The sequence below is a fragment of the Salvia splendens genome, chromosome 18, assembly GCF_004379255.2.
Source record: "Salvia splendens isolate huo1 chromosome 18, SspV2, whole genome shotgun sequence".
In the NCBI taxonomy this organism is placed as follows: Eukaryota; Viridiplantae; Streptophyta; class Magnoliopsida; order Lamiales; family Lamiaceae; genus Salvia; species Salvia splendens.
In genome coordinates this window covers 24,700,936-24,932,151 of record NC_056049.1, presented here as the reverse complement: position 1 = coordinate 24,932,151, position 231,216 = coordinate 24,700,936, and the positions used below count along the sequence as shown (strand labels likewise).

The window sequence follows — 231,216 nt, the reverse complement described above, 5'->3', positions numbered from 1 at the left end:
TGTGGGACAAACTAAAAAGAAAAGTGTGACATCTACTATGAGACGGAAGGAGTAGTAATTTTTATATTAATGTGAGAGAGATTTAAAAATAAAAAATAAAAACGTGACAAATTAAAAAAAGAAAATGAGACATTTTTTATGGAACTGATGGAGTGTTAAATGATTCAATTAATTGAGAGTTTAGGGCCATAAGGAGAAGTCCGAGTACGCATGAGCACATCCTAAGTACACAAAAATAAATTATCTTTTTGTATTATTTATTTAAATTTTATATACTTGTTGGAAGAATCTAATTACATTGTGTATTTCTCAACAAATATTAATATAGTAGATCCAATTTCATAAGTGACTCACACGTGCTACAAGAATGATTTGATAGGGAAATCAAAGTAGCCATAGTTTCTTGATAATAAAATTTGTTAATAATGCAAACACAAATAACCATTAATTTATAAGTAGTTCACAGATCCTAGCAACTTAAAGAAATAAAAGAAAATACAGAAATTAAAATAAAATTAAAAAAATTATAAAACAACAATTTTTAGTCCTTAAACAATCTCCGATGTCCATATTGAATTAATCAAATAATAATTAAATTAGTTAATTTGATAAGTATTTAAAAATAACGAAAACGAGGGGAGTACGGCTCATTAAATTATTAGTACTACGATTTGGTCTACATAAGTCGAGTCTTATTTCATAGCTAAGAAGAGAACAATAAGATAAAGTCTTTAAAATGATAAAAATTAAATAAACTCTTTAAAATGATAAAAATGACAACTTAAAAGAATCGTCATTATTTTGTGGGCCGAAAAATGGTTGACCCACAATTTCCATCAAATTTAATGTTAATTGACTGGAGTATGTATGTTTAGTAGGAGTACCATAAATGGCTTTATTCACAAAATTATACTTTCGTGTTCTATAATAAATGTCACACTTTCTTTTTTTGTTTGTTCCATAAGAAATGTCATATTTGTTTTTGGATATCTCTCATATTAATATAAATATACTATTTTCTTTTACTATAATATACAAAACAACATCTCCTAAAATCTCGTATCAATTCTTTAAGTATGTCATATATCATGGGACGGAGGGAGTAACTAAGAAATCGGTTTTGATTATAAATCTAGCACATGTCTAGAAGCTGCAAAGTGGTATGGCTAGTAATTATCTAACATCATATATATATATATATACATACACTGATTTCTAAGGAGAATAAATTTTTTAAAAACAAATAAGAGCAAATTCAATTCTCATAAACTAATTGCGAGAATTATTTTTGGCTCATATAATTAAGATCCAAATAAGGAAAGATAACATTTTCCTCGTGATGAATTAAAATTCAAGATTAGGCATATAAATCTAAAAATAAGCAAAACATAGGGTAAAGATGAAAGCAGATATTTATTGCGTGCGAATAGTTATATAGATCCTACATTCGTACCATGTGTTGTGCTCCATCTCTGTTAGGTTATTACTTATTACTATTAGCACATGTTTACAAACTATTGCAATAATACTCTATCCATCTCTATTAGGTTATTACCACATGTTTAGAAACTATTGTAATAATACTCTATCCGTCTATGATGTAAAGTCATTTCTGGAGAAAAATAGATGGAAAAAGATAGTAAATATGATATCCATCTTTATAAATATATTAATTAATATTATAATGAAAAATAATTAGTTATATGGAGTAAGACTAATGGAGTGTATGAAATAATCTTTATTTAGTCCCCTAATCTCTCTCTACTAATTCACATACCACCATAAATAAGCTGCCGCCTTTTAAAATGTGATATTGTGCATTTTTGAGGTAATTAACATGGCATCGATTGGACAGAAACAAAACTGCTAGATAACTTTAATTCGATTAGACTGATAAAAATCATCCTAATAATTACTTATTTCATTATTTTGAATCCATATTTATAAGAACAAACGTTTTCCCCTTGGAGAAAAAAAGAACAAGACAAAGTCTCTTTAATAGTGATAAAAACTCTCTTGAGAGTTGAGATAATAAAATAACCATAGTTTCATAAAAATCAAAATTTATTAATATCAAAATTGATTGCAAATACAAATAACCTATTGTTTATAAGTGGTTCAAAAACCCTAGTAACTTACAAAAGAAAAATACAAAAAATAAAAAAAACAACGATTTTGCTCCTTTTAAACAATCTCCGATATCGAATTTCTATTGTACATTACGATGCGATGATGGTTTTGATTTCTCTGTCTTTTTCGTAAGAACTATATGAATTATAAATTATTTTGGGAATGTTAAATGTGTCACCTACTAGAACTGTATCAATTAGTTGAACTCAGCACTTCTCCAACAGAGTTACCTAGTGTAGAAAAGAGTTATTTTTTGTCCAACACAAGTGATGTATAAAATGATCTCAGAATCAAGTCACTCAATGTCTTTCTCTCAAGCACAAACAGCTAGAAAAACTATTTAGCAACTAAGTCTACACAGTATTTTTCTAAAAGGAAGGAGTTACGACGATGAAGCTAAATGCCATCAACTTTCAATCACCAAAATGCCCCTCTTTCGCTCTTCTTCCCGTCGCCGGTTGCAGACCTCCTAAGTTCTTCATGGCTTCCGCTCTTCCTTCTCCTTCGAAGTAAGCCGTGATTTCAATTTTTACTCTTGGAATTTATCTTTTGCTCAAATTTGTTTCAAGTGTTGGAAATTTTTTATTTTGAATCTTTCTCCTACATTATTATTCTCTATTTTTCTCCGTTGACCATCTTTTAGTCTCTTTATCGAATCTGTTATGAGGATTGGGGCAAAACTGCACAATCAGTCAAGCTCGGTGTTAGCCGAGCTTAATCGTGCTCGGTGATTAGCCGAGCTTAATCGTGCTCGGTGATTAGCCGAGCTTGCTGGTGCTCGGTATTGGCCGAACTTAGTCGAGTTCGGTATTAGCCGAACTTAGTCGAGTTCGGTGTTGGCCGAACTTAGTCGAGTTCGGTGTTGGCCGTTGTTATTAACTGATGCATAGACAAACGTGAGCCGTCGGATGCGATTAGTTAGTTAGCTTAAATGACAGCCGTTGGATTTGTTTTGGTTGTTAGATTAGTGTTATATAGAGTGAATAACCGAGCTGTGCAAGAAGTGTGAGAGAAAAAGATTTTTCATCCATCAGTTTGTAATCTTTCACAAGAAATTGAATACAAGATTTCCATTAATTCTCCGAGAGTTGTTCTTAGCTTTATTCATTTTCATATCGAGTGTTTGTTCTTCTTGTTCCGGAATCGATCTTGTTGTGATAGCAAGATTGAGTCGCGTATTTGCTACCATTACAAATTGGCGCCGTCTGTGGGAAAACGAAGAAGGACGACGCATTCAACAATGTCTACCACGAAGTTCGACGTTGAGCGGTTCACCGGCGAAAATGATTTCGGCCTGTGGAGATTGAAAATGAAAGCTGTTCTTATGCAGCAAGGAGTCTGGGATTATGTCAAATCCAAGGCGGATGAGGAGGAGATTCAAGGAATGGATGCGGCGAAATCTCAAGAACTGGAATACAAGGCGTATAGCTCGATTGTCTTGTGCCTCAGCGATAGAGTCTTGAGGGAGGTTCAAAAGGAAGATGATGCCGCAGGAGTTTGGGAGAAGTTAGAGAAAATCTATATGGAGAAGTCGATCTCAAATAGATTGCATCTCAAACAAAGGTTATTCAATTTCAAGTTTTCTGACTCCAAGAACTTAGCAGATCAATTAGAAGATTTTCGCAAGTGCATAGATGATCTTGAGAGTGTGGATGATGCCATGAAAGATGAGGATAAAGCTTTGATGTTATTGAATGCTCTGCCTCAGAGTTTTGAGCAATTCAAAGACTCAATACTTCTTGGAAGGGATTCGAAGGTGACTTTAGAGGAGGTATATTCTGCATTAAAGCTGAAGGGAATGCAGAAATCTGTCAGCAAGCAAATCGATCAAGCTGCTGAAAGCCTTAATGTGAAGACTGCATCAAAGAAACAATTCAAATTCAAGAAACCCTCATCTGATAAATGGAGACCACGGGGTGCGAAGGAAGGTGATCAGAAGGAGTCAAGAAGTTGTTTTTGGTGTAAGAAACCAGGACACATCAAGCAAAATTGCTTTGCTTGGAAGAAAAGACAAGCTGAAAATCACAAAGCAGATGGTACAGCAGCTATCACTGAGGAAATTGAAGAGGCAAGAGCTCTCAATGTGGTGGAGGATAGTCCATTATCAAGGCTGTGGATCATGGATTCAGGTTGCAGTTTCCATATGTCCTCCAACCTTGACTGGTTCCAAGATTTAAAGGAATCTGAAGGCTCGGTGTTGCTAGGAGATGATCATGTGTGTGATGTAAGGGGTGTTGGGAACATATGCTTGAGGATGGAAGATGGATCACTGCGAAAGCTTACTGATGTAAGGTACATCCCATCCATCAAGAGAAATTTGATCTCATTGGGACTTCTTGAAAAGATAGGTTATAGATTGACCCTTTATGGTGGAGAAATGCTTGTTACAAAGGATGGCCAGACGATTATGAGAGCTATCAGAAGTAATGTACTCTATTATCTACAAGCTGAGCCTATTGATGGTTCTGCAAATTCAACTCAACAAACCATCAATTGGCATACAAGGCTCGGGCATGTAGGAGTTGCTGGGATGATGCAGTTGGTGAAACAAGGCATAATTCAGATGTCTGAGTCTGATGTACAAAGACACATTGGATCTTGTGAGGAGTGCATACTTGGTAAGAGCAAAAAACTGCCATATGGAGTGGGCAAGCACACATCGAAAGAGCCTCTCCAATATGTTCACAGTGACATATGGGGACCTGCACCAGTGAATAGCCTTGGAGGAGGCAGGTATTTCTTATCCTTTGTTGATGATTTTTCAAGGAAGGTTTGGATAGTAATAATGAAAGACAAGTCAGAAACATTCCAGAGGTTTCAAGAATGGTGTGTAGGTGTTGAGTTGGAGAAAGGAAAGCCATTGAGGTGTCTTAGGACTGACAACGGGCTTGAGTTCTTGTCCCATGAATTTGATGGATTCTGTAAAGATAAGGGGATAAAGAGGCACAGAACAGTCCCTCACAACCCACAACAAAATGGGGTTGCTGAGAGGATCAATAGAACCATTCTTGAAAGGGTGAGGTGCATGTTAATAGCGTCTGGAATGTCTAAACCATTTTGGGGTGAAGCAGCCTCTACTGCTGTTGTTTTGATCAATAAATGTCCTTCAGCTGCCATTGAAAATCAGACCCCAGACAGCAAATGGTATGGATCTTATGGGGATTATTCAAAACTGAGGCCATTTGGGTGTAGAGCTTATGCTCACATAAAGCAAGGTAAATTGGAACCTAGAGCTCTCAGGTGTGTAATGATTGGGTATCAGATGGGAGTCAGTGGGTACAGGCTGTGGTGCTGTGAGGAAGGAAACAAGAAAGTGGTGGTTAGCAGAGATGTGATCTTCAAAGAATCTGAAATGCCTTTCCTCAACAAGGATAATCAGAAAGTTCATTTTGAGGTGGAGAACCAGAGAGTAACTACAGATGTAACTCAGACTGATCTAAATGCTACATCTGATGTCAGTGGTGGTGGAGCTTCTGGAATGCAAGCTGAAATCAGAACACCAGAGAGAGTGATTGCTAGAAACAGAGCAAAGAGGAATATTAAGCTCCCTTCTAGATTTAATGATTATGACATGATGCACTATGCACTGGCAGTGGCTGAACAGATGGATTACCATGAACCTTCATCTTATAAAGAAGCAATCAGAAGCCCTGAAAAGGATCAGTGGTTGTTAGCTATGCAAGAGGAGATTGATAGCTTGTATAAAAACCACACATGGATCTTGGTACTGAGGCCTACTGATCAGAAAACAGTAGGGTGCAAATGGATTTACAAAAAGAAGGTTGAGGCCTTCAACAACAACCATATCAGGTTCAAAGCAAGGTTGGTGGCTAAGGGGTTCACACAGAGGGAGGGTGTGGATTACAATGAAATTTTCTCACCTGTTGTCAAACACAGCTCCATCAGGCTATTACTTGCTATAGTTGCTCAAAGAGATTGGGAATTGCAACAACTTGATGTTAAAACTGCTTTTCTCCATGGTGAACTTGAAGAAAAAATATACATGGAGCAACCACCTGGTTTTGTGAAGCCAGGAGATGAAAAGAAAGTGTGTTTGCTAAAAAGAAGTCTCTATGGTCTCAAACAAAGCTCAAGGCAGTGGTACCTGAGGTTCAATGTGTTCATGCAGAAGATTGGGTTTGAAAAATCTTTGTATGATCACTGTGTGTTCATCAAGAGAAGAGGTGGAGTTGTTGTAGCATATCTACTGTTATATGTAGATGATATGCTGATCTCTGCAGAGCATAAGGAAGAGGTGGAGTTAGTGAAGGCTGATCTGAAATCTGAATTCGATATGAAAGATCTTGGTGATGCCAAGAAGATTCTTGGGATGGAAATTATCAGAGATAGAGATCACAAGCAGATATGGCTGACTCAAAGGGATTATATCAGTAGTGTGATCAAGAAATTCCAGATGGATCATAGCAAACCAGTGAGCATGCCCCTGAGTTCACAGTTCAAGCTCAGCAGCAATCAAAGCCCTAAAGATGATGAACAGAGAAGAAAAATGGATAAGGTCCCATATGCAAACATAGTGGGGAGTATCATGTACACCATGGTGTGTACAAGGCCAGATATCAGCCAGGCAATAAGTGTTGTGAGCAGGTACATGGCTGATCCGGGTATACAGCATTGGCAAGCTTTAAAATGGATATTAAGGTATCTCAATGGCACTCGGGATTATGGCATACTGTTTGATGGAAGTAAGAATTTTGATACACAGCCTCTATTGGGATATTGTGATTCTGATTTTGCAACTAACATTGACACAAGGAAGTCCCAATCCGGCTATGTTTTCTGCATGTATGGAGCTGCTGTAAGTTGGAAATCGAGTTTGCAATCTGTGGTGGCACTCTCAACAACTGAGGCAGAATATATTTCCATGGCTGAGGCTGTAAAGGAGAGCATGTGGCTGAAAGGAATCTGCTCGGATTTTGGAGTCGATCAAGAAGCTGTGACTGTATTATGTGATTCAAATAGTGCCATATGTCTATCAAAACATCAGATATTCCATGAGAGGAGCAAGCATGTGGATGTTAAGCTTCATTTTGTGAGGGATGAAGTCGAAAAGGGCTCAGTAAAGATTGAGAAAGTAGCTACTGAGCACAATGCTGCTGATATGCTAACAAAGGTGTTACCCGGACTTAAGTTGAAGTATTGCATGGATTTGGTGAATCTGATTCAGCTGGAGTGATTGTGGAAGATGGATATGCTCTGTGGATTGTCCAGTTGTGTCCCAAGGTGGAGATTTGTTATGAGGATTGGGGCAAAACTGCACAATCAGTCAAGCTCGGTGTTAGCCGAGCTTAATCGTGCTCGGTGATTAGCCGAGCTTAATCGTGCTCGGTGATTAGCCGAGCTTGCTGGTGCTCGGTATTGGCCGAACTTAGTCGAGTTCGGTATTAGCCGAACTTAGTCGAGTTCGGTGTTGGCCGAACTTAGTCGAGTTCGGTGTTGGCCGTTGTTATTAACTGATGCATAGACAAACGTGAGCCGTCGGATGCGATTAGTTAATTAGCTTAAATGACAGCCGTTGGATTTGTTTTGGTTGTTAGATTAGTGTTATATAGAGTGAATAACCGAGCTGTGCAAGAAGTGTGAGAGAAAAAGATTTTTCATCCATCAGTTTGTAATCTTTCACAAGAAATTGAATACAAGATTTCCATTAATTCTCCGAGAGTTGTTCTTAGCTTTATTCATTTTCATATCGAGTGTTTGTTCTTCTTGTTCCGGAATCGATCTTGTTGTGATAGCAAGATTGAGTCGCGTATTTGCTACCATTACAGAATCTAATTAAACAAATTCATTAAACAACCAATTAATATAAATATAGGCCAAATCATACTTGAATCACACAGTAATCAATCAAAACAAGCTAAGTATAACCATTAATGCATGCAAAATTCGTGTTTATTACTGTGAACCATAAGTTTTATTTCCAGAATCCGTCATTGTTAGCAATGTCTAAATTATTTTACAGGGAAACTAAGACTCGGAAGAATCCCTTTCGCGCTCAAGTTACTCACTCAATGCCCCCTCAAAAAGTGGAGGTCTGGGCTGAGGACAATTTACTGATTCACCTCAAGCAGTTCGAAAAGTGTTGGCAGCCTCAGGATTTCTTGCCTGATCCGGCTTCGGATGGATTTCATGACCAAGTCAAGGAATTAAGAGAGAGAGCTAAGGAGATTCCAACACTGACGATTGTTTAGTTGTTCTAGTCGGAGAAATGATCACTGAGGAAGCACTTCCGACGTACCAGACAATGCTCAACAGCGATGGATGGCGTGAGGGATGAAACCGGGGCGAGCTTGACTCCGTGGGCAGTGTGGACGGCCGAGGAGAATAGACACGGAGACCTTCTCAATAAGTATCTTTATCTCTCCGGGAGAGTAGATATGAAACAAATCGAGAAGACTGTCCAGTATCTCATCGGCTCGGGAATGGTAATTAAATACTCTAGTAATGTTTGATTGATTTGAGTTATAAAAAATACTCCCTCCATCCCCCAATAATTGCCCATTTATTTTAAAAAATACTCCCTTAGTAGTGGAGTCATTATGTCATTTTGGTATGTTCTACAGTAGTTGAGTCATTTCCTTTTTTTAATAAAAATTAACACATTTCTTCTCACTTATTTTGCATTCTTTTACATTATTCTTTCTACCCTTTTCATTTCTTACTGTGGCAAAAGTGAACCATTAATATGGGACGGAGGGAATACAATAATCCAAATTAATCATGTGCTTGGTTTGAAGATTAAATGATTTGGATGTGATGGACTGATGGATAGTTCGGCTAGCAGAGAGTTAGACACGGGAAACCTTAATTGAGGTGCTAGGTTTATCAATGGAAAACATAGAAAAATAAGAAATATGTCTATTATTTCCCAATAAGTAAAAAGACTAAAAACTTCTAGATCATAGGGTACCATCTTAAAACCAATTTTACAGTAATGTAGGATAGTTCTATTTTATTTTTAGTTTCAATTGTCATTTGTTAACACCCCCTCAAATACTTCAAAGGTTGGACTTTTTTTGATCGATTGAACTAGCTCAAATTCAAAGTCATACATACCGTTGGGCGTTGGCACAATTATTTTTCTGAGTTTCAGTCCCGAACTGCTAGGTTAGTTAAATCTGAGCCTCATTACTTGTCTTCCTAAGTGGTCATGTTTATTAGGGCGGTTGGCCTAGGCACGTATCACCAAAATATTTAAATAATCCACCCAAGTTTTGAAACTATCCTCACCAAAAAATGTCTTGCTTGTGGTTATGGCAGGATGGAGGAATTATGCTTTTCATAAGTACATAATTTTACAACAAAATAAATATTTACATGTCGCTCAATTAATTCCTTCGGCTAGTTCGAATTCTTTAAGTGAATCCACTACTTTAGGTATCACGTATATGTCAATATTATGCGGGAGCATTTCCCATTACAAACAGGGAATATCTACTAAAGAGTGTGTATTTTCTTTGACGAGAAAAAACCAATTTTCACGTTCTTTGAAACTTTTCCAGGACGTAAAGTTTGAAAACAATCCGTACCTCGGATTCATCTACACATCCTTCCAAGAAAGGGCGACGTTCGTCTCCCACGGAAACACGGCCAGACATGCCAAGGAGCACGGCGACATCAAGTTGGCTCAGATATGCGGCACTATCGCCTCGGATGAGAAACGCCACGAAATCGCATACACCAAGATAGTCGAGAAGCTCTTCGAGATCGACCCTGACACGACCATGCTTGCATTCGCCGACATGATGAAGAAGAAAATCGCAATGCCCGCGCACTTTATGTACGATGGCCGCGACGATAACCTCTTCCACCACTACTCGGCCGTCGCCCAGCGCCTTGGCGTCTACACGGCGGGAGACTATGCCGACATCGTGGAGCACTTGGTTGCCCAATGGAAAGTTGAAGATATAACGGTGTTATCTGTGGACGGACAGAAAGCTCAAGACTACGTCTGTAAATTGTCTCCGAGGATAAGACGGATAGGGGAGAAAGCGCGAGAGATGGCCAAGAATGCGCCCAAGATCCCGTTCAGCTGGATATACGACAGAGAAGTGCAACTCGGAGCTACGTGTTTGGATTCTTAAAATAGAAACATCATTATCTCTATTTTACTTTCTTTCTATATAACTCACAAAATTATTGCATAAAATCTCAAATCGAACGGGAAATGCTCCAGTACCTTAGAAGGTACTCCCTCCGTCTGCGAATAGGAGTCTCATTTATTTACAGCACGAGTTTTAAAAAATATTAAGAAAAGTGGTTGGAATAAAGTTAGTGAAATTTGAGTCTTACTTATGTATATTAGTTTTAAATGATATGTGAGCGGAATGAGTTAGTGAAATGTGAGACCTCTTTACCATTTATAGTAATTGTGAACTGAGACTCCTATTCGCGGACAGACTAAAATGAAAAAGGGACTCCTATTTGCGGATGAATGGAGTACAATTTAATAGCACCTTATAAATAATCTAGATGTTGTGGTATAAACGGTGTGCCTTTTTCAACTATGATATTCCATGTCGTTAACTACAAAAATCCACGCAATTAAGGACTTAGTTGATAGATTATCCATGTTGCGGCTAATTATGGTATTGTGTAAACTAAAATAACTTCAATAATATGTATACAAAAATGAGAGGGAGAAAGATGAAGGACAGCTTAAAAAATTTATCTCAGTATCTTAGTTAAATATACCAAAGTTGTTAGTGTAATCCACCAAAGGTATGGGTTAATAGTAATATTCACCAACTCTGTCTTATATTTTAATCTAACGAACACGCACAACACATTAAATTATTCGAAACTCCAACCTATTGGTATTCTTTGCAGCAAAAAGTAATTCCGTAACCTTGACGGCCCCCACACTCCGGCCCGACATTATGTGAGAGGGTTAAATCAGGGCACGCAATAGCCCGTTAAGGGGGAGGCCTAACCCACTGGCTGCCAGAAGCTCATCTCCCAAGGCCTCACACTTGTGCCTGAGAGATGGAAGCAACTACACGACAGTAGTAAGATTCGAATTGTTGCAATTAATTAAGAGTCATCAGGGTAAGCTACAAGCACATCCTAGCTAGAGAGGACTAAACTCTCACTAACTAAATTGACAAAAATGTTAACGATAAAAATCATATAGAGCAATGCATGAAGGGTAATACGGTAATTTCATGTTACGGACTCAATTCCCACATCGGTTGTGAGAACCACTGATGTGGGGTATATAGACTAACTGATGTGGGGTATATAGACTAAATGAGCTCTCTCTCCTAACAGGCTAGTCTTTTGGGATGAGTTCTCCTGTCTGTATCATTTCATCTATACATGTGCACACAGCACAAACACAATGCAGGAGTATAAATTGATGTAAACAGACTGAAAAAACAAAGGAAAATAGCGATAAAGATGAATGCCATTAACTTTCGATCACCAAAATGCCCCTCTTTCGCTCTTCCTCCCGTCGCCGGCTGCAGACCTCCTAAATTCTTCGTGGCTTCAGCTCTTCCTTCTCCTTCAAAGTAAGCCGTGATTTCGTTTTCTCTCAGCGTTTAAGATTGGAATAAATTTATATATATGTTTGGCTGAAATTTGTTGAAGTTTTGGATTCTCTTTTATGATGTATGAATGAGTGCAGCCCCGGTGTTCAAATTTCATAAGGGGTGGAAATTTTAGAGGTGCTACTTAATAACCCTACCTTCCAAAGAAAAAGATTCGAATCTAGTCCATATATTTTATGTCAATTGGTCGTTAATATCACAAACTTTGCATGAATTTTAATTTTTCCATTAACTTAAAACTTGGTCATAAATACTACTTCCGATTTTCCATGATCCCCAAATTGAGATTGGCGTGATTAAAATAAAGTTAATTAATATTACGAACCTCGGTCTGATTCTGAATTTTTCTACTAAGTTAAAATTTGTTAGGGAAAAGGACATGGAGTGGAAGTGAAGTTTTATTTATTTTATTATTATTTTTCTAATTTTTATCTAAAACGACATCGTTTTGATATATTAATTGACACTTCGGTTTTAATTTAGTTATGTTAATTTCTATTTGTGGGTTGTGGAAAATCAACAATAATATCAAAGTTCATCTACACGTACCTTCCAAGAATGGGCTATGTTCATCTCCCACGGAAACACGGCCCGACAAGCCAAGGAGCACAGCGACCTCAATTTGGCTCAGATATGCGGCACTATCGCCTCGGATGAGAAACGCCACGAGACTGCGTACACCAAGATAGTCGAGAAGCTCTTCTAGGTCGACCCTGACATGACCATGCTAGGATAATAAATTACAAAAGGGAATAGTAAAATACACCATGAGTTCAAATTATAGTAACAACTGAAACCAGTTGAAAAATAAGTGAGGTCATTCCAATCATCACAAAATAAAAAGTAATACTCCGCATGTTAATATTTCTCTTTATAAAAAGAACAAATAATCAAAATAAATCGAATGATTGAATCACCACAATCAAAACAATAAAATAAAAAACCATCATTATTAATCCTATGCCTGTCTAAAATATAGATCCAATAATCAAAATAAATCCACTATAACAAAAAAAAAGTGAAGAATGGGCAAGAACGTCATTTCATTAACGCATTTACACAAACACATAAAATGATCATAATTCAACCTCTCTCACGCACGAACACACTTCTCTCTCACACACATCATTTGGCACCTTCCTCACTGCTCTTATGTGGTGGAAACACAGCCTGAAAAAACTAAGCAACTAAAATCTCGCTGCAGAGGAGATGGCGATGAAGCTGAACGCCATTCACTTTCCATCACCAAAATTCCCCTCTTTCGCTCTTCCTCCCGCCGCCAGCTGCCGGTCACCTAGATTCTTCATGGCTTCAACTCTTCGTTCTGGCTCTAAGTAAGCTGCAATTCCATTTTTTTACATTATAATATGAAAAAGCATTATTTTCTCCAAATGTGCTTTGAGCTCGCCGCAATTTTCTCTTCTTCTCCCCGTTGATGATTGGAATTTCTTTATTTTGCCTCAAATCTGCCGAATTCGCGCTGCTTAGAGCTTTAGATTCTCTGTTTAGATGTTTGAATTTCGCGTTTTTTGCTGTGATAACTTAAATTAACGAACTGTTTATTTGTTTCATATTATTCCACCATTTAATGTGCACTGCATTGGAAATATTTTTTCCTTTGCATAATATTCACAGACATTTATTGAATTATATGGTGGATTTAGTTGTTGCTTCCTTCATTTGGATTTTTTTTCCTTTTATAGCTTGAGTTGGTAGAGAGTAGTTGGTCCAGGACTCCAGATCCTCACTGCAGTCCTATTCAAATTGAATGTGCATTCATTTATGAGGAATGTGTTATTCAATTTATTTTGTTAGTTATGTATTTATTTCCAGTTTTTTTGTTGACTGATTACTTCCTTACATATTAATGTGGTCATATTCTTTGATTACGAAAACTTTTGTTGGAACTCATCTCCGAATCCGAGCTCATATCCATTGGCATATTAATGGTTTGTAGTTGTTTGGTTGTGTTGGATTTGAGTATGCATATTCATTATCCATGAACATTTGTGTGACAAAATTTTGGTCAAGTACATAATGCAATTACTTCTGCCTCTGCTTTACATCAATTTCACAAGTTTCTTTAGATGTTTTCCTTTCATTCAATTTGAAGTTCCTTGATGTCAAATCTTGCAGTGGGACCATTGATTCTAAATAATTCATAGTTGGCTCCTTAGGTTTTGTGTTTTGTATGACATCGTCATGTTTGTGCCATGTCGGCTTTTGAATATCGTGTTGTGATTTATGAGGTAACATGCCATCAATGCTGAAACTGCAAGATATTTTTAACCTTTGTAGGTACTTTTCTTGAGGACTCGTATGATATAATAGATAGATAGATATTGATGATATATGATCTAATTTTGAATTTGTGTGATAGTCGAATACTTGAATCCTTCATATGCTCAATAAAATGGTTTATCTATCTATTCATCTTATCACACAATGTGTCCCCTAATAGATGACGGAGTGCCTCCCCTGCCATGGAATCAAGAGTTGAAGTCACAGTTTTGTGTGCATTTTGCTGTCTCCCCCGATTATTGTAACCTGATAGTAAATACGTGATTTATGTATACTTTACTAGCTGTGGCCTTATAATAGTGACATGTCTTGTTTGATTAGCGTTTGTGGTTTGAAATGACAATATGCATTGGTGACGGAGTGAGAGTTGCTACTGATCTCGAGCGAATTTCTCATGGACAGGGAGCCCGTGATCGTTCTATTTTTATCCTTTTCTTGACTCCTTGTATAGCTCAGCTTGTTGACCGATGCTAGCAATGACTAGGGTAATTTTTTCTTATGGCATTGTTAACGCAAATGCTTTTGTACATTTGCAAAAAGATCTGTGGTAACGGGCTAGATTCATATTCTTGGAATTTTGCTACTTGAATCCATGTTAAAAATGTTGATAAAACGTCCAAATTTTGTTACAGGGAAGCTGAGACTGTGAAGAAGCCTTTTAGTCCACCCCGTGAGGTTCACGTTCAAGTCACACACTCGTTGCCTCCTCAAAAAGTCGAGATCTTCAAATCTATGGAAGGCTGGGCTGAGGAGAATATACTGGTTCACCTAAAACCTGTCGAGAAGTGTTGGCAGCCACAGGATTTCTTGCCAGATCCCACCTCTGATGGATTTCATGACCAGGTCAAGGAATTGAGAGAGAGAGCTAGGGAGATTCCCGATGATTATTTTGTCGTTCTGGTTGGAGACATGATCACTGAGGAAGCGCTTCCGACATACCAGACAATGCTCAACACCTTGGATGGCGTGAGGGATGAAACAGGGGCGAGCTCAACTCCTTGGGCAGTCTGGACGAGGGCATGGACTGCTGAGGAGAATAGGCACGGAGACCTTCTGAATAAGTATCTTTATCTCTCCGGAAGAGTAGATATGAAGCAAATCGAGAAGACTATCCAGTATCTGATCGGTTCGGGAATGGTAACTAACTTCGTCTTTCGTTTGTTTAAATCTATGAATTACTCTTCCTTGATTATCTACCTTTGCTTGTGAAATGTGTCAATCTGTGTAACGTTGTCCCTAAATTTGTGTAAGACCGTCTGATGGGTCAAGATCTAGATTGAGATCCGAATTATTTGACCGTATCATTAACATCTGTTAGACAGTCTCGTTTTACGTGCTCTGAAACTTTTTTCAGGACCCAAGGACGGAAAACAACCCGTACCTCGGATTCATCTACACGTCCTTCCAAGAAAGGGCAACGTTCGTTTCCCACGGAAACACAGCCCGGCATGCCAGGGATCACGGAGACATCAAGTTGGCTCAGATATGTGGCACTATTGCCTCGGATGAGAAGCGACACGAAACAGCATACACCAAGATAGTCGAGAAGTTGTTTGAAATCGACCCTGATGGCACCGTGCTAGCCTTCGCCGACATGATGAAGAAGAAAATCTCCATGCCCGCTCACTTGATGTTTGACGGCCGCGATGATAAACTCTTCGACCATTTCTCGGCCGTCGCCCAACGCCTCGGCGTCTACACAGCGAGAGACTATGCCGACATCCTAGAACACTTGGTTGCCCGATGGAAAGTTGAAAATATAACAGGGCTATCCGCGGATGGCCAGAAAGCTCAAGACTACGTCTGTGGATTGCCTCCGAGAATCAGACGGCTGGAGGAGAGAGCTCAAGGGAGGGCCAAGCAAGCCGGGAAGCTCCCGTTCAGCTGGATATACGACCGAGAAGTGCAACTTTGAATGCGACTTGCTTAAAACGAGCTCCTCAACGCACGATCCTCAGCTGGGTACGATTGCATCCGTCTGTATAAGTCACGCTTCGTGCGTGGTTTTGGTATTGTTGAGAGGATTGTGTAGACAGTAGATAGCAGTTTGTTGCGATATGTAGTGTTGCTAAATCTTGAAAAAGGAGCAGCTTTAGTAATGTTTGTGGTGTGGCTTTGTAAACTGCTGTTTCATGACAACTTTGGGAGCAGCATATCATTTTTGGTTGGCAATTGTAACTGTGCTATAAAATTTGCTCTTATTTTGTTCATTTTAATAGAGCTCCCTCAATGAGGGATCGACGCTCCAGATTATATCATCCAAAAATGAAATATACTATGCAACAAAACAACATTATTTTGGAAAAAATGACATCTTCATATTTTGAGTGTTAACTAGTACTACTATTAACTTGTCCGAATCGACATAGTTTTGTTGGCATATCATACTCAATTTTGCCACATAAGTTTCGATTACAAAAATGATTTTATTTTCTATTTCCAAAGACTTTAGAATTAACAACGAAACACTATGATTTAAACAACATACTCAAATTGATTAATTGAACACTAGTTTGTGCAAATAATTTTAATTTTTAAAACACAAATTACAAATCTAAATTTCCAACTCCAAACAAAAATCTTCCTCCAACTGATAAGAACAACATAATCACACCAATAAACACGCAGTGACGGTGGTGGAGATAGTGATTAGAGATACAGAAATGGTCCAAAGCCTCAAAAATCTCTCTGTGCTTTCACAGTCTAAAACTCCAGAACGCAAAAAATTGCTCCTAGAGCCTTCTTCCTTGAGTTTAATCGATCACACTCCTAAATCGTTCGCTATCTTCAACTTGGATAATCATAAAATAAGTATTTATTGGAACAAACAACAAATGGATAATAATAAAACGCCTTTTTATTCGCCACCTTTATCCAGCCACGGCAATGGCGACGATACCGAATATTCCGTTGATTTCTCAGTATTCCGTCGAGAGATCGGAGCTCTGCTCCTTGAGTTTCTCCGCCGCCGTGCGATCTCTCGTTGCCAGGACTCTAGCTAGTGAGAATGCCGTTAGAATCGGCTATGGCGGTGGTAGGTGCGCTAATGCCGGAATTGTGTGTAGAGCGGCCTCGCTCCAGCGGCAAGCGGCGATTGAAGGTCTCAACATCGCTGAAGATGTTAGCCAGGTGTCAATTTCATCTCTCTCCTTCTCGTTGAGTCAAATTGTGTTTGTGGAAATTCGTTGCACTTGTAGCTATAGTTCGTCGGATTAGTTTATCGTCTCCAGATACATTTAATCCAGTGTGTTTGAACTTTGAAGCTGAAGAATCATGCTTGATTGAAACTGAGATTGTTAGTTTCATTCCTTTGTTTTGGAAATTGAGGCGAGTTTGTTTCTTTTAGTCCTTTCTATTCCTAAATTTGCAATTTTAAAATCATACCAATATAGGCTAAAACAGTTGGATTTGAAGCATCATTTAGCTGAGATATGGTAGGGAGGGATAAATTAGGTGAAATTTTTTTGTTTAATTTGGAGAAATTTGGATGATGTTGAAGTTCTGTTGATTAGTTTCCAACTTGTGTTTGTTTACAGCTTATTGGGAAGACACCAATGGTTTACTTAAACAAAATTGTAAAAGGCTGTGTTGCAAAAGTAGCTGCCAAGCTTGAGATTATGGAGCCATGCCGCAGTGTCAAGGATCGGTCAGCAATTTCACTCTTCGTATTCAGATTTCGTATACATGGCTTGAACAATATCACTTTGTCTTTGATCGAAAGTTGTTAGCTGAATTTTCTTCCATTCCCTCGGTTATAACATGACAAAACATTTTTGAAGCATATATTGTTTGAGAGTTGATCGATGTATAAACATGAAAATCTGTGGCCGTGTCTTGCTTCCAGGATAGGATACAGTATGCTAATTGATGCTGAGAAAAGAGGCCTTATAACTCCTGGAAAGGTATAATATGAATCTTTGTTTTCCACTGTTAAGTTTGTTCTGTTGATTATTTTTGTAACATTGTATGCTTTGTTCTTACTTCGAAATTCGACTATATTCTAGACTATTTTGGTTGAATCTACAAGTGGAAATACTGGAATTGGCATTGCCCATCTGGCTTCCTTTAAAGGATACAAGCTCATTTTTACAATGCCGGAGTCCATGTCTCTTGAGAGGAAAGTTCTCTTGAAAGCTTTTGGAGCTAAGCTTGTTTTAACTGAAGCATCCAAAGGCTTGATTGGAGCTCTTCGAAAAGCTGAAGAGATATTGCATAGCACTCCAAATGCTTATATGCTTGGACAGCCTGACAACCCTGCAAACCCTCAGGTTTCGTCTTTGCAACCTGTTGACTGTTTTCTTCTTTTATTATGCATTTCATTGTTTAATTTCTTGCCATTTGTCACGCTGTGTTCATTAGATCATTTAGCGTGGGTGTGTATGATTTTTTCAGATTCACTATGAAACCACTGGCCCGGAGATATGGGAAGATACAAAAGGCAAGGTGGACATACTTGTTGCAGGGATAGGCACCGGTGGGACTATTTCGGGCACTGGTCGTTACCTCAAAAAATGCAATCCTAACGTCAAGGTAGCTTATTTTCAAATATTTGTTTTCCTTTCAAATGATCTGTACGTGAAGATATTGTTCATTCAGCATTGTTTTAATTCTCTAATGCATCAATTCATTGCCTTCCCCTGTTGAATTAGGCTATCGGCGTGGAACCAGCGGAAAGTAATATACTAACAGGTGGCGAGCCCGGTAAGGTTACAGTCTCTCTAGACTATACATAGCTCTGTCAATCGACAAGGTTAAAGTAGTCCTTTCTCTAACGTATGGAATTTGAATCTGAAGGTCATCACGAAATTCAAGGGATTGGAGCTGGTTTTATACAGAAGAATTTAGATCTACAAATCGTTGATGAAGTTATAGCGGTCTGCTTCTTTACCCCTGCCATTTTCCTACACTTGATATACTGATATACGGGTGCCAAGTAGCTGTGTGATTTTGTCTGTTGATCTAAATGAATTTAATTCACTAACGAATCAGATCTCATTTTCTTGTCACTTGAAAATGAATTTGTGTTCTTTTACCGTTGCTAGATATCAAGCGATGAAGCATTAGAAACCGCAAGGCAACTGGCTCTTCAAGAAGGGCTACTGGTTAGTGTTTGCTTGTTATGTTAGCCAAACTATAAGTTCGTTAGTTACTTTACATATCTCTAGAAGTGAAGTCACAAAGATTATGATATAGAGCACGGTTTTTTTTGAATATTTGATTCGAAACAGGTGGGTATTTCTTCCGGAGCAGCAGCAGCTGCTGCTATAAGGGTAGCAAAGAGACCTGAAAATGCAGGAAAACTTATCACGGTATGTCAGTTTTGGTGTTTGTCTTGCCCCATATAAGTATACGATTCCACGGGTTTTATTTTTCTTCGGAACTCTTCTAAGACTTATAATACACTCGCAGGTTGTGTTTCCCAGCTTCGGGGAGAGGTACTTGTCCTCAGTTCTTTTCAAGTCCATACGGGAAGAATGCATGACGATGCAACCGGAAGAATAAATTTCATCGCTTCACGGGCTCTCGTCCACAGCTCATCCTCATCACTTACTAGCAACAGGGGACACAAGATTTTGATTTTGTTGTATATATGTATTTAAAGAATCTATAGTTGAATGCTGTGGATTTCTGTTAAACATTGATGGAAATTTTGAGCTTTAACATCTTGATTGATGATTGTAACCAAATGTTGTATACATGTTTTCCAGTTGTGTAATCACACAATGAAATAAATCGGTGATTTATCCAAATTAATATGAAATGCTATCAATCTATGGTACTTCTGCAGTTTTCATATTTAATACTCTCTATTAAATGTGTAATATCATATTTTATTATTATAAAATTAATATTCAGAATGAAGTTTATATTTCAATTGCTTTTTCTACTCATTTTACTTATATTTTTTTAATCGTGTCAAGTCAAGAAAAACTAGCTAAATGTCGAATTTGGTTTTGATCGGCTCATTTATTGGTCACATTGATTCATTGTGAAACTTACAACAGATTAAACAAATTATTAGGATCTTCTGACAGAATAAAATCTTTAATTTTAATGGTTTGTATTCGACTACACAAAATCCAAATAAATTTTAATATATGAGCGTGTTTGAAGATGAACACATCATTCCCACCTTCGAATATTTAAAAATTCGAACTCGGTAAAGTCGCAAAATAATATTTAATTTTTCACATTGTCTTGGAATCTCGTGTCTTTTAATAGGGAAAAAATATAAATAATTAATGAAATCAATCACTGTGTAATTAGGCAGCACATGTTTAATCACTTTTAGTTAGACAATTACTAGTCCCCTAATCTAAGTGGCTCACATAATCAAACACCAATTCTCTGTAATTTTTAATGTGTCACGCCCAATTAGTAACTGGTCCCTGATCTAAGTAGCCCCTATAGTAAAATATAGTATTACTCTTATTAATGTCACACCCACGAATAAAGCATGAGATAAAAAATTAAATATAGTTATATATTGTAGCATTTGACAGTTAATTTATCTTTTACTAGAATCAGGACCACATACTTTTGTATACCTAACTAACATATCATCTTATAATTCTATACCGTATAATTATTCTATAACAAAGATTAAATAAGAGTTGTGTTTGCTTTCTTTATGGAGTTTGCTTTATTTTTTTGAGTTTCAAAAGTTTGGGAGATGTGGCAATCTATGTTGGAATTGCACCATCTAATAAACCAAAGTGTTATGATATATTTCGGCGGGATGGGTGCTGCTCATTTGCTTTATCGTATAATAATTTTGGATTTTGCATTTTTTTTAAATAATATTGTTTTTTTATGGTTTTTGTTTATAATTGTTTCTGTATTGTACTATTTTATTCTGATGTTTGCCAATTTTTTACTCTTGGTGTTTTGTTTAAATTAAAAAAAATACTAGGTCTCCAAAAATATAATTGAATACGATGGTGTGGAAGTCATTAAGTCATTTTATCTTGTCACTGTAATTGTCATTTATCATAATTTTTTATATTTGTATAACAACTCTATTTATGTGGTAGAATGGGAAAATGGATAAATAGAAGCGACAAGATAACAATTCTAAGAAAATAAGTGCTACAAAGTGCCAAAGTTTCAGCTATTATTATAAACTAATCTCAAGAAAAAAGCACGTAATCACATTTAAAGGTATATAATATAAATTTAGATAAAAAAATAATGTAACAAAATTATTTGTATGAAGAAAGTTATCCTAATTATAGATAGAACCATGATTATTGACTAATTCAAAGTCATAGAGTTCGGAAACATGATGTAAACTTATAATGTATGTGTGTAATTAAATTCAAACGATGTTAGGTTGGATTAAATAATTCTCATGTGCATCTAATTAAATCTTACATTATAAATTAATTTATTAGAGTATTTCATAAAAATAATTGCCATGCACTCTATCGAGTCTCATGCATTACTTACTATAATACGTTAATTATTCACATGCACATGACTTTTGAATTTCTGATATTATGCAGCTGTTAATATTTAAATATAATTGTTTAGTTCATATTCAAATATGGCGTCATCGATCTCATCCCTTTGAAACAAACAAGTCTCAATTGAAAAGAAAAACTTTTTCGTTAATACTTAAAAATTAATTAACCTTAGTATTTTGGTGTTTGTGGAGAGGAACATGTAGGCCGTCATGCTTTCTCACTTTCACTATTTTTTATTTACTATCCTTAATTTCAATTGTATATACTTTTATGTTAAATTTAATTGTTTAGCATCGATCCAAAATTAAATTTAAAATAAAAAAATTGTGCATAGATCTCGAAAATTACCGCAGGGCCGTACAATATTCAACCCGATTACTAATTCAATTAATTATGATTTTGTTTTTCTTTATATTACTTGACATACACATATTAATTGATTAATTAACTTATGTTTGGTTGTGACTTATGAAGATTCCAAGCCACAATATATTTTCAAGCTTTTCAGACTGTGCTTTCCTCATGAATATTTTATGTCACACACATTATCTTCCAGCAGCATGTTACATTAATTAAAATATTTCTTATCGATTTGTATATAAATACATAAGTGTTCATTTCCTGTTTCATTCAATTTTTTCAATAGTATCTATCACTTGCAAAGTCTTTCAATATGTCGAATAAAGAGGATGCAAACACCATCATTGTTTCTCCAATTTACCATCCTATATCAAGGTACGTCTTCACACGAGATTCTCTATTTTTTTCTCGATTAAGTAAAATACTCAGAGTCAGTGAAGATGGCGAGCAAGAAAGTTCGAACTATACGAAATCCCCCAAAAAAGTTCAACATTTTGAATTGTCTATGTATTGTTAGCTTGCTATTTTTTTTGGCAAGTAAAACTCTGAAAATGAAATATGATTAGTAATTTACAATATTTACTACTATTATTCATGTATTTTAGAAGAATTTTTTTTTTTGAATTGATGTTCTATATATAGGTGGTGGTCGAAGGAGACTGTAGCGATAGTGACTGGAGCTAACAAGGGCATCGGGTTCGCCCTAGTTAGGCGGCTGGCGGAGCTAGGGCTGACGGTGGTTCTCACAGCAAGAGACACCGGTCGCGGCCTAGCGGCGGTTGAAGCATTGAAGAATGAAGGCTTACATGTTCATTTTAGTTGCCTTGATATTTCTAACCAATATTCGATTGAAAAATTTGTGACATGGTTTCAACAAGCTTTTGGTGTTGTGGATATACTGGTGAGTTCTTTGGTGATTTTTTTTATTATAGTAAATTTTTTATTTATTTGTTATGTTCTTATAAAAATATGTACTACTAGTATTTTACAGTTTTTGGCTTACGTACAATAATTTTATTTATTTACGGGAGATTTTATAATAGTTATACTATTAAGTTATAAATTCTGATTTGGGTGTGGTAAACCGACCAAATAAATTAGAATATAAATTAATAGGAAAGAAGGTTGGAAGAAACAAAATTTCCATGTCATGAGTCAAAATGGCTAGTCGTATCCGGGTACTAATATATTTTTAGAATATTTATAGACTAAAATTGAATACTTCTTGTTTGGTGAATCTAAATTATGGTAGAGCTACTTAATAAATGATGGAAGTCAACTATGATTGGAAAATATAGCGATTTAATATTATCTATATATTCAAAAATAAATATTGAATGAAGTTAAAAATCATTTATTGATTAAATCCAAATTATTCTATACAAGTTTGGACCATTCCTAATTAGGAAAGTTGAATGACTTCGTCAAATTGATTCTCCTAGATAGGTCACTTCTTTGAATATGATAGATGAATGCATTAAACAATTAATGTAACAATACTCTTTTTGTACTACTAATAATCAACTACACTTCATTTCTTTTTTTCCTTTTGAAAAATGCAGAACTTGGCTTCATTTCTTTAATTCTTAGCAATAAAATTTGTAATTTAATGTTGGTACCATGAAAATAAATTTAATTTGTATATTTATTTATATTCAGATAAATAATGCTGCGGTGTCGTTCAACGAGCTATACGAGAATTCGGTGGAGCAGGCCGAGACGGTGGTGCGAACCAATTTCTATGGCCCGAAAATGCTGACAGAGGCCCTTCTGCCGCTCTTCCGTCGCCAAACCACGGCGGCGAGGATTCTCAATATCAGCTCAAGGCTTGGATTATTAAATGTGAGTATGAAATTAAGCTAATCATAATTAATGATATGTTAATTGAGATAGTAGTATATCATTTAGTATATAAAACTATTAATTGAGATAGTAGTATATCATTTAGTATATAAAACTCTAACAAAATATTGCGTGCAATGCTCGTAAAAGTTACTATAAAAGAAAATTATTCTCTTTTTTACGTTACTTTTTCTCCAATTTAACTATATATTATCATGTTTTCAAAATAACGATCAAATAGAAATCAATCACTTTAGCTAGCTAGGACGGGGAATATGTTATACTATATTTTGTATATGCATAATCCATGGGCACTGTTACTATTTAATACTAGTATACGTTTGTATTAGTATTTTTTTAATTGATTTGGTTTCATTCTAATACCTGAAAATTGTTATCGACCAAATTTTACAAATTATATAAAAACATAAAATTCAATTTGTTTATTTATTTATTTGATGTTATGAAAAAATCGATAAATCCAGTTTTGATTTTTATGTGGATCATGAGTAATGATTTAAATTTCAAATTAGCCCAATTTTCAAATAACTGCATCGAGTATTCTATTTCCATTTTTGTAACAACATAAATACAATTTGTCCCTTGCAGAAGCTCAAGAATCCCAAATTAAAAGCAATGCTTCTCGATGAAGAAAATCTATCAGAATCCCAAATAGAAGAAATGCTCAATTTATTCCTCAAAGATGTGAAAAATGGGACATGGAAAAGCAATGGATGGCCCCAAATTTGGACTGATTATGCAGTTTCTAAATTGGCTCTTAATTCATACTCCAAAATCTTGGCTAGACGTTATAAAGGAAATGATGAAGAGCAAATTAGTGTCAATTGCTTCTGCCCCGGCTTCACTCAGACCTCGATGACAGGTGGCAAGGGCTTGCACACGGCCGACACTGTTGCTGCGATCGGCGCCCGCCTCGCCTTGCTCCCGGTGGACGAGATGCCCACCGGGATGTTTTTTGTTATAGGGTCGAGTAACCCTATTTATTCCAAGTTGTGATGGGATATAATAGTATAGCTCTTAATTTGGTTTCTTTGAGTTTGTTATCCTAGTGTTGTGATTGGGGTTGTTATTCATGTGTGACATCCTATCTTTTGTTTAATTAGTGCAATTCTATAGTTTTATTATCGAACTTATTATTCTCTTAGTCTTTTATCAATCGTTTCATTTGAGATCATCACAAGTAAAATATAAAGGAACGTGAGTGCAAACTTTTTTTTGGGATGTGAATTACTCTTATGTTTTTGTATATTACTTTTATAATAAAATTAGTTAGTACAATGTAGTAAAACTTATTTATCATTAAATATTATCAAAGTCAAAAAAATTGCTTTAGTTTTGATTAAATAAATCAAGAAATTGTAAGGAAGAAAAGGATAGAACAAATGATATAAATTCGTAATAATTAGTATTGGGATATAGTGGTTTCATATTCAGAAATACCATAATAGTACTCCTCAATTAGGGAGAAGTAATTCAAAAGATGTCGATTTTTCATATATAAATGTAATTAAAGGGAAAATTGTTGAAATTCCAATAAAAATTTAATTTTTCTTTTTGCTCAAAATCCACATAAAATATTACATAGTACATGTCACCGTTGAGCTGAGATCAACTTTTCACGCTCCCAAAGAATCTGGAGAGCGGCAAAGGCCCGTTAGCGTCTTCATTTTCACTGCTCGAGTGCTTTGATCTTGAACGCCGCTTCTTCTCTTTCTTGCTCCACCTTGACCTCGACTTTGATCGCTTTGACTCTCTCTCGTCATCATCACTGCTCGATGTTTCTGATGACGAGCTTGAACTGGAATCCGAAGATCTCTTCGAACGCTGAAATTGACATGCCGTGTGCAATTGATTACAATTAGCATTCGTAATGAGGTACTGCAAATACTTTTTCTAAAAGAAGCTCGACCTTCATTGATAGTTCAAGCAACTAGAATAATATTGTTATAAAATCAGAACGAACCTAAACGTTGAGAAGAAAATTGAGATGGCAGTTTCTAAAGGCGAAGAACGAACCTAAACAAAAGGGGGTCGAGAGAAGGATGATATGATGCAAATTGAAGTATCCATTCAGTCAGAAAAGCCATATTGTTGGTCGAACTCTAGGTCTAAGAAGTGGAAAGACTAGTTCGAAGAGTTCTAGCAGTGGACAGTGCGTAATCCCCTATACGTTCCTTCATCAATTGAGTGTTTTATCTATCTCGTATTGTTAATTTTATGGTGCCCTTTTTAATAAAAAATAGAATTATAAGCCACGGAAGCATCATTGCGAACCATAAATTTATACCATCAATTAAGCCTAAAGTTTGAATATCTAAATGGGAAGTATGGTAATGCACCTTTCGCTTCTTGCTGCTGTGTTTCTTTGAATCTTTGTCCTTCTTATCTGCAAAAACAGTACAGATAACATAAAGAGCTAGTTTTGTTTATAGGCAAAAAAATCATTGGCCACTCAAAAAATTACCCCTTTTGAGCTTGGATTTGCTGCTGGAGTGGTTTTTCCCTTGTGCAAGTTTACGTGATCTTTCAGCGTCTAGCTGAGCTCTATACTCTCTCATCATCTTGTCTTTATCCGCTTCCAACTCTCCCCTTCTCATTTCTTCCTCCTAGCAAATACATCGTTAGAATCTGATATATTTATGCAAACAGGCCAGCACTGTTTAAAGCATGAATCAAGTAAAAATACAGAATATGGTCGACCGAGTTACAATTTGCAATGAAGCTTGGTTTGAGCCCACAAAGTGTTCAGCAAAAAGGGGATCAGGATTATGAAAGACACGAAAAAAATGCAAGCCTAAAAGCAAATAATCATAAATAACCTTTTGCTTCTTCTTGTACTCCTCCCAAGTAATTGTATGAGAAGTTTTGAGACTTGCCAAACGAGCAGCATGCCATTCTGGTGAATGAAATGAACCATCCACCTGCGACAGTCCTCATCAGAAAAGTACAGCCGAAATACATTGAAGTAGCAGCAGCAAAAGGAAGAATAACACTACAAATTCGTCCGGCAACAACCAAATATCTCGATCAATTCCAGTCTACTGAGGTACTAACTAGCACTAGAAATGTGAAATCTTCCTTTGAATGTCGGACGATGTTTAAAACTGAAGAACCGGAAGCCTCAAAAATAACATTGCACTGCTAATATCAAGTCAAATTACCCTCTTTGTTCCAATAATACATTGCACATCCGACAACATTATCAATTTTCCACATATAGCATTCCAACTTAAATCATATCAACAGAGGCACAAAGCTTCCTCATTACCAATACCAAAAGTAAGTAGCTAGTATGTAGTGTTTTTCTTCTCTTTCCACTCGATCAAGCTCATCATAGATGGATGTTAACAGTTAACAAACTCATCAACATTAACAAAGAACACCCCAAATCAGAATCAGATTTATCCTAATTTTTTCTTCAGCACAACCTCAACTGAGCAAGAGCCAATGCCCATAGCTTCATGATTTCCAAAACCCTAACAATCCCCCCAAAACACTAAATTCTAATCTGTCCAGCTCATATCAGTTCTAAAACACTCTTTCTAAGCAACAAGTTTACAACTACACATTGTCATCCTAAATCCTCCAAATTCAATTTAATTCATTCATTCAATTAAGTAATTAACTCATTAAGCATATCACAAATCATCATGAAGTTTAGCATCTCCGTCAACTAACCTCCCTAAATTGAACATCTTATATGGAAAATTAATAATAAGCGCTACAGAATACAGTATGAAAGGGTACGAACCATGCCATCTTCGACCTCATCCGGCGCGGCGGAGCTCGAGCCAAGCCGAGATCTTTGCATCGCTTTGTACGCTTGATTTTTCCCCATTTCTCGAGATAGTAAATTCTAAAATTTTATCTAACAATTTTCGAGAAGAATTTCGATACGAGATTCATGAAACAGGCAGCGAATCCGAATAATTAAATTCATTCCATTGATTTATGGAGAATTATTGAGGATGAAAATGGTGGTTTTGTTGTTTGTGCGAACTTGTGAGGTTGAGGAAGGGTTGGAATTTGTGGCAGATTTAATAATTAATACTACTAGCATTAATATTTCGAAATTTATTGGTTAGAATTTGAGACGTTCAAAATATTTTTAGATTAATTAATTATGAAATGATGGAATAGTAATTTCATGATACATTTTATTTAATAAATATTATTTTTAAAATTTGTTTTTAATTTTTTTTGTCATCTAAATATACAATTCATGTCAACTACACACATATAATGTCAACTACATATACAATTCATGTCAACTATACACATATAATATCAACTATAAGTTGTTGACATTTGATGTGCATTCTATTGACGATAATACCCCCGAATTAACATAATCTACTTGCAGTTGACATTTGATGTGCATGCTATTGACGATAATACCCCCGAATTAACATAATCTACTTGCAGTTGACATTTTAAAAATGTTATGGATAATTAACTGAAAATGCATCTCAATTTTCAATTAAGCTAAAAAATCTCAACTTAACATGACCATATATTTTACTATATGATTCGTGAGCACCAGTGCACCACTCCCACACACACATTTAATACATTGAGTTTAATCTCAACACTTGAAAATTGGTTATTACATTATTATTTTATTAATTAATTGTACAAATTACATAGAAATAAAAGCCATTTTATCTATGTATAAATATAGAAATGTAAAATAAAATAACTAACATAAACAAAACTAAACAGGAGCAATATTAAAGTGACATATACAAATAAAAGAATTGTACCATAATGATTTAATCATTCCATATATTTAAGCGTAATCACATTTTTCAAATTTTCAAGAACTCGAGAAAAGAATAATATTTTTTTCAGAAACGCCCTTTTAAACAATTTATTTTGGTGGACAAAGATTCGACTAATGGGCTTCCACAATATTTGGGTACATCGGAATATAATATTGGGCTTACAATAATTGATAGGAAAGCGTTTTGGGCCAAAAATATGAAATATAGCTTAGTGGAGTATAATTTTCATAAAACTATTAAGCCTAGTCACACAAGCTTATCTTAGTAAATATACATAAATGAATAATTATTAGTAATGTTATAATACTATTTAATTGTTATGTTTTAATTCGAAAAGAAAATTCTAAAAAAACAGGTGGGCATTCATAATTCGACTATTTAACATTATAGTTTATCGGAAGATGACTTGAGCTCAATTAAATTATAATTATATGAATATGTGAAATGTAACAAATAGATTCCATCAAAATTTGAAATACTATTGAAAACAAAAAATAACTTTAGATTTTTTGACAAAAATTGGCAAAGGCTGAAGTTTGGTTTAAGTATCCAAATGTTGTCAAATAATTGTAATCATTGATTATAGTAGTTGCATAATGTTAAAAGAAAAGCTAATAACCTTAAAGGCCACATTTACATTCCAGATACAAAATGTATGGCTAAAATTTGACTTAAAAGTTCAAATTTTGTCAGACTATTGTAATCCTTGATTATTGCAAAAGAGAACAAAAAGTGTTAGAATTCAAATATAATGATTGCAAAATACTATAAAGTTGAATATGTAATGGTATCTTAATAGCTTTTCAAATTAAAGATTTATGTCTTTCAAAAAGAATGTACCATAATTGCATGAGTGCTCCAAAAAAGTAATCCATGCACAATTAGCAAGATGTCTCATTTATGAAAAAGTAATTGTATATTAAATGAGTAAAGATAAACAATCCCACTATGACTGCTCACAGTAGATTATATTTTTGGATTTTAATTTTGTAAATTAAAATTTTAAATTGCTAAAATAAATCAATTAATTATATTTCATATTAGTAAAATTTATTAATTTATATATTTGTAAAAATAAACTTATACTATGACTAGTTCTTTCTAAATATAGCCCCATCATTCTCACTATATTTTTTTTATATCTTTTTTCTATCAATTATTATATTCTTCAATAGACGAGAAAGGCTGAGCTATGATATTTTGTAATTATTAGGTATTGATTGTGAGAGACAAAATACTAAAACTTGATAACTTTAAAGAATATGTCATGCTATTTAATTGGCCTTGAGCGGCGATAGTATACGTGGAGTAAAAAAGTATATGTATCAAAATTTCATTGTAATAAATGAAAAACAAATATATTAGTGTGTACATTTGGAAAGCACACCATGTCCCTATAATTGTAATTGTCACGCAATGTACAAGAATAATAGTAATTCGTTTAGATTAATTCTTATTTAAATTGACAAAAGTAATCAACCTAATTATACTATGAAAAGTTTATGGATTAACTAGAGTTTGCGCTTTTGTAGGCAACCACACCCTCGATTGAAAAACGTTTTTATATTATATAGATATTTATTTATCATCACTTGAATAGGTTTTGGTTCATGAAATTGGAATTAAATTTGAATCAAAATTCTACGAAATCGAATTTTAAGGAATTGAATTATAATTTTATTCCAAATAATTTGTTCGGTAAAAATGAATATTATTGATATGATGTGTGTGTAGTGTGTGCAATGTGTGAAATTGAATGAGAAGAATTGTAATTATAATTTAATTCCAAATCCAAATAATTTGTGATTATGAATACTGAAGTTAAAATTGAAGGTTCACGTTCTAGTTCCACATACTCAATTATTCCCTATGTCCCAGCCTAAGTTAGACGTATTCCTTTTTGGTACGTCCCAACCTAAATGAGACGTTTCTTTTTTTGGCAACAATCAACTCACTCCCCTCTCCTACTTTATCCTCTTATCTCGCCTACTTTTTTATTCTCTCTTACTTTATTCTCTTTTTATCTTTCTTACTTTACTATTTCTTTTACTTTACCATTAATAATTTAATTCATCAAATACCACTACCTAAATTCTCTTGCCAAAATTGAAACGTCTCGCTTAGGCCGGGACAGAAGGAGTACATGAGACCGAACGTAGCTAATAAGTATTTACCAAATTGTTAAGATGAATAAAATGCAACTGAACATAGTATACAACCTCTCTACCTTAAAACATTGTCTATGAATAACATGTTATTTTATTTTTGATAGTTACTTCATTGCTACTCATTATATTTAATTTATATTAACTCCATTAACATGTTTAGATAAAAAAGTGCACTTCTTAAATAATCCCTAATTATTGCGTTTTTACGCAGATATACTTATGCACATGGCCCTAGAAAAATAAATTAAAAAGTTATCCATAAGCTTAAAATATAATCTCATATGAGATCTTTTTTTAGTGTCGAGCGAGTGAATATAGAAAAGTGTGTGTGAGAGAAAATAGAGAATAAATGATACTCATTTCGTCCCAATTTAAGAGTGCATTTTATTATGGCATGACTGCACGAGTTTTAAGAAATAGTTGAAATGTGTAATAAAAGAGTATTGTTGTAACTTGTAAATTCACAGATTAAGCAGGATTTTTTTTAGAGATCGCGTGCATACAAACGCAATTGTTCATGGATCATTTATGAAGCTCAATCTTATATAAAAATTAGCATAACTCATACACTTAACTCATATTTACAATTAAATACTATAATTAAACCCAATATCCCTATTATAAATACATCCCTTCCGCGCACACAATAAACAAAGCGGGTATTAAATAAAAAAATAAATGTTAAATTTATAAACAACCTTCTTTCTTGACAAGATTTCAAGTTAGTACTTGTTCAACTTTTAAAACTAGATTAGTTTAATAACACTAAGATCACTAGCTCATAGAATTGGAACTTGTTTGTTTAATGGATTCGACAATATGAAATATATTTGGTAAATATGTAGTACGGAGTACTAATTTTATATACAATTAATATAAAACTATATATATACCTCTACTAGTTTATATATTATGCATAAAATATTTGTTTTTATTAGTAAATAATTAACAGAGAGTAGATAATGAAACCTTAAACTTGATGACAGAAGAAAAACAAGAAACTAAAAGAATTCAGAAATAAAGAGGAAATAATAAATCAAAAGACAAAGATAATGGCTATGCGACAAAGTAGAGTGAGGTCACATAGTAAACCCGTGAATTACGCTTTGCCACAGTGGAAATTAGAAGGCAACGGCCTTCAAATATACATCTGTCGTTAAATATTATTCATTTTATATAGATTTGAGTATTTTTCATTCTAAATATTTAATTCGAATGTCATTAATATTTTTATACTCGTAGATTTCAGTATGTCATATTACAATATTTTTATACATGACCTCGTAGGGGTGTTTGGTTTGCAAGATTGTATCCGATATTAAATATGTAGTGAGTTTGGTTTATGAGATTCAATACTACAACTCAATCCTAGATAAATAATCATGAGATAATTAGTCGAACTCTTATGACTAAAATATCATAAGTCACTCATAGATTATATCTTAATACTATTTTACATAGGAAACCGAACAACACCGTATATGATTAATATACTCCTTATTCACTTAATAAAATCAATAAGAGAACATTAACTATTGTTTTATTTTGTTTTATTTTATTTTATTTCATGGAATATTAACTAGTGATTTCATTAGTTTGAAATTGAGATCAATTTATTGCTACCTAACCTGTGGTAAGCATAATCTTTCTATGAATCATATCAAATGGTGCAATAATTATAATAATTAAATGGCAATGAACGAAAATGACATATTTTATAATGTTGGAAATTATACCTCACCATGAAAAATAAATGTTGTTGGCGCCGTAACTAACAATGTAACTAACAATATATATGCTGATGCAGTAGATTTATTCGAATATTTATTCTTTAATCCCAAATAGAGGCAATACGTAGCATTCTATTCTCTTATCAAATTTGATACGATTAAATTAATTGCTATGATAATCAAATAATACTGAAATACTATAGTACCACTATAACTTATTTTAATTAGAAAAAACAATAAAATGTGATAAAAGTGAGTAGAGATACCGCTGCTCTATGTGAGAAGCATGTAGCATAGTAAACAATTTCAAGAAAAAACCCAAACAAAATATTTTTGTATGTCTTGTTGTTGGCGAAGACAAAAACCCAAACCAGAAAAGGTGTGTTTTTTGAGCTCACAAATAACAAGGTTTTGGTGTGTGTTGTGTGTGAAATTGAAGAGCCATTTTCATGCTTTGATACCCCACAAATTGGCAGATTCACATTTTACAGTTCACAGCTTTGCTATAGCTGGCCATCACTTCTTTTTTTCACTGTTTCTATATATATATTCGTGCAGTGCAGATATGCTAATTCTTTTCATTTTTTATTCCTCTCACAAATACATTTTGATTTGACGTAGTATAAACTTGCCTCGTATATTGGCCAAATGGTAGGAAAAAGAAAAAATATAAATTATTTGCCAAATGCTTAGTCGCCGCAGTTTTAAAAATAAATCATAAAAATCTCGAATTACTGGTATATTGTAAATTTGGTGCACATCTATTTTAATTTGATGGCATAATCGAATTATTTATTAATTGTATTAAGAAATAAAATGAAGTACTATAATTCACGGGGAGTTCCATATTCATAAATATATTTTATATATTAAATTCGAAACTATTTCATTCAAATTAAACATATTAAAAATAATACTATATATTTTATAAAAAAATATTAAATAAAGAGTTATAAAAAATTCAAAAATATAAAATATCTTTGGAATATATTATAAATTGGTTAGCTTTACGAGTATATAAATAAATGACAATTTTTTTTCTTCGTTTGGATATGCGCAAGTTTTATCCTAAAATCATATTCAATGGTACTACAAAACTCATCACATTCTAGATTTTCGAACAAAATATATTCATTCTTATATTTACGGTAAAATAAATCAAAATTAATTTTTTAGATTTTGTGATATAAAAAGTAAATGAACGAAGAATATTCTTTTAAATTTGAGTTTAATGTAAATAATTAAAATAAAATAATAGTTTTATGGTTTTTATACTAAAATAGATTTGAGAGGTGAAGCATAATTTAGACCATTGAATTTGTGATCTAATAATTTATATAGTTTTTATTTATGTACTATGGGAATAATTATAATTGGATTGTATTCCACCCATGTATATAAATATCAGTAAAGTTGAATATATAAAATTAGAATGGAACCAAGATTTTATTAAGATACCGACCTTCCCATTTCTGAATATATTTATACAATTAAGAGTCACATCTTTTTAACGGCATTAATAAATATTAAGAAAAAACACGAGTTTTAATAAATATTTAAAAAATAAGTAAAAAAAATAGGTATGTATTGATCTCATTTTTATATATATTAGTTTTAAATAAAATATAAGTAGAATGAATTAGTAAATTATGAGACCTTGAAGAACCGTATTTGTTTTTTTAGTTATTAACCATCTCTCCCATAAATAATACTCTCTCCTTCTCAATTATGATACTTTGAACAACTTTTTTAAATGTATTTGTTTTTTTAATTGTTAACCATCTTTCCCATAAATAATACTCTCACAGTCCCATAAAAATATATGCACTTTCTATTTTCGTCCGTCGCATAAAAATATGACATTTTCATTTAGAAAAAGTTGTCATCAACTCATTATTCATATACATTAATTTATTTACAATTAATACCGCTATATCTTATTATTACAACTCATTAAACACTAAAAATATATAGATCATAATATTCAATAGTATTACTTTAATTATCTATTTACACATCTTTTTTACTTTATTAATTGATTTATTAATTTTTCAATTAATTTTCATATAATTTCAAATGGACCAACCTTTTTTTTAGTAGTAATAATTTAAGTGGCATAATATAGCATAGGAATTAAAGGAGGTAGGGAGTGGGGTTGGTTGGGGTGTAGGGGGGGTACACTTCTATATATATAGATAGATAAGTTAAATTTGGCAGTAAAAGGCTGCAAATTCCAAGAGACAACATTTTGTGAATTGTCACATAAGATTTTAGACCTGTTGTAAAATCTAATCTTCATAATTCATTTACTATTACTCCACCATGAAGACTCTCCTTTTCTATACTTTCCTTACTAAGTTTCCATTATGTTATTAATTCAATCATAGTCTTACATATCCCTTTTTTTTTCTTCATGTTTTTAAGTGTGTGAGTATTTTACCCTCTGTGGATATGCAAAGTCTGTTAAATCAGTTATTTAATGATATTGAATATATATTGGATACCATTCGAAATATTATTTTTATTGAATTATTTATTTTATGAAACGCATGGATAAATTAATTTTCATCATATAAATAAAAATTTATTTGGAAACATAAGGTAATTGTCATAAAGAATACCAATATATAGTAGTACTTTACTTAGATATAATTACCAAAAGTGTATTAAATTTTATTATCCATGAGATTCTAGCCTCTAGGTGTACGATTTTTATAATTTAACGGTTCTAACTTAGGAGTATCATTTTGAACCGACACGAACTCTAAGAACTATACTATAAATTGAATAAGTACATAAATTGTAAAATTAGTTCAATATGACTTTCACTTTTAAATGAAGCATGAATAGATAACATTTAAGTTGAGAAGAGGATGCTTAGAGCATCCACTATATGCGGATGCTTTCAATCGCCCCGCCCCTTTTTTTTGTCCACAGTCCTACTTTTTTGTCCATAGCCCCAATTTTTTCCTCCACTGCCTCACTATAGGCGGACACTTCCAATAGCCCCAAAATTTTATAACCAATTTTTATTTTAATTTTAATTCAATTATAATAATTAATTAAATTTATCGGACTATACGTAATTATAAAAACACGGGTATAAGTGAAGAAATTAAAATTAAACACCACATTTTCGTTGTATTAAAGTGTGGGTAAAAGTATACAACGAAATATTATCCTATTAAACATCATAATAGTGTTCACACTGCACCGGCACCTCCCCTACGTGGTGGAATGTTTGGTGTGCAAATAATGAGAAGTGGAGGATGAGTATTTATAGATGTAATTTTCAAAAAAATTTAAAAAAAAATAAAAAAATCAAAGTGGGGCGGACGTCCATAGCCCAGCGCCCCACTATAGACCGCCCCACCCATCGCCCCATTTCGCCCCGCGGACCCCACCATCGCCCAGCGATCGCCCCGTAGGAGGCGAAGCCTCTACCGCCCCACCCTCGCCCCATTTTTCTTGTCCGCCACGGGGCGGACGTTCTCTCCACTATAGACCGCCCCACCCTCGCCCCATTTTTTCGTCCGCCCCTTTCCTCCTATAGTGGATTGTCTTATGCACATAGAGATGGAATCCCAGTCTCATATCTGTATATTCACCTCATAGTTTGACTTTTGTACCTATCTTTTTCACACCTGGTTTTTCAATTTAATTAACGTACTTACTCCTACTTTGGAGCCATGCAATTATATCCTCAATTAAATTCCTTTAAAAATGTCTTCTAGCTCACCTTTTACACTTTAGGAAGATACTATTAAATCCAAACTTTGCCAGCTTAATTTTTCAAGAATCGCTCTCCATTTATGAAAAATAGTTTTATTCACCAAAATTCATTTACTTTCATGTACTCCATAAAAACTTTTTCACTGTTACTACTAACACCAATTTCAACTTTTTTTTGTTATACTCCTATTAATCATTTCACAATTAAGTCTACCTTAGAGCATCTCCAATGGCGGACGTCCGGTCGGACATCCGGTCGGACGTCGCGACGGGCGACCCGGACGTCCGCCATTGTGGCGTTTAGGGTCGGATACGGACGTCCCGTGAGGACGTCGGGTGTCCTCGGACGTCCCTGCGAAGGGCGGGCGGACGTCCGCCACTGTGGCAAGGGTCGGACGTCCCGCTCGGATGTCCGAAATTTTTTTATTTTTTTAAACTCTATATATACGGCTCGTTGAACTTCATTTCATTTGCACCACTTGTTGTTAACAAGTTTCTCTCTTCTTTTACTACAAATTTCATTTCTACTTTTAATGGAGAACGATAGGAACTCCCCGGCCACGAGCGAGTTGCAGACTCCGGCGTTTCCCATCGACCTGGAGGGAAACGTCAGCGGAAATGCGACAGCGGTACCGGGAATGGGACAGATGGGTGGAATGGGTGGGATGATGTCCCCTTATATGTACAATTGGATGGGACAGATGAGTGGTATGAGTGGTATGATGCCCAGGGCAGCCGGGATGGGGGGCATGACCCCAAATATGATGATGCCGGGGATGGGGATGGAGGGCATGACCCCAAATATGATGGGACAGATGGGTGGGATGATGGCGGGGATGATGGCGGGGATGATGCCAGGGATGATGCATGTGGGAGGGGGTGGCAGGGGCCCTGAACCACTAGCGGACGATGTCTATCGGCCGGTTGTGGATACGCAGTCTATTGATACCACTTCCACTTATGTTCCGGATACTCAGTTCACCGGCATAGACACTTTCTCTTTTGAGGAGTTGGGGATATCTCCAGTCAGGCAGACGCCCGATGATATGAGCGGGGGCAGGGGGAAGGGACGTGGCAAGGGCAAGGGGAAAGCCCCAGGGTCTTCCTCACGAACGGTGGCAGAGGAGGAGGATGAGGAGGAGACGGGAAAGAGGACGATCTGGAGCCAGTGGGAAAACGCCGCGCTTGCGAAGGCTTGGGTTGCAATTTTCGAGGATCCCTATGTCGGTGCCAACCAGCATATTGACAGATTGTGGCATCGGATCGCTGAGCCTACCACACACACAAACCGGCTGGGGCGAAGCGTCTCCTTCCCGAACAGTGCCGGAAACAGTGGGAGCGGTTGAGGCCTAAGCTTAGTTGATTTGCTGGCCTCTACCAAAACAACCTCCGCCAGGCAAGCAGCGGTATGTCCGAGGAGGATGTCCGGAACCGTGCCTTTGCTCAGTACCCTGACAGAGCCTTGAAATTCAAACAATTCGACCAGTGGGAGGCCTTTCTCGTGGTGAAGGATTCCCCAAAGTTTTGTGAGGGAGTCGAATCGGGCTGGGCGAAGCGGACGAAGATCAACGCTTCCGGTGAATACAGCAGCAGTGCTGGTTCGCACGAGCTCCCGGAAGCCGACGAAGTGTCCCCGCTACCGCAATCAGACTCTCGCCGTCGTCGTCGCCCGGTTGGGCAAAAGGCTGCGCAACGGAGGGCTAGGGGAACCAGCAGCGGTAGCGGGTCGTTCGAGGTCGAATCGGAGGCCCCTGCTCCCCAAGAAGATATCGACCGCCTCGCCCGCGCGCAGTTAACGACAAGCTTGGTCCGGACCATGCATAGGTGGCATAGCACGACCGATCCGCTGTACAAGAGGATGCTGAAGGATGTCATCGATGGATGTCGGCGCGATTTGGGGATGCCCCCCATTGGAGATGATGGCGCCGAGATTAGCGGAGGGGACGACGGGGGCGGCACGGGCGACGGTGACGGCACGGGCGACGGGCGCGGCACGGGCGACGAGGACAGCGCAGAGTGAGCCGGGGATGTTGGATTATGTATTTTTCTTTTTTTGAATGACTATGTATTTTGCTTTTTTTCTAACTATGTTTTTTTATGTTTTATGAATATGTTTTATTGTGATTTTTTTTTATTGCGGGATGTCCTAGTGGGAAGGGCGGACATAGGAGGGGATGTCCTAGTGACGTGACAGTGGGATGGGAAGTCCTAGTGACGTGGCAGGGGGTGTTTTTGGGATGTCCTAGTGGATGTCCTAGTGGGATGTCCGCCCACTGGAGATGCTCTTATCTTCATTGATTATCCATTAACACTAATTTGAACTTTTCTTTTCTTATTTTATAATTGCAGTATGAAATATGGAATACTAATGTCTTCGTCCCATAATAAGAGTCACATTTTGTTATTTTAGTCCGTTTAATAAGAGTCATATTGCACTTTTTACCATCAATAGTAAGTATGTCCCACATTCCACTAACTCATTTCACGCACATTCTAATAAAATCAATAAAAAAATAGAAATCATATTCCACTAATTTTTTAAACTTTATATTTTTTATATTTATATGATTTTTACTATGAAAGGAAGTAGTAGCACGTACTATACTCTAGCATTAGTAAATTCGAGAAAAAAATAAATATAACAAAAGGAGAGTATTGAAAAAGCTTATTTTTATTCGCCATCTTTTCTCATTCTCCACCTTCTTTGACCCCTGTAATGAAAAGCCAATTAAATAATAGTACTCCTTTTACTCTCTGAAACTCTGTCACTGGCGGCATAACTCCTCCAACCCCCTCTCCCACCACCACCACCACCACCACCACCACCACCACCACCACCTCTCCCTCCGCCGCCGTTAAAGAACTAACCAATTCAACCCACATTACTCTCCCCAACAAAAAAATGCACCATTCCCACCTCCCACCCGCTGCCACCCTCACCTTCCTCCTCCTCCTTTCCTCCTCCGCCGCCACATCACTCCCCCACCGCCGCCCTCCTCCACCAGCCCCTCTTCCCCCTGGACCAGCCCTCCCCCATCTCCAACCCCCCCTTCCCCGCCCCCCTCCCCCGAACCCCAACTCCCCAAATACCCCTTCTCCTCCTCCCTCCCCCCTCCCGACCCCCCCAACCCCTTCTTCCCCTCCGATTCCCTCCCCCCTCCTCCCCCTACTTCCTCCTCTTCTCCCACTTCCTCCGCTTTCGCCACATTCCCCGCCAACATCTCCTCCCTCGTCCTCCCCTCCTCCCACCACCCTTCCCACAAGCCCCTCAAGCTCCTCATCTCCCTCATTCTCTCCCTCTCCCTCCTCTCCCTCCTCTCTCTCCTCCTCCTCCTCCTCCGCCTCCGCCCCTCCCCCTCCCCCTCCCCTCCACCCAAATCCGACAGCCTCCGCCTCTTCCCCCCCGACACCCCCCCCTCCGACTCCAAACCCCCTCCCCCCTCCCACCCCCTCCACACCCCCACCTCCTCCTCCTCCGAATTCCTCTACCTCGGCACCCTTTCCACCCCCCACAACCAGCCCAACCTCACCTACCACCGCCTCGGCTCCCCGGAACTCCACCCCCTCCCCCCTCTCCCCCGCCAGCTCTCCGGCCAAATCCCCCGGAAAATCAAGAAAACGATGAAGGACAACAAGAAGAAGAAGATGAATTTTTCTCCCCAAGAGACAACAACAAAGCCACCGAATTCAACAAAAGCAGAAGCCTCAACTCCCTCCCCTTCAACTCGCCGGCCTACTCCATCTCGCCGGAGCGCAGCCCCTCCGTCGCCGCCAACGCCGCCAGCCCACAATCAAAATCCCCGGAAAGCCTCGCCAGCTTCCCGGGCCCGCTCCGGCGATTCATCCCTCCGCCGCCGGCCCCGGCGTTCTCCCCGTTCTCGCCCTCCTCCACGGAGGAGGGCGGGACAACCACCCGAGACTGCTCCCCGCGCACCTCGAGCTTCTCGAGCGCCCCTCCCGCCCCACCTCCCCCTGCCCGGCCGTGGGACGCCGCGGCCGGCCCCCCGGAGCTCGTGGCCCCCACCAGGAAAGTGGTGGGAGCGGACAAGGGCAGTTTGGGTAATTCGGAGGAGATTTTGAAGCCGAAGTTGAAACCTCTGCATTGGGATAAAGTGAGAGCTGGTTCAGACAGAGCTATGGTTTGGGATCAGCTCAAATCTAGTTCATTTCAGTAAGCAAAACTTTACTATTTTTATCATAGAAATCACATGTTTTCATCGAATAAGTATATATGTAGCTAAATGTTAGTACTAGGAAATTACTGTACATTTATTTGGATATATGTTGTTGCGTGTTTACGAGTCCAAAGATGAGGCCGATTTGCGGGATTTAAATGTAACAGAGGGTGATATATATGTGATAGGTTGAACGAGGAGATGATCGAGACGCTGTTCATGGCGAATTCGAATGGAAACGGGAAAGACGGGGTTAGGCGCCAGTTGGTCGGGGAAGCCAGCCAAGAAAACCTCGTGCTTGATCCGAAGAAGTCTCAGAACATTGCTATACTGCTGAGAGCTCTGAATGTGACCGTTGATGAAGTTTGTGAAGCACTCGTTGAAGGTGAGTGTGTTTTTATATCTCCTGTGTTTGCTTTGTTGGAAGGAATGGGATCCGATTCTTGTTTGGAGCATGGTTTTGTGTGTGTCGAGATGTTTTTTTTATCGTGGTTTTTGGATTCTTGTGCTCTCGTGTTTGTTGTTGTGAATGCTTTGTGTCTCATACATTTGCTTTGTCGAAAGTATTGAGATTCATGTTTGGAGCATGGTTTTGTGTATGTCGAGATGTTTTTGATCGTTGTTTCGAAGCATTGGATTCTTGTGCTCTTGTGTTGGTTGGTGTTGCTTCTTGCTCGTTGTCATGCAGCGACTACAGCTAAGCTGTCTATTTAGCTGCCTCGTTTGCTTTTGTTTCTTGTGTTTCGATTGTTTCTTTGCTGGTTCATCTCTGTTCGCTGCTACTTCTGCTTCTTCTTGTGGTTTACTCTCTTCATTATGGTGATGTAAATATGCAACAATTAGAAAAATCATGTTTGTATAAATGTGAATAATGAGTGTTTAGCCAATCATTGTTCGTGTTTCTAAAGTTCTGGTCTCTCGTTGCTCGTTTGCCTCGATGAAACAGGAAACGCGGATGCACTGGGGAGCGAGCTACTTGAGAGTTTGTTAAGGATGGCGCCTACGAAAGAGGAAGAGCGCAAGCTAAAGGAATTCAGAGACGAATCGCCATTCAAACTTGGTACGGCTGAAGCGTTTCTCAAAGCAGTGCTTGGTATACCTTTTGCGTTTAAGAGGGTTGATGCAATGCTCTACATTGCCAACTTTGAGTCGGAAGTCGAACACCTCAAGAGGTCGTTCGACACGCTAGAGGTAAATCTACTCAACTCGGATTTTTTGCCCTAGACTTTTATAGCTATGTGTGTTTGCTGTTTAGATGTATGGTTGGTTAGGTCAAAGGCGAGTGTCGTTCGGATAGAAATCTGAACTTCTATACGAACGACATAAATGTGGTTTTTCGGTTTTGGTTCGGTTATGCTCGCCTTGTTGTATCTGCTATGGTGTGTTGATCTCGGTGCTTTTTCGTTTCTTGCATGCAGTTGGCATGTAAAGAACTCAAGAGCAGCAGAATGTTCCGGAAACTGCTAGAGGCCGTGCTCAAGACCGGGAACCGAATGAACGTCGGGACCAACAGGGGTGATGCCCATGCTTTCAAGCTCGACACGCTTCTTAAGCTCGTAGATGTGAAGGGCTCGGATGGCAAGACTACACTTCTTCACTTTGTCGTCCAAGAGATCATCAGGGCGGAAGGCGCACGCCTCTCCGGTGTCGACCAGAATCCGACCGCCCCGACGCCCACCCTCCAAGATGAAGTGGAGTACCGGAAGCTAGGTCTTCAAGTCGTCTCGGGATTGGGCGGAGAGCTCACGAACGTGAAGAAAGCCGCTGCCATGGACGCTGATGTGCTCAGCAACGACGTTGCAAGACTAGCCGCTGGGGTTTCGAAGATCACCGAGGTGCTCAAGCTGAACGAGGTGCTCCCGTCGAAGGAGAGCAGCCGGAGATTCGCCGACTGCATGAGTGAGTTCTCGAAGAACGTGGAGACGGAGATCGTGAACGTCCAAGCGCAAGAGGGCATAGCACTCTCGATGGTGAAGGGTTTGACCGAGTATTTCCACGGCGACTCGGCTAAGGAGGAAGCCCACCCGTTGCGGTTGTTCATGGTCGTCCGCGACTTCCTCTCGACTCTCGACCGAGTCTGCAAGGATGTTGGCAAGATCAACGAGCGCGCCATGATGAATTCGGGCCTGCCGATCCCGATGCCCGTGGCTCCCAGTCTCCCTCAAGTCTTCCCCACATTCGACGAGAGACCACAGAGTAGCTCCTCCGACGGTGAGGATTTTTCGTCGGAGTAGCGCCCAGGCCTACCGCGGGTGAAACGACAACGTCTTCGGCAATTCCTCCGTGTATTTTGTTGGATGCAGCATCGAATTAAGTTTTTTGAACAGAATTGTGTGATGCAGAAATCAAGTGTTTCTCCTCTTTGAGTGATGGAGAAATCTTGTATGGGGATTTGTCAATTGGTTTATATGTAATAATGTAACATATGCTAAGTGACTTTAAAATACTAGTAATCTTGTTGTTTTTATTAGATCAAACTCTCTTGCTAATGTGATGATGAATGTAAGTATGTGATTTATTTAGGATTTTTTTGCCATTACACTTCTCATTTTATTTATTAAAGTAGATTTTATGATTCATCAACTCTCTGTGTATACATCCAAACTTTAGGTTGGAAATATTCCAAATTTTTTTACGTAATACATTTATGAGAGAGCTAAGCAACTATATTATCACTATATAAGAGTAAATCATCTTCAAGTCTTCAACCATGCGAAGTAAAGACAGCTCTTCATGAAGGTGTATTGAAAGTGAAAGGGTAAAACGAAGGCAGCGACGGCGTCTTGATATTTTTTGGCGTCGCGTCTTAGGCCAGCATGGATTTGAAAGCAGTAGAGCCATGTAAAATGCATAGGTAGAATTAGCTGGGTTTAGTGTAGCACCCTCAACGACAAACTGTTAAGTTGAGATGAGCTCATCAAAATATAACAAATTCTGCAAACGTATATAATTTCATAACATTTGAAAGTTTTTTTGCATCATGCAGCAATAGGGAACTTGGATATCACAAGCATATACAGAAAGCCAGCACTAGAAACAATGATGTCTGCACGGAAACAAACACAACATGAACCAAAATCAGCAGTTTCAATACATGTTTTAGATTAAAATCTCTTGAAATGTTAACTTCTTGGATGCCTCGATATGAAATAGACAGCAATTGATAAAATAATATAAGCATAAAGAATGGTGATAATGTCACTAACCTCCACTTTATATGGACTAGGATAAACTTTCCTTGGGATCAAGGTCCTTCATCGATTTGAGGACATAATCATCTCCACTTGGCATCGAAGAAGTTGAAGAATCGGCTGAGAATCCCTTTTCACGCATTTCTTCCATGAATGATCTTGCCTTGTCAACCTCATTTCGCTTTAGCAGACTCCCGATGATGACATTGTATGTAACTTGATTAGGTCCACAGCCATGATCCTCCATCTCCACCAGCAAACGTTTTACCTCCTCCAAGGACCCTTCTTGACAAAATGAACCAATGATCATATTATATATATGCACATTAGGTTGCAAACCTTTTGACGGGAGTTGATTGAAAAGATCTCTTGCAATGCCATGCTTTCCATTTTTGCATAATCCATTTATGACAACACCGTACGTGACTGTGTTAGGAGTAAATCCCTTATCCTCGATCATGCTCAACAACGAAAGAGCCTCATCAATCTCCCCATTCCTACACAGCCCATCCAACAATATGGTATAAGTACGCAAGTTAGGCTGCACTAGCTGAGCTTCCATACCCTCAAAAAGTTTCCGGCCCTCGGTAAATTTATTCGAACTGAATAATCCGTGTATCATTGTATTATAAGTACGCGTATCACGAACCAAACCTTTACCGGGAATTTCAAGAAAAAGAAGCCAAGCTTCATCCACGCTTCTCTTCTTGCAGTATCCATTTAATAAGCTGTTGTAGATAACAATATTAGGGGTAAGTCCATTATCTTCAATGATGCGCACCAATGAAAGAGCCTCATCAATCTCCCCATTCCTACACAGCCCATCCATCAATATGGTATAAGTATGCAAGTCAGGACGCACTTGCTGATCTACCATATCCTTGAAAACTTTCCGACCCTCAGCAAATCTGTTCTTACTATATAATCCATGTATCATGGTATTATAAGTATGCTTATTATGCTCCAAACCTTTCCTGGGAATTTCACGAAAAAGAAGCCAAGCTTCATCCACGCTTCCCTTCTTGCAAAATCCATTTAATAAGCTGCTATAACTAACAATATTTGGCTTTAGGCCCATCCCTACCATGGAATCAAGTAACTGTTTTGCTCTATCAGTTTCACCTTTCATACAAAATCCATCAATAAGTGAACTATATGTGACCACAGTGGGACATATATTTTGCTTTGTCATAATTTCCAACACATTCTCGGCTTCTTCCATCTTTCCTTCTTTACATAATGCATCAATCAATATAGTATAAGTAATCACATCCAAAGTTATCTTAAAATTGGTCATTTCATTCAATAAGTTTCTAACATCGGTATGCCTACCATTGTCACACAGTCCCTTAATTACGGTACTATATGTGACAACATTAGGTAAAATACCTTTGCTGACCATCTCGGGTAGAAGTTTCAAAGCGTCATCCAGCTTTTCATCCTTGCATAACCCATCAATTAATGCGCTATAAGCCCAAACATCTGGTCTCAACCCACAACTTTCTAATCTACGAACCCAATCATAAGCTTCAACAACCTGTCCAGTTTTGCATAAACTATCTATCAAGTGCAGAATCATAACACCACTAGGCTCGCAAAATTTTTTATCCAGAACCTTTTGGAATAAGTTCACAGCTTCCCCCTCCTTACCCTCTAAAGACAATCCTTTAATGAGAGGGCTGATCGTCACAGCATCTGGTTCGTAACCGCTCTTAAAAAAGAAGGCCATTATAGCAAAACCAGAGTGCATATCTTTCAGGTGACAACAACAGTTAACCGCAATATTCATAGTGTAACAATTAACAGGGAAACCCATCTTAAGAATTTCATCGAACACATTCAGGGCAAAAGAATACTGCCTAATCTTCACACAAACACTCATAAGTCTGTTGTACATTCGAATAGAAGGCTTCGGCCGCATATTCTTCATTGTTACAAACAATTTAATAGCATCGTCTAAATCATTAACAGGAACTGAATCGATTCTGCTCGCCTTAGGTTGAAAAGCTTTGGAAGAGAAGAGAGAGAACAGAGGAGAGAGAATACCCGATTTATGCGAGCATAGATTGAGAAATCCTCTTCCATGAAAGAGACCGATTGCAGCTCTTCTGCTCATCTTCCTTAATCGGCGGTGAGATTGAAAGTGTAAAGAAAGTACTCTGTTGTTCGGCTAAATTGGAATCAATTGAAGTTTTATTGCAACCATTAAATTATATCAGTAAGTAAAATAATTTATTTTAAATACAAATAAACTTAATACTAAACATTTTAAACAATTGAGACTTTGCATAAGAATGATACTATAAACTATTCTCTCAATTGTTTCAGCAATGATATGACAAAGTCTCGATTATATTTTGTAGATAAAATAGTGTAAATGTAAATATTTTGAATAATTGAAATTTTTACAAAATAATACTATAATTTTTTTTCTCAATTATTTAACAAAATAAAATATTACTATTTTTTAATCAATTTAACAAAATATAAAAGAAAAAAAAACATCATGAGAATCTCGAATCCAAACTCAGTAAATGAAATCAAAGAAAAGAAAATTGCATCACGAAGAAAGTAAATCTACTCCAATTGTTTAAAGTGATTGAATAAAAGGTAGTGTATGAAATATAAAATTAAAGGCATCCTATTGTTACTTTAAAGTGTTCGAATAAAAGCATAAAGTAAAATAAAAATAAAAATGAAAGGTGAATAATTTAGCACTGGAACAGACACTTTACCATCAAAATATCTGAATACATTACTTATTACTAATACTATCTGGTTTTGTTTTAAGGTGGATCTGCCTGGCCATAGTAATTTTAAATTTAGGGAATAGTGATTAGGTTAATTTGATTCATAATTAGTTACTAATTCGGTCAACACACGCTTGACCTCGACCATTAAGTTTTGACCGGACTCTTAATTTCAGATCATAACTTATTGTTTGAGACCAAAAGAAAACATAGAGCTGTATCTCTAAGAAGTTTTTTTAGGTTTAGAACTTTATAATTTAAAGACCTCAAGTGCAGCAGCAGAATGTTCCAGAAAGGCCGTGCTCAAGACTGGGAAACGTCGGGACCAACAGGGGTGACGCTCGTAGATGTCATGAGCGAGTTCTCAAAACACATGGAGACAGAGATCATGAATGTCCAAGCTCAAGACGGCATAGCCCTCTCGATGGTAAAGGGTTTAACTGAGTATTTCCACGGAGACTCGGGTAAGGAGGAAGCTCACCCGTTGCAGTTGTTCATGTTGGTTATTTTAGTCTAATTGGATTAACTTGATTGATCAATATTATCATAATGAGACATCATATAAGTTTGGAAGTGCGGAGTGCACACTTATTTGAATTCATTATGATTAGACCGGGGTTCAGGGGCAACGCGCCCAAGTTGCAGGGTCCAAGGGGCGGCCCGGCAGCCCCTGGCTGGGGTCGAGCTGTCTAGAAAATTTTCCAGGTCAGCTTGGAAATTTTTTATTTCCATCAAAGTTGTTGTTAGGGGTGTGCATTCGGGTTTCGGTTCGGTTTTTTGCCAAAACCGAACCAAAACCGAATTTAGTTCAAAATCCAAACCGAACCGAACCCGAAAAACCGAAACTGAAAAACCGAAACCGAACTTAAAAAACCGAAAAAACCGAACAAAACCGAAAAACCCGAAAAAAAACCGAAAAACCTGAAAAAATAAATATAATATAAATATATATTTATATATGTGTATTTTATTTTATTTAATATATACTAATAGAATATTTATATATAATATAAAATTAATAATAAATATAATATATATTATATAGTAGAATATATTAAAAGAATATATATTATATATAATATAATATATTAAATTAATAGAATATATATAATTCGGTTTTTCGGTTTTTCGGTTTTTTTTCTTCGCCCGAACCGAACCGAACCGAAAAACCGATTTTATTTTTATTTTTAAAACCGAACCGAACCGAAAAACCGAACCGAATTTCAAAATTTCGGTTTGGTTCGGTTCGGATATTCGGTTTTCGGTTTTTTTGCTCACCCCTAGTTGCTGTTTAAAAAATTCATCCGGAAATATAATTTCTGATAGTCGAAGGACCGATTTGCAATTTTCGAAACTCCTTAAAAAACTGTTAAAAATCAGTTAAGAAATGAAGAGACGCAATGCTTCGTGAAGAGACGCGATGTTTCGTTTCAGGCCTCTTCTTATTGATATTTTTCGATTCAAAGTGTGATCGCAGAATCAACATACGAAACTTCAAAACCTGAATTGTATCCGATCAAATATTGGTAGAATCACCAAATTGATTTGATGAAAGTGTTATTCACGCCTTTCAGAATATCCAGTTGTTCACGATTCAGTAAATCTCCCTAACAGTTCATGGTCGTCCGTGACTTCCTCTGCAAGGACGATGGCAAGATCAACGAACGCGCCATGATGAACTTCCGATGCCTGCAGCTCCTAGCCTCCCTCAAGTCTTCCCTGCATTCGACGAGAGGCTTCGGAGTAGGTCCTCCGACAACGAGAGGCCGCAGAGTAGGATTTAGGATTTTTTTGCCATTACACGTTTCATTTTATTTTTATCAAAATAGTTAACATATTTCATTAAACTCTCTTTATTCATATTTGATTATATGACAACGATTAATATTTAAAAGTAAGACTTATATTATAATATTTTCCTGATTATATGACAACGATTAATATTTAAAAGTAAGACTTATATTATAATATTTTCCTGCCTATATATCTTCTGAATTTCAAACTTATGTTAATTCCAAATGAGACACATACAATGACTGATAACTATAACCTAACATACACTGACAGATAACTATAACCTACTCCCTCCGTTCTATAGTAATGAAGGCGTTTTTTTCGGCACAGAAATTAAGAAAAATTGTGTCAGGTGAATTAAGTAAATGAAGAATAAAGTAGAAAATGAAAAAGGTGAAGAAATTAAGAGAGAAAAAAGTAAGAGAGAGTAAAGTAGGTGAGGAAATATGTGTTGACTTTTACTAAAAAGGGAAATTACTTTATTATTATGAAACGTACTAAAATGGCAAAATGATTCTATCATGAGACCGAGGGGTACAACTTACGCCTAATCATATATTGAGATGGCTATTCATATAGTGCTTTAGTTCATCTTCTAATAGACCAGTCAGCTGCACTTTACTTATCTCCATTCTATATACCACAATCACAGCTAGTAATAAAATGGAAGAAAAATAATCAATCTAATTTTAAACCTCTATAAGTCAACAATTGAATAGTACGTCTGACCCAGAGCTATTGTCTATTATTCTTAAGAAATTGTAACAGATATATGACATTTTGACATTTGTACTTTTATAAGATTGAGTTCAAGAGAAAATTTGCCAAGAAAACTACTAGAATGATAACTATACATCCAAACATTAGGTTGCAAATACTCCAATTTTTTTGCATTATCCATTTATGAGAGAGCCAAACATAACTATTTTAAGTGTAACGCCCCTTAATCGATTCATGAAACCGAATAATTGATGCCACATTTTGATACGCTCAACCTCTTAGTAAAAATCTTCCATTAAACCCTGTAAACTTTTTTTTACTGAAATAGATAAATAGACACACTATTACATAATTAGCAACATGCTATAACAAAAACATTTCAATTATACGTATCAAGAATCCTCAACTAAACATGTCACGTATACCACTCTAACTTTAATTGTGACTTGACGTGTGCAGCTGCCCAACAAGCGAAATACCTGGCTACTTTACTCTGCAAAAGAGAGAAGAGGGTGAGCTTTAAAAGCTAGTAGTGCAAACAAATTATAGAAAACTCTAAAACTTTAATCTATATTGCCACATCACAAAGTAATAACTTTAGTAACTAGAGTGTCGTACAACATTTATTCCTACTATATCTCTCAATCTGATATCAACCAATATAAAAATTCCAATAGCATCCCCCAACAATTCTATCAACTCGTACAACAAGCTTAATCATATAAATTGAATTGTACTTTCAACGATAATATGTTACCTGTCAGATTCATCATCATATAACATATCATTTCTCTTGTCAACTTTATCACTTCCTTTCATTAATCAGTAGAGCATATGCCTTGAGTCATTCCTGACATATTGATAATTTCTTTAGCACATATATCATTCTCAAATATACAACACCTTAGCCCCCAAATAATTCTCTCAAATCAAACAAATAATATATACTTATTTTCAAAACACAAATTACTTTCAACAGCGATACGCCACCTATTAACCAAAATAATACATGTCGCAATTCTAGTGCAAATATTACATAATACTCTAACAACTTATCACTATATCGGTCAATCAAAACAATATACAACTTTGGGGATACGTATTCTTGCAGCGTGAAAGTGCAAGGGTTGCGTGAAAGCAACAATTGAGTCATGTTTATTTGTGATATTCTTGGCGGTCGAGTCTTAGGCCAGCATAGATTTGAAAGCACGAGCCATGCAAAATGCATAGGTAGCACCCTCAACAACAAAATATAACATGTTTTGCAAACAAATACCATAGTTTCATAATATTAGAATGTTGTTTTTACATCATGCAGCAATAAGGAACTCATATATCAGTATATCACAAGCATATAAAGAATCGAACTCAGCCTGAAGATCCGATACATAAACCTTGCGCTCTTAGACTGCGTTTACCTGCACTAGAAACAGCGATGTCTGCATGAAAACAAACCCAACATGAACCAAAAACAGCAGTATTGACAGAAGTTTTTGATTAAATCTATTGAAATATTAACTTCTTCAATGCCTCAAATGTGAAAAAGACAATAATTGATGCAGTATTATTATGCATATAGAATGGTGATAATGTCACTAACCTCCAATTGATATCGACTAGAATACAATTTCCCTGGCCTCAAGGTCCTTCATCAATTTGAGGAAATAATCATATCCACTTGGCATCGAAGAAGTTGCAGAATCGGCTGAGAATCCCTTTTCACGCATTTCTTCCATGAATGATCTTGCCTTGTCAACCTCATTTTGCTTTAGCAGACTCCCGATGATGACATTGTATGTTACATGATCAGGTCCACAGCCACGATCCTCCATCTCTACCAGCAAACGTTTTACCTCCTCCCAAGACCCTTCTTGACAAAATGAACCAATGACCATATTATATATGTGCACATCAGGTTGTACACCAATTAATGGAAGTTGATTGAAAAGATCTCTTGCCATGCGATGTTTTCCATTGTTGCATAATCCATTTATGACAACACCGTACGTGACTGTGTTAGGAGTGAATCCCTTATCCTCGATCATGCTCAACAACGAAAGAGCCTCATCAATCTCCCCATTCCTACACAGCCCATACAACAATATGGTATATGTATGCAAGTTAGGCTGCACTTGCTGAGCTTCCATATCCTTGAAAACTTTCCGACCCTCAGCAAATCTATTCTTACTATATAATCCATGTATCATGGTACTATAAGTACGCGTATTATGCTCCAAACCTTTACTGGGAATTTCATGATAAAGAAGCCAAGCTTCATCCACGCTTCCCTTCTTGCAATATCCATTCAATAAGCTGCTATAGCTACCAATATTAGGCTTTAAGCCCATCCCTACCATGGAATCAAGTAACTGTTTTGCTCTATCAGTTTCACCTTTCATACAAAATCCATCAAATATGTGAATTATATGTGACCACAGTGGGACATATATTTTGCTTCGTCATAGTTTCCAACACATTCTCAGCTTCTTCCATCTTTCCTTCTTTACATAATGCATCAATTAATATATTGAAAGTAATCACATCCAAAGATATCTTAAGATCGGTCATTTCATTCAATAAGTTTCTAACATCAGTATGCCTACCATTGTCACACAGTCCCTTATTTCATCGAACACATTAAGGGCAAAAGAATACTGCTCAATCTTTACACAAACACTCATAAGATTGTTGTACACTAGAATAGAAGGCTCAGGCAGCATACTCTTCATTTTTCCAAACAATTTAACAGCACCATCTAATTCTTTAACAGTACTGAAATCTATTGCGCGCGGCTTAGGTTGAAATCTATTCGTCCCAACCAAATTCAATCATGTTCGTTGCGGAAACTCCAAATATGTTAAAAAAAAATTTATATTAGTATATCATTTTCTTTATTATTTTTCTTAGTTCTCTCTTTCTTATCTTTACTACTTTACCACATCTCATATTTTATTTTAACTTTAATAACGAATTTAATAAGAGCACAGTTTCTTAATTATTATGTCTAACAAAAATGCTTCAACTTAATTAAGTCATGGGGAGTACTGCTAATATACACTCATTATTAAAACAAAATAATTCCAAAATACATTATTCTTTTGATCTCACTACTGATAAAATAATTAATATAATATTAATATTATTAATAATACTTCATGTTAATATTAGTATTATTTTTTTGATAACTTTATTCTAAAATATGTAAAATTATTATATGACATTATAAATTCAAAACACTATTTAAATATTGATTATTTTATTTAAAGTATGCATTTTCTTTTCTAATTTATAAAATAATAATTTCAGTAAGAATTTAATTACATGGTTGCGGAGGATGCTCAGATAATATACGTAGTGTAATATTTCAAGAAATCGGAGTTGTTTCTTTTATAATATAGTTTTCGATTTTATAATCCTAATTAACAAATATTTAAAATGAAATTATCAATAAAAGATAACCAAATATTTTAATACTATAGTTACTTTGAGGCTCATCCTAGATACAACTTGAAACCCAAATTATATCCTCTTCATAAAAACTGCCCTGATCTATTACATCAAACAAAAAAAAATTTAATATTTAAAATCCAAATTATCTTGAATGATAAGATCATAAAATCCTACACATATTAGTGTTTAGTGAGATTTCAATATATTGCGATGAAAAGGGTTTATAATCTTAGAGGCTCAACTAATAAGACCTCTCTGCTTCCATTCGTTCGATTACTCGCCGCGCCTCCTCTTCCGTCGCAGGTACAACGTTCCGAATCTTATGGCCGTTTCTCAGCGCGTCCGAGTTCACGGTGAAGGTGAAATAGAACTTGTTGGATACCTTGAGAGAGAGGTGGAAATCATAGGTTAGAAGAAACTCAATTGGTAGCTCAGTCGGTAAAACATTTCCCTTCTGATCAATAAATCAGGGTGTTCGAGTCACCCAACGTGTATAAGTGTGGGTGTGAATATCAATAAATCCGGGTGTTCGAGTCACCCAACGTGTATAAGTGTGAGTGTGATTTGTAAATCAAAACAGAAATACCATAAAAAAATTCTGACCTCACTCGATCGAAGCTCGGGCCGCATAACATGCGCCACAACTTCCACGTTAATCAGAGGTTTACTCGGATTCTCGAGTTCTGTATACAGCACACAGGAATTGAAACGGAGGAAGTTCCCAACATCAACCTGTGTCATCAGAGTAACAGCGTTAGGTTCGTCTTTCTGGGCTTTCTTCGTTCCTCAGAATTGATAAACACTGTGTTTGCACCATGCACGATGGTTACAGAAAGGCAACGTGACATCGACTTACTGGTTTAAGGAAATCTACATGATCGACTTCCTGAAAGCAAGGCGCGCTTCCTGCAAAGGCATAAGCGGTCGCAAAGGCAAGCTCCAGAGCTCGCCTCATCAAAAACCCCCCAAATATTCGCCCGTGAATGTTCCTTTGCTGCGGCTGGCACATCAGTGAGTTCTGAAGGCAAGTATCCTTGATGAGAATACTATCTCGGGCGGCCAAAGCTGGCATATCACAAAAAATCCGACCCTCAGATAGCATTTCGTTGAGCCTGTCCGTATCCCCGTCATTGATTTCTTTCTTCTGTTCGCGTTTCCTCTTCTTCCTCAATTTGTTCCTCTCTTCTGCTTCTTTCCAAACTTCTTTCTCCTTCTCCGTTTCTGGAGTGATCTGGTTAATCAACGCCGATTTTCCAGTCTCGGAGTCACGAGCCACAAATGTGAAGTTAGCCGTAAGGGCAACTGCATCCAAGGGATCCAATGTTTCTGCAGAAAAACGAAAAATGTGAAAGACAGCGCAAAATGATACCGGAGAACTGAAATTTCAGTTCCTACAAATTGTCAGTTAGTTCGGTTTTTCGGGCATGGGACATAATGCTCACTTACAAGGAGGAAAAAACAATAACATGGTTATGGCATCAAATGTACCTTCAGAAGACTGAATCACTTCTAGTTGGATCTCCATGGACGATCGTCCGACCCAAGTAACAGCCCCAGCTATCGTGAGATCAGTGTCTACCTTAATAGGTTTTCTCAGGACCATCTTGTCGACTGATGCTGTGACTAATATCAGCGGCCTAGTGGAGCTATCTTTGCCAGAGCAGTGCTGGAGCATCCAGAAAATCAGAAAGGATTCTAACGAAAATAAGAGAAGCGGGTAATTACAAAAGCAATGCCATACTTCGAAATAAACAGAGGATCTCCTACAAGGAGATAATAGATACACCCTCTATCATCAAATAAATGCCCCTAGCCGTAGAAACACAGATGCCAATGAATGGGTAGTTTTATGTTTTTTACCCCTGATTATAGTATGACGAACTGAATGTAAGGAAATTTGTAATGATTATAAGAGTAAAATGGGAGCGTCCGCATCATATTACCATGAAGTTCAGAAATAGGACACAAATTCGAAGATAAACTTCATTTATCAGGGATAGAGGGAGTATAATCTAAATGAGATAAATCATATGCGTAACTAGCAAGCTGCTATAATATTTCTAGACGAGCAAGCGAAGAGTGACTCAAGAAGAAGACATATTGATGAATAGGGTGGTAATAGCCGACTTGCTAATTTGAGCAACAGGGCTAAACTCCATGGTACGAATGCCATGCTCTACGATCTCGTGTCCATAATCCATTTTACCTTCAAGATATGTGTAATGATTATAAGGGTAAATGGGAAGTTTTGCATCAGTTTACCATGAAATTCTGAAACATGACACTTAGAGATAAATTTCATTTCCAAACAGGACACTTATTTAAGGACAAGGGAGTATAATCTAAACACAATATAGGTAACAAGCAAAGCTCCCATTTTCTAAACGAGCAAGAAAATAGGGACTCAAGAAGAGGACGTATTGCTGAATAGGATGACACGAATCTAATTTAAGCAATGGTGCCATTTTCCAATCCCACGACCTCACATCTTTCTAACTCCAAGAAATTTATAACGACTACAAGGGCTAAATGGGAAGTTATGCATCCTTTTTCTACACGAACATTGTGGTTTGGTGATAATCAACATTGGACACTCGAGACGCGTCACTAGAAGGCCGTGTTTGATCACAGTTTCACCAAATTTAGCACTTTGTTTCGACAAATTCTCAACTCCAGCGAAGCAAAGGCAGAGCAGCCACCATCAGTCATTCAATTTCCAACTCTTACTTGCCTAGACCACAAAATCTCAACCATAATTTCACATAAATTGCATTGCTCAAACCACAAGAAAATCAACAGCATACATGAACGCCAAAATGGGCTTTAAAAATCATGGTTCGATTTCTACAAACACCTTTCAATCGATATACTAAGCTTTCAAAAACAAAAATTGAAGTTGAGGTCATAAATCAAACAAGCAATACAGATGGAATCACAAACCTACAACACACGACACAGAGAAATTAAGTGTGAGAGTTGGAATTGGAAACTACCTTGAAAGATATAGTTCCAGCCAAAGCATCGAGATCTTCCAGCAATTTCCCCATTCTAATGTTATTCCACGGATTCCTATACTGCTCTCTCAGTATATAATCACTCGAAAACTTGTACAAAATACTCGTTCGACTCGCCGAGGGTTTTTTCGCGATCAATTCACTCTGAGCTGAGCCATTTTCCGATCCATTCGAAATTTTCTCGTAAAATTTCGACCTTGCCTCCCACAATGCGTTTGTGACGGGCGAATGGTACATTCCCGGCCACAAACTGAGCGGTTTTCTGATCGAAGAGCCGGCGTCGATCGCCTCCGACGGCGGAGCGAAGGTGACTGCATCGGGAGCGGCAGGGTTTGATTCTGCGGATGAAATCGATCTTCGTTGAGTGGATTTGTCGAATTTTGGAATGGAATTGAGAAATTTGGAGACGGAGAGTCCATTTTGTAGGGTTTTGTTGCGGTTTTGTGGAATTAGGGGTGAATTGGGGAGGAATTTGGTGGGGAGATTGAAAAGGTGGGGAGCAAGTGAAGGAACTTTGGCATGATTTATTGGTTTCGACTTGAATAGGAAGTGAGAGAGTGGTTTCAGTGGAGTTTTCATGGATGCATTCAGCTGGAAATGATGAGAGATAATCGTGGCGTTTATCAATAGATTGTGATTGGTAGTTTGTGAACTCAAGGCGCCATTGAAGGACGACTGAGCTCAGTTATTTTTTTCTTTTTCAATAAAATTACCATTTCTAAAACTTTTGATGAAAATCATTTACCACAAAATATTAAAAATGCATATAGTTTTGAAAATTATATTTTGAAGTAGCAATTAATCACTTAAATCAAGTGCAAATAATATCAAGGGCATCGAACCGGACTAGCTGCCCGAGCAGGGGGTGTCGTCGGGTGGGACTTGGGCGAGGATAGCGCCGGGTGGGGCTAGCGATGCGGTGCAGGTCAATGCGCACAGGGGCAGAGCCAGAAATTAAAATAAAAAAGGAGAAAAATATACATAAGCAAATAATTTGAAAAATTGAGAAAGGTCATTTAAGAAGAAATTCAAATAAATTATTATAAATACAAATTTATGAGGATGGGCAAATGCCCCCTCTATAGGGCTATGTGGATCCGCCTATAAATGCGTGCCATGTCGATGCAGCATCACCCAAAGATGGGAGAGAGTCAAAATCCAATTTAAATTTTCTATCCAAATTTAAGAATCTATAAAGAATTTACTTTCAATTTGTTTATTCTATCATTCCTTATGTAATTCCTTTTTAATTTTTATATTTTTAATAAAGTAATTTTGTTAGTGAAATTTCTCATTAAGTTTAATTTGAGTGAAATTATATCTAATGTGATATTCGAAATATTCTACTGATGGTGAGATTGCTAGTACCCACACACCTTTGCTTTGACCAATGTTTTAAAAATCGGACTAGACTGACCGATTCAACCACGAACCGTCAAGCAGTTCGGTCCAATTAAGCCATAAAACCCGCCGTCAAGTCCAGCCAGTTTGAAATCATATAGCGTTAAGATTATTTATTTGAAATCAAAACAAAAACTAAAATCAACTTACAATAAGAACCACCCAAATCATATTTTTATTATAGTAATAATCTTACGGAGGAATAACAAATACTCCATATAAAATGATAATTCTCAAATTTAACTATTTAAAATAATATAATGTTTTTAAAAAATTATAATTTTAACATAAAATTCTGAAAATACCTCTAGAAAAATATAAAAATTCCCACATAGCTCCGCTCCGGCATAGATCTTCACATTATTACTTCTTGAGCTGATTTTTTTTAAGCAAGTGGATTTTCATTCATAATTCATGAATATTATTTCTTGTGCATAGCATGAACTTCAATTATGAAGGGGTGAAGGCTCAATTTGGATCACTTCTTTGGGTTCATGTTTCTCAAACCTTTGATCCCATCATTCTTTTCAAGAAAATCCTTTCAACATTGACTTCAGATGGTGGTGATGACCGTCTGAGTAGGGAAGCTATCCTGAGAAAGCTTCAAGAAGCTCTCAAGGATAAAAAATATCTTCTTGTTGTTGACGATGTCTGGAATGAAGATGTTCCAAAGTGGGAAGACTTTATGAACTTCATGTCAGGAGTTACTTCAACTATGGGAAATGACATTTATTATCATCACTACCAGGAGTCAAAAGGTTGCTTCAGTTGTGAACCCCCTTGAATATAGGCTTATCAAATGATGATTGCTGGTCCATAATTAAAGCAAATGCTTTTGATGGAAATGAAGAAGTTCCACCACAATTTGAGAGTATTGGAAAAAAGATTGCAGAGCTTGTTGGATCACTACTGCAAAAAGTGTGCAAACAGAGGTAGATTTTTTTTCATGATCTGATGAAAACCAAGTGAAATTGGTGTTTTGGATTGTGTTATTTGTGAATAGTTGATGATAGTTGATGGTTGTCTGAATCAGATTGCCTTGAGAAGGGAAAAGATGAGTAAACTTTGAGCTGAGTGGTGATTCGGAGAAGAAGATGGTTGCCTTTCAAAGCATATGATATTATGGTTCAGTACATAATACATGAATTTACCATATATTTTGATGTATTCAACAATTTTGAGTTTGTTTTAAAGGTCGCTCGAACGGGCAGGGCAGCTTGAAGTACCTCCGTGGGATATTGGTTTCGAGCATGATTCTGGTCTTCCTCGGGTTTTAAGCAACTCAGATTTCATTGTCTTCTTAGATTTATCCTTGAAGAAGAAGAAGAAGAAGAAAGCTGTTTGATCATGTAGTTTGCAGAATCTTCATTGTGTTCATTTTGATTTCATTCACAATCAAATTTTGGGATTGTTTCATGTTGGAGGAAAACTTGTGTTGTCAATTTCTAAATAGAATATGTTGTTTCCATAGTCCATGTTAGCATAATTTCATCTATTTTAATATTTATTTTAATTTGATATCTACAAAGTTATTACTGACATTATTAATTAAAATATTAATGTTTGATTTCTTCAATTTCTCCTTTTTACGTAACTTATAATATTAAAATTAAATTTTAAAAGACTAGAATCCAACAAATATATAAAAAATTTAATAATATTAATATGAAAAAAATAATTAAAACACTCCTTATGTTCACAATTTAGAGTAGATTTTAATAAATGTAAAGAAAAATATTGAAAAAAAACTAATGAAATTTGGATCTTATATTTAGATACATTCAATTTTATAATGAATTATGTGCATATTGATGTAGGCTCGGGTTCACTTATTTAAAAAAATATAGTAATGAAACTTAAGGGCATTTTAAAATGACCAAATATGGCCACATTGTGTAACACAATATTTCCAATCGACTTTATTAACACTATTATGATGAACACAGGAATGGAGATTAAACGACGTCGTTTTTGAGGGATTCAGAAACCCTTGAAAATGATTAAAACCCCATTTTCGGCTGGACTGAAAAGAGCAGAAAAAATGGCGCTGTTTCGAGCTCGCGCTGTCTCCTCCTCTCTCCTTCGCTCATGTCTACGCGCTCCTTCTCGTTCTCTCTCTACTGGTAATCCTTATATATATATGTATATTTGTACATTTTTTCAACCATATTCATCGTCTATATCAGTCTGGTAGGAGTATTTGATTTTTGGTTTGTGCCAAGTTCGTAGCTTTAGAATTCTTATCGAAAGATAGAAACATGCTGGATAAATTAAATTATGGATCGTAATTAGGATTGGGGGATGGAAATAGAAGAGAAACATTGACTCTTTGAGCTACAGATTGTAATTGTGATTTCCCAACGAATTTCATAAGGAGATTTCTACTTGACTAAAACATGAGAAAATTTTCAATTTTGATGTAGCTTGAAAAAGCGGTTGTTGGCTTTCTCTTTCGATTCAACCCAAAAATAACGATTCTTGGGTGTTAGATTTTAAAACTTAGTGTTACTGTGAATTATTGGCATAAAGGTGCTGGCGAGATGGTGGAATCGAAGGAAGTGCCGTCGTTGAAGTCGATGATGAACCAAATGTTGACGCTCGACATCAGCTCTCAATATGGGAGCTGTATGCCTCTGTCAAATATGCGAATCGGGATGAACATTCACAACATTGAGCTTCGCCCAGGGCAAGGTGGGAAACTTGTGCGCGCTGCAGGCACATCTGCAAAGATACTCACTGAGCCGAATAGATCAGCCAGGTTCGGAGTTGATCTTTAATGTAGAGAATTGTATGATGGAGAGAATTTGGTATGTCTTTTATGGAAACTGATGAGTTGAGAACTAGAGATAAAGTATGGTTCAATTGATATAGATTAATGGCTTTCAGTATTGTGGTTCACTATTTCGACTTTGTCTGCAAGGTTTCTTGTCCAGTGATCGTAAAGTGTGTATAATGTTGTCCTGTTTTAAGATATCATTGAGTACCCCTAGATTTAGCTTTTCCCAGTAGAGTGTCTCTGACCTTGAGTAACACCGTAGTGTATGATCGTTCCCTAAGCTTAAAAATCTTTATGTTATTTGTTTTAGCCTTTTAGGTAGACCATAGAATGTCCGTTTATTATCCTAAAAACCTTACTATGCTAACTCTTGCCTTCCCTTGCCAGCATCCTCCTACATTCTACTTTCCTGTTAACATTAATTACCATTTACATTGGGTTATTATATAATCGGCATTAGAACAGAAATTTATTGCATATTTTCTCAAATCTCTACACTGTTGAGAAGGGAAAGAGTGAAGAAACCTAAGAGTAACTGCTGGGTGGGTTTCACGTGGTGTGTAATTTCTGATTTCTGAAGGGCTCTTGCGAATGGCTTACTATATAGTATTACTCCATAAACATATCTTGTTGAAAATCTTTTCTATGTTATATCAAAATAAAGCTTTGGGTTTGAACTATGCATCTCCAGAATTTAGATAAGATTGTAACAGGAGTGTCTTTTGTGAATTTTAATTTTGGAGCTCTGAAATTCGATGGCTACATGTGTTGTGAGCAATCGTTCTTAAGCTTGACCTACAGTGATCAAATGAGTTATACTAGATTCCTATTTCAGCTTGAATCACGAAGCCTAGGCTTGATATAGAGGACTATGTCTCATCTCCCTGTCGGAACATCAAAAAAAACATGGCATGACTTCTTGCAGTTCTATTGGTAGCATTTATTGATACTGTTTTATGCTGAAGCTTTTTAAGAGAGGTATAGCTCTCAGTGGCCAATGTTTTGCTTCTCTGCTTCAGTGGTCACTGCTTGTCGGTTATTTCTCACGCCTGATATTTTCATTAGTTTACTTATATTCAGTCAGCTGTTTCGATATTTTTTACAGGTACTGTGAAATAAGACTGCCGTCTGGAGAGAAGAGACTGATAGACAAGAGATGCCAGGCAACGATAGGGGTAGTGTCGAACCCTGGGCACGGGACAAAGAAGCTGAGAAAGGCAGGGCAGTCCCGGTGGCTGGGGATCAGGCCCACGGTGAGAGGTGTGGCGATGAACCCAGTCGATCATCCCCACGGTGGTGGTGAAGGAAAGAGCAAGAGTAGCGGGAAACACGGGCAAGTCTCGCGGACCCCGTGGGGGAAGCCTACCAAGTCTGGATACAAAACTGCCCGCACTAAGAAGAGAAAGATTTAAGAGTGATAGCCTTCCCAATAAGAGGCCTGTTTTCTACCATTTTTACTCATTATGTTTTGTGGAATTGTAGTGATGTGCTTCCTCTTTTTTTTCAACTGAACCAATTGGAGAAAAATACTCTCCGTTCCAAAAAAGATGTCACGTTTCCATTTTTCAACATAGGATTCATATTGCCTCTCTCTGAAACAAACCAAAACATATTTGAAAACAGAGCAAAACACATAGAAACACACACTAGAAGCACCTACTGACGAGCAACTGCGACGACCTGTTTCCCTATGTTGCGGCCAGAGAAAAGGCCCACGAGAGCATTGGGTGCTCTCTCGAGGCCCTCGGCCACGTCTTCAACATAAGTGATTTTCTCTTCCTTGATAAGAGGTAGAGCCATCTCAAGAAACTTGGGGTACAAATGGTAGTAGTCGAAAACAAGAAATCCTTCCATACGAATCCGTTTCGATATTAGGTTAATCAAGTTGTGCATGCCTTCTGGCTGCTCGAGCTCATACTGAGAGATCATCCCACACACTGCTATGCGCCCATGAAGTCTCATGTTGTTCAACACTGCTTCTAGAAGCTTCCCTCCCACGTTCTCGAAGTAGATATCGATGCCATCTGGAAAATACCTAATTAGAAACAAGAAAACAAGATTTTGAGGATTACACAATCAAAATAATTTTGTGTAAAAGACGGGTCAAGATTTGAACAAAAATCCATATCTAATGACCAGTTGCGGAGCCAGATATTTCCCGATAGGAAATATGAGAATATATTTTACGACTACCTCAACAATATTCGTTTGGAAATCAAAAGAAGGATTGAAATAAATTAATGAAAAATTAACAAATCTCCAAAAATTAAACTAACTTAATAAAAAACCTACCTCTTCAAAGCTGCATTATAGTCTTGCTCTTCTTTGTAATTAAATGCCTCATCAAACCCAAATTTGTTCTTCAATAGATCAACCTTCATCAATATTGCAAAACAAATTAAGACACTAATTTTATACTACTAGTTGTTATTTTGTTAAAAACATTAATCATTTATATCACTAATACAATCCTCAATAATGTAACCTTTTCTTTACTCCCTGCACTTCCAACAACATAACATCCGGTCAGCTTGGCAAACTGACCGACAAGCTGCCCGACTGCCCCGGAGGCAGCCGAGATGAAAACAGTCTCCCCCTTTTTAGGAGCGCAAAGCTCAAAAAATCCGGCATATGCTGTCATGCCCGCCATACCTGTACCACCATCAAAATCGATGTAGAATTGTCGGTTTTGAATAGGGGTGAATATTCAATTTTCAAATCATATTTTTTCCTTATTGAATGGAATATGAAAGTTCCAATTTTTAAATCCGAACTGAATCGAAAAACTAGAAATATTCAAAAAAATTTAAAAAAATCCAAAATCCAATTATATAGTCATTATTAGGCTAGACATATTTAAATAAAATTTATATATAAATAAATATGATTAGGATTTTAACAATTTTGGTTTTAAAAAATCTATGTCAAACCAAAAAATTAATTTTTGAAGAAAAAGAAATCTGATCTGATTCGAATAATCCAAAAAGAATTTAATATTTCGATTTGATTCGTTTTAGTCATTCGTATTTTGGACATTCACCTCTTAGTTACCGAGATTGTCGTTTCCACCAACTAAGTCATTTGAGAGTGCTAAAGAGACCTACCGAGAAGACCAGTATAGTAGGAGAGAGGCACATCGGTGTCATTAATTTTGAAGATACCGGTGAGATCCTTAATGAGAGTGTACTCCTCCCAACCGGTGATCCCCCAAATTAGGTCACCCTTCTTGTAATCGGTGTGTGAAGAATTCAACACTCTCGACACTCCATATCCAGAAATAGGCTGTCATAAACATTAAATTCAAAGATAATCAAAAGTAGATGGTACAATGTTACATAATAAACATGATCCAAAACACTAGTCTATTAGTATGATAGAGCTCATTTAGTCTATCATTGGTTTATAAATTCCACATGGGCCAACAACCTCATTTATCACGACCGACTAAATTCCAAGGCCACTAGGCTCTCGCAAACGTGTTATAGACTAAACAAGACCAATGTTACAAAAGTACTCATCCCAAAAAGACCAATCTATCAAGAGAGATAACTAACTTGATCTGTAAATTCCAGCTTTGTTAGCTTACACAATCGGTATGGAACATTGGAGTTACACTTACCACATCAATATCGAATAATTAGTAGTGAAATATGAATTGTAAGTTATGTAACATGAAAGGAAAATTGGAGATCCTACATACACTCTTAAATAACTAATTGAAAACTAATTATATAAGTTATGACTCTTAACTATAATTTCAAAAATAAGAAGGAAGTGGATCCACTCACATAGCCAAGTCTGAAAGGAGCAGCGAAATAGCCTTCAATGTTTTTCATGCGACCAATCAAGTAAGGGTCACACGACAAGTAGAGATTCTTGACCAAAACGGCGCCGTTTGGGATTTCCGAGGAGATGGTGGATTCCTTCAAAGACATGTCGGATTCTCTCAGAGATCCCTTCACGTAGTTGCTCAATACAATCTGTTTATTCCTCATTTCCTCTCCCATTTTGCACCTTGTGTTGTGTGTGTTTTTTCTCTTCTTCTTTCTTGAAATATCTCAGTGTGTGTTGTGTGTTTTTGCTTTTGTAAGTTGTGACTTGTGGTGATGAATGAGTGGTATGTGTTCTGTGAAATATGCGTGTAATGTGTGTCCCCTGTCATTTTCTTGTATTAAATTTTTATGGAGAAAATATGCACGTTTGTTTTCATTCACATTAAAGCATTGCCATAATTTAATTACTGAATTAAAATCGCAGTCTTACTCTCAAACCTAATAAAGAAAAAGTGAAAAAGTTAATATAGAATTTACATTTAGGCTTTGATACTAATCTCTAGGTGCTTTAATAGACTTATGTTAGTTATGAAAGAAATTCAAAGAATCATCTACGAATATTTAATTATGTTTCTACAACTACCAACTTGCCGACATTAATTATTACTACCATCTTAAAAATAATCAATTTTTGACATTTTAATACTTTTATAAAATTCTTATGGAATAAAAGTCTCCTCTACGTTAATTTTTTTTTAATTTTAACTATTCCCTCCGTCCCATTAAATATGCAATATTTGCTTTTCAGCACGAGATTTTATGTAGTATTGTTTTGTGAGTTAATGAAGAGAGAGTAAAGTAAGAAGAAAAAGTAGAGAGAATATTGTTTCTATTTTTAGAAATGTTTCATTTTTTTTAATAGGACAGACCAAAAAAGAAAACGTTTAATTTCTAATGGGACAGAGAGATTATTTATTTGCAAAAATGAAGTATATCAACGTGACGGAGGGAGTGTGTTAGGGCATCCACTACGCAGAGCGCCACCGTCCCGCGTTCTGTCGCGGAGGGACAGAACGCTTGCGCGACGCGTTGCGACACGCCGTCCCGATCCCGCGGCCCGTGCCTGTGAGACACGGGACGGGCTGTCACGCCACGCGCCGTGGCGACGTGGCGCGCCCCTGCGCCATGTGTGACGCCCACTCGCCGGCCCGCGAGTGGGCGTCGTCACGCTGACGCAAAAATCAATTTTTTTTAAAAAATTGAATTTTAAAAAAAATACTTTTTATTTATAAAAAATATTTTTATATTTAAAAACAATTTTTACAAATAAATAAATACAAGAAATTCGTAATAGCCCACATATATTTGATGGGCTTGCGAATTTATGAAACTCATTCTTAGTTGCTTCTCTTTTATTGAGACAACCTTGAATGTTTTATGTTCCACTTTCGATGTGGGACAAAGACATTCTTGGTTGCTTCTCTTTTATAGAGACAACCTTGAATGTTTTATGTTCCACTTTCGATGTGGGACAAAGTCATTCTTGATTGCTTCTCTCTTATAGAGACACCCTTGAATGTTTTATGTTCCACTTTCAATGTGGGACAAAGTCATTCTTGGTTTCTTCTCTTTTATAGAGACAACCTTGAATGTTTTACGTTTCACTTTCGATGTGGGACAAAGTCATTCTTGGTTGCTTCTCTTTTATAGAGACAACCTTGAATGTTTTATGTTTCACTTTCGATGTGGGACAAAGTCATTCTTGGTTGCTTCTATTTTATAGAGACAACCTTGTATGTTTTATGTTTCACTTTCGATGTGAGACAAAGTCATTCTTGGTTGCTTCTCTTTTATAGAGACAACCTTGAATGTTTTATGTTTCACTTTCGATGTGGGACAAAGTCATTCTTGGTTTTTCTTCTTTTATAGAGACATCCTTGAATGTTTTATGTTTCACTTTCGATGTGGGACAAAATCATTCTTGGTTGTTTCTCTTTTATAGAGACATCCAAGAATGATTTTGTCCCACATCGAAAGTGAAACATAAAACATTCAAGGATGTCCATATAAAATTGTATTTTAAATTATGTCATTTTTATTTTTTTAAGATTTTAATTATGTTTTTTTTAAAATTTTAAGTTGTATTTTTATTTTATGCTGTAATGTTATTTTAATTTTAATGAAGTGTGTTTGTTTTAATTGAATTGTGTTGGAAAAAAAATAAAAAATGAAATTGAATGAATAGTAATTTAAGGGACGGAATAAGGGACGGTTAATGGATGGAGCGTTGCAGGTTCAGTCTCTTAGTTAAGGGCATTTAGATTTACCCTTTTAATTTTAATACTACTTCCCTATATGATGTTGAAAAATTAGGGTTGTTATAATGCCATAAAAATAAAAATGTGTGCAATAATTTGAAAGTCATTAAAATTGCAATATACATGATGATTACCCTTATTTTAAGTCCTTCCTGTATCAATTCACAACAATACATCAAATTCATAATTATAATTCCCTCACAATGAAAAGAGACAATACCTCAAATTCATTTTCGATGATTCACTCTGAGAAATAACGCAGACAAGCATAGAAAGCAGAGACTTACTCACGAGCAACAACAACCAACTGCTTCCCGACGTTGCGACCAGAGAATAGGCCAACGAGAGCTCCAGGTGCACTTTCAATGCCTTCGGCTATGTCTTCAACGCATGTGATCTTCCCTTCCTTGATTAGAGGCACAACCATCTCCAGGAACTTCGGGTAGAGATGGTAGTGGTCGAAAATGATAAATCCTTCCATACGAATCCGTTTTGTTATTAGGTTAGACAAGTTATGGACGCATTCAGGCTGCTCAAGGCTGTATTGGGAGATCATCCCACAAACAGCAATGCGACCGTGGAGTCTCATGTTGTTTAGCACCGCTTCGAGCATCTTCCCTCCCACGTTTTCAAAGTAGATGTCAATGCCATCGGGGAAGTACCTAATGAGAACACAAATTTGTTATGATTTATTATGAACTAATGAATTTACATAAGGACAAATTGCCGAAAAAACCATACAATTTGGTCAAATTCTAATGCGTCTCCTAACCTTAAAAATTAACCGAAAAAATCATACAATTTGGTCAAATTCTAATATGTCTTCTAATTGCGAACATATCCATACTTCATGGATTTTTGGCTGATTTTTAAAGTTGTGAGACGAATGCGGATTTTACCACAAACTTTATGATTGCCGGATATACACACATACATCACACATAAATGATTTTTATGACAATTTGGGTGGGATACAAAGGATTCTTTTCTTATATAAGAACCTAAATATGTGTATGTGTGTTAAATTAATATCCTTCAAAGTTAAGTGAGTATACACATTTTAATAATAATGATAGAATATAGGGAGGAACAATTCACCTCTTCAAAGCTGCATTATAGTCTTGCTCTTCTTTGTAGTTAAATGCTTCATCAAACCCGAATTTGTTCTTCAAGAGATCGACCTTCATCAAAGCAACAACCGACATTAAGCGCTAACAAACCAGATTGTTCATCAAAATGCCAAACACAAACTTGCCACGGAAGAAAATTAGCACATAAAATAGACAAGCAATCAAGTTGACAATCTAATACGACGGGCCATATGATCCCGACCTTTTCTTTGCTCCCTGCACTCCCAACAACATAACACCCTGCGGTCTTTGCTAACTGACCAACGAGCTGACCAACAGCTCCGGAAGCAGCAGAGACATAGACAGTTTCCCCCTTTTTGGGAGAGCACAACTCAAAAAAACCAACATAAGCTGTCATGCCAGTCATGCCTAAAATGAAAACAAGAAACACATTGATTCAACATGTGTATAGCCAAAATCGAAGATAGTGAATATCATAGTATTTCATACTTAGCCTCACTCACGTCCATACAGGCCGAATTCCACGAATGGACCTCTTGGGAGGTAGTATCCGCCATTTGTACCCGCCAAAAAAAAGTTTCCAGAGAGGGGAAAGACGCGAGAAGCTCTCTCGTGTATTCATAGTAAACATGCGTTTGGCTCATGCGTGTTTCAACTAAACACGCGTTTGGCTCATGCGTGTTTCAACTAAACACGCGAGTTGCTCATGCATGTTTGAATTTATACACGCGAGAGGGTCAAGCGTGTATTAATGTATACACGCGTTTTGCTCAAGCGTGTATACACAATTTTTACCATTTTCCATTTTCATTTTATTTTTACTTTTACTTTTTGCTCAAGCGTGTATAAAATTGCAGAATACTTTTTATTGGATTTCTCAATCAATAATGCAGTATGGTACTATTTATCGTTCAACAAATCTAGGAGGCTATGCCATGTGTAGGCACCACCATGTGGAGGCTATGCCATGTGTAGGCACCACCACCATTAGTAGTAGTATTTTGAAGATATTAAGTAGAGAGCATTTAAGAGGGCCTGCAGCATTTAATAGAAAGTGGGTTGATTCACGGAGGGAGTAATACTTAATTATACTATACAAGTCTACAACCAATCGTCTTCTTCAAGTTGCGATTTGCAGCAACCATTTTTTTTCTGCAACTGTCCGATTTACAGATTTTTCAGCCCCTTTCACTCATTAAAACTCGACAATATACTCTCCTACGGCAAAATCTTAGGAGGGCTATAGCTAAATTTTGGAAATTTTTAAAAATTTAGAAGAAGAAAAACATCAAAATAAAACATTTGGGAAGGGCTTAAGCTCCTCACTGCTCCTTACTGTGTCCGCCACTGGTGCTGATCTAAAGTGGGAAATAGGAAGAAATAAGTGGCACCATTGATGTTTGAATTAAATAGTTTGCGTCGATTGACAATGAGTTGTTGTTGGAGTTGTCTTCATTTGATTGCAGTAGTCATTCAATTTTGCTTTTCCTTTCTTTTAAATTATCATCATACAAAACCAATCACATTTTCCTTGTTCATGAGGGGATTTCCTTCCTTTCTTGCTGAAACCACTCATTTTCAATATTGTTCGTACTTGAGCAAGGCCCCATCTGGTGTGGAAAATGGCATAAAGTAAGAATAGAATCATTACTTGGATAGCAAGCACTTTTTCCTATATACTACTTATAATATATTGATACACGCTAGAGCAAAACGCGTGTATACATTAATTCACGCTTGAGCCTCTCGCGTGTATAAATTTAAACACGCATGAGCAACTCGCGTGTTTAGTTGAAACACGCATGAGCCAAACACGTGTTTACTATGAATACATGCGAGAGCTTCTCGCGTCTTTCCCCTCTCTGGAAACTTTTTTTTGGCGGGTACAAATGGCGGATACTACCTCCCAGGAGGTCCATTCGTGGAATTCGCCCCGTCCATACATCTCCTATCTGATTTTCAGAAATTATCAAGATACACACCATTATTCATGGATAACACAAATCCAACATTTCCCAATCTATTCCCCTCCTTATTCAATCAGTATGAAGTTCATCAACAGCTCGTTTCGTTAACAGTTTAACTGCATACATAACTAGATAAAAACTGCTGCAGAATCATAAACAACTAGTTCTACCTCAGACAAATAGCACTAGGAAGCAGGAATCAAACGTGAAATTTTGAAGTCGATAATCACAAGGGGCTCGAGAAACTCACCAAGAATCCCTGTATAGTAAGAGAGGGGCAAATCTTTATCATGAACCTTAAACAATACGCTTGGATCTTTAATAAGGCTATACTCCTCGGATTCTTTCACAGAAGTTTTGACATAGTTGTTGAGTATCACTTGCTTGTTGTCAATTTCCTCACCCATTTTGCTCTGCTTCAGTGTGTGTGTGCGTCTCGCCGATTTTTGGCGCTAGCCGGTTCGCTCGCCGAACCGTTGGGACCGGCGAGCCCAATTTCGGCGTCAAAATCGGCGAGCGCTGGCCGATGCTCTCGCCTGTCCGCTCGCCGCCATTGCAGGCTCCGGACCGGCGAGAGATCGGCGAGCGATTTTTTATTTTTATTTTTTTATTTTCGAAACACTATATATACGCGCTTTGCACTTCATTTTCATTCGCACCACTTGTTTTAGCGAGTACTCTCTCTATTTTAATGTACTTTTTTTATAATTTAAATAAAATTATTGCATTTTCCTGTGTCTATGTCGTAAATTAATTCCGTATTTTGTGTGATTGTCAATTATTTGTTTTATATAATTTTGAGTGAAGTGACTAGGCTATTGCTGAGCTATTTGCTTGTCCTGATGATGTGGTAGAAGGATTTTTGGTGCTGATGATGTGGCAGGAGGAGTTTGTGGCTGGGCTATGGCTGGGTGATTCCTACTGTGGATGCCCTTATGCTACTTTTATTTCTCCATGATCAATTTCAATTCATTAGGTCCAATCACTTTTTAATCAACTGTTTTTGCTTCTTAAAAAGGTAAATCGATGCCACGTGCTCTCTTCATTCTACGATAGAAGTCCAATTTAATTATTATACGAGTTTTAAGAAATGTAAAAAAAATTGGATTGAATGAATTAGAGGAATATAAATCTCACTTATATATATTAGTTTTATAATGAAATATGAGTATAATAAGTTGGTGGGATATGAGACCTATTTAACATACATGATAAAGTGAAATAGGACTATTATTAAGGAACGAACAGAAATGGCAAAGTAGACTCTTATTCATGGACGGAGGAGTAATTCATTCTTAGTATAATGATAATCATATATTTTCATTGTTCATTGGTGGTCATCTTTTATTGCCTCTGTTATTAGAGACGTCTATGGAAGTTAAAATTCAGAAATCTTGTAAATCAAATAAATTTTATAATAAATAAATTAAATAGAAAATGAAATAATAGCCATAAATAGTAAAGAGAATAGATAAGTAAGAGACGAGGATTGGAAGTATTGTCTCTTAATTTAATTTGTGCAATAGTTTGAAAGTCAATAAAATTGCAATGCAGATTGTGTTATTTGTGATGATTAACCTTATTTAAGCCCTTTCTGTATCGATTAATGACAATACATCAAATTTGCAATGAAAGGATTCCGATGATTCACTCTGAGAAAAACAGTTACTCACGAGCAACAACCACCACTTGCTTCCCGACGTTGCGACCGGAGAATAGGCCAACGAGAGCCCCAGTTGCGCTTTCAATGCCTTCGGCTATGTCTTCGACGTATGTGATCTTCTCTTCCTTGATTAGAGGCACAACCATCTCCAAGAACTTCGGGTATAGATGGTAGTGGTCGGTAACGATAAATCCTTCCATACGGATCCGTTTTGTTATTAGGTTAAACAAGTTGTGGACGCCTTCGGGCTGCTCAAGACTGTATTGAGAGATCATCCCACAAACAGCAACACGACCGTGGAGCCTCATGTTGCTTAGCACCGCTTCGAGCATCTTCCCTCCCACGTTCTCAAAGTAGATGTCGATGCCATCGGGGAAGTACCTAATGAACAAAACCACAAATTTGTGAGTATTATCCGTCCACCAATTTTTTTTAAAAATTAACCAAAAAAATCAGAAGTTTGGATTTGTTATCCCACAGACATGGGATAATTGTGAACGGATCCATACTTCGTGGTTTTTCCAGGTGATTTACCAAACTTCGCGGTTTTTTGGCAGTTTTTATTAAAATTTGTGTGGGATACAAAAGGATTCTTTTCTTATATAAGAACCTAAATATGTGTATTGTGTATTAAATTACTATCCTTCAAAGTAAAATAAGTATACACATTTTTAAAGCAATGACAGAACCTAGAGAGGCAAAAGGTTACCTCTTCAAAGCTGCATTATAGTCTTGCTCTTCTTTGTAGTTGAATGCCCCGTCAAACCCGAATTTGTTCTTCAAGAGATCGACCTTCATCAATGCAACAGCCGACATTAAGTGCTAACGAACCAGCTTGTTCATCAAATATGAAACACAAACTTGCCAAGGAGGAAAAATAGCACATAAATCGACAACCAATCTAGCCAACAATCTAACAAGTTTTCGATAAGCCATTAGATTCTGACCTTTTCTTTGCTCCCAGCACTCCCAACAACGTAACAACCTGCGGTCTTTGCAAACTGACCAACAAGCTGACCAACAGCTCCGGATGCAGCAGAGACATAGACAGTTTCCCCCTTTTTGGGAGAGCAAAACTCGAAAAAACCAACATAAGCTGTCATGCCAGGCATGCCTATAATTAAAACACAAAACACGTTGATTTTCAGTCTCGCGTTTGTACATCTCCTATCGTTGATTTTCAGAAATTATCAAGATACGCGCCACAAATCCAACATTTCCCAATCTATTCCCCTCCTAATTCAAGCATTATAGTTCATCAACAGCCCGTTTTCGTTAACAATTTAACAAATAACTTCTGCAGAACCATAAACAACTAGTTCTACCTCAAACAAATAGCACTAGGAAGCAGGAAGTAAGCGTGAAATTTGATGTCGATAATCACAAGGGGCTCGAGAAACTCACCAAGAATCCCTGTATAGTAGGAGAGGGGCAAATCTTTATCATGAACTTTAAACAATAGGCTTGAATCTTTAATAAGGCTATACTCTTCCCAGCCAGTAACACCCCAAACCAGCTCGCCTGTCTTGAAATTCGGATGAGATGAATCCAGTACTTTCGACACTCCAAATCCAGAAATAGGCTGTCACCAGAAAAAGGTTAAACTTCAACTACATTAAAAAGATGCAACCAACATTGTATCAATGGAAAGATACATTTTTTATTTCTCTCCCCAAAATCACAACTATTCATCAAACAAGAACCTCTGCAGAAACACCAAAAAGACATAACAAACATTTTATCAATAGAAAGATACAGTTTTTATTTCTCTCCCCAAAATCTCAAACTATTCATCAAACAAGAACCTCTGCAGAAACACCAAAAAGATATAACCAATATTTTATCAATGGAAAGATACAATTTTTATTTCTTCCCCAAAAATCTCAAACTATTCATCAAACAAAACCCTCTGCAGATGAGATATTATATTCCAATAAATACTCCAGTGAGATCATTTCCACAATATTTTATTATCAGTTAATCATTTAAAAAATTAAGGGCCCCAATTTAAATCAAGACTTAAGTGGAGTATATAACACATTCTATCCCAACAAGATTCCAAGCAGCCCTAACACAAGAATTCAATCCAGCTCATTCTTGGAAATTCAGAAACACAATTAATTTCAACAAGTAATTAATCACCCATAAAAAATTCATTAAAAAAAACTAAACTTACAGAATGTGGAGTGAAAGAAGCAACGTAGTGGCCCTCGAGCTTCTTCATGCGGCTAAGCATGTAAGGATCGCAGGATAAGTAGAGATTCTTCACCAAAACGGCGCCGTCGCAGCCGCTGGGAATTTTGAGCTGAATTTTGGAAGTTCTGAGAGACATATCGGATTCCTTCACAGAAGATTTGACATAGTTGTTGAGTATCACTTGCTTGTTGCTAATTTCCTCACCCATTTTCCAATTATTGCTGTGTGTGAGTTTTTCTTCCGGAATGTTTTGTTTAAGGTTTATGGCTGTGAAATTCTATAGTTACGGAAATTTTATGCCCATTTTCAAAGCCCACAGTCCTGCATTGGCGGCCCGTTTCAACATTCAACTATTCCACATGTTTTTAGAAAGAAATGAAAAAATCTTTTGATAATAATATTATTCATTGACCATTTTTCCTATTTTCAGTTAATACTTACGATTCAGCACTAAAATTTTCACTCCATTTAACACTACTTTTAGTTATATTTTTGGTTAATTGCTCTATTTCATATAGTGTTCGCCTTACATTAACAACAACGTAAATACCCAATATTAAGGAGTTCCTTTCCCTTAACTCATAGTTCCAAAATTTGAAGTCCTCATACAAATAAAGTTACATACATATATTGTTGCTTAAATATCATATAGTACTATAGTATTTTTTAGGTACAAGGAGAAGTGGATTTTTTTTATGCATGGTGATACCGGGCCGAGCAACGGTATCAACATCTTCTACCTGAATTCCTTTAGGCAACTCCCAGTCAAAGGAATACAATAAATTCGCAACCGTTAGCTCCACATTGGAAAGTCCCATAAGCATTCCTGGGCAGATTCTTCGGCCCGACCCAAATGGAATGAGCCCGAAGTCCTTCCCTTTGACATCAATGCTACTATTCAAAAACCTTTCGGGGATAAACTCATCCGGATCCTTCCAATACTCGGGATCTCTAGCTAGCGCCCACGCGTTCACATAAACCACTGTTCCGGGCTGAATTTGATATCCCTCGAGAGTGCATTTCTCGATGGTTTGTCTAGGTACAAGCAGTGGAGCTGGAGGGTACAACCTAAATGTCTCGTTGATGACTGCTTTTAGATAGGGAAGATTGGGAATATCATCTTCATCTACTTTGCCTTTGTTGCCTACCAAATTTCGGATCTCGGCTTGTACCTTGCGCATCACTTTAGGTTCCTTGATCAAGGCCGCCATGGTCCAAACAGTTGATGCTGCACTTGTGTCTGCTGCGGCGATAAATATGTCCTAAAAACAGCAAAAAATTGGGGTTAGTTGTCTGAAAAACTATGATAAATATGGCTAAGTTGGTAACGTTTTTTCCAAATAAATAAATTAAGGATTATATTACAGTTACTATATTCATGTGATCAATGAAGAACTATTATTAGTTTCATTTTAAAAATGTATGTTACATATAAAATGGAGAATTATTATTGAGTAAATAAATATGGATTAAACTCCGTTAGAGTTAGTCATTCCTTGCATCAGTATACTATCATATACGTTAGAGAATTATCATATACTATAAATAGGCTAGTCATTCCTTGTATTAGTATAACAGAACAATCAGAACATACATACAAGCATCATACTCTCTGCATAGTCTTTTCTTCTCGAAGCTCTGCCCTCTCCTCTTCCAGTTCGCCGGAGCTCTGTTGAATGCGGTGCTGCTTCACCAGAGACGTAACCGTTTTATCTTTGGGGACGACACGCCAAACCGAGAGCACTACCGGGGCGTATCTCGTCTTGCGGAAAGAGGTCTCCTCGACTCGGCTAAGTTTAATTTCCAGTTTACAGTTTCGATTTCATTGTAATTTTCAGTTTTTAGTTCTTCATTCTTGGGTTGTATTACGCCCGGTATTGTTTATCTCTTGTAATTCCAGTTATCCCCAACAATACAATGTATATAAACCATGTTGCTATAATTAAGCTAGTTAAGAGATAAGGCAATATCTTTATTACCAACAGTAGATCCATACACACCCAAAAATATTAGGCACACTTTCACCCCTAGGAATATTAAGAATTATTCTGGAAAATGAATTATCCACCTAAATTTCTCATAATATAACTCTTATTCAATGTAGCTCCTAACCTATAGTAATTTATAAGGAAACTATAGTTTTAAACCCAAAACATTGGCGTAGTTATCTCTATGAAGCATGATTTTATAAATTTCTAATGTACAATTGAACTTACTTAATGCATAATGTCCAAAATTTAAGTTTTTAAAGAACTTAAACATAGTGTGGATATAATGAGGATGTAATACGAATTATGTGTACACTGATGATGTCATACCGTTAACAAGGCTTTAACGCGATCCCAATTGAGATCAATGGAGCTCAATTTCTCCTCTTTAAGCTTGATCAATACATCCAAAATATCCTCATTCTCCTCCTTCTCCCTCCTCGGATCGAGATGCTCGTCGATGAGCTCCTGATAGAACGAATCCAGACCGTAGAAAACCTTATCGAGCCGATCAATGGCTCCGAACACTCTATCCACCCAACCAAGCGCCGAAAAATAATCCGACACGTAAAACTCCATCAGCGCCGCCTGAGCATCGCCTAGAAGCTTCTCGAACCTTCTAAACTCGGCCCCGTCTTCCTCATATCTCTTCCCAAAAGCAATCTTGCAAATCAAACTGCTCCCAAGAGTCATGGCCACGTGGCTCAGATCCACAGGCCATGGCTCTGTAGATTCAGATAAGCTCTGAATCTTCGCCAGCATGCGAGAGACTTCCATCTCTCGCACGGGGCGAAAGGACTGGTTCTTTTTCACGCTGAGCAAATGGACGGCTAAGATCTTCCTCATCTCGCGCCAGTCGTCGTTGTAGGAGGAGAACACCACGTCCGTACAGTTGTAGCTCAGCCTCCTTTGGCCTAGGAATTTGGAGCGGTTGCAAAATGAAAAATCTTGTGTTTTCATCACTTCTTGTGCTAGTTTTGGGGAGGAGATGATGAGCATGGACACGTGGCCTATTCTCATTCGCATGACGGGGCCGTATTTCTTGGAGAGTTTCCAAAAGTAGAAAGGGAGGTCGGAGGCGGCGCCGATTTCGAGGAGGTTTCCGATAATGGGTAGGCCGGGAGGGCCGGGAGGGCCGTGAACGACATCGTTTTTGGTTGAGATTCTGGATTTGTGGAGAAGGTATATTGCTAGGAAAGGAACAAGTATTGATAGTATGAGTATCATTTTGGTATTGGTGGTATTGTTTTTGGTTTTTGGTGTTATTTATAGGCTTGAAAGGATATGGATGTTTGTGGATGTGGTTTGAATTTATCCTTTATTGGAAATTTGATTTGAATTTTGTTGGTTGTTAAATAAGGACTCGAATCTCTATATCATTTAATATTTAGTTTGGAGACTTAATACATATGGACTATATATACTAAAATTACTTTTGACTAAGTATCTTAACTTTCTTTTTCTTTTTCTTTTTCTGTTTCGGGAAAAGAGTTGTGAGGTTCTAATCTAAATCTTCGAGATTACTTTTTATAAATAAAATATTTCTGTGCCCAGTGCCCATCATTATTTATACTACTATTATATGAGATCATGGATCAGCATGAGTTTAAGAAATTTGAATAAATATAGTTGAAAAAATTAACATAATGGGAATCTTAATTTTATAAATTAGTTCTATTTCTATTATTTTGTAAGTGAAATGTGTCATAAAATATAAAAGACTAAAGTCCCAAAATGGTCCCTAACATTTGGCGTTTTTTTTATTTTGGTCCAAAACATTATCTTTTGAATTATTCGGTCCCTCACATTTGAAATCGGACCACATTTGGTCCTAAATTGACGGAATCGTTAAAATTTGACGGAATGTAACAGTCAACGCTATTTTAATCAATTTTGACCAGATTAATAGTTATAACTATGTTTAAACGCGAAAATAAAAAAACAACAACTTTTTTTCAATATCTAAAATTAATTAACAATGGCAAGAATCCACCTGAATCCATAGGCAAACACTTGTTAATCCATCGGCAAACACTTGTTCATCATCATCTTCTTCTTCTACATCGGAAAAGGAAACGTTCACAGTGTGGATGAAATCCCTCGTCTGCCACGGAAATGGCTGCACGGTCTTCAACTCCAAAGGCCAAGTCGCTTTCCGTGTTAATAATTATCAGCAGCGATGCAGCACAAAGGCCTTTCTCATGGACTCCACCGGCAACATCCTCTTTTCTTTAAACAGAAAGGTAATTAATTTTGTAAAATATGTGCTGAGACGATTGAGTTGCCAATTTGCAGAAATTAGGGTTTGGATGGTGGGAGGGCTTCAAATGGAGCGATTCGAATGTTAGGACGGAGAAGGTGTGTTTTCGAGTGAGGAGAGATCAGAGGAGATGGGTGTGTTGTGTGGTGAGTGATGATGGTTGCTGCAATTACACGATTGAAGGGTTTGAGGGGAAATCGAGTTTGAAGATTAGAGATTTTGAGAGAAGGGTTATGGCGGAGGCAACACAAATTTTACATTCTGTCATAACAAATCGAGTTTGACTGTTACATTCCGTCAAATTTTAACGATTCCGTCAATTTAGGACCAAATGTGGTCCGATTTCAAATGTGAGAGACCAAATAATTCAAAAGATAATGTTTTGGACCAAAATAAAAAAAAAAGTCAAATATTAGGGACCATTTTGGGACTTTAGTCAATATAAAACATATTCTCTCTGTCTCAACTTATTCCCAACTAAGTTGAGTTTTTTTTTGCACTCATTTTTAAAAAATGGTGAAAAATAGTTAAAGTGGATATATAATAAAGTAAACACGAGAATATTATAGATAGGACTCTTCTCTATATTATTCTAGCTATTACTTTACTTTATATCCACTTTAACTATTTATTATGATTTTTTTGAAACGAGTGTAAAAATGTATGTATGACTTGTAATTAAAGAACAAAATGAGATATGGCGAATATTCTTGTGAACAAATTTTCATTTCAACATGTAAAAGAACTATTTTGAACAAATTTTCATTTAAAAAACGTGTAAAAGAATTATTTTGATAAGATAAGGTTGTATATATGATCATTTGATTGGTGGGAGATATGTCACCTAATTCTGTGTACGACCATTGCGTTATCAATGACAATATTGATACCTGTGCAGACTGTGCTTAGGGATATTAATTTTTTTTACATATACTATAAAATTGCATCAAGTTCGTACGTGTGTAGTCCTCTTGATGATATTGTTCAACCTTATTTATTACTCTCTCTGTCCTTAGGGCTAGAGTTGATTTGGTGAATTGATAGTATAGGCTTAGAGGAATCAATTTTAATTTGCCGACATATACACGTGAATAATTTCTAATGCAAGTGGTTCTCAATTTGGGTGGAATTTGTTTACTCATAATCGTAAAATTCCAAATATTAATAAAATTTGTGGAATTTCTCAGCAACTTTTTTAGATTGCGTGAAGAACTTGAATCATCCTGCCTATGTTGAAACAAAACATACACGCACGCACACACACAATCATCTATATATCTAATCATAGACAACAACATCTCGAGTTTAATTATTTTCTTATTTTCACACTGTAGCCTTGTTATTTAATGTGAAAATTAAATACATAATATATAAAGTATTTTGATGTTTCCAAGAAATCAAGATTAATGGTGCTGGGTGTGCCAGCGGTCGAAGACAATTTTTGCGCTTCTGTTATATTGGATTTTGTGCTCGTATATTCATTTGTCAAATTCGAATTCGACAAAGGCTAATAAATATAAACAAAATTAATATATGCAATAATATCGCCAATTAATGCAAGCATATATTTATATACTACTCCATTATGTATATAATGGTGATTAATGTGTAACATTACGATGACAAATTAACAACATTATGATGCAAAAATCGACGAATACAAATAAAATATTGAGGATAAAATTCTTAACTTTTCTATGGAAAACAATAAAAACATAAACTAAGAAATATAAGTTGATTACGAACAATTCGTATGAATTACAGTAATTAAGAAAATAAGATTAAAAAAAGAATCACATTAGATATCGAAACCATATAAAAGTGGCGAAATTATAGCTTGCATATATCATAATAAAAAAAATATGGAACATTACATACACATTCTCATGCTTTTAATTTAATAATTAAATATTATCGATCACATGTGTTATTTTATATTTGTTAGATCATTAAAGTCTATGAATTAATAACACTCCCCTATCTCCTTATGTATAGGCTGGTTGGATTTCACTAATTGATAAGTAATATTCAAATTTATTTTGATAATAAAAGGAGTAAATCCCTGGGTAAACATGAGAAAGTATATACTCCCTCCGTCCAAAAAAATGTACATTTTGGGTTCATCACGAATTTTATTGTAAAATTAGTAAAATAAGAGATAGTTAGAGAGAAAAAGTGATTAAAATATTGATAGTGGGAATTGGGCCCACCTTCTTAGAGAGAAAAAAAATTTCAAAATTGAAAAATGCATGTTTTGTAGAACGGACTAAAAAGGAAATAGTGAATATTATTGTAGGACAGAGAGAGTATATAATAAAGGACTTTTTTATTAAAATAATTATTAAATTAAAAAAGAAATCAAAAATAATTAATCATTTATACCATGACGACCAAAAACATGTTACTAAACTACCAACTAAGAGCATCTCTAACAAGGAAGGGTAAATAAAAGAGGTATATCATCTATATACCTCATAAAAAGTGAAATATACCCTTCCAAAAAGAAACATACTCCAAAGAAAAAAGGTATATAGAAAGGTAAATGATAGAAATCCATGGGTTCCATCCTAAAACCAATTGGTTATAGGAGGAGGGGCCCATGAGACTTATATACTAGTTTCAGTTTTTTCTTGGCACCGATGTGGGACAGTTATATGTTATATTTTTTAGTTTCAATTGCCAACACCCTCCCTCAAACCCTTCAAGGTGAACCTTGGAGGGGTTGGACTTTTTTTTTCTAATCGATTGGACAATCGGTCCAATTTTTTTCGATCGGTTGGGACCACTTGGCCCAAATTTTCAGCCCAGTTATACTGCTGGGTCAGTCATTTTTTTCGGTTTAAGCCCAGATATACTGCTGGGTCAGTTAAATATGACCCACAGTCGGCGACCCGCTCTGATACCATGATAGAAATCCATGGGTTCCATCCTAAAACCAATTGGTTATAGGAGGAGGGGCCCATGAGACTTATATACTAGTTTCAGTTTTTTCTTGGCACCGATGTGGGACAGTTATATGTTATATTTTTTAGTTTCAATTGCCAACAGTAAATGATTTTTTAAACATAAAATAATAGTACAAAATGCATTAAAAAAACATAAAGTGTGATACCTTCTCCCTTGGAGAATGGTTTTTCATGAAAAGAAGGCAAATATGGTAGTTATAAAATTTTACCTCTCCATTAATGGAGAGGTAAAGATACCTCTTCAAAATGAGAAAAAATATAATAACTTCTCAAATACCTCTCCCTTTAAAGAATAATTTTTCATGAAAAAAAGGTAAATATAATAATTATATAACTTTACCTCTTCATTTACCTCTAAACCATGTGTATCATTTATGAAGTCGTATAGTATCATTTATGAAAACTAGCTGGATGTCTGAAACGTACACAAACCTATAAACTTTGGATGGAACTATGTGTATCATTTATGAAGTCGTATAGTATCATTTATGAAAACCAGCTGGATGTCTGAAACGTACACAAACCTATAAACTTTGGATGGAACAAGTCTATATTAGAGCATCTCCAATAACCGGCGTCACCACCGCCACGCCGATTTTTCGCCCACGCCGGTTTGACGCCGAACCATTGGAATCGGCGTGGGCGAAATCGGCGTCAAAATCGGCGTCGCCATGCCGATTCCCGCGCTGACGCCGGTTCCGACGCCGATCCTCACGGGCGCCATTGTGCGTCCCGGATCGGCGCCAAACCGGCGTCGGATTTAATTTTTTTTTTGTTTTTCGAACACACTATATATACGCGCGTTGAACCTCATTTTCATTCGCACCACTTGTTTTAACGAGTACTCTCTCTCTACCTTACTTTCTGTACAAGATCAATAACGAGCAATGGAGAACAACTACGAAGGTACTCCAGTTAATCTCGGGGGATGGTCTCAGACTCCCCCCGCCTCCCGGTGTAGGGTCTCAGATGCCCCCGACTCCCGGGGCAGGGTCCCATACTTCCCCGGCTCCTGGGGGAGGTGGTTGGCCTCCGATGAGCGGGTACTACAACATGTACCCGTGGCAGCATATGATTCCGGGGTGGGCACCCGGCATGCAGCCCCCTATGCAGATGATGCCGGGGTGGGCACCCGGCATACAGCCACCGGCGCAGCAGATGATGCCACCGGCGCAACAGATTATTCCCCCGGCGCAGGGGACGCACGGGGAGGACAACGCCTATCGGCCGACTTTTGATTTTTCCACCGGTTCTTCGCACACATCGACCCCAACGGATGCACAGTATACGGAGACCTTCTCCTTAGCGGACTTGGGTTTTGATATTAACGAGGTTTCGGAAACTCTCATTCAAAGCCAGGGAATAAGGCGGGGTAAGAAGAAGGGCAAGGCGAAGAAGGTCGGCGAGTCGTCGCAGCCCCAAGCCGAAATCCGGGACCGGAGGAAGTGGACAGACGCGGAGACCGTTGCGGTTGCCAAGGCGTGGGTGAGTGTCTGCGACGATCCTCTGGTTTCGAACAACCAGAGGATCGTCAACTTGTGGGCTAAGATAGCCGCAGCCTACAGGGCATTTTGCCCTGAAGGGAGACCGTGCACCGGGGAGGAGGTCCGGAAGTGCTGGGACCGAATCAGGGCTGGCGTCTCTCGATTTTCGAGTTTGTACGCCAACGCCCTCCGCATGCAGACCAGTGGCCAAACAGAGGAAGACTGCAGGAGGATTGCGGAGAGAGCCTACCCCGATCCGGATAAGAAGTACTATGAGTTCACCTACTGGAACTGCTACGTTGTGCTCAACGAGTCGGAGAAATTCCGGGCAGGCGTCGACGCTGGCTGGCCGAAGAGGCAGAGACTGAACTATACCGGAGATTATAGCGGCAGCAGCGGTGGTTCGTCAGACCTCCCTGAGACGGCCCAGGAGGTCCCGACTCCTCGGTCGTTCGGTCGCCGACCTCGCCCGGTTGGGCAAAGACGGGCGCAGCAGGTTGCGAGGGGGGGCACCCCGAGTTCCCAGGACGTCCATTCGGCATCCCCCCTCGGCAGGTCTACCGAGGAGCTCAAATTCTTCGCGCGCCAACAAACGCGCGCTCAAATGGTGAAGACCTTAGCCGACTTCCAAGCGGCGGTGGACCCCGAGGTGAAGGATTTTCTTCGTGTATTGCTCCAGAGCCAGCGTGAAGAATTGGAGGCGATGAGGAGGGACACCGGCGGGAATAGCCGCGGCGTAGGTGGTGACGGAGGCGGCGGCGACGACGGTGAAGAAGCGCTGGGCGACGACGGAGACGAGGACGGCGGCGATGAGTGATTTTGTTTTACTTTTTTAAATTAATGTACTTTTTAATTTTTGTACTTTTTTTATATTATTGTACTTTTTTTATAATTAATGTACTTTTTAAATTTTAATATTATTATTCGAATTTTCCGTATTTGTCTCGTAAATTAAATTCCGTATGTTAATACAAGTGTAAATTAAATTATATAATTGTTATTAGTGATGTGGAAAGGTAGTGTGAAGGCTATGTGAGGGCTATTTGATGTCCAGTTGATGTGGCAAGCTGATGTGGCAGGAGAATTGTAGTGCTGATGATGTGGCAGTGTGAAGGCTATTTGATGGCTATTTGACGTCCAATACTATTGGAGATGCTCTTAGAGCATCTCCAATGCTGGCGGACGTCAAATAGCCGTCAAATAGCCTTCACACTGCCACATCATCAGCACTACAATTCTCCTGCCACATCAGCTTGCCACATCAACTGGACATCAAATAGCCATCAAATAGCCTTCACACTACCTATCCACATCACTAATAACAATTATATAATTTAATTTACAATTGTATCAACATACATAATTTAATTTACGAGACAAATACGGAAAATTCGAATAATAATATTAAAATTTAAAAAGTACATTACTTTTAAAAAAAAGTACAACAATTTAAAAAAATTACAAAAAGTAAAAAGTACATTAATTTAAAAAAGTAAAACAAAATCACTCATCGCCGCCGTCCTCGTCTCCGTCGTCGCCCAACGCTTCTTCACTGCCGTCGCCGCCGCCTCCGTCGCCACCTACGCCGCGGCTATTCCCGCCGGTGTCCCTCCTCATCGCCTCCAGTTCTTCACGCTGGCTCTGGAGCAATACGCGAAGAAAATCCTTCACCTCGGGGTCCACCGCCGCTTGGAAGTCGGCTAAGGTCTTCACCATTTGAGCGCGCGTTTGTTGGCGCGCGAAGAATTTGAGCTCCTCGGTAGACCTGCCGAGGGGGGATGCCGAATGGACATCCTGGGAACTCGGTGTGCCCCCCCTCGCAACCTGCTGCGCCCGCCTTTGCCCAACCGGGCGAGGTCGGCGACCGAACGACCGAGGAGTCGGGACCTCCTGGGCCGTCTCGGGGAGGTCTGACGAACCACCGCTGCTGCCGCTATAATCTCCGGTATAGTTCAGTCTCTGCCTCTTCGGCCAGCCAGCGTCGACGCCTGCCCGGAATTTCTCCGACTCGTTGAGCACAACGTAGCAGTTCCAGTAGGTGAACTCATAGTACTTCTTATCCGGATCGGGGTAGGCTCTTTCCGCAATCCTCCTGCAGTCTTCCTCTGTTTGGCCACTGGTCTGCATGCGGAGGGCGTTGGCGTACAAACCCGAAAATCGAGAGACGCCAGCCCTGATTCGGTCCCAGCACTTCCGGACCTCCTCCCCGGTGCACGGTCTCCCTTCAGGGCAAAATGCCCTGTAGGCTGCAGCTATCTTCGCCCACAAGTTGACGATCCTCTGGTTGTTTGAAACGAGAGGATCGTCGCAAACACTCACCCACGCCTTGGCAACCGCAACGTTCTCCGCGTCCGTCCACTTCCTCCGGCCCCGGATTTCGGCGCGGGGCTGCGACGACTCGCCGACCTTCTTCGCCTTGCCCTTCTTCTTACCCCGCCCTACTCCCTGGCTTTGAATGAGAGTTTCAGAAACGTCGTTAATATCAAAACCCAAGTCCGCTAAGGAGAAGGTCTCCGAATACTGTGCATCCGTTGGGGTCGATGTGTGCGAAGAACCGGTGGAAAAATCAAAAGTCGGCCGATAGGCGTTGTCCCCCCCGTGCGTCGCCTGCGACTGTGGAATCATATGTTGCGCCGGTGGCATCATCTGCTGCGCCGGTGGCTGCATGCCGGGTGCCCACCCCGGCATCATCTGCATAGGGGGCTGCATGCCGGGTGCCCACCCCGGAATCATCTGCTGCCACGGGTACACGTTGTAGTACCCGCTCATTGGAGGCCAACCACCTCCCCCAGGAGCCGGGGAAGTATGGGACCCTGCCCCGGGAGTCGGGGGCGTCTGAGACCCTACACCGGGAGCCGGGGGAGTCTGAGACCATCCCCCGGGATTAACTGGAGTACCTTCGTAGTTGTTCTCCATTGCTCGTTATTGATCTTGTACAGAAAGTAAGGTAGAGAGAGAGTACTCGTTAAAACAAGTGGTGCGAATGAAAATGAGGTTCAACGCGCGTATATATTGTGTTTTGCGAAAAAAAAAAAAATATTTAAATCCGACGCCGGTTTGGCGCCGATCCGGGAGCCACAATGGCGCCCGTGAGGATCGGCGTGGGAACCGGCGTCAGCGCGGGAATCGGCATGGCGACGCCGATTTTGACGCCGATTTCGCCCACGCCGGTTCCAATGGTTCGGCGTCAAACCGGCGTGGGCGAAAAATCGGCGCTCCGGTGGTGACGCCGACCATTGGAGATGCTCTTATAATCTACACACTCTAATACTTGCACCAGAAAACATTGCAGTATGCCACTTATATAAATGTAAGAAAGTAATTAATACCCAACAACTTTGCCTTAATAATCTAAAATCCACAGCCTAAAGGGCCAAGGCCCTTAATACACAGTACCAAGTTTCCACAATTTCGTTGAGAAATCTTAATATGAAGAAAATAATATTCACTAATATCAATTTGTGAAGCTTTTACAAGAATAATCACTAATTCAGATTAATTAATTTTATTTTGCTTTACCTCTAAGAGAACTAAGTTAATTTTTTTTAAGAAACAATATAAAACAATTTTTTCTATATATAAAGCATGCGCAAATAATAATTCCTTAGAAAATGTACCATTTTCAATGTTGTTACAAAACAATAACAAATATCACACACATAAGAAATTATAACAAACAATAAACAATTACAAAACGACATCGCATCAATTTGCCTTTCAAATCATCGAAAGAATTCATAGAAGAGTGCCTGAAATCGCACCATCTCCTCCGCCGGCAACGCCACCATCACGGCAACCCCGTCGTCGGCCACGTCAACATATATCCTTCCTATGGTTCACAATGGGGCAGCAATAAATTGGCTTCCCCCCACGGGTGCTCGACTTCATCAAACCCTAACCCTATCCATGATGCTATAAGATAATCCCCGTGGGGAACCCCACGGTGCACCTCGAGCCAATCAAAAGCCGATTTGGCATATTCTTCGGTCATATCATCTAGCCTATTCGAGATGAGCTCCACTAATCTCGAAAAAGGCCATTTTTCAAGATCCTCGAATGTGGTTGAAATCCCTATTGGCAACACTCTGTTGCCACTATATGAAGGTGGCATATTCGGGATTACCCTTGACCTTAACTTGATAGAAGTCAAAATAGTTGACTTTTCTTCCTTTTCATGCCCTATGTCGCCCGAGAAGGCGTGGCACCGCCACATTAGCGCCGTCGCGACCTTAAAGGTGCTAATTTTTGCATTTTCATTAGTTGTGTTTTTCGCCTTGACTCTCTGTTAAACGTAGTAGAAAACATAGTTGAGAATAGTTGTTTAGAATCAGATAATTATTCCATTATATAGGAGACCCTTTAAATAGGGTGTAGGAGACATTATACATGGTAAGGTCCTTAATTACAATATTCTGTCAATCATCTAATTGGAATAATTGATTCTAATTGCAATCTTTCCTTTCCTAACAATTGATTCTAATTGCAATCTTTCCTTTTCTAACACCCCCCTCAAATTGAGTGGTGGGGTCTTCAATACTCAATTTGCAAAGGGCATCTTCAAAGACCCTTGCACTGACTGCCTTTGTCAATATGTCGGCAAGCTGATCTTCTGAGCGAACAAATGGTAACTCAACAATTCCCCTCTCAATGTTTTCCTTGATAAAGTGTCTATCCACCTCAACATGTTTGGTTCAATCGTGTTGAACCGGATTTTCTGAAATACTTATGGCAGCCTTATTATCACAGTATAGTCGGCACTTCTTACTTGGGGAGAGACCAAGTTCCTTCATCAATCTTCTTAACCACATTATCTCAGTTAGTCCACTTTTGATACCCCGAAACTCTGCTTCAGCACTAGATAGTGACACCACTTTCTGTTTCTTGCTTCTCCAAGTTACCAAGTTACCTCCAACAAAGGTAAAATACCCTGCGGTGGACCTTCTATCGTTTGGATTTCCAGCCCAATCAGCATCCGTGTATCCATGAATCTCAAGATTCCCACTTTTAGAGAACAACACTCCATGTCCTGTTGTTCCCTTCAGATATCGACAAATTTTAAGCTCTGCCTCCATATGATCCGTTTGTAGTTTATGCATGAACTGACTCACGACCCCTACTGCGTAGGGAATGTTTGGCCTAGTGTGCGATAGGTAGATGAGCTTTCCAACTAGTCGCTGATATCGACTTCGATCGGTCAGCTCGACTTTATCGTTAATCTGCAATCCATGATTAACTACTATAGGCGTATCTGCTGGTTTACACTCTATGAGACCCCTTTATGCAAGGATGTCCAGAATGTATTTCCTTTGTCTCAAAAAGATTCCTCCAGGTGATCTTAACACTTCGATCCCAAGAAAAAACTTGAGATCCCCTAAGTCCTTCATTTCAAACCCCTGAAACAAATTCCTCTTCAAGTATTCAATCTCTTCCAAGTCGTCACATGTGATAATCATGTCGTCGACGTATATGATTAAGCAAGTAATTTTGTCTCCTCTCCTTTTCAGAAACAAAGTATGATCAGAGTTGCTCTGTTTATATCCATAACTAATCATCGCCCCGATGAACTTCCCAAACCACACTCTTGGAGATTGTTTCAAACCATATAGAGTCTTCTTCAGCCTACATCCTTCTCCTACCTTGAAGTCTGCTGCAAATCCTGGTGGAGCCTCCATGTACACCTCTTCTTCCTTCTTCAGTTCACCATGAAGAAAGACATTCGTCACACCGAATTGGTGCAGTGGCCAATCTTTATTTGCCGCTACCGACAATAAGACTCGAATTGTGTTCATCTTGGCTACTGGGGAGAAAGCTTCAGAATAATCTACCCCATATGTCTGAGTATAGCCCTTCGCGACTAGTCGTGCCTTGTATCTCTCAATTGAACCATCTGGTCTCCTCTTGATAGTGAAGACCCATCGACACCTTACAGACCGCTTCTCTTTAGGTATGATACACGTTTCCCAAGTGTTGTTTCGGATCAGTGCATCAATTTCTTTTTGCATTGCCTCTCTCCAGTGCTTATACTGCATAGCCTCTTCCCATGACTGTGGGATCTCTTCATCTTCATATAGTGCCTTCTCAAATGCTTGAGCCATTTCTGACAGATGACTAGTAACTAACCAAGCAACGGAGTAGCGAGCTTTCCTGTTGGTCCTCTCAGGTGTATATCTTTTTTGGCGGGACTCCCCTGTTCGCCATGTGTGGAAGAATGTAGGGGTGGGAAATTATACCGAAATACCGGACTTACCGTACCGGAAAAATACCGAAAATACTGATTTTTCGGTATACCACAGTTTCTGGTACGGTATGATACCGTACCGCAGTGTTTCGGCACGGTAACGGTATCAATTTTTCTATACCGCGGTATACCGATAGATTTTATATATATATATATATATATATATATATATATATATATATATATATTAATATTAAATATGTTATAATATATATATATATATATATATATATTACATTAAAAAAATTTTAAAAATAGAATTCTCTAAAATTAAAAAAAAATTAAATGTAATATTTTTGATATATATTATATTGAATTTTAAAAATTGTATATTACATTTATATATATTATATTAAATAAAATTTTAAAAAATTTAAATGTAATATATATTACATTTATATATATATATATATGACTATGATCAATACCAAACCAGTTTTAAACCTGAAACGCCGAACAACATCATTATAAGACAACCTGGAGTTCATTATAATGAACTAATAACAAACTTATAATGAACTTTAGATCTTTATATTATACTAGATGATGTCATTGTTTTTAAATCTTTGAATTCCCTATAATGAACTACAAATAAAATTGTAATGAACTCCGCGTTGTATATATATATATATATATATATATATATATATATATATATATATATTACATTTATAAATATTTTGGATACAATAGGTTTTTTACGGTATACCGTTACCATACCGCATACCGTTATTACGGTATGGTAACGGTATCAAAAATTATCGTACACCGGAAATTCGGTACGGTATCGGTATGGAATTTTGACATACGGTAATTTCCGGTACGGTATGCGGTATGGCACGATCGGTACGGTATACCGTACCGACCCACCCCTAGAAGAATGTACCCCCCGTGTGGGGGTCAATTCCTTTGAGGCTTCGACTCCTTCTTCCTCAATAATTTCTTCAGCAGGGTTTTCCATATCAGGGCCTGCTGCTTCTTTCTCTACACTTACATCAACAGTAGTAAAGGAATCTCGAGGAGCAGAGTTATTGATACTTACATTGGATAACCTCAACAGGGAAGTAGTTGGCTGAGCGTCACCTTCAGTAATGGACTGTCCTACTTCAGAGACTTGCTCGGCGAGGTCGCTTACTGCCGCCTCTGTTAGGCCCACTTCGGGAAGACTTGGCGTTGGCATTGGCGTTGATATCCAGCTTAGCGGGTCCTGACTACTATTATTCCCCCCCTGACTGCTAAAGTGGGTATAGAAGTATTCGGTTTCCGGGAAATTGCAATTCATTATGACAAACATCTGATTGGTTTTAGGATCAAGGCACCTATACCCTTTTTGGTTTACCCCATCTCCCACGAAGGCACACTTAATTGCACAAGGAGAGAGTTTGGTCCGTTCATGTTTTGGGGTATAAAAAAAAACGGAGCACCCAAAAACTCGCGGTTCAGAGTTAAAGGTGGTGGAATTTTAGTGAAGGGGGATATGGCTTGGAGCGGTGTTTGATGTTTGAGGATACTTGTGGGTAACCTGTTTAGAAGATAGGCTGAGGTAGCAATAACTTCGGGCCAGAAGTGGTTTGGAGCTTTTGATTCAATGAGCATAGAGCGGGTCATTTCTAGGAGGGAACGGTTTTTTCTTTCGGCTACACCATTTTATTCGGGAGTATAGGCACAACTAGTTTGATGAATTAAGTCATTTTCTTGAAAAAACTGTTTCATGGCAGAATTAACGAATTCCCTCCCATTATCTGATCTCAGGATTTTTATAGAGTGCTGGTACTGATTTTTGATAAGGTTAAAAAATGTGAAAAATGTGAATAAACTTCAGATTTTTGCTTCATAAAGTATACCCAAGTCATGCGGGTGCAATCATCTACAAAAACTAAGTAGTATCTAAGACCCTGTCCCCCAGTAAAAGGTGCGGGCCCCCAAACATCAGAGTGAATTAAGGAAAACGGAAAATCAACACAAGTATTATTTAAAGGATAAGAGGTTCGGTGGCTTTTGGCTAAAAAATAGGTTTCACAATACGCATCATGTTTAGAAACGAAATCTGGAAATAATAGTTTTAAGTAACCGGTAGACGGATGTCCCAAGCGCCGATGCCAAAGCCAAGCTTTCCTATCGGCAGACCCGTGAGTTAGCATGGAGGCCCCTCTTTGAGCTACCTCATCTACATAGTACAATCCATCACGTTCAGTGCCACGTCCAATTATTTCCCCGGTTCGGATATCCTGCAGTAGACAAAAGTGTGGTTGCATCAGTAAGGTGCAGTTTAATTCCTTTGTGACATGACTAATACACAACAATTTGTGAGACATCGAAGGAATGTAGAGACAGTTAGATAATTGAAGATTAGGTGATATTTTCATAGTTCCTGCCCCTTCCACTTTTGTAAACTCCCCATTAGCTGTCTGAATATGAGATTTCTGAGGCTTATGAATCCCTGTAAGATCTGAAGTATCATAAGTTATGGTATCTGTTGCCCCACAATCAAATATCCACCTATCATTTTTCTCTTGTTCACTAGACACTTTACACGCAATTCCAAAGTTTTCTAGGGGTTGAAACCTATTTTTACACACAATTTGGGCACTTTCAGGGATATTACATAATTTGGGGTCAGATTTGGAAGAAATAAGAATTCGGGGTTCTTTGGGCAATAAGTGGGGTACATAATGTAATTTATCAGAGACATGGGGTAAAAAATGTGATTTTCGGAGGGTTTGGGGTTCTTTAATAGAAGAACCCTCAAACCCTAACTTACATTCACCCGCCGTCGACCCTCCTCCAAATTCCGCCTCACTCCAGTCTGTTATCACTGTCCCTCCGGCGAAATTGGCAGTGCCGGTGCTAGTCCATGGTTGTGCATCCCCGATTGTAGTGGTTCTCCTATCGCCTCCCCGAGTTTGAGCGACTTCTCTGTTGCCCTCGGTGGTGGCGTGAGGAAGCCTCCTCCATCTCCTCCGACGGCTGCAGCTGCGTAACCGCCGCGGTTCCAGGGTGTGCGGGCAGACGGTGGTGCGGTTGGGTTCTTGCCGTGTTTCTCCTCCCACCAATTGGGAAATCCGATCAATTCGAAGCACGAATCCTTTGTGTGTTTCTTCTTCTTGCAATAGGAATAAACCAACTTCGATTTGTCCTCGTTGTTACTTCGTTGGTTCCAGCTGCCTCCACTTTGATTGTCGCCGCCCCTTGAGCCGCCGCTGGACGGGTTTGCCTCTCCTCGGACGATGAGTCCAGCCTCGATGCTATCCATCGTGGTCGCGGTCCCTGACTGCAATACTTGATATCGTGTTTCTTCTTGCTTGATCAGGTTATACGCAAGATCGACCGAGGGAAGTGGTTCCATCTTGACTATCTCCCTCTTTGTTGATTCGTATTTTCCGTCAATGGCAGTTAGGAAAGTATACAATCTCTGCTCTTGAATCCAATTGTCGTTTAATTCCATGTCTTCGGGGTACTTCATAGGGTTCGTTCGTTTTTTATCTATCGACATCCATAGATCTTGCAGGGTACTCCATACTTCTTCCAATGATTGACTTTCTTGTTTCACCATACTGGCTTTGATGTGCAGGTCGTAAATCTGGAGTTTGTCTCCTCCGCTCCCTTAAGTGACCGCCAATGCATCCCATATGTGCTTGGCCGTTGGTTGCTTCAACACTCGGCTTACCAGCCGTGGTTCGATATGTTGTGTAAGCCATGTGAATACGCAATGATCGGCTTGTTGCCATTGCGGGAAGGCTGGGTCTGTTCGTGGCGGGGGAGGCGACACTCCGGTTACGTGAGATACCATTCCCCTGCCGCTTATGGCCGTCTTCATTAGTACCGCCCATTCGGAGTAGTTGTCTACGTTTAGCTTGTTACCTCCGATGTGGAGAGGTTGTGTCTCAATTTTGTACACAACTGGTTTTTGTGGTGGGTTTTCTATAGTTTCTGGTTTGGATGTTATCATGGCGAGGCTTCGGCTAATGATCTCGGCAATTTTCCGAGCAATCTCATCCGACTGGGATGGACCTGTTTTTTCGTCGTTTTCTGACATGTTTGGGATGTTTTCTGCAGATTTTGGCTAAAGGGTCGGCAAAGGTTCAGGGACGATGATGAAAATTTTCTAAGTCCTGCTCTGATACCATGTTAAACGTAGTAGAAAAGATAGTTGAGAATACTTGTTTAGAATCAGATAATTATTCCATTGTATAGGAGACCCTTTAAATAGGGTGTAAGAGACATTATACATGGTAAAGTTCATAATTACAATATTCTGTCAATCATCTAATTGGAATAATTGATTCTAATTGCAATCTTTCCTTTCCTAACAATTGATTCTAATTGGAATCTTTCATTTTCTAACACTTTCATATTAGATATGTTAGTAGGGCTCAATTTGAAAATTCGAAAATTTAATTTTTCTCGTTCACAATCGTAAACAGGTGGGCCAGAGCCTTCTCCGGTTGGGAGATTAAGAGTTTGGTATTCGTGGTGGCGGAACACTACTTGAGGTGGAGATCTGGCGGCGAGGAGGCGGCGGTCGTTGCAAGGGACAACGGCCAGCGGGCCGTCGTCGAAAGCATGAGAGGCTAGGTTTTCCATGAATGCATGCCATCGATTAGGATGTGATTAGTAGACATGCATATTGCAAATCCACCTCACTTGAATGCTGTGATCTATATATATATACCAAAATAGTTAATTTACATAATTAATTAGGTGATATTAAAACATACTCATTTATATAAAAAAAAAAAATTAAAACATACTCACTAAAGATTAAATACTTGTCGTGCATGACAAACACAGATTTTGCATGTTTTTAAGTACTAAATTTGACTTGTTTTAAATGTCAATCATGAAAATTATGTTCTTAAATTGCATATGTTATACATTTGGTATTTTTGACGTGTTTGTTGATAAATGATAGAAAAAGATAGAAAAAGGTGAAAAAAGGCCAAAGTGCAGCAGCCTCTGTTCGAGCCCATTATGGAAGCGATTTTGAAGTCCAATCAGTGCATACTAGATACCAGTCTCTTCGTCTTCAAAAGAACTTCGCGTGGATACCTTAAACATCTAAATCGTAGTTCTGTGGAGAAAGTTATGGCCATTTTACAAACATCGCGCAGTGCAGTCAAAATCTGGCGGAAATTAGGCGGAAATTCACGGAAGAAAAGAAATTATTATATTGTGAAGCCAAATCTCTCCTATTTCTTGTAGGGCACGAAATTTATCAAAAATAAACCTTTTTCCAGCCTATAAATACCTCTGAACCTAATTCATAATCTTTATCTCAGAGCCTCCAATCCTTCTCCATCTCTACACCTCTTTCCATTCCATAATACACACATAATTCATCCATCTTCCATTGGAGCGGAGCTCTGCAGATCCAGGCAAAGGCAAGAGAAGACTGAAGATTGAAGATTCAACCTTGGGTTTTATCAATTTCTTTCATGTCTCGTACTTTAATTATAGTTCTTACTTGTCTATGAGTAGAAATCTTTTGTAGAATTTTTGGTATAGATATTCAATTGATTTTCCTTGTTAGCTCTTGCAGTTATTTGATTTATTTGGCACTTTCTATGTTCAATTGATTAGCTACCTCTTGAATACATGTTAGAGTTGATTAGAGTACTCGGGAGACGAAATAATTGACTTGGAAAAAGGGATAATTCACACCTTAATTCAATAGAACTCGGGAGAGTTGAGGTTTTGAGTGAGGTCTTTGATCTTATATGCTTTTAGGAGTTAGGGGTTTAAGGGTTAGAAGGGGACTTCAATCCTATCCCCTAATCTACAGGTTTCTCACCTCGGGAGGGGGTTTAATCTATAATTGTGATCGACTTAATAGCTCTGGAGACCGTAATTCATGGAAGTCGATTGTGTTTTTGGATCCTAAAATTCTACATTCTTAAGCCTGCTTTGTATTATTTCTTTTTATGTTTTCCATTTTTTTGTTTATTTCTTTCAATCTAGTTTAATTAATCAACCAAAAAATCACGTGTCTCTGGATAGTATATGACGCTTAGTATATGGTAGTCAGTTGCAATCTTATTCCCTGTGTTCGATATCCGGTACTGACCTTTAGCTATACTAGATCTACCCTGTATGCTTGCAGGTATTTTTAGTACTAAAAAATAGTGCATCAGTGCACAAATTGTTATATGGAAATTATTATTGATATAAAAAATGTAGGTCGGTAAGGTGGAACATAGGGATATAAAAAACACTACATGTGATACATATATGACATCCATTATTTATTCTTCTGTATACATTAATTTGGTTTCCATACATGATTCATGTGACAACATGTCTCTTTAAGATTGGATCCCTAGCTTTATATTTATAAAAGTTTAAAATAAGTAATACGGAGTAATACTATATTACTATGCATATGTTCAACTTTGGTCTTCAATTTAGGCTAATTTCAACACAAATAAAAATAAAACAACTCAATTTCACTAGATAATATCCACACCTGATTTCTAGGATATCAGATATCAATTTTATCAAATTTTTTCATGGTCGATTATTGGGAACAAATCCAAACTAGTAGGGTCAGATCAGCCATAACTTGTCAATCATCAGTGTCAGATCATCAGTGTCAGATCAGCCATAACTTGTCCTTTTCAAATATAGAAAATAGAATAGAACAAGAAAGGAAAAATAAGATCAATGAATTGCAGATCAATTAAATAAAATAACGCAAATTGTATAAAATAATTGAGCCTAGTGAAACACTTCTTACCAACTTATAGCCAATAATTTGCATAGGGTCGACCGACAAAACTTCTTTTATACGAATGTATATATTATTTCTTGAGTAAAGGCCAAAATTGGTCCTGAACATATAGCTATTTTACGATTTTGGTCATAAACATTATCTTTTGGATTTTTTGGTCCTGCACATATGGACATTTGATCATTTTGGTCCTGCACATATGGAAATTTGATCATTTTGGTCCCCCGTCAACATTTTCGTTAAAAACTAACGGTCAACATTATCTTTTGGATTTTTTGGTCCTGCACATATGGATATTTGATCATTTTGGTCCTGAACATATGGAATTTTGATCATTTTGGTCCTCCGTCAACATTTTCGTTAAAAACTAACGGTCAACGGCCGATTTTTGACTAAAACAATGGGTTGGGTCGGGTCGTGTTTGGTCGGGTTTGGGTTACACGTTAAGAAAAAAAATAATTATTTTTTATTAATTAAAAAATTATAAAACTTTAATTTTTAGTTATTTTTGTTGATTAAAAATATTATAACGACTAAAACATGATGTTATTATACGATTTAAACATGATATTACACAATAAAATAAAAAATTACCAAATTAAAATAATCATTTTTTAATCAAAATATTAAAATTAAAGTATATTAATATTAAATCTATATAATAAAATTAAATAATTAAAAAATTATTTTTAATAAAATCTAAGCATAATATTTTCTTCAAATTCATGAAAAAATTAATTAAAAAATACTATACTTTAATTTTATTAATTAAAAAATATTAATTAATTTTTTAAGAATATTATGCTTAGATTTTAACGAAAATATTATGCTTAAATTTTAAGAAAATATTATTTTTTTCTTAACGTATAACCAAAACCCGACCCAAACACGACCCGACCCAACCCATTGTTTTAGTCAAAAATCGGCCGTTGACCGTTAGTTTTTAACGAAAATGTTGACGGAGGACCAAAATGATCAAAATTCCATATGTGCAGGACCAAAATGATCAAATGTCCATATGTGCAGGACCAAAAAATCCAAAAGATAATGTTGACCGTTAGTTTTTAACGGAAATATTGACGGAGGACCAAAATGATCAAATGTCCATATGTGCAGGACCAAAAAATCCAAAAGATAATGTTTAGGACCAAAATCGTAAAATGGCTATATGTTCAGGACCATATTTGGCCTTTACTCTTATTTCTTATATAACAAATCAATCACAATCTCTTTAGCACATTATACAGTAATATTTGTTGGTTTGCATTAATTTAAAATCAATCTTCTGCGAAAATATGTCTTATTAAACGTCCAACTTCACAAATCTTATTTTATGAAACCTGATTGAGCAGTCTTACCAATATGCATATATCAAATATCTGTATATATATGATCGATATTGTTTACATAACAATATTAAAAGATACTCCTACATAACCTATTTATGAGAAAATTTTGAACAAGTGATACAAGAAACCGCCCCTCTCTTAATATTGATTTTGTGACTGCCGCATTTAAGAATATGAGAATATAATTATGATATTATTCCCGTTTTAATATTTTTCTTTCTTTCTAATTTTTGAAATTTCAGAATTATTTTAATGTACCCCCTCCGTTTTTTAAAAATAGGGAGGTTTGAAACGACACGAGTTTTAATGCACAATTTGATAAAGTAAGAGAGAGGGGGAGAGAAGTTGGTAAAGTAAGAGAGAGGGAGAGAGAAATTGGTAGAGTAAGAGAGAGGGAGAGAAAAAAGTAATGAAATTAATATTAGTGGATCATGAGGTCCACTTTAATGTGTTAATTGTAGTTATATAAGTGATAAATAAATTGATGTATAGGGGTGTAAAAATTTCTTAAAATAGAAAGTTTGAAAGTTGCTATTTTTAAATAACGGACTAAAATGGAAAGAGTTGCTATTTTTAAAAAACGGAGGGAGTATACCTTTAATATGATCATTACTAAGATTACTAGGGTAAAATTTCTTGCTTCTTGGTGTATGTAATTTAACAAATTAGTCAATTTATATCATAGTGTCATAATATGTAATTTGCATCTTAAAAACAAGGTTGAATGCATTAATTAAAAATTGTTGGTAATGTTATTTCTCTAAATTGTTAATGCAGTTTTTCCACGGAAAAGTTCAGTATCTTGGAATGCTTCAAATTCACTCATCGTCAATTTACTATTTCCGATATTTTACTATTTTTCATAATTATGTTTCAAGTCGCTCAGGTTCCTGTAAAATATTTTAGGGCCTATAAACACCTAAGAAAAACCTTTTATAATTATGAACAACATGATTTCACACCTGCCCTTTTATTAAAAACAGAATATGCAATACATTAGATAACAACAAAATAAATCCACACACACACACACACACACTAAACCCTAACCATTTTAGGCACAAGTAGAAGAGGATTTTTCTTACACACTGCAAGTCCTTTTGTTGCATCTGTATCAACATCTTGTGCAAGAACTCCTTTAGGCAATTCCCAATCAAAACTATACACCAAATTCGCAACCATAAGCTCAGTTGTCAAATATCCCATCGACATGCCTGGGCACATTCTTCGACCCGACCCAAAAGGTATGAGCCCGAAATCTTGCCCTTTGTAGTCTATTCCACTATTCAAGAATCTCTCCGGGAAGAACTCATCTGGATTTTCCCAGCACTCGGGATCTCGCCCTGCAGCGTATGCATTAACATAAACCATTGTTTTCGGCTGGATTTCGTAGCCATCTAGAATGCTTGTCTCCATTGATTCTCTTGGTATAAGAAGTGGAACTGGTGGGTATAACCTCAAACTCTCATTTACAACAGCTTTTAGATATGGAAGTTTGGGCAAATCATCTTCTTCTACTTTGCCCTTTTCTCCAACCAAACTTCTGATTTCGTTTTGCAGTTTGTCCATAACTTTGGGTGCTTTGATTAGAGCTGTCATTGTCCAGATAACTGCAGAAGGAGTTGTTTCTGCTGCAGCAACGATCATATTCTATAAAAAAAGGATGATTAAGTATTTGTATTGAAGTGAAAAAACACCAATTTATGTAAAAAGGTTAAATTCTCTAATATACATTTATTATTGTTATTTTTGCTTTTGTTTGCAAACCAAAAGACTACCTGATTTTGATTTCCTTTGTTTGTTTACCTGATTTTTATGCTATTTAATTTTCATCTATTTCTTTCAAATCATCTTTTATTCATTTTTCTGTCTTCACTAGGGGTGGGTCGGTAGGGTATACCGTGTTGAATGTAATATTCTCTCCATCCGTCAATAGATGCCCCATTCTTTATAGACTGAGTTTTAAAAAACTTGCTTGACTTTATAAAAGATAGTGGTAGAAAAAGTTAGTGGAATGTGGGTCTGTTACGGACGTTCTCCGCAACGGCTCCGTGATCTTCCTTCTCGACGGAACCACGAGCAATTTCCACGACAAGCTCGCGGAAACTGACCGAAAACCTTGCTGATTTGGTGGACGTTTTCCACAAAGCAACAAGAAACGTAAAGATAATTGCTTGTTTCACAAGATAGGTTTAGGGAAAATATTTCATTCATAAAAATAATGTGTTGATGAAATACCCTATTTTATACTAGAAACCCTAGGGCGGTTCGACGTAACCTAATTCATCCGGGAAAGAACCGCAAAGAAAACCCGAACGGGGCTTATAAATCCGGCCCGACTCAACAATAAGTAAATTAATGTTTCAAAAATACTAAAACATAAAAGGAGAGAAATAAAAAGGAAACAAAAAGAATCGGCTAATTCTTGAACTTGTTCGGCGCCTTGAGCTTGTCTCTTGGTCTCAAGGATCTCTTCGTCACAGTCAACTCTTCACTTCGGTCATTCACGCATTGCGTCGTGCTGCTCGGCTGCGTCGTGCTGCTCGGCTCCGGACGCGCTGCGTCGTGCTGCTCGGCTGTTGTGGCCTCTAGCTCGGCATGCTCCAGCTCGGTACGCTCCAGCTCGGCAGGCTCCAGCTCGGCACGCTCCAGCTCGGCATGCTCCTCTGTTGTTGCGTCTGGTGTCGGGGTTCTCGTATCAACCCCCCCTCCGTTAAAAATCGCCTTGTCCACAAGGCGAACCTCCGGGAACTGCCTACCAATCGCCTCAATCGGCTCCCACGTTGGCGTGGACGCATCATCGTCCCACTGCACCAGGCATTGCTTCTCTGGTCGGCCCTCGCGCCAACTAACGCGTTCTTCCAGCAGCGCTACTGGCCGTGCCACCGGCCTATTCCCAACAAATTCTGGTGGGAGCTTTACCCCGTCAACATCGCCGTCCCCTGCCACAAACTCGCGCAACAAACTTACGTGAAACACGTTGTGGATCCTACTACCCTCGGGAAGGCGCAATTTGTACGCCACGGGACCAACTCTCTCCAACACCTCGAATGGCCCATAGAATCTTGGAGCTAGCTTAGCCGATAGAGGCTTGGCAACCGAGTGTTGACGGTAGGGCTGCAGCTTAAGCCAAACCACATCACCTACTTCGAATTCCGCATGGCGTCGGTGGCGATTTGCCACAACTGCCATCCTCTGTTGTGCGCGCATGAGGTTGCGGCGAAGGGTGACCAACAACTCACCTCGTTGTTTGATAATATCCGCCACGTTGGGTGGTGTCTTTGCCGATGGCGGGGATGCAACCAGGGACGGTGGCTCACGCCCATACAAGGCGCGATAAGGCGACGTGCCCAACGCAGAATGGTGAAAACAATTAAGAGCTAACTCCGCCCATGGTAGAAAATTCGTCCACTTTGAGGGCTTGTCGGATACAAATGCCCGCAAATACTGTTCCAAACCTCGATTTCGGACTTCCGTCTGTCCGTCTGATTGCGGATGGTAGGCCGTAGAGAATTGGAGTTTGGTTCCACTTAACCGCATCATTTCCTCCCAGGTCGCATTAAGGAACACCGAATCCCTATCCGAAACCAAGGTCTTAGGGAACCCATGGTGTCGCACCACTGTATTCACAAATAGCTGAGCCACGCGGAGAGCATCGAATTTTGTGGGAAGGGGAGCAAAATGAGCGTACTTAGAGAGCCTATCCACCACCACCATGACGACCGTATATCCCCGGGATTGTGGAAGGCCGGTGATGAAATCCATCGAGACATCCTCCCAAACCTGCGATGGGACCGGAAGCGGCTGCAATAACCCTGCCGGCTTGCGCGTCGAGTACTTCGTCGTTTGGCACACCACACATTCATTTACAAAGGCCACCACCTCTTTACGCATCTTTGGCCAATAAAACCCCGCCGCCAAAAGACGGAAAGTTCTCTCGTGGCCAGGATGGCCTGCCGCCGGCGAGCAGTGGTGCTCCCGCAGTAACAACCTTCTCGTCGTGGACTCCGCACTCACGAGCACCCTGCGATGATAATAGATGAGGCCATCTGCCCATGATAAATGCGAGGGGGCGTCACCCGCCTTAATCTTCGCCGTTAGTTCGACCAGGTCGGGAAGTGATGCGGTCTCCTCCTGCAGCACGCGCATTACATCCGGCACGGGCTTGGCGAGAGTGACCAGTAGCTGGTCGTCAGCGATCAGCGTCGCGGCTGCGCTGGGCGGGGTCTCCGTCGGGGGTCCTTCGGACTGCTCCCCCAGCGGGTCATACTGGCGGGACAATGCGTCTGCCGCCTTATTTGTGACCCCACGCTTATATTCGATCACAAATTTGTACCCCATAAGTTTCCGGACGTACAGCTGTTGGTCCGGTGTCTGCACCACCTGCTGCAACAATTCTTTTAGGCTCCTCTGATCAGTGCGAATAATAAACTCGCGCCCCAATAAATATTGTCGCCACTTTTGCACGGCCTCCACAATAGCATATAATTCCTTATGATACGTTGACGCTACTCTCCTGCGAGGTCCCAATTTCTTACTAAAGAATGCAAGCGGGTGATCGAGCTGCATGAGGACAGCTCCAATGCCGATCTCACACGCATCCGTTTCCACACAAAACGGCAAGCTGAAATTCGGCAGTTGTAGGACGGGGGCGGAGGTCATTGCCGATTTCAGAGCTGCGAAGGCGGTCTCGGCCTCGGTGGACCACCGAAAAGCCTCTTTTTTTAACAAATCCGTCAACGGGGCGGCTATCGTTGCATACTGAGCGATGAAACGGCGATAATAGCCCGTCAGACCCAAGAAACCCCGTAGCTGCTTCACTGTTCTCGGTGTGGGCCATGATGACATGGCTTCTAGTTTCGCTGGGTCGGCCTTGAGTTTGCCGTCGTCAATGATGTGTCCCAAATACTCCACGGACACACTACAAAACGAGCATTTGGAAAGCTTGACGAAAAAATTATTCTCGTGAAGTAACCGCAGCACTGCCTCCAAATGCCGGGCATGTAGTTCGAGGGACGGGCTGTAAATCAGTATGTCATCGAAGAAGACAATAACACACTTCCGGAGTAGCGGCTGAAAGATAGAGTTCATAGCCGCCTGAAAAGTGGAGGGAGCGTTTGTAAGGCCAAAAGGCATCACGAGAAACTCGAAATGGCCGTCATGAGTCCTGAAGGCCGTCTTAAAGATGTCATCCTCACTCATCCGAATTTGATGATATCCCGAGCGAAGATCTAACTTTGTAAAATACTTCGCACTGCCCAACTCGTCAAACAATTCCTCCGCCGTAGGTATGGGGAAATGATCCAGAACGGTTGCCTTATTGATGGCACGATAATCGATGCAGAAACGAAACGTGCCGTCCTTTTTGCGGATCAACAATACCGGGGACGAGAAAGGGCTGTGACTATGTCGAATAATGCCCTGTTCCAACATATCACGCACCTGCTTCTCAATTTCCGTTTTTTGGAAATAGGGGTACCTATAGGGTCGAACGTTGATTGGCTGCGTCCCTGGTAAAAGGTGAATCCGGTGATCGAACGATCGGGCCGGTGGGACGCCTCGGGGTTGCTCAAACACCGCCCGATGCGCTGTCAGTACTTCCAGCACCTCGGCTGGCAGGTTCCCCGGAAAATCCTCCGGACCCTCGGCGCACACTGGCTCGGATGAGGTGTCAATCGCCACGATTTCATAGAACTCGTGGTCGGCCGGCTGTGACGTTAATGCGTACAACGAGTGAAGCGAAATCGGTTTCGGGCTCGGCATCAAGCCCTGCAAGAACACTGTCCGCCCCCCTTGAGTAAATTCCAACGTTTTCCGGACAAAATCAGCCGACACCTTCCCTAGGGATTCCAACCATTGCATCCCCAATATCACATCCGGTCCATGGTGAGCGAGAATGTGAAGATCTACTACAAATACACTACCCTGCATAGCGAGCTTCGTGCCCCGCGAGATATGGGTACACAGCAGGGATGCGCCGTTGCCCACTAGCACCCTGAACGGTCTGATCGGAGTCAGGTCCAATTGAAGCATCTCCGCAATTCGTGGGTGGAGGAAATCTAGTGTCGCCCCTGTGTCTATCAATACCCGGACCGTAGTATCCCCCAACGTTCCCTGAACAATAAACGGTTTGGAGCTCCCTCGGCCATCCAAGGCGTGGAGGTGCGATAAATCTGCAGTGATTAGTTCCTCCTCAGGAACCTGCTCTCCTGCCCCTGCATCGTGCGGTTCATCCACGTCGTCATCCATATAGCACAGTAACTTGACTTTACACACGTGGCCTGCGACCCATTTCTCGGGGCAGTGATAACAGAGCCCTCGGCGGGCTCGCTCCGATTTTTCTGCATTCGACACTCTAACCGGGAACGTTCGTGATTTGTCCGCCTCCCGGACCACCGACTCCTGTAGATGGGGCACGGCGGCCTGGTTAGAAACAGGGGCCGTGGTGACCCGTTGATCCTTGCTAGGCCACGGTCGACGTTGATATGACGACGTGTGCTGCGGTCGTTCCTCGTGTGTTGCGGCCAAACGCAATGCCAATGCCATTGCCTCTGCTAGCGACTCTGGGTTCTGCAATTCAACCTTTTCTTGCAGCGGCTGCTTCAATCCTTGAATAAAGATTGGAATTAATGCCGATTCCGATAAATCGGTCACCCTATTGAGATAGCGTTCGAACGTCGCTTGATAGTCAGCCACGGTGGTCGTCTGAACCAGCTTGGCGATCAAACCTGTGTAATTCCTGAAGCTCTGGGGATCAAAACGATGCCTAACATCGTCCAAAAAATCTGGCCACGTCACAAATCCATTCGTCTCACGATAATTGAATATCCATTCCGAAGCGGGGGGGGTCGAATAGCATGACTACATAGTGTAAGCGTTCAGCCTCCGGAATCCGCTTGTGATCAAAATAGTATTGCACGCGAGAGATCCAATTCGGTGCGTCTGCCCCATTAAAGTGTGGCGCATCCATCTTCACGCCGGATGAGGAATCCGACCCTTGGCGGGGAAGACGTTCCCGATTGAGGGGTGGGTCCCAACAGTTTAGCCCGCGCTCCTCGTACCCCTCATCGTCCCAATCCTCGTGTCTCTGCGGTAGGTCCCAATTATCCCGACGGCGACCCGTTCTGTACGCTGCGTCGCCCCGACGCTGACCAGGGCGGTTTCCTCGGCCTGGAAGCGCTCCCTCCCCAAAACGATCTCCGCGGCCACCCCGATTAGGGCGACCACGACCCCGACCCTGCTGGCGGTAGGGACGGTCATACTCCTCACGGCCGCTCCGACCATTCCCGCGGTGATCCTCCCACGCGTGGTCGGCTTCATCCCAATCGGGATCAAGGCCCTCTGCCTGCGGCGTCGGTCGACGTTCCAAGTTGTCGACCCGACGATCCATCTTATCAAATCGCGCGTTCAACTGCGCAAACCCCAACGTGACTGGGTCGACGTGCGGTTGTCTCCCGTCGACGTCGCCTGGATTCCTCTGCCGCGCCGGGCCCAATTGCAGCCCCGACGAGGGCTCTGCATGCGGAAATTCCGCCGCCATCGATTACGTAACCAAGAGATGTTGAGTTATCGGGATGAAAGCACCAGATGTTACGGACGTTCTCCGCAACGGCTCCGTGATCTTCCTTCTCGACGGAACCACGAGCATTTTCCACGACAAGCTCGCGGAAACTGACCGAAAACCTTGCTGATTTGGTGGACGTTTTCCACAAAGCAACAAGAAACGTAAAGATAATTGCTTGTTTCACAACATAGGTTTAGGGAAAATATTTCATTCATAAAAATAATGTGTTGATGAAATACCCTATTTTATACTAGAAACCCTAGGGCGGTTCGACGTAACCTAATTCATCCGGGAAAGAACCGCAAAGAAAACCCGAACGGGGCTTATAAATCCGGCCCGACTCAACAATAAGTAAATTAATGTTTCAAAAATACTAAAACATAAAAGGAGAGAAATAAAAAGGAAACAAAAAGAATCGGCTAATTCTTGAACTTGTTCGGCGCCTTGAGCTTGTCTCTTGGTCTCAAGGATCTCTTCGTCACAGTCAACTCTTCACTTCGGTCATTCACGCATTGCGTCGTGCTGCTCGGCTGCGTCGTGCTGCTCGGCTCCGGACGCGCTGCGTCGTGCTGCTCGGCTGTTGTGGCCTCTAGCTCGGCATGCTCCAGCTCGGTACGCTCCAGCTCGGCAGGCTCCAGCTCGGCACGCTCCAGCTCGGCATGCTCCTCTGTTGTTGCGTCTGGTGTCGGGGTTCTCGTATCAGGGTCCTACTTTTATATATTGGTTTATAATAGAGTAAAGGTCGATTTTGGTCCTAAACATATGACCAAAATACGAATTTGATCCAAAACATTCATTTTTTGAAAAACAAGACCATAACAAATGAAAATGTTGCCGAAGTAGTCCTTTTTTGGACGGTTCCGTAAAAAAACTAACGGTCAACGTCAATTGCATAGTGGCATGACCGTTAATTTTTTGACGGAACCGTAAAAAAAGGACTACTCCGACAAGGATTTCATTTGTTATGGACTTGTTTTTCAAAAAATAAATGTTTTAGACCAAATTCGTATTTTGGTCATATGTTTAGGACCAAAATTGACCGTTACTCTTTATAATATAATGTGAAGGGAGTGGGGTTAGTGGAATATGAGGTCCACTAGCCAAAAATAGTAGTAAAAGCGAAATGAGACATTTATTGGCAGATGGACGAAAAAGGGAAAATTGGACATTTAGTGACAAACGGATGGAGTACCATATAGTATACCGAAATTCTATATTTTCTATACGATAAGTTGATAAGTTAAGTATATCGGTATTTTGATATTTTTCTCCACCTCTAATTCTATGTATTCACCATAGTGCTTTAATTATAGTACTGTTTTATTGGTGTTAATAGTGATTTTAACGAACTCTACACTTAAACCAAGCTTACCATTAGAAGGGCTTTGATGTTATCCCAAGTGAGACCACTAGAAGACTCATCATCATTTTTAAGCTTCATCAACTCAGCAAGCATATCTTCTTCCTCCTCCATCTTCTTCGATTCGAGGTGCTCGTCGATGAGCTCTTGATAGAACGAATCCATCTCCTTACACACCACATCAGCTCTCTTCACTCTCCCACTCATCTTATCCACCAAACCAAACGCGGGAAAGTAATCAGACACAAAGAAAGCCGTTGCGAGCGCATCAAATCCATGAAGAATATGATGGAATACCTTCGCCCCCGACCCTCCCTCCTCGTACCTCTTCCCAAAAGTGATCCGGGATAGAATATGGATGCCGGCGGACAAGACCACCTCGCTCAAATTCACTTTTTCGGTGGTTGAAGAAGAGATCACCGTGATCATGCGCGAGATCTCCTCTTCGCGAACAGAGCGATAAGATTGAACTCTTCTGTTGCTTAATAGATGAATGTGTGTCATCTTTCGTATCTCCTTCCAACGTTCATTGTACGGTGTGAATGCAACGTCGGAGCTGTTGTAGGATAGTTTTTGCTGCCCTAGAAAATTAGGTCTACTGCAAAATGTCAAATCTTCGATTTTCAGTACTTGTTTGGCTAATTTGGCCGAGGATATTACTAGGAGAGGTCTAGTGGCTAGCTTCATGTGGATGATCGGGCCGTATTTCTTCGAGAGGCGGTGGAGGTAAATGTGTGGCTCTGCCGCCCTGCCCAGCTGAAACAAGTTTCCTATCAGCGGCAACGGCGGCGGGCCAGGCGGTAGAGTGGTTAGTGCCCGAGGTTTGGTTTTGTTGAAGATATAGAAAATCAAGATTATAAGGAGAGTTGTGGATAATAGAAGTATCATTGTGATGAAATGAGGGTTTGATGGATAGTTTGTGTGATGGATATTGTTGTCTTGGTTCTCTATTTATAATGCATTTTTAACTATGAGTAGGGATTGTGCACGCCATTATGGCAATATATTATATATGTAGAAAGGTGACAGCTAAACAATCATATTATGATTGCACAAACACTTTAGGGAAAGGAAATAAATAAATAAATAAATAATACGTCATTCATCCACGAAAGATAGTCTTGTCATTTTATTTCATTCTAATCACAAAAAATAGTCTCATTCCTACTCTCGTATTTTATCTACTTTGTCAAATTTTCTCTTATATTAAGTACCTTTTCCATTTTCTCTCGTATTTTATCAAATTTTTCTCTTTCTTTTTTCTATTTTACCCAAATTTTCTCTTTATCTTTCTTACATTACCAAATTTTTATTAATATGCGCTCATGACAAGTGCATAAAATGTTTATAGTTTGTAGTTATGCAATAAGCATTGGTTATTAAATAAATATATTCAAAGACAAGATCTAGATTTTTGGCTACAAATATCCAATTTATTTATTTTCATTCACCAACCTACATATGTTTACTGGTATAATACTATGAGTTAGTCGCTAATGACACTGCAAGTTATATAATCGCAGTGCGAAGTGACGACATATGTGTATAACGTGCAAGACTTGATTGATTGTAGTAATTGGTTACATCTGTTTCATGTGACGAATTTTAAAGTATTTTTCAGGTTACATATGTGTTCTAGACAATCAACTTGGAGCTATTAGAAAATAGAGTAAGTGAATGAAATTAAGGGCCTGTTCAAGTAGGCTGATATGTCCATAAATGAGCCTATATCATGGTCTATTTGGCTGTTCAAGATCATGGGGTATTCCAAGGAAAGCCCGTTGTTAATGTTCGGGCCCGACCTGTTCACTCCAGGTATGGGCTGAAACCAAATCAGAAGCAGGAGGTGCTAATTCATTTCATGTCTCGATTTCCGGCTCCAGATATGGGAGCATTTTACTATTATCACCCTGAATCATTCAATAGAAGCTACTGATTTTCCCCCCTTCTACAAACGTTGCCCCATTATCTACTGACTTTCTGCATCTTTTCACCATCCTTCAACTCATATTCCCAATTGGATTCCCCTAATTTTCAGTTTCCCCCAAAATCATGGACCATCAATTTCCGCTAACATCCAATCCCCTTCCTCTCTTCTTCGCCGGCTATTTGCTCCTCTACCTCATCGCCTATTCAATCATCTTCCGCACCTGGGCCTCCAAGCTCCGCCCTGAAGCTTCAAGTTGCGCTATCTCCCTAGCTCACGGCACCCCCGCAGTATTCCTCGCCGCCCGCGCTATTCTCTCCGACCCGGCCCCGGATTTCCACTCCTCCAACACGCCGCTGCAAAGTCTCGTATTGGATTACAGCATTGCCTATTTCCTCATGGATCACGTCCACTATCTCATCTTCTACCCCACCGACGTCCTCTTCATCGGCCACCATCTCGCCACGCTCTTCGTCTTCGTCACCTGCCGTTACCTCGTCTACCACGGGCCCGTCGCTATTCTCGTGCTCCTGGTGCTAGCGGAGGTCACCAGCTTCTGCCAGAACATGTGGGCTTCCAAATTGACGAGGGGGGCAAAGTAGGAAGTACATATATTAGGCAATTGAAAAAAAAATGAAAACATTTTAACACCCCTCAATTCCGGATTCATTCCTAGAAGCCTGAACACAATGAACTCTTGGATTAGAAGCCTGATGGAACAGTACCAAATCTGGATCAAATTAAATTGTGGATAAATCTCTCCAACCAACTTGAACACGCCCTAAGTGTGATAATAGTTGAAGAGTCTCATGGTAATTACCACGAGAAGAAATGTCACTTATGGCCTTTTCCATCGTAAGTTTTCGGGCAAAAGGTCAGCAATTGTAGTTTACGTTTGCTGTCCGTTGGTATATTTACCAACGGATGTTATTCATCGGCAGTGACGGGTGCAGGATTTTAGCATTGAGGGTCCAAACTAGAGGTTGCAATTGTTGCATATTTTTTGTATCAACTACCGCAAAAACAATTCTAACTTGAACAATCAATAGCCGAGATAGAGATGGATAATGTGAGATAAATAATTTGAGATGCAATAATAAATTAGAGATACATGTAGTGATAGTCTCGCTATCAAAATAACTGAAGAATATATAATTTATGATATATGATACATAGTTATAAGATTAGAGAATTATGCTTTTATTCATAAATCATAAAGAACATTATTTTGCAATCTTATAATAACAACACAAATGGAAAATAAAAAAATTACACAAAATTACTAAATTGAAAAGAAAACATAAATAAATCAAATACTATACAAAATTAAGCATTTAAGAAAATCTCAAATGGCTGGGTCCCAAGGATACCCCATGCCCCAACGTGGGTCCACCCCTGTCCATAGGTACTACTACTAATACAGACAATCAGTGATAGATCCAACTCAGAAACCTATAACTGTGGGGTAGATAACACAATAAACTCAGGGTCCTTTCATCGGCAGTCCGTTGGTAAGAATCGCTTCAACATTATATAAAGTAGTTTAAGGGACGATTAAGGGACGATTAAGGGACGGTATAGAGACAGCGTAGTGGATGACCTAGGCTCGTTATGTTTAGTCATTGTTAATCTAATGTCTGGGCCCACTTGCAGGTGTTTGGTAACACAGCGACCCTGTGAAGTTGAAGCGGTTTAACGATCTTTGTTCTTACAAGCACAACTTTCGTGCCTACTCAATACCGTAACATAACATTGACGTTATGTGAATTGAAGTATCTAGGGCCAATAAACACTGTAGAAAAACGTTTCGTTGTTGAGTTATTAACTCAATTACTTCACTGCTAAAATATATCTTGGTGGAAGTGATGAAGTAGTTGGATCACCTACTTATCACACGTGGATGAAATTTTGTTTCCTCATGGCTACATGAAAGCCACGTACCATCTTGATCATTAGGAGGTGGATTTAGTGGATAACATTTGTTAACTTCTACATTAAGGAGATAGGTGACGTAGTGTATATGTATATCATAGCTAGCAAATATTTACCTATAAATAGCCTAGTTGTGTTCATTGTAAGATTATAAGAAATTGTGAGCGGGAGTTAGAGAGAAAAGAGCCGTAGCTCATAGTTAGAAAGAGAGAAAAGATTTGTTTAGTGCTGAAGCACTTTTGTTTGTGGACTTTGTAATCCTTTTGTTTGAAGCCTATTAATATTTATCTTTCATATATTTTATCCTTGTTGAGTGCTCCTATATTGTGTGTAAAACATTCAACATTCATGAGATGCACCTTTGATTCCAAGAATAAATAGTGAACTGAGAGACTAGGGTTTATGCAAACTTGTATTCCATTTTCTCTTGGTTCGTCGACTACAACTTCGACTCTAACATCACTAAACCTTATGGACAACATGATTTAACACATGCCCTTTTATTATAACATAATATGCAATAGTACATTTGATAACAACAAAATCCACACTAAACCCTAATTGTTTTAGGCACAAGTAGAAGGGGATTTTTCTTAAACACTGCAAGTCCTTTCGTTGCATCTGTATCCACATCTTGTGCAAGAACTCCTTTAGGCAATTCCCAATCAAAACCATAAACCAAATTCGCAACCATAAGTTCAGTTGTCAAATATCCCATCGACATGCCAGGGCACATTCTTCGACCCGACCCAAAAGGAATGAGCCCGAAATCTTGCCCTTTATAGTCGATTCCACTATTCAAGAATCTCTCAGGAAAGAACTCATCTGGATTTTCCCAGCATTCGGGATCTCGCCCTACAGCATATGCGTTAACATAAACCAATGTTTTCGGCGGGATTTCATAGCCATCTAGATTGCTTGTCTCTATTGATTCTCTCGGTATAAGAAGTGGAACTGGAGGGTATAACCTCAAACCCTCGTTTATTACCGCTTTTAGATATGGAAGTTTCGGCAAATCATCTTCATCTACTTGGCCCTTTTCTCCTACCAAACTTCTGATTTCGTTTTTAAGTTTTTCCAGAACTTTGGGTGCTTTAATTAGAGCTGTCATTGTCCAGACAACTGCAGCTGGAGTTGTTTCTGCTGAAGCTACGATCATATTCTACAGATAAAAAAGAGAGAATCAATAATTTATACTGAAGTGACGATGCGCCCATTTATAGATAAATAAAAAAGGGTAAATCGCCGAAAAAACACGAAGTTTGGGTTAATTATACAACTTTAAAAATGCAATAATATCATAAAACATTTATCTCAATTGCATTCATTTAAGGTACGTTGGTTTATAATTTTAGGGAAATTTATACTTTGTACTCTAAAATTAACAAACTAATAGTACTTCATGTATGTCATATTGTTATAGTGACATGTCCAATCAAATATGTTGCTTAAAATAGGACAGGTGATTTTAAAATATTTAAATAAATCTTACCATTAGAAGGGCTTTGATGTTTTTCAGAGTGATACCACTTGAAGAAGACTCATCATCATTTTTGAGCTTCATCAACACAGCAACCATATCTTCAACCTCTTTGACCTCCTTCACCCTCCTCGATTCGAGATGCTCATCGATGCGCTCGTGATAGAACGAATCCATACCCTTAAATATCGACTCAGCCCTCTTCAGTTTTCCACTAATCCAATCCACCAAACCAAACATGGGAAAGTAATCAGACACGAAGAAAGAGGTCGCCAACACATCGAATCCCTTCAGAAACTGAAGGAACCTCTTCGTATCCGACCATTCCTCCGAGTATAGCCTCTTCCCAAAAGTGATCCCACACAGGATATGGATGCCGGTGGACATGACCACCTCGTTCAAATTCACTTCCCCGGAGGCTGAAGAAGAGATCCCCGTGATCATGCGAGAGATCTCTTGTTCGCGGACAGGGCGATAAGATTGAATCCTTTTGCTGCTGAAGAGATGAATGTGTGTCATCTTTCTTATCTCCTTCCAATCTTCGTTGTAAGGTGTGAAGGCGACGTCGGAGCTGTTGTAGGAGAGTTTTTGCTGCCCTAGGTAATTAGGTCTACTGCAAAATGCCAAATCTTGAATTTTAAGTACTTGTTTGGCTAATTTGGCTGAGGAAATTACTAGGAGAGGTCTAGAGGCTAGTTTCATGTGGATTATGGGGCCGTATTTTTTTGAGAGTTGGTGGAGGTAGATGTGTGGCTCTGCCGCCTTGCCGAGCTGGTGGAAGTTTCCAATCAACGGCAGAGGCGGCGGGCCAGGTGGTAGAGTGGTTACTGTCTGAGGTTTGGTTTTGTGGAGGATGTAGAAAATCAAGATTATTGGGAGAGCTATGGATAATAGTAGTATCATTGTGAATGAGTGTTTGATGGATAAGTTGTGGGATGAAATTTGTTGCTTTGGTCCTATATTTATAATGTTTTTGAACCTATTAGTAGGGATGGTAGTACATAGTAATTTGCTAATATACTTTTTAGATTTCAGTTTTTTCAAATTACAATTCAAAAATTAGATATTATAAATAATAGTTTAATTTTTGTCTCTAAATAATTTTGGTGGGAATAATGGAGAAAAAAAAATTCAATTGTCATAATTTATATTCAGAATTCATGGGAGATCGTATTCACAATTTGAATATTAACTAGAATTATAGATTTTTTGTTATGTTTTTATTAATATGTATGGAAACACACTTGTGTGGCAGGCAACCTATGATGCGACTGAAACGAGGTAAATTTAATAAACTCAAAATTCAATAGCATTGTTCTACGAAAATTATCATTATTATCATGCAAAATATCCAAGTAGGATTTTGATGCAAGATCTCTAATTTGTATGTTATACATATTCATATATTATCATTCAAAGATCTTGATTTTTGGCTACCTACTTACATTTAATTTATTTATAATAGTAGGAGTTAGTCATTAATTGCAATACAAGTTATATAGTTGCAGTCCGAAGTGACATAGTTGTATAACGTGCAAGACTTCATAGATAGTAATGTCCTACATCTATTTCATGTGGCATAGTTTAAAGTATTTTTCAGGTTTCACGTGTTCTAAACAATCAACTTGGAGCTGTTGAAAATTAGAGTACGTGAATGACAATGTAATACATGTTGAAGTGTCTGATGGTAATTACCGACTGATATAATTAATTAGTAAACTTGTCCAGACGTTGTCAGTTTTCGGAAGACGTCTGTAAAATTTACATTAAATATAACCGGCGATGTTATCATCTTAATTCGTTACTAAACATGATTATTGATGATTTTTTGTGAGATTACCAAGATATTATTCAGTCGGTAAAACCTGCTTTTTTAGGTCTATAGACAGACATGCATGGAGCAAATGAGTGATGCAGGGTGCCTCAAAATGACTTCAAATTCACACTAGCTAGGTTTGCAAAACGGGGCGAGCAATTAAAATCATTGTTCATTGTTATTTCATGATTTCGGCCATTAGACATCGTTTAAATGGTAAAATTGTCATTTTATTGGTTTTCTAGATTTAATTTGATTTTACGTATTTTCAATTTTATTTCTTTTCAAGTTCCTAGGGTTTTTGTACCAATTATAAATAACGAGTTTTATTAATTTACAGTCAGTTCGATATTCAGAATACATTAAGGAAACTAAGATTTATTTCATTTCTCCATCAGTATCATAGTATAAAATTTTAAAATTTTGTACTTTTGACTGATTTGTTGTGAAAAAGCTCTACATTACCAAAATATACTGAAATATATTCTATTGAATTCAAAACATATAATTTTTACCCAAATAAACTATGCTTCCGCCCTAGACACACGAACACACACTAAACATCATAATATGCTCACACATGCCCCTTTATTAATATTAGTAACAATAAAAGATGCACACACACACACACACACTACACGCCATAACATTTAGGCACAAGTAGTAGGGCATTTTTCTTATGCACAACTAGTCCACCAGTTGGATTTGTATCCAAGTCTTGTGCATGAATTCCTTTAGGCAGTTCCCAATCAAAACTATACACCAAATTTGCAACCATAAGCTCAGTTGTCAAAAATCCCATCGACATGCCAGGGCATATTCTTCGGCCCGAACCAAATGGAATGAGCCCAAAATCTTGGCCTTTCGAGTCAATATTACTATTCAAGAATCGCTCAGGAATGAACTCAGCTGGATTTTCCCAGTACTCGGGGTCTCTCCCTACTGCATATGCGTTAACATAAACCATTGTTTTTGGCCGGATTTCGTAGCCATCTAGAATGCTTGCATGTATTGTTTCTCTTGGTAAAAGCAAGGGGGCCGGTGGGTATAATCTCAAACTCTCATTTATCACAGCTTTTAGATATGGAAGTTTGGGAAGATCACCTTCGTCTACTTTGCCTCTTTGTCCTACTAAACTTCTGATTTCGTGTTGCAATTTCTCCATTACTTTGGGTGCTTTGATTAGAGCTGTCATTGTCCAAATAGTTGCAGATGGACTTGTTCCTGCTGAAGCTAGGATCATATCCTAGAAAAAAAACAGAAGACTGATTTATAAGAAGGTAAAAATGGTATGATTAGATAATTTAGGATTAGGATATATAGGTTTTGAGATTATGGTGTAAGCGCTATCTATTTTTTTTTTTATGTTTCTAGCTATGAGATTAATAGGAACAAATAAATCAAGAATTTTTCCGATCCTGTAACTAGTAACCTTTTTTTTTAATTATAAATAGTCAACTTTTTCTTTAAATCATGAAATAATTTATAGATTCGGATAAGCCTTATAGTTATTTTCACCCAATAACTCACTTAGAATCTTTTTCTATCTTTCAACGGTTATTGGGTGGAAATAATGCAACCATTATTTAAGGATATTTGTTGGCAATTGAAACTAAAAATATAACATATAACTGTCCTACATCGGTGTCAAGAGAAAACTGAAACTAGTATATAAGTTTCATGGGTATCTCCTCCTATCACCAATTGGTTTTAGGATGGAACCCATGGATTTCTATCATGGTATTAGGGTGGGTAGCCGACTGCGGGTCAAATTTAACTGACCCAGCAGTATATCTGGGCCGAAACCGAAAAAGTCAAATTTAACTGACCCAACAGTATATCTGGGCCGAAACCGAAAAAATGACTGACCCAGCAATATATCTGGACTTAAAAATTTGGGCCAAGTGGTCCAACCGACCCAAAAAAATTGGGCCGATTGTCCAATCGATTAGAAAAAAAGTCCAACCCCAAAAATTGGGCCGATTGTCCAATCGATTAGAAAAAAGTCCAACCCCTCCAAGGTTCACCTTGAAGGGAGCAGTATATCTGGGCCGAAATCGAAAAAATGACTGACCCAACAGTATATCTGGACTTAAAAATTTGGGCCAAGTGGTCCAACCGATCGAAAAAAATTGGGCCGATTGTCCAATCGATTAGAAAAAAAGTCCAACCCCAAAAATTGGGCCGATTGTCCAATCGATTAGAAAAAAGTCCAACCCCTCCAAGGTTCACCTTGAAGGGTTTGAGGGAGGGTGTTGACAATTGAAACTAAAAATATAACATATAACTGTCCCACATCGGTGTCAAGAGAAAACTGAAACTAGTATATAAGTCTCATGGGCCCCTCCTCAAGAGAAAACTGAAACTAGTATATAAGTCTCATGGGCCCCTCCTCCTATCACCAATTGGTTTTAGGATGGAACCCATGGATTTCTATCAATATTGGTCCCTAAAATTTATGAATTTAAGCATAATTTTATTATTTTCCATAAATTTTTAAAATGGACTATAATATCACAAACTATAAATTATGCACAAACTATTACTCTCATAATTCATGAATCATGCCATTAATTATAAGTGAAATGTATACGACTTTAAGTTATCCTATATTCGAAAAAGGAAAGTGTCTTACAAAGAAAAAGCGAAATGACTGAATCAAATATGTCACTTACAATGGGACATAAACAGTATAAAATATTTAAATAAAGCTTACCATTAGAATGGCTTTGATGATTTCCCAAGTGATACCACTCGAAGAAGACTCATCATCATTTTTAAGCTTGATCAACACAGCAAGCATATCTTCCACCTCGTCCATCTTCTTCTTCACACTCCTCGAGTCAAGGTGCTCGTCGATGAGCTCTTGATAGAACGAATCCATGCCCTTACACATCACATCCGCTCTCTTCACTCTTCCGCTTATCTTATCCACCAAACCAAACGTGGGAAAGTAATCAGAGACATAGAAAGAGGTCGCAAGCACTTCAGATTCCTCAAGAATCTGAAGGAACCTCTTCATCTCCGAGCCACCCTCCTCGTACCTCTTCCCAAACACAATCCCACATACCATATGGATGCTGGCTGCCATGGCCATCTCGCTCAAATTCAATTCTTGTCCGAGAGGGGAACAGTTTGAGATGTTCGTGATCATGTGAGCGATCTCTTGTTCGCGTATGGGGCGATAAGATTGCACCCTTTTGTTGCTTAGCAGATGAATGCGTGTCGTCTTTTTCATCTCCCTCCATTGTTCATTGTATGGCGTGAAGCCGACATCGCAGCTGTTGTAGGATAGTTTTTGCTGCCCTAATAAATTAGGTCTACTGCAAAATGCCAAATCTTGAATTTTAAGTACTTGTTTGGCTAATTTGGCTGAGGAAATTACTAGGAGAGGGATAGAGCCTAGTTTCATGTGCATGATGGGGCCATATTTCTTGGCGAGGTGGTATAGGTAGATGTGTGGGTCCGCCACTGTACCGAGCTGGTGGAGGTTTCCGATCAGCGGTAGTTGTGGCGGGCCAGGTGGTAGAGTGGTTAATGCACGAGGTTGTTTGGTTTTGTGGAGGAGGTAGAAAATTATCAAGATTATTGGGAGGGTTGATGATAACAGAAGGATCATTTTGATGAATAGGTTGTTAATAGTGGCTTGCAATTTGGTCCTATATATAAAGCTTCATCTTTTACCTAAGTAGTCTATTTTATATGAGTTATATAATGATAGTGTGAATAGACATTAATTGCATTACAAGTTACATAATTATTGTGTGAATTGACATATATGTATTTCGTGCAAGACTTGATAGAAAGTGATATGTTGCTTCTGTTTCATGTGACAATATTTTGAGATTCTTTAGGTTTCTAATGCAATCATTTAATAAAAATGATTGGATTGTAGAGATAACAGAGAAGTCTTCGGTTTTTCAGATCGAAATATATCTTCAGTTACCAAAATTGATTCCAAAACAATGAATATCACTTTGTTAAAAAGGCAAAATTGTCATTATATTGTTTTGCTAGATTTTGATTTCATATTTTTCATTTTTAATTAGTTCTTTTTAAGTTCTTAGGGTTTTTGGACGAACTTATAAATAATGGATTTGATTATTTTACAGTCAATTCGCTTTTTTGAATACATTAAGTTTTTAAGAAACTAAGATTTCTTTGATTTCTCCATCAGTTTCATATAATATTTGGAAATTTTTAGTGTTCTGCTGTGAAAAAACTCTTATCATTATAAAAATATAGGTTAGTGATCAAGATATAACTAATCTTAAGTGTATAACTAGAGAACAAATCTCAGCCACACATCTTAATACTCCAAATTAATCCTATGGCTTAAATAAACTTTCAGATTTTTATGAAAAAAAACTTGTCCAAGGCATTTTGGGAATTCAATACATCAATGTGAATTCATGAATAACATATAATCATCGTGAAATCCATGCGCCGCGCTAGCTGTCTCTGTGGCGGAGCTGCCGCAGGCTCCGCCCACTCCGACGCCTTCTTAGACGGCTCCGGCGGCTGCACCGCCGCCGTCGGTGGTGATCTCGTCGACTTCTTCGGCTCCGGCGCTGTATGCATCGTCCGTCGGTGGCTGTACCTCTACGTCGGACTCACCGGGATCAGCGTCGGCGGGAAATCTCTGAGGATCCAGCGCGGCGCGTTTGCGATTGGGCTAAGCCGACAACCAATCCGATCACCAAACCAGCTACGAAGGACATGTGGAAGAAAATGAGCTAGCTCAGCAGCGTCTGATTTATGAATTCGAAGCTGGTAGTGAGAGAGTGAGTAATGTGGATGGGGACTTGATTCTGACTGTCTTCAACGTTTTCTGATTTAATGGCGGATTATAGTTTGGGATTAGTGATTTTTCTGTAGGCTTTCCGCTTCTAATTCTGCCGTTGCAATCATGCTAAGGCAAGAAGTTAAAACAAAGGGCAAATCATTTATTTCCACATGCCTAGTTTTCAACCTGAAGTTTCAAAGTTCTGGTCTTATTTTCTCCTTTAAATATTAAATCCACAACTATTGTCTATTGAGCAATCAATAGGCCGAACATTTTTAAATTATTTATAATTGTGGAAAATAGTGGAAAATAGTGTTTAGCAATCAATCGGCCGAACTTTGCAATTCTCTTAAATTAGTAGACTTTCTTGGTTTATTATTTTTTAATTGTAAAGAAGGAAATACTAATAATTGTTATTTACAAAACACATCACTCTGAACATGATTTTACTTCACTGTTGTTTACAAAACACATCACTCTTAGCATGATTTTACTTCACTCTTGTTTACAAAACACATCACTCTTATTCTGATTTTACTTCACTCTTGTTCACAAAACACTTCACTCTTGTTCAGAAAACACTTCACTCTTGTTCACAAAACACTTCACTCTTGTTCAGAAAATACTTCACTCTTGTTCACAAAACACATCACTCTTATTCTGATTTTACTTCACTCTTGTTCACAAAACACTTCACTCTTGTTTAGAAAACACTTCACTCTTGTTCACAAAACACATCACTCTTATTCTGATTTTACTTCACTCTTGTTCACAAAACATATCACTCTTATTCTGATTTTACTTCACTCTTGTTCACAAAACACATCACTCTTATTCTGATTTTACTTCACTCTTGTTCACAAAACACTTCACTCTTGTTCAGAAAACACTTCACTCTTGTTTACAAAACACATCACTCTTATTCTGATTTTACTTCACTCTTGTTTACAAAACACATCACTCTTATTCCGATTTTACTTCACTCTTGTTTACAAAACAAATCACTCTTTTACTTCACTCTTGTTTACAAAACACATCACTCTTATTGTTAATTTACTTCACTCTTGTTTACAAAACACGTCACTCTTATTGTGATTTTATTTCACTCTTGTTTACAAAACACATCACTCTTATTCTGATTTTACTTCACTCTTGTTTACAAAACACATCACTCTTATTCTGATTTTACTTCACTCTTGTTTACAAATTACATCACTCTTATTCTTATTTTACTTCACTCTTGTTTACAAAACACAAAGAACAACACATAAATATGAAGTGATCTAATTCCAAACTCAAGCACCATCAAGATTCAAGAAATCAAATTCTCATAATAGTAGTGATCAAAAATATATGCCAGTGCAGCAAACACAAAATTGAAGCAAATTAAGTGCATTATTTAGCAACAATTATCCAAAACTGAAACTCTAATCAACAAAAATCAATGATTTCTGTGAGCATGAAAGTAGAATATGACAGCAGCAGCAGTGGCAATGGCTGTGACCATCCACCTCCTTCCACCGCCGATCTCCCTAATCACCATCTCCTTCTCATCAAAGCACATCTGCATTTCCTACTCCGCCAAATCTTCCGATTCTAATTTCTCCACAATCCTTTCCAAAACCTGGATTCGCTCATCTCTAGCATCCAATTCCACCATCAGCGACGCCTTTTTCCTCCAATTCAGCGTCCGATTCCTGCAGAATGTGACGACGGCGACGCCAACATCGACGAGAAGGTTGAATCGCGCGAATTTTGCAGAAGAGAGAAGAAAAGGTTGAATCGCACAATGAGGTTGAATCTCCTGCCGCCGCTGCGACAACGGCAGGTATAAGGCGGTGATGAGGATGGAGAAGAGAAGAAGAGGAGATGAATTCTAATTTGCCGACGTATCCTATTTTTGGATATGCAATGACCATTATACCCCTGCCTTGTTATTATGGAGTAAATTTGTGATTGAGGGAACTAATTTCCCCTTAAATTCAAAAATTAATACTAGTCCTTGATTTTCTTGATCTTGTGGCTATGATTTGTTCTCTAGTTATTTGGTTAAGGGGCATTTGCCATAGATCACTACTCTATATAAAAATATATGCTCTTAACACACAAACACACACTAAACATAATAATATGCTCACACATCCCCTTTTATTAATATTTAGTAAAATAAAAGATGCACACACACACTAAACACCATAACATTTGGGCACAAGTATTAGGGAATTTTTCTTGTACACAACTAGTCCACCAATTGGATTTGTATCCAAGTCTTGAGCATGAATTCCTTTAGGAAATTCCCAATCAAAACTATACACCAAATTTGCAACCATAAGCTCAGTTGTCAAATATCCCATCGACATGTGATACGATCCCCACTCAGCCACGTGACAACGTGCCGGCTGGTCCACGAATGGAGGCCGCAAAGGCCAGGAAGGAAGGTCAGGAAGCGTTGGAGCAGGGATCGATCGCAACGACAAAGCCGAAGAGGACAGTGAAGCCGCCGGAGAGGCTCGGCGACTATGTTAAGAAGTAAACGGGATTTAGCAGAGTCTTTATGTTTTTATTTGTTTTATTTCTTTTTATTGGTTCTTTAGAATATTCTTATTATTTTATTGTTTTATTTCCAGTTGAGTCGAGCGTAATTATAAGCTCCGTTTCAGGTTTTCTTTGTTGATTCTTTCCCGAGATGCTTAGGAGGTCGAATCAACCCTAGGGTCCTTAGATTATAAATAGGACTTTTTCACTCATATCAGAATAAGAAAAATTATTGATTTGCCCAACATCTCATTGCTTTATTCACAAAACCTAGAACTCGCGCTGCCCGACGGGAGATCCCCGCGCACAGCCGATTCTTGACTCCGCTGACCTTGAGTTGGGGCACCGGAGAGATCATTGATCGTCGAGAGAATTCGCCGATCGCATTTCATCCTGTGTGCTCATGAAACGATTTAACAATAACGGTAAGGCGGTCTGGGGTTTTTCACGCCCCGATTCGTTCACGACGGGTGCGCCGCGCCGTCAACATCCTTTTGATCGCCGCCACTTTGTGAATTCTCATCGGTCGCAGTTGGATGTGGGGGAGTTGGACGTTCGTCAATCGGAGGAAGTACATCACGACGATTCGGTGAGTGGTAAGTTGGATCGTGTATTAGATAGACTCGACAAGTCTGACATGTGGAAGGACAAGACCGATCGACGATTTGATTATTTGGAGCCCGTGATTTCACGCGAGGCAGAGCCGCCATCGGGTGTCGAGGACGGAGATGATTGGGGGGATGATGGTGTTAGGCGCGCACGATACGGTGACAGGGGATATAACTCACGAAACCCTAGTGGAGGTTTTCGGGACGGTCTGCAGGCGGGTCGGGGACGTCGCGGAGGCAGGGGCCGACCAGGATCTTGCTGGGAACCACCAGGGAATATGCAGACCCGTACCCGTGGGGTAGGGTTTGACCATTCGCAGGATAGGCCAGCGACGTGTTGGGATCCACCACAACGTTTCCAATCCAACATGTCGGGTTATGACCAACCCAGACGGGTTCAGATGGATGCACCGCGCTTTGACGGGACTGATGCGACGAATTGGGTATCCAGAGTCCAATTTTACTTTAATCACTTGATGATTAAAATTAAATGGTTACATTTAAATTATTTATTTTGCAAAATTTCGATAATTTAGAATTTTGGCTAAATTAAAATAATTATATGGACTGTATCGAGTTAAGTCACTAGAATTTTAAATATATTTAGGGAATAAGTTAAATTCATAAGTTGTATCGAGTTAAGTCACTAGAATATTAAATATATTTAGGGAATAAGTTAAATTAATTCGTCTCTCCCCAAAGAATATACACTTAAGGTTTGGTATGGATTTTAAGGATTTTAATGAAAAACTAGTAAATTGGATTTGTATAAGTTATAAGTTGATACTACCTCATTATATAATTTGAATGAAATTTAAATCGTGTACGTATGAAATACTCGAGAATGTAATGAACTTGAGAACAGTAAAGGGTATGTTATTTTCTTACTCAAATAAAATTGATGGAATTTGGAGGTGGGCACGACCGAACACTCCGATGACCTAGTCAAAGGAGTAGAACACTCCGACGCATGAGATCACAGGTCAAAGGAGTAGAACATTTGAACTTTATTAAAATAGTAATAAATTCAAATGTTCTACTCCCAGAGATTGAATTCAACCAATGTTATGGGCTTAGATTAAATAAAAATATCTAAGTATTCTAACACTATAAGCTGCTGATAGGGCTCATTATAAGCATGGTTTTGTAGGGTTTATTACACTAACATGGCTGATAATGTGCGAAAAGAATGGTGAATTTGAGCGTACAGGGAGCTATAAAGTGTAAAAGCGGCAAGTGCAGGGACAACTTGATAAACTTAGAAAAGAAGTGAAAAAAATCCAGAAATGAAGCTAAGTTAATCAGTTGCGTACAAGCGATGAAACCTGCCTAACCGACAAGTTGATCAAGTGGAGTTCACCACCTGAAGTGATGAGTCAGAGGAGAGAGAAGGAAAGATTCCATCTCAAGGGCATAAATGTCAAGACAAAGTGGGCTTGCCCTAGGGATTTGGGCCCAACATTGTCCTATAAATAGTGGAGAGAGTACACATATGAGGCTCCTCTCCTTTGGTTCACCTTTTTAGAGTTCTTCTCCCGAGTTAATTTTCAGTCACCTTATTTTCACCCCATAGCATGGAGTAAGGAGTTAGCAGCAGAAGTCGCCGTTTCCACCTCAGTTTTTATCTCTTCTTCTTCGTCAAGGAAGGAGGACCTGGATCTGCCTAGAAAGTGATGAGTCAGAGGAGAGAGAAGGAAAGATGCCATCTCAAGGGCATAAATGTCAAGACAAAGTGGGCTTGCCCTAGGGATTTGGGCCCAACATTGTCCTATAAATAGTGGAGAGAGTGCACATATGAGGCTCCTCTCCTTTGGTTCACCTTTTTAGAGTTCTTCTCCCGAGTTAATTTTCAGTCACCTTATTTTCACCTCATAGTATGGAGTAAGGAGTTAGCAGCAGAAGTCGTCGTTTCCACCTCAGTTTTTATCTCTTCTTCTTCATCAAGGAAGGAGGACCTGGATCTGCCAAGAAAGTGATGAGTCAGAGTAGAGAGAAGGAAAGATGCCATCTCAAGGGCATAAATGTCAAGACAAAGTGGGCTTGCCCTAGGGATTTGGGCCCAACATTGTCCTATAAATAGTGGAGAGAGTGCACATATGAGGCTCCTCTCCTTTGGTTCACCTTTTTAGAGTTCTTCTCCCGAGTTAATTTTCAGTCACCTTATTTTCACCTCATAGCATGGAGTAAGGAGTTAGCAGCAGAAGTCGCCGTTTCCATCTCAGTTTTTATCTCTTTTTCTTCGTCAAGGAAGGAGGACCTGGATCTGCCTAGAAGTCTTCGTAGTTTGAGCTTCTGTTACGCCCCGAGGGGTTTAAAACAATTTACATTCTGTTTTTAGTTCATCGTTTCATTAGCTTAGTTGTTTTTAATGTTTTTCTTCTAGTTGTTACTCTAGTTACCTTATCGTTGGTTAATCGCATCTTTCAAATCCTTGTTTGAAATTCTATTTTCATTACGTTGATTGAAGATCTTTTATGAAATGGAGTTTTTGGTACAAGCGGTGTTAGAACTGATGTTCTTTGTTTTGATTGCTTTCGTTTGCTTTAGTTCTGCTTTGTTTATGCTTTCTCGTAGGTAGGTTTACATTTTAGTTCGTCGACTCGCATGAGAATAGTTTAGATACTTTAAATCTGTTTTCTTAACGTCGATTTCATATGGATCTGTGCTTGATTTGTCTGATTTCCATTTTTATGTTTGTTGCTCTGTTTAGATCTGCTTTAGTTGTTTTTATTTAGCTGCTTAACGAAGAAGAAAGTCGTAGTTCGTTGGAGTAGTAGTCTCTGTCACCTTTTCGTAGTATACAGCTTTTTAGTAATGCGTTTGTTTTGTGTCAGTGGTCCCAAGTTACTTTTCATTCTTACATCTTTAGTTTAGTTGATCAAGTCAGCATGTTCCCTAGTTATGAGTTTGTTAGTCTAGGTTGATCAGTTTAGTTTAGTAAGTTGATCAGTTCCCGTTTTTTAGTTAAACTTAACCCACTGAAAAGCGTGACCGCAGCCAAAAACTTCCCAATGTCTCAAACCCAACTCAACATGCCTCTGTCTCTGTGGAATTTGACCCTTACTTCCCTTTACTAGTCTATAGTATTGTGGGTTAAGCTCTTGAAAAGCACTACATCTCTGTGTTTGCATAACCGACGACCGATAGGTAGTAGTCAGCTTGATCCATTGAGAATTTGTCTTGATCAAGTGTGTGAACTCATTTGCCTTATTCAATTTGCATGCGAACTTTGAGTACAGTAGTCCCAACTTTTCAGCTGCATTTCCTCATTCTTATTGTGGACAAGTGTCAAGAAGACTTCAACGACGTCGGTTAATTAAGGACATGTATTTTTAAACTTACATTACCAAACTAAAATTGTACTCCCACCGTTCCGCAGTAGTAAGACGTTTCTTTTCGGCATACAATTTAAGATATATTATATTAAGTGAGTTGAGTAAATTAATAATAATATAGGAAATTAAAAAATTAGAGGGACGAAGAGAAGTAAAAAATGAGTTAAAAAAGAAATATGTTGACTTTTATTAAAAAATGAAATGGTTTTATTATTATACAATGTATCAAAATAGTAAAATAACTAAATTACCGCGGAACATAAGGAGTACCCCTCGTTAAAGTAGAAAAAGTACTCCTTCCTCTTCCATTGTCATCCTTATCTCTAAGAGAAGTTGAGAACACAAATTTCCATACCGAAATTATGTTTTGAATCCGCAACCTACGGGCTGGCTCGAATAGCCAGCTAAATTTATAGGGTTAGAGTTGAAAATTTCCAACCCGATAAACTACAGTCCGATTAGCCCGCACCCAATTAACCGCAACCCGTTAAGGTCAGACCCGAAAACTAAAGGGTTGGCCCATTTTATTTGACTCCTAATTCCACACTTCATTGATTATTATATAATATAGATAACTAAAAAAATAACCTTCAATTTTATATTAAATATATAAATTATATACTAAATTTTATTAATATAATAATAGATATAAATTGAAAACTTCAAATTCACTAAGTAAAACATTTAAAATTCTAAAATATGCTTTGAAATTTCTTGATGTTCATGTTTTATTTTGCATAAATTTCAAATATTAGTATTTAATCGTGTTTATATTTGAATTTAAGCATCTATCTCAAATTTATCATAATTAAATGTTTTACATTTGATAAATATAGCTAATTTTCAACATTATTTATTGGATTGATCACATGTTAAATTTATCGGAGTACTAGCCCGAAACCCAAGTTTTTAGGGTTAGAGTTGAACTTCTAAAACTCGAAAGAAAAAAGACTACCCGATTATCTCGCACCTGATCGACCCATAACTCGGGTAGGGCTGGCCCGAAACTCGCTGGACCGACCCGATTGACATCCCTACCAGAGGCATCTATGGAACTTAAAATTCAGAAATCTCGTATTTTAATTAAGTTTCACAATAAATAAATTAAATAGAAAATGGAATAATGAGAGCCATTAATAGTGAAGGGAAGAGATAAATCAGAGCCAAATAACACAATACAGATTGTGTTATTTGTGATGATTAACCTTATTTAAGTCCTTCCTGATTCAATTAATAACAATACATCAAATTCATGATTATATATTTATAATTCATGATTATAACCTTATTTGAGTCCTTCCTTATTTCCAATGATTCACTCTGCGAAAATCAGAATTACTCACGAGCAACCACCACCACCTGCTTCCCGACGTTGCGACCGGAGAATAAGCCAACGATAGCCCCAGGCACGCTTTCAATGCCTTCGACTATGTCTTCGACGTATGCGATCTTCTCTTCCTTGATTAGAGGCATAACCATCTCCAGGTACTTGGGGTATATATGGTAGTGGTCGGTAACGTAATATCCTTCCATACGGATCCTTTTTGTCAATATGTAAAGCAAGTTGTGGACGCCTTCGTGCTGCTCAATGTTGTATTGGGAGATCATCCCACAAACAGCAACACGACCGTAGAGTCTCATGTTGCTTAGCACCGCTTCGAGCATCTTCCCTCCCACGTTCTCAAAGTAGATGTCGATGCCATCAGGGAAGTACCTAATTAACAACAACACAAATTTGTTATTATCTATATAACCACAAATTGCCAGAAAAATTATAAAATTTGGTCAAATTCTTGGGAACTGATCCATACTTGGTGGTTTTTTCAGCTGATTTTACCAAACTTCGTGATTGCGAATGTGTGTTGGATACAAAAGGATTCTTTTGTTATATAAGAACATAAATATGTGTATTTTGTGTTAAATACTAACTATTCTTCAATGTTAAATAAGTATACATATTTTTATAGCAATGGTAGAACCTCTTCAACGCTGCATTATAGTCTTGCTCTTCTTTGTAGTTGAATGCTTCGTCAAACCCGAATTTGTTCTTCAAGAGATCGACCTTCATCAATGCAACAACCGACTTGTTCATCAAATGTGAAACATAAACTTGCCACAGAAGAAAAATAGCACATAAATCGACAACCAATCTAGCCAACAATCTAATAAGTTTTCGATAAGCCATTAGATTCTGACCTTTTCTTTGCTCCCTGCACTCCCAACAACGTAACAACCTGCGTTCTTTGCAAACTGACCAACGAGCTGACCAATAGCTCCGGATGCAGCAGAGACATACACAGTTTCCCCCTTTTTGGGAGAACAAAACTCGAAAAAACCAACATAAGCTGTCATGCCAGGCATACCTAAAATGATAACACGAAACACGTTGATTTTCAGTCTCACGTTCGTACATCTCCTATTGTTTTTTTTTTAGAAATTATCAAGATAACCGCCACAAATCCAACATTTCCCAATCTATGAATTCAAGCGTATATAGTTCATCAACAGCTTGTTTCGTTAACAGTTTAACTGCATACATAACTAGATAAATAACTTGTGCAGAATCATAAACAACTAGTTCTACCTTAGAACTAGGAAGCAAGAATCAAGCGAGAAATTTAAAGGCTACAAGCTAAATAAGCCGATCATCACAATGGGCTCAAGAAACTCACCAAGAATCCCTGTATAATAAGAGAGAGGCAAATCTTTATCATGAACCTTAAACAATACGTTTGGATCTTTAATAAGGCTATACTCCTCCAAGTAAATAAACCCCCAAACTAGCTCGCCCATCTTGAAATTTGGATGAGACGAATCCAGTACTTTCGACACTCCATATCCAAAAATAGGCTGTCACCAGAAAAAGGTCAAGAAACACAAAAAAGATGCAACCAACATTGTATCTGTTAAGAATATTAGTATCCCACATCGGTGATGTGACATAGTCTAGCTTAGTCTCTTGTACTATATATATGTGGCCTACGTTGAGTAATGAAATACACCTACAACTATTCTCTACTATGTCTATATACTTCTGCGCATATATCCATATTTTACTGTTATACACTATCAATGGAAAGATAACATTTTTTATTTCTTTCCCCAAAATCTAGACTATTCATCAAACAAGACCTCTGCAGAAACACCAAAAAGACATAACAAACATTCTATCAATAGAAAGATACAGTTTTTATTTTTCTCCCCAAAATCTCAAACTATTTATCAAACAAGAACCTCAAAAAGACATAACCAACATTTTAACTATGGAAAGATACAATTTTTATTTCTTCCCACTATTCATCAAACAAAAACAATACTACTGTTATATTCCAATGAGATCATCTACACAATATTTTATTATAAGTCAATCTTTTTTTAATAAAATAAAAAATTAAGGGCTCCAATTTAAATCAAGACATGTATAACAAATTATATTCCAACAAGAAGAAAAAATTAATTTCAACGAGAAAATTTCACTAAAAAAATTAAACTTACAGAATTCAGCTTGTAAGGAGTAATATAGTTCTCCTCCTTCTTCATGTGCTTAGGAATAAAAGGATCGATGGATAAGTAGAGATTCTTCAACAAAACGGCGTCGTCGCAACCGCTGGGAATTTTGAGCTGAATTTTGGAAGTTCTAAGCGACATATCAGATTCTTTCACATATGCTTTGACATAGTTGTTGAGTATCACTTGCTTGTTGCTAATTTCCTCACCCATTTTACCGTTAATTCTGGTTGAATTCTGGTTCATTGTTTTAATAGAGCAAAAATTACGTGGGCCCCACCGGGCCATTTAATAAAAAACATATATTAACACCTAAGAGCATCCACAACCGTGCTCTTGCCAGCGGCACGGTTGTTGGCCCGGGCGGTACTATTCATGCCTGCTCTCTGTCAATAGCACAACACCCACAACTGTACTCTTCCGCAAGGACGAGCACAATTAATATAAAATTCAATTAAACAAAAACATTTCCATAATATTAAAATCCATTTAAAAACCACAATAAATATTACAAATTACAAATAAAATTAAAAAATACATAATTAAAATCCTAAAAATTAAAAATTACATAATTAAACTCCTTAAAATTAAAAATTACATAATTAAAATCCTAAAAATTAAAAATTACATAATTAAACTCCTAATAAGACTACGCATCCGGCGGGATCAACTACCGCATCTTCGGAGATTTCCAAGTACGCCTTGAACAATCTTTCCATCTCCGCCGGTGAGTACGGTGTGCGGACACCAGCGCGAGATGGAGGAGTCGGCATTTGGGAAGGGGCGCGAGGCCTAGGCTCCGGTGTCCACCCGTAGCGCCCATCGGAGGCACCTTGATCGTCGATTGGGTATGGCCGGTAGCCACCCGGAACGCCCGAATCTTGGGTGAGAGGAGGGGCCGAATATTCCGTTTCCGGACTAGGAAACGGTTGTGAACCGAACCATTCGGGGTTCCAACCATGGGAGCCCGAAGGGTTATCGTCTTGGCCGGACATAGTGATGTTGTAGGGTACGAGAGAATGAAGATGAAAATGGATATGAGAGAATGGAGATAAGAATGAATATTGGAGAATGATGATGAGAGTTGTGTAGTTTGATGTGAATTTTTGGGGTGAAATTAGGGGTATTTATAGATGAAAGTGTGTATTTTTGGGGTAAAAAAAATGAAAAAAAATTAAAAAGGTGTAAAAAACGGTTATAAACGGATATATTTTTTTGGGGAAGTGAATTTATTTTTTATCGGTTTTTTTAATAAAAAACCGATTTTAAAAAAAATAAAAAATAAAAAATGTTTAAACACAACGGCTATGCCGTTGACGAATGGGAGCGCGCCACGTGTGCGTCCGCTGGCACGGACGTGCTCGATACATCGAGCAGCGCCGTGCCAACGGCGCGAGCGCAGCGGCGGATGGCGTCCGTGCCAGCGGCGCGGACGGCGGTGGCGACGGACGCCACCGCTGCGCATGCTCTAATAAATCCCTAACCAGCCGCAATTCTTCAACACTGAACACTTGAAAAAAGATCCAATTACGTGGGCCCCACCGGGCCATATAAAGGAAACCGAATGGGTCTCAGTGTGTTTTTTTCTTTCTGACTTTAGGTTATGACATAGTGATCCAATTTTATTGTATTTGTGGGTCATTAGGTATTAACCTCACTACATTTGACTAACTCCCACACTACATTTGTAATGTTGTTTTCAATACTTTCAATTTTTCGTAAAAATGCGGCACAATATTTGACTTATTATTTATTTATTTTGACTAAAGTTTAAATTTTGTCTCGCATAATTATTTAAAAAGATATTTTGGTCCATTGTTTAAAGATTTTGTCAATTAGGTGGAGTAATTGTATTTTAAAGTCCAAAATTAGGCTCATATATTAAAGCACCATATTGTGTCCTATACATTAATAATCAATCAAACTGTGTTCACTTCTGGTCCTAACCTATATGTTTCGATTCATATTTAACTTATTAATCAAGTCAATCCATATTTAACTCATTAATCAAGTCAAAATGAGATTAATTAACCATTAATTATTAACAAAACTAGTATTTTAATATGGACCAAAACATATAACCACATCTAGGAATGAACGGCGATTGGGGTCGAGGGGGGCCGACCGACCCCACCGCCAGCCCATGAATACCGCCAGAATCAAGCTTATGTCGTTGTGCTCAAGTCTTCGACCCTGTGATGTAGAAAGAATTGCAGATAAGCAACGGCTGATGAAAAGGATAAAATTCAATAGTCAAGACATACCACACTGACAATCCTATTTGGTATTCCTACCAATTGATTTTTGACAAATGTAAATACAATATATTCATAGTTCCATCACTCTAAATTATATTGAAAGTTTATACTCATTCCATGTATAATGCATACATTGTTATGTATTTTAATATTTAATCAATTTTCATGATTATTTTCAAGATCATCTTAAACATAAATACAGAAAACGATCACGTCACCCATTATAGATTTTAGGTTTTAGACGATTACCTTTTTTCTCTTTATTTATATATACAAAAAATTTAGACAAATAAAACATGTAATTATAACTTCAAGTTTATTAGTGTTAAATACTTATAAATTAAATTAATTATATGACTAATTATATAGTGTAGGTTTTGTTTAATAATTTCATTGCACATTGATTGTATGAATATTATATACGAGTGCTATGTTATATTATAAAAATTTAAATAATAATAAGATGAGATAGTAATCAATTGCCAATTAATTATCAATCTAAAATTAAGACCAATTTTTAACCATTAGATTAGGAGATCTAGTGATTGGCATAATAACAAGTGGATTATATTTTAAATTTTAGCACTAAGATCAACAAATAGATCCAAATTAGATCCTTGAGGAGATTTTAAGGCAGTTAAACCTCCCTCAGTTGGATAGCAACTTGGCCTAAAAATAACAAGTATATAAACCCCAACATTTCCAAATACAGCCACCCATCACAATTAAACATTCCAAAAATACCACATAGAATAGAGGAGTATGAGGAGGGAGAGTTGCAGATAATTGTAGGATCAAGTCCCCAATCCAACAACTCTTTGTGCCCACATCAAAAGGTAAATCCCAAACCCTTCTCTTCTTTCATATATGTAAGAGCATGCATATATAGGGGGCGTGTTAAGGTCCTTCGCAGCTTTTCAGTCCAATTTTCAATCAGATCACAGCCCTTGGATCCTTGAATTGGATGGTTGTGATGATATGCATTATTACACTATAATGGTGCATTATTAGTCGGTGTACATTATTCAACTGAAAATCTGCATTATTAAATGATATGTGTCATCAATCTAACCGTCGGATGACAAAATCGTGGGGCTGAGATTAAAAAGAACAATTAAACAATAGATACAAAAAGGAAATGAATACACCCCTCTATATATATATATATATATATATATATATATATATATATATATATATATATATATATATATATATATATATATATATAGGGTTTTGATCTATGCAAAACTGGATTTAAATACAGAAACGCAGAACAATATCATAATTAGGGCACTTTTAGGTCATAATTAGGTAATTTGTAGGTCATGCTAACAAAGCATGACCTAAAACGATCTTAGTATGGCATTAAATCCAAATATTATAATATGACCTAAAATTGCTTAATTATGACCTTCCGTGTTTTTGGTTAATTATTGACCATTAGATCATCTAATCCTAGGGCTGAGATTTGGTCTGCATTTCTGGATTTAAACACATACTTATTTTGATCATCTCCCTATATATATATATATATATATATATATATATATATATATATATATAGGGTTGTGATCAATTGAGATTTTTTAGCCTAATTGAGAATTGAGATGCATTATTAGCCACTCATTTTTATTAAATGAGTAGTCCAGAATTTACCACATGGAAAATATTTTTACATTAATTAATTGTGAAAGGGCAGAATGGTAATTTCATCATACATTTTATTTAATAAATATTTTTTTATTTTTTTAAAAAAAATTAAATTTTTTTTTCGATTTTTTATTTTTTTATTATTTTTATTTTTTTTGTCAACTACATATACAATTCATGTCAACTACACACATATAATGTCAACTACATATACAATTCATGTCAACTGCACATATATAATGTCAACTACATATATGATTCATATCACCTATACACATATAATGTCAACTATAAGCTGTTGACATTTGATGTGCAGGGCTATTGACATTTGATGTGCAGGCTACACATCGTAGTTGACATCGCGTGAAAATTAAAAAAATTAAAAAAAAATTTAAAATTTTTTTAAAAAAATAAAAAAATAATTTTTTTTTAGTTGTTGACATTTTAATACGAGTTGTTGACATTTGATATTCTGGCTATTGAAATGAAATGACGATAATACCCTTAGTTGATATAATCTACTTGTAGTTGACATTTCAAAATGAGTGGCTGAAAATGCATCTCAATTCTCAATTAAGCTAAAAAATCTCAACCTAACAAGACCCTATATATATATATATATATATATATATATATATATATATATATATATATATATATTTGGAGGTAGAATCTGGCACATCAAGTTTAAACAGCATATTTCACCATTGAGTCTTCCAAATAGCAGTCAATACTCACAATTCACCAAATTCAGTAAATAGAATCAAAGTAGAATCCTACTGCCTTAATAACTAGAAAGAATGAGAAAGCTTATCTCGCGAGTAGGAATCTGCCGGATTTCCGGTGACGGCTTTTCGGCAGCCCGGAGACTGACAGTGACAGCCCCACACCACAAATCCATCACTAAAATAGCAGCATTTACGAATCTACAAAGTTAAAACACAAAACTTGTAAGAGATTTAACTCCTAGGAAAATAAAGAAAGCAAAACTCACTTTACCTGTCGGAGAGCTACGCACGGCGGGGGAGGGGTCTCGGCTGTGGCTGTGTCCGGCGGTGCGAGGCGCGGAGGAGGCCGAAGCCGCCGCCTGTGCATGCACAGCGGCGGCGGCGTGAGCAGGAGACGAGAGAGAGAGGAGCGAGAGGGAGAGGGGGAAGAGAGAGAGAGATGCCGCTGGAGGCTGCTGTGGACGGCGGCGACGGCAGTAGCAGGTAGCGAGAAGTGGGAGCTTCTCTCTCATCAAAGTAGGATTACGGTTTGATTGGTGAGAGAGATGAAGTGGATATTTATATGTGGGTTATTTTGATTTACTTGGGCCAAGGGAGTGAGGAAACAATTATGAGCCCAACTCTTTTAAAATAACGGCTGCATTAAATAATTGAAGGGAAGCGAAATTTCCTTATCTTTTGGGAGCAAATCGAATATTAAATTTTTGCCTAAGTTTTAAAAGAAGATTTCATTAATTTTTATATTAATTAATGTTTTTATGATTTCTTCAAATGATGTAACTAAGCTAAAATAATTGATCTTGTGAATTATTTTAGAGTTTTGATTAAGAGTAAATTTTCAAAGTAAAAGATATATAGATCCAATTTAGTTGAAGCCATAGAATACTGGATGAAGACGCATCAAAGAATTTTAGAAATTCTTTAAAGATAAGTGAAGTAAGAGAAGGAAATTATTTATGAGGCATGCATTCTAATTTAAGTAGGTTTGTCCTTGAGTCTAATTAGTAAATTATGTTGTGATGTTTCCAAAAAAAAGTTATCTCCGCAGTTAAGGTCGGAGCAAGAAATTCAAGTAAAGGAAATTAAACGAACGAGGTGGCCTTTCTATCCAAAATTTCGATAATTTAGAATTTTGGCTAAATTAAAATAATTATATGGACTATATCGAGCTAAGTCACTAGAATATTAAATATATTCAGGGAATAAGTTAAATTCATAAGTTGTACACATTTTATTTAGTATCATCAACTGAACGTTTTGAATTTCAGTTTACTAAACTTAATTATCAAATTATTTCGAAATTGTTGAAGGAATTGAGGCTGCGCCAGCTGCTTTGGTTGGACTCTTTTCCGGTCGGAATGTGGGAAAGCAAGTTGTTCTTGTGGCTCGTGATTGATCAATTTGGTCCTATTGATCTTGATTTAATGGACGGTGAGGATCGATTTGTGTATTAATGTATATCTAAAATATTTCGTGTAAGCTTCAATAAAGAATTACCGTTTTTATACACGTTAGAAACTAGAAACTAAGAGATAGAAACTTCTTTCTTCTTCTTTGAAGAATAAATCGAAGGCGACAATGAAATCTGCTTTGCTGAAAAATTGAGCAAGCCTAGAATCACACTCAAAATGAGTATCCACGGATGCATTTCGAGTCGACTCCCAGAACCGCCATGTCTGTTATAACGACCTTGAAAACAAGCTTTAAATTGTTTAATTCTTAAAAAAAACTAATTTCTCGATGACCTAGTCAAGAGAAATCGACGCTTGAGTTCACGGGTCAAAGAGATAGAACATTTGAATTTGAGTGAAAGTAATACCACAGAATAGTTCGGATTTGGATCCCATGTTCTGCATTAAGTCACAACAGGGGATGTTGTTAGATACACAAAAATAACATTATTCTTAAATTATAATATTATAATATTAATATTTTCATGTTGAAATTTCGTAATACTATAATTTTATCATCTTTCAATCAAATTGAAATTACTCTTGGACCCGACATGGAGATTAAATTCAGCCACCATTATGTGGGCTTAAATTAAACTAAAATATCGCAGTGTTCTAAATGTTATAAGTTGAGAACACAAATTTTCTATCCAAATTATATTTTGAATCCGCCGCCAATGGTTGATCAATAATTGATATTTATTGTACTAGTACTATGTTAGTATTATCCTACGCAGCCATTTGTTGTTCAAGGTCTGCTGCAATAATTGCAACATTTATTTTTCACAAGCATGGTCAATTTTATAGTACTCCTCGGACCAATCCCCACACATCTAAAAATAAACGTATTTCACGCTTGGTTAAAGAAAATTATTCCTTTCAATTTATTGCATTTCCAAATTTTCAACACATAACAGGAAGCAAAACTAAGTGTAAATATCATATCAAATAAATTTTCAACACACAAACTTAAAAAGTAATCTAAAATATCAAAAATATTTCACGGTTGCCTACGTATAATAAGATTTTTGCGAAGATATCATATTTGGGCTGAGTTGCGAAATAACAAACAAAAATGTAAAGTTTGTGATATTTTAGACCAATTTTAATGTTTGTGGAAAAACTAAGTGTTGGAAAATTTTATAATATTAGACGTCTAGATTCCTTTATAAATTAGGCGGAATAGAGAATAGAGTATACATGATTCATTTTACATCGTGTGCCTTTGAGTGTGACATCCCGAAAACAATAAATGTTTTCCCTATTTAAGGAAGCAAATCACTTCAATTTAGAATAAAAACAAAACAAAGACATAGTGAAAAATGGAGGGAAACAAGCAGATAGTATTGAAAGACTACGTGAAGGGTTTGATAAAGGCATCAGATTTTATTCTGAAAACCACAAAAATCGAACGGAATATTCCCAACGGCGCCTTTTTGGTGAAGAATTACTATTTATCCTGCTGAAGATGGAGCACAGTTATATTGACTCTTTTACCCTCGGTGAGGTCCGCGTTTTCCATTTTCCTTCACATTATGCCAGCATGGGCTTTTCCGGGATTTCATAGTTATGCATACTTCTATCAGACAATTGGATATATTAACATAATATGCCTAAAATTCCCAAAAAAAACGGCAATGATTAATTATTTTTCAGATATACATGTATGGTAGTGATAAAATGCAAATTCATATATTGTACAAACTCTAAACTTTTCAACACAATATCAACATAACATCAAAACAGTGTCAACACAATGTAAAATTTCAAGATTTTGATGCCAACACAATCAAAACAACATCAACCGTTGACATTGTGTTTTTTTGTTTCTATTATTTTATCATCTGTTGATATTTTTTAACGGTCTAGATCATAGTTTGATGTTTGTACAATATTTAGAGTTTGCATTTGATCACATTCCTATACATGTATTACTAAATTCATAACTTAAACTATTTTGCTTGTCAAATGTTTACATTAATGAATAGGTTATTGAGGGGTATGGAGTTGCCAAATTAGTGGATTCATCGAATCAAAAATTCAAGAAACACCAAAAAAGATGTGATCAACATTTTATCAAAGGTAAGATACAGTTTTTATTTCTTTCCCAAAAATCTCAAACTATTCATAAAACACGAACGTCTGCAGATGAGTATCACGTGCTTGTTAATTTCCTCACCCATTTTACTCTGCTTCAGTGTGTATGTATGATTGTGTTTTTTTATAGGGTTAGAGTTGAAATTTTCTAGCCCGATAAATTACAGTCTGATTAGCCCACACCCGATTAAGCCGTAACCCGTTAAGGTCAGACCCGAAAACTAAAGCGCTAGCCCGATTTGTTTGACTCCTAATTAAACACTTCATTTATTATTTTATAATATAGATAACTAAAAAATAACTTTCAATTTTATATTAAATATATAAATTATATACTAAATTTTAATAATATAATAATAGATGAAATAAATTAGAAACTTCAAATTCACTAAAAAACATTTAAAATTCTAAAATATGCTTTAAAATTTCTTGATGTTTATGTTTAATTTTGCATAAATCTCAAATATTAGTATTTAATCGTGTTTATGTTTGAATTAAAGCATATCTCTCAAATTTATCATAATTAAATGTTTTACATTTTGTAAATATAGCTAATTTTCAACATTATTTATTGGATTGATCACATGTTAAATTTATCGGTAGCAACCCGATTAACCCGTTGGGCTAGCTCGGAACCCAAAAAAACCACTGCCCGATTAGCTCGCGCCTGATTGACCCATAACTCGGGTAGGGTTGGCCCGAAACCTGCTGGGCCGACCCGATTGACATCCCTACCAGAGACGTTGGAAGTTAAAATTCAGAAATCTCGTATATTAATTAAGTTTTATAATAAATAAATTAAATAGAAAATGAAATAATGAGAGCCATGAATAGTGAGCGGAAGAGATAAATAAGAAATGGAGGATTGGAGGTGTTGTGTCTAAATTTGTGCAATAGTTTGAAAATCAATAAAATTGCAATACAGATTGTGTTATTTGGGATGATTAACCTTATTTAAGTCCTTCCAGTTTCAATTAATAACAATACATCAAATTTATGATTATATATTTATAATTCATGATTATAACCAGTGTTTTAAAAATTGGATCGGATTGGACCGCCCGGTTTGATCGCGAACCGGCAAGCAGTCCAATCCGGTTCACCTCTTTAAACCAGTAGCATGTTGAACCCGGTTGAACCGAAAACAAGTTTTTCCATTAAATGTCATTTTTTTTCAAATTATATCAAAATTTGTTACTTGGAGTGTTTGAACTCGAGACCTCCCCTCAAGAAGACCAACACTTCTACCACTCCACCGCATGAACTTTTGATGGTATTGTAAAGATTATATATTCTTATACATTAAACATGTTCTTTTTATCCATACAAATTTATAATTCATGTGTAATTTTATATTTTCTTTTAAGTATGCAAAAATAGTATTTAATTATAGACTAATTCTTGATATTAATACAGTATTTTTTTACCAAAATTAACTAACAATTCATGTTTTAATTATATATACATGATAACTGATATGATCTTTATCTATTTTTATATAAAAATATTAACTTTTTGTCTACATTAATTATATATTTACTAAAAAAATTAATTATATTTTATCATTCAACATATTTCATAATTTTATATTTTATAATTTCACATATATAACTTATTATAGTTAAAATTTAATGCTTTTTTGATGTATTTGTAATTATATTTTATCATTGCAAAATTTAACATATTTTCTATATTATATATTTAACTTATATATTTATATTAGTAAAACGGTTCGACCAGTAGTTAAACCGGTCTGACCGGTTGAACCATGAACTAGTAGCTTTGCCGGTTCACTCACCGGTTCGGTTTTTAAAACATTGATTATAACCTTATTTAAGTCCTTCCTTATTTCCGATGATTCACTCTGCGAAAAACATAATTACTCACGAGCAACCACCACCACCTGCTTCCCAACGTTGCGACCGGAGTATAAGCCAACGAGAGCCCGAGGTGCGCTTTCAATGCCTTCGGCTATGTCTTCGATGTATGTGATCTTCTCTTCCTTGATTAGAGGCACAACCATCTCCAGGAACTTCGGGTAGAGATCGTAGTAGTTGCTAACGAAAAATCCTTCCATACGGATCCGTTTTGTTATTAGGTGGTTAAACAAGTTGTGGATGCCTTCGTGCTGCTCAAGGCTGTATTGGGAGATCATCCCGCAAAGAGCAACACGGCCATGGAGTCTCATGTTGCTTAGCACCGCTTCGAGCATCTTCCCTCCCACGTTATCAAAGTAGATGTCTATGCCATCGGGGAAGTACCTAATAAACAACCACACAAATTTGTGAGTATTATATATATAACGATAAATTGCCGAAAAAAGTATAAAATTTGGTCAAATTCTTTCAAAAAACCAACCAAAAAAATTATATAGGTATTTGGATTTGTTATCCACAAACGTGGAATGATTGCAAACTGATCCATACTTCGTGGTTTTTTCAGCTGATTTACCAAACTTCGCGGTTTTTTGGTAGTTTTTATGAAATTTGTGTTGGATACAAAAGGATTCTTTTCTTGTATAAGAACATAAATATGTGTATAGTGTGTTAAATTACTAACTATTCTTATACGCATTTTTATAGCAATGATAAATCATAGGGAGGCAAAAGGTCACCTCTTCAATGCTACATTATAGTCTTGCTCTTCTTTGTAGTTGAATGCTTCGTCAAACCCGAATTTGTTCTTCAAGAGATCGACCTTCATCAATGCAACAGCCGACTTGTTCATCAAATGCGAAACATAAACTTGCCACGGAAGAAAAATAACACATAAATCGACAACCAATCTAGCCAACAATCTAATAAGTTTTTGATAAGCCATTAGATTCTGACCTTTTCTTTGCTCCCTGCACTCCCAACAACGTAACAACCTGCGGTCTTTGCAAACTGACCAACGAGTTGACCAATAGCTCCGGATGCAGAAGACACATATACAGTTTCCCCCTTTTTGGGGGAGCAAACCTCGAAAAAACCAGCATAAGCTGTCATGCCAGGCATGCCTAAAATGATAACACAAAACGCGTTGATTTTCAGTCTCACGTTCGTATATCTCCTATCGTTGTTTTTTAGAAATTATCAAGATACACACCACAAATCCAACATTTCCCAATCTATTCCCCTCCTAATTCAAGCATATATAGTTCATAGTTCATCAGCAACGTGTTTCGTTAACAGTTTAATTGGATACATAAATAGATATACAACTAGTTCTACCTCAGAACTAGGAAGCAGGAATCAAACGTGAAATTTAAAGGCTAGAAGCTAAATAAGTTGATCATCACAATGGGCTCGAGAAACTCACCAAGTATCCCTGTATAGTAAGAGAGGGGTAAATCTTTATCAGGGGCCTTAAACAATAGGATTGGATCTTTAATAAGGCTATACTCCTCCCAGCCAGTAAACCCCCAAACTAGCTCGCCCGTCTTGAAATTCGGATGAGTCGAATCCAGTACTTTCGACACTCCATATCCAGAAATAGGCTGTCATCAGAAAAAGGTCAAACATCAACTAATCTCAGAAACACAAAAAAGATGCAACCAACATTGTATCAATGGAAAGATAACATTTTTTATTTGTTTCCCCAAAAATCTCAAACTATTCATCAAACAAGACCTCTGGAGAAACACCAAAAAGACATAACAAACATTTTATCAATAGAAAGATACAATTTTTTATTTTTCTCCCCAAAATCTCAAACTATTCATCAAACAAGAACCTCAAAAAGACATAACCAACATTTTAACTATAGAAAGATACAATTTTTATTTCTTCCCACTATTCATAAAAAAACAATACTATTATATTCCAATGAGATTATCTACACAATATTTTATTATAAGTCATCTTTTTTTTAATAAAATAAAAAAATTTAAGTACCCCAATTTAAATCAACACGTATATAACAAATTCTATTCCAACAAGAAGAAAAAATTAATTTCAACAAGAAAATTTTCATTAAAAAAAACTGAACTTACAGAATCCAGCGTGTAAGAAGCAATATAGTAGCCCTCGAGCGGCCTCATGCGATTAATAATGAAAGGATCGATGGATAAGTAGAGATTCTTCACCAAAACGGCGCCATCGCAACCGCTGGGAATTTTGAGCTGAATTTTGGAAGTTCTAAGCGACATATCGGATTCTTTCACAGATGTTTTGACAATGTTGTTGAGTATCACTTGCTTGTTGCTAATTTCCTCACCCATTTTGCCTTAATTCTGGGAGAATTCTGGTGTTCAGCTTCACTGTTTTATATATGCCCTAGAAAAGCACTATTCCTACAACATTTCCTACTAATTTGACAAACTCACTCACAACATTTGTAATGTTGTTTTCAATACTCAGTAGGGTGGGATGGGTATTTATTTAACAAACTCAAAACATTCATTTTTTCGTAAAAATGCGGCACAATATTTGACTTATTATTTATGTATTTTGACTAAAGTTTAAATTTTGTCTCACATATTTATTTAAAAAGATATTTTGGTCCATTGTTAAAAGATTTTGTCAACTAGGTAGAATAACAAAATTAGGCTCGTATATTATAAAAACATATTTTGTCCTATACATTAATAATCAATCAAGTGTGTTCGCTTTTGGTCCTAACTTATATATTTTGATTCATATTTATCTTGTTATTCAAGTCAATCCAAATTTAATGTGAGATTAATTAATCATTACTTATTAACAAAACTATTTTAATATGGACCAAAACATATAACAAGATCTAGGAATGAACGGCGATTGGGGTCCAGGGGGGCCGACCCACTCCACCGCCGGCCCATGAATACCGCCAGAATCAAGCTTCTGTTGTTGTGCTTCAAGTCTTCGACCCCGCGATGTAGAAAGAATTGCAGATATGCAACGGCTGATGAGTAGGGGTGGGTAGGTACGGTATACCTTACCGAAACCACCATACCGTATACCTTACCGTAAATTCAGTATGCGAAAAAATCATACCTTTATCTTACCAATATTTTCGGTATGCCGAACTTCGGTATACCTTATTTTCAGTATGGAGAATTTTCATACCGATATCGTACCTCATTTTCGGTATGTCGTACCAAAGTTCGATATACCATACTTTTGCGGTATACCTTACTTTCAATATCAATGAAAATTGAACATTTGAGTTTTTTGAATACTATTTATATTTTATAGTAATTTAAATAATATACGGGGTATTAAATACTAGTATATTTTATTCATATTATATTATATTTTACAATAAATTGTATAATTTAAAAATATATAAAATACTTTATATATTATTATATTCATATTTTACGGTATATATCAAATTTCGGTATGCCGAGGTATACCGCGGTATATAAAAATTCATACATTTACCTTACCGAAATATTTCAGTAAGGTATCATACCGTACCGAAAATCACGGTATACCAAAAATTTGGTATTTTTGGTATTTTTTCGGTACGATAAGGCCGGTATTTCGGTATTTTTCCCCAGCCCTACTGATGAGAAGGGGTAGTTGGGCTCAATGAGCTTAAATACAAAACTGCCCATAGCCCATTAATCTATCTTCACTGGAGACTTTATTTATTACTAGTATCTTCATATCTTTTAATTTAATTAACTTATCAAGTCATATAAATCAGAAGATAGATTATAATTGAGATATGATCGTATCAACTCCCCCACGGTTGAAATTCACCTTGTCCTCAAGGTGGGAACCACGAACCATTGACGAGAGTTGAAAGCAAAAGCTTTAGCAAGGCGTCTCCTCCTGGATCAAACACGTATCGAACAACTGAATGTCTCCCTTTATCACCTTTGTCAAAAATCAACAAAGGAGACCTAATGTTGTTGGCAAAATTCCATGCCACAACGAAAAGCTTGTTCACACCTCTCAGAACGCTCAAACATGGAGCACCTCCTCTCTCAAACCAACAATTCTCAACATCCGTCGATGACATTTTAGCAACATTGAACGATGCGATTATCTTCTCCACTTCACCAATAGAACCATCCTCCTCTTTATCTTCTAGCAATGTCTCATCCTCTTCACTAATATATGGGTTGTACAGTTGCAAAATTAGGGCCGGTGAGGGCGGGTCATCGTGTAACAATTCGCCCTCATCTCTACTGACGTCAGGGAAGCACGACGGTGCTGGTGGAGTTGAAGGCGGAACAGCAGCGACAACAGGTAGCGAGGGGCTAGATGGATCGTGACAGAGATAAGGACGTGAGAGGCGTCGGGATTCCACGGCATGAGGATTGTAGGTTGTGTTGTGTATCTTCCATATTGCTCGGTTCTCGCCTCCAATTCAAGTTCGCCGGAGCCTACGAGTTTGAGGTGCTTCAACTCAATAGGAGGAAAGTCGTTTCATCTTTGGGGACATTACGCCAATCCGTGAGCACTAGCCGGGGCGTATTTCGTCTTGCGGAGAGAGGGATACCTCGACTCGACTTGAAGAATACTATAGTTTGCATCTCTTTACTTTCGTTGTAATTTATATTATTATATTTACCTTCTAGTTTGTTCTTTTGTAATAGCAAGAGTTTTCCCGTGTAAAGGCTACAATATTTCCAACAATCGCAAGACGAAATACGCCCCGGCTAGTGCTCACGGATTGGCGTAATGTCCCCAAAGATGAAACGACTTTCCTCCTATTGAGTTGAAGCACCTCAAACTCGTAGGCTCCGGCGAACTTGAATTGGAGGCGAGAACCGAGCAATGCGATGCTCCTAAGATGCGAACTAGAGTGCTTGAGCTATGAGAGAATAGAGAATGATTGTAGGTTGTGTTGTGTATCTTCCATCTCTCAAAACAAGCCTATTTATAGGCTAGGAGTGGCCACGCGAGAGGTCTCGGGTTTAAGGCACCTCATAAACACTTGGAGGTTGAAAAGCCAAAAGACTTAGGAAAAGGAAAGGTTTTGAGTCCTTTCTAATTTCCCACATGTTTTTCCTACAATCCCCCACATTGGTTAGAGCGCAGTAAGCTCAAACCAACATCAGGCACAAATGCATGTATGCAGACTCTTTTGCTCAGTTCTCAGGAAACGATACTGTATTTGGAGAGGTAACTTGTGGTTTTGAACCTTCCATAGTCAACACTATCGGACATACCGGCGGACTAGTGGACGCGATGCCTTGAACTATTCCTCCTTGGTGTATGCCTAGTCAATAGCATCAACACAATATTGTCTCAACTCCATCAGTTCTCACGTTTGTGTCCGTTTCGGCCGTGGAACACCTCTTTGGAATTCATAAGTGACTCACACACACGAAGCGGCCTCACTCCTCACTTACATAGGTGATTCTTTCATGAGTATCCTGCCATACTGCATCTCCTTGAGATTTCAAGAATCATTAAAAGTCAAAAGACTTAACCTCTTACCACGTGCAGGTTACAACACTCAATGCTTTCTAAAGAATGGGCGAAGATTAAAATCTTCTGAGTGTTACAGCTAGATTTGTATAGCTTCGTTTTCCCATTGAACCAATCCCATGGGATCTCTAATCGTATGGTTGGGTTACCACTATACTCATCTTTTAAGATGTGGTTTTCAGTCCCATTCCTTTTAGCAATTTTTGCATTTGATCACGGTTTAAACCTTTTGTTAATGGATCCGCTAAGTTATCCACTGACTTTACATAGTCAACTGAGATAATGCCACTTGTGATCAACTGCCTTATGGTATTATGTCGCCGACGAATATGTCGAGACTTACCATTATAAAAGCCATATTGTACTCTTGTTGAAATCATGTCGACCGAAGCTGGAGGAAACATGAAATTCAAAGCTGGAATAAGCAACAAACTGTCGCAATGTGGTTGCGCTATGGAGTGGTTAATTCCTTGAGATCTATTCTCTTGAGAATGATGTTTATCGTTTGTCTTTTGACGAGCAAGACCAATTTAGATTTGGTAGTATTACTTGGGATGCATGAGTTGATGAATATACCAATGCACATTTGGTTCAATATAATTGTGTACTTATTGTTTGAAACAATACTGTACAAATTATTTGAACGTGTTGTTATAAACAACAAATATCACGAGGTGATCGCAGTGGTCTCCGACGTGGACCATGGTAACAATCCCAATGAATGGTTTGTTGATACGGGTGCCACATGTTATGTGTGCTCTGAGAGAAGCGTTTTTTCTACTTACAAATCAGTTGGAGGTAGAAAAATACGTATGGGAAACCAAGCCTCTTCTGAGGTGGTTGGTGTGGGTAATGTGTTCCTAAAATTAGGATCTGGAAAGATTCTTACCCTCAAGGATGTGCTGCATGTCCCAGACATCCGAAATAATTTAGTGTCAGGCTCACTTCTAGTAAATCATGGATTTTCACTAGAATTTGAGTTCGAAAAGGTTATAATGACCAAGAATGGAAAATTCATAGGTGAAGGTCACCTAGTGAATGGGCTTTTTGAGCTGAATGTTACAGTCATTCACCGTGGAAAATGATTAAGCAATAAGGAATATGACACATCCTCTTATTTGCTTGAGAGCTCTGATTTATGGCATAAAAGATTGGGACATATAAATCTAAATGCTATAAAAAGATTAGTAAATCTTAATTTACTAAAAGTAGAAAAGTTTAACTCACAAGAAAAATGTGAAGTCTGTGTTGAAGCAAAAATGACCAAGCTACCGTTTCGCTCGGTAAAACGGAGCACAAAACCTCTAGAGTTAATCCATACAGACGTATGTGATTTAAAATTTGTGCAAACTAGAGGTGGTAAAAAGTACTTCATCACATTTATAGATGATTGCACAAGGTATTGTTACATTTACTTATTAAGAAGTAAAGATGAGGCAATTGAAGCGTTTAAAGACTTAAAAAATGAAGCCGAGAATCAACTTAATTGTCGAATTAAGTATGTTCGAAGTGATAGAGGTGGTGAGTACGTAGCCCCGTTTGTAGAATTATGTCATGCAAGTGGTATAATTAACCAAACAACGGCTCCATATTCTCCCCAGTCAAATGGAGTTGCTGAACGAAAAAATCGAACACTTAAAGAGATGATGAATGCTCTGTTGATTAATTCTGGTTTATCCCAGAACATGTGGGGGGAGGCTGTGTTAACAGCGAATCATATCCTGAATAAAATTCCACTAAAAAATAGGGATGTGACTCCTTATAAGTTGTGGAAAGGGAAGAAACCTTCATATTTATACCTCAAAGTGTGGGGGTGTTTAGCGAAGGTAGAAGTGCCACCTCCGAAACAAGTTGCAATAGGCCATAAAACAGTCGATTGCATCTTTATTGGTCATGCACTTAATAGTAGTGCCTATCGTTTCCTAGTCCATAAGTCAGTTGTGCCTGGAGTGGCTGAAGGAACAACGATTGAGTCAAGGAATGCTATATTCTTTGAGAATGTATACCCTTGCAAGAGGCAAGAGGATCGTTCTAGTGAAAGAATGATGGATGAATCCACTAGTTCTAATCCTCCAAAAAGGACGAGATCAAGTCCTGAGGATGTTGAACCAAGACGTGGTAAAAGAGTTAAAGTTGCTAAAACATTTGGTCCTGTCTTCATAACTTTTATGTTGGATGACGAACCAAAGTCATTGGCGGAAGCTCTGTCTGGCCCAGACGCGGCGTGGTGGCAAGAAGCTATCAACAGTGAAATTGAATCCATCATGAGAAATAACACTTGGGTGTTAGTAGACTTGCCTGAAGGCTGTAAGCCTTTAGGGTGCAAGTGGATTCTGAAAAGGAAATATAAGCCCGATGGTACTATAGATAAGTACAAAGCTCGCCTAGTTGTCCAAGGCATTAAGCAGAAAGAAGGGTATGACTTTTTTGATACCTATTCACCTGTTACGAGAATCACTTCCATTCGGGTGCTTCTAGCGATTGCTGCTTTGCACAATCTTGAGATTCACCAAATGGATGTGAAAACTGCGTTTCTGAATGGTGATCTGAAAGAATAAATATATATGGAACAACCTGAAGGGTTTGTTGTGCCTGGGCAAGAGCGTAAAGTATGCAAACTGGTAAAGTCATTATATGGGTTGAAGCAAGCACCATTACAATGGCATTTGAAATTTGACAACGTGATGTTGGCAAATGGATTCACTATCAATGAGTGTGATAAGTGTGTTTACATTAAGAACACAGATAACGGGTTTGTTATTGTGTGTCTGTATGTTGATGATATGTTGATAATGGGCAGCGATAGTGCCATTATTAACGAGACAAAAAACATGTTGACAAGAAATTTCGATATGAAAGATATGGGTCTAGCTGATGTGATTCTCGGAATCAAAATATTGAGGACTAATGAGGGAATTGCCTTAATGCAATCTCATTATGTTGAGAAAATGCTTAAGAAATTCAACTCGTTTGATTGTAAGCCAGCAAAGACTCCTTTGGAGCTCAATGTCCATCTGAGCAAGAATATGGGTGATTCTGTTGCTCAAGAAGAGTATGCAAAGGTCATAGGAAGTTTGATGTTTATCACAAACTGTACTAGACCTGATCTTGCTTGTCCTGTAAACAAGTTGAGCCGATTTACGAGTAACCCAAGCAATGAACATTGGAAAGCTCTGTGTAGAGTTTTGAGATACTTGAAGTATACTATTAACTTTGGGTTGCATTACACAAGATATCCCCAAGTACTTGAAGGGTACTGTGACGCAAATTGGATCTCTGATTCAAAAGACTCATTTTCGACAAGTGGGTATGTGTTCACTGTGGGGGGTGGTGCTGTCTCGTGGAAATCAATGAAACAGACGTGTATTGCTCGTTCCACCATGGAATCTGAGTTTATCGCTTTTGATAAAGCAGGGGAAGAAGCCGAGTGGCTCAGAAATTTCCTAGAATATATTCCATGTTGGAAGAAGCCAGTGCCCACAGTATTGATACACTGTGATAGCAAAGCAGCTATAGGTAGAGCACAAAGTGGCTTTTATAATGCTAAGTCTCGACATATTCGTCGGCGACATAATACCATAAGGCAGTTGATCACAAGTGGCATTATCTCAGTTGACTATGTAAAGTCAGTGGATAACTTAGCGGATCCGTTAACAAAAGGTTTAAACCGTGATCAAATGCAAAAATTGCTAAAAGGAATGGGACTGAAAACCACATCTTAAAAGATGAGTATAGTGGTAACCCAACCATACGATTGGAGATCCCATGGGATTGGTTCAATGGGAAAACGAAGCTATACAAATCTAGCTGTAACACTCAGAAGATTTTAATCTTCGCCCATTCTTTAGAAAGCATTGGGTGTTGTAACATGCACGTGGTAAGAGGTTAAGTCTTTTGACTTTTAATGATTCTTGAAATCTCAAGGAGATGCAGTATGGCAGGATACTCATGAAAGAATCACCTATGTAAGTGAGGAGTGAGGCCGCTTCGTGTGTGTGAGTCACTTATGAATTCCAAAGAGGTGTTCCACGGCCGAAACGGACACAAACGTGAGAACTGATGGAGTTGAGACAATATTGTGTTGATGCTATTGACTAGGCATACACCAAGGAGGAATAGTTCAAGGCATCGCGTCCACTAGTCCGCCGGTATGTCCGATAGTGTTGACTATGGAAGGTTCAAAACCACAAGTTACCTCTCCAAATACAGTATCGTTTCCTGAGAACTGAGCAAAAGAGTCTGCATACATGCATTTGTGCCTGATGTTGGTTTGAGCTTGCTGCGCTCTAACCAATGTGGGGGATTGTAGGAAAAATATGTGGGAAATTAGAAAGGACTCAAAACCTTTCCTTTTCCTAAGTCTTTTGGCTTTTCAACCTCCAAGTGTTTATGAGGTGCCTTAAACCCGAGACCTCTCGTGTGGCCACTCCTAGCCTATAAATAGGCTTGTTTTGAGAGATGGAAGATACACAACACAACCTACAATCATTCTCTCTTCTCTCATAGCTCAAGCACTCTAGTTCGCATCTTAGGAGCATCGCATTGCTCGGTTCTCGCCTCCAATTCAAGTTCGCCGGAGCCTACGAGTTTGAGGTGCTTCAACTCGATAGGAGGAAAGTCGTTTCATCTTTGGGGACATTACGCCAATCCGTGAGCACTAGCCGGGGCGTATTTCGTCTTGCGGAGAGAGGGATACCTCGACTCGACTTGAAGAATACTATAGTTTGCATCTCTTTACTTTCGTTGTAATTTATATTATTATATTTACCTTCTAGTTTTGTTCTTTTGTAATAGCAAGAGTTTTCCCGTGTAAAGGCTACAATATTTCCAACAAGGATTTCATGGGGGCACGTCCGACGAATAGGGTGGGTGCCTTAAAGTCGAGGTCGTGTATCGCCTCGGCTGCTCGTATGAAGAATCCAAGTCGGTGTAGGGCGACTTCCGGTATAGCGGTGGTTCCGGCAGTGGAGGAGCACGAGTTTCTCCAACACAGTGACTGGAAGTTTGGAAGGCCGGATCCCAGCCAGTTGGACGACGACTAGGCGCTCCCGAATCGAAATCCGCATAGGGTTGTCGTCCATACGCTGCTTTTGACGCATGCAAATCTTTCATACGGCGATCGATTTCTTCACATCGTGATTCCAGCCTGGACTCTAATTTGTCAAATCGGGCCATGATCTTCTCCAGCCCGGCGGAGAAAATCTCGCTCGATCCCGGGAAGGCGCACGGGGGATTGCTGCCTTCCGGATTATCGCGCAGGGACAGCACCAGTTGACCATCCCCGCGGCGGGTCATCGCCGACAAGCGACGCGACGGATCGGGTGGATCCAAGTGGTGTGAGACGTAGGGTGATTCTGGATCAGGCCACGACGGCGGACGGAGTACATCCACCCAGCTGCTCGGAGGGTCCCAATAGGTTACACGGCGAGGTTGGATCGGCTGGTAGGGACGGAATGGCTGTGTGGCCTGAGGGAAGTTGTATTAACGATGGCGGTAGCCGGCGTAGTCGTATGACATGTCGACGGACTGAAGCGTGGGTGTGGTAGAGATGGTGGTGATGCGGCTGACTTTTTTTTTATTAGTGATTTACTTGGGGGATATGGATGAACGAAGACGGAGGATGAGCTCTCAATGAAAGCACCAGTTGTTACGGACGTCCTCCGTAACGTGACCGGATGGCGATCTTCGCGCGAGTTGCTGTGACCAAACCTTCGACGTGCTCGAAGGAAAGCTCATGATTTTCCGGTTCTCGGACGTTCTCCGATGAGCAGCAATAGGGGACGATAATATGCTCGTTGCACGAGTCAAATTTAGGGAAAATATTTCATTGATTCATTGATTGATTGATTACAATGATATAATCTCTCCTATTTATAATACTAGAATACTACTACCCTAAGTTATTGAATAAGAAACAAATATATAAATATAAATTGGAAAGATATGGTAAATCAAATATGTAACTAAATAGTTGAGATATGATCGTATCAGCAAGCTTTCTTTCTTCAAGTAGAGCGGGATCACTTTCCCGTTCCAATCCCATATTTGACTAAGGTCGATACGTGGGAAAACAAGACCAATTGGAAACTCGACACCGCCGCCCACGGGAGAGCCATTGAGGCTAACCCCATTCAAGGGGAATTTAAGAAGAGAAACATGCCGTTGCATACCCCCGTCTTCGACCCCGATGAGGACTCTGCCTTCGATGCCATCGATCAATATCATGAGGGCAGAGAGCATTCGCATGCTCAAGGAAGTGGGGCATTGCCGCAACAAGAAGAAGAAGAAGAAGAGGAAGTTGAAGGTCACCGCCGCCGCAATAGGAGAAACCACCGAAGAGGAAGGTCGGATCCTGCCGAGGAGTTCCAAGTCGGCACCTCCGCCCAACTAGGAGAGATGTTCTCCTACATGCAAAACATGTCCAACACTTGGGACAACCGTTGGGTAGAGCAACAAGAAGTCAATGCCTTCAATCAACAAGGTTGGGAGGCACAAGACGATTGGCGGGCGGCGGAGCAAGATTTTGGGGAGGCTCAAAGGGTCGCAGATGTGCAACAACGTCAACAAATCGTCGAGCTCCAAATGATGGCCGCTGAGGCTCGAGCGGAGAGCCAAACCATGAGTGGCGACATCGCCTATCTTATTGGCGCCTTTGACGACCTCAACGCTTATTTCCCTCCTCCTCCTCCTCCTCAAGAATGAAGAAGTCAAGCTCATGACTTTACACTTGTATCATTATTTATTTTGCTTTGAGACATTTTTTTTGTGTTTTGACAATTTTTGTCACGCCCGCCCTCTAGGGTTAATAAAAGCGGGCGATCGCGACTTAAAGGGGTTTTAAAGAACGGGCATAGAAGGCTAGGGTTTCAATAAAAGTTTGACTAAGAATTTAAGTTTAATAAATAAACGACCAAAAGCATTTATATTAAGATAAGTAAAAAGACCAAAGGTTTGACATTAATAAAAGAGTAACGAGTTTTCAACATTTAATCAAAAAGATTCATAGTTAAGTAAAAACAAGTAAAGAAAATATCCCAGCGGAAGCATCCAAGAGAAGAGTGACGTCATGTGTGAAGACACGACGACACTCAGAGTTTCAAAACGACCATAGTTTATTATTAATTCCTGCTCAACACCACCAACCGCTCGTCGCTGCTCAACCTGCACATAGAGAAAACATATGCAGGGCTGAGTACTTTTGAAAATACTCAGTGGCTCGTGCCGAAAACATTTTAAGTAAGAGTACATATTATTATCATGCCATACGTAGGTAACCATCGGGGTTTGAGATTAAAAGACCCGAGGCACCGAAACATTTTCCATTGTTCAAAATAGCGACTGCGCAGTCATTTTTCCCCATCGTCATCAACCATATCTGCCAATACATGACAAGGAATGCGGCCGCAAACCAGGTCACTAGACCGGCCAGCCCGTACGCTAGCACACGATCTACCATAGGTGTACACTAATCCACGTAGGGTTTTCGGCCCTACGAGGACCCGAATTCGATTTATATAACAGTGGCAACAGCCACATCAGATAGGCATGTCAAAACAAATCAGGCATGATAATCACTTTAAACCACCCTTATCTCTCCACAGTCATACGTAAAAGATTTTAATAAAATAAAAACCCACACATATCGTAGGGTAGAAAAGAAGCCCACCTCGACCCTTTAGATTTCAAGTTTTCGCTTTTCCTTTGATATCACGTTTAGCGCACGAATTTTCACCTTTAGATAAGGTATTCCCAATTAGTCATCAACATGGACTAAAATCATGCATGTCCTAGATCATTCCCCTTCCCAATCAACAATAGGAATCACACCATATCACACATCTTTGCATATCACATCACCTCATCACATATGTAAACTCATGTATGTCATTCAAGCATACAAATATAGTTGTTTAACCAAAGTAGAGATCTGGCAGCTCTGCGCAACCTTTTTGTAAAAATTATTTAAAAATCATCCGACCTCCGATGGGGCTAAAACTCTATGACAAGGCAGTAGACTCATCAAATAACATTCAGTTTAAATTTCATGTCAAAATACCACCTTTAAGTCGGGCAAACCAAAGGCGTAACCTACTGGTCGAGAAAACACGTTTTTGGCAGGATCGCGCAGTCAACTTTAAAAATTCACCATAAATTCATAGTTTAACCAAAAGGGTCGAAATTTACACACAATATAGAAGACATCACGAAGTTTATACAGGAAAAAGAATCGGTCAAATCGGAGTTCGTTTGGTTGGTCAAAAACACATCAGAACACACTGTTCGGAAATCACAGATTTTCGTACTGATAGCAATTCGAATTAGGGTTTATCCCTACTCATTCAAAATCAATCTTTTCAAGGTTTTGATATACAATCATGCTCAAAAGAGTCCTTAAACACATATTTTCATGAAATCGCACATCAACCACCGAGGATTCAATAAATCAACAAGCAATTGCAATCAAAACGCACTCACACGTATGACTTCACATTCCCACCGATTAAACCCTTAGATCTTCATTACCTACACTCTCTACATGCATGAGGGAGTTAAAGAAAGTCTAGATGGAGAGGATTGAAGAATATGGGTTTGAATGTACCTTTTCTTGGACGAAATAATCGGTAGGAAGCAATTAAAACCTTGGTTCTTCAACAATCTCTTGGAAAATCGATGGGATCTTGAGTTGAATGGATGAACAAGTGTGGGGGGAGATGAAAAGGGGAGGGGCGTGTGAAATGAAGTGGGCGTGAGTTTTGGGGGCTAGGTTTAGGTTTTGGGTTTGATATTTTATTTAAAGAATTGGAAAAAAATACAATATTCCCCAATAAATTCAAGATTTGGGGAAATAATTGAAATGAAGATTTGAGAGATTTGGGGAGGGATGATTGGCGTTAATTTGAGGGAGAAATAAGGAGGATTTTCGAAAATCATGGCTAATAAATTAGCCCATTATTTTATTTGGTATTTTCACGGAGCAGAATAAAATAATACGGAGCATAAAAATTAATAAAATCCTCCCATAAAATATAGGGAATAGGCGTGTAAAAATATTCCTCCCACAAGGAATAATTTCCAAATCTTTAATAAAATAGATAAGGCAAGATTTGCTAGGATATTCCAATTAAAACATGGAAAGAAATAATTAAGGGATCAATTGAATAAATGAATAACTTCTTCTCCCACAAGCTAGGAGATTTCGAAATCTCCTTAGGAATAATAGTGGGGGCCGATTTTTATCAAGAATTAAATAGGGTAATTAGGCTTTGGATTTAATTGGATAATTATCCCAATCAAATAATTAAATCCAACAAAATAGAATTCCTCTCCTCAAAATAATAGTGGTCGAAAATTCCACAATGAAAGGGCAAGGTAATTATTTATGATACTAATTAAATCTCACTCCCCATAATAATATAATTCACCGCAATATATTTCATTCCACATCAATTAATCATAACCACGTCATAGAATCAACGAATTTGACTCGGTCAAAACAAAATTAGGTCACATAAGCAAACACATAATAATTCGCCATTTAATTTCTGCAATCAAAGCAATAAATACATTCGTCTTAGGGTTCGAAAATTAGGGTTCGAAAAGTGGGGCGTTACATCCTACCACTCTTAAAAGAAATTTCGTCCCGAAATTTGGTACTCTCATGGGAAGAGTTCTGGGTATAAACCCATCATCTTGTCCTCAAGCTCCCACGTGGCTTCTTCGTGCCCGTGGTTTCTCCACTGTACTTTCACGTAAGCAACTGGTTTATTTCTCACGTTTTTGACCTTACGGTCTAGAATCATTTGGGGTCTCTCCTCGTAGCTCAAGTCCGAGTTCAACGCGACTTCTTGGTAGTGAATCACGTGTTTTGGGTCAAACACGTAATTCCGCAACTGCGACACATGAAAGACGTTGTGCACGCTCCCAAGGCTTGGAGGTAGCGCCAAGTGATATGCAACAGGACCCACTCCTTCGAGGATTTCGTAAGGTCCAATAAATCGCGGTTTTAGTTTTCCCTTGACACCAAAACGCGTTATCCCTTTCGACGGGGGTACCTTGAGAAAGACCTTGTCGCCTGCTTGAAATTGTAAGTCGGTTCGTCGCGCATCCGCGTATGACTTCTGTCTGTCTTGAGCTTCTTTTATCCTCGTACGAATTTGTCGGACGATTCCAACCATTTCTTCAACTGCGTCGGTCCCGAGTACCCTTCTCTCACCGACTTCGTCCCAATAGAGCGGGGATCTACACTTTCTCCCGTACAAGGCTTCGTACGGCGCCATGTTAATCGTTGCCTGGAAACTGTTGTTGTAGGCGAATTCGATCAACGGGAGTGCGGACTCCCAACTCCCTCCTCGGTCCAACACCACGGCCCTTAACATATCCTCGAGGGTTTGGATCGTTCTTTCGGATTGCCCATCCGTCTGCGGGTGAAAAGCCGTGCTGAAGTTCAGTCGAGTGCCTAGCTCACGTTGTAGGCTGATCCAAAATCTTGACGTAAATTTCGGGTCACGGTCAGACGTGATCGTCACGGGGACTCCATGTAGTCGCACTATTTCTTTTATGTACACTTGAGCTAGCTTGTTAGATCCATAGGTTATGGGTATCGGTATGAAGTGCGCACTCTTGGTGAGTCGGTCTATAACTACCCAGATGGCAGTATTCCCTCTTTGCGTCTTTGGCAAGGCTGTCACAAAGTCCATGGCAATGTGCTCCCACTTCCACTCGGGGATTTCTAGTGGTTGCAACTTCCCATACGGTCGTTGATGTAGAGCCTTCACCTGTTGGCAGGCTAAGCAGCGCTCCATGAAGGCCGCTATATCCCTCTTCATACCATTCCACCAAAAGGACTTCTTCAAGTCTTGGTACATTTTCGTACTTCCTGGGTGGGCGGTATAAGGGGTCTCGTGAGCTTCGCTCATCACCTCGTTTTTAAGTTCTTCGTCGTCCCGTATGCACAGTCTTCCTTGGAAGGTAAGCGCGTTGTCACCTTCTTCGCTAAAGCGTCCAGATTCGCCGGTTCGCACTTCTATACGAACTTCCTCTAGTTTCGCATCCATTCGTTGCGCTTCAACGATTCTTGTCCTTAGATCGAGCTTAACAACTAAAGTGGCGATTCGCGCTTCCACCGTTTCCGGTGCTCTCACCACTTCCAAACGCATCTTACAAAACTCGCGGACCAAGCTTTCTTCCTTGGTGAGAAAAGTGGCTAGTTGGGAATGACTCTTCCGGCTCAAGGCATCTGCCACTACATTTGCCTTTCCGGGGTGGTAATTTATGCCACAATCGTAGTCCTTCACCAATTCGAGCCACCTTCGTTGTCGCATATTTAAATCCTTTTGCTCGAAGAAGTATTTCAGGCTCTTGTGGTCCGTAAAGATCTCACATCGAACTCCGTAGAGATGATGTCTCCATATCTTTAAGGCGTGTACCACTGCTGCTAACTCCAAATCGTGGGTTGGGTAGTTCAACTCGTGCGGCCTCAATTGCCGGGATGCGTAAGCAATCACCTTGTTGTTTTGCATCAACACACATCCAAGTCCCACCTTCGAAGCGTCCGTGTATACCACGTAGTTCACTCCAGGTTCCGGTACAGCTAAGATTGGTGCACTAGTTAGCTTCTCCTTCAAGAGTTGGAAACTAGCCTCGCACTCGGGAGTCCAACTGACTTTCACTCCCTTCTTGAGTTGTTGTGTCATAGGTCTCGCTATCTTGGAGAACCCTTCTATAAACCTTCGATAGTATCCCGCCAAACCTAGAAAACTCCGAATCTCGTTTGGTGTTGAAGGTGCTTTCCACTGTTGCACCGCCTCAACCTTAGCGGGATCTACTCGAATTCCTTCTTTCGACACGATGTGACCAAGGAAATTTACTTCCTTTAGCCAAAACTCGCACTTGCTGAATTTGGCGTACAACTTCTCGTTCCTCAAAGTTTCCAAGGCGATTCGTAGATGTTTCTCGTGCTCCTTCTCGTTCTTCGAGTACACAAGCACGTCATCAATGAACACCAAGACAAACTTATCCAAGTAGGGATGAAACACTCGATTCATCTAGTCCATGAATACCGCGGGTGCATTCGTCAAACCAAACGGCATCACGACAAACTCATAGTGACCATATCTCGTACGAAAAGCCGTCTTCGGTATGTCCTCTCTTCGGACTCTCAACTGATGGTACCCGGACCTCAAGTCCATCTTAGAGAACACACCGGCTCCTCGAAGTTGATCGAATAGGTCATCTATCCTTGGCAGTGGATATTTGTTCTTGAGGGTCATCTTGTTCAACTCTCTATAGTCGATGCACATCCTCATTGATCCATCCTTCTTTTTCACAAAAAGCACCGGCGCGCCCCATGGTGAAACACTGGGTCTAATAAATCCCAGGTCCATAAGCTCTTGGAGCTGTATCTTGAGTTCTTCTAACTCCTTAGGCGCCATTCTGTATGGTGCCTTAGATACAGGTGCCGACCCTGGTGCTAGATTGATTGTGAACTCCAATTGCCGATCTGGCGGTGGTCCAGGCAAAGCTTCAGGAGCGACGTCCGGAAATTCCTGCACGACGGCTACGTTTTCCATTTTCTTTTCTCCTTTCTCATCTCCTTGTAGATAGACGAGATAAGCGGGATGTCCTTACCTCACCAACGTACTAGCTTGAAGCGCGGAGATGATAGATGCTCGCCGGTTCATCAAAATTCCATAGCATAAGGTGGGTTCCTTGCCCGGGGCTTGTAGAGATATCTGTCTCTCCTTAAAACGAATCGTCGCAAAAATTCGTGGTTAACCAAACCATTCCTAGAATTACGTCGATATCCCTCATCGCCATAACTTGCAAATCGTGAGCGACTAACTTAAGTTCTCCCATGAAAATTTCTATTAACTCTTCTCTTTTTGTCTTCCAACTTCCACACGATTTTTTTTTCTAATATTCATGGTATTATCACACATTTTTTCTCGATCGTATCGCCGTCACGTGGCTCTTTCTCGTCACCTTTCATAGGTTCTTCCTCGTTGACGATATTTATTTTGTGCAATAAACTCTATGAAGGGGCTCGTACTCCCTGTACAATTTCCTCGCACGATGGTGACCGTAAATACATCTTCTCATATTCATTATTCGCTTATCGTTCAATCGATCGTTCACGCATATATGTATCTTGTCGGTTATGTCGACGCTTCTGGTTGGTGTGTCATTTTTGAGCATGTCTGACTATAGAAACTTATCCCTTGTGTATATCCGAGTCGACCACTGCATTTTCCTACCGTCTAGTATCAAGGATTCGAAATTTGACCCAACAGTCTTACTTGGATATGAACAGATTTCAAATTGTTGCAACATTTTTAAGGATGTCTTTAGTCGGGAAGGCTCCAAAATTAATAAAGTAAACAAGAACATCAATGCAATGATTGAGCTCCATTGGACTCAAAACGTCCATTCTGAGAATCAAATGGTTTTAGAGGTATCAAATAAAACCCATAGAGATTTGAGAATTTACTTCTGATGAGAGTTCGAAAGAACATGAGATGGGTCATGGAAACAGGATGAAACTGCAAAAATTCTCAAATTCCATAGCCGACTGCTAGATCACAATTTGCGAAAATTCCGGACAGCAATGAATGATATCGTTCAACATATCAAGGCCAAAAAAATATTCAGTCGCGGCAGGATTTAGAAACATGGGCAAATGTCATGAAGTAGTACAAATGATGGTTCAACCACATCATGTTATTGGAAAAGATGAGATCACATCAATGGGTCCGCGGGTTTGTTAAAGACAACTCAAAGTGAATGGAACTTTTCAGAAATTTAACACGATTAACCCGTTAAGGAAGAAGGGAACAGGATGGCCTTAACTTGGTGTTGCAGAAAGAAAAATCATTGAGTATGAAACAATATATGTAGTGAAACCGAGCTAAAAAGAATTTCACTTCTGCAAGAAAGAACTTGCCACATACATGATTACAAAATAAAGAGATGAACCAGTAGTTCCAAGAAGAATATTCCATCCTTTGAAGAAAATAGGACCGGGGGTGTGATTATACTGAAGGTCATAACTGCAAAAGAGCTTAGGAATGAAGTTCAATGACGGAAGTTCATAAGGTCAAAATATTGTCCTTACGAAAAATGAATCAAAGAAGACGATTAATCAAGATGTCCGAGGTTACGAAGGCAAGTACAAATTTTTCAAGAACTGAAAGCGAGTCATAACTCGATGAAGAGAGTACAATGGGCATTACTTGCAAATTGGGAGTCAACCAAGGTGTTTAAATAGTCAAGGGCTCACGTTTATTTAAAACGTCCCGAAAGGAATTTAGAATCCAAGTAAGTACTGTTGATTTAAATATCGTTCGTTCTAGCTATGAGGGTTGTACTCCCTCGCACATTTTTCGCGAGCTTGAACGTGGTAACATCATTCTATGGAATTGTGGATTCCAAGTTGAGATTCATCGTATCGTCGAAATTAATAACATTTCTTTTGATTGTCGCATCTTCAAAGTCTTCTTGCCATGCCACATAGTTTTCGAAAAGCATTGCCGCTGTACACGTGGTCTTAAGGTGTCGTAAACGTCATCGCATTTGTGTCGCATAGCCATTTTGGCATGGTATGCAAGACTGCATAGTTTAATTAGATCTTAGGTATGATCTCGCCATTGTGAGGATACACCAAAGTTCGAAATATATATTTTTCGTTGTTTTTATCACTCAGGAAAGTGATATTGCAGTTGTCAACTTACAACTAAGTTCTAGCACGTTTAGTCTGGCCTACCTCTTAGGCACTCTATACTTTCAAGCATAGCTTGAAGCCTCGTACTTCACGTATATATGATCATTACCTAACTCAAGCTTCATATGGCTCCTACGTTTGCAACAAGGTTCAAAAGTTCCACATTCCCCTTAATAGTGGTTCTATACGATGCCTCGTACTTCATCGGTCATGAATTTTCACCACATAACGTCGTACATATATTGCACAATCAATACATTTATTCGTATAAATCATTTGGTGTTCCATAGCATAACAAACATCGTACATTAATATGTGTGAATAGCAACACTTAGTCAATCGATCATCCATGGAATCACATTTCATAAATCATGCAAGTCATGCTCATCTGTATCACAATCACAACTCGCAACTACGCGCGTATCATGCTTTGCATTTCACAGTTTCATAGTCATGAAATTTTAAACGCCTAGGCATAAAAGTTTTGTCGCTCATGGAAGCAACATGTATTTTCTCCAAGTAAAATTTGCAGTTTCGTGGGCGTAATAGCAAATCTCAACATCAATTAATACAAGTTCACAATCACACTTCAATATCCAGCACAATCAACGCCATCATACCTCACGGTTAAACAAAAGCAATTGTATAATCTCATAGTGTCTCACGGTTCATATCTTCACAACATTTTCCAAGAGCCGTAGTATTTACTTATTTCCCACCAGTGTTTTTTTTTCATAGTACAATCAAGTAATCACACGCATACTTTACGTTTCACAATTCATGAAATTTCAATCATTTAGAGTTTCATCTATCCAGACTCATAGAAGTCTAATCACATATTCGCCGATTTTCCTTATCGGGGTGTGCACAAAAATATTCAAACAATTTTTTTTTTTTTGGCATAGTCGTATCAAGCAATTTCATATCCATGTAATTTCATCATCCCACACTTCAAACAACATTTTCCAAGACGTCATATTATCTTCGATTCCCATCGAAATAATTTCATTCTCACAAGAGTAATATTCCCATCGCAATTTACAACATTTCACAGTTTCAGATCAATATAAATCAAGATACTTATTACCTCATTCTTCTTGGTTGGGCAGGGACGAGTTGTGGTGTTGAGCTTCCGATGTTTATCATTTAGCCAAATTACACATGCATAGATTTTGACTCAAAAAGACTCTTGGGTCCAGAGTGGAAAGAACTGAGGCTCTGATACCAAACTGTCACGCCCGCCCTCTAGGGTTAATAAAAGCGGGCGATCGCGACTTAAAGGGGTTTTAAAGAACGGGCATAGAAGGCTAGGGTTTCAATAAAAGTTTGACTAAGAATTTAAGTTTAATAAATAAACGACCAAAAGCATTTATATTAAGATAAGTAAAAAGACCAAAGGTTTGACATTAATAAAGAGTAACGAGTTTTCAACATTTAATCAAAAAGATTCATAGTTAAGTAAAAACAAGTAAAGAAAATATCCCAGCGGAAGCATCCAAGAGAAGAGTGACGTCATGTGTGAAGACACGACGACACTCAGAGTTTCAAAACGACCATAGTTTATTATTAATTCCTGCTCAACACCACCAACCGCTCGTCGCTGCTCAACCTGCACATAGAGAAAACATATGCAGGGCTGAGTACTTTTGAAAATACTCAGTGGCTCGTGCCGAAAACATTTTAAGTAAGAGTACATATTATTATCATGCCATACGTAGGTAACCATCGGGGTTTGAGATTAAAAGACCCGAGGCACCGAAACATTTTCCATTGTTCAAAATAGCGACTGCGCAGTCATTTTTCCCCATCGTCATCAACCATATCTGCCAATACATGACAAGGAATGCGGCCGCAAACCAGGTCACTAGACCGGCCAGCCCGTACGCTAGCACACGATCTACCATAGGTGTACACTAATCCACGTAGGGTTTTCGGCCCTACGAGGACCCGAATTCGATTTATATAACAGTGGCAACAGCCACATCAGATAGGCATGTCAAAACAAATCAGGCATGATAATCACTTTAAACCACCCTTATCTCTCCACAGTCATACGTAAAAGATTTTAATAAAATAAAAACCCACACATATCGTAGGGTAGAAAAGAAGCCCACCTCGACCCTTTAGATTTCAAGTTTTCGCTTTTCCTTTGATATCACGTTTAGCGCACGAATTTTCACCTTTAGATAAGGTATTCCCAATTAGTCATCAACATGGACTAAAATCATGCATGTCCTAGATCATTCCCCTTCCCAATCAACAATAGGAATCACACCATATCACACATCTTTGCATATCACATCACCTCATCACATATGTAAACTCATGTATGTCATTCAAGCATACAAATATAGTTGTTTAACCAAAGTAGAGATCTGGCAGCTCTGCGCAACCTTTTTGTAAAAATTATTTAAAAATCATCCGACCTCCGATGGGGCTAAAACTCTATGACAAGGCAGTAGACTCATCAAATAACATTCAGTTTAAATTTCATGTCAAAATACCACCTTGAAGTCGGGCAAACCAAAGGCGTAACCTACTGGTCGAGAAAACACGTTTTTGGCAGGATCGCGCAGTCAACTTTAAAAATTCACCATAAATTCATAGTTTAACCAAAAGGGTCGAAATTTACACACAATATAGAAGACATCACGAAGTTTATACAGGAAAAAGAATCGGTCAAATCGGAGTTCGTTTGGTTGGTCAAAAACACATCAGAACACACTGTTCGGAAATCACAGATTTTCGTACTGATAGCAATTCGAATTAGGGTTTATCCCTACTCATTCAAAATCAATCTTTTCAAGGTTTTGATATACAATCATGCTCAAAAGAGTCCTTAAACACATATTTTCATGAAATCGCACATCAACCACCGAGGATTCAATAAATCAACAAGCAATTGCAATCAAAACGCACTCACACGTATGACTTCACATTCCCACCGATTAAACCCTTAGATCTTCATTACCTACACTCTCTACATGCATGAGGGAGTTAAAGAAAGTCTAGATGGAGAGGATTGAAGAATATGGGTTTGAATGTACCTTTTCTTGGACGAAATAATCGGTAGGAAGCAATTAAAACCTTGGTTCTTCAACAATCTCTTGGAAAATCGATGGGATCTTGAGTTGAATGGATGAACAAGTGTGGGGGGAGATGAAAAGGGGAGGGGCGTGTGAAATGAAGTGGGCGTGAGTTTTGGGGGCTAGGTTTAGGTTTTGGGTTTGATATTTTATTTAAAGAATTGGAAAAAATACAATATTCCCCAATAAATTCAAGATTTGGGGAAATAATTGAAATGAAGATTTGAGAGATTTGGGGAGGGATGATTGGCGTTAATTTGAGGGAGAAATAAGGAGGATTTTCGAAAATCATGGCTAATAAATTAGCCCATGATTTTATTTGGTATTTTCACGGAGCAGAATAAAATAATACGGAGCATAAAAATTAATAAAATCCTCCCATAAAATATAGGGAATAGGCGTGTAAAAATATTCCTCCCACAAGGAATAATTTCCAAATCTTTAATAAAATAGATAAGGCAAGATTTGCTAGGATATTCCAATTAAAACATGGAAAGAAATAATTAAGGGATCAATTGAATAAATGAATAACTTCTTCTCCCACAAGCTAGGAGATTTCGAAATCTCCTTAGGAATAATAGTGGGGGCCGATTTTTATCAAGAATTAAATAGGGTAATTAGGCTTTGGATTTAATTGGATAATTATCCCAATCAAATAATTAAATCCAACAAAATAGAATTCCTCTCCTCAAAATAATAGTGGTCGAAAATTCCACAATGAAAGGGCAAGGTAATTATTTATGATACTAATTAAATCTCACTCCCCATAATAATATAATTCACCGCAATATATTTCATTCCACATCAATTAATCATAACCACGTCATAGAATCAACGAATTTGACTCGGTCAAAACAAAATTAGGTCACATAAGCAAACACATAATAATTCGCCATTTAATTTCTGCAATCAAAGCAATAAATACATTCGTCTTAGGGTTCGAAAATTAGGGTTCGAAAAGTGGGGCGTTACAATTTTTGCTTAAGTGTTTGAGTACCTCTTGGTTTAATTTTCATTTTGTGTTGAATGAAAATTTTTGCAGGTTTCTGGACTCTCGCCAGCGACAGCTGCAGTGTTCGCAGCGGCCCACTGGCCACCTTCTGAATTGGTTCTGACTCGTCGCAGCGACTGCTGTCCAAATGCAGTTTTCAGTATGATTTTTTCAAAATTTTCAGATTTTCGTCCCGTCCAGCCTTCAAGCGAAAATTTTCAAGGTATGTTTTCTTTTGGGGGGATGAATTGGTGGACCGTGAGTTTAGGTTTTAGTTTAGTTTTTTTTTAAATCTCAAAGGTGAATCCATGTCATGAACATAACATGAAGAACTTAGAAACATGCATGCTTAGGGACACATTAGACCGAGTTGCCAATGATATGAAGCTCTTTTCATCTTTGATTAAGTATGGCTTGACGTTTTGATATGATGGTTTGGTGAAAATGTGCATAATTGTGAATTGCTTGTTCGCCTTGAATCATGCTTATACCTTGTGAGATTTGAGCCTAATTTCTTTCTTAAGTGATTTATCTGCATTCATGTACATGTTTCTAGAACTTGCTCTTAGTCTGCCTAAGTTTACATTGTGTTTAAGTTGATTTTGGAGGATGTTAGGCCATCTTTTCTTAGCTACTTTTATACCCAAATTTTTTTGATATCTTTTGTAAAGGAATTGGAGAGATAAGAAGGAAAGTATAAAAAGTAGTGTGCTTAAATGTAGAAAAGTGCAAGTTGTGAAATATTGAAAATTCAAAATGTATGCTTGATCTTAGAAAGGATGCTTATGAGAAAAGAAAGAAAGGAAAAGAAAAAGAAAAAGAAAGAAAGTTTGGGAGAAAAAAAATAAAAATCAAAGGATTGGAAAGTGAGTTGAAGGAGAAAAATAAGTGTTAGAAGTATCTTGGGTTATTAGAAAAGTGGAGTCAATTTAACTCTACTTGGGATATTTTTATTTTGAGTCACTTTTTAGCCAAATATTCCTCACCTACCAAAAAGCCTACATTACAACAAAAAATAAAGACCTTTCAGACTTTTGATGCTTAATCACATCTAGTAGAGGAAGGATTAGACTTTGAGCAAGCCTATGGTAAACTTTGCATGATGCATGATTTGAGTGCGTATACACATTACCTTTATACACTTTGAGAATGAGAGAAAGAATCACTTCCCATCTTTGGAAGTTCTCCACATGTGAGTGCGTGATTTCAAGGCGTTCCACGAGTTAGTAATGAAAGTGCAGTAATAAGCCTTGCTTGATTTGATTGCGTTAATACATGCTTGATCTATCTATTCCATACTTTGAGGCAATTATGACGTCTAGTCCTTGTGCATTCCGTGCGTCTATTTTGTGTCTTTATTATTTTGTTCGAGGACAAACAAAAATGTAAGTTTGGGAGAGTTGATACGCTTGGATTTTGCATTGTTTTAAGGCCTTTATTTGGTTCGTTTTTAATGTCAAAATCACAATTCATGTCCATATTTTGTATATTTTATCTATTTTGGTATTTTGACGTGTTTTGTGAGAAATGTGCATATTAAAGCCTAAAAAGACAGCAAAAAGTCGAAGTTGGAAATCTGGAACTTTCGAGACGTCCAGCAGTCCGCTTCAACACATATAGCGGTCGTTGGAGCCCAACAACCGTTGAGCCAGTAGCGGTCCGCTCCGGGAAAGTTGTGCATGGAACGAAGAACACGACCAGCGACTGCTGGGGAGTGCGCAACGACCGCTCCAAATAATCCAGAAGCTACGGGACAATTTCCAACGACCACTGGGAAGAAGTGTAGCGACCGCTCTTCGAGAGGCAGAGGCTACAGATCAACATGCAGCGACCGCTGGCCAAGGTGCAGCGGCCTGCCGGGAAAACGCGGCCCACGATTTTGACCTACTTCTCCCCAAGATTTATCAAACTTAACCACTTTTTGCCCTATTTGATAGAGCTCGAATTTTCCTCTACATATATCCCCTCAAACCTCTTCATTAGGATCTTCGTTTTGCCATATAATTCCAGAGCATAAATTTGAGAGAGTTCTTCATTGTGCAGGAGGTTGAAGAATGAATCAAGAGTAGAAGGTAGCCAATCTGTGATTTTTTTCCTGTGTTCGATATCCGGTATTGACCTTTAACTATACTATATATACTCTGTATACTTGCAGGTTTATTTAGTGCTAATAAAAAGTGAATCAATCCACCAACTTTATTTTTCAATTTGAATTTGCTTAATTTGTTGGTGATTAAATGAATATGGAATTTAATAGTGATAATTGACATACTACATAACTATACAGTCCAAAGTCAACTCTAATTCAAGGTTTAAAGTATTCGATATGCATTACCTTTAATAAAATACAAATAACCTCAGCAATTATCTTCATACTGAAGCAGCAGATTTATTTTGAGGACTGCAATTACTTTATGTTTTTTAGAGTTAATTTATTTATATTTATATTTATATTACTTTGTTCAAGGTTGATCTTTTGAAGAACAAACTGGGGTTTGATGATGCATTCAACTACAAAGAAGAATCTGACCAGAATGAAGCCATAAAGAGGTATATATTTAAATGGACAAAATTTATTTTTACATATACAATTAATAAGTGATAGAAGTCATAGGAATGTCAAATTTATCTGAACCAATGTCTTTGCTACCTAGTGGGCCAGCAAGATATTGGGTCGGGCCAGTCCGATCCAAACATATATATGGCCCATATGGCTCCAGGTCGCTGCATAAATAATCCAATAATATATTCTTGGGCCCAAATTTCGCTTTCAGTCTAATGAGCTCAGCCCCGGCCCGTGTTTTGTCATCTCTAATAAGGTGATGTTCGGTTTCCAAGATAAAATAGTACCAAGATATAATCTAGGATTGAGTTGTGAGATCATTTTAGTCATATGAGGTTAGCTATGACTAATTATCCCATGATTATCCATCTAGGATTGAATTGTGGAATTGAATCTCTTGAACCAAACACACTATAAATTTAATCTCGGATACAATCTTGCAAACCGAACACCCCCTAAGTGTAAAATTTATCTCAACTATTCAGATATTTCCCTAAGGGATCGACATATATTTCGAAAATGTAGGAGGCAAAATGCTCGATGCGGTGATTATAAGTGATTTCGCAGTACGACATGAAGGAGCTAGACGCGACAAACAACTTGATATAAGTGATTATAAATAAAATCCGAATGCAAGGATTCGTCGTCTTCGACTACTTCCACCTCTACCCTAACTACTTGGAGATGGTGTTGCCTCTGATTAAACAAGGCAAATTGGCATATGTTGAAGACATTGTTGAAGGAATCGAGGCTGCACCAGTTGCTTTGGTTGGACTCTTTGTGGGAAAGCAAGTTGTTCTTGTGGCTCGTGATTGATCAATTTGGTCCTATGGATCTTGATTTAATGAACGGTGAGGATTGATTTGTGTATTAATGTATATCTAAAATATTTTGTGTAAGCTTCAATTAAGAATTACCGTTTTTATAGGTGTTAGAAACTAGAAACTAAGAGATGAAACTTCTTTCTTCTTCTTTGAAGAATAAATCGAAGGCGACAATGAAATCCGCTTTGCTGAAAAATTGAGCAAAGGCCAGAATCACACTCAAAATGAGTATCCACGGAGGTATTTCGATTCGACTCCCAGAACCGCCTTGTATGTTATAGCGACCTTGAAAACAAGCTTTGAATTGTTTAATTCATAAAAAAAAACTAATTTCTCGATGACCTAGCCAAGAGAAATCGACGCTTGAGTTCTCGAGTCAAAGAGATAGAACATCTGAATTTGAGTGGAAGTAATACCACGAATAGTTCGGATTTGGATTTCATGCTGTGCATTTAGTCACAACAGAAGATGTTGTTAGATACACAATAATAATATTATTCTTAAATTATAATATTAATATTTTCATGTTGAAATTTCGTAATATAATTTTATTATCTTTCAATCAAATTGAAATTACTCCGGGGACTGGCATGGAGATTAAATTCAACCACCATTATGTGAGCTTAAATTAAACTAAAATATCGCCTTCTTCTAACCGTTATAAGTTGAGAACACAAATTTCCTATCCAAATTATATTTTGAATCCGCCGCCAATGGTTGATCAATTATTGATATTTAATGTACTAGTATTATATTAGTATTACTCCTATGCAGTCATTTTTTTTTCAAGGTATGCTGCAATAAATCCATCATTTATTTTTCACAAGCATGATCAATTTTGTAGTACTCCTCGGACCACCCCCACGCATCTAAAAATAAACGTATTTCACGCTTGGTTAAAGAAAATTATTCCTTTCAATTTATTGCACTTTCAAATTTTCAACACATAATAGGAAGCAATTTTTTTTCCAACACATTGTTTTATAAAGGGATATAGGTCTCTAAAATCATCGATTTTGGTCAGGATTTGGTATTTATTAGGAACTTGAAAATTGGTCTAAAATATAACAAACTTTATACATTGTTTGTTATTTCCCATGGCAGGTCAATCACCATACCCGACCAACTTTTATGCATTTTTATCCTATTTGGCACTACTAAATCAATGTGATTTTCAACGTAGATTTTTATCCTACTTGTCACAAACTTAAAAGGTAATCTAAAATATCATAAACATTTCATGGTTGCCCACGTATAATAAGATTTTTGCCGAAAATATCATATTTGGGATGAGTTGTGAAATAATAACAACAAAATGTAAAGTTTGTGATATTTTAGACCAATTTTAATGTTCGTGGGAAAAACTAATATTTGGAAAGTTTCATGATATTAGATGTCAAGATCCATTTATAAAATTAGGCAGAATAGAGAATAAAGTAGACATATTTTATTTTACATTGTGTAACTTTGAGCGAGACCTCCCGAAAACAATAAAAGTTTTCCCTATATATGGAAGCAAATCACTTCAATTTAGAATAAAACAAAACAAAACACACAGCTAAAAATGGAGGGAAACAAGCAGATTGTATTAAAAGACTACGTGAAGGGTTTGATAAAGGAATCAGATTTGATTCTGAAAACCTCAGAAATCAAACGGGATATTCCCAATGGTGCCTTTTTGGTGAAGAATCTCTATTTATCTTGCGATCCTTACATGCGATCTCGCATGGTGAAGATGGAGTGCAGTTACATTGACTCTTTTACCCCCGGTGAGGTCCGTGTTTTCCATTTTCCTTCACATTATGCATGGGCTTTTTCGGGATTTCATAGTTATGCATGCTTCTATCAGATTTCTGATATATTATCATAATATGTATAAAATTCCAAAAAAATGGCAAAGATTAATTATTTTTCAGATATGCATGTATTACTAAATTCATAACTTAACTATTTTGCTTGTCAAATATTTACATTAATAAATAGGTTATTGAGGGGTATGGAGTTGCCAAGGTAGTGGATTCTTCGAATCAAAAATTCAAGAAAGGTGATTTGATTTGTGGCATGACGGGTTGGGAGGAATACTCTATCATCAAATCTACTGAGACTATATTCAAGATCCCTTCTATGGATGTGCCTCTCTCCTACTACACTGGAATTCTTGGTAAATTTGTGTCTCAAATTAATTGTGAAATGCAGGTTTTAAAAAGTTATGCAAAACATAATTTGGCAAGCGACCAAGTATTAATTACTCTACCTAATCGGTAATCAACAATAATAATGCATAACCACATCATACACGCAACACAAACAAACGTATTAGATTCAAGTAATAATCTTTAAATGAATCTATCACTGCATATTTTGATGATTCATTTTGTGAAGGTTTGGCCGGTCTGACTGCATATGTTGGATTTTACGAGATTTGCTCTCCGAAAAAGGGTGAAATCGTCTTTATATCAGCTGCATCAGGAGCTGTAGGTCAGCTTGTTGGCCAATTTGCTAAGCTATTTGGGTGTTATGTCGTTGGAAGCGCAGGATCACAACATAAGGTCTTTTAATTATTCTTTTAAATTAATTTACTAAAATTCATTCACCAACTTCTTTTTTCAATTTGAATTTGCTTAATTTGTTGGTGATTAAATGAATATGGAATTTAATGGTGATAATTGACATACTACATAAATATACAGTAAAAAGTCAACTCTAATTCAAGGTTTAAAGTATTCGGTATGCATTACCTTTAATAAAATACAAATAACCTCAACAATTATGTTCATACTGAAGCAGCAGATTTATTTTGAGGACTGCAATTACTTTATGTTTTTTAGAGTTAATTTATTTATATTTATATTACTTTGTTCAAGGTTGATTTTTTGAAGAACAAACTGGGGTTTGATGATGCATTCAACTACAAAGAAGAATCTGACCAGAATGAAGCCATAAAGAGGTATATATTTAAATGGACAAAATTTATTTTTACATATACAATTAATAAGCGATAGAAGTTATAGGAATGTCAAAATTTATCTGACTACCTAGCGGGCCAGCAAGATATTGTCGGGCCGGTCCGATCCAAACATATATATGTCCCATATGGCTCCAGCCCGGTCTACTGATCTCAAGCCCGGCCCGTGTTTTGTCATCTCTAATAAGTGTAAAATTTTATCTCAGGTACTTCCCCGAAGGGATCGACATATATATCGAAAACGTAGGAGGCAAAATGCTCGATGCGGTGATCCCGAACATGAGACCCTCCGGCCGCATCACCGCCTGCGAGATGATTTCGCAGTATGACGTGGAGGAGACAGACGCGACACACAACTTGATGTCTGCGATCATAAAGAAAATCCGAATGCAAGGATTCGTCGTCTTCGACTACTTCAACCTCTACCCTAACTACTTGGAGATGGTGTTGCCTCTGATTAAGCAAGGCAAATTGGCATATGTTGAAGACATTGTTGAAGGACTTGAGGCTGCACCAGCTGCTTTGGTTGGACTCTTTTCTGGTCGCAATGTGGGAAAGCAAGTTGTTCTTGTGGCTCGTGATTGATCAATTTGGGCCTTTCGATCTTGATTTAATGGAAGGTGAGGATTGATTTGTGTATTAATGTATATCTAAAATAATTTGTGTAAGCTTCAATAAAGAATTACTGTTTTTATACATGTAATACCACTGAATAGTTCGAATTTGGATCCCATGTTGTGCATTCAGTCACAACAGGGGATGTTGTTAGATACACAATAATAATATTATTCTTAAATTATAATATTAATATTTTCATGTTGAAATTTAGTAATATAATTTTATCATCTTTCAATCAAATTGAAATTACTCCTGCCCGGCAAGGAGATTAAATTCAACCACCATTATGTGGGCTTAAATTAAACTAAAATATCACAGTCTTCTAAACGTTATAAGTTGAGACACAAATTTCCTATCCAAGTTATATTTTGAATTCGCCGCCAATTATTGATATTTATTTTACTAGTATTATAAAATTGAAGGTTATTTTATGTATAGAATGTGTGTTAATTTATCTTTACTCTTTTTTTATATTTGTAATGTAACAACCCAAACTTTCAAACCTTATTATTATTAATAGTATTAGCTTTAATGCAAATAAAAAATAAATAAATAAATAAGTATTTGTTGTAGTATTAAGAAACTGGAGTTATGAAGAAAACAAGACCAGACATAAAATAGCAATGTTTTGTTCTTCCACGAACATTTCAAGTACAACTAAAAGATTAAATCCAAAATAAAAGGTTAGTAGAGTTCGGCATATCCATCAGAAATTTCAATGAAGTCTTAGGGCATCCGCAACGCGTCTCGTTGCGGTCCCAATCTTGTCTCGGAGAGACGAGACGGCAGCGAGACAGCGTTGCGGCTCCGTCTTGTCCCCATCCCGCCCCGTAACTCGTCGCGGAGAGACACTCGGTGAGCTGTCTCGCCACGCGCGTTGGCGACGTGGCGAGCTGCGGTTCGACCGTGACGCCCACTCGTCGGCCCGCGAGTGGGCGTCGTTTATTTCCGTTGAAAATGTATTTTTTATTGTTTTATTTTAAATTCAGAAAAAAATCGAAAAAAAATTCCAAAATTATACTAGCCGTTTATAGCCGTTTTTTTACAAATTTTTTATTTTTTTAAAATTTTTTTAAGCCTCCAATCACTTCTATAAATATCAATCATTCCTACAAATTAATCAACAACAAAAAACTCTCTATTATCACTCAAACACTCTCAAACACTCTACATTCTTCATCTCAAAACATTATTCTTCTTTCAAATTTAATCCATTCACAAATCCATTTGAGCAAATGCGTCGAATAATGGAAGAATCGCTAGCAGAAGATCGACGTCGGGAGGAGGAGGAAGAGACCTACTTCCGTCACCGTTTCCGCATGCGGAAACGGCTATTTATGCCCATCGCAAATACATTGGCAGCCTGGGAAGAGCTCTTCCAAGAAGGGTTCGACGCCGTTGGTCGGCCTAGTCACACGACTCTGCACAAATGTACTGCAGCAATCCGTCAGCTTGCTACTAGACAAACGGCGGATGTGTTCGACGAATACCTGCACATTGGGGAAAGCAATGGGAGAATGTGTTTGATAAACTTCTGCAAAGGCGTCCGGGCAGACTTCACCGACGAATTTCTCCGGAAACCAAGCATGGCAGATTGTTAGTTTCTGCTTCGACTTCACGAAGAAGTGCACGGATTCCCCGGGATGCTTGGCAGCGTCGATTTCATGCATTGACAATGGAAGAATTGCCATGTGGCGTGGAGAGGGTCATACACGAGGGCCACAAAGGCACCCACCCCACCGTTATACTCGAGGTCGTTGTCGACTACCGGCTATGAATTTGGCATGCGTATTTCGGGGTCCCCGGATCGAACAACGACGTCAACGTGCTCAACCAATCTGGCCACTTCACCGAAGTTTTGAATGGTAAAGCACCGGCCATCAACTTCATCGCTAAAAATCGGCAGTATAAAATGGAGTACTATCTTGCCGACGGCATCTATCCGAAGTGGTCAACCTTCGTGAAGACGATCAACAGGCCGGTGAACAAAAAACAGGCTCTTTTTGCGCAGATGCAAGAGGCTGCTCGCAAGGATGTGGAGAGAGCGTTCGGGGTTCTCCAAGCTCGCCTCAACATTATCAAAGCCCCGGCTCGTACGTGGTTTATGGAGAATATGGTCGACATCATGTATACATGCATAATTTTGCACAACATGATTGTCGTCGACGAAGGACCTAAGGCGGAAAATTGGTTTGGCCCTGAAACCCCGGGAAGCTCTACCGTAAGTAGTCCGCCTCGCAGTAGAGCGCATCCGTCTATGCAAGATCGGTTGTCTGTTCAGGCAAGGACACGTGATTCTACCGCTCACGCCCAACTCCAGGAGGATCTAATGGAGTACATTTGGCCTAAATTTGGCAACCAGTAGACGCACATGATCGCCATTAGACAACTCTTTCTTCTGCTTCTTTGAGTTTTAAGATTTTGAATTTAGAGAGAGTGGGCGTAAGATTTTAAATTATGTATTTTTTATTTTTTTAGGATTTTACTAATGTGATTTTTTTATTTTTTTAGAATTTTAAGTTGTAATTTTATTTTATTTAATGAAGTATGTTTTTATTAATTGATGTTGTTAGAAATAGAAATAAAAATAAAAAATAAAATTGAACGAATAGTTAAGGGATGAGATGATTAAGAGATGAGATGATTAAGAGATGGAGGGTTGCAGATGTTGTCTCTTAGTTAAGAAATGGGATGAAAAGTACAGTGGATCTCATGAATAGTGAAGAGATGAGATGGTTAAGAGACGGATAAGAGACAGCGTTGCAGATGTGCTTATAATATAAATTTATCAAATCCTATTCTATTACAATTATAGAGAAGTTCAGGCAGCCAGCTCGACAGTCGTTGTCGTGGTCGTGCTCCAAGAAAGTCTGATACGTCAATGGGGATAACCATGGATGCTGTTTTTCATACATAAGAAGAATTAGTGGGAGTAAGATACATCAGTATCAATTAAGAGTGAAATCAATACATAGATATGAGAAAAATAATAATATCCAATAGAAGATTTGAGTAGAATTGATAGATGGAGGAGATTTATTATCAGGTCCAATCAATATCTTTGATGGATTTCAAACCAAGTGGTCATTAAATGCAAGTGCAGAGAGATCAAAGCTTCATATGCTCCCTCAATTCTCAAACCATATTTTTAGCCGTAAGATCAACAAATAGATCCAAATTAGATCCTTGAGGAGATTTTTAGGCAGTTAAACCTCCCCCAGTTGGATAGCAACTTGCCTAAAAATAACAAGGATACAAGGCCACTCGCAACACGTTATGCGGGTGACCCGTATTTTGTTCCGGCATGACGGAACCAGGGCGGGACGCGTTGCAGTGTCTCGTCCCATCACCAGTCTCGTTCCGCCGTTACGAAACGCGGGATGGCTCGCTACGCGCCGAGGTGACGTGGCGCGCTCCCAGGCCATGCGTGACGCCCACTCGCTGCCCGCAAGTGGCCATCGTCACGCTGACGCAATAATTCATTTTTTTTAAAATTCGGATTAAATAAAAAAATAAAATAAATAAAAAATGTGAAACGGTAATATTACCGTTAATAGCCATTTTCCTTTATTTATTTATTTTTTATTTTTTTACTCTATAAATACTCCTAATTCATCCTCATTTCACACACAACTACACATCTATTCTTCCCAATCATCTCCATTTTCTCTCCAATTTTCATCTAACATCTCATCACAAAATGTCCGGCGGTGGAAACTCCGGCGATGGCGGCTCCGGCTCGTGGGATCTCAACGTGTTCGGTGACTGGGGGAACATGTACAACACATTGGGTGGTTTCGGTTCGTCGACGCCGGGGGTACCAACCACCCAATTTTGATGTGGATGCATACATTCGTCCCTCCGCCCAGCGGTATTCGCAGGGACTCTCCCAAATTCGGGAAGATTATCCGGTTCAACCCACTCCGGAAGAAGGCCGAGGCGGGGGAGGAGGCCGAGGAGGAGGTGGAGGCGGACGAGGAGGAGGACGGGTGGCCAATACTTATCTGGTGAGGGCGGTTCGGGCATCGGGCCACAAGAGTTTGCCTCGTAGGAGAAGGAGACCCCGACAGAGGATGTCGAGGGATCCTCCCGTGGGCGCCGTCGGCCGCAAGGGAGAAATGCGGCGAAGGCGGCTAGAGGGAGGAGGGGCCGAGCCGAATCAAGCCAGGCGAGCTCAGGCTCGGGGGGAACCTCGAACTCCCTTATGTCCATGTACATGACCGCCATAATGACGGACACTTCCCACTTTACGCCCACCCAATACCAAGCATGGCTTAACGGAATTATGTTTATGGCAGCACAACTTGGCATGCTCCACATCAAGGCTTCGGTGCACCTCCACCGCCTCCTCCAGGGGATGATTCGTCGGCGGAGTAGGTTTTTTATTTTCTACAAAATTGTATTTTAAATTATGTCATTTTCACTTTTTTAGGATTTTAATTATTTGTGTTTTTTATTTTTTTGAATTTTAAGTTGTATTTTTATTTTATGTTGTAATGTTATTTTCTTTTTAATGAAGTGTGTTTTTTATTAATTGAATTTGTTGGAAAAAAATAAAAAAAAATGAAATTGAATGAATAGTAATTTAAGGAAGGGTTAAGGGACAGATAAGGGACGGGGGTTACAGGTTCCGTCCCTTAGTTAAGGAATGGAGTAAAAAAGTACAGTGGGGCCCGCAAATAGTAATTTAAGGGACGGTGTAGTGACAAGGTTGTGGATGGCCTTAAACCCCAACAATTCCAAATACAACCACCCATCACAATCAAACATTCCAAAAATTCTACATAGAATAGAGGAGTACGAGGAGGGAGAGTTGCATATAATTGTAGGATCAAGTCCCCAATCCAACAACACTTTGTGCCCACATCAAAAGGTAAATCCCAAACCCTTCTTTTCTTTCATATATATATATATAAGAGCATGCATATATATATATATATATATATATATATATATATATATATATATATATATATATATAAGGATGTGATCATATGATAACCCATATTTATGGTGATAACCTAATAACCTATCATTCTATAGACGAAATATATCATTTTATAAAATAGAATATCATTTTATGGATTAAAAGTATCATTCTATGCATGCTGAAAAAATATCATTTTATAGTGTATAAATATCATTTTTAGTAAAAATGATATTTTTGACCCATAAAATGATAGGTTATTAGGTTATCACCATAAATATGGTTATCATTTTAACGCACCCCTATATATATATATATATACATATATATATATATATATATATATATATATATATATATAGTCGTGATCATATGATAACCCCTAAATATCGTAATAACCCTATAACCAAATCTGGACCACACATATTTCTAATCATGCGGTTGAGATTCAAACTTAGATTTACTTCATAAAAAAAAGCGCGGGGGTAAAATTGTCATTTCTCTCATTTAATTTCTGAATTTTGCCAAATATCACGTAAATTGATAAAATGATAGGTTTATTGCATAGAATGATAGTTTTGAGATTCAAACTTAGATTTACTTCATAAAAAAAGCGCGGGGGTAAAACTGTCATTTTCCTCATTTAATTTCTGAATTTCGCCAAATATCACGTAAAATGATAAAATGATAGGTTTATTGCATAGAATGATAGTTTTGCCAGATAGAATGATACTCTGTGTTGATAAAATGATACTTTTGACTGACTGATAAAATGATAAAATGATAGGTTTATTGCATAGAATGATAGTTTTGCCGGATAGAATGATACTCTGAGTTGATAAAATGATACTTTTGACTGACTGATAAAATGATAAAATGATATATGTTAGGTTTATTGCATAGAATGATAGTTTTGCCGGATAGAATGATACTCTGAGTTGATAAAATGATACTTTTGACTTACTGATAAAGTGATAAAATGATAGGTTTATTGCATAGAATGATAGTTTTATGAAGTAAATCTAAGTTTGAATCTCAACCGCATGATTAGAAATATGTGTGGTCCAGATTTGGTTATAGGGTTATTACGATATTTAGGGATTATCATATGATCACGACTCTATATATATATAGTTGGAAGTAGAATCTGGCACATCAAGTTTAAACACCATATTTCACCTTGAGTCTTCCAAATAGCAGGCATATACTCACAATTCACCAAATTTAGTAAATAGAATCAAAGTAGAATCCTACTGCCTTAATAACTAGAAAGAATGAGAAAGCTTATCTCGCGAGTACGAATCTGTCGGATTTCTTGTGACGGCTTTTCAGCAGCCCGGAGACGACAGTGACAGCCCCACACCCCAAATCCATCACTAAAATCGCAGCCTTTACGAATCTACAAAGTTAAGACACAAAACTTGTAAGAGATTTTTAACTCCTAGGAAAATAAAGAAAGTAAAACTCACTTTACCTGTCGGAAAGCTACGCACGGCGGGGGAGGGGTCTCGGCTGTGGCTGTGGCCGGCGGTGCGAGGCGCGGAGGAGGCCGAAGCCGCCGCCTGTGCGTGCACAGCGGCGGCGGCGTGAGCAGGAGACGAGAGAGAGATGAGCGAGAGGGAGTGGGGGAAGAAAGAGAGAGAGAGACGCCGTCGGAGGCGGCTATGGACGGCGGCGCCGGTAGGGTGGCGACGGTAGTGGGAGCTTCTTTCTCTTCAAAGTAGGATTAGGGTTTGATTGGTGAGAGAGATGAAGTGGGTATCTATATGTGGGTTATTCTGATTTAATTGTTTGGGCTAGCATTTTATTTACTTGGGCCAAGGGAGTGAGGAAACAATTATGAGCCCAACTCTTAAAAATGGATGCATTAAATAATTGAAGGGAAGCCCGATTCCGAAATTTACTTATCTTTTGGGCGCAAATCTAATATTAAATTTTATCCTAAGTTTTAAAATAAGATTTCATTAATGTTTATATTAATTAATGTTTTTATGATTTCTTCAAATGATGTATCTAAGCTAAAATAATTGATCTTGGGATTTATTTTAGAGTTTTGGTTAAGAGTAAATTTTCAAAGTAAAAGATACATAGATCCAATTTAGTTGAAGCCCGAGAATAGTGGATGAAGACGCATCAAAGAATTTTAGAAATTCATTAAAGATAAGTGAAAAATGTGACCGTTGAATGTGGCCATATTTCCGGCACCAAAAAGAAGTTCAGATATGGTATATGTTCCAGGAAAATGGATTGGTTGGTCACAGTTTTAACGAGAAAAATGTTTTTAGTGTTCTCGGCCATTTTCTATAAAACCCTTGGTTCACTCGGTTATGGCTTGACAAAACCAGTTTTTATGAAAGATATATTTCGGCATGTGTCCATTGGGTACATCAAGTACTCAGCCCTACATATGTTTTAACAATGTGCAGGTTAATCGGCGACGACGAATAGCAATGTTGAGCACAGATGGCAAATGTGATTCAATAGTACAATGCTTGGATGCATTATGTTATTCTCTCGTGACTCTTCCGCTACAATGTAAAAGTTGAGCTTGTGTTCTTTTGTATCATGCACTCTAATATATTTTCCCAGTTATTTGCAATTCAAAATTAAGACCAATTTTTAAACATTAGATTAGGAGATCTAGTGGTTGATATAATGTCAAGTGGATTATATTTTAAATTTAAATAATTATTAAATAAAACTAAAGGATATTAATGTCAATTCTCTCTTATTAAAATTATCCTAAAACTTTCAATATACGTAACTCTCTCGATTTAAATTATTTATTCACAAAAAATATATCAAATTAAAGGTAATTTTATAAGGATTATAACGAGATCTCAATTGCATATGTTGCGACGATGTTCGGATGATGAAATTTGATGATTTTTATTTCAATTTTCGTATATATTGATAAACATATTTTTTATTAATAAATACATCAAAAAATCTCAATATAATGCATGTAAAATCTCAATAAAAATGTGTTGATATTTTCGTGTACTTGTGTTGAAATACTCATGTCATTGTGTTGATATTTGTAATATACCATGTTCATATAAAAAAATATGAAATTTATGATATGATTACAGAATGACGATCTTACGCTTTTCTTGATATTTTATCTACTAATTATTGAAATTCGTGAGATTTAATCTCATCCACTCATTTTAAAATCTAAGGGTGACGATTTGGTCTTGATTTTGTATTATGATGCTATAAGCAATATAAGAGGATCATGATCTAAAAACTAATACTAGTACATTTTATCCTTTTCAATATACTATCAAAAAGTTCCATAAACAAAAATTCCATGAATAACATTTAAATTTAAAAGTATAAAAAACTAAAGCTACTATAACAAAACTGATAGTGATCTCCAATTAAAAAATTAATCTTATCAAAGTTAATTAATACTAGTTAATACATGAAATATCTCCATAGTTTCATAATAAAACAAAACAAATAATAGTTCTAATACAAAGTATAAAGCTATTATTTTTTATGTTTACGTATAAAATGACTTATAATAATTGTGATGGTGATTAAATATTTAAATAAATAGAATAATGAATATCTCTTTCATATATAGTGTATTTATTATACATGGAATATGAAGAAACTTTCCATATAATTTAATGTTTCCATTGTTTATATATCTAGTTGGAAGCATGACTATAATTCCATTTGTCAAGTATCTATTAGTAGGACATACCAAATAAGATTGACATCTTGGTGTGGATGGACCACTGAAATTTTTTCTCCACTGTGATTATATGTATATATGCGCTAATCACGCATAAATTGAGAATTTATACATTATTTATTCGAGGCTATTATAGAAACTAAACATTATGGCTTAATAGAGTGTTAATTCACGCGCTATAAAATTATTTATGAAGGTATTAAGACACTAAATGTTCTAAGTGTTTTTTTTCATAGTCATATCATAATTACATCACTTTACCTGTCGTCGTGTATTAATGTAAAAATCACATTTTATGTGAGAATCGAGAATAATATTTTGAACGTATAAACTTAAATAATTCACAGTAAAATTAACCGTATGAAAATAATATATTTATTCGTGACTAGTGGGATTTTAATCCATAACTTTCATTTAATATATAAAAACGGCAAAAACTATAAACAAAGTTCAAGAAACAAAATAAAATTATAAGTAGGGTTGAATTTAATATAAATCACATTTATAAAAAAATAGTCAACTAACATAGTTCCACTCTCGTTAATTAATAACTATTGTAAGTAAATAAACTATAGTGAATAAGTAGAGTACATAAATTTTATCGCTATTTCATTTTTCCTATTTTGCCACTAAATTTATTAAGGCGTTTTTTCCCCTTAATATGTTAGATTGAAGATTGTTATAAATTTTATTTTCATTTATTAAAAAACTAAAATTTAATTTATTCTATTAAGTATTATTTTAGTATAACATTTTTCAATTATCACTGCTTAGTCTAATGATTCAGACAATAAGACTATTTCCGTAATGATAGATCTAGACTATTGTTATATGCCCATTTCTGTATTCAAATAATATTGGCCTAAATGTTGGAGCCTTCACAAAGTAATTTGTTGCCTTGGTTGATTCAAACTAAATGGTTACATTCAAATTATTTAGAATTTTGGCTAAATTAAAATAATTATATGGACTATATCGAGCTAAGTCACTAGAATATTAAATATATTCAGGGAATAAGTTAAATTCATAAGTTGTAAACATTTTATTTAGTATCATCAACTGAACGTTTTGAATTTCAGTTTACTAAACTTGATTATCAAATTATTTCGAAATTGTTGAAGGAATTGAAGCTGCGCCAGCTGCTTTGGTTGGACTCTTTTCCGGTCGGAATGTGGGAAAGCAAGTTGTTTTTGTGGCTCGTGATTGATCAATTTGGTCCTATTGATCTTGATTTAATGGACGGTGAGGATCGATTTGTGTATTAATGTATATCTAAAATATTTCGTGTAAGTTTCAATAAAGAATTACCGTTTTTATACACGTTAGAAACTAGAAACTAAGAGATAGAAACTTCTTTCTTCTTCTTTGAAGAATAAATCGAAGGCGACAATGAAATCTGCTTTGCTGAAAAATTGAGCAAGCCCAGAATCACACTCAAAATGAGTATCCACGGATGCATTTCGAGTCGACTCTCAGAACCGCCATGTCTGTTATAACGACCTTGAAAACAAGCTTTAAATTGTTTAATTCTTAAAAAAAAACTAATTTCTCGATGACCTAGTCAAGAGAAATCGACGCTTGAGTTCACGGGTCAAAGAGATAGAACATTTGAATTTGAGTGAAAGTAATACCACAGAATAGTTCGGATTTGGATCCCATGTTGTGCAGTAAGTCACAACAGGGGATGTTGTTAGATACACAAAAATAACATTATTCTTAAATTATAATATTATAATATTAATATTTTCATGTTGAAATTTCGTAATACTATAATTTTATCATCTTTCAATCAAATTGAAATTACTCTTGGACCCGACATGGAGATTAAATTCAACCACCATTATGTGGGCTTAAATTAAACTAAAATATCGCAGTCTTCTAAACGTTATAAGTTGAGAACACAAATTTCCTATCCAAATTATATTTTGAATCCGCCGCCAATGGTTGATCAATAATTGATATTTATTGTACTAGTACTACGTTAGTATTACTCCTACGCAGCCATTTGTTGTTCAAGGTCTGCTGCAATAATTGCAACATTTATTCTTCACAAGCATGGTCAATTTTATAGTACTCCTCAGACCAACCCCACACATCTAAAAATATATGTATTTCACGCTTGATTAAAGAAAATTATTCCTTTCAATTTATTGCATTTCCAAATTTTCAACACATAACAGGCAATTTTTTTCCAACACATATTGTTTTATAAAGGAATATAGGTCTCTAAAATTATCGAAATTAGGCCAAGATTTGGTATTTCTCAGGAACTTAAAAACTGGTCTAAAATATAACAAACTTGACACTTAATTTGTTTGTTAGTACTACTATTTCTTGTGGCAAGTCAACATCATATCCGACCAACTTTCGCACATTTTTTTATCCTACTTGGAACTTACTAAATCAATGTGATTTTCTACGTAGTTGTTTATCCTACTTGTCACAAACTTAAAAAGTAATATAAAATATCAAAAATATTTCACGGTTGCCTACGTATAATAAGATTTTTGCCGAAGATATCATATTTGGGCTGAGTTGCGAAATAACAAACAAAAATGTAAAGTTTGTGATATTTTAGACCAATTTTAATGTTTGTGGAAAAGCTAAGTATTGAAAAATTTCATAATATTAGACGTCAAGATTCCTTTATAAATTAGGCGGAATAGAGAATAGAGTAGACATAATTCATTTTAAACCGTGTGCCTTTGAGTGTGACATCCCGAAAACAATAAATGTTTTCCCTATTTAAGGAAGCAAATCACTTCAATTTAGAATAAAAACAAAACAAAGACAGTGTGAAAAATGGAGGGAAACAAGCAGATAATATTGAAAGACTACGTGAAGGGTTTGATTCTGAAAACCTCAGAAATCGAACGGAATATTCCCAACGGTGCCTTTTTGGTGAAGAATCACTATTTATCTTGCGATCTCGCCTGCTGAAGATGGAGCGCAGTTATATTGACTCTTTTACCCTCGGTGAGGTCCGTGTTTTCCATTTTCCTTCACATTAATGCCAGCATGGGCTTTTCCGGGATTTCATAGTTATGCATACTTCTATCAGACAATTGGATATATTAACATAATGTGCCTAAAATTCCAAGAAAAACGGCAATGATTAATTATTTTTCAGATATACATGTATGGTCGTGATAAAATGCAAATTCATATATTGTACAAACTTCAAACTTTTCAACACAGTATCAACATAACGTCAAAACAGTGTCAATACAGTGTAAAATTTTAAGATTTTGGTGCCAACACAATCAAAACAACATCAACCGTTGACATTGTATTTTTTTGTTGCTATTATTTTATCATCTGTTGATATTTTCTAACGGTCTAGATCATAGTTTGATGTTTGTACAATATTTAGAGTTTGCATTTGATCACATTCCTATACATGTATTACTAAATTCATAACTTAAACTATTTTGCTTGTCAAATGTTTACATTAATGAATAGGTTATTGAGGGGTATGGAGTTGCCAAATTAGTGGATTCATCGAATCAAAAATTCAAGAAACACCAAAAAAGATGTGATCAACATTTTATCAAAGGTAAGATACAGTTTTTATTTCTTTCCCAAAAATCTCAAACTATTCATAAAACACGAACCTCTGCAGATGAGTTCACTTGCTTGTTAATTTCCTCACCCATTTTACTCTGCTTCAGTGTGTATGTATGATTGTGTTTTTTTTTCTTCCTGAAAGATGAATTGCTATGAAATTTTATACTAGTAGTAATTATTTTATTTAAAAATGGAAATGATATCTTGAAAAACGACAAGGAAAAATCATTGATTATGGAAACAAATTAGGAAAGTAAGTTAGGATAGTGACAAATTGTAGTGATAATACTATTATGCTACTTTTATTTTTCCATGATCAATTTCAATTCACAAGGTCCTATCACTTTTTAATCAACTGTTTTTCTTCTTATTCAGATAAATCAATGCCAGATACTTCATTCTTAGTAATAATGATAGTCATATATTTTTATTATTCATGGGTGGTCATCTTTTATTGCCTTAGTTACTAGAGACTATGTAGCCCGCAACCCATGGACTAGTCCGAATAGCCCGCTAAATTTATAGGGTTAAAGTTGAAGGTTGTCAGAGGCTAGGCTGGGCAGGAACAAGAGCTTCACGAAGAGGTAGGGTATGTTGACTTTTAGTTGAACTTTGGGATGCTGTTTTTACCTTCTCTTGTGGCTTTGTTATGGGTTTTGGCTTGATGAGGGGATGGTTGGTCTGTTACTTTGATGGGACTACTTTTTTAGGTTGTTTTTTTTTGTTTGTTTTGGATCCTTTTTCTTAGAGGTAGGGGGTTTCGTTTTTTGGTGGCTTTGCCTTTTGACTTGCCTTTTTGTAGCTCGCCGTTTTGTGGCTTGAGTGTTTGCTTATCATAAAAAAAATAGGATTAGAGTTGAAAATTCTAGTTCGATTAACCCACACCTAGTAGCGGAGCCACGAGTGAACAAGAGGTACCACTGTACCGAAAACTTGTCGTCATAAGGTTATTAGATATAGCTAGCAATAATTACCAGACTTGGCCTAGCGGTATTTTCCTATACTTACACAGCAAAGAGCCAAGATTGAATCTCCTCAACGCCGCTCGCCATTTGCTGTTTTTCTTTTGTTTATTTTTGTGTTTTATTAAATCTTATGCATAATTTTAAATATTTTAATGCATTTGAAAGTTGAAACCTACACAATTCACATATATATTTATTTTTTCTGTTTTTTCAATAGCTGCATCATTTTAGCTTTTTTAAAATATTTCAATACATTTGAAACCTACACAATTAGCACATATATTTATTCTTTCTGTTTTCAAATCCTTCAAAGAATTTTTTTCATATGTTCATCATTTTAGGTTTTTTAAAAAAATATTCTAATGTATTTTAATTCCATATAATTCCATATATATCAATTGGTCATAATATATATCTTTCCAATTCTCTTTGCACATTTTTCTAATAACAAACATAAAATCATAAATTTTGATTGAGAAACAAATAAAAGAAAATAAAAAGAATTGGTTAGATTTTGAAGCTTCGAAGTGCTGTAATAATTTATTGTACCCCAAATGAGAAATTCTGGATCTGCCACTGCCCGCACCCGATTAACCCGTAACCAGTTAAGGTCAGACCCGAAAACTAAAGGGCTGGCCTGATTTGTTTGACTCCTAATTCAACACTTCATTGATTATTTTATAATATAAACAACTAAAAAAATGACTTTTAATTTTATATTAAATATATAAATTATATACTAAATTTTATTACTATAATAATAGATAAAATAAAATGAAAACTTCAAATTCACTAAGAAAAACATTTAAAATTCTAAAATATACTTTGAAATTTATTGATGTTTATGTTTTAATTTGCATAAATCTCAAATATTAGTATTTAATTATGTTTATGTTTAAATTTAAGCATATATCTCAAATTTATCATAATGGAATGTTTTACATTTTATAAATATAGCTAATTTTCAACATTATTTATTGGATTGATCACATGTTAAATTTATCGGTAGCGACCTGATTAACCCGTTGGGATAGCCCGAAACCCGAGTTCTTAGGTTAGGGTTGAACTTCTATAACCCGAAAAAAACCACTACCCGATTAGCCCGTATCTGATTGACCCATAACTCGGGCAGGGTTGGCCCGAAACCCGCTGGGCCGACCCGATTGACATCCCTACCAGAGACATCTATGGAAGTTAAAATTTAGAATTCTCGTATTTTAATTAAGTTTTATAATAAATAAATTAAATAGGAAATAAAATAATGAGAGCCATGAATAGTGAAGGGAAGATAAAAATAAGAAATGGAGGTTGGAGGTGAAATCTCTTAATTTGTGCAATAGTTAGAAAATCAATAAAATTGCAATACAAATTGTGCTATTTGGGATGATTAACCTTATTTAAGTCCTTCCTGTTTCAATTAATAACAATACATCAAATTCATGATTATATATTTATAATTCATGATTATAACCTTATTTGAGTCCTTCCTTATTTCCGATGATTCACTCTGCGAAAATCAGAATTACTCACGAGCAACCACCACCACCTGCTTCCCGACGTTGCGACCGGAGAATAAGCCAACGATAGCCCCAGGCACGCTTTCAATGCCTTCGGCTATGTCTTCGACGTATGTGATCTTCTCTTCCTTGATTAGAGGCACAACCATCTCCAGGTACTTGGGGTATAGATGGTAGTGTTCGTTAGCCTGATATCCTTCCATACGGATCCGTTTTGTCAATACGTAAAGCAAGTTGTGGACGCCTTCGTGCTGCTCAATGTTGTATTGGGAGATCATCCCACAAACAGCAACACGACCGTAGAGTCTCATGTTGCTTAGCACCGCTTCGAGCATCTTCCCTCCCACGTTCTCAAAGTAGATATCGATGCCATCGGGGAAGTACCTAATTAACAAAAACACAAATTTGTTATTATCTATATAACGACAAATTGCCGGAAAAACTATAAAATTTGGTCAAATTCTTTCGAACCGATCCATACTTCGCGATTGCGAATTTGTGTGGGATACAAAAGGATTCTTTTCTTATATAGGAACATAAATATGTGTATTGTGTGTTAAATTACTAACTATTCTTCAATGTTAAATAAGTATACATATTTTAATAGCAATGATAGAACCTCTTCAACGCTGCATTATAGTCTTGCTCTTCTTTGTAGTTGAATGCTTCGTCAAACCCGAATTTGTTCTTCAAGAGATCGACCTTCATCAATGCAACAGCCGACTTGTTCATCAAATGTGAAACATAAACTTGCCACAAAAGAAAAATAGCACATAAATCGACAACCAATCTAGGCAACAATCTAATAAGTTTTCGATAAGCCATTAGATTCTGACCTTTTCTTTGCTCCCTGCACTCCCAACAACGTAACAACCTGCGTTCTTTGCAAACTGACCAACGAGCTGACCAATAGCTCCGGATGCAGCAGAGACATACACAGTTTCCCCCTTTTTGGGAGAACAAAACTCGAAAAAACCAACATAAGCTGTCATGCCAGGCATGCCTAAAATGATAACACGAAACACGTTGATTTTCAGTCTCACGTTCCTGCATCTCCTATCATTGTTTTTCAGAAATTATCAAGATACACGCCACAAATCCAACATTTTTGTTAAGGGATTTCCCCCTTAACACGATAGCAACGTCGACGAGTGATCGACGATGAGGAATAAAGATGGACGTCTCGAGCTCGCCCTGAGATCAGCTCCAAGAACTAGGGTTTTGCAAACAAAAGGAAAATAAAGAAGACGAAAAATTAAAGGGGAACTACGTATTTCATTGATTAATTAAAGAGAATAACAATAGCCCTATTTATAATAAGGATTCTAACTTAATGGGCAAGACAAAAGATAGGAAAAGATATGCTAAATAAATACTAAGCTAAATAAGAGAGATTTGGGTATATTCTTGGAGATATTCACGTATCAATTTCCCAATCCATTCCCCTCATAATTCAAGCACATATAGTTCATCAACAGCTTGTTTCGTTAACAGTTTAACTGCATACATAACTAGATAAATAACTTGTGCAGAATCATAAACAACTAGTTCTACCTTAGAACTAGGAAGCAGGAATCAAGCGAGAAATTTAAAGGCTACAAGCTAAATAAGCCGATCATCACAATGGGCTCGAGAAACTCACCAAGAATCCCTGTATAATAAGAGAGAGGCAAATCTTTATCATGAACCTTAAACAATGTGTCTGGATCTTTAATAAGGCTATACTCCTCCAAGCAAGTAAACCCCCAAACTAGCTCGCCCGTCTTGAAATTTGGATGAGACGAATCCAGTACTTTCGACACTCCATATCCAAAAATAGGCTGTCACCAGAAAAAGGTCAAGAAACACAAAAAAGATGCAACCAACATTGTATCTGTTAAGAATATTAGTATCTCACATCGGTGATGTGACATAGTCTAGTTTATTCTCTTGTACACCTACAACTATTCTCTACTATGTCTATATACTTCTGCGCATATATCCATATTTTACTGTTCTACAGTATCAATGGAAAGATAACATTTTTTATTTCTTTCTCCAAATCTCAAACTATTCATCAAACAAGACCTCTGAAGAAACACCAAAAAGACATAACAAACATTCTATCAATAGAAAGATACAGTTTTTATTTTTCTCCCCAAAATCTCAAACTATTTACCAAACAAGAACCTAAAAAAAGACATAACCAATATTTTAACTATGGAAAGATACAATTTTTATTTCTTCCCACTTTTCATCAAACAAAAACAATACTACCATCTACACAATATTTTATTATAAGTCAATCTTTTTTTTAATAAAAAAAAATTAAGGGCCCCAATTTAAATCAAGACGTGTATAACAAATTATATTCCAACAAGAAGAAAAAATTAATTTTAACGAGAAAAATTTCACTAAAAATATTAAACTTACAGAATCCAGCTTGTAAGGAGGAACAAAGTGCTCCTCATTCTTCATGTGGGTAAGAATAAAAGGATCGATGGATAAGTAGAGATTCTTCAACAAAACGGCGTCGTCGCAACCGCTGAGAATTTTGAGCTGAATTTTGGAAGTTCTAAGGGACATATCAGATTCTTTCACATATGCTTTGACATAGTTGTTGAGTATCACTTGCTTGTTGCTAATTTCCTCACCCATTTTGCCGTTAATTCTGGTTGAATTCTGGTGTTCAGCTTCATTGTTTTAATAGAGCAAAAATTACGTGGGCCCCACCGTGCCATTTAATAAAAAACAAATACTAACACCTAAATCCCTAATCAGCCGCAATTCTCTGAACACTTGAAAAAAGAACAAGGGCTGTCAACTCGGGTACCCGACCAGAAATTTTCGGGTACCCGATCCCGAAAATCCCAAATTTTGCTACCCGATACCTGATCCGAAAATAATTTCGGGTACCAGGATACCCGATTCGGGTATTCAGTCCCGAAAAATCGGGTACCCGGATACCCGATTTAAAAAAAAATCATATTAATTTCGCTTTTAAATTGTCAATTCCACAATTCTTCGCTTGCAGTTAATTCCATTTTTTCAGATTCGTCATTGCATTCTAGCAGACAATATAAATAAACATAGTAAATTTACGTAATTGTATAGGCATAATTAAGAACTTTTTGTCATTTTCATAATTTCCAAAAATAATGGGATTTATTCATTTTAATTGAATTTTCAGTTTATTAACCAGCCTTCATGGTGATTAAGAAAGAAATAATGTTTAATATTTACTTCAGATAAAAACACTTATCTCCGAAATTCAATTAAAATAAAAAATATTCACATCGCAATATGTTTTTGGATATTTAATGGAAAAGGAAAAAGCTAAAGAAAAATAACAAAACAATAAAAAAAAATAACACAAAGAAAATGCATAATCAACATTAATTATTTTATTATGTAATTCCAATTTCAAAAGAAAAAACACTATTTTTTCAGATAAATGATTCCATTATTATTGAATTGAAGATTTATACCAGTCAATAACAAATTAATAAAACATTAATAAAATTATATATATTCCGGGTTTTCGGGTATTACCCGATCGGGTATCGGGGTAACCCGATACCCGAAAATCCCAATAACCCAATACCCCCCGATTACCCGATTTTTTCGGGTTCAGGTATCGGGTATCCAATACCCGATATCCATTTTGACAGCCCTAAAAAAGATCCAATTTACGTGGGCCCCACCGGGCCATATAAAGGAAACCGAACGGGTCTCAGTGTGTTTTTCTTTATCACTTTAGGTTATGACATAGTGATCCAATTTTATTGTATTTGTGGGTCATTAGGTATTAACCTCACTACATTTGACTAACTCCCACACTACATTTGTAATGTTGTTTTCAATACTTTCAATTTTTCGTAAAAATGCGGCACAATATTTGACTTATTATTATTTATTTTGACTAAAGTTTAAATTTTGTCTCGCATATTTATTTAAAAAGATATTTTGGTCCATTGTTTAAAGATTTTGTCAATTAGGTAGAGTAATTGTATTTTAAAGACCAAAATTAGGCTCGTATATTAAAAAAAACATATTTTGTTCTATACATTAATAATCAATCAATTGTGTTCGCTTCTGGTCCTAACCTATATATTTCGATTCATATTTAACTCGTTAATCAAGTCAATCCATATTTAACTCATTAATCAAGTCAAAATGAGATTAATTAACCATTAATTATTAACAAAGCTAGTATTTTAGTATGAACCAAAACATACAACCAGATCTAGGAATGAACGGCAATTGGGGTCGAGGGGGGCCGACCGACCCCACCGCCGACCCATGAATACCACCTGAATCAAGCTTCTGTCGTTGTGCTTCAAGTCTTCGACCCCGCGATGTAGAAAGAATTGCAGATATGCAACGGCTGATGAAAATGATAAAATTCAATAGTCAAGACATAGCACATTGACAATCCTATTTGGTATGTTCTATCAATTGATTTTTGACAAATGTAAATACAATATATTCCTAGTTCCAACCCTCTAAATTATATTGAAAGTTTCTACCCATTCGATGTATAATGCATACTCTGTTATGTATTTTAATATTTAATCAATTTTCATGATTATTGTCAAGATCATCTTAAGCATAAATACAGAAAACGATCACGTCACCCATTTTAGATTTTAGGTTTTAGGTGATTACTTCTTTTCTCTTTATTTATATATACAAAAAAATTTGACTAATAAAACATGTAATTATAACTTCAAGTTTATTAGCGTTAAATACTTATAAATTAAATTAATTATATGACTAATTGTATAGCGTAGTTTTTGTTTAATATTTTCATTGCACATTGATGGTATGAATATTATATACGAGTGCTATGTTACATTATAAAAATAGTTAAATAATAATAAGATGAGATGTGATTAATTGCTAACTAATTACCAATTCAAAATTAAGACTAATTTTTAACCTATTTTAAATTTAAATAATTATTAAATAAAATTAAAGAGTATTAATGTCAATTCTCTCTTATTAAAATTATTCTAAAACTGGAAAAACGGGACTCCTATTCGCGGACAGAGGGAGTACTATTTAACAGATCATATTTATCATTTTATTTTTCTAATTTAACATAATTATAATTGAGGCTTGAAAATTCAACAGTTACAGAAAATCTTTAAACAAAAATTGATAATATTAATAGTGTCAAATTATACCCCTTTGTTGTGTTAGTATTACTATATCAATATTCATTTTTATTAAGCTATAAAATTATAATTTGATCATTTTCTTTTTTAATAAAATATAATGTACTTTATTTTTTGTATATTTATTCTCTATCTTATTGATTAAAAAGTTGTTTAGTTTACTAAATATACATAGGCTATTCAAGTATGAGGGATATCAATCTAACAAAATATTGTTTTTTTTCCGACTCAGTCTACTACTATGAGAAAAGATAGCAGATGATACTCAAAGAAACAAGATGGTTGAGGCATTTTTTTAGAAATAAGATTTAAGAAATTATTGTATTAAAGATTAAAGTTGAGAGATAAAGTATGAAAGATACAAAAAAAATTGCATTTAATACAACATAAACCGTCTTTTATGCAATCCGCGAAAATCTATCTATATCGTCCACTAATTTTGTTACTTAATAATGTTGTTATGTTGCATATATGTGCCACGTGGTAGCATGTAGTTGGAAGGATATTATTTTAATTTGCATTGTTTTTGAAGTACACCCCTAATACCACATCACCATCAAAGTGAAAATAATAATTAGAGGGGGGAGGATGGAAAAGATGGGAGTGTATCACCATCAAATGTGAATTTCATGAAGTGTATTATAGAGAAAGATGGAAAATGAAATGATTACCATATCTGGTGGAACAATAGATAAAACTCCCAATTGTGAGCTCCGAAAGCCGAATTACCTTGCGAAGATCCAGACCATCGATCACCAATATACGCCCTCGAAGAGAGAGCGATCTACCCTGCGATGTAAACCATTTGGCCCGAGAGCTCAGTACCAACGGCTTTGGCATATCTTTCTAACTGTGTTTCGAAGAACTTCCTCTGACTCGGATCAAGCGCATGTTTAATATCCTTCAACAGATGGTTTACAAAGATTATCACATCATGGCACAACAAGAGTAAACATTTTGATTAGAGAATATGGCAGGGGTACCTTGTATCGGAGACGAAGTCTTCTTTTTCCAATCAAAACATTGTCAAAGTCAGCATCGTCCAGGACCACAGTGGCTGAGGCACCAACTTCCGAGTCTGATTCAACGTCGGATGAATCCGAGTCAAGTTCAGTCATTTCATCATCATGCATGCCAACATCATCCGTGGTCTCCTGGTCAAGCTCATTTTGCTGCTCTTCCATGTGCTCATCACTCACCTTCAGCGGCGATGAATCTTCGTTTTGTAGAGTGGCGTGATCTGATAAGACCACATACTTTTTTCTATCAAGAAGTGGCTTTGCGATATCATATGGAACCCACCTGAAAAAATAGAATACCATAAGTTACAACAGAACTGGAATGCAATTAAATTAGTCAGACAATCAAAACTTCAGAATGATTAATAAGTTAATATGATGCATGAGATGCTCTCTGTAAACTTACTCGTAGCGAAGAGGACAGAGGAGCTCAGATGGTCGATATGCAGCTTTGTACCTCATCTTGCTGCACGAGTGAATATAATAGCCAAGATAATAGTACTGAAGCATTGGGCAACGTACTTGGTTCGCCTGAACACATTTGATTTCTTCTAGAGCTGAATATTTCCCAAGTGATAGAAATGCATAATCAGGATCCCAAAATAAATACTTGCTCGACAAACACTTTGGCAATATATCAATAACTCCAACAGCAATTAGCTTCCCATCTACCACATACTGCTGATGGAAAGAGCCAAAGCCACATGGGGGCACCGAGCCATCGCCATTTGGTGGAACATATACTAAAGGAGTGTCAACCAAAAATCTCTTGTATGAGCTTTCAGTCACATGCTCAGGTGTATCGTTATGCACCCTGAGTTGATATTTTCTGTACAAACAGTACTCTTCATAATCAAAGCTAGATTTATTTAATCGAATCTCAATCCTCCTTTCTTGGCTGCCTCCTCCAGTGTTATTCTTTACAGTTCTTTTATTCGCATCAGCATCTGGGAGAGGAGTTTTGGAGCCTGTGCTTCTACCAACTTCCACCAGATCAGCCTTTTCTATAGAAGAATAGAAATTTATGTGTCCGTTGCAAGCTCTAACTGAAAAACCATGGGATTGTCCTAGCTGCTTCAAGTGGCTCACTAAAATTTCAGCAGTCTTCTGAGGGGAAAGGTCAGAGACATCTTTGTTCCCTCCAAGTCCATGTTCAACTGATTTCACATGCTCAGCTTCTTTCTTTACTCGCCGTATAGTAGCTACAATCTGGAAGGCAACATTGCAGGAGAACACCAGTTCTTCTGAGTTTTCTGCTTGCAATTTTCTTTTAGCTGGTGTTACTTGTTTGACGGAAGCCTTTGGCAGCTGTATGTTAGCAGGTAATTCGCCAGATTCTACACATAGCTCTACTGTTTTATCAATCTGGTCTGACAAGAGATGCGCAGACTGACCAGTTTTATCCTTATCTTTGCCATCAACTTTGGAGGAATCCACTGTAGCAGTTTTTTTTTTGTCGTTATCTCCAGAGCTGGAAGCGGCCGCAGAATTCAGCTCATTAGCTGACTTGCCTGTTGTGGTCACATCTAATGTGCGAGTTAAAAACCTAGAAAGATCAACTCACATTTAGCTATTTACCCATTGGAAATTTTCCAAAATAAGGATTCTTTGTGAAATATACTAAAATCGAGGAAGCATCAAGACTGTAAGGGAAATTCAAGCAGATAAAAAATATTACCTACGGGAATTATGCTAGGAAACTGACAGGTTCCTTATCATGTCTTTAGTCAAATAGGCAAACGCAAATCATAGGACAATCAATTTCAGAAAATTTATTAGTATTTTAAAAGCTGGCCAACTAACAAGCCGTTTATAGAGCTCATGTGCACTAATATAGACAACCAGCAGAAGGCTTGCACTAAGTAAATAAATGAATTAATTTGCATACAATGAAATGCTGGAGTTTTGGGTATACCTTTGCATCTTTTTAGACACGCGCACTTGTTCCTTTGAAGGAACAAAGTCAGCAGCTTTGAGACGAATAGTATATGAGGGGCAGCATGTTTTCTCCATATCGGATTTGTACAGGAAACAGCCAGATCTTCTCCAGCCTCTGTCAAGGAGAGCTAGAGCAAAGAAAACCTTCAGAAAACTCAGCCTAGTCTAGTGAAAATTATACAGCATCACCATTCACCAATTAAATTTTAGTACCAAAATTATTAACAGTATATATTCAGATCCATGTAACAGACAAAAAATGCACTTGCTTTGGTGTTTAATTTCTCTCACATAGAAAATATGAGCCACAGGGCTATTTAAGAGTGCTCGTCAGCATAGCACATTTCGTAAATGATAACCACTAGAATTTATATACTACTGATTTAAACCTGATTAAATAAATGAATCTCGAAAGTAGCAAGTTATCAAACGGATTCCCAAGGTATGAAAACAAAGCAGTGGGAGCAAATTACTGAAGGGGAGTGATAGCACTTTATTAACAATTTAACACACCACACAACAGAATTTAGCTGTAGATAGATCACTGCCACACAAAAGAATTTCAAGTATAATAATATGGAAGGAATCAAGCAAAACTAACCTTGATAATCGTCAACCGTCAAACTATGTGCCCAAAGCCCTACAAAATAAGATTTCCAAAATTCATAACATTCATTTACATCATCATCAAGCTCAAAAATTGCGATTCTCATCAATCATCTAATCATAGAAAAAAACAATTCTCTCCAAACGAATAACTACATCAAAAACCTAACCTCAAATCCCCAATCATTTCTCCTACCGAAAACGCATTTCTAATTGCTAAAGTGACAGTTCGTTCACTTATTCAAAACTTCCATAGCAGAATCATACAAATCGGGGAGCCACGAGCAATCGATGCACTCACCATGAGAAACACTGGTGCGGGCGCCAGATTTGCAGTAGCCACAAGTGCTTTTCCGGCGACCGAAGTCTTCGACCACGCTTTCGCCTCTTCCACCCCCGCCGCTGGTGCTCGCTTCGCTCCGCATCTTCTTGGCATCCGCCATCTCCGATGTTTACTATTTAGAATTTCAAGGATTTGCAGCAAATTCTCCGAGTTTCTGATTCGGCAGTGGAATCAATTCGGCAATTTTGCTTCTATTGAGACTCTCCCTTTCCTTTTCCTTTAATTCAAAATTCATTCTTTTAAGACAAAAAATAACAATGAAAATATCATAAAAATATAAAAATATCACTCTGTAAAAGTTGTTTTTTATGAAAAAAAGTACTCCCTTTGTCCCATTAAAATGACTCACTTTCATTTTCGGTTTGTCCTAATCAAGATGACTCATTATTAAAAACGGAATCATCTTTATCTCACTTTATTCTCTCTCTTACTTTACTCTCTCCACTAACACACAAAATAAACATGCATAAAAATCCATGCCGCCCAAGGAAGGGGTCATCTTCCTCGGGACGGAGGGAGTAATTAGTTCTAACTATCCTAATCCGATAATTACATGTAGGGATATTAACATAAATAAATATTCGTTCTTTGTTAATTGTGTCGTTTTTCTACTTTGAAAAGTTATTTCTTCATCTTTTTTACTTTATTCGTTCTTCATTTAACACATTATTCTGAATATTCGTGTCAAGAAAAAAGTGTTTCGATTAATCATCAATTGAACCAATTAAATCACAGATCGATGTTCTTTTTGATTAATTAATAGTAATTGGATTAGTCCAAATGATTGAATAATTATTTGAAAGCTACATTAATAAGCACCGTCAAATAAGTATATTTATAGGCTGATTTGACTGAGTAAACTATAAATTATTATTAGCTCTATTGATAGTAACTTCATTGATAAGCTCCATCATCAATGATCATACTAGTAAGTAATCCGAATTTGCATTTTAACTTTAATACAATGGCGGATTTAAGGAGGCTTGGAGAGACAGGCCGACCATCTGAAAAAACCTAAATATCTAATTATAATCGAACTGAAAATAAAAGATCACTTTATTTATGTGTAGAAATATATTCGATCAATAGATGTCTATATTATATTTAGTTGTATAATAGTTGAGTTAGTGGTCATTGTCTCATTGATCAACCCTCATATTATTTTGTTATTTTTATTGCATTTTGACTAATTTTCTAAAGATAGTTGTATATTACTCCGGCGTATTTTAAACTATAAAATCTAATAGCTTTGGTAAAATAAATATTGATATAATAATATAATCACAAAATGTCAATAGATTCCTATTAAAATGAAATTGATAAATAAAGAATAAACCAAAAGCAGAAAAGCTACAGAAATTTGTCAATCATCAAATCCATCCTCAAAATTTACCGTCCATGGCAAGCCTATGGCGAGCTGTGGTTGGCTCAGCCGAAGCCGGCGCAGACGACTACGACGGCGTCGAGTTCTGGGGCGCGCCGGAGCGCGCCGGCTGGCTGACGAAGCAGGGCGAGTACATCAAGACCTGGCGGCGCCGCTGGTTCGTGCTGAAGCAGGGGAAGCTCTTCTGGTTCAAGGAATCCACCGTCACCCGCGCCTCCCGCCCCCGCGGCGTCATCCCCGTCGCCGATTGCCTCACCGTGAAGGGCGCCGAGGACGTGCTGAATCGCCAATTCGCGTTCGAGCTGTCCACCCGGAGCGAGACGATGTACTTCATCGCCGATTCGGAGAAGGAGAAGGAGGACTGGATCAACTCGATTGGCCGATCCATCGTTCAGCAGTCGAGGTCGGTTACCGATAACGAAGTTCTCGATTACGATAGCCGCAAGGGTTAGGGGTGAAATCGGTGTGCCCTAATTTTTCTGATCTTTGCTTTTTTATTTTATGGTGGTGTTGGTATATCAATAAATTTTCAATTATGTTTTGCTTTGTGTTTCTGGAAAGTGTATTTGGTGTTAATTGTGATAAATGCTGTAAATTGTGCATCAATTTGTGTTTGCTTATTCAGTTACTTGCTTGTTTGAGATTGGATTTTGTTCCTATTTCTGCAGACTTGAACTTAGGTAGTTGAATCTCTAAAAAAACTTCAAATTCTGTTTTGCTGTGGTTTTGTGGAAAGTGTAGTTGGTGTTAATTGTGATAAATGCAGTAAATTGTGGCATCAAATGGTGTTTGAGTTTAAGTTTGGGAATTCCTCCACTCTTCCAAATGCTAGGAGTTTCTGTCTCTTGATAGGTTCTTTATGGAATCTCCAACCATCTTGTTTTCGGGCTCGTTCAAACTCGTTGGTATCCCTCTGATTTGGAAAATCAAACTCAACCGAGGTGGTGATCAAATGCCTCGACTCTTCCCATTGCTAGGAGTTGCTATGTCTTGATAGTTTGTAAGTTGCAGCTCCAATTACCTTACTTGTTTCGGGCTTCAAACTTAGTTGGTATCTCTCGGATTTGGAAAATCTAAAAGCATCAACCAATGTGGTGATCAAATGTGTGTATTCTTGTTTTACTAGTGCACCTTACAATGATGATAACGAGCAGGAAGTCATGTTAATGAAAACATATTCGATGTTTGATGCCTAGTTTGTAAGCTTGCATCAGGGGAGTTTTCAAGCAACTTCTCTCACTCTTTGCTGATTACATAGTTTGTTTTTAAACTGCTTAGCAGCTAGCAGTTAGCACCTAGAGTATGTGTGGTTATAGTTCTAAAGGTGAAATCTTTAGATGTGATTTCTCTGTCTTAACTGCTGAAATTTCCAGTGGAATTGATTAGAAAAGGTGATACATTTTCGTGTGAACTTGTTGTCATGTACGTTTACTTAGATGTGATTCTATTGTTATGTTAGATAACTGTTGAAATTTATGAGGCAATATGGGATATCAGCATTGTGAATTGTATTACTATTGAATGAGATTTGCTATTTTTGCTCTTTTCAATGTGTTTTTTGCTTGCAATTCTTATTTGGATCTCTTAAGCCAATTTGTGCAGCGAATCTTCCATATGCTTGCAATCGCGAACCACTCAAATAGTAAGTCAGGAATAATAATTAAATGTATAATTTTTAGGTAAAAATCTAATCTTTTTTTCTTTAATGCATGTAATTGTGTCGCATTACAGAGAAGGCTTTACAAAGATCATCAACCAGATTCAACCTTATTAAAAATGGAACCTTTAAACAGATATAGCTCTAAATCCCAGAAAAATGCAACCTTTGAGAGGGGGATTTCAAATTCAATTAATTACTGTACAAGCCTATATCAATATCACCAATAAAGAATTCTTGATAAATTAGCAATGATATATATATATATATATATGATAGAAATCTATGGTTCCATCTTAAAACCAATTGGCGATAAGATGAGAGGCCCATGAGACTTATATAGTGGATTAAGCTCTTTGTGTACATCGATGTTAGATATTATTATATTCATTTTTATGTTTCAATTGACAACACCCTCCCTCAAACCCGTCAAGGTGAATCTTGGAGGGGTTGAACTTTTTTATAATCGATTGGACAATCAGCCCAATTTTTTTTCGATCGGTTGGACCACTAGCCCAAATTTTCAGCTCATTTATAATGCTGGGCCAGTCATTTTTTTTTCGGTTTCAGCCCAGATATACTGCTGGGTCAGTTAAATATGACCCACAGTCGGCGACCTGCTCTGATACCATGATAGAAATTCATGGGTTCCATTTTAAAACCAATTGGTGATAAGAGGAGAGACTCATGAGACTTATATAATGAATTAAGCTCTTTATATACACCGATGTGAGATATTATTATATTCATTTTTATGTTTGCCAACAATATACACTATTTAAAGATAGAATTCTTGATCAATTAGCAAGAATTAGCAATGATAAACATACTACTATCATAAAGAAGTGTGTATTTTTTCATGATTGAGTGTACTTTTATCATCAATACTAGGTTTTTTTTATGACTCACATTTTCAATAGAATATAAATCAAACAGAATTAGCAAGAATAATCAAATATTATGAATCATGAATGAACTCGAAACATTCTATATTCAAATATTGGATAATCAAAATAAAACTCAGTTCTAGCTTAAGATTTTCCCATCATAACAAAAAAAATTACAGAACACAAAAACACATTCAATCAGTTGCCAAACAGAGACTCATCAATCTCAATCTTAACCACCTCGCCGTCATCATACTTGTCTTTCCTCGGCGGAAGCGGCGGCGCTGGCACCCTCGGCGGCCCTCTCCCCTTCTTCTTATCCTTCGGCCTTGCCTTCACACACCAAAAAAACCCACAAATTGTATGAATAAATGCCCAAAACAGAAAATCAAAAAATTACTAATAATTTAGCGTAATAAACCCACATTTCCGAACGAGTGATTGAACCGCTTCCCCCTTGCTGTTTTCTTGTCCCCTCTGCCGCAGAAAACTGAATCCAAAAATTAAAAAATTAGAGAGAGAGGAGAGGGAGGGAGGAGAGAGAGTTTACTTACTGAGGGGAAGAGTGGGGGCGGGAGGGGAGATGGAGAGGGAGGAGGAGGGGTTGAATAGGGCTTGGGATTTGGAGAGAGAGAGAGAAGGGGGGATTGTGAGGGTTCTGGCCGCCATTGGAGGAGCTCCGATTCCGAGCAATAGAGACGCCATTATCTGTGGAATTGAGTGACCAAATTGTGAATCGGTGGATTTTTAAGGATTTTGTTTTGGATAGAATATGATGCTGCAACTACGTCGTTTGTAAAGAATTTCTGATTTTTCACAACTTACTCCCTCCGAGAATATGTACTTTGGGATCGGCACGGGTTTTAATGTAAAATTGGTGAAGTAAGAGAGAGGTTGAGAGAAAAGGTAAATAAAGTATTGTTAGTGGAAAATTAGTTCCACCTTGTTAGAGAGGAATGGCTTTCCAAAATTAGAAAGTGCATATTCTTGTGGGACGGACTAAAAAGGAAAGAGTGCATATTCTTGAAGGACGGAGAGCGTAATTTTTATTTACACTTCAAAAATAACTCAATTTAAAATTATAACATACATCTAACCTGGTACTGACATGTGGCACGTAAGAGGCAAAATAATAGCATTACAATGCAAAAAAAAAACGTTAATAGACTTTGTAGATTGATTTACACGGATATATATGTAGACGGATTGCATTATAGATAGGTTTTGTTGCATTATTTGAGTCAATGTCTATAATGTAACATAAATTGCCTATAATTCAAAATAAACAGTCTATAATGCAACCAGTGTAAATCCATTATAGTGTTCATTAATGTTTATTTGCATTATAGCATTGATATTTTGCATCATACATGCCGCATGTAGCACGTGGTTAGAAGTATGTTAAGACTCTAAAGGTGGATGAACACTAGTGCTCCCGGGGAGTTTTAGGCTTAATGTAGTTTTTATTTGATTGGTACATGAAAGAATGAATATTTTGATTTGAGACTTTGAATGATACAAAATGCAAGTATAGTAGTATAACAAATTAGAAAGAATTTAATTAGCATAGTTCAGAGAAATTAACCCTGTGGTTTTGACATCAACCGGCCTTGGAGGGTTTATATCGACTCGAAGACAAGTGAGCCGCAACGGTAAGACGATAGCCTTTCCCTCGACAATTTGCCTTTCAACATGACAATAGATCGAATTTGTTTGGTAAGACGATTCCCCTCTAACCAAAAGTTCGAGAGTCTGAGAGCAAATGTGAAACCACTGATTCTATTTGAAGGGAAAAAATTGTAGTTTCAACATAATTTACATATAAAAACTAAAAGGACAAAGCAAGAAGAAAAAAAAAAGAGCACTTGCATTGAGCTAGTAAGCCTAAAGCATGAGCCCTGATATACTGTACTTTGTAAAACGCTAGAGCATAACAAACACTATTCTAACAAAGCTAGTTAGATTCCAAATCAGGCACCATAGCTCCGTTATGAGCAATCAACTCCCGACTGCGGAGCTGGGCCGGGGGAGAGCTATCCGCCCTTGCTGGTTCTGGGGCAGCGTTGTTGACGAAAGCCGACTCAGCCAGATCGATGGCCCGGGCCAGACCAGCAGATTTGCGTTCACACTCGAGTTGCTCGTCCTCTGGTTGGCTATCGGCCACGATTCCAGCACCCGATTGGAGGTGCGCTATCCATTCCTGGCGCCTGTTGCCGTCCTTGTACGAATACATTGTGTCGTAACGGACTCCAGTGGGGAAGACGATTGTCCTCAGAGTCAACGCGATGTCCATGTCGCCTATGAAGGAGACCCCTCCGAACCCACCGCTGTATGGTCCTCGCCTTGTTGGTTCGAATTCATCAATCAGCTCCATAGCCCTCACCTGAAGAAGGGGACACAAAACACGAATCTTATCGACTCACAAATACGAGAAAACAATATAGCACATCCGGAATTGTTTGTGATTTTAGCAAGAGAAGCACTAAACAAGAATTAATACTAGTGACTAAGTCTTGTGTCAGCATATATATCATGAAGATACCCGTTGGAGAGAGAGATATCATTGTGGTTTAGTCGAGTTAAATTCAGTGCATAAACTCGTATAAGCAAGAGCTGCATCGTTACCTTTGGTGCTCCACTAACTGTTCCAACGGGAAGTGCAGCACGCAGTGCATCCCAAGCCGTCAGATGATCTAGTAACTCCCCAGTTACCTATAATCATAATTTACCACGGAATATGGAATAGTTCTTGAGCAACCGGAAAAAAACAATGGCGATTCAATAAGAAACTATACAACTAAAATCATATTCTTACAGTGGAGCTTATGTGCATCACATGGGAATATCGTTCAATAGTTTTGAGCTTTTCCACTTTGACTGAACCAGATTTGGAAACCTGGCAAAAAATTATAAATATAGGTACATCAGATAAGACACGATCTTGATTGGATAGAAAGGCCAAATATTCCAATTTAAAATCATTTTCATTATGTTGAGATCGATGGTTCAAACACTCCACATCTCCCCCCATCCCCAAGTACAGAAGAAATAATGTATGGAGTAACAAGTGAATGTAAAGCATGTTAATCCTCGCTACTTAACTAACTATTCATATAATATTAGGACTAATTTCTGTAATTTTATTACAATCATGTTATCAAAAACAGAAAATAGAGATATGGTGTCAAAAGTTTCCTTCTAGATTTCAGTATAATTTTTGTCTAAAAAGAGTAATGTCAAATATGAACAATAAACAAACCTTGCCAACATCGTTCCTGCCCAGATCAACCAGCATAATATGTTCTGCGCATTGCTTCTCATCCTGTAAAAGGTTCATCTCCAACATTTCATCCTCAGCGCTTGTCTTCCCTCGTTTAGTTGTCCCAGCCAAAGGTCGATTAACAACCTTTTTCTGTCAATACAGCAACATTCAAATGTGTCAGGTGTGTTTGTCCATATGACAAATAAATGTTGATAATTTCAACCATGTAAAATGAGCACATCATCAAAGACAAACTGATATCAAGCTATAAGTTTACCTTATTAACACGAACAAGAATTTCTGGGCTCGAAGCAACCATAACGCAACCTCTAACCTGACATGGAGCAAAAGTGAAAATGGTATGTTGAGTTCTTGACTCATTAAAACTACTGAATACTAGACCCAAACAAAAAAACAACCTGCAAGTAACTCATATATGGACTTGGATTCGCAACTCTCAGAGCTCTGTATACTTCGAATGGGTCAGCAAATGTCCTTCTTTCAAAGCGTTGACTCAAAACAATTTGAAAGATATCCCCAGCCAAAATATGCTCTTTAGCCTCTAAAACACCCTTCATGTATTCCTCGCTTGTCATGTTCCTCTTGTATTGAGAAACGTCAAAATCAGGAGTGCAGAAATCAACACGAGCTGGAGCTAGCCGTGGACTGCAAAATGGTGATAAACGCATAGGTATACAAAATGACAATATTCATAATTTAAGGATGAAATGTAAAATACTCACGAATCAATGTCTTGAACTTTTGAAACCAATCTTTCCAAGCGTTTCATTCCTTCGTTGTAAGCTTTTTTAGCAGATGAATATTGATCTAAGCGCACCCAATGGATTATATATGCTTTCTGAGAAGAATATCATAGATATAATGTCCATTGATGATCCCAATATGAAATAAGAAGAAATGAAAGCTACAAAGCGCAAACTTGAGATAAAGAGATATCAATGTGAGACTATTGAGAAGGAAGAATCATAAGGCTGCAAAATTGTTAATGACAAATGATCCACATAAAATCAACCGGTGTACCTTGTCCACGTGATCAAAAACGATTACGTCATCATACAGTCCAAGATGAACGTCAGGCAGATTTCTGTCATCTTCTGGAGCGCTAGAGAAAGGAAGCTTTTTCTTCTCCGCGTAACGAATTGTATCATATGAGAAAAATCCAACCCACCCACCTGTTGAGAAGGTAAAAAAATGAGAGTATCTTAAATATTATAACTACAGATGCAGTTTGTTTACACACATAATACAAGGGTGAGAGAAAATGCATATGGCTCATATCATTACCTCCTGGCTACTGGCTACTGCCAATGAAGCGAAACCAAAACCAATTGCTTTAATTAACCCCATGAAGACATATGCAATCCCTTTTCACTTAAAACTTTCAGTTGTCAGGGAAATATTATATCAATGTATGAGCATACATGTATGTATTGGGCTTATATGTAGTCAGGCATACTAAGAAAAAACCATTGTTTTGGCAAATATGAAACATATAATAGTATCTTTTCCAGTTCCATAACAACAATTTTCATATAAGAGACTATTCCATAATATCACACGAAAGTTCCAAACAAGGGGGTTAAACATGCGTCAGCAAGAACCAGAACGCCAAAACGATGCTTCCACAAGATCCAAAAAAATAACATACATAATTGTACAAAACATGCAATTAAAAAGCTAATGAGTCCATGAAACATGTTTAAAAGGCAAGTATAAACACTATTCATATTTTAACGAGACTAATCCTCACCACAAAACGCCTCTGGAAGGTCATCGACTAGTTGTGGCCTCCAGGATTCTGAAATGCTTCTCGGAACTATCATAGGATCCTCTACAAACCTCTCGACTATCTTCCCAGAGGCGTGATCCAGAATCGTAACTTTATGCTCTTTTGCGAGAACTTCAACGGCTGGTTGTGCCCCAAGCACACTGTAACGACCCTACAAAAATAGCAACAGAGCTTACTCGAGTTATAACTAGAATCCATACACATGCATGTACATCTAATTCAGCAACAAACAAGAATCAGATGGAAAAATCAGCCTCTTACAACACTCGATGAGCGAAATCCAGGCTCAACAGATTCAAACAGGAAGCTCGGAGCCTCTCTGTCGTCCTCCTTCACCAAGCACCGGTAAGCCAGCACCGGCGTCAGATGATCCGAGAATATGCATTTGTACAGCGGAATTATGTTTCCAGTTTCAGCCGCTTCAACAAATCTCTTCTCATCCACCTCTACACAGCTCACCAAATTAAAAAACTCATCAACATGCCGCTCAATTTTCCAGTATTTAAAAAAATTAAATAGGCATAAACACAACTTAAATCATCACTGAATTTGAAATCGCTTCAATTTAATTCCCCAACTCCAGATTCCTCGTGAAATTAAAACTAAAATCAAAGCTCAAAGCTCAAATCGCAGCAAATTAAGTATCACAAAACACGAAAGCATCAAAATGCAATAGCTCAGAAAAGTCGATTCAAACCTAGAGCACTCATCCTCGAAGAAGAGCATCGGAATGTTGTGCGGAGGCGGAGCGAGACGGTGGAGCTACCGCTTCTTCTGGAAACGGCAGCGACGGACGGCGGAGATGCTCTCCACACCGCCAGTGACGGCTTCTGAGAGAACGTTAAAGCTTGCATTTGCATTTGCATTGCCATAGCTAAGAACTTGCAGTGGTGTGACTGTGGGTTTTGTGTGAGAGAGAATGGTGAAAATCGGAAAATTGTAAGCGCTATTTATATTAAAATAGAAATGAATAGTGATATTTAAAATTTATTACAAGCTTGACTTGAATAAAAACGGTTACCTTACCTATTAATGCGGTTGGCGCTTATAACTTTTTAGCATATACTCGGCATGCTCTTCCTTTTCATTTTTCTTTTTTAGTATATATTCGATTACTCGAGAGTCGAGATTAATTTTAATATTTTTTAAATTAATTTTCCACCAAAAAAAATTCCAAAAAATTAAATATCGATCATATATATTTAATTAAAACAATAATCATAAAACTATTAAACATTACACGCCTATGTTTATAGCTTATCTCAATATATATTCTTATGTAAATCAGGGATATTCTAATAAATGCATGTTACTTTCATAATTCTAAAGTGAAATATCGATCTTATATAGTCGATTGAGTGTGTTTGTATATAGTAGGCATGCACAAATCGAATCGGCCCGGCGGTTAACCGCCGGTTCATGAACCGGAACCGGCACCGGCGGTCGGGCGGTTCAAGCGGACCGGTTCAGGTTCGGAAATATGACGAACCGTAATCGGCGGTTCAGCGGTCCCAACGGCAGATTACGGCTAGGGCGTAGGGTTGCAGGCGAGGTGTGTAGAAAAATCGCCAGTTTTCGTCAGAAACCGCCGGTTTGAACCGCCGGTTTCCGACGGTTCCGGTGCTTTTTCAGGTGGCAGAGCGTAGGTGACAGTGTATAGGCCTGAAAACCTATCAGAAACCGCCGATTTTCGTCAGAAACGTGGACTGAACCGCCAGTTCAAACGGTAAACCGGCCGAATTTGAAATTTGAAATTTTTTTTCTTCCAATTTTACTCATATAAATACCCTACTTTCCCCGTCATTTTTACTCACTCCATTCTTGTGTTAACAAGGATTTCCTTCTCTCAATCTCAATTTCTCTATTCTCTCATCATTCTCTCTAATTGCTCAAGTTGTTTACTAGTTACTACTTACTACTATATTTGTTGTTGTGTTCGTAATTTACCATTTATTCAATACTCCATATTCCATACTACTTTCATTTTGCACTATGTCTTCTTCTCGTGGTGGACCGGGACGTGATGATCGGGGCAAAGGAATTGCCCAAGATCAAAGTAGTCGTCCCTCAAAATCAAGGCAACCTAGTCGTCGAGAAGTTATGGAATAGGTTTCCCGAGTGGCGGCTGAACGCATGCAAGTAAGTTCTAAAAAATAAAATTATTTGTACAATTCATAATTTCATAAGATTGAGTTTTTAAATTTTTTTTTTCTGCGTTCCTAATTAAAACTTCAACTTATATACTCCCTCCGTCCCCCAAAATTCGTCACCATTTGACCCGGCACGGGTTTTAAGAAATATAATAGAAAGTGGGTTGAAAAAGTTGGTGGCATATGGGTCCTACTTTTATATATTAGTTTTATAATAAAATGTGAGTGTGAATGAGTTAGTGGAATGTAGGGTCCACTACCAAAAATGGTAAAAGTGAAATGTGACCAATATTTAGGGTCGGACGAAAAAGGAAATAGGTGACAAATTTTCAGGGACGGAGGGAGTAATATTTATAGATTGAAGAAGATCATAGGATTGTCATGCTACTCGCTGAAATGCATCAAGGTGGGGGGGTGGTGGTAGTTCCCAACAACAAGAGGACGAGTACGACGTGTCTATATCATCGGACTCGGACAACAATGATGATAGATCTCATTCTCATATTCCGTCTAGCACCGGCGGAAATGAGGACATGTCTCCTCCCCCTCCACCCACTAATACTACAAAAGCTTTGAAATCTGATATTTTTGTTAAACACTACAAGAAGGTCCCGGTGGTGATTCCAAGTCCTCATGATCCGCACTCTCAAGAAGAGACATCGGCGTTTCATGCATATTATAACTACTGTGATAAAGTCTACAAATTTGCGAGTGGTGGGGATATGGCACCCTCCGTCGTCATTTGGGGACAAAGCATCCGGTAGAATGTGGCACTATCTCTACCCAAACCCAACTAAACTTCCAACCCAGTGGCTCAGGTTCGTCAGGTATGCCTCTTTTTAAATATGATTAAAAAAATGTTGTTGACGTTATGACTAGATGGGCTGCAATGAAGCATTTTCCTTTTAATGTTTATGATGACAAAAAAATTGAGGTTACTATGCAAAGTGGTTTGAACGTAGCTATCAAAAGAGTAGGTCGAATGACCGTTCAACGATCTACCGTTAGACAATGTTTGGAGAAAAAAGTTTAATTATCACGTTATTTGCTAAACTTGGGACACAAAGTGAACATTTGCTCAGATGTATGGACTGATTATTTTAGCCGGCATTCATACATGGGCATTACGGTTCACTTTGTGGACAATAGTTAGACTTTGAACAAACGTTTAATTGATTTTAGAGAATTTGAGACACTACACACTGCACCCGAAATTACTTCTTTAATTATTCAAGTTTTGAATGAATTTCAATTATGCAATAAGATATTTTCTGTTGGTTTTGATAATGCAACTGCTAACACTGCAAGTATTAATGACTTGATTGCGGCTTGTGCTCTGGTTATTGGAGGTAAGTATTTTCATCAAAGATGCATATGTCATTTTTTGAATTTATGTGTACAAGATGCGCTTGAATTATGGCAAAAGCATGTTAGTCCTATTAGAACTGCAGTTAGATTAACCCATCAAAAGCCACATATTGGCAAAGCTTGGAAGAAGTATTGTCATCAAAAGAATGTAAGATATACGAATTTTACCATGGATGTGTCTCATAGATGAAATTCGACATATGATTGTCTGAATTCTACTTTGACGCATAAAGATGCTTTGTGTGATTTTTTTAGAACCTATCCCGTTCATGATTTATATCTTTCGCATAGTTGTTGGGATCATAGCGTGGCTTTATTTATATTGTTTAAATATTTCAAAAATGCAACTGTTGAATTATCGGGTGTTTATTATTGCACTATTGTTCGTGTTTTAGAGCATTGCATGTATATATCACACTTTTTTAAAACTGCGATGAAAAATGCTTACTCTTCACCAGAATTGATGTGTGTTTTATATTATATGATTGAGAAATGACTTAAGTATTTCAGTGAGATTCCAACTGTGTTTTTTATTGCAAAGGTCTTGGATCCAAAATGGAAATTAGCCAGTACCTCCAAGATTTTAGATTTTTATTATAACAATTTGAGTTCTATTGATCTTGGTCCACTTAAAGCATTGCAATCGGATACCAGAGACGAATTCGGAGTAGACCTCTCTGAAACATTTCAAATAAACTTCCCGAACAGGTCAATTATCCAACAAACCTTCGAGTCTAACTTGCGTGCTCTCTACACCGAATATGAAACCAAGTATAACAGTACCCACCAAGTCAGAAGACCTTCCCCTCCTCAACAACATAACTTTGGCTTCGCATTTCAACCCGATTATGTTGACCCTACGCGCAATTCCAATTAGCCGACCTATACAGCTACAGCACCGGCGGAAGGTCCTCAGGTACGGTAAGTGACTTAGATATATATTTCGATTCACTCTTTTCCTTTGGTGATGAAGGTCCTATTCCTCCCGCCCAAATCGACGTCCTCGATTGGTGGGGAACACACGAGAAATATTTTCCCATACTTGCGTCAATGGCCAAGGAGATTTTTTCTGTTCCGGCTTCCACTGTCGCCGTCGAGTCCGCTTTTAGGGTTGGCTCGTGTGTGTTAGATGAATCAAGAAGTAAGCTCTTCGCGAAAAATATGGAAGCCGTGATGTTACTTGATGATTGGGCCAAATTTGACGTTAGAGAACAAGAAAATGATTGGGATGATCGTCAGAATGGATCACAAGGAGAATTCACCGGGGATGAATCGTAGGCCAACCGTCAACCGCCGGCCAAGCCAAATAGGTAAGTAAGGTAAGAGAACTACGTGGGCTTTGATTCCCTAATGCAACTGAGCATTGGGGATACGTAGGCACCTCAACTTAAATTTTAAATTTAAAATTTAAGTTGAGCTCAAGTCCTTTTTCCTTTATTTCTTTTTTTTCTAATTTGTTTCTACTTTAAAAATAAGCAAATACAATTAAATAATTGTATTTGTATATACTCTAGTCGATGAAATAGATTTCTCTATAAGTCTAATCCGGAAAAATTTTGACAATTCTACTATAATTGTTGATTGTTAGACTAAACTCAACATTTAAAGTTGAATTGCTAAAGGTGTCCTCAACTTAGTTATGTAGAAAGATCCCCTTCGCCGACTAAGAGTATATATACTTATAAATTTATTGCTCAGAACTTCTAAGTCTTTTTTGTAATTTGTAATTAGCTTCGTTGTTGACTAGTAGTCTCGTTGTATTTAAATTTTTGTTTAAGACTTCAAGACCTCAAGGTTTTTGTGATTTGTAATTGTTGTAACTTGTAATCTCAATAAAATTGCAACTTTCATCGTGTTTTTTTGAATTTTATTTACGCATATTTCATAGATAAATAAATAAAAAAAATGCAAAAAAATATTGACGAACCGCCGAACCGGCCCAGAACCGGCGGTTCAGGCCAAAAACCAGCGGTTTTGAACCACCTCGTAAACCGGCGGTTTTTTGAACCGGAACCGCCGGGACCCTTGTCAGGCCGGTTTCGGTTCATGGGAATGATGAACCGTGAACCGCCGGTTCATGAACCGGAACTGGCGGTTTCCGACCCGTTTGCATGCCTATATATATCGATCTTATCTAATCAAATTACCTTCCTAAAAAACCCATGTACTAAATCACATAATTAGTTGAAAATTTTATCAAATTTGTTAAATGAGGATATTCCTTTGAACTCATAGTTATTAGCATTACTAACAAAACCTGAATTTATGGAGACAACAAATCGTGAAATGAAATTGTCAAGACCGCGGCTTGCTTAATAACGATGTGGCGGTATAATAGTCTTTACATGTAATTTTATTTCTCACGATTTTTTTTCGCTCTATAGTAATCTCTTATCATGTTTTAAACGTAGAATTAAATGACGTTATATGGTTTGCAAGACTATTGAATCGAGGATTAATGCAAACCGTCATTGTATCCTGATTACGTACTTGTCGAGTCATGTCGACATTGTTGAACCAACCAATCGGGGAATGAGATATCACAATTGAGGGTTGATAATGATATGACGATATACCGGACTATACATGTAAGTCTATTCGTTATTTTTTTGTTCTACAATCATCTTATTAGCTATAGTATATGATTGTCAACATGGAATAACAGAATAAATGACATTATTTAGGGTTTGTAGATGTAGATGTAGATGTATTGGGATTGGAAAATTGGTCTAATAATTTATGATTTATGAAAATATTTTCGATATTTCATTATATAATTGATAGGGCGGAATAATAAGAATTTATAGTAATATTTCTTAAATTTTTATTATTATGTTTATTATTGTAATCATATTTGTAATTTCTGAATGATTAAATAAATAAATAGTGTTAAAAATAGTACCTTTTGGCTTTAGAGCATTTCCTTTAGTGATGAAGATCCTACTCCCGCCCAAATCGACGTCCTCGATTGGTGGGGAACACACGAAAAAGATTTTTCCATACATGCGTCAATGACCAAGGAGATTTTTTCGGTTCCGACTTCCACTGTCGCCGCCGAGTCCGCTTTCAGTGTTGGATCAGGTGTGTTGGATGAATCAAGAAGTAACCTCTCCGCACAAAATATGGAAGCGGTGGTGTTACTTGATGATTGGGCCAAAGCTAACATCAGAGATCAAGAACCTTATTGGGATAATCGTCAGGAGGCATCACAAGAAAAATTCACCGGGGATGAAGCGTAGGCCAACCGTCAGCCGCCGGCCAAGCCAAATAGGTAAGTAAGGTAAGAGAACTACGTGGGCTTTGATTCCCCAATGCAAATGATCATTGGGGATACGTAGGCACCTCAACTTAAAATTTAAGTTGAGCTCAAGTCATTTTTCCTTTATTTCCTTTTTTTTCATTTGTTTATACTTTAAAAATATGCAAATACAATTAAATAATTGTATTTGTATATACTCTAGTCAGTGAAGGGGATTTCTCTACACTACTAAATCTGGGAAACTTTAGACAATTCTACTATAATTGTTGATTGTTAGACTAAACTCAACATTTAAGGTTGAATTGATAAAGGTATCCTCAATTTAATTATGTAGAAACATCTCCTTCGCCGACCAAGAGTATATGTATTTATAAATTTATTATTTAGAACTTCAAGTCTTTTTTGTAATGTGTAGACTAGTAGTCTCGTTGTATTTTAATTTTTTGTGATTTGTAATTGTTGTAACTAGTAAACTTGTAGTCTCTCAATAAAATTGCAATTTTCATCGCGATTTTTTGAATTTTATTCACGCACATTTCATAGATATTAAAGAAAAAAAATGCAAAAAAAATATTAAAATTACGAACCGTCAAACCGGTCCGGAACCGGCAGTTTTGAACCGTCGCCGGAACCGGCGGTTTTTTTGAACCGGAACCGGAACCGCCGGAAACCTTGGCGGGCCGGTTCAGGTTCAAGCAAATCTTGAACCGTGAACCGGCGGTTTTTGAACCGTGTGCATGCCTATTTAGTATGTTCAATAAGAGATTTTCTAGTTTTTTCTGATTAAATCGAAAAACAAATATCTCAACAAGTTCTTTTTTATATGCTAAACATATTAATCTTGATCTTGTTCATGTCAATTGTCGTTGTGTAAACATGAATAATTAATAGTCCCATACATGCATATTATCAAACCCCCATTTTTTTTTATCTTGTACGTGTTATCAAATAGTAGGAGTTATTCATCGTTTGTGTCTATGCACTGTCCCTACTTTTGCAGCAAGCGTTACTAGTAAGTAGATCCAATTATCCTTCACAAAACCAAATAGTTAATTCAATTGAGTTGAATCGTACTTTTGTTTTGAGCGTTAGAGCATGCACAACGATGGACGCCGGCCCCGCGTCCTTCCGTGCCAACGGCAAGGACGAGGCTCGCCGCCGCTGCGCTCGCGCCGTGCCAGCGAGCAGGCGACGTGGCGGCACGCGATTGGGCAACGGCATAGCCGTTGCCTTTGAATATTTTTTTTATTTATTTAAAATTCGTTATTTAATTTTAAATAATGATAAAAAAATTTTAAAAAAAAATATTTTCCAAATCCCAAAAATATGGCCTTTTTTTTGCCCGTTTTTCTGAATTTTTTTGATTTTTTTTTCCAAAATCATCTATAAATACATACATTCATCATCCATTTATCAACACATTCATCCCTCACTCAAAACCTCAAATGGATTTCACTCATCTTATGGCGGAAGCGGAGCGCGAAGAACAAGAATACTAAGAACAATATCGTGCCGCTTACGAAGCATATGTCGCGGTGAATACCCCCGCTCCTCCTCCTCAACGAACTAGATCAACTCGCCCTACATCCATCGTGACCGGGAGGGAGCCCACGAAAGGCTCGTTGCCGACTACTTTGCCGACCAGCAGCGGTTTCCGGCAGATTACTTCAGACGCCGTTTTCGCATGTCAAAGCGCTTGTTTATGCGAATTGTCAACACATTGTCCACACGTGTTGAATTCTTCCAAACAGGTCCAGATGCAGCCTGCCGGCAAAATATCACGCCATTGCAGAAGTGTACGTGTGCCATCCGACAACTCGCTACTGGGCAAACGGCCGACATCTTCGACGAGTATTTGCATATCGGTGAGTCCACTAGAATCCTTTGTCCTAAGAATTTTAGCAAGGGCGTTCGTTCAGCTTTCGGGGATGAATTCCTTCGGCTACCCACCACCGATGATTGCCAACGGTTGCTTCGTCTACACGAATCAGTCCATGGCTTTCCCGGAATGCTTGGCAGCATTGACTGCATGCATTGGAGGTGGAAGAATTGCCCGACTGCTTGGAGGGGGCAACACTTAAGCGGTCACAAAGGCGGCGGCCCAACACTTATCCTTGAGGCGGTCGCCGACTACCGCCTATGGATTTGGAATGCATATTTCGGCGTTGCCGGATCCAACAACGACTTGAACGTGCTATATTCGTCACCCCTCTTCAATGATGTGATGAATGGTCTAGCACCGACGATCGACTTCACCGTCAACGGAACTACATACCACATGGGTTACTAACTCGCCGATGGTATCTACCCAAGGTGGTCGACTTTCGTGAAGACACTCAGCAACCCGCACGACCCGAGACGGGTTCTTTTTGCGCAGCGTCAAGAGTCCGCGCGGAAAGACGTCGAAAGAGCCTTCGGGGTCCTTCAAGCCCGATTCAACATTGTGAAGGCCCCGGCTCGGCTGTGGTACGTGAATAATATAGCCGACATCATGTTCACGTGTATTATCTTACACAACATGATTATAGCCGACGAAGGGCCGAGGGCGGCTAGCTTCTACGACGAGGATGAAGCCGGAAGCTCAACAGCGAGGTCTCCCCCACGCCGAGGTGAGCATACGGCGGTTGGCCAGATGATTGAGACAAGGCACACAATGTGCGATACCCGAACCCACATTCAGCTACAAGAAGACTTAATCAAACACATGTGGGCGAAATTCGGCAACGAGTAGTGGTTTTTTTAATTTTTAGTATTTTAATTATGTAATTTTTAATTTTTAGGATTTTAATTATGTCGTTTTTATTTTGAGTTGTCATTTGTAATATTATTTAAGTTTTTTTAATGAATTTTAGTAGTATGGAAATGTTTTTGTTTAATTGAATTTTAAATTAATTGTGCTCGTCCTTGCGGAAGAGCACAGCTGTGGGTGTTGTGCTCTTACCAAAGAGCAGACAGAAAAAATGGGCCCGGACCCACGACTGTACCGCTGGCAAGAGCACGGTTGTGGATGCTCTTACAGAAATGGACCTAATTATCCATCACAAGTTCAGTCGTCAATGTAAGCATTAAATTAAATTAACTTAAATCATACTTTTGCCTCAAAAAGTTACAAGTGAATTATCATCCACCACAGCGTCATTCATCATTTAATTAAGTAGTTGAATATTTTGTCAATCATATCTTATAATTCAAACGGAATCATTTCAAAATTATATAGGGGGGCGATTTAATTAATATACATTAGTGTTTAATTTTGGGACATTTCTTTCCTTGCTATCTAAATTAGGTGGGCCCATCACATTAAATCAACACATGTTGTGTTCCCCTTCTCTAATTCTAATACACTTTAATGTCATTTTCCAAATTCTCACCCATTTCGTTGATTACCCTCTACAGATAGCTCATCACTTACTACAAACAAGCAAAAAATGAGATTAATAAGCAAGAAATGAATTGTATGTTTCATAGCTTTATGTTACATCTGCCCCTACATGCAAGTCTCGTGATAAATGCCAACATAGGTTGAATAAAGCTACTATCAAATTGTGTACTAATTGATATAGGATCATTCAGATTGTGTATTTTTTCAAGCTATAAATTTTTAACCTTGCCTCTATTAAATTATCAGATTATTCAAGTCAACCCATAGGATTGAATTAACATCTCCATATTTTAGTTTTTGAATTGAATGAACAGAAGAAAACGTTTAAAGATTATTGCTAAAGAAGAGTAATATACGTACACGCAGGTTGTTAATTGTCACACACTGACACACACAACACAACAATATTTGCAACAATAGTTTATTAATAATATAAGATCATGTAGCAAGCTCAGATTGACTATATATACATTGAACACAAACTCTAAATTGTGCAGTATAATGGTATCTAAAAAAATTAAAAGGCGACACACAAACTAAAGCACAAAAACTATAAATATAACAAGAAACAATATTAGAACCAGAAACAATTTAATCATGAGCCACCGATTTGAAGATATTTTGTTCAGGTATTTCATCAAGGCATTACTAGCACCTTCAACATTTGCTAGTGACTCATCCATGTTATCGTCAATCCTGATCGTTCCATCCCAAAATCATCGAATCAGAAAAGGAGTAACATGGCACAGTCCAACAGAAGATCTTCTTACTGAAATATATGGATTTGAAACAAGACAAGGTAAAAAAAAGTTCAAAGGTTTATATACCTTATTGCAAGCTCCCCTTGCTGCGCAACCATTGTGGCTAAATGTGTGAAAATCCCACTGAGTTCTGAAATCGTAGACTCCACGTTCTGAAGAGCAGTGGCCCGACTGTGATGAATGTTTTCTTGCCGAGGAACCACCTGCTGCAACATTGCAGCTTCCATTTGAGGGGAGGGGCTGGCATCAGTACCCATTCGTCGCCTGCAAACAGGAATTTTATATTCAGCAAGAAGCTACTACTGGTAGGGACTTGCATTGCAAAATTGAAACAAATTTTTAAGAATAGTGAAAAGAAACAACAATACTATTGTTCAAGTCACGGTGGTTACTTCTAAGTCTGTGGACGCTTACTATTTAGGATTGATAAAACACATGATTGAGTATTTTTAATCTTCACTACTAGGATTTTTACTACCTCTTGCAATTGAATATGAATTACGCAGGTTACCTCAAAACGTAGAAATTATCAAGGGCCTCGGGTTATCTCAAATTTATCTTAGTAAACATAGATTAGCCAATATAATTACTTTTCATATCTAGGCCAGTCGTCAATATTAAAGGGTCCCTTTAGAATGCAGAAATAAGGGTTATAGCTACCAAGAGCATGCAGTTATCATATAACACAACTACATAACCAAAAAAAGCATCATATGTAAGAATGTACCTTAGCTGATTGGGCTCTTGAGTGCCACTGCCTATTGCTCTGAAATGATGAAAGATAGAGAAGGAAAGTATTAGAGGTGAAACATATTTATGTACAAGTGTACAACAGAACACATATAATACTAAAGGCGTATCACCAAAGGTGGGCAAAGATTTAGGAACTAAAGAGACAAAAATGTTGCATCATCAGTATTCTAAAAGATTGTTTGGCTGAGCTTAAATTACAAGATAAACACTGTGAGCTCTAATTTATAGATGTATAATACTCATGTACATATAATTTTCATGCCTCAGTGAAATTTGTGAAGTTCAATTCATCCAAAAAAGATTTTCCCCATAACAAACAATTCACATCCAAAAATTACTATGGACATAGTAAATGCCATTAAAATCACAAGTATCTTCACCAAAATGCGATCATCTAACACGTACAATATTTCAACACCTGTAAGGGACCAGCCAAAAAGAATTTACACTGATTGTTGCAGATTTGTTCTGGATGAATCTGATGAGCTCAACCATGGGGGTGGTTCTGACACAGTATTAGGTGGTTGCTTTAAAGCAAAAGGATTCTCCCTTGATACAGCAGTGGAAAATAATTGTTTCCGGTTCTCACGAGCCTTGATATTCTGTTGACAAGTAAATGGATTAGGAAAAAGATCCTAACTTTGCCACTCATTGGATAATAATGTAAACATGAACTATAGGAACTGTACCTTTGTTGTAGTGGTCAATACATCTTGAAACTGCTTGGTCACATTCATAAGTCTGTTCTTTAAATCATCACAAACAGCAGTCAAATGAACCACTCTATCCCCTGTATAATTTCCATCAGCAACCTCCATTGTTTGGAGGTTTTGCAGCTCAGAAATAGCCATATTAAGTGCTGTGATATCATTTTTTATCAAGGCTGTTAATTCTTCATTTTCCTTGCTCCGATCATCAAAAATAGACGACCTTTTGGTTACTGTAGGCATAAGAGTACGTATTAAAAACCTGAGGACATCATAGTAATAGACTGGAAATAAGCTAACAATTATTGGAATATCATAGTATCTTATATCTCTGAAGGGATTATTTTAGGTGTGTTAATATGTGATAGAATGCATATTGCATATGGTGTCACTGAATGCAAATAAACGCTAACTAGAAGAAACAGTAACCAAGAATAAACTCAATAATCAAATAACCAAAAGTTGAAACTTAAAAGATGGACATGGAACCCTGTGCAACGAAAAGAAAAACATGAAGGAAGCTGACAAAAGGTATTCCTAAATCATGATTTTCAGAATGTCAAATACATCTACAATAAGAAAAATAAGCATGGAAACGATGTCAAATAACCAAACGAATGAGCTTGTGATCCAATATAGCCGGATTCACACTGTTTAAATGTTACTCAACTGCCAAAACTAGGTCAAAAAATGAGCAGAAAAAGAGTCGAATATATAAGACATCAGCTCCTTCATTAGTAGTGGCAGAACCAGACCCCGATTCAATGAAAGTTGGAGCATAAATATTGTTCAATGCAGAGAGTTTGATAGGAGAATTTTGAAAGGCATCAGCTCTATCATCAAGTATTACGGCAATCCATACTCAATATTTATCATTAATAAACCAAAATGACAACCTAAGCTTCGTGTGGCCGAAATCTGCTAGAAATTTATCTCTAATTTTCTCCATTGTAATCAATCGGCAGAACAATTAACACATAGGAATGGCTCAAAAACACTTCGATTCCATCATTTCATACAAGCAAACAGAGATACACATCCATACGCTGACATTTAATTGAGTAAATAAACCTCATCGAAAGCATAAAATCAATCGGAAATGCGAGGAAAGCATACAATTAGATAGACGATCTATTTTCTGGGCGGTTTGGTGGATGCGAAGGCCTATTCTGGAAGCCTTCTTATTGAATTCCGACCTATCCGGAGTCACTGCAATCGATTCGTTCAACTGCGGCTGCGGCGGAGCTGATGCGTTTCCACCGATCCTTCTCAGCGTCTGCGACAGAGAAACGAACTCCGACGTCCGATCACGAAACGGCGAGGCACCGACGGCTGCCATTGAAATGAAACGTGCAAAAAAAACTAAGATCTGTTTGCAGTGCTGCCAAAGCAGATTGATAAAACGTGTTAGGTCTATTGAAAAAACGCTAGTGACATTGTTTGGTTAGTAGTTGCTGTCATTGTTAGCATATGATTAAGAGCTGCTCATGTATTCCTATTACACATTATTACCTAGTAATTTAGCATGCTTCTGCATCTCTAAAAAAATAGTCAATTTTTTGTCGTTTTCATACTATCCATAAAAATGTATCGATTTTTATTGATAAATACTAATATAATACCCTACAACATATTACTCTTATTCTATCAATTTATTTAGTTTTCTACCACATGAATTATTAATTTCTTCATTCACACTACATTTATTAAGACATGCACTAATTATCTGGCACATTTAATGTATTTATTGAAGTGATTAGATACGAACTGAATTTATTAGTGTTAATTAGAAGTAATTAATCAATATCTCTTGTGTCCCGCAAGTTTGCCGGCCTACACATGAGTAGGGCTGAGAAAATATATCGAAATACCGCACTTACCGTACTGAAAAAATATCGACAATACCGAATTTTTGACGCGGTATACCGCAAATATGGTATATACCGTAATTGGCGGTATACACCTCAGATATACCATATTTAACATATTTATTATTTATAAAATATATTATTATATAATTTTATTAAACATAATTGAATGGATTTTGAATGTCATGAACTATGTTTGCTTTGTGATGGATTTTTATCACTTTGGATATTTCCTAGATGTTTAAAATAATATTTTTGCTATTTAATGCATGAATGTTAGGTTTTGACATGCGGTATTCGGTATACCGTACCATGATTTCGGCATACCGCAATATATCGAAATGTCGGTAAGGTAACGATATATAAATTTTGGTATACCGACTTTTCGGTATACCGGTATGCGGTATACCAAAAAAAAGGTACGATAAAGGTAATGTTTTTGGTCATACCGCACTTTTCGGTAGGGTATGCGGTATGACAATTTTGGCACGGTATACCGTGCCGTTCCAACCCTACACATGAGATCGTCTTATTTATCAATTATTACGACCTTTATCTCTACATAAATTACTTTTATTAAAAATTATGGCACATTTAATTAAGGCATTAAGCTAATATTCCTATGACGAACAAACTATCTAAGGTACTTTCTGTAAAACGAATTTGCATTTCCATACAAAAACATACGAAATTGGGCCAAGAAGGGAATGCATTTTGAATTTTCGGCCCATAAGGGAGAGAGCCCAATCAATTTACCTACTCGATTTCACCTATATAAATCCTCGATGGTAAAAACTAGGGTTTTACTTTTACCAGCAGTCCATCTCCGTGCAAAAAACCCTCCTTCCGCAGCTGAACTCACCACGCGGCGATGGCTCCCAAGCTTACCAAAGCCGAGAAGAAGGTCTCCTACGACAAGAAGATGTGCCGTTTGATCGACGAGTACGCTCAGATCCTGGTGGTGGCCGCCGATAACGTCGGATCAACGCAGCTCCAGAACATCCGCAAGGGTTTGCGCGGAGATTCCGTTGTTCTGATGGGGAAAAACACCATGATGAAGAGAACCGTCAGGATCCACTCCGAGAACACCGGAAACACCGCGATCCTCAGCCTCGTGCCTCTCCTTGTTGTAAGTATCCTCAATTTCCTTCGATTTCGTGGAGTTTTTGCTGTAGAGAATTGTGCATGGTCTATGCATGTGTGTAACGCGTGATTTACGATATTGCTACTGGTTTCAGTGATTTTGGATACTGTTTGTTTATGTTGTGTTTATGAATCGCATGTAAATATGATTTGTTTAGCGAATTTTTCGGTGTTGGTGATCAATAATTGTCGATCTGTCGGTTTCTATCGTTTTCTAGCTAATTACTGCAGCTTTTTTTTATGATTAATAATTTCGTCGCGATGTAAATGCAGGTGGTTTGTTCAATTTTATATTCGCTTAATAGTTTCGAGTCAATTTGTCGTCGACTTACTTTATTATTGAATAATAAATTAGGAGAGAGAATTCACGTTTTTTTAGACAAAACGCCCAATGTCCTGTAGAGTTAAACTGGATTGTTTGTTGTCTCTTTCTCAGGGTAATGTAGGGTTGATCTTTACCAAGGGCGATTTGAAGGAAGTCAGTGAGGAGGTTGGCAAATACAAGGTACTAAATGCTTGTCTTTTCCTCATTCTTATATTTTAATATTGCCTTTTTTATTATTAATGATATGTCACGTTTGATAGGTCTCTTGATCTTTTAGACCTCTACAAATTGAACAATAAATAATGACTTCAGTGTTAGCAAACAATTTTGCTTATTTTGTTACTTGCCCTCTTTTCTAACAAGGTGATATTGTTTGTTAACTTTGAAGTGATTTTTATTTTCCAGTTCTAGATTCTTTAATCAATGTAGATTATTTAGAACTTCTGTTGTTTCACTGCCCTCTTTGTTAACAAGGTGGTATTGTTTGTTAACTAACCGTAAAAAAATATTTTCCAGTTCTAGATCCTTGAATCAGTCTAGATTGTTTAGAACTCCTTTTGTTACTGCCCCTCTTTGTCAACAGGGTGATATTGGTGTTCCTTTCCGTCTCTATATTTTTGAATCAATGTAGAATGTTTAGTACTTCTTTTGTTACATTCCCTCTTTGTTGACAATGTTATATTGTTTGTTAACATTGAAGTCATTATCTATTCATTAACTCTCTCTCCCCCCTTTTATGACACCTTTTCTTCCATATTAGTGTTTGGGCTCATTGATAGATCCAACATTTGGCATGTTACAGTATCTCAAAAGTTATATCTTTATCTATGGAAGTAATGATTTATATCATATCTTGCTTGCATTACTTCGATTGATAATATGCTTAAATTTACTCTCGTTGCACAATATCAGGTCGGAGCACCCGCTCGTGTTGGTTTGGTAGCTCCAATCGATGTTGTTGTCCCACCCGGCAACACTGGGCTTGATCCATCACAGACTTCCTTCTTCCAGGTTCTCATTACCTCCCTTCACTTCATTTTCCTCTTTTCCATTTCCTAGTACAGTTAGAATCTCACTTCTCTCTCTTCCACAGGTTCTCAATATTCCCACCAAGATCAACAAGGGCACTGTCGAGATCATAACCCCTGTGGAGCTCATCCACAAGGGCGATAAAGTGGGATCCTCTGAGGCCGCACTGCTTGCCAAGCTCGGAATCCGCCCTTTCTCGTACGGCCTCGTCGTGCTCTCCGTCTACGACAACGGATCTGTCTTCAGCCCTGAAGTTCTCAACTTGACAGAAGACGACCTCACCGAGAGATTCGCACAGGGTGTCGCCATGGTCACTTCTCTGTCGCTGGCTATTGCATACCCGACCATCGCAGCCGCCCCGCACATGTTCATTAACGCGTACAAGAATGCGCTGGCCATTGCCGTGGAGACGGAATACTCCTACCCCCATGCTGACAAAGTGAAGGAGTATCTTGCAGTGAGTATCAACTATCAAACCAACCTTAGATTTTCTTGCTTTTTGTAGTTGTGCAGTTGTTTATGTATTGTTTTTGTGAATAATGCAGAATCCTAGCAAGTTTGCGGTTGCAGCTGCACCGGCGGGAGGGGCGGTTTCCGGTGGTGCTGCTCCGGCAGCCGCGGCCAAGGAGGAGGCGAAGAAGGAGGAAGTGGATGAGGAGTCGGATGATGACTTTGTTTGCAACCTTTTCGATTAGGTTTATGTTAGTAGTTTTAATGAAAGGTAGCATTGGACTAATTAGTTTTAGCTTGGTGTTCTTGTTTTGATGCTTACCTAGGAAATGGTTTCCACTTGTTACCAAACATTTGAGAGGTAGTTTATGTTTAGTATTTGAATATGCAGTTATTTTGTATTGGCTATTGAAGAAAAGTTAGTAGTTGATGTTCTTAAAAATGATGTTTACTTCTCTTTTTACAACTTTTCACATAATCATCTATTAGTTGTCTAATAGTAAAATATTTAGTTTGCTATTACTAAATTAAAAAATAACTCCATGAATAATTATACATTTATACTCTTTGGACCTTTCCAAATTAGTACTTCCTCCAACCCACTTAATTATTTAAATTCTAATTGACATATTTTCCTTTTTGTAATGTTCCACTTTAATGTCATATTTTTAAATATAGAAATATCACTTTTTCTACTTTATTCTTTATATGTACTTTATACATGGAGTGAATAAGAAAAATTGAATTAAAAGTGGTTGACTATTGGAGAAAATATTTAATTTTTTTTAAGAAAATTCAAAATTATAAGTTGACTACTTTTGCGGTATGGATCAAATGAAGAAAAGTGATTGGACGAAGGAACTACCAAGCATATGTGAGGTGCATACAATAATAAAGAAATAAAATCACTAGTCACTAAATAATATACTACGTCCTCCATTTCCAAAATTAAAATCTAATTTTGATATTCGACTGTATTCTCAATAAAACATTTCATTCAAATTTTAGTAAGTGAGATTCACATTGCATTTACCTACTCAATTTATATTTTATTTTAAAATTTAAACTTGGTTCATATATAATATGCTAACCTATTTATTAAAACTCGTGCGAATTAACATAAAATTAATTTCACATATAATACAATCAATGGACTTTATCAGACCTATCGTGGATTAACATAAATTATTATGTATCTAGTTGTGACATGCAAGTTAGTGTCGATGCCAAGCTGGTGGAAATCCCATCAAAGTTCACTTTTCAAGGCATTGGCTCTTTCTTCTTAGTAAAGACTAAAGAGGGTGCACTTTATATGTCATATTTAACATGGGGATGTCACAATGCATGTAATTAAGATATGATGTCTTCCTAATTGGTAGCATCTAATTATATTATATGCCATATGCGCTTCACAGTTACAGTATATTTTAAATTACATTTATCAAACCTACAATTTGGGTCCTCTATGTAGAAAATAGGTAATCTGGAGACTGATAGTAACTTGAGATAGATGAGGCATTATAGTCAATGAATATAAATTAATAGTTTGGTAGGCAGTAGGCTGATAAAATTATCCTAGGTTAAAATGTAAATTATTTTAATTGAGTGTGATAATAAATCTACTGTAGATATTTGGTAGGCTGTAATAAACATCTATTTTAGTCATGTTGTATAGTTGAAGTAAAAAAGAGTACTCTTCGGCCCCACAATAAAAATCACATTTTGTCATTTTAGTGTGTCACATAATAAGAGTCACATTTTATTTTTTTTGCCATAAATGTTAAGTGGATCTCACATTCCACTAACCCACTTCACTTATTTTTTATTATAAATTAATATAAAAATGGACTTCATATTCCACTATTTTTCTTATCCATTGTTCTTTATATTTTTTAAAATCAATGCCCTCACCAAATATGACTCCTAGGATGAAGAAAGTATAATTTAATCACATAATCTAGAAAATTTATCTAAGATATTGCAGTTTAATCTTGGGCTTCACCTCATTCATGGGCTTTTGAGATACTAAACTATACCACCAATACTAGTAAAAAAATGACTTTTTTTAATAATATTCCAATTAAATTTTTTTCTCTTTCGTTACTAATATTATATAAAAAACTCATATTGTTCCAAATTTTTTTATTTTAAAATACGGAGAAAGTATATTAACTATAGTAATTTATAGTTGCATATAAAACTCATATTGTTCTAAAAAAAAGTATTTTTAAAATATGAAGAAAATGTATATTATTAGTAGTAGTTTATAATTACGTATACAATGGAACCAAACATTTCTCCAAGTGGGATATCGAACATTTAGTTATAAAATGATGTTTTTTTAAGAACATCCGTAGTGGCGGGCGTCCCGACAGACGTCAAACCGGCGTATCGGACGTCCGCCATTAGGCGTAAACCCGGCGGACGCGGACGTCGCTTGCAAACACCGGAGTTCCGCAGCTTTCTGACGATGTCCGTCGGGAGGTCCGCCATTGCAGTGCCACGACAGACGTCCTGATTTTTATTTTTTTAAAAAAAACTCTATATATACGGCTCGTAGAACTTCATTTCATTCGCACCACTTGTTTTAACGAGTTTCTCTCTCTACTTTCATTTCTTTTGAAGATAAATGGTGCACCACGATAGTGATTCTCTCGCCACGAGCGAGTCACAAATGTCGACTTTTTCGGTTAGAGTTGGGGGAAATACCGGTGGAAGTGCACCGATGTCCGGGATGATGCCCGTAATGGTGCCGATGATGCCCCAACCCCAAATGGCGGGGATGTTGCCCGGGTACTACAATATGTACCCCCTTGGTGTGCAAGGATGGGTGGGATGATGCCCCAAATGCCCCAAATGCCCGGCATGCGTGCCGCGATGACGAGGATGATGCCCCAAATGCCCGGGATGATGCAAGGCATGCCAGCCGCTGCGGGGGGTCCCCCAATCACTTGGGGACAATGTCTATTGCCCCTACATGGATTTATTGTCTAGTGATTCCCCCCAGAGTACTCCTCTGGAGACTCAGTTCACCGGTATTGAGACTTTCTCTTTTGAGGAGTTGGGGCTATCTCCGGTCAGGGAGTCTCCCACTGAGATGCCACCGGCGGCAGGGAAACGCGGAAGCAAGGGAGAGGGAAGGGAAAGGGCACTACCTTGTCCTTGGGTGCGGGGAACGAGGGTGGGGCGAGGGCCGAGGAGGAGGGGAAGGAAGCCGGCGGGAGAAAGAGGACCATCTGGAGCATAGGGGAGTATGTCGCCATGGCGGAGGCCTGGATCAGTGTAGTCAGGGATCGCTACATCGAGGCTAACCAGCATATCGTCAAAATGTGGTGGCGCATTAACCAAAGCTACCTTCAATTCAAACCACCAGGTGGAAAGCCTCACGATGGAGAGCAATGCAGAAATAGTGGGAGCGGCTGAGGAGGCAGCTCAGTCGATTTGCCGGCATCTACCAAAACAACCTCCGCACGGCAACCAGCGGCATGTCCGCCGATGATGTGAAGCTTCTGTCTCACCAGTAGTTCCCCGACAGTGAATTGAGTTTTGGGGAATTCAAATATTGAGAGATCTATCTTGTGATGCAGACTTCCGCAAAGTTTAGTTTGGGTGTTGAAGCTGGCTGGCCGAAGCGGACAAAGATCAACGCCTCCGAGGAGTACAACAGCAGTGCCGGTTCCCACGAACTCCCTGACGCCGAGGCAGAGTTCCCGACCCCTCAATCGTCTTCCCGCCGCCGTCGCCCGGTTGGGCAAAATACCGTGATGCAGATGGCTAGGGGAAGCGCCAGCGGGTCCCCCTAGGTCCAATCGACAGCTCCTTCCCAGATCGATCCCTAGCTCCCCTCACTCGCCCACATTCAGCAGCATGAGACCCTGATACACACCATGAAGAAGTGGTATGCAGCGACTGACCCCTTATACAAGTTGATGCTGAAGGATGTCATCGACAGTATGCGACACGATTTGGGGATGTCATCCCTGCCCGTGAGTGACGCCGGGACCGGCCTCGGACACGACGGGACTTGCGGCGGGGAAGACGAGGAGCGAGACAGGGGTCGCATTTGTCCAAGCTTGAGGTTGTTTTTTTAACTATGTGTTTTTTTTAATAATTATGTATGTTTGTTTTAAATAAAGAAAGTGGTTGCATTTTCTCTGTGTCGAAATTTTAATTCCGTAAATTGTTTAATTTGGTGAATTTGTGAATTTTTATTATTGTGGATGTCCGTCGGGATGTCCTTGTGGATGTCCGTCATTGTGCAGTGGGATGTCCTTATGACGTAGCAGGATGTGTTTTTCGGAAGTCCGTCAGAATGTCCGCCGGGACATCCGTCCACTGTGGATGCTCTACCCAAATAAAGAAAATGATTTTGACAATCCGCCATTGATGAAGCTTCCCCACCGGTCATCCAAGCCCCTTGGCCTAGCGGTAAAGGGCGCTGGATACCGTGTCCATCCTGGAGGTCACGAGTTCGACCCTTGAGAGGCGCATCTTGGGGATTAATTTCCCTTGGGGGTGATGGGTTCACTGGCCTGGACCCAGGAGCTGGGGGAGGTAGCATGAACCCATGTTTGGGAGGGGGCGGCCTGGACCGGTGCTTGGGGGAGGTAGGTGGACTCATTTGTTCCCACTCAGACAATGATGGGTTCACTGGCCTGGACCCAGGAGCTGGGGAGGTAGCCTGTACCCATGTTTGGGGGGCGGCCTGGACCCGTGCTTGGGGAAGGTAGGTGGACTCGTTTGTTCCCACCCAGACAACGAAGCGCAGCTCGGTGGTAAGACCCTTCACCTCCGACCGTTATGCCGAGGATCCGAGTCACTTCAGGGTAGACGGGGAACCATCGTTGATCCTCCTAAAAAAAAACCTGCCCCACTGGTCCTAAAAGTGCAACATCTTTGTTTTTTGGTACAGAACTTTCTAAATATCGTCTCCTTTCTCTTCCTAACCTTTTATCCCTCATCCAATTCTTCCCCACTTCCCTATTTTTCTTTTTCTCCCCATTTTATATTAATTTCTTTTCTATATATCTCAACGTTAACCTTCCTTCTTCCTACTCATTTCCACTCAAACTCCCACGCTTCATCTCCGTTTATCCCAATCCCGTGAGTTCCCTCTTCCCAAAATCCAATCTTTTTCATTCCCTTCTCCTTTACTTGCTTCTTGTTTTCACACTGTATGCATTTGAAATGCTTTTCTTCTATTTAGTGTGTGAATCTAAAAATGCAAGCATGTGTTTGTGTGTGTGTTTTTGCTTTATTGGGCTTTGGTTAAATTGAATTTCGCTAATGGTGGAGTAGAATTTTGGTAAAGGAAGGATCTTGATGTATCTTGACTTATTATAGGTCTGATTAATCTATCAATTGTGTTTACTTTTTTTGTGATTCATTGAGTTGAATCGATTTCATTTCACCCCTTTTTCATTCCCTTCTCTTTAGTTGCTTTATTTTTCAATATCAGTCCAAACTAATACACTATGTGAATGCTTTCTTTTATATGAAGTTGTAGTTTGTAAAGACTTATTTGTGTGAATAGAAAAATGCAAGCATGTGTTTGCTTTATTGAGCTTTGGTTTCATTGAATTGCGTTAATGGTTGAGTAGATTTTTAGTAAAGGAAGGATCTTTATGTATCTTGACTTATTATAGCTCTGACTAATCAATTGTGATTCATTGAGTTGATTTTTTTCCCCTCCTTTTCAAGATCTCTCTTTTTTTTTTTTTTCTTGTTTTCATCTTTTCCATGAGATTTCAAAGACCCCTTTTTTCACGGGTTATCTGTTATCTGATTTCGACTGTCTCTTCCTCCTATTTTTGCCCCCATTTTCCTGTTTTTGTGCCTTATTTTCAGTAATCTTGCTTTTTGTTATCACCTCTTCTCACCTTTGTTCATTGTTGAACTAGCGAACGATGAGGCTGAAACCCCGTTTCCCCGACTGCAGATTGCTCCTTCCAACCCTCGTCCTTCTGTTTCCGAACATCCGAAACTGATGGCCCTCTCTCCCTCGTATTTGCCTCGAAAACCCTCCTGAAATCGAGGTCCTTCACCAAGATTTCGAGGGGCAACAGCATCAGGCGCTCCTGCACCTTGAATCTCGATGATAAGCCCTCGTTCCATGTTGAGGCGATGTCGAGTAGCCCTCGGGAGGAGGAGGGGCGCAGGCGGAAGAAACAGCATTGTGCTATTTCGAACGAGAACAGGACTATTGGCAGTGCCACCCCCTTTCTGAAAGGGGGGAGGGATCAAGATTTGTTCTTGGAGTCACGTTTCGACTTCTTGGAGCCGATGATGCTAGGGATCAGGCCGGAGTTTCCCGAGTGGCCGGATAGGGAAACAGCTGTGTGGGCGATGGTTGAACACAAGGCGAATAGTTTCAACATTCCCCTGTCGCTTAGGATGATCAAGAAGAAGCTGCAGTTGGAGGAGGGCTCCGCTGAGGCAGAGGAGGGTGAGGGTGGCTGTTGCTCCGTGAAGGCGGCCTTTGCCTCGATGGTGTTCATCATCATTGAGATGCAGAGCTCCGCCTTGCACATAAGGGAGGCTCTGTGTGATGAGGATTTGGATGTGATCAAAGCTAAGGTGCGGAAGGAGATGCATCTCTCGTTCGTGTGGCTGTTCCAGCACGTGTTCTCGAGGACACCGGCTTTGATGCTGCACGTGATGGTACTCTTGGCTGATTTCAGCGTACATTCGACCTCCCTAAACACCGCGATAGGGGGGGAGGCCTCGTTGATGGGGAGGCCTTATGAGCATGGGAAAAGCTCGTCTTTGTGTATGGTGGACGCAGATAGGGGGCTTGTTGTGGAGGAGAAGACAGAACGCGAGTCAGGGAATCCGAGCATTTATCCGAGTAATGAGTTTAGGAGCGCGATGGAGATGCAGCTGTGGGATTCAATGGTTGATGAGGCTAACAATGTGCGGAGAGGTGGGGAAGGCGAGGTGGTTCTTGGTCACGACGTCATGAAACATTTTGTTTCTCCCGTGTCTGTGGAGATCGAGCCCGATACTTACCAGGATTTTTACAGGACGGACCTTCTGTACCAGATGTACTTATCCCTAGAGCCTAATAACACTCTCTTGCTGCTGAACTATGCGCGGTTTTTGCAGCTCGTGACGCGCGACTATCAAAGGTGATCTCTTGCTTCTGATATATATGTATATATAGGGGTGCGTTAAAAAAAACTGAATCCTAATGCATAACCAAATAAACAAACACGGAGGTCACTTTTAGATCGTTTTAGTTCATGCCCCTCGTTTGAACTAAAATGATCTTAAATGACCTAATTGGTATCGAAAGAAATTGGTATCTAAATGATCTTCACAGACTCCAAGGTCCGTCTAATATACCATCCAAAGTGAACGAACGCCTCGTTAACCTAATTTCCACGGCTTTCTTTCGTCTTTCCTTGTTCTCACGTCGTGTTGAAACAGGTCCGAGGAATGCTTCAAGCGGGCAGTGCAAGTAACGCCACCCGATGGAGAATCTTTCTCCGAATACGCCAACTTCCTATGGACGGTGAAGAAGGACTACTGGGCGGCCGAAGAGAGCTTCCTACAAGCTCTGGCACTCGAGCCACACAACACACACTTCGCCTCCAGATACGCCAACTTCTTGTGGAGCACCGGTGGCGAAGAGACCTGTTTCCCTCTCAACACGTAGGGAGTCGTCTATCATCATTACCACCACCACCACCACCATCACCACTACCATCGCCTTCATCATCGTCATCATCTCTACCATTGTAAAGTTATATAAGAAGAATAAAAATCCGTTCGTACCTTTCGTTTCTGGGACTCTGGAAGCTCGTCCGCATGATCAATGGGGCCGGAAACCCTGGAGCACGAGCGTTTCTTTGTACATTTGAGGGACGAAAGTCAATAACCGATGAAGGCGAATATGGAAGGGTTAAGAGGAGAAGAGGAGGAGAGGTTTGTTTAGATGGGGTTGATGAGGAAAGGAAGATTTTTATAGCAGGTTGAAATGCAGCTCTGAATTTTTACAATTGTACAGAAAAAAAGGTAGAAGTTTTTTTTACCTATATGAGTGCCATTGTGTACTTGTTTACACTACTCAAAAAGAAAGAAACTACATTTGTATATTACTATAAATTTAGGAACTACATTTGTATATTACTATAAATTTAGGCAAAGGTGTCTCTCAATTTTCTCTATGCTAATTTTTGTTGACACTTAGATGTGAGAATTTGATGGATTAGAAAAAAAGGGGATTATGGATTATTGTCCTCATGAATGGGTGCTTTTTCCCTTCTCTAACAAAGTAGTACTATGTATATTGTTTTAATTTCATAGTATAGATTTTGCTTATGGCTCAATGTTTTTATTGTATACAAAAATTCCTTTTCAGGTAATGTCTTATATTAAAATGCATTTATTGGACAATTAGTATATTTATCCACAGTTGAGAAACTTGTACTATTATACTACTACGTAATTTAACGTTCATGAAAATTAATCATTTTTCAATTATATCCATTATCTCACAACATACTTATTACTTTTAGAGTATTAATGTATTTGTGTTTTCGTTTTAGAGTATTAATGTATTTGTGTTTTCGATCATATTATGAAGTTTCAGTCGCATTCTGCTTAAATAAATAAGTGAATTTTCATCGGTATTACGAATTGCATTTAAATAGATAAAAAAAAGTCTAAAGAGATAAGAAGAAAGGTTGACCACATACTTTTTCAAGAGAATGGTTTGAAAATTCATATAGTTATTATATTATCATTATCTTGCCGGTCACAATCGCCAGCCTACAATTGAAAAAGTTTGTCAAGCACATGTCGTTGAAAATTGAAATGGTAACTAATTCAGTAATAAATAAATTTGACGAACAATGATTTCCTTAGTTAATGACACAATAATTGATTTTATGAGTATAGTTGGATTTTCCCAAATAATAGACACAAAATATTAATTAGCTGCTCTTGAATATGTTAAGAGTAGGCTTAAAATGGTGAAGTGTGAATGAAAAAAAATTGACCATAAAAGTCGAATTAATAAGGATTAAAAATACTACTCCATATTGTTGATGAAGAAATAGTAAGTCATGTAGGTATAAATGATGAATAAATTGATGTACTATTAAAGAAAAACTAAATTGTGAATAAATAAAAAGTGATTATGGATAGAGTATTTGCACGGTAACAAAAGAATGAAAACTCGAAACAAGCAAAATGAAACAACAGTTTTGTACATTGAACTTCCGAATACTAGATATGACCTCTAAATAACAACGGCCAAGGTAGACGATGGGGGATAAGCTTCATCGTCGAGCCCTAAAAATACCAATTTGAATGTAAATTAAAGACCCTACACCACTACAAAGTACCTACTGGGTCGATTTGAAAACCACAAAATGATACAACATTTTAGAGAACTAAAAGGGTGGGGAAGAAGCTAGGGTCAAAATATGAGCATTCCGTTTCTATCATTGGTTGACAGCAGTTACTGGAGAATACAAGACCTCAACTGTGGGAACTAGCATGGACAGAGAGGAATATGGTGTGCAGCATCATTACCAGAACCAAGTGTAACGGCTATCTACTGCCTTGACTGAAGTGGGCACCAAGGGCATGCCCCCGTATTCACTCACAAAGTGGTTAACGCACTCGCTTCTTCTCTCAATGTGCCCTCCCAAGCTACTAATTCCACTAGCACCAATCTCGAAGATGTTACCTACAAAACACATTTCAAGTGAATCGACATTTCCCAGCAAAGCGTTCATTTGAATATCGGAGGTGGAAATCCACATTTATTTAACCTCTCCAACTATAGTGGTAGTATTTGATTAAGGAAAAAGGAACAGAGAGAGAGAAACTATGACACTAAAAGGACAATTCAGACCAGTAAAGTTCTCAGATCCTAAGATGAAGGAGATTAACAAGGACTGCTCAAGAAACGTATACTTTATTTATTGAACAAATTAATGTACCTTTCACCCAAATGGGAGGAGCGCCAGTGGCATTTGCGACAAGGAAAGACATAGCTATATCTTCACAATTTCTGGTATATGCATAGTTGATTAGGGAAATATTTGATGATTGGAAAAGGAGACTGAATGAGAAGAACAGAGCTGAATAAGATAAGTCTGAACGTGAATGCAAGTATTATATTGAAGAACCTGTTCTTGGTTACATATTCACGGATGGATGATGGCATCTCGTAAGTGTACATACTGAGATATTTTTTATGAAAGAAGGCAGCCTTGGAGAGAATCATGCTATATGTTCCTGTCCACCAGACAGACCACCATCCACTATAGATGTACGTGTCCTGACCATTATTCTGAAACAACTAAAAGAGGATTCAATCAAAACGTTAGCACTAAACACATGACTTTACAATAAACGAGCATTTTTAAGGAGCAAAAATATTACAGGCAATATCATACATAAGTGATCAGTTAATATCTCTACATCTAGTGGCATCAAGTATCACACCAATTTCAAAGTTAACGGTGTCACCTAAAAGGTGCTAATTTCATGAACTAGGTTGCACTATATATTAGTATCAGAATTGAGAATCTCAGCTTTATGATGAAGTAATTAAGTTAAGTGTATGATTAAGAACTTAAGATGCCATGTATGAATGATTATTTTTAGTTGCAGACATGATGATTATGACAATGTATGTGAACAAATATAGTCGAACATATTATTAATAGTCCAGAATTACGTCAAATGCAAAAAAAGGGTCCTTTCAGCAATAGGAAGACAAATAGAAAAGGAGAATGCCATCAAATTCAATGAAGAAGTTTAGAAAGATAAACTCGTCAGGAAACACAAATGCTAAATAGTAGGCATGTGACTTATTATGCAGGTCCTCAACAACACTACATTATGCTACGTTAAGATATACTCTATTTGTGAGTAGAACGCAGTACATACCAATTTATCAACCCAGTGAATACGAGGCACAAATCCCACCATTGCATCAGGTGCACTTTGCCAAACACTGAAAGCAAATTCCACGGTGGCGCAGGGGAATATAATGTCATCATCAATTGAGAAGACCACATCAGACTTCAAATCCTTGATTTCTTTAAATCTGTTATTTAAGCTGTCTTCCTTATTAATATCAAATCTCAATTCAATTTCCCGCCCATCTTTGGAATTAACCTTTATAACATGATTTAGAAACTTGATAAGAGACTTTAAAGGAGGGTTGGGTTCACTCCAAACAATACGTATAGAATCAAGCCCAGGACATGATGCATAATGGGATATGGATTGCTTCAGAAGATCATTTCTTTTCCATGTGTTAATCAGTAAGGTGTACCCTTTCCTGCAAAACGCATAAAGTTAGCATTAGCTCAAAAAATCAAAAACCTTTTAGATGCATCTGGTATAGATAACATATGTCTGCTCATGCATACAAGCTCTATCCATATTCCAATGCAATTCTTGCTTGATAACACATTTGTGCAAAATTACCAAAAACAATACCAAATTTTAGATATCATGAGATTATGGATTTTAAAATTTTGACCAGTTAATCAAAAGGAGAAAAACAAAAGTTAAGAAGAACACAGTGCCAGAATATATGAGGTGAGAGTTAAAGTGAATCAACTTTACTACAAGGAATATAGTATAAATCTTGGAAATAGAAAAAAGATTCCCATTCATGAACTGGCAATAAAAAACTCCCACCCTGTAAATACAGTAAACAAGCATGAACATTGGAGACTGATGTTTTCATTAAATTTGCAGAGCATTGCCACAAAGTATCTGCAGTCTGTAAACCCATGAAAAATTGAACACTTTCTTTATGCTTGCAAACACGGATAAAATCACTTAAACATTATCTGTAACAATAAAGTATCAGAAATGGAACAAAATTGCAAATATTGCAAATCAGGAAGTTTCTAACATTTATTCTCACATCACCATAACAATAGGCATCTTATTTAAAGATAGTGGAACTGGCCAGATTCCAAACCAGTTTATACTCTTAAAAGGAGGTAACAACCGTTGTTTTTATTTCTGTCTAGCAAATAGTGATTTACTACAAAACTTCATGAAACCTAAACGCTCTCATAGACATAGGTAGCTAGCTCCAATTTCAGAAAGGAGAAATAAGGATATTTTTGCATATATACGAGCAAAATTCTAGATCAATAATTTCAAAACAATAACGAAAATAAGGAAATACTTCCATAATTATAAGCAACAAACTAGATCAATAATTTAGAAAGACAATAACATAACTAAGGACATTAAAGAGCCAAATCCAGTAATCAATAAACACTAACGCCAACTTAGACCGAGCTTAAACCGAAATTCACAACAAAACTGCAGCGGATTCGCTAGAAATCTCACCGAGGCAGAGAGGATCCGCGCGGGGGAACATCGTATCGATTCCATCCGCCATACGGCGCCGTACGGCTAGCGAGCACGATCAGTGTGAGCAGCACGCAGCAGCCGAGCAATAGCTTCACTTTCGCCGATCCGACGGCGGAGATCGCTCCCTGCCTAATCGTCCGGCGGCTGAAGAGGCTAGACCTCATTGTTAAGCTGCGAAACTGTTCGAGGAATGCCGCTCGCTTACTGACTCGGTGGAGGAAGCTTAGGATCGCAGGCTGCGTCGGTTCCATACAACGACGGGTGGCGGCTGAGCAGGCGGTTATCGGAGATCAGCTCACGGCGGTGATGACGTCATCCCTCGCCCTCGATTTCATCGGTTTTATGTTCAATACTGAGAAAATTCAAACGGGTATATAGGAGCCCTCGATAAAATGAAGTTAAAGTAAGTTACTATTATCGGTTTTATACAATTTTTTTTACTTTGGATAAAATATCTATGGGCTAGAGTAATCTTTTTACAATTTTTTTTACTTTGGATAAAATATCTATGGGCTAGAGTAATCTTTTTTTTTTACTACTTCCCACATGCCAAGGTAGTTGAGACATTTCTTTGTAGCACGGAATTTAAGAAACTAATGTGTTAAAAATCTGATTGGAGAGAATGAAATAAAAGAAATGCTAATAAACTAAGAGAGATGAAAGAGATGCTAAAAAACTAAGAGAATGGATAAAGTTTTTGCCAAAAAAGATTATGAATCAACTACTTGGAACAACTCCAAAAGGAATAAGATTCAAGTACCTTGAGACGGAGGGAGTGTGACCTTCGAGCCTCAATCACTTGCAAGTTCGTAACATCTCACCATTATTTGTCAAACGGATAAACGAGTAATCATTTATGATTCTGTTTTTTTTTCCAATTCATATAGTGTTCGTGATTATGGTAGCTAACATTAACTCCCGTCTTACTAATGCTAAGAAGATAAGGTGATCGGTTTTTAGTAGTCGTTTTCGCGCTCAAACACTCTGAATGCCCATTTTGTGCATTCGAGTAATATTCAAAATGAAATGTTACTTGTATGCATGGTTTGAGAATCTCGCTATCAAGGTTGAATTCGTAGCGATGTCTTTCTTAGTATATTCTTTTAAGATCACGCTATTAGGGAGGAAATCCTCTGTTTATGTTAAGGGAAAAATGGGTAGAGCTAGTGTTAAACGTTTTTAAAGAAATTTGGCAGAAAAGCGAGAAAAAAGATGAGATATTTTTAGCGGCCTGGACCACTATGCATTTCGGACAGGTGGCTCATGCCCTAGTCTGCGGCCCACCTCCTTGCCCTCCTGCCGACTGATGGAGTACGTACTAAACAAGGTACTAAACAAGCCCAACAGCAGTAAAGCCCATCAGCCTAA

General features: G+C 37.7%; 33 protein-coding genes, 5 long non-coding RNA genes and 1 pseudogene across 44 annotated transcripts; 17 read left to right on the top strand and 22 right to left on the bottom strand.

The window, feature by feature from the left end:
• Window positions 1–12,794: 12,794 nt before the first annotated feature.
• Window positions 12,795–16,210, top strand: LOC121777767 (stearoyl-[acyl-carrier-protein] 9-desaturase, chloroplastic). Its single transcript, XM_042175121.1, has 3 exons — window positions 12,795–13,033; window positions 14,633–15,137; window positions 15,355–16,210. The coding sequence occupies exons 1-3, from the start codon at window positions 12,909–12,911 to the stop codon at window positions 15,913–15,915; spliced, it is 1,191 nt and encodes a 396-aa protein (XP_042031055.1). The 5' UTR covers window positions 12,795–12,908; the 3' UTR covers window positions 15,916–16,210.
• Window positions 16,211–16,661: 451 nt separating this feature from the next.
• LOC121777331 (cysteine synthase-like) lies at window positions 16,662–19,750 on the top strand. The gene is made up of 10 exons (XM_042174554.1): window positions 16,662–17,129; window positions 17,537–17,646; window positions 17,845–17,902; window positions 18,005–18,268; window positions 18,393–18,530; window positions 18,650–18,701; window positions 18,795–18,874; window positions 19,043–19,102; window positions 19,229–19,309; window positions 19,410–19,750. The coding sequence occupies exons 1-10, from the start codon at window positions 16,887–16,889 to the stop codon at window positions 19,500–19,502; spliced, it is 1,179 nt and encodes a 392-aa protein (XP_042030488.1). The 5' UTR covers window positions 16,662–16,886; the 3' UTR covers window positions 19,503–19,750.
• A 2,389-nt stretch (window positions 19,751–22,139) lies between these two features.
• Window positions 22,140–24,685, top strand: LOC121776992 ((+)-neomenthol dehydrogenase-like). The gene is made up of 4 exons (XM_042174124.1): window positions 22,140–22,201; window positions 22,469–22,727; window positions 23,486–23,668; window positions 24,278–24,685. The coding sequence occupies exons 1-4, from the start codon at window positions 22,140–22,142 to the stop codon at window positions 24,683–24,685; spliced, it is 912 nt and encodes a 303-aa protein (XP_042030058.1).
• A 487-nt stretch (window positions 24,686–25,172) lies between these two features.
• LOC121777480 (protein FAM133-like) lies at window positions 25,173–27,712 on the bottom strand. 2 transcript variants are annotated; one of them, XM_042174754.1, is made up of 5 exons: window positions 27,441–27,712; window positions 26,509–26,610; window positions 26,154–26,295; window positions 26,029–26,075; window positions 25,173–25,513 (listed from the first exon to the last, which is right to left on the bottom strand). In XM_042174754.1, exons 1-5 carry the CDS (start codon window positions 27,525–27,527, stop codon window positions 25,298–25,300), a joined length of 594 nt encoding a protein of 197 aa, XP_042030688.1. In that variant the 5' UTR covers window positions 27,528–27,712; the 3' UTR covers window positions 25,173–25,297. The 2 variants fall into 2 exon arrangements, with proteins under 2 accessions (XP_042030688.1, XP_042030689.1); XM_042174755.1 differs by lacking the exon at window positions 27,441–27,712 and having other exon boundaries at window positions 26,154–26,288; window positions 26,509–27,434.
• Window positions 27,713–38,831: 11,119 nt separating this feature from the next.
• Window positions 38,832–39,393, bottom strand: LOC121776991 (glycine-rich protein DOT1-like). The gene is made up of 2 exons (XM_042174123.1): window positions 39,082–39,393; window positions 38,832–38,966 (listed from the first exon to the last, which is right to left on the bottom strand). Exons 1-2 carry the CDS (start codon window positions 39,391–39,393, stop codon window positions 38,832–38,834), a joined length of 447 nt encoding a protein of 148 aa, XP_042030057.1.
• Window positions 39,394–39,564: 171 nt separating this feature from the next.
• Window positions 39,565–42,755, top strand: LOC121776990 (formin-like protein 1; the record flags this gene model as incomplete). Its single annotated transcript, XM_042174122.1, has 4 exons — window positions 39,565–40,274; window positions 40,467–40,663; window positions 41,225–41,469; window positions 41,697–42,755. Coding segments are annotated over 4 exons (1,968 nt in total), but the record flags the coding sequence as incomplete, so codon positions are not given.
• A 76-nt stretch (window positions 42,756–42,831) lies between these two features.
• On the bottom strand, window positions 42,832–45,675 carry LOC121776342 (pentatricopeptide repeat-containing protein At1g63330-like). 2 transcript variants are annotated; one of them, XM_042173517.1, is made up of 2 exons: window positions 43,485–45,675; window positions 42,832–43,324 (listed from the first exon to the last, which is right to left on the bottom strand). In XM_042173517.1, exon 1 carries the CDS (start codon window positions 45,583–45,585, stop codon window positions 43,501–43,503), a length of 2,085 nt encoding a protein of 694 aa, XP_042029451.1. In that variant the 5' UTR covers window positions 45,586–45,675; the 3' UTR covers window positions 42,832–43,324; window positions 43,485–43,500. The 2 variants fall into 2 exon arrangements, with proteins under 2 accessions (XP_042029451.1, XP_042029452.1); XM_042173518.1 differs by having other exon boundaries at window positions 42,832–43,173.
• A 4,273-nt stretch (window positions 45,676–49,948) lies between these two features.
• On the bottom strand, window positions 49,949–51,462 carry LOC121776989 (pentatricopeptide repeat-containing protein At1g12300, mitochondrial-like). The gene is given in 4 exon segments (XM_042174121.1): window positions 49,949–50,172; window positions 50,334–51,150; window positions 51,152–51,352; window positions 51,409–51,462. Coding segments are annotated over 3 exon segments (1,056 nt in total). The 3' UTR covers window positions 49,949–50,172; window positions 50,334–50,349.
• A 778-nt stretch (window positions 51,463–52,240) lies between these two features.
• LOC121775756 (acyl-coenzyme A thioesterase 2, chloroplastic-like) lies at window positions 52,241–55,859 on the bottom strand. Its single transcript, XM_042172797.1, has 5 exons — window positions 55,177–55,859; window positions 53,672–53,849; window positions 53,040–53,509; window positions 52,787–52,915; window positions 52,241–52,565 (listed from the first exon to the last, which is right to left on the bottom strand). The coding sequence occupies exons 1-5, from the start codon at window positions 55,774–55,776 to the stop codon at window positions 52,425–52,427; spliced, it is 1,518 nt and encodes a 505-aa protein (XP_042028731.1). The 5' UTR covers window positions 55,777–55,859; the 3' UTR covers window positions 52,241–52,424.
• Window positions 55,860–57,037: 1,178 nt separating this feature from the next.
• Window positions 57,038–57,943, top strand: LOC121776988 (disease resistance protein RGA2-like). The gene is made up of 3 exons (XM_042174120.1): window positions 57,038–57,356; window positions 57,425–57,530; window positions 57,793–57,943. The coding sequence occupies exons 1-3, from the start codon at window positions 57,038–57,040 to the stop codon at window positions 57,941–57,943; spliced, it is 576 nt and encodes a 191-aa protein (XP_042030054.1).
• A 630-nt stretch (window positions 57,944–58,573) lies between these two features.
• LOC121777032 (60S ribosomal protein L2, mitochondrial-like) lies at window positions 58,574–60,943 on the top strand. The gene is made up of 3 exons (XM_042174161.1): window positions 58,574–58,721; window positions 59,128–59,356; window positions 60,480–60,943. The coding sequence occupies exons 1-3, from the start codon at window positions 58,595–58,597 to the stop codon at window positions 60,784–60,786; spliced, it is 663 nt and encodes a 220-aa protein (XP_042030095.1). The 5' UTR covers window positions 58,574–58,594; the 3' UTR covers window positions 60,787–60,943.
• Window positions 60,911–63,486, bottom strand: LOC121777031 (2-alkenal reductase (NADP(+)-dependent)-like). The gene is made up of 5 exons (XM_042174160.1): window positions 63,163–63,486; window positions 62,479–62,656; window positions 61,860–62,026; window positions 61,667–61,749; window positions 60,911–61,409 (listed from the first exon to the last, which is right to left on the bottom strand). The coding sequence occupies exons 1-5, from the start codon at window positions 63,379–63,381 to the stop codon at window positions 61,031–61,033; spliced, it is 1,026 nt and encodes a 341-aa protein (XP_042030094.1). The 5' UTR covers window positions 63,382–63,486; the 3' UTR covers window positions 60,911–61,030.
• A 2,182-nt stretch (window positions 63,487–65,668) lies between these two features.
• LOC121777033 (2-alkenal reductase (NADP(+)-dependent)-like) lies at window positions 65,669–66,962 on the bottom strand. Its single transcript, XM_042174162.1, has 3 exons — window positions 66,798–66,962; window positions 66,564–66,646; window positions 65,669–66,127 (listed from the first exon to the last, which is right to left on the bottom strand). The coding sequence occupies exons 1-3, from the start codon at window positions 66,960–66,962 to the stop codon at window positions 65,749–65,751; spliced, it is 627 nt and encodes a 208-aa protein (XP_042030096.1). The 3' UTR covers window positions 65,669–65,748.
• Window positions 66,963–67,937: 975 nt separating this feature from the next.
• Window positions 67,938–68,489, bottom strand: LOC121777034. Its single transcript, XR_006045353.1, has 2 exons — window positions 68,460–68,489; window positions 67,938–68,166 (listed from the first exon to the last, which is right to left on the bottom strand). It is a non-coding gene; the product is annotated as an uncharacterized LOC121777034 (long non-coding RNA).
• A 1,523-nt stretch (window positions 68,490–70,012) lies between these two features.
• On the bottom strand, window positions 70,013–72,649 carry LOC121777486 (2-alkenal reductase (NADP(+)-dependent)-like). Its single transcript, XM_042174761.1, has 5 exons — window positions 72,363–72,649; window positions 71,591–71,768; window positions 71,134–71,300; window positions 70,896–70,978; window positions 70,013–70,567 (listed from the first exon to the last, which is right to left on the bottom strand). Exons 1-5 carry the CDS (start codon window positions 72,588–72,590, stop codon window positions 70,189–70,191), a joined length of 1,035 nt encoding a protein of 344 aa, XP_042030695.1. The 5' UTR covers window positions 72,591–72,649; the 3' UTR covers window positions 70,013–70,188.
• Window positions 72,650–72,929: 280 nt separating this feature from the next.
• Window positions 72,930–75,643, bottom strand: LOC121777481 (cytochrome P450 83B1-like). Its single transcript, XM_042174756.1, has 2 exons — window positions 74,701–75,643; window positions 72,930–73,644 (listed from the first exon to the last, which is right to left on the bottom strand). Exons 1-2 carry the CDS (start codon window positions 75,595–75,597, stop codon window positions 73,027–73,029), a joined length of 1,515 nt encoding a protein of 504 aa, XP_042030690.1. The 5' UTR covers window positions 75,598–75,643; the 3' UTR covers window positions 72,930–73,026.
• Window positions 75,644–75,960: 317 nt separating this feature from the next.
• LOC121776987 (protein LURP-one-related 11-like) lies at window positions 75,961–76,914 on the top strand. The gene is made up of 3 exons (XM_042174119.1): window positions 75,961–75,974; window positions 76,376–76,613; window positions 76,666–76,914. The coding sequence occupies exons 1-3, from the start codon at window positions 75,961–75,963 to the stop codon at window positions 76,912–76,914; spliced, it is 501 nt and encodes a 166-aa protein (XP_042030053.1).
• A 7,888-nt stretch (window positions 76,915–84,802) lies between these two features.
• On the bottom strand, window positions 84,803–96,004 carry LOC121776986 (annotated as a pseudogene).
• Window positions 96,005–96,399: 395 nt separating this feature from the next.
• Window positions 96,400–105,252, bottom strand: LOC121777484 (cytochrome P450 83B1-like). The gene is made up of 2 exons (XM_042174759.1): window positions 104,331–105,252; window positions 96,400–97,044 (listed from the first exon to the last, which is right to left on the bottom strand). Exons 1-2 carry the CDS (start codon window positions 105,204–105,206, stop codon window positions 96,433–96,435), a joined length of 1,488 nt encoding a protein of 495 aa, XP_042030693.1. The 5' UTR covers window positions 105,207–105,252; the 3' UTR covers window positions 96,400–96,432.
• Window positions 105,253–106,072: 820 nt separating this feature from the next.
• On the top strand, window positions 106,073–107,026 carry LOC121777487 (TLC domain-containing protein At5g14285-like). The gene has a single exon (XM_042174762.1). It carries the CDS (start codon window positions 106,371–106,373, stop codon window positions 106,845–106,847), a length of 477 nt encoding a protein of 158 aa, XP_042030696.1. The 5' UTR covers window positions 106,073–106,370; the 3' UTR covers window positions 106,848–107,026.
• A 1,635-nt stretch (window positions 107,027–108,661) lies between these two features.
• On the bottom strand, window positions 108,662–110,577 carry LOC121777483 (cytochrome P450 83B1-like). The gene is made up of 2 exons (XM_042174758.1): window positions 109,670–110,577; window positions 108,662–109,339 (listed from the first exon to the last, which is right to left on the bottom strand). Exons 1-2 carry the CDS (start codon window positions 110,558–110,560, stop codon window positions 108,728–108,730), a joined length of 1,503 nt encoding a protein of 500 aa, XP_042030692.1. The 5' UTR covers window positions 110,561–110,577; the 3' UTR covers window positions 108,662–108,727.
• Window positions 110,578–111,945: 1,368 nt separating this feature from the next.
• LOC121777482 (cytochrome P450 83B1-like) lies at window positions 111,946–115,124 on the bottom strand. Its single transcript, XM_042174757.1, has 2 exons — window positions 114,190–115,124; window positions 111,946–112,719 (listed from the first exon to the last, which is right to left on the bottom strand). The coding sequence occupies exons 1-2, from the start codon at window positions 115,090–115,092 to the stop codon at window positions 112,108–112,110; spliced, it is 1,515 nt and encodes a 504-aa protein (XP_042030691.1). The 5' UTR covers window positions 115,093–115,124; the 3' UTR covers window positions 111,946–112,107.
• An 8,835-nt stretch (window positions 115,125–123,959) lies between these two features.
• Window positions 123,960–126,495, bottom strand: LOC121777485 (2-alkenal reductase (NADP(+)-dependent)-like). The gene is made up of 5 exons (XM_042174760.1): window positions 126,233–126,495; window positions 125,410–125,587; window positions 124,934–125,100; window positions 124,717–124,799; window positions 123,960–124,451 (listed from the first exon to the last, which is right to left on the bottom strand). The coding sequence occupies exons 1-5, from the start codon at window positions 126,488–126,490 to the stop codon at window positions 124,073–124,075; spliced, it is 1,065 nt and encodes a 354-aa protein (XP_042030694.1). The 5' UTR covers window positions 126,491–126,495; the 3' UTR covers window positions 123,960–124,072.
• A 1,948-nt stretch (window positions 126,496–128,443) lies between these two features.
• Window positions 128,444–132,390, top strand: LOC121777488. The gene is made up of 2 exons (XR_006045511.1): window positions 128,444–129,338; window positions 132,194–132,390. It is a non-coding gene; the product is annotated as an uncharacterized LOC121777488 (long non-coding RNA).
• Window positions 132,391–136,298: 3,908 nt separating this feature from the next.
• LOC121777444 lies at window positions 136,299–137,007 on the top strand. The gene is made up of 3 exons (XR_006045504.1): window positions 136,299–136,415; window positions 136,530–136,715; window positions 136,874–137,007. It is a non-coding gene; the product is annotated as an uncharacterized LOC121777444 (long non-coding RNA).
• LOC121777442 (2-alkenal reductase (NADP(+)-dependent)-like) lies at window positions 136,311–138,826 on the bottom strand. The gene is made up of 5 exons (XM_042174705.1): window positions 138,405–138,826; window positions 137,732–137,909; window positions 137,263–137,429; window positions 137,046–137,128; window positions 136,311–136,692 (listed from the first exon to the last, which is right to left on the bottom strand). Exons 1-5 carry the CDS (start codon window positions 138,630–138,632, stop codon window positions 136,311–136,313), a joined length of 1,038 nt encoding a protein of 345 aa, XP_042030639.1. The 5' UTR covers window positions 138,633–138,826.
• Window positions 138,827–147,751: 8,925 nt separating this feature from the next.
• LOC121777443 lies at window positions 147,752–160,899 on the top strand. The gene is made up of 2 exons (XM_042174706.1): window positions 147,752–148,486; window positions 160,625–160,899. The coding sequence occupies exon 1, from the start codon at window positions 147,937–147,939 to the stop codon at window positions 148,480–148,482; it is 546 nt and encodes a 181-aa protein (XP_042030640.1). The 5' UTR covers window positions 147,752–147,936; the 3' UTR covers window positions 148,483–148,486; window positions 160,625–160,899.
• Window positions 160,900–161,903: 1,004 nt separating this feature from the next.
• LOC121777026 lies at window positions 161,904–163,977 on the top strand. 2 transcript variants are annotated; one of them, XR_006045349.1, is made up of 3 exons: window positions 161,904–162,645; window positions 163,041–163,123; window positions 163,662–163,977. It is a non-coding gene; the product is annotated as an uncharacterized LOC121777026 (long non-coding RNA). The 2 variants fall into 2 exon arrangements; XR_006045350.1 differs by having other exon boundaries at window positions 163,622–163,684.
• Window positions 163,978–165,389: 1,412 nt separating this feature from the next.
• On the top strand, window positions 165,390–167,749 carry LOC121777025 (2-alkenal reductase (NADP(+)-dependent)-like). The gene is made up of 5 exons (XM_042174157.1): window positions 165,390–165,734; window positions 165,944–166,121; window positions 166,343–166,509; window positions 166,825–166,907; window positions 167,132–167,749. The coding sequence occupies exons 1-5, from the start codon at window positions 165,525–165,527 to the stop codon at window positions 167,508–167,510; spliced, it is 1,017 nt and encodes a 338-aa protein (XP_042030091.1). The 5' UTR covers window positions 165,390–165,524; the 3' UTR covers window positions 167,511–167,749.
• Window positions 167,750–178,967: 11,218 nt separating this feature from the next.
• Window positions 178,968–182,356, top strand: LOC121776272. Of its 2 annotated transcripts, none has more exons than XR_006045269.1 (3): window positions 178,968–179,157; window positions 179,639–180,327; window positions 182,229–182,356. It is a non-coding gene; the product is annotated as an uncharacterized LOC121776272 (long non-coding RNA). The 2 variants fall into 2 exon arrangements; XR_006045268.1 differs by lacking the exon at window positions 182,229–182,356 and having other exon boundaries at window positions 179,639–179,732; window positions 180,207–181,476.
• Window positions 181,573–186,750, bottom strand: LOC121776271 (2-alkenal reductase (NADP(+)-dependent)-like). Its single transcript, XM_042173434.1, has 5 exons — window positions 184,638–186,750; window positions 183,868–184,045; window positions 183,062–183,228; window positions 182,845–182,927; window positions 181,573–182,609 (listed from the first exon to the last, which is right to left on the bottom strand). The coding sequence occupies exons 1-5, from the start codon at window positions 184,860–184,862 to the stop codon at window positions 182,231–182,233; spliced, it is 1,032 nt and encodes a 343-aa protein (XP_042029368.1). The 5' UTR covers window positions 184,863–186,750; the 3' UTR covers window positions 181,573–182,230.
• Window positions 186,751–187,875: 1,125 nt separating this feature from the next.
• LOC121776270 (arginyl-tRNA--protein transferase 2-like) lies at window positions 187,876–191,520 on the bottom strand. Its single transcript, XM_042173433.1, has 6 exons — window positions 191,249–191,520; window positions 190,943–190,981; window positions 190,319–190,469; window positions 188,810–189,949; window positions 188,368–188,686; window positions 187,876–188,285 (listed from the first exon to the last, which is right to left on the bottom strand). Exons 1-6 carry the CDS (start codon window positions 191,388–191,390, stop codon window positions 188,169–188,171), a joined length of 1,908 nt encoding a protein of 635 aa, XP_042029367.1. The 5' UTR covers window positions 191,391–191,520; the 3' UTR covers window positions 187,876–188,168.
• Window positions 191,521–192,602: 1,082 nt separating this feature from the next.
• On the top strand, window positions 192,603–193,315 carry LOC121775794 (pleckstrin homology domain-containing protein 1-like). Its single transcript, XM_042172853.1, has one exon. The coding sequence runs from the start codon at window positions 192,689–192,691 to the stop codon at window positions 193,124–193,126; it is 438 nt and encodes a 145-aa protein (XP_042028787.1). The 5' UTR covers window positions 192,603–192,688; the 3' UTR covers window positions 193,127–193,315.
• Window positions 193,316–195,303: 1,988 nt separating this feature from the next.
• LOC121776360 (30S ribosomal protein S31, chloroplastic-like) lies at window positions 195,304–196,001 on the bottom strand. The gene is made up of 3 exons (XM_042173531.1): window positions 195,773–196,001; window positions 195,644–195,708; window positions 195,304–195,551 (listed from the first exon to the last, which is right to left on the bottom strand). The coding sequence occupies exons 1-3, from the start codon at window positions 195,921–195,923 to the stop codon at window positions 195,417–195,419; spliced, it is 351 nt and encodes a 116-aa protein (XP_042029465.1). The 5' UTR covers window positions 195,924–196,001; the 3' UTR covers window positions 195,304–195,416.
• Window positions 196,002–196,979: 978 nt separating this feature from the next.
• LOC121777467 (anthranilate synthase alpha subunit 1, chloroplastic-like) lies at window positions 196,980–201,221 on the bottom strand. Its single transcript, XM_042174735.1, has 11 exons — window positions 200,988–201,221; window positions 200,552–200,736; window positions 200,252–200,441; window positions 199,522–199,673; window positions 199,224–199,339; window positions 198,900–199,146; window positions 198,758–198,814; window positions 198,478–198,630; window positions 198,034–198,114; window positions 197,844–197,930; window positions 196,980–197,601 (listed from the first exon to the last, which is right to left on the bottom strand). Exons 1-11 carry the CDS (start codon window positions 201,160–201,162, stop codon window positions 197,173–197,175), a joined length of 1,872 nt encoding a protein of 623 aa, XP_042030669.1. The 5' UTR covers window positions 201,163–201,221; the 3' UTR covers window positions 196,980–197,172.
• A 9,635-nt stretch (window positions 201,222–210,856) lies between these two features.
• LOC121777964 (syntaxin-31-like) lies at window positions 210,857–214,115 on the bottom strand. Its single transcript, XM_042175310.1, has 6 exons — window positions 213,787–214,115; window positions 212,653–212,903; window positions 212,411–212,565; window positions 211,938–211,976; window positions 211,277–211,474; window positions 210,857–211,145 (listed from the first exon to the last, which is right to left on the bottom strand). The coding sequence occupies exons 1-6, from the start codon at window positions 214,007–214,009 to the stop codon at window positions 210,986–210,988; spliced, it is 1,026 nt and encodes a 341-aa protein (XP_042031244.1). The 5' UTR covers window positions 214,010–214,115; the 3' UTR covers window positions 210,857–210,985.
• Window positions 214,116–215,334: 1,219 nt separating this feature from the next.
• LOC121775974 (60S acidic ribosomal protein P0-like) lies at window positions 215,335–217,936 on the top strand. The gene is made up of 5 exons (XM_042173092.1): window positions 215,335–215,667; window positions 216,118–216,186; window positions 216,919–217,017; window positions 217,100–217,492; window positions 217,581–217,936. Exons 1-5 carry the CDS (start codon window positions 215,410–215,412, stop codon window positions 217,728–217,730), a joined length of 969 nt encoding a protein of 322 aa, XP_042029026.1. The 5' UTR covers window positions 215,335–215,409; the 3' UTR covers window positions 217,731–217,936.
• A 4,497-nt stretch (window positions 217,937–222,433) lies between these two features.
• Window positions 222,434–225,756, top strand: LOC121775785. Of its 2 annotated transcripts, none has more exons than XM_042172830.1 (3): window positions 222,434–222,588; window positions 223,386–224,612; window positions 224,914–225,756. In XM_042172830.1, exons 2-3 carry the CDS (start codon window positions 223,609–223,611, stop codon window positions 225,140–225,142), a joined length of 1,233 nt encoding a protein of 410 aa, XP_042028764.1. In that variant the 5' UTR covers window positions 222,434–222,588; window positions 223,386–223,608; the 3' UTR covers window positions 225,143–225,756. The 2 variants fall into 2 exon arrangements, with proteins under 2 accessions (XP_042028764.1, XP_042028765.1); XM_042172831.1 differs by having other exon boundaries at window positions 222,435–222,588; window positions 223,424–224,612.
• An 897-nt stretch (window positions 225,757–226,653) lies between these two features.
• LOC121776183 (glycosylinositol phosphorylceramide mannosyl transferase 1-like) lies at window positions 226,654–230,239 on the bottom strand. Of its 2 annotated transcripts, none has more exons than XM_042173332.1 (5): window positions 229,825–230,239; window positions 228,394–228,790; window positions 227,628–227,800; window positions 227,439–227,509; window positions 226,654–227,182 (listed from the first exon to the last, which is right to left on the bottom strand). In XM_042173332.1, the coding sequence occupies exons 1-5, from the start codon at window positions 230,097–230,099 to the stop codon at window positions 227,022–227,024; spliced, it is 1,077 nt and encodes a 358-aa protein (XP_042029266.1). In that variant the 5' UTR covers window positions 230,100–230,239; the 3' UTR covers window positions 226,654–227,021. The 2 variants fall into 2 exon arrangements, with proteins under 2 accessions (XP_042029266.1, XP_042029267.1); XM_042173333.1 differs by having other exon boundaries at window positions 227,628–227,791; window positions 229,825–230,238.
• Window positions 230,240–231,216: the final 977 nt, after the last annotated feature.

What these genes read in the sequence shown, in the direction of transcription:
- LOC121777767 (XM_042175121.1), top strand. Translation starts at nt 12,909, where the DNA reads ATGGCGATGAAGCTGAACGCCATTCACTTTCCATCACCAAAATTCCCC. An exon ending in ACTCTTCGTTCTGGCTCTAA is followed by an intron (nt 13,034 to 14,632) that starts GTAAGCTGCAAT and finishes ATTTTGTTACAG; the next exon opens with GGAAGCTGAGACTGTGAAGA. An exon ending in ATCTGATCGGTTCGGGAATG is followed by an intron (nt 15,138 to 15,354) that starts GTAACTAACTTC and finishes AACTTTTTTCAG; the next exon opens with GACCCAAGGACGGAAAACAA.
- LOC121777331 (XM_042174554.1), top strand. Translation starts at nt 16,887, where the DNA reads ATGGCGACGATACCGAATATTCCGTTGATTTCTCAGTATTCCGTCGAG. An exon ending in TCGCTGAAGATGTTAGCCAG is followed by an intron (nt 17,130 to 17,536) that starts GTGTCAATTTCA and finishes GTTTGTTTACAG; the next exon opens with CTTATTGGGAAGACACCAAT. An exon ending in ACTAACAGGTGGCGAGCCCG is followed by an intron (nt 18,702 to 18,794) that starts GTAAGGTTACAG and finishes TTGAATCTGAAG; the next exon opens with GTCATCACGAAATTCAAGGG.
- LOC121776992 (XM_042174124.1), top strand. Translation starts at nt 22,140, where the DNA reads ATGTCGAATAAAGAGGATGCAAACACCATCATTGTTTCTCCAATTTAC. An exon ending in ATTTACCATCCTATATCAAG is followed by an intron (nt 22,202 to 22,468) that starts GTACGTCTTCAC and finishes TTCTATATATAG; the next exon opens with GTGGTGGTCGAAGGAGACTG. An exon ending in TTGGTGTTGTGGATATACTG is followed by an intron (nt 22,728 to 23,485) that starts GTGAGTTCTTTG and finishes ATTTATATTCAG; the next exon opens with ATAAATAATGCTGCGGTGTC.
- LOC121777480 (XM_042174754.1), bottom strand. Translation starts at nt 27,527, where the DNA reads ATGGGGAAAAATCAAGCGTACAAAGCGATGCAAAGATCTCGGCTTGGC. An exon ending in ATGAGGTCGAAGATGGCATG is followed by an intron (nt 26,611 to 27,440) that starts GTTCGTACCCTT and finishes GGACTGTCGCAG; the next exon opens with GTGGATGGTTCATTTCATTC. An exon ending in ACAGCAGCAAGAAGCGAAAG is followed by an intron (nt 25,514 to 26,028) that starts GTGCATTACCAT and finishes TGTCAATTTCAG; the next exon opens with CGTTCGAAGAGATCTTCGGA.
- LOC121776991 (XM_042174123.1), bottom strand. Translation starts at nt 39,393, where the DNA reads ATGAGGGAGATGAGGAGCTTGAGGGGCTTGTGGGAAGGGTGGTGGGAG. An exon ending in AGGAGGGCGGCGGTGGGGGA is followed by an intron (nt 38,967 to 39,081) that starts GTGATGTGGCGG and finishes TGAATTGGTTAG; the next exon opens with TTCTTTAACGGCGGCGGAGG.
- LOC121776342 (XM_042173517.1), bottom strand. Translation starts at nt 45,585, where the DNA reads ATGAGCAGAAGAGCTGCAATCGGTCTCTTTCATGGAAGAGGATTTCTC.
- LOC121775756 (XM_042172797.1), bottom strand. Translation starts at nt 55,776, where the DNA reads ATGAAAACTCCACTGAAACCACTCTCTCACTTCCTATTCAAGTCGAAA. An exon ending in CTGGAACTATATCTTTCAAG is followed by an intron (nt 53,850 to 55,176) that starts GTAGTTTCCAAT and finishes TGGATGCTCCAG; the next exon opens with CACTGCTCTGGCAAAGATAG. An exon ending in ATGTAGATTTCCTTAAACCA is followed by an intron (nt 52,916 to 53,039) that starts GTAAGTCGATGT and finishes CTGATGACACAG; the next exon opens with GTTGATGTTGGGAACTTCCT.
- LOC121776988 (XM_042174120.1), top strand. Translation starts at nt 57,038, where the DNA reads ATGAACTTCAATTATGAAGGGGTGAAGGCTCAATTTGGATCACTTCTT. An exon ending in TCACTACCAGGAGTCAAAAG is followed by an intron (nt 57,357 to 57,424) that starts GTTGCTTCAGTT and finishes CCATAATTAAAG; the next exon opens with CAAATGCTTTTGATGGAAAT. An exon ending in CAAAAAGTGTGCAAACAGAG is followed by an intron (nt 57,531 to 57,792) that starts GTAGATTTTTTT and finishes TTTGTTTTAAAG; the next exon opens with GTCGCTCGAACGGGCAGGGC.
- LOC121777032 (XM_042174161.1), top strand. Translation starts at nt 58,595, where the DNA reads ATGATTAAAACCCCATTTTCGGCTGGACTGAAAAGAGCAGAAAAAATG. An exon ending in TTCTCGTTCTCTCTCTACTG is followed by an intron (nt 58,722 to 59,127) that starts GTAATCCTTATA and finishes ATTGGCATAAAG; the next exon opens with GTGCTGGCGAGATGGTGGAA. An exon ending in GAGCCGAATAGATCAGCCAG is followed by an intron (nt 59,357 to 60,479) that starts GTTCGGAGTTGA and finishes TATTTTTTACAG; the next exon opens with GTACTGTGAAATAAGACTGC.
- LOC121777031 (XM_042174160.1), bottom strand. Translation starts at nt 63,381, where the DNA reads ATGGGAGAGGAAATGAGGAATAAACAGATTGTATTGAGCAACTACGTG. An exon ending in CTACTATACTGGTCTTCTCG is followed by an intron (nt 62,027 to 62,478) that starts GTAGGTCTCTTT and finishes ATGGTGGTACAG; the next exon opens with GTATGGCGGGCATGACAGCA. An exon ending in GTGCAGGGAGTAAAGAAAAG is followed by an intron (nt 61,750 to 61,859) that starts GTTACATTATTG and finishes ATATTGATGAAG; the next exon opens with GTTGATCTATTGAAGAACAA.
- LOC121777033 (XM_042174162.1), bottom strand. Translation starts at nt 66,962, where the DNA reads ATGACTGGCATGACAGCTTATGTTGGTTTTTTTGAGTTGTGCTCTCCC. An exon ending in GTGCAGGGAGCAAAGAAAAG is followed by an intron (nt 66,647 to 66,797) that starts GTCGGGATCATA and finishes GCTTTGATGAAG; the next exon opens with GTCGATCTCTTGAAGAACAA. An exon ending in TATAATGCAGCTTTGAAGAG is followed by an intron (nt 66,128 to 66,563) that starts GTGAATTGTTCC and finishes TGTTCTCATTAG; the next exon opens with GTACTTCCCCGATGGCATTG.
- LOC121777486 (XM_042174761.1), bottom strand. Translation starts at nt 72,590, where the DNA reads ATGGGTGAGGAAATTAGCAACAAGCAAGTGATACTCAACAACTATGTC. An exon ending in CTTCTTTCACTCCACATTCT is followed by an intron (nt 71,769 to 72,362) that starts GTAAGTTTAGTT and finishes TTCTGGTGACAG; the next exon opens with CCTATTTCTGGATTTGGAGT. An exon ending in CTACTATACAGGGATTCTTG is followed by an intron (nt 71,301 to 71,590) that starts GTGAGTTTCTCG and finishes TTTTAATTATAG; the next exon opens with GCATGCCTGGCATGACAGCT.
- LOC121777481 (XM_042174756.1), bottom strand. Translation starts at nt 75,597, where the DNA reads ATGATACTCATACTATCAATACTTGTTCCTTTCCTAGCAATATACCTT. An exon ending in GCGTTAAAGCCTTGTTAACG is followed by an intron (nt 73,645 to 74,700) that starts GTATGACATCAT and finishes TGCTGTTTTTAG; the next exon opens with GACATATTTATCGCCGCAGC.
- LOC121776987 (XM_042174119.1), top strand. An exon ending in TCTTTTCTTTAAACAGAAAG is followed by an intron (nt 76,614 to 76,665) that starts GTAATTAATTTT and finishes GCCAATTTGCAG; the next exon opens with AAATTAGGGTTTGGATGGTG.
- LOC121777484 (XM_042174759.1), bottom strand. Translation starts at nt 105,206, where the DNA reads ATGATACTTCTATTATCCACAACTCTCCTTATAATCTTGATTTTCTAT. An exon ending in ACATCAAAGCCCTTCTAATG is followed by an intron (nt 97,045 to 104,330) that starts GTAAGCTTGGTT and finishes CTTTTTTTATAG; the next exon opens with AATATGATCGTTGCTGCAGC.
- LOC121777487 (XM_042174762.1), top strand. Translation starts at nt 106,371, where the DNA reads ATGGACCATCAATTTCCGCTAACATCCAATCCCCTTCCTCTCTTCTTC.
- LOC121777483 (XM_042174758.1), bottom strand. Translation starts at nt 110,560, where the DNA reads ATGATACTACTATTATCCATAGCTCTCCCAATAATCTTGATTTTCTAC. An exon ending in ACATCAAAGCCCTTCTAATG is followed by an intron (nt 109,340 to 109,669) that starts GTAAGATTTATT and finishes TTTTATCTGTAG; the next exon opens with AATATGATCGTAGCTTCAGC.
- LOC121777482 (XM_042174757.1), bottom strand. Translation starts at nt 115,092, where the DNA reads ATGATCCTTCTGTTATCATCAACCCTCCCAATAATCTTGATAATTTTC. An exon ending in TCATCAAAGCCATTCTAATG is followed by an intron (nt 112,720 to 114,189) that starts GTAAGCTTTATT and finishes TTTTTTTTCTAG; the next exon opens with GATATGATCCTAGCTTCAGC.
- LOC121777485 (XM_042174760.1), bottom strand. Translation starts at nt 126,490, where the DNA reads ATGAACCAGAATTCAACCAGAATTAACGGTAAAATGGGTGAGGAAATT. An exon ending in TTATTATACAGGGATTCTTG is followed by an intron (nt 125,101 to 125,409) that starts GTGAGTTTCTTG and finishes TTATCATTTTAG; the next exon opens with GTATGCCTGGCATGACAGCT. An exon ending in GTGCAGGGAGCAAAGAAAAG is followed by an intron (nt 124,800 to 124,933) that starts GTCAGAATCTAA and finishes GCATTGATGAAG; the next exon opens with GTCGATCTCTTGAAGAACAA.
- LOC121777442 (XM_042174705.1), bottom strand. Translation starts at nt 138,632, where the DNA reads ATGGGTGAGGAAATTAGCAACAAGCAAGTGATACTCAACAACATTGTC. An exon ending in TTACTATACAGGGATACTTG is followed by an intron (nt 137,430 to 137,731) that starts GTGAGTTTCTCG and finishes TTATCATTTTAG; the next exon opens with GCATGCCTGGCATGACAGCT. An exon ending in TATAATGTAGCATTGAAGAG is followed by an intron (nt 136,693 to 137,045) that starts GTGACCTTTTGC and finishes GTTGTTTATTAG; the next exon opens with GTACTTCCCCGATGGCATAG.
- LOC121777443 (XM_042174706.1), top strand. Translation starts at nt 147,937, where the DNA reads ATGCCGTTGCATACCCCCGTCTTCGACCCCGATGAGGACTCTGCCTTC.
- LOC121777025 (XM_042174157.1), top strand. Translation starts at nt 165,525, where the DNA reads ATGGAGGGAAACAAGCAGATTGTATTAAAAGACTACGTGAAGGGTTTG. An exon ending in ACTCTTTTACCCCCGGTGAG is followed by an intron (nt 165,735 to 165,943) that starts GTCCGTGTTTTC and finishes ATTAATAAATAG; the next exon opens with GTTATTGAGGGGTATGGAGT. An exon ending in CAGAATGAAGCCATAAAGAG is followed by an intron (nt 166,908 to 167,131) that starts GTATATATTTAA and finishes ATTTTATCTCAG; the next exon opens with GTACTTCCCCGAAGGGATCG.
- LOC121776271 (XM_042173434.1), bottom strand. Translation starts at nt 184,862, where the DNA reads ATGGGTGAGGAAATTAGCAACAAGCAAGTGATACTCAACAACTATGTC. An exon ending in GTGCAGGGAGCAAAGAAAAG is followed by an intron (nt 182,928 to 183,061) that starts GTCAGAATCTAA and finishes GCATTGATGAAG; the next exon opens with GTCGATCTCTTGAAGAACAA. An exon ending in TATAATGCAGCGTTGAAGAG is followed by an intron (nt 182,610 to 182,844) that starts GTTCTATCATTG and finishes TTTGTTAATTAG; the next exon opens with GTACTTCCCCGATGGCATCG.
- LOC121776270 (XM_042173433.1), bottom strand. Translation starts at nt 191,390, where the DNA reads ATGGCGGATGCCAAGAAGATGCGGAGCGAAGCGAGCACCAGCGGCGGG. An exon ending in GACGGTTGACGATTATCAAG is followed by an intron (nt 190,470 to 190,942) that starts GTTAGTTTTGCT and finishes TCTTTGCTCTAG; the next exon opens with CTCTCCTTGACAGAGGCTGG. An exon ending in GTGTCTAAAAAGATGCAAAG is followed by an intron (nt 189,950 to 190,318) that starts GTATACCCAAAA and finishes TGATCTTTCTAG; the next exon opens with GTTTTTAACTCGCACATTAG.
- LOC121775794 (XM_042172853.1), top strand. Translation starts at nt 192,689, where the DNA reads ATGGCAAGCCTATGGCGAGCTGTGGTTGGCTCAGCCGAAGCCGGCGCA.
- LOC121776360 (XM_042173531.1), bottom strand. Translation starts at nt 195,923, where the DNA reads ATGGCGTCTCTATTGCTCGGAATCGGAGCTCCTCCAATGGCGGCCAGA. An exon ending in CGCCCCCACTCTTCCCCTCA is followed by an intron (nt 195,709 to 195,772) that starts GTAAGTAAACTC and finishes TTTTGGATTCAG; the next exon opens with TTTTCTGCGGCAGAGGGGAC. An exon ending in TCAATCACTCGTTCGGAAAT is followed by an intron (nt 195,552 to 195,643) that starts GTGGGTTTATTA and finishes TGGTGTGTGAAG; the next exon opens with GCAAGGCCGAAGGATAAGAA.
- LOC121777467 (XM_042174735.1), bottom strand. Translation starts at nt 201,162, where the DNA reads ATGGCAATGCAAATGCAAATGCAAGCTTTAACGTTCTCTCAGAAGCCG. An exon ending in GATTTCGCTCATCGAGTGTT is followed by an intron (nt 200,442 to 200,551) that starts GTAAGAGGCTGA and finishes CTATTTTTGTAG; the next exon opens with GGTCGTTACAGTGTGCTTGG. An exon ending in TTCTTGTTCGTGTTAATAAG is followed by an intron (nt 198,631 to 198,757) that starts GTAAACTTATAG and finishes CTGTATTGACAG; the next exon opens with AAAAAGGTTGTTAATCGACC.
- LOC121777964 (XM_042175310.1), bottom strand. Translation starts at nt 214,009, where the DNA reads ATGGCAGCCGTCGGTGCCTCGCCGTTTCGTGATCGGACGTCGGAGTTC. An exon ending in AATAGATCGTCTATCTAATT is followed by an intron (nt 212,904 to 213,786) that starts GTATGCTTTCCT and finishes TTATGCCTACAG; the next exon opens with TAACCAAAAGGTCGTCTATT. An exon ending in ACAAATCTGCAACAATCAGT is followed by an intron (nt 211,977 to 212,410) that starts GTAAATTCTTTT and finishes TCATCATTTCAG; the next exon opens with AGCAATAGGCAGTGGCACTC.
- LOC121775974 (XM_042173092.1), top strand. Translation starts at nt 215,410, where the DNA reads ATGGCTCCCAAGCTTACCAAAGCCGAGAAGAAGGTCTCCTACGACAAG. An exon ending in GCCTCGTGCCTCTCCTTGTT is followed by an intron (nt 215,668 to 216,117) that starts GTAAGTATCCTC and finishes TCTCTTTCTCAG; the next exon opens with GGTAATGTAGGGTTGATCTT. An exon ending in AGGAGGTTGGCAAATACAAG is followed by an intron (nt 216,187 to 216,918) that starts GTACTAAATGCT and finishes GCACAATATCAG; the next exon opens with GTCGGAGCACCCGCTCGTGT.
- LOC121775785 (XM_042172830.1), top strand. Translation starts at nt 223,609, where the DNA reads ATGTCGAGTAGCCCTCGGGAGGAGGAGGGGCGCAGGCGGAAGAAACAG. An exon ending in GTGACGCGCGACTATCAAAG is followed by an intron (nt 224,613 to 224,913) that starts GTGATCTCTTGC and finishes GTGTTGAAACAG; the next exon opens with GTCCGAGGAATGCTTCAAGC.
- LOC121776183 (XM_042173332.1), bottom strand. Translation starts at nt 230,099, where the DNA reads ATGGAACCGACGCAGCCTGCGATCCTAAGCTTCCTCCACCGAGTCAGT. An exon ending in CGCGGATCCTCTCTGCCTCG is followed by an intron (nt 228,791 to 229,824) that starts GTGAGATTTCTA and finishes TGCGTTTTGCAG; the next exon opens with GAAAGGGTACACCTTACTGA. An exon ending in GAATATGTAACCAAGAACAG is followed by an intron (nt 227,510 to 227,627) that starts GTTCTTCAATAT and finishes TGCATATACCAG; the next exon opens with AAATTGTGAAGATATAGCTA.